The sequence below is a fragment of the Colias eurytheme genome, chromosome 23, assembly GCF_061535395.1.
Source record: "Colias eurytheme isolate Ceu_HAF_F1 chromosome 23, ilColEury1 Martin Lab GWU primary, whole genome shotgun sequence".
Lineage (NCBI taxonomy): Eukaryota > Metazoa > Arthropoda > Insecta > Lepidoptera > Pieridae > Colias > Colias eurytheme.
Genome location: NC_143002.1, coordinates 2,383,242 through 2,671,599, shown reverse-complemented (window position 1 = coordinate 2,671,599; position 288,358 = coordinate 2,383,242). Strand labels below are relative to the sequence as shown.

The following is a 288,358-nucleotide window of genomic DNA, read 5'->3' as shown; positions in this document are numbered from 1 at the left end:
CCCCGGAGTGGGGGGAGGGGGGAAATGGGTCCATTTTTTAATTTTTCGCTTAAATCTCAAAAACGGTACATGTTAGAGAAAAACTTTCAAGGAAAAATTGAAAGGCCATAAAATTATCTACAAGTTGTACCTGAATCATTTTTTTCTATATCCTACCGTTTCTGAGTTATACGCAGTAAAACATGATTTTGGCTCAAACAATTTCAACATCAATCGATCAAAAAATATTTCTTTCTTCCAAAAAACTCAAATGTGCAACTTGTGACCAGTACTGATAGATTGCTCTTAATTAGGTCTATAATTGGTAAAATAAACACATTCCTCCATGGAAGCCTTTAGGAGGAATCGATTGTCAAAATATTATATTAGGGCAGTTTGAGTTACTGAACTTGATCTTTTTATTTTTTTCTTCCAAAAAACTCAAAAGTGCAACTTGTGACCGGTACAGATAGATTGCTCATAATTAGGTCTATCATTGCTAAAAATACCAGATTCCACCACGGAGGCGTTTACGGGGAATTGAATTTTATCAGGGTAGTTACGATACATGAACTTTTTATTTTTTTTCTTCCAAAAAGCTCAAAAATGCAACTTGTGACCGGTACAGATAGATTGCTCATAATTAGGTCTATCATTGATAAAAATACCAGATTCCACCATGGAGGCGTTTACGGGGAATTGAATTTTATTAGGGTAGTTAGTTAAAAAGTTCATGTATCGTAACTACCCTAATAAAATTCAATACCTCCTAAAGGCCTCCATGGTGGAATCTGGTATTTTTATCAATGATAGACCCAATTATGAGCAATCTATCTGTACCGGTCACAAGTTGCACTTATGAGTTTTTTGGAAGAAAAAAATAAAAAGATCAAGTTCAGTAACTCAAACTACCATAATATAATATTTTGACAATCGATTCCTCCTAAAGGCTTCCATGGAGGAATGTGTTTATTTTACCAATTATAGACCTAATTAAGAGCAATCTATCAGTACCGGTCACAAGTTGCACTTTTGAGTTTTTTGGAAGAAAGAAATATTTTTTGATCGATTGATGTGGAAATTGTTTGAGCCAAAATCATGTTTTACTGCGTATAACTCAGAAACGGTAGGATATAGGAAAAAATGATTCAGGTACAACTTGTAGATAATTTCATGGCCTTTCAACTTTTCCTTGAAAGTTTTTCTCTAAAATGTACCGTTTTTGAGATTTAAGCGAAAAATGAAAAAATGGACCCATTTTCGCCCTCCCCCCACTCCGGGGCTCCTCCTAGTGGCCCGGGGTTTTAGTATGTTTATTACCTAGGGACTCTGGACATGTTTCCGAAGAAACATCTTACGTTACTAACTCACGCACTCTAGAACTTTTTATTCAATGGACTATTAGATTGTACGACATTTTTCGACTCAGCAATTATTCTAAAAATAAAAATAAAAATTATCTATACATATAATAAAATCGTAGGAAAGTCAAAACTGTACATTGAATATTTTTTTAAAAGAATACATAATCCATGATCTATAATCGATATAGAAGCCAAAAATATAGTTTTTAGAATTTTTGTCTGTTTGTCTGTTTGTCTGTTTGTCTGTATGTTTGTCCGAGCTAATCTTGAAAAGTACTGCATAGATTGACTTCAAATTTTGCATGAATATTACTAACAGGTCGTGTGAGGTTTTTTTAAACATATTATCATGCTATCACCTCCGGGGGAGGAGCTGTGAACCTTTACTTTTCTTACGTATTCCGTGTACTACGACAGCGTACAATCTAAAGACTCATGTTTAAATGTTGTTTTTGAGTAAGCCATGCTATTATCTAGCTTTACACTATAAAAACTACGTCATTTACGTAATTTGGGCAGAGAAACTGTTTAATGAATCTTAGTACTATAAAGACAAATTTGATTCAGCGCCATCTATGAGATTTCGTAAAAATCAAATCAATTTATATGTTATCACTACTGAACACAATGTTAAAAATTAATAATTTAAATATAATTATGTTATTTATTTATTTAACTCTTTAACCCATAATAAATCTTCCCTTCCCTATAAGGTGCGCTTATATAATTCGTGTGAATATACTACATTTTTAAAAGTGAGGGTAGATGTATATTATTTTAAGTCAAACTAGACACCATTACAGTTAATCTAATATTGATTGTGTTCATTGGTTACATTTTTAAAAATCTTCGTGTTTTAATAATTCGATCACGAGGCGGGACTCTAATACAAAAAGGTTAGTTCGTTGATAATTATTATTCCTTCATTATTTACATGTTGTTAGTAAAAATATACTTTGACTGTTAATACTTTTGTTCAGTATTTATCTGTATGATTATTGCTTGGTAATTAATATATTTTCATGTCGTATACCTAATTATAAACATAAGTGTGATGTGAAACTAGCTGGCTATTTTACACACTCACAGTCTTATATTTTGTGTTAATGTTAAAATAGTATTAATAGTGTAAATCATAATATTTTTTCAAAGTTAAAAATATTTCCTTTTTTCTGATGGTGTTGCCATCGAATTAAACCGCGCTGTCGTTTCGTTCACAAAAAATCATGTTATTAGGACCGAATATGTAGCCGCCTCAACTTACGGAAACGAGAGTAACCTGCGTTGTCTGTTAGTTATTGTATAGTCGAATTTAACGTTACATGGAAATTGGAATCTAAATATATGTATACCTACTTATATTAAATCTGTAGAGGTCAATTCTGCACATGAAATATATTTCCTAAATAACTATCACGAGGTGATTAGAGATCGACATCGACGTCAAAAATGTTTGTCCGTCTGTCTGTCTGTATAACCGTTATAGAAACAAAAACTACTCGACGGATTTAAACGAAACTTGGTACAATTATTTTTCATATTCGTGAGCAGAGCAGCAACTCCATTTTTAAGCTTTCGTCGCGTGTGCGTTCTTAATGCGTGTATCTTAATGGTTAAAGCTACACAGAAATCAAGTATGAAAGAAATGTTCTCCATATTATATAAAAAATATCTCCCGACATCATAAATGTCTATCTTTTATGGTTGAGCTTAGGAGTTCAAAGCTTTCTGATTATATTTGTCTACTAGCTGTCCCCGCGACTTCGTTCGCGTGGAATAGTGACTATGGGACCTATGACCATGGGCTCAGGGTGGGGCAACAATAAAAAATCATTTTTATTTTCATGCTCCCACTCCCGCGCCCACTCGCACTCCCACGCCATATGCCACGTTCAGTCCTAATCCCACGCCCACGCCCACTCCCCTTCACAATTAGTACCTACCAGATCAAAGCCAGGGTAAGCGCCCCACCCAGCCCCACCGTGGCTACGCCCATGCTGAATTACTACTTAACATACAATTATTGAGTAAATACGTACAACCATACTGTACTGTTGTACTACCATAAATAATTAAAAGAATTGTTATTAAAATTTCTTACTAAACTGAGCTAAAAAACTTACGTACCAAATTATTAAAGAAAATCAAGAAATGAAATGCCTAACCTATACCAAATAGTTACTACATATTATTGTAATTAAAAATTATGATTAGTATATAATATCGAAAATCAAAAAAGAAATGCCTTACTAATTCTACGTAAAATTTCTTTTAAATTATGTCATATTATTTTTTAGGAACCAGGGAGGGAGAGGAGCAAATTCTATTTCCTTCCTTTCTTAAACGGATGTTTTTAATAATCTATGGTGTAGCCAGTAGCCACTGATCAGCTTAATCGATACTCAGTTTTTATCAAATCCAGAAACAAATCCAAATTAGATCTTTCCTGTCTCACGCACGTAACTAAAGGCTGAAGAGAGAGAGAGCACGTAACTAAACCGTTGAGACGAAGAAAAAGGAATAAATAATTTCATAAACTTCCCGACGATCTTTAAAAATAAATTATAACTTTCATTTTTTTCATTCCCACTTTTACCCCTATGTAGGTATAATAAGTGGATGAACCAATTTTGATACACTTTATCTAAGAACCAGCGTCGGAAAATATTCTGCCTAACAAAAAAAACCGCATCTAATTCGGTTTACCTGTTAGCCAGCTACGGTGCCATAGACAGACACACACACACACACAGAAATACATAGCGGTCAAACACATAACACCAGTCTTTTTGCGTCGGGGGTTAAAAATATAATACGACATAATTTAAAGGACATTTTATGTGGAAAATTTACCTATACACCAGGGTAGATAATTTTTGAAACAAAAAAAAATCGCAGTAGGATGAAACCCATTAGAAAAGGATATGATAAAAATGTAAGGAAAAATAAATTACGGTCAATCGGAGTTCGGGAAGTGCGAGGGGGGGAGCTTTTAAGAGAAAAAAATGGTTTCTCTCGATTTCTCGATAATAATAACACCTGCTAATTTTTTTCTACATATTTTAATTGTACAGACATCACTTTTCCACAATTTTATTATATGTATTGATGATGATGATTGAGATTATAACACTCTTAGTCCGTTTTAACTTAATTTTTATTCACCCGCATCAGTGCCACCTAAAAAATCTTTATATATCGAAATTCGAGCAAAGTTAAGAAAATGAGAAATAAGAGTTCTCAAGGATCGTTAGAGATAAGAGGCTTACTATTGACCGAAAACAACATGTGTTATGCCGAACCTGAAACCGCTTCACAACGAGAATTGCGGCTCACAGCTGACCGCGAACGGCATATACTATCCTGTGAGACCGAAACCTTCACTGAGAGGGTATATATAACGTCTCACAGCTGATCGCAAATGGCATATTGTACTATCCCGTGAGACCGAAAGCCTCACTGAGAGGGAATTCCGTCTCACAGCTGATCACGATCGTCATATTTTATCTCGAGAATTCTGAAACTTTTACTCAATATGAAGACCGTTTGACAAATAATAGGGTGCACCATAATATTATTCGATCTCTCGAAGATGAACATGAGCATAAGCAATGACTAGAGTAGGGACGCGAATATTACCATTATTTGAGACAAGAACGATTAATAAGTTTGTTTAATGAAAGATTAAGAATTGAAACTATTGGTCTCTTTAAACGGACGAATAGCGAGAGGCCCGTCTTACTGCAGACAGATTTCGACACAGTCTTAATGACTTAGAGGTAAACATAGAAGATCAATCTACAAATTCGGTGGTGTGGTCCGACAAAATAATATAAAAGTGGGTTTGCTTATAACCTCACAATTGATTACAGATCATCTTCTGTATAGGCGATATTAACGTAGTATGTTCTTTTTGTAATGCTTTAAAGTGGAGTAAGGAGTCGGCTTTCGTTTGAAGATACGCCGGAACCTTTGAAATCACTACTTTTAAGTTTTAGAGGAACATGTGCAATCTAAACAGTTCTTAGACAATATTAGCTCTTATAGTATTGCGTTTTAAATGATCCTTTGGTGCTCAACAATTATCAGATGCTCCTTTCATTCTTACTTTTAAGATACAAGGTCAAGTTTATCATTTGATAGGATCCCTTTTGCCTGAAGGCCAACCTAAGTTTCTTTAAATATATTTTGTATTCGACTACGACGAATAATCGAATACAAGAAATCAATATTTCTCGAATTTAAAACTGAACTCATTTCACAATTTTAGAACATGTTAATTCATCAGGTTAATCCGTATATATGCGTTTTAAATCGACATTAGAAGCTTTTCCTCAAGATGGTGATATTAATATAAAATTGGTATAAATGCCGATAGACGGAAGTCTATCAGCACTCAGGAATTCCCTGAGCGTGTTATAACGCCCAGGCCACAGTATTACAATTTTTCCTACAGTAGGGCGACGAATGTATTTTCGCATAGCAACGGAGGGGAACTCGTGGGGGGTAAAGTGACGCGGGCCACGTACCACAAACATGTTTAGTTTGTGGTACCGAGCGCGAAAGAAAGTCATCGTGTTTTTAGTAAAGTTACTATCTAAACTAACGTAATTTATTACTTAGGTACATATTCTATAATGGCGCGCTCAAACTGTTAATCTACATTTAATTTAGATTATTATTTTAATTACTAAGAAATGTAGATTTTAAATCACATTCATTCATGTTTTCCTCAGATATTCGATGTCTATGATTTTCGATGATTTTAAGATTTTCTTATCAGAGTATTCAATTTTAATGTAGTTAAATTTTATAAGAGACAATTAAGAACATTCAAAAATAAAGTGTCACGTATTTTTTTTAAACGACGAATGACGAAAAACGACCGAATCGCGGACGAAGTCGCGGGCAACAGCTAGTCCTTTATAAAATATTACAAAGTTCTTCGAAATTTACGTATTATTTTATCGAGAGCTGGTAACTTTAGCAGGTACCTTTCTGGAGTATTTTTTTCTGCGTGGCAATAGTCAGTAGACACAGGTTGAGAGTGAGGGTCCACATTTTCCAAATTTAAAATTGTTCTGTGAAATTAGACTGAATCATCAGACTGAAAAATGTTTGTAAAACGTCATTCTTATAAATGTGTAGCTGGGCTCTTATCAGATGTTCCAGATCTTTGATTTTTTTTAATCAACAGAAAATTTCCATCAGACGCAACTCTTTTTGTTGACGTCACTCCTATAAATGTTAGAGTGTGATCTCAGGGTCCCTCATCATACATTCTAGATCTTCGAATTTGTATATAATTATATTGCCCAGATAATACCTACACAACAAAATAACTTTCATTCAAAGCCGTCCAATAGTTCCGGAGATTGGCGTGTACAAACAAACAGACACATAGAGTTTTTTTAGGATTTACGGGAACAAACCTATCCAATGTCCTTTCTCAGGTCTCAAGCTAAAAGTCTCTATCAAAGTTAGAGCTTAGAGAGCCAGACATACATACAGACAAACAGACAAAAATTCTATAAACTATGTACCTATATTTTTGGCTCCTATATCGATTGAAAATCACGCCCCAAGTATCCGTAAAAATATTCAATGTACAGTTTTGACTTTCGTACAATTTTTTTTTATACCTATGTGATTGTAATATTATTATCTAATACAGATTGTAAATATATATAATGTGTAGTTACTATTCACAACTTGTATTGGTTATTTACTGGAGCAAACATAGGAATCTACCTATAGTAATACTATAATATATATATATATATATATATATATATATAATAATATTATAAAACATTCCCGATTTGATTGATCGCATTTGCAAGGCGACCGTAGGAATTAGGTACCTACATAACTAAGTATAAAAAGTGTCTTTGGAAATTGTAGGTACCCACTATGAATGTAGGTATCTATAAATATCGTCGCATGAATACTCAACTCGCGGAAACGAATTTACAGAATTTACACAAATAATAATATCCAAACTCGCCTGGATAAACTTTCTCAAATGAATCTATAGTTTAGGTGGTCTGTTGCGGTTCTGCATCAGGTGTTTCAGTTTTCAAAATAAATTATTATTTTATATTTCCCGGATAATATAATAGTAGGTACCTACACAACAAAATAACTTTCATTCAAATCCGTCCAGTAGTTCCGGAGATTAGCGTGTACAAACAAACAGACAAACACAGACAGTTTTTTTTATTTACGGGATAAAACTCATCCTATGACCTTTCTCAGGTCTCAAGCTATATCTGCACCAAAATTAGAGCCCAGACATACATACAGACAGACATACAAAAATTCTAAAAACTATATTTATGTATAGATATGTACTACATATTACTATGTAATACAGATTATGAATATATTATATATGGGTGATTATACAAAAATGGGGTAACTCGATGTCATCAGCCAATTTAAACAAAGTCTTATTATATTTTATTCAAATAACAATCTATTTTAAAACAATGAAGTGTCCTTTATTTGGTCACTCAATTTCACTTCTTTATTTAAAATACAAATGAATAAAAATAATAAATTAATACCTCAAACGTCAGTACTTTGGCATGTCACAACTCCGAAAACCAACAATCAAGTGACTATCGTTTAAACATTATCATCGATTTAAGAAAACTTACTAATTCACTACAATCTTTGATGTACATAGTATTATATACTACAACTTTCATAACGCAATGTTTTCCATTTTATTTAAAAAATAAAATTAAACTTTGTCATCGTTTTCACTAGTCAGTCCGTTGTGTGTTTTTTAAATTCGAAATTCTCGCTAAATATCACCAAGTCGAGGTCAAATCCCTGTCTAAGTATTAATGTTGGTAATGAAGTTACTTGTGCACCGCATATTTTGACGGCCGTCATAACTGTACCAGCGCTAGGGTTGTGTTTGTCCTCTAAAATCTTGCTGCGCCAGTCAACATTTCAGTCCTATGGTGAGTCGTTATTTTATGGTTAATCCGATTTTTATTTTCATTTATAAATGGTTAACTATGATTTGTAAAAATATAGTTTGTGATATTAGAAATTAGGCAAAAAAACCTAATTTGTGATTATAACCTCATATTAAGTCCCTTTTCATCAATCCGCTGGCATCAGTCCTTTGTCAGATATCGCGCCAGAGGACTGACGGGGCCCCATAGTACTGATGACTCTATCATTTTTGAGAACTTTTATCTTGATTGCTATTGGTATAAGCATTTCTATATTATATTTCAGTTAAAAACATCATGCGCCACGCTAAAAGAAACTGAATTTGACTAGGGAAGAAACATTTAAAAAAGAGTAGCAAAGAAAAGAGCTATTGAAACAAACTACTAATAATTTTATTAAAAAGATCTTATTTTCTTTTAATTATTGATTTTGATGCTTTCAGGGCATAGCTTTTTATATTTATCAGATAAATACGTATACGTATAATACTGTGAAGTAAAATTACCTCAAAATAACATATAATTTAATTAATATACTTAATAACATTATAAAAATGTCAAGGGGCTCTTATGAAAACTCAGATGAGACTTTCATTCGAGCCTTTGGTTTTTAATTTTATAATAATTAGTACTTTTAACATAAATATTGGTAGATTTTTAGGGCTCCGAACCTCAAAAGGAAAAAACAGAACCCTTATAGGATCACTTTGTTGTCCGTTTGTCTGTTAAGACGTTTTTTTGGAACGCGTGGAGGTATCAATCTGAAATTTATATTGGATACTCAAGATTAAGAACCCTTGGGGCTGTAAAAAAATCAAACTTATAACGCAACGCAATCAAAAGATACCTACATCCGTTAATACTGCAAATTTCCACAAAATTCAATATTCGCAAGGGAATAAAAAAACACACAGGATGCTTGCCGTGTATACAGTCTACTATAGTTTACTTCTACTCGGTAAATAGCAACGTCTTATAACACATATAAAGGAAAAATTGCTAAAAGTGTAAATTTTAAGTTACAAACATAATAAACAATAGGTTTGTTAGGAGTCCAACTCGCACTTGGCCGTTTTTTTGTTTCTATTGTTTGTGAATTACTTAAAATATCAAGTAAAACTAATTCAAAGTAGTAAAAGTTAAGTAAGAGAGTAAGAATATTCACGTTGCGTTAAATGTCAGAAGGCTGTTTTGAAAATTGAGACATTGTTTTTCCCAGTATCACATATTACTAATTATCATTTTTAAACATGTTAAGTACGTAAAAGACATGTGCCATTATTAAAACTGAGAGATTTGTAGTAATTTTCATTGAATTTCTTTAAGAATATTACAAGTTATAGTTTTTTATCAGTACCATGTTAGCCTCGTCAGTCCCCTGGAGGCCAAATCCAGAAAATTTAAAATATCTCACAATCTATTTAAAAAAGTGGCTGGCCCGATTTGGAACAATATATTCATTAGATTAGCTATCATATACACCCTAATTTGTAACAATCTGATATAAAAAATATAGTAAACAAAATATCCTCAAAAGTTACCCCATTTTTGTATAATGACCCATATATATATACATATACATATTATGTATATTATAAAAAAATACCTATTCAATGTAAGTACAGTTTTGACTTTCGTACGAATTTGTTATACCTATGTATAGATGTTATGTATGATTATCTAATACAGATTGTAAATATAATATAATATATGTACTATTCACAACCGGTTTACATATTATTTATATTATTATTTACTGGAGCGAACATAGGATCTGCCTATAGTAATAATAATATTATAAATCTTTCTTGACTTGATTGATTGCACCGCGACTGTAAGAATACGGTACCACTACGAATTTTATTTACCTATCTATAGTTGCTGCTGCTATCGCGTCAATACTCAGCCCGCGGAAATTATTTTACAGAAACTAAACTTTCTCAAATAGGTAAATCAAGACTTATCTTTTTATATTATAATTATTATTTATTAATATTATAACAATACTATTATAACCTTCGACATTTAGTTATCTTTTCAATTTGAATCTTCTTTTTGTTGTTTACCATTTTCAACAAATCAATATTCGGCGTAATTATAAAACACGGCGCAGCAATTTTAGCGTGGTCTACTCGTCTCAACGGAGCGATAGCGTCTGATGTATGAAATAGAATAATTATGTTTTTAGCTCCCGGAACGTGCGATGGAAGATGATTTCTTGCGTAATTAAAAATATAGTAAGCGCCAAAAGTGTTTTATCGTGATTAAACCAAAACTAAAAGTAATTACACAAAATGCTCTGACAAATATCTTGCAAATGTTTTAATATAATTGTTTATGAAAAAAAAATCATAATAAGTATTACCATGTCCAGTAAAAAACGTAAAAGTGTGAAATTTAGAGGTAACTTCGTGAATTTTTTCTATCGAGTCAATTTCAATATTTTATGTTTTTGATCTGACAATATCATCGAAAATATCATCAAGTTTTACATATATTTTATTTTTTATATTTGGTCTTGAATATTACACGTATCAACTAAAAGTTGATTGGTGATTTGACTTTATACGCGCCCTTAATATTTAGTAGTCGAGAGAGATATAAGCTACTGTTTATAACACAGAAATATCCTATTCCCAAAGTAATTTCTTATAACGCGGGCGAAGTCGCGGACGGGCACTAGCTATATAAATGCTTTCGCTATCTATGAGTTCATTTGCAGCCTGTCAATGACTCTTCAATGACTTTTGCATGACCATTACGTTACATACGTTATGTTATATGAAATCAATTTCTACCTCATCAAGAGCTAACTTCAGAAAAGCTTTACCAAACGGAATAAAGTGTATGAAAATTTCTATCAATTATAGAGAGATACTTATTATTTTTTTTCTCTTTTAGAGCCGATTTTTATTAGAAGTTATTGCTGTAAATACTTTTTTTATAGGACGGATAGGTTTAAACAAACTTTATATTTAGTAGTATACATGTTTATTCAGTTGCGATCTACAGTGATATCGAATAGAGCTTTTACGAGAAAAAACTTACTGGCCTGGCCGAGAAAAAAGGAATCATGGAAAAAATAAACCACAGACATAATCGTAACGAAAGCCATGTGGTTAAGCGTTTATAATCAGTCACAGCAAAAGATTTCGTAATATGTCATTATAAGAGAATTAATTTATTACTATCATCAAAAATATGTGCAATGTACATTAAATCTAAGACTTTGTGTCTTCCTTTGTTTGTTTTACTTCAGTACTTTTGATTTATAGAAATCAAATATCTTTGCATTCATGTTCTTTTTGGAATCAAATAACAACACACCAAAACATTCACTAAACATGCCATCATTCATGATTTAAATCACCGTCTCAATTTACTACGAATATGTAACATGTTCACGGGTATCAAAATACAATTAAAAATCGTACTTCCTACCATTTTTTATGCAACTTCATTCACGCACTTCTCTATGTGATTTTCACGCTATATAAAGGTGCTTATCTTTTCTCATATGCATCATCATCATCAGTCCATAATGTTCCCACTGCTGGGACACGGGCCTGCTATGAGGGTACAGGCCATAATCCACCACGCTGGCCAAGTGCGGGTTGGCAGATGTCACATGTCGTCGATTAGATACTTTGACATGCTGGTTTCCTCACGATGTTTTCCTTCACCGTTTAGAGCAATGGTGATGTTCTTAACATGCGCAGATGAATTTTATTGTAGGTCTCGAACCCCCGACTTATCGATTTGAAGACCGTGGTCCTAACCACTAAGTTTTTCTAGCTTATAATTATTATAATAAATAAATAAAAATGTTGTGTGGTTTTATGAAACCACGGTAAAAGTGAAACTTAGGCACAAAATTATCGTATTTGTACGATAATTTTGTATTATCGTACGGTTCCGAACACTGCTTTATACCTACTCGGCAGCCGACCGTCACGCGACATGCGCTACACAGACCAAAAAGTTTGAGACGATGTAATAAAAGTTTCACTTTAATAAAATATAACTTTATTTGTCTCATCACAACATTAGGTCAATAGATACATTGCTTGCAAATACATAGTGAGTGAGCTTATCAACTAGTGTTGTGAGAGACTGCTGCCTGAAATAGGTTTCAAGGAACCTGGGGTATATGTCACCAACTACAAGAATAATTATTTAATATTATCAAGTATTGATGTATCTGTCTGTCTATCTGATCTCCGGGAAATGCAAAATAATTGCTAGGTACATAATGGAAAGCTGTCATTAACCGCATGCTTCTTCGCTTTCTGGCCCCGAATCAGCACGACAATAATTTTGTCTTCAGTAATTGTGTTTTGTGGAACGAATTAAATTCACGGTAATGTATGGAAATTGTAGAGTATTTGTCTTTTGGGTGAAAACTGAACGTTCGATCGTGAAATGTAGTTAAAACGAAAATTTGGTGTAGGTACCATATTATTATAGTTCACCTAATTTTGCTATAGATGCACTTTATTTTATGACGATCGTTGTATCGTTTATCATTTTCGTGAAATATAATGAACTGTGTGTGCTTCTTATATAAAAATTTTATGAATAAGGGCTGATTTTTCAATCCTTAGTTAAAACTTATTCGTCAAATAATGTATAAAACTACCATTTTAAAAACGAATAATAATAATACCATTTTAATTGCCCGTATTTGACAGTTTACATGACATTTTAATACTATCGTGTAAGGGCTCTTTCAATTTATGCGTTTGGTATCGGCCCGCTGCCGCACGTTTTCCGTACCGCTAATTATAACCCGCTGCCGTGCCATTGCAGTACGGTAGCAGTCCGTTACCAAACGCTTACATTGAAAGCGTATCTGACTGCCGTGCGTTTGTATGCTAGTGCTGTTTTAAATTTATTTGACACCAGTTAAGCCATGGACTCTGACGAAGGAACATTACTGTTAGTGCCCTTCAACTGCCCGTCCGTGTTATTACCACGACTGACTTTATAACCTTAAAACGCGCGTATTTCTGTACTTGAGTACCCGTAGAAATGTAAGATGATTGAATTAGATTAGACCAAAAAATTAATTTTTAGAGCACGAATATTCTATGTAAAATCATACCAATATATCAATATATCGATATTTTTTAATAAAAATATCAATATCAATATCGATATTGATTTTTTCAAAAAACATCGATACGATATAATATATCGATACTTTATTGCATTTCCGACGTCCCTATGAGACAAGTCCCGTCGCAAGCGACGTTGCCGTCCTGCTGTCGAGCGTTCGCGGTACGGACGCCGCGCTGTTGCCGCACCGTGCATTTTGTATGAAAAAAAACGACCGGCCGTGCGCCGTACGACAAACGCACCGCTACGGCACTGTAGCGGTCCGGTACGAAACGCATAAATTGAAAGAGCCCTAATACTTTATTGGACGGATAAGTTTTATCCAAGTATTGAAAAATCAGCCCTGACTCAATTAAAATAACTTAACAAAAAACAAATCCACAAATCTTCTCATACCTAGATTGATTATTTGTACATTTTAATCTACATAGTTAAAGATTACACATAACATGTTATCACCTGACAGTCGTTACATAATTTTAGTTCGTAACAAAGAGCGGCTTATGCCCTTTGCTAAGGCTCTATTTTATTTTATTTAATATACTTAGTCTGTAACTTATTCGTTTTCATCAGCAACCTTATATTCAAATGAAAATAGATTTAAAAAAATGCTAAAAGCAACTTATTGTTTTACTAGATTTCCGCCCGCGGCTTCGCCCGCGTTTTCAAAGGAAAACCCGCATAGTTCCCGTTCCCGTGGGATTTCCGGGATAAAACCTATCCTTTGTATTAATCCAAGTTACCCTCTATATGTGTGCTAAATTTCATTGTAATCGGTTCAGTAGTTTTTACGTGAAAGAGTAACAAACATCCATACATCCATACATCCATACATTTATACATCCATAAATCCTTACAAACTTTCGCCTTTATAATAGTATTAAGATTAAGATTTTCAGATTTTAAGGTCTGTAATACATTTACAATTGTCCGTATTTATGCAAAATGGAACCACTCGACAAATTTCGTTTTTTGCTTTTATTGAAGAATACTCATCCAAAAGTGGTCTAAATTCTTATACAAACAAGAACCACATGATTTTTACGTTGGAAACAAGGTATACTAAAAGCAGAAAGGAACCACCAGCAACAACGAATAATACCATATTAAGCAAAACCGAACCACAGCACCACGGGACTGCTTTGTTCAAACAAATAAACGATATTACTATCATGTCATTTTATACAAAACAGATCCACACCTACTTGGTACCATTATACATTACACATATTTCTATTAATAACAATTATTTTTAATACACAAAATGGAACCAGGTTTCTGTGGTATGGTTATGCGTAAAATAAATACATAATTTAATTGTAATTTTTTATTGCAAAATAAAACCACAAGCATTCGGTTCTATTATGCATAAATAAATATTGTAAAACATTCTGAAACCCATCATCGCTATATGGAACCAAATGCCTTGACTTGTTACAATGCCTCTCATCTTTAAACAACGTATTTCATTACTTAAATAGCTCAAAGTGCAAAACTCCAATTTTTAAAGTAAAACGTCGAACATCTGTCAATATAGGTGACATTCAGCGAAGTAGTTCGAATACGTGACGGTGTTTTTTTCCTCCGCGAAGTAAGTTCTATTGTTTTTGTTAATTACCTTTAAAATTAGATGTGAAAATGTTTAGTAATAAATAAATAAGCAAGCAATGGGTAAGAAAAGCATTGGAGACGAACACCGAAGATAATAATGAAGATACAACGGGTAAGTAGTTTTATTTAATGCATTTAAGTACTTATTGAATCTGAGATGCAGGTACGCTTTATCCACTTTTGATTCATTCCCGATTGTGGTGTGATTTTAAGAAGATAGTTCATTAAGTAAGTACAAGAGGAATCCTCTGTGGATTTACGTATTTTAACGACAATGTCGTTGTTCACGAAGGCGCGGCGAGTCGAATTAAGAGATCATTTTGTTACGATTCATCTGTCATTGTGAGATGAAACTACTAAAGTCTAAACCCTGTTTTAAAAATAACTGTCGATGATCTAGGTACCTACCTACTATTTTGGTAAAATACGTTTAGATGTATTTCTGATGCCGCTGTAACAACAAATACTAAAAAACAGAATAAAAAAAGACGTGTGGCACTCGGGGACTGCCGCGGTAAAGCTATTGCATAGCATGCCTTCAAGCCACACCTCCGAGCCCGTCGGAGTGAGGTTTTTTCGTTACGGAATTTCTCGATTCAGTCCCCGCGCTCAAGGCCCGCGATAGAAGCTATGCAATAGCTTAATAAATATTTAAGAAACTCCCATACAATAAGCCGTGATTTTTTGCCGTTTTTATAGATAATGGTACGGAACTCTTCGTTGCGCGAGTCCGACTCCCACTTAGCCAGTTTTTTGTACATGGCGCATGTACATACAACATACTTAGTCGTCAAGTAGGGACACGGCTTTATAAGAACTAATAATATTTTGCTGTCGCCATATACCTACGTATAAAAGCCACGCGGCTTTATTGTTTTGATTTAAAGCTTTTTTTCTTTTTATTACAGAAGATAACGAAGAACCGTCAATAAGAATACGTCGCTGCCTCTGGAGAAGCTTTCTTCACCTTCTAGCGATATTCAGTCCATATTACATCTCATTCCACAAAATGCACAGTTTTTATAACGGTCTCATTAGTGATGATGCAATAGAAGACCACATAGATGGACTAGACACGGTGGATTTCGAAATCCAATTTGATGATAACGTCGAATAAACGTCCTATATAAGTATTATTTTATATATTTTTTTAATTAAAGCTTTAATTACGATATTATAAATACATAGTTTCATTTATATCATTAAATCCCTGGGATGTGGTTCCTTTTTGTATAAGAGAAAACCTATCAATTGATAAATGTTAAAAGGAACCACATGCACATTTTCTTAATTATCTAGAAAGTTTAAGAATATTCAGAGCAAATTTATATACACATACTTAAATAAGTAATTTATCAATGAATTTAAATAAAATAAATTTTAATTTTACTTCATCTAACAGAGCTGCAAATGTTTTTGTAAATCCTTTAATATCTCAGAAGTGCGTTTTTGCTGGGTGGTTCCTTTTTGCTTAAATACGGACAATTATAAATAGTAGTATAATGCGTTCATTGAGAAAAATGTATTTTCATTCCACGCTCACCTGGTCAATCTGCAGATTATGATCATTTTTACATTTATGTGTTTTCTTAGCTTAGACTTTCAAGTGCTATCTATTATAGACTTATAATACTGGATTATCTTTTAGATATTATAAAGAAAACTATGAGATTGAGATGGGAGGTTGAAAGATCAGCCATTGCTACGATAGGTAAAGTAAAGAACGCGGGTTTGAATCCCACCTCATGATTGAACTTTTTTCTATTCATTTAAGCATTAAATTTTAATGCCATAAAGCTTAAAAAAGAATAACTTGCAAGCAATATTTATCCCGTGTCATATACTATATTGAATAGTTATCTATACTTTCGCATTTTGTATCAGAAGAATTTTTTTCTTGATTTGGGTCGAACGGTCTAGCCGTATAAGTTCAGTAATATCTAGTATCGTACAACAGGCTTTTAAAAGATTAAAATTGTTTTTTTCTACCACAGCTTTATTATCAGTAAGATGTTGAATGAATTGAACATTATCTGATATCGACAGTTTTCAATACGAAAGAATATCTCATTCCGACGATCAGTACCTACTTCGAACTAAGGTTAGAAATTAGGCGTTACAATTACGAAATCTTTGTTATATGCAGTATGATTAAAAAAATAATTACTTTGTCAAACATCTGAGTAATTTACCTTTAATTCATATAATAGATCAATCTTAGTGATGTTTTTCGTAAAATAAATCAATAGGTACCAATACAAAAATGTAAAGTTCTAAAAGTAAAGAACGACTATCAATTTCCTCCACTACGGTGACTGCTTCAGATAATCAACTAAGACCTTTTACAAACAAACTCTAAAACAACCTCTAAACCACACATAATTAGGACCACATTTGCTTACCACATTTCCAACTTTTTGCAATCAGCCTTCTATGAAAATATAATGGACTTGGGGTTTACTCCGTACTAATAATACTATGTGCGATATAAAAGCAGAGTGTCGCATTCATTCGTTTATCAAAGTGTAACCGCATTCGTTCGATACAGACGTTTTAAAATGTATTATTTATCTGTGATTTTTTTGTCTGTGGCATGTGCTATGCCGAATCCTGAGACGCCAGTGGACGTAGAATCGGCAGCACGGGCGATGGGAAAGGATTGTAGTGGCGGGATTTTCAGCCCTACGTGTTTGAAAATAGAAGCTATATCGCTGTTGGAGAAACTGAATTCAAAGGAGGAGCTCCAGTTGTTGCCTGGTGTAACTGTGGTGAAGGAAGATAAGGAGAATGGGAGTAAAGCTGACGAATTTGCCGCGGAATTGGCTAGAGCGCTGCCTTCGAAACCAGACGAGAGATTGGATAAATATCTGCTTTATAGATTGGGATCTTACTTGGATTCGCATTCAGTGAAACTTAGGCTGTTAGATGATGGTGCTACTGAAGATGCGAGGGCTTTAATTAGTGAAGGAAGAGGAAAAGGAGGTGGTCTGGGCGGTGGCAAGAAGGGTGGTATGGGAGGATTGCTAGCTGCCGGGCTTATGATGAAAGGTAAGATATTTATAAATATTATTTGTTTAAAGCTGACAAACTATTGTATAAAAATCTAGAGTCCTGATATGTGTGCCCTCTAAGCTTCCATAATATTTAACAGGTAGAAAAGATAAAACATTAGCAAATTGGGCATAGTATTCAAGAGATAAAATCTGAAGTTTTGCGTCTTGTCATCATAAATGAATGGAATAAAAAGGGACGTCAAATTCAAACCTCCTAATTTTTATAAATATGTAAAAGACATAAAAAAAACATACCTATATATAAAGTTTCGCAAAAGATTTAAACCACATTTAATTAATGTAAAAACCTTTACCTTTGGCGCGCAGATATCATAAAAAGCAAGAATTTGCTTCATATTCCGAGAAAATGAATTCATCGTTTTATTATTGTACTGTGTTCATGCCTTTGAAGTTATTCTATCAAGCTCATTGCATAAGTTTTCTTTTCTTTGCAAGTTTTTGCTGTCAGTGACAGTTGAACTCAGCTCATGCTAATGAATTCCTTTAAAAAGATGGATAAAGATAACAAGATTCAATAATTTTCAGAACCTAGGATTCTTTTTTATTAATTTCACACTCGTTATCAACTGTAAAGATGTTGTCTAAATCGGATTCAAAATCTCCCATTGTTTAAAGTCATGTAAAAAGTGATAAATAGGATGCGATATTGAAATATTAAATTGGATATTTTACTTTAAAACTTCAATAAATTTCCAATAACCAAATTTTAAATATAGTCTTATAAATAGAGGGTATATTCATAGACGCAACAGTAGTAAAATCTCGTATTTATCATTAAAATTAGACCAGAAAACTAAAAGCTGGCTTCTATTATTAATTATTCCATAGTTATCTCAATTTACACAAGCTGTAACCGCGACATAATAGCTAGGTCCTTAAAAATATTTCAAACAGCTCATGTTAAATTATTTCAAAAAAATATAGATATTTTATTAATTACATAATTTAGAATATTATTTTTACTATCACTTTTTTTTAATCTACACATAATCCATACTAATATTATAAATGCGAAAGTAACTCTGTCTGTCTGTCTGTTACTCAATCACGCCTAAATTGGTTCAGTAGACTAATTTTCATGAAATTTGGTATGGAGATATTTTGATACCCGAGAAAGGACATAGGATAGGTTTTATCCCGGAAATCCTACGGGAACGGGTTTTTCTTTGAAAACGCGGGCGAAGCCGCGGGCGGAAAGCTAGTTCTCTATATAACCAATTATTAAAACAAACCATATTATATACAATGTATAATTTTCTCTCGCAATTAGCTATAAAGTTTCCATTTAAATTGGTAGAATGATTTCAATAGGACTAAAAGTGACGTTTGAAGCAATCATAAATCATTATGAAGCAGAGCATGAAAATAATAGAAGCAAGTGTCGTTTCGTATAATTTCTTACAATCATACCGCATCTGTAATAATACTTTTCCATTGCCAATGTCAATTTATAAAAAAAAAATACTAGATATGCAGTCCACGGCTTCAATTATTGCGTATTAAGAGTTTAAACTCTGTGGTTTAAACTGTTACTTAATATGCTCATTTAATTAGACTACGGACAGTTTTATACACAGTGTACCATTACAAATTTTACAATCATATAATATTAAAAGAAAAGGAAACATTCACAGCACATAAGGCAACCTTATCGCTTATCAGCGATCTCTTCCAGGCTGCCCAAGGTAAAGGATAAATGTGATGTGTAAAATGTTATGTATGTTAGAAATTTCATACAAATCGGACACCTTTTTTGCGTGATATAATAACCAATTTATGTCCTTTAGATTGCTTTTCCATTTAGTTTGAAGCGTTTAGCCGTTGAAGCGATAATTATTGGTTATTTACAAACACAGTCCTCGCTACACATCCTCGCACATTATTGGTGGAAAAGCACCTCGCAAACTATCATGATTATAATATATTTATATTATATAAATAGGCTTCTGTCCCAGCTCGCCCGTGGCGAACATGTTTACGTTTTATCTCTATAAGTTCCATCCTCGTACTTCAAGGAATATTATAAAAAAATAAATGATGAAATCGAATCAGCCGTTCTCAAGTTTTGCGCTTAGTAACATTTGGCGATTCATTTTTATTATTAAGATTAGGATGAGTTTGATTTTATAAGAACTAATTTTAATGGTTTTAAGTGATATTTGTTTTACTTTAGCAATCAGATACTCAATTGCATCACATGGAATTTTTCCGTGAATCTTTTCACTTGCTTATATCTGTTTATCCTTTATCAATTAAGGCTTCTGTATTTTTGTGTCCTGTGTGTGTGAAGCACACAAATGTAATATAACGAATAAAGAATAAAAAAAATCATATCGAACCATAATATATTACGGTACATTTAGACCAAACCAACATAGAGCTAGAGCTAGAGCAAGAGCATTCTTTCGTGATCATTTAGTGTACACGAAAACTCGTATTCTGTATAATTGTTCAGTATTAGAACATTGCATAGAATATTTTCGAACGCACTAAGAACAACGAAAGAATGCTCTACCTACGTCTGTTTACACTAAAATAATTTAACATAGTGTTAGACAAAACTGTTCAGTTAATACATAACATAATATTATGAATTGAATGAATGAACTTATTTTATCCTATGTAACCATTGTGGAATCATTTAAGCTATCTAACTTATCTTCTGAATGGCAAGGAATGGTAAACCGACTAAAATGCATAGCATTGTATCTGATATATTTATTTATAAGACAATTTAATGTACTACACCAAGTTAAAAATATTTACAAATATACAATATACAGGTTGATACACACAGTTGATACATAAGGCGGTAGTACTATTATTTACCATAGCTATACAATTGTAAAAAAATATTTTCACTGTTTACAGGTACAATGATGTCACTAGGCTTAGGGGCGCTCGCGCTTCTAGCGGGCAAAGCGCTGATGACCGCTCTAATGTCACTCCTTCTCTCTGCTGTCATCGGCTTGAAGTCTCTCTCCTCAGGTGGTAAATCCACGACATATGAAATCGTTTCCAAACCTATTTACAGCCATTCTCATTCCCATTCAACGGCCCATGAAGATGTAGGCGGTTATGGCCATTCAGGGTACGGCAGAAACTTGAAGGCTAGACGCTAATCTTTTTGTATGAATTTTGAGCGTCCGATTATAATTTCATGAATGAAGTGCAATTATAGTTTCATGAATTACGGGCATGCGATTATAATTTTGATCTTGCAATGAAAATGTTTTGTATCCATGTTTAGTTATAAGTATTTATGGGTGTGCATGATATCATAAATTATTGTGTTTTAAATGGTTATGGATGTGTGCATTTATGAGTGTCATTGTTAATTTATTTTAATAATTTATTACGTAAATTAATTATTTAACTCGTTTTATACTTTTGTATTCCAGTGTACCTAGATTAATTTTTGTATGTATTGAATTTATTTTTAATTATATTATGCAACTTTATTATCTATGTAATTTTGTATAAAGTATATTTTTATGTATTTATGTATGTTTATGTAACGTTTATTATTTGTATGTTTACCAGTATTTATATATACGCATATTATTTTATTATCTTTATGTTTAATTATTGCATTTAATTATTAAATAGTATTTTGAGTAATTTAAGTAGTATATCACGTTGGGATATTATTTTCACATTTTGCTACTTTTTATTTTTCTTATAAATACTGTATTTATTATATTTTTTTCTATTAATACATAATAATATTATATGCGAAAGTACAAATTTAGCATTATTAATATCAGTATTATATTTTATAGTACATATTATATATGAATATCTGTGATTTATTTTATAGTATATAAGTGTGTTATGTATTATTGTAATAATTTTATAACAATGGAAATAAAGTGTTTATGGTTATGTGATATTTTTATTTGTATTCTGTTGTTTTAAGCTATTCTTAAAACTTTTATTTGCTATCGAGGTTTTTATATATTACCTACTAGCTGATGTAATCATGTATCAATCATCAAAGAAAAGTGTATATGACATGAGCGATAGAAAAAAAATATTACAATTAATTTTGTAAATCTGTTCTAATAAGTATTATAAATCAGAATATATTGTTTGTTTGGTTAAACGGTGCTTTTTATTAGTTCGAATTGAGGCTAAATAACACGACGCTAAGACCAATAGAATCAATGAAAAATGTTGCAAATAATATTTCTTTGTAGAGCAGGTGGAGCTGCTTGGCTTATCTAGCAGAGGCTTATCTAGAGTAATCTTTATTAGCATTTATAATGAGTAGGTATTACGTATAAGCATCTTCCTGTCTTTTTCTCTTTAGCCTTTTTCCGTCTCTGCAAAACATAGGCTTCTCCGAAGGCATGCGATTGAATGAACACTAATTGAGTATTATAATATATTATACTTACTGCAAAACCAAGTTATTGCTCGTTTAATATCGTGAAAACACTTAAGGATTGTCACACTAAAGTTAACGGCTAGTATTGAGGTGATTAACAATGAGTTTAAGCGTAAACTGCTTCCTTGTAAAATTGATTATAAACACTTGTCTCCATTATATACAGACTCCCACGATTATAGAGATTTTTATTTTGTTATTTAAATAAATCGTATGGGAAAAAGGAATATTACAATTAGATATAGGTAGAGCTTATAATGGTTGCCATCTTTTCTTTACCAAAAATTTAGCATTGATGTTTTATTGTAATTTTAGGAAACATTTATGTAGATGGACAATTACTTAATATGAGATCATAAGGAAAAGCCGAAGTCTGTTTTATTCAGTTTGTTATGGGAACAAATAGAGGTAGATTTGAATTTGAAATAGTTTTATAAATCAATTAATACAATGAATCTCTTATTATCAGCTATTCTATAATAATATTATTATTCTTTAATAATCCTACTAATATTATAAATGCGAAAGTTTGTGAGGATGTGTATGTGTGTGTTTGTTCCTGTTTCACGCAAATACTACTGAACCGATTACATTGAAATTGGATTAACACATAGGATAGGTTTTATCCCGGAAATCCCACGGAAACGGTAACTATGCGGGTTTTTCTTTTAAAACGCGGGCGAAGCCGCGGGCGGAGAGCTAATATTATTATAAAGAGGTAGTTTGCGAAATTATATCTCTACAGAGCAATTTATGAAAATTACTTTCAAATTAGAAATTAATTTTGTCTCAGTGGCTATACATATTTGTTTATCCCGGGTCTACTTGGCTGTTCCGGCTTGCCATATCTTATTGTAGTAATATGAACCGGAATCTCGTTAAAATACCATTAAATTTTTCAAAAATATAAATCCATGTTCTTTGGATCGTTAAATTTGTTTTCTCTACAATGACTTTCCTTAGCTTTTAACCACATTACTTTTTTCCGTTTTGATTCAATGAACAAAGAGATTGAATATTTTTTAATAGGAAAAAGTTTTGAATACCTATATAAATTCATAAACATTTTTTAAAGCTGGGTATTATTGATGTTTTAACATTAAATTTGATGGTTTCAATGGAATCAATATTATTTCATTTCGATATTTCAGATATATACATATTTAAATAATAATTGAAGATGTTTAGCATAAAATATATTTTTTGAACGCTCAATAAGATATCTATCTATACTATAGAGAGGATAGGCAACCCATTTTGATGTTGTGGAAGTGATCATAGTCCAATTTATTTTGGACTTAACAAAAAAGACAATACTTACATACAAAAACCACAGAAATTCGGTAATATGACTCAACTACTTTTAAAAATTATATCCACAAGTATGAAGGCTTTATTTTAAACATTTTTGCTATCCATGGACAATCTAAAGTATCCGGAGCACTAGACAAAAAAAATATTTTTTTATATGATTCATTGTATTTGATGGTAAAAGCTATTCAATCGTTAGGTATTTTAAAGCACATTAGAGTCTCTACTCTACATTATCTTTTGAGGAAACTGTTACTACGTATTCCACTAGTCTACTTACTTAAAAATAGTAGGTAGTTACCATTAACTAATTATCTCCGAAAAGATGTAAGAGAAATTCACATTTCTATCAAATTGATCGCGTTAGCTGATTATTTGAAAGTAAGCTCATTTCTCCGTAACAAAGCTTGCATTTTGCTTTTTTTAACAATTCTGGCGTCTTGTTTGCTTTTTATCACTTACTTATGGTATAAAATCTCCGCTGATAGTATCTGTATTATCAGTCACATTCTGACATCGAACGAAATGGTATTAGGTTTTTGAACAGTGAATAAAGTGAAGTGACAATGGTTGGCAAAAATGTGATGGTTATCTGTGTGCTTGTGCTATACAATACAATAGTTCTCGCTTCGATTGAAGACACCGATGCGAACAATGTCGCACAGAACGACGTTGTGAAAAACTTCTCGAGTGCTGACCGTACAGGACGATCTCTTCACAAGGAATGCAACAGCAGTCTCAGTGCTAAATGTGTTAAAATCCACGTCCTATCCTTTTTAGAGGACTTGAGCTCTCGCGATGAGCTTCCTCTGCTACCAGGACTGAGCATCGTCAAGGAAATGAAAGCGAACATTTCTACTCCAGAAGAAATAGCTGCGGAATTGTCCAGACAGTTCCCTGGAAAGCCAGATGAGAAGCTCAATAGGTTCCTATTGTATCGCTTGCAGAACTACTTGGACAGTCATTCATTGAGGTATAGGCTGTTGGACCCAAAGACTTCGGATGATGCTCTGAAGATGGCAAATGACGAAACGGAGACTGGAAGAAGGAGGCGAGTTAAGGGCGGTGGCGGTGGAGGCGCTTTAATGGCTGCCGCGTTGATGATGAAAGGTATGCATTAAAAGATCTTCAACTTTGTATCAAGACACGAGTCTTAGGCCATCAATTAAAGATAAAATGTAATATTAAAATGTAATTATCTAGAAACGTAGTAAAAGAACTTTCATTTATCGAGGTTATAATTTATACGAGTCTGTTTTCAATTTTATTAAACTTTTCCTTTCTACGTATACAATGAAAATACTGAGAAAAGTTCTATCCTTCCTTTTTCATCAATCAACTTCATAATTTATATTTATTTTCCTACCAATTAAGCATGCAAAAAAAATAATGTTGTGATGTAAATATAGTTATTCTAATTTGCTTATTTCGTGTAAAAAACAATCTTCTTTGCTAACACTCAAACATAATGTATTTTCTATTCCAGGAACTCTCGCAGCAGCAGCCCTTGGAGCATTAGCATTATTAGCCGGTAAAGCATTGATGACAGCCCTAATGTCCCTCCTTCTATCGGCTCTGGTCGGTCTCAAGGGTAGTGGCGGGAAATCCACAACATACGAAATAATAACCAAGCCAGAGGTATCACATCATCATTCACACAGTCATGAGGAACAACATGAGCATGGTCACCATGGAGGGTATAGAAGAGCATACGATAATAATAATTACAATAGCTACATGCCTTATGACGCGACGGCATAGGGTTGTCGACTTTATAATTTGTAAAATGTCAGTACATGTTACGAATTAGAAATATGATTCGTTATATGAATTTATTAGCGATATATTTGAATAATTTTAATTTTGTACATTTGCTTCCTATTTATTTATTTATTATTTAATTTATTAGCTAGGTATATTTTCTAATATCCTATACAAAAGCTACTTTTCTCAAAGATGTTTGCCAGTACGACTAATTTAAAATAATAAACAAATTATACACAATGCTTTGAATAAGAGTTAAAACGAGTTTATGAAATGCTTTCATTAAATAAATAGGCGCAACAAAAAGAGTAATGTAATCATTGCTTTCATTTTATACCAGGGGCAAACATTTGTTTCAATAAACCAGAGGCTATTATATTTTAATAATAATTTAGGTACATAATAAATTATAATATCACTATTTATTAATGTATCCAAAGATAGCTTTTATTTATTTGCAGTAAATATTCACTATTTATAACGCATTAAATTATTGTAACTTTACTTTTAAGTATTTATTTTGATAACTCTTTTATCTCAATAATATGATTAATTATTATTATTTCAAATACCTAATTATATTTATTTTCCTTTCGCTATTTGTTATTTCCTAATTATTTATTGCAGTTTCCTTGTGGGCGTGTTAAAGATGTGTCTCGTATTTTTTTAATTATTTTTCTTTAATATTTCTTGTATTATATTACCCACCGTTGTATTTATTCTATAACTTATATGCTTTATAGATACTCTTTATTTTCTACTGATGTTATTCATTCTAGAACTATTTACTTATTTATTATATTATATTATATTAATATATTATATAGCAGTATGTGTAGCTGTGATATAGTATGTACTAAGTACTTCAGTATATATTATGTTAACCAAGTATCAACTAATTTATTGAACGTGCTAATAATGTGAATATTGTTAATTTATTTACTGAATAAAGTTTGTTTTTTATTTCATTTGTTCCTTTTATTCTTCCTAACTAGAAAAATACTCCGATAAAGGCTGCTTTCAAAATTCAGTAATTGGCTGATTATTATTAAAACTGAGAAATAACGATAACCTGTCTGTCTGACGATAGTCTGTCTGAGCAAAATAACTAAGCTGTAGCTTTTTTCTGCTTGTGAAACAAAATGTAAATTATTTTACATTCCTCATTCATATCAAAACAATCAAATTTCAAAATATATGTTTTGGATGGCTAATAAAACAATTCTATCAATGTTAATGGGTTGACTCTACTATAGGGTACTTAATATTCTCACTTGTGTACAACAAAATAAACATTAAAATATCTGTAGGCGCAATTAGCGTTAATGAGTCCAATTGAATTTGATAAATTGATATATTTAATTGTGTTAGACTTCATTTTTAGTCCGATACTTATCATCGAAAATATTATTCATATTTTTAAAGGATTTTAGAATTTAGCATACCTATTTCTCATTTTAATACTAGTATAAATTATTACTCCTAATAAAATATGAAAAGCAAATGTGTGTATCAACAACTAACAAATTTTATAAATTTAGTAACTTAGTCTAAACTCTAATGTGTCTGTCTGTCTGAGATTTCACCCCAGAAGCACTAAACGAATTTTGATGAAATTGTGAAACGTGAAAGAAGTCTTGGCAAAGGAAATAGATTACTTTTTGTTAAAGATACAAAAATTAATGCTTATTGATAAAATTATGGAATTGTAATATTTACGCGTAATCACAAAGCAACATATTGTAAAAAAAATATTTGTTGTCTGACATGTTTTAATTTAAATTAATTATAGTCGAATCATTTCTATGGCCTTAAATACGTATTTTTTCTAATTTATCTATAATATTATTTTTATTGACTTACCGAAATTTTCCTGACTTATAGAAATTTTACCCACACAGAAAAATTTTCCTGACGTATAGAAATTCTCCTCGAAATTTTCCCGACTTATGGAATTTTCCTGACTTATACATGTTTTCCCGGCGTATATACATTTTCCTAGCGTATAGAAATTTTCCTGGCTTATAGAAATTTTCCTGGCGTATAGAAATTCTCCTGTCTTATCGAAATTTTCCTGACTTATGAAATTTTCCTGACTTATAGAAATTTTCCTGGCGTATAGAATTTTTCCTGGCGTATAGAAATTTTCCTTTCTAACCTACCTAGTTACTATTGGAAAATTTTATGACTGATTAAAGTAAACCCACCTATTCCCACCCACATCCCGTACGCTATGCTCTCTATCCACAGGCCGCGCGTGCGCAGAATGGCTCTGTATCTGTACCAATTTTACATAATACATTTTTCTAAAGGAATTTTATTGTATATGTGTAATTTAATCTAAATTATTATTTAACGATGGCAAATATGAATAGAATGGCAATAGATATCCTCATATTTCTTATACACATTATTCACAATTACCCTGTAAAATAATATGATTGAACATTGTCATACACTTTCCTTGGGCTACGAAAGCGAAGGCGCTTGAAAGCTCCCAAACAAACTCTTCAGTTTTTTTTTATGTGGTCTATTTAACCAACGATATTATTTTTCCTGTAAGCTACCTCTGCTCTATACCTAATTTCATACAGATCCGATATTACACTGTAACATAAAAGTTTAATGTCAAAAAAATTTAGAAAAAAAAAGGCTTTAACGGATTTTAAACCTCATTGGTTTCGTAGTATATTATTATTAGTCTGTGGTTTCAGGAAACAACTAAATATCCATCCTCAATTTCACGTTTATCATGTGAGTAGGATACCTAGTAGGAAAATCGCGGAAGAATTCTAACAAATACCCGCGGCCCCATCATTAAAGCGGCTCGACGGAACACAGTGGGGTTTTAGTCGGTAAGAATCCGACATAACCCACGGCTCCTTCCCCGGGGGCCGTGGGTATCTTTGGAAGATTTCCCCACTATAAAAAAAAAAGGATAGTAGGAAAAGCTTTTTACAATTTTAGCTATGCGCCATCTACAATATGTTATAGAAACTACTTCTAACATTCGATTTTCCTTTCACTTGATCTTATAAGGTTTTCATTTCAATTCATGCAGATGGCAGCACAATTTATAATGAAAAACGTCGTTAAATGTAAACTGTACCTATTTGAAAATCGTAATTTTATGATGCTTAACTTCATTTTTTCTCCCTACATTGATGAAATAACGAAAAAGCTCCTCCAAAGATACTTCTGAAAGATATACATTTAAATCATTCGTTTAAAAATACTTTAACTATAGGTACATACCTATAAAACATAGGATGCTTAATAAGCACTTTAGTATGAATCAGATTTTTATGGTTATATCTACCACAGTACCTACTTCCTATAGTTATACCACAGATAATATAATACTAAACTAGTAGTTATACTAAGTATATGAGTATTATAAAATTTAAAGTTTCAAAAATAAGTTGCCTTCATAATCAGATAGTTAATTAATTAGGTAATCATATTTTGTGCATCTGCGCTCTACCAAACTAATACATAACTTAAGAAGAGACTAAACCTGTTTTTAAACTCTCAATTTTATTAATTCTTTATTGCTCTGAGAATATAACAATAATACCAATACTTTGCCTAAAAATAAATTAACTAAACAATTATTTATTGGCGGCCATTTCGCTATATAGCGATGATTTTACTGAAACTGAAATCGTATATTAACATTAGTTTAACTAATTGGTAATAAGTTCATGATAGGAATTATATTTGGATGATGTAGTAAAGATGTTCAATGCAATGATTAAACTCTTCTCTTTAGTTTCTAATTATTTGTGTACAATTTATGGATAAATATTTATAATATTATATCTTACAACTCTAGGTACAGGTAAGAATATTCTTTTTCACGTTTCTAATAAAAATTGAACTCGGAGAACAATTGAATATCGACCTTTTTAAAAATATAAGGAAGTTTGTACATATTTTAAAAGTAGGAAATAAAAATACATAAGTCAAGAGATTATGGTCGCCCCTGACACGGAGAAAATGGCTGATCATACAGTTTGGTAAATCTGCGTTTAACCGACGTCTATATTCATAAAATATAATATTATCTGGCGAACAAAATATACAGTTCAATATTATTTCGGGGAAAGCATGTACTATATATTTTTGTTTGTCTATCTCTATTGTTTAAATAATGCAACTGTTTGAAGTGTTAATGGGAGATACAGATGGAAAGAGATATTCAGGAGTCAGGACTGATAAATTGGTAGAAAAGGTTTAGTAAATACTTTTCTACAACTAAATCTCAATAATTAATTTAGAGGCATGTGATTTGACACAATAGGATCTAAGTTAAAATAATATAATTAAATTATTATCGCTACCTAGTCCTTGGCGGTTAATTTGTAAAATCAATCAGTTAAGTCTAGTTAACATGAATGGTGGCAGTGAGCTCAGTCTACGGTCAAAGACCTAGATCTTCACCTTGCTCTTGAACGTGGTTTGGCAAACTGTAGTGATGTGTCTATTTTATCGATAGTGTCATATCGATGTTTATGACAGTGTGTTACGGTAGACGCTACAGAAATGTTAAAATAACAATTTGTTGCCAGAATTCATTTCAGCGCTGTTCTCATGTATAATATTATTAATGCAGATTCTTCTATTATAATCTATATCCATAAAACTTTTGGAAGATTAACTAAAATATAGGTAATTAAATATTATTTTATCCTAAATGCTATAAATGAAAAAGTCCCATTTAGATTCAAAATAATAATACATTAGTTTACTTACTAAACTATAATGATAAGACTAATTTAAAGTTTTCACATGCAGTAAATTACTTATGCAAATTACTTTATTTGAAAGAAAATTTTAATAATATGTACCTATAAATGATTCCATGAATTACGCGTGAAAATCTTCAATGATCAATAACAAATCCATCTATCTAGACAATTTTATTTCTCCCAGCAAGACAAATCGTCCATATCTACCATGAACAATAGATTTTATCGACACGCCGTCACATCACTACTCCCAAGAGACAGTCTCCGACCAAACGCTACCACAGCTTAGTAAGTCGCCCGTGGCGTGTGACGAACCACGCATGCGCTGTGCATTTGACCTCTATACGTAAACACGATTTATGCGGTGGCAACTCCTTACGGATGTTTACCGGATAGAGGTTAGTGATGTATTGTTTTATTTGTGGCTTATCGATATTTATTTATGCATTCATTTAAAATTAGTATTTTGGTTTACTTTCTTTTGATATTTTTTCTGTGCTTTAAGCTTGTTGATTATATTTTAAAACTTTCTTGTGTGCTTTTGTTTGTGGACTACATGCATGCATTTTAAATGAAGAAGCGTGTGAGAGTTGAATAAATTAAAAAAGTAAAAGGCAATTAAAGCCAGTCGATTATTAATCATAAAGCATGAATCGTACTTATTATTTTATTTATATTGACTGTCAATGTTTAAACTACACGAAACACAAGCTCTTTTATTCAACACTAGCTGTCCGCCCCAGCTTCGCTTGTGGTATTTACGTTTTATCTCCATAAGAACCATCCTCGTACTTCAAGGAATATTATAAAAAAAATAATAAACGAAATCGGTTTAGCTGTTCTTGAGTTATGCGCTTACCAGCACATTTTGCTATTCATTTTTATATTAAAGATATTGTATAGAATTAAACATAGAATCTCTAGTTTTAAAATACACTTTTAAAAACTATTGTGCAATACATATTATAGCTTTTGAATCCTCAATGAATAATCACTTTCTCTCGTCCAAAATCGCGAGTGGCAAAACAATTTGTCAGTTTACGTCATAAAAGATTTCCCATTATACAATGGTAATTCATTTAGTGTATGCAGAAAGTATTCATTTATGATACTTTTAACGATCTCACAGTATCTCAGTACTCAAGGAAAAAAAAACAAAAACATGGTGGGAGATGAAATTAGTTTAATAATAATTGTTGTTTGGAATCGTTGTTATCATTTCAACATTTCAAAGTAATATTAATTATTTTATAAGTTTACAACTATTCCACAAAAATGTATCACTACAAACAATATTATTATAAAAAGAGTTGATATTATAAAATATCAAAAAAGTATGTTGTATAACGTTCAAAGATATTTGGCGGGAAACCTTAAAAAAACAAACAAAACAAAACATAAATCAAATTTATTATGTCCATAGATAGTATTGGAAAGTAAAATGATGTCATGGCATTTCGTTTTTACTGATTTTCTCTAACCAGTTTTAACGGCTTTTACTCTAAAAGCGGCGATGAGGAATCAAGGACGAATAGGGGTCGTACTTTCGACTCTTGACCTAATATTAATGTCGCCATCATTTGGTTGAATCTGCTATTTTATTGAATGACTAGCGCCTTCATTGAATGATGACTTTCAATTAAATGTCTAGGCGTTCAGTCAAGACGTTGAACATTACATTTAACAACTTTGTACGAGTACGAGTAGACCTTTAGAAATTCAATGAAGGTGCTAAATGCTAATCATTCAATCAAATAGCAGATTCAACAAGATGACTGCGACATAAACATTATAACACGGATAAATACAAATCTATATACTTTTTATACCATGGGAACGTTTAGAGAAATAACCTTCTTTTCATAACTAGGTTAAACCTGCCTTAAGAAGATATCTGTAATTAATGCATAATCCTGTATGTTTGACCTACATTGGGATTATAAATGAAGCCATAGTGAATCTTACTTAATTTCTTTATATTTACTCCTTCTAAACGAAACGCTTTTACAAACAATATTCATTCGGAACTAGAGACATTCCTTCAAACAGGTGCATGTATGTGTAGGCGTGTGTACACACACATACATTCTTGTTGCATACTGATAATAAATCATGTACACACTACACAGTGGCTAGTACAAGTGCCAGAAGGTTATCTCTCTTCATCATCTGATAACTATCTCTAAATATATATTTTTGTTAGTAGAAAACTTCCAAATGTATACCTACTTGAAATCAGGTACTTTTCATACCCATAACTTCTTAACATTGAACCAATATTCGATAATTTTCTATTCATTAGTAAATAGTAATACAAAAATATATCACTAGGTACCTATAGATAATTCTTTCTTTTGATCTTCTTCTCTTCTCTTCTTTCTCTACAAAATCTGAATTTGTCGCAACCGGCTATATACACCGGCGTAAGGGCGCGGGCACACGATGCGTTGCGGCGCCGTAACGTTGTTCTGTCGCAGCGGCGTCGTAGCAGCGTTGCACAGCGTGTCCTTCCTTGTGATGCAAAACAACTGAGCGGTGCCGCTCCGACGTCGCACCGCATTCACCCCTCCCCGCCTCGTCTTGGTGGTTACAAGTCCGGTGCGGCGCCGGAGCGCATCGTGTGACATGCCACAGATATTTCTATGTAAGACGACGCAGCGACACCGCTCCGGCGCCGCACCGCCGCCGCAACGCATCGTGTGCCCCCGCTCTAAGGGCGCGGGCACACGATGCGTTGCGTCGCCGCACCGCAAAGATTTCACCGTGTCAGTGGGCACACGAGCGGTGCGGCGCCGTAACGTTGTTCTGTCGCAGCGGCGTCGTAGCAGCGTTGCACAGCGTGTCCTTCCTTGTGATGCAAAACAACTGAGCGGTGCCGCTCCGACGTCGCACCGCATTCACCCCTCCCCGCCTCGTCTTGGTGGTTACAAGTCCGGTGCGGCGCCGGAGCGCATCGTGTGACATGCCACAGATATTTCTATGTAAGACGACGCAGCGACACCGCTCCGGCGCCGGACCGCCGCCGCAACGCATCGTGTGCCTCCGCCGTAACTCATCAAATCAAATAACATTCATGACTAATCTTATAATTAATGGGTTCAAAAACGAATTTATTCGATTTTTGTTTGCATAGGCAAGTGGGATAAAAGCGAATAATTTGAAATACGCACTGAAAGATTCTCACTCCATTGTATGTTCTAGAGTTATTTTATACTAGCTAGGTACATCTTAAGGTGAAAAATTTATACGGAAATAAAATCATACACATCTAAAAATAACAATAAGAAGGTGTAAACTTGGCGGTCTCTCGGACTATAGATCATTCAGTAATGTTCATCTTTTGTGGAAGAAAATCTTTTCACTTTTACATTCTTTGCGTGGATCGTGCGCACGCGACGATTCTTGATTAATTTTTTAATAGGAAAAAATGGTTGTACGCATCTCATGTCCCGTTTGTGAAGTTATTTTTTAAAGTCGGCGGATTATTAACATGAGTTATTGCAGTAATTTTATTTGAACATGTTTATGTAATAATTACATTCATAACTCGTAATTACATTCATAATTCTTTAAATTATTTTGTTGAATTCAACATTAATTTTATCATAAAATTCAAATATAATTAAATTGCATTTTATGATAAAATTCATCAAATAATTAAATATATAAGACTTTCGCATTTATAATATTAGTTACTCGCTAGATACCGCAGCGTCACTCGCATAGTACCCGGGTAAAAGTTGTACCAATCTGCTAATACTTATAGACTGTAATCTGTTCCAAATGTCATAGGTATACATATTCTATCATCTATTTCGGTTTTCAAAAATCAAACATCCATACTTAAAAACTATTTTATAGTAGTAGAAAGACTATTTGGAAGTTGAATTAGTAGGTATTATAGACATACATTGCAAATATTTAGTATCTTCATATATTATAACTTGTAGATCATGTTCAGATTAAAAATCTATGTCACTAACTCACAACAAAGTGTAACGGCATCAAATACGGCGCATCTAATGAGAAATATATTTTTTTTCTCAACAATAACTTAATGACTTTAAGTTTAAGAATTGGGCCAACTTTATAGACTACAGGCCCATGTTGAAAAAATTATGGGTCATTTGACCTATGGCATCTGTGTCATACTATTTCTATACTACTTTTAATCAATTATTCCGCAACGCCGTACAAAAATAATGGAGACAAGGGGAGAAAATCTCTACCTGAACCTTCGAATTCTCATCTGCACTCAGGTGGACAGCTTACAAGTGACGTCATAGTGCTGAATCTTATTATTTTATGCTCTTATATCGTTCTAGATAGGTCACCTGGTGGGTCAAATGACCCATAATTTTTTCAACACGGGCCTGTAGTCGTATTTTTAATTATTTCATGGTTTTTGGATTCACGATGTGACCTTTGACCTTTCTATCATATATGACTAGTAAATAGCAAATAGGTAAGTAGATCTTAGTAATATTGTTTTTTTTTACATACGACATAGGTAATTTTAAAGCCAAAAAAAAATACAATAACTTTTATTTAAAAAAAAATATTTAAGTGTCTTCCCGATGACATGGCAATGACACAATGGATAAACAAAATAGTTAGGTAAGGTCAGCAAAGTCACACGCAAAGTTAAATTATGATTGATTATATTAAACTTGTTTTCCAAAACTATTCGCATTTAGATATGATAATATCTTTACTTTTAGTGCACCATATCTATACTAGTACTAGTATTATAAAAATGAAGAGTTTGTTCGTATGTTTGAACGCGCTAGTCTCAGTAACCACAAGCTCAAAATTATTTCACTGTTAGATAGTCCATTTTTCGAGTAAGGCTAAAACCGCGTGGCCAAACTAGTATAGAATATACCTACGTAGAAAAATACTATACACTTTTATTTATACATTAATAAAAAAAATGAATGTGAATAGAATGGTGTGCGTTACCCAGGCAAAATGTTTTGCTTTAGAGAGATGAGACTTAAACAAATAATTAGTGTATCATGAGGAGCAATTTGTTTACTAATAGCAAAATTTGTTTGAATTGTAGTTTTTAAGTTATTTAAGAAAAACAAATTTTGCTGGAGTAACGTTTGAAACGTTACCCAGGCAAAATAGTTAAACTTTGCGGGAGCAATTTGACTTTTTTAAAAAAATAAAATAAAATTAAAATTAAACTTATTTAATTATTAACTATAACAAGTGGACGATTTGGAGTCACAAATGTTAATGCCAGAATTACATGCAATGATACAATCGATACCTTATTGCGAAATAAATGTTTTTCAATAACTGCAACGCTTATGCTAAATTGCAAGAACTCTCCGGTGGTCTTGCTGAGGCCAGCGGAAGGCTATTGCTCAACCTAATACCGAGGGTTGGGGTGGATGCGTAACTCCTCCCTCCTTAAGTGCGAAATTATCGGTTTGTTCATTTTTAATAACTATCCGATGATTTCGCAGACATGTTACATTTAATATCTTATAACGAAGTAAGTAAAGTAAAAATAGAATTACAAGTACAAAGATTAAAAATAGAGACGTATAGCCTAAAGTAGCACTGAATCTAAAATTTCTTTCACTGTTAACCATTTCACTATAACTGAACACTGATTGCTTTAATATCGTTGACATATATTTAACTTCGTCCAAGTTGATGCCTCGCATATTGAGTACACGTGTACTGGATAATATTGGAGTTCTATTCACAGGTAATTGCGGCAAAACTATAATTTTTGTTGGTTCTACAGGATCATTCTCAGTGATTACTTGGTGAGGGCGAATCGTTATATTCTGGATCTCGATGCTACATGGTTCGTCGATGGTCATTATGTATGTGCCCACGACAGGATATTTACTGACATCACCATTGCAAATTTGAGTCAGAGTATTTCTGTATTTTGAGAAAAGTATCCAACTTATAGGTGTGATTCTTCGAATTCTCACATTCTCTATATTGATTAGCTGTTGTTCGCAGTGCATTGGGTTTCCTTCAAATTTAAGCAGTTGTTCTATGCAAGTAGTTTCAGGATATGGCGTTTGATTTTGTTCATCGCATAGAAATTGTTCTCCAGCAGCGAGCGATCGGCACGGTTTTACGATCGGTAAGTATTTCATCCCCTTTGCCAACAGGTAAGGATATTTAGGAAAAATGGATAGGGTTTTACTATCGGATGCACGGTACATAGGTAAAGAGTATAATTTGTAATAGTTATAAGTATAATTATCTGTAATTGGAACCTCCATTATGAACGTAATCTGGTTTTGTTTAATATACGATTTAACATTAATAGTTTCTTCTAGTTTTACTAAATTTGCCTCACTCGCTTTAAACACTAAATTTTCAGTTTGAGATATAAGAATTAAATGTTGCAACAGCTCAGTAGAATTAATAATACTTTGATGTAATATGGATACTTTACTAAATGCTAGAGCAGTCTCTATTTCTCCTAATTTTATAAAAATAGAACGAAAATTACTAACAAATAAATTTAAAAGGCTTACAACATAAGTAGTATAAACCCAATGATTATCCTTAGATGCTAATTCCTTAATCATAGATTCTACAATTTTTAAACGCTTATCTAATATATTAGAATTTTGATTTAAGACTTCAGTAGAATTGATAAAACTATCGAGCATTTTAGATATTAAGGTAATTTTATTTCTAATGATAGTCTGATCGTTTTCAAGTTTAGCTGTAAGTTTATCGTATCTAATTGCGTCACTATAGTCTAAATTTCCGGTTATGTTTAAGAGGTTGTAGTTGAAGGGTCAGCGCGGACTTCATCACTATCAGCCAACACCACAACGCGGAAGGCGTTTTACATTTTTAATAGGGACCATAGTCTTCCTTTTACCAATCTCTATCGGTATAACGTTCCTTGAACCTTGTCCTATAACCTTAGCTTTATGGAATCGCGGCTTATCCTTGCTTTTTCGCTTATTAACGTCTTTCGCAAATATAATTTTTCCTGAAGGGAGACTGATTTGATCTTCACCACCTCTCCTATCCTTTACTTTTTGCTTTTCACGTGAAAGGCCGTGAACTTGCATTTCGTTCTTAAACCACGTATATAATAAAATTTGATTTGGTTTCGTATCTATTGCTTCATGTAATATAGGTATACCGGACGATTCTACTATATTAGCTGAATGAACTGTATCCGATTTTGACGTTACAGATGGTGACCTGACTGGGTAGTCACATGTTCTAGGAGAACTTAGCGCCGACAGAGTTTCAGAGTCGGAAATAGATATCGTTTCACTAGAATCGCGTTCTGATATAGTAATTGTACTAGAGTCGTTACGCGCTCTTGGCCTATTGTCTTTATCGCCTATATTAACAACCATAGATTCGTTTTCATTATCGGAATGCGTAGCGTTAACTCTAATTCTAGATAAAGCGTCCGCGTTAAAATTTTGCTTCCCAGTTTCAATCATAAATTTGGAATTAGTTTCAGGAATATAAATGTGTGGAAATTTCAGATTTGAATTGCAATTTAATGCTATGATTTTTTCTTTGTAGAGGCTTTCGTTTGAAAATTTTCTTCATCAGACGGAAGCGCATTAACATCTTGAGTATCGTCAGTGGGTGTATAAATCTCATTCGCGTCGTATTCGTAATTCGTATCGTAAGGATTACAGCCATAATAATTCGTATAGTCGTAAGGATTATAGTCATAGTAATAATTGTCATATAGTGAATTGTCATTATGTAAGTCGGTTTCATTCACTCTAAAACCTGGCTGAGTTATATTTTGTGGTCGAGGGGGTGCCGTCCTCATGGAAACGTCAGTAGACTCAAATCGGTTATTTTGAGGAGGTCTTTGACCGAAATTCTGTGGCGTCATACCAAAAGTTTCAGGAGCCCTATAACCAAATTGCGGGTTTTGATTAAATGTTGGCCTATAACCAAATTGTGGATTTTGATTTAATGTTGGTCTATAACCAAATTGTGGGTTTTGATTGAATGAAGGCCTATACCCGAACTGTGGGTTTTTATTAAACGGTGGCTTATAACCAAATTGTGGATTTTTATTAAACGGTTGTTGGGGTGTGAATTTAAAACCAAATTTTTGAGGTACATTTGGTGTCCCAAAATTAAATCTTTGTTGAGGATTTTGTAAAAATTGGGGCACCGTTGTATTATTATGGGTACGATTGCGCGACTGATATTGTTCGTGAAAATTAACTTCTTCTAACACAATTTCTAGAGCTTGTTCTAATGTATTAGGCGATTTTAGTCTAACAATTCGCACCATGCTTTCCGGCAAATTATACAAGAAAACGTTCAGGGCTGTATGATTATAAATCGCAATTTTCGCGCGTTTAATTTCCGTATCTACCGATAAATTAACCTTCGATATTAGTAACGATCTAATATTCTGTATCCTATTACAAAATTCAAGATAACTTTCCCCGGATTTTATTTTACAGGACTCGAGAGAGATTTTAATGCAATCCTCAGTTCGCGGATCACCAAAATGTTGTTCCAGCAATTCTTTTAGCGCGGGCCAAGTATTTATATCTTCGCGCTCGGATAATAACGCGGCGGCATCGCCTATTAATCTACTAGTTATAGCATGTAAAACGTAAATATTCTGCTCTTCATGCCCTCTAAATTTATTAATTATATATTCACATTTCCGAAAGAATAGATTCAAAATTCTTTTGTCTCCACCAAAAAGAGGAATAAGCTTTAACATATCACTCGGAATTGTTATTACGTTTACGCTTTCCATGTTAAATAAGTACAGAGTAATTAAAGTTCTGAAGTCTTTAACCAATTACAATAATTTCGAATTATAAAATCACACACACACAGAAATCAATTTAAAACACAATATAATAAAAATTCTTAAAATATAGCACAATAAAAAAATTATATGTTATCAATTACTATAAAAATTAAAACTTGAAATAAGTTATAAAATCACATATAAAATATAAAAATCATTAATTGAATTACGATCGATTTTGAGATCAATTAAATCAATTAATATTAATATTTCTTTATGCAAAAATCATTTAATTTTCTAATTTAAAACTTTTAATTAAGTTACACTCTATAGTTAATTAGTCTGTGCAGAGTTTTATGCAAGACAATTCTTAGAATTAAACACGATATTTCTTATGTATAAGTTATAACTAATTACTGATTTAATAGAATTTCATATTAAAACCAGATCCGTTATAATGCGAGACGTTCAATCCCAAAATAACAGTTAAAAATAATTAAAAGTCAAAATTACACTCTCGTGAAAAGGATATGGGAATATATCAGAAAGGATGGCAAAAAGTTTTACTCACCAACCGATCGTCGATCCCATTATTCCTCGTCGTGGTCGTTTAACAAATTTATTTTTCGGTTCTTTTAGGATAGCACGGCCTTTATAGCAATGTTCTAGGGCTAATTTTGAAGACCTCTAGACATGCAGACCTTATGTGGCTATCCTACCGTCTGCGCCAGTTAAACTTTGCGGGAGCGATTTGACTTTTTTAAAAAAATAAAATAAAATTAAAATTAAACTTATTTAATTATTAACTATAACAAGTGGACGATTTGGAGTCACAAATGTTAATGCCAGAATTACATGCAATGATACAATCGATACCTTATTGCGAAATAAATGTTTTTCAATAACTGCAACGCTTATGCTAAATTGCAAGAACTCTCCGGTGGTCTTGCTGAGGCCAGCGGAAGGCTATTGCTCAACCTAATACCGAGGGTTGGGGTGGATGCGTAACTAAATCGTCTTTCAAAAATTAGTTTCAGCACGGAACCAAATACATGAATAGATAGCTTTTGTTGAGTAGTAAATGTTTATAAATAGCAAAATTTGTGTGTGGTATAGTTCTTTAGTTATTTAAGATTTTGCTGCGGTAACGTTTTGGGATTTCCCAGATCTCGAAAACGGCTCAACGCAGAAGTTTGAAAAAAATACCAATAAAAGACCTTAATTTGTTTAAATTTGTTTAATCATTAGTTTTTGATTTGGTTTTGGTTAACAACAAATTAAGTACTAAAAATATAGCTACATGTATATATGTTTGTATTGTTTTAAATCACACTATAAATTATACACTATGATATTACACTTTTATTAACTAGTAAAAATTGTGTAATATGGTACTGCACTTAAAAAATATAAATAAATCGGCTTCACGAATAACGTTTTTCTGCTTAACTGTACAAAACATCGGTTACCAAGCTGCTAATTTGCGAAGATTACCCGTACGTACGGTGCAGTCGCTTTTACGTGACCTTTTCAATTTGGTCGGCTTATTAGAGAATTGCTGACATATTCTTGTTTTTGAGATAACTTTCATTAGAGCCGTAATTCAAGGCTGAAATTAACAGGAAAGAATTTTCATGAATCATTTTAATTTGTTTAAAGTATGCCATGTTTCTTAATGTTATGGGAACTGCGTATTCGATCGCTAAAGTACGACCAGTCTAAAATAAATCAAATTTGTTTTTATCTTCTTAACGTGTAAAGTATGAAATCTAAAATGTCTGCTGTAAACAAGCGTCGAACCACGGGTATTTTTTACAGCTGTTTATTTGATTATAAGTGTATTGGTTTACATGTAAACCCGCTTCTTCTGATTTTTGAAACCATTTAATTACATTGGTTTACGTCAACCAAATCAAAAACTAATGATTAAACAAATTTAAACAAATTAAGGTCTTTTATTGGTATTTTTTTCAAACTTCTGCGTTGAGCCGTTTTCGAGATCTGGTAAAACCCAAAACGTTACCGCAGCAAAATCTTAAATAACTAAAGAACTATACCACACACAAATTTTGCTATTTATAAACATTTACTACTCAACAAAAGCTATCTATTCATGTATTTGGTTCCGTGCTGAAACTAATTTTTGAAAGACGATTTTGCCTGGGTAACGTTTCAAACGTTACTCCAGCAAAATTTGTTTTTCTTAAATAACTTAAAAACTACAATTCAAACAAATTTTGCTATTAGTAAACAAATTGCTCCTCATGATACACTAATTATTTGTTTAAGTCTCATCTCTCTAAAGCAAAACATTTTGCCTGGGTAACGCACACAATAGAATGAATTGCAAAAGCATTTGTTTGTAGAGACAATCTCCAAATCCTACTTTATAGTTTTAATAATCCATACTAATGTTATAAATGCGAAAGTAACTCTGTCTGTCTGTCTGTTACTCAATCACGCCTAAACTTCTGAACCAATTTGCATGAAATTTGGTATAGAGATATTTTGATACCCGAGAAAGGACATAGGCTACCTTTTATTGCGAAATATGTACCACGGGCGAAGCCGGGGCGGACCTCTAGTATAATATATAATAATATATAAGTTTATTTTCCTCATGAACTATATTAATTATAAACGTGTTTGTAATTATTGTATTTGTAATGAAATTTAAAAACCAGAATTCGTATTTGTAAATTATATGCATAATATGCCTCACTTATACAATTACATATTTCACTTTCATTCTAAACATCGCATTGAAATGTGAATGACCGGAGAAATTCATGTTAAGCAAAGTGTTGCTTGATATATTTTATTTAAACGTAAATTATATTAACGTCTCTGTCAGATATAGTAATATTGTTTTCATACTTTGTATTGTATTTATGAATAAAAATTACGTTAAAATTTTCCTACGTTTCTACTAAATTCTGTAATTATCACAATTTCCCAGTTTATCGATTAGCTAAGGAACAGATGATACAGAAACCTTATGCTTAAATATTTATTATATGCATAAAAAATTGCCATAACTCGAGTTCCTTTAAAACCACTACAAAGAGATAAAATTAACACTACAGAGACAATAGCCTCATACAACCGCTCAAATCGACAAATTTCATAGTATTATATAATACAAAATATAAACAAAGAAAACTTTCTCATGTGTCAAATGTCATTGACTCTTGTAATTATATTATTTTAATTAAATTAAAAAATTACTACCAAAAAGTAGAATATAAGTGAGAGCGTAAACAACGCTCGTTCTATTCATACATTAATTTATATTGCTATCTATCTATACAATTAAATTTTATTTTTTTAAATAGTATATCGTGTAAATCGTGAAAATGAAATACATTCACGAATAAATAACTACTCCGAAGTCCGAACATCTACGAATTTACTTTTAGTAATAACTGTTTATCAGGAATATGCAGAGCGAATCAAACTAAAACTCAAACTCAAACATTTATTTATTCAATTAGACTTCTTCTAGAAGCACTTTTGAATCGTCATTACATATTTTTAATATTTACCACCGATTCGGAAAGCAGTATCTATGGAGAAGAACCGGCAAGGAACTCCATAGTTTAAAATCATGTCAATTTACAATTTAATTTTACATAATATGTCACTACATAATATGTAACTACATAATATATCATAATATGCCAAAGAACTGTCCTGTGGTTTTTACGCGACGACCCTACATGGGTTTTCATCTTCCATATATTCCTCAATGCTGTAATAGGGCGGAAGCGTTGCTTAAGGCTGGTTTCTCTTCGTTACCACATCGGTCGAAGTGGATCTAGCTACGAAAGTCTTCTTGAGAAATTTAATCTTGTCTCGTTGGAAAAGCGTCGACAGAGGCTAGAAGCCTAGAACTCATAACACTCCATAAAATCGTTCACTCATCTATTCACTCTCCGTCACTACTGTCAACTGTTAATTTTAATGCTTCATTTCGCTTCCGGACTAACAAAACTTTCTCTTTACCTTTAACCAGGAATAATACCTCTTTTTATAACCCCATATCTCGTTTCTGCCGTTTGTACAATGATTTATCCACAAGATTCCCCGATTTTGATATATTTGATCATCGAATAAACATATTCAAAGAACATGTCTGTCGAATCTTGAAATGATGTCCTAGTTTTGTTGTTAATGTATTGTGTAATGTAACCATTATTTTTATTGTCTTTCTTTTATATGTAATATTGAATTATCGAAATTTTAAATATGAATTTATTGTAATACGCTTTAGATAACTTTAAGCTGTATCCCATTGTAGTATTGTAATTGTACACATTTTGTTGGGTTGCGATCTGCTCGTAAAATTGATGTGGCGCCTATGGACCCGGCAAGATCGTAGCCTGTTGTGTGTATTTAATTTGAATAAATAAATAAATAAATAAATAGGCTCTCTGAACTTATATTTTTTTACATAAGTTTTAAAAATCAACAATTAATGTACTAATTATTACTTATTATGATAAATAAATTATGTATACATATAGCTAGACAGTAGACATAGCTTTGTCTTCAAACACTTAAGAATATTGTCACTTTCTCACCTTGTTTAAATTTAAACGAGAGTTCAGTATCTATTGTTCGAGAGAAAATTTTGAAACCTAAGGTCGGTTACTAATTGTGCATTCTACTGCTAATTGTTATTGAAAGGTCCGTTTCCACTTGTCATTGAGATTTATGGTTAAATAATTTAAATTCTTGTCATATTAAAATGTCAGAAACGTACAGTATTTCTTGTGGTATTTCTTCAGAAAGATTTGTCAGAAATCTTGAGAAAGGTGCACTCTCAATTTGCACTCTAAAAGTAGGTTTGAGAGAGATGTAGAGACTCTATATATATGACTACACACTACTACAGACTACATCTACATACCTATATAAATAATGTAATATCACAATGTATTTTTTATCACAATATGGCAAAGCTACCTTACTAACCTTTGCCTAAATCCAGACTATCTCTGTGGCAAAATTACGCACAGATCAAATCAACTATTTGTATGAATGCATAAGAAATATCCGTCCATCATCCCAAACCCTTATGATTATAGAATAAGTAGGAAATAGAACTTAATTAATTTTATGAAACACGATTAATTAAAATTAAAAAATGTCCCTATTCATTCAATAAAACACCTAGCGAAAATCATTTTATATCCGAATAAAAGAAAAAGTATACAAATGGAAGCAAGTAATCTAGTTTTATCTTGACGCTGTGGAATGTTAACGAAACGGACAGCGCTGATTCTCAGCATAAACTGGTTGACAGTCATTCAAATTTTATAAACGAGACCAATTAGGCCTAGTGTCTTTACATTTAGGGCCGATTTTTCAATGCTTGGATAAAACTTATTCGTCGAATAAAGTATTAAAGTACCATTTTAAAAACGTATTCTAATTGCCCGTATTTGACAGTTTACGTGACATTTTAATATTATCGTGTAATACTTTATTGGACGGATAAGTTTTATACAAGCATTGAAAAATCGGCCCTTAATAAATTAAATTCTATAATTTATTGTGAGTTATGGCAATTACAAAATATTTTTACAGTAAAATAAAATATTGAGAAAACTTAGCCTATTTCGTAATTGCTGTTAACAAATTATTCATAAACAGTTTTTCGTAGATATATAATAATATAACATTACTATTTTCCATTCCCAAATTATAACAGACAGTTCATCGTTCGATTCTTGTATTAAGTTTTACTTTTATTTTCATTTCACCGTTCTGAGTCGAACCATATACTTTCACTCGAAACTTGTTATTTGCTTATAACTACGAATTAATAAAAAATTAAGTATAACATTGGATAATTTGACTATGTGTGTTCCCGTTGGATACGTTAAGCAAAAAAAAAATAATAAGGATAGGAAAACATAGGATTATAATATTAGGCTGCTTCCCCCCTAGGGGATGAAAAATACTCTATAGACTATAGTCAATACCTGGAGATATAATAAAAAACAGTTATAAACTTTATCTAATACACAATTTCATTGATAATATTCAATTACACACACACACACACACATTCCAAATATAATTATCGTAGGAATGAAGAAAACTTTTGTTTACACATTTGTAGAACAAAAAAGAGCGTGTGTGCCGAACACACGTGTCAGAAGTGAAACTTTTTTGGCAAGATTCAAAGATACAAAAATCGTCGCCTTACCTACTTCATGACGTGACGGTAGGGCCATGACGCGACGCGATTTTACTGTCAACGCGCCTAAAGAAATCCCATTTCAATAACAATAAATGTACATATAAGTTTATAGGACTTTTGACAACAAATTTCATTTAAATATGAAAATACAAACACACACGCACGTACACACTCTCTCACACACACAACAAATGTCATAATATTCGTAGGAATGAAATGGCTTGCATGTACAGACATACAGGAAAAACTCGACAGCCACATATTACTGTTTTCATTTCCTCCAAGAAACCAACAGTCTTTCTCAAAATGGTTGATTACGATTCAATTGTTTTATTGTGAACAGACAGTAAAACTGTTAAGTGTTCTCTTTTCTACGTGACATGTTGTCTACATACGGAATTTCTCTATATTAAATTGTTTCATTTGATTGTGACTACTACCACTGTACTTACTGTAGTAACCATGTAGTAGTTTAAACACGTTAGTATTGTTTATCAAAACCATTGTAACCATAGTAAATCATAGTATTTATTTATTTTAATTATTTCTTTATGTCAGGCAGCATTGCCCATATATTGTTAGTAGGTAGTACTTAATTCTAATGTTAGTAAAACTAAAATATATACTTATTTTTAGGTTTTAGAGTTACAAGTATTGCTTTTCTGATCTTTATAATATTAATATCTGATGCATAGGTACGTACGTACTTGTACATATCTTTGAAATAAATGTCTCTAAGGCGCGGGTCAAACACAAGCGGTGCGGGCGCGGGCGTGCCATAAGCGCGCCTCTTCAATCTGTTTTGCACCACATCCTTCTTATACATTTTGTATGAAAGAATTTTGGACAGGCGTCGAGGCGGCACGCCACCGTTGCGCCGCGGGCGTACCGCAGGCGTACCGCAGGCGCGCTTCCCCCATCGCATCCAAATAGAGGTCAATTCACGGTCATACACAATCAAAAACAAATCGGGTGGTAGGAGACGGTAGCCTGTCAGTCAAAAATGTGTTCTCTCTGTGTGGAATTATATAGAGCTGCTATTACATACCCTTCTTCGTTTTGTTTTTAAAGGTGAATTGAATTAATCGATGAAATGATTTACACAGGTGATGGCAGTAGGTAGGTAGTAGGACCGATTTTGATGAAATTTGGCACAGATAATCTTTAGACCCTGAGAAAGAACATAGGCTACCTTTTATTGCGAAATATGTACCACGGGCGAAGCCGGGATGGACCGCTAGTACAATATAAATTTTGTGTTATTTTAACCTTCTTTTCTTCCATCATTACATCAGTACTACTTTAAAATTACTTTAAAAGTACTATAAAATTTTCCAGTAAATTCCAACATTTTCAACAAAGATATATTTGCAATCGTGGGGTTATCCTCGCTATTTACCGCGGCGCGCCGGCAGTGCGCCCGCGGTGCGCCCGATGCGCGCCGCGCCGCTTGTATATGTCCCGCGCCTAAACCTAAGCCTACATATTAAAAAAAATAAGGAGGATTTGAAAAATAATAACTTCGTTCCAAAAATAACTAAGTATCTTATCCAGGATCCATTCCAAACAGTATAATAACTAGGAATTTGTCAACTAAAATTCCATTAGTTAATTTTCCAAGCTTCCACCTCTATTAAAAATAACTTATATAAAAAATATTTAACACTAAACCAAAAACAGGAAAAAAATAAACATTAGTTGACAACCAAGCTAGTCACTGCCCTGTAGTAGGACAGTAGGTTACTTTCCTATTTAGGAATAAATAAAAACCAGTTGGAATCACATTCTTGATATACCAGTCATATTGGGAAAATTTTAAATAGCTCTTTATTTAAATGCGTTTTAGGCACAATATTTTTGTGTTAACTATTTTGATTTTGTAAAAAAAAATCATTTTTGCGCATATAAATTAGCCAATTAAAAATAAAAAAGTTTTTTAATAATTGTGCAGAGGTCTTCATGGCTAAATTTTTCAATAAAAGTCTTCATAATTCCGACTAAATGCCAATATTTTTTGGGTTCACATGAGTGTCATATTTTATTTAAAAATTATGAAATTGCAAACTTTTGTATCTTTAGTCATAATTAAGAAAACTCTAAATTATGTATAATTGTATCGCTAAATACTTAAACAAATAATTGTAGTGACGACCCTAACAGAGACCGATAAAATGAAAACACCAACATTCCAAATTAAAAGTGAATCTCGAATATGTACCATGTAACGGTAACTAACCAATCAAATGAGCCTAATCATATTAACATTGCAATAAATACTGTTCTAGAAAAAACTGTGTGAAGGTACGCCCATAAATATACATCACCTTTCCATAACTTTCTCTTAAAATACTCCATAACAAGTTATAAAGGTAATTTGGTATCTCGAAAATATTCCACACAACATCCGCCTAATATAGTAATTATTCTCTCTAATTTTTAATTAGGTATTTGATGGTAGATAACACAAATAATGTGTTTTAAAAACATGAAACATTCATGAGGACGTACTGGGTCAGTTGTAGATATAAATCTTATTCCTCTCCATTCATATTTACATTTTAAACGCTTAAACAAGTGATAACTGCGTTAAAAACAACCGACTTCAAACTTGCACTTGCAACATTTACAAATACAGACAAAAATGCTCATAAAATAAAAACTACTGGGCCTATCCGAATAAAATTTTTATGGGACCAATTCGACACCATCCCGCATCGAACAAAAGAAGAATCACGTAAATCGGTTCAGAAACCTCGGAGTAATCGGTGTACATACATAAAAAAAAAAACATACCGGCCGAATTGATAACCTCCTCCTTTTTTTTGAAGTCGGTTAATTAGCTAAGAATTTATTTCACAACCCTTTGAAACGAAGTCTTGCTAAGTATTAATGAATTTGTAGAAGATGGTAATCCATGGAAAGTAATAATTACTTGAATTATTCATGATTATTATTTTAAAATATGTAGAATGTCATATTGATTTTAAAAGTACAACTTCGCAGTTTCTTGCCCATTCTTCTTTGTAGAAACTGCTTTCAGAATCGGTGGTAAATTATTATTTTCCTGTATTTTGACTTTTCAAAAGCGCTTCTAATGTCTCAATAAATGAATACATAAATGTTTGAGTTTTAGTTATTATATAGCTGATATAAATATCCTAACGAGTTTTCTAATGTTTTTTTTTTGTTATGTATGCGCGTTACCTGATATTATATCCCCCTACCTGTTACATGTAGGCGGTACATATTGTATCGTTATTTTGCGGATTTTTCGAATGTATGTTCATTGCGATACGCGCAATAGAACATAATGAGTAAAGGTCATGAAAATGCGAAACTTTGTTTACACATTCCAAATAATATATAATAAAAAAATCGATTAAGTGAAAATTGTATTTAAAAATCGCAAGCGTTTGAAACACTAACAATGACTTTAAATAGATTGATTTAAGGTCATCTAATAAACAGAAGCATGTCTATTCTAGCTGCTTTCATGTAATTACAATCGAGACCACCAAAGGATTGAAAAGAAAGTGAACATAAAAACTAACAAGCCAACTACGCTATGAATAACAATACCAGTAGCCATTGACTTTTGTATTTAATTAGTATCTGTATGACTTGTACTTTTTAATCACGAAATATTTACTAAAATAATATGTACCTATCCTACATCTATACTAATACTTATATACTACCTAATACTTACTAATATATTTTTAATATTATAAAGCTGAAGTTTGTTTGTTTAAACGCGCTAATCTCAAGAACTACTAGTCCGATTTGGAAAATTCTTTCGGTATTAGCTATATATCATCACGCTAAGACCAACAGGAGCGGAGCGACGCGGGTTCAGCAGCGGGGCACAGCTAGTCATAAATATAAATAATGTTAAATTTAAAAAGTTCGGTTTCAGTGTTAATTATATTAAGAAAATATACTTTCTTCAGATGTTAGCCTCAATGTTTCTTATTCAAAACGTACAATATTATAATGTTTGTTTTCTTACAAGAATAATAGAAACTACAGATCGTACATTTAATAAAATCACCTTTGTCCAAGTTTATAATCATATATTTAAATAGAAATGTTTTCACTCTTTACGACTTCAGATGTTGAGATTTCTTAATGAGATTTGCAGCTTCATACTTAAATGTGAATGTCATCATAACAATTAATGAATTTTGAATACTGTTTATTTAAAAATACAAAATAATGAATTACCTGCGTTTTGGCCACAAATTAAGGTAATAATTTAAATATAGAGCTGAATAGATACTCCTACTTAATGTATTAACTTTATCGTAAAAATGATCATTTGAAAAAAAACAGCCGAATTGAGAATCTCCTCCGATTTTTTGAAGACAGTTGAAAATGCTAACAAAACATTTTTCTCTACTATTATACGAATATAATCATTTAACTTTATTACTTTCTATAGAGGATATAATATCATATAGTAGAATAACATTAAATAAATAAATAAATAAATATTATAGGACATTATTACACAAATCGACCTAGTCCCACAGTAAGCTCAATTAAGGCTTGTGTTGTGGGTACTAGGCGACGATAAATATAATATTTAATAAATACATATATAGATAATAACACCCAGACCCAAGAACAAATAATTGAGTTCATCACACAAATATTTGCCCTGACCGGGGATCGAACCCGGGACCGTCGGCTCAGTAGGCAGTTACTCTACCACTGCGCCAACCGCGTCGTCTTATATTATATAGGTACCTATTTTTATTCCACAAGGTTACCTCTGTTTAATAAACAATTGTAATCATCAAATGTATTATTTAATAAAGACATTTTGTTATTATTAATTGTTATAATATCACAATAATATGTGACAATTGATTTCTACCGGCTCTTATGGAGTTACGTTCAAGGTCATTGATCTATTCATTCGTCAATTGTCATTACGCCATGAAATATTGTTACAATCAAGAAGCTTATATCTAATACACTGGAGATTTCAGTATGAACATTAACTTGTAACAAGAAAATATGACCTTGAATGACGCCTGTATGTTTTTTTATCCCTTTCACACCTAACTAACTACCTAGGTACATAACAAGACTTTCTTAAATTGTGTTTTTTTGTTTCTTTTTTTACAAGTAAATTACTTTAACATTTAAAATATGATATGATATAATTGGTGATTCCACCCATAATATTCCCTAACAAAATATAAGACTTTTATATTTAGCAATAAAGCCTATAATTTACCGAATCAAATTGAACATTTGTGACCCCTACCCTCCCTCCAAATATTAGGCTGTAACTGCGCCTATAAGAAAAAATTGCCTTCTTTCATACGTTTAGATCGTTGAGAATTATGAATGGCGTATCTTGCTACCAGTATAGTATTAAGTATATCTGTGAACGTCATTCCTGTTTACAAATTCACGAGGTCGAATTGTTTGTCGACTTTCACTGCGAAAGTCCACGTGTTCGCTGTTCGGACATTAATTTGATTAGAATGCTTTCTTCGAGGATTTGTTAACAGTTGTGTGTTGCTTTATAATAGTGATTATATATGTGTAGTGAATAGTGATCATAATGGAGCAGAATTTTGTTTGTAAGTAGTTGTTTGATGCGAAATTATAAAGATAATCAAAAATAAAAAGCTCTACTTCCGCTTTCATTTATGTTAGAAATAATATTATTTTAACCCATTGACCACCGTAAGGCCCGATCGGGGCGCGACACAATAGATTTTCTATTGTGTCTGTGATTCCGAGGACTGATGGAATAAGAAACAAAATGCTATGAAATTTAATTTACATCAGGTGTTTTGAAGATTTTTTAACAGATACCTACATAATAATAAGCTACACTAGAAATATAAATTAAACCGCAAATGAAATAATTAGAAACCGCATAAAAGTTTTTTTACCCTGCTTCGATAACTGCCATGCTTTATTGATGAATATTTGTTTTAAAATAATTATATGAGAATGGAAAACAAGCACATAATTAGCGTATTATCATACAGTTCAACTGTATTTAATTGTCCAAAATATACAGGCATTTATCAACCCGTATATGTAAAGTCGGTTAGAAATGCGACAAAACATAAAATATATGAGGGAACAAATACAATTGCAAATAAATCGTTTAAACTGAGTTTACCGTAAGTCTCCAATATTTCAAATAAGCTGCGGTTTCGCTAACCTCGATTCCTAAATCTAGGAAATTCTCACGTACAGACTACCAGTAACCACAAATAATATTACGTATTATTATAAGGTTTGTCTTATATGATATTTAATTATTAGTATTATCACTTATTTGTAAAATAAACTAACGATCCGTCTGGATAGTAGGTACTCAGGAATAACGTGCATATTCAACGATGAACATTTTTCGAATTCGGTAAGTAAGTTCGACTGAGGTTCGCACTTTCAAAATTTTCAGCTTTATACCATTATTACAGATTATAATCTTTAAATATTGCTTTTATAAAGGTCAAGTTTCACCACTTACTTATTTAAAGCTAGTTTTACACCCACAGCTTCTAAAACTTAACTTTTTTTATAGTTGTAATAATATAATCTATAGGTGCCTTCATGAAAGTAAAATCACATTCTTCTGTTTGATGTTAAATTGTTGTTATTTAGTTCGATCTACTTTGCATATCGAGTATGTACACGATATATGTACATTCATTTTACTTTCGAGTTAATGTGCTGTGAGTGCTTTTACTAGTCAATGGAATTCATTAAATAGGTATGTGTGTACATACATAACTAGTTTTTCCAATGAATAAATTATGGGCCACGAATTGAAAATCTCGGTTAAACTTTTGTAATTAACATATTTAATCTTGTAAAATTTTATCAATATTCTTTTTAATACCAATTTTGGTACATTAACTTTGTTTTTTTTTCTTACTTGATTACTCAAATTTGAAGTAATTGACATAAGCTGTGCATTATAAAAAGTATTTCCTGTCCTGAAATATTTATTTATAACTAGCTTTCCGCCCGCGGCTTCGCCCGCGTTTTCAAAGAAAAACCCGTTCCCGTAGGATTTCCGGGATAAAACCTATCCTATGTCCTTTCTCGGGTATCAAAATATCTCCATACCAAATTTCATGCAAATTGGTTCAGTAGTTTAGGCGTGATTAAGTAACAGACAGACAGACAGAGTTACTTTCGCATTTATAATATTAGTATGGATGTAGGTACCGTTAAACAAATTAAACATATAAATCATTCAGTATTTTATTGACCGTAAATACAAAATAATTTGGAAAATCCAAAAGTGCACGCCTCATAATTTTTTTTAAATAAATATTTATTAATTATTATTTTTGTTTATTTAATAACAATTTAACCACATCGAATCAGACCCTGAAAAATGAAAGGGTTCTATTCCTGAGCATACTCAAGCGTAAGAGAAAAAAAAAGACTCGATTAGTAAAGTATTTCGGTCGCTATCGTGTTAGAAAGAAAAAGGATCCGCACATACAGACACACGGACGTCCAAGACAGAACTTTTTTAAACTGTTTTTTAACTAGTTTAAATAACAAAAATGACATCAAAAATATCATGAACGTTAAAAATAGTGTTTTTTCTTAATATGTGTGTGTATGTATTATCTTACAAGTGCAATGTATGATACATAAAGACATTTTAAGTTTGAAAAATCAGATGTTTTGCGCGAAGTGACAGTAGTACCCACCTCAACGCTTCGCTTATGAGGCGTGCAATATACATACGAGAAATTAACCCGTCAGTTAAAGTTAAGCATAAAGCAATTAGGTAAGAGAAACCGATGAGTATGCTTGCTCATTAATTTATCTTATGTTAATCGACACATGAGCCATACGAAAAAAAATATGACTAAACATTCTTTTTTTTTTTTGTTAAGACAGAAATTTCCAAGATTGACTATGCATTCGATACACTAATGTATGGGAAATAAAATGTATGGGAGCGTTTCATGTAGCATTTTTGGATATTTCTCGTTTTATTTTTTAAAAGTTATTATTGTCATTTTAATCATTAGGTATAGTACTTTCAATATCAGTTTAAAGTTTTTTGATATCAGTAATAGTTACGGAATAATCGCCTGCGCACACTTAACGATTACACCCGGTATAGATCCATCGCGGTACATATATCTATGGTTTTTTTATTTGTTAAGAAGCACTGAACAAGATAATATGCAAAATAGGTTGCAGTTTTAATTATAAATTTAAGTCCAAACAATAATTGTTAACTACGATAATTTTGCCGAGTCGGTTTAAAAATACTTCAACTTTATATAACCTTCAACTATAACGTATTATAATACTAGGTTTCCGCCCGCGACTTTGCCCGCGTTGTCAAAGAAAAACCCGCATAGTTGCCGTTCCCGTGGGATTTCCGGGAATGCGTCATTTTCCCGAGATAAAGAGTAGCCTATGTCCTTTCTCGGGTATCAAAATATCTCCATACCAAATTTCATGAAAATTGGTTCAGTAGTTTAGGCGTGATTGAGTAACAGACAGACAGACAGAGTTACTTTCGCATTTATAATATTAGTATGGATAATGTATTATATACCTCATACCTCATAGATATAAGATATACCATAATCATAATATTGATTACGTGATAGTAACTAGATATATCTGTTGCAAAGTCAATGTAACTATGTTTTCCGGAATGCACTGCGCTTTTGAAATCAAGAGTTGGTCATATCACAGATATAGATATATTCTAGATGTGATAAAATGTTTTCCTGTACGTAATGCGTTGTTTTTCTCAAATTATATCGTATTTAATCCTAATAAATGTAGAGCTACGAATAGAATCAAATTATATTATGTACTAGCTGTGCCGCGCGGTTTCACCCGCATTACTCCGCTCCTGTTGGTCTTTGCATGATGATATTATATAGCCTATATTTCTCGTGGATAATGTAGCTTTCGAATGGTAAAAGAATTTTTAAAATCGGTCCAGTAGGTTATGAGCCTATTCATTACAATCAAACAAACAAATAAACAAAGTTTTCCTCTTTATAATATTAGTGTAGATAATATGTACTTATACTGAGCATTCTATATTATTCATATAGGTACTACGCAATCAAAAAGGCATTTCAATGTTATTTCTATAATCAATCATTCATCCAGCCAAAAGAAAATTCAAACTATTCAGTTTCTAAATAGTTCTTCAATACTCTAGTAATAAATAGATGTATCTTATCTATAATATTTAGATCCATGTAAAGGCATGCGCTTGGAAAGCGGAACGGACATTCTGAGCAGCCAATCTTGTGGTCATTCATGTGTGTTATCGATTATGCCCCATATTGGGGCAGGGGTAGATTTATTATATATTTTTGGGCTATCAAGTGTGTTTATTTGAAAATACATAATATTATGTATCTTTTAACTAGGTATGTTACCTTTAATGTACCTATCTGTATTCTGTTTTTATTCAAACAATTTTCATTTCGTTTATGTACGAAATAAAAATTGTTTGGGAAACGTCTTGGTTTGTATATGTTGCCGTAAGATGGTAAAATCGTTAGATTGTAATAATAATATTAGTAGGTATAGTAAATAATTTTGTAGTGAAATTAAATTAACATTAATTCAAATAAGTTGTGATCAATATATTATTGTCTTTATTTACCTACCTATTTACTTTTTGCATCAACAACATATTCTTTCATGTTTATCGAGTAATTACAACAATTGCAAGATTATTATCTCAAATATTAAGAAAATGGTACTTCGCTATAAACCAAAACGAGTAGATTCAAATTCAAAATTATTTACTGTAAATTGTGAGTATTTTCGCGTATTTCTGAAACTCAGTTAAAAGCGAATTGAATAAAATAATAATAATTCAAACAATCTTACATACTAACTAACAATTAAAATAATAAAGAACATGCGAAAAAGATAATTAAACCAACAACTGTAACACCGTAAAGCTGATTAAAGTGTTTTTAATAGTTAAAATACTTTTTTGTCTTACGAAGTTTTGATGCAAAGTTAGCTTGTATGTTGTTATCCTATCCTATCCCACTAATATTATAAATGCGAAAGTTTGTGAGGATGGATGTTTTATGTATATGTATGTTTGTTAAACTTTCACGCAAACACTACTGAACCGATTGCAATGAAATTTAGCACACATAAAGAGGGTAACATTAACACATAGGATAGGTTTTATCCCGAAAATCTCACTGGAACGGGAACTATGCGGGATTTTCTTTGAAGCTAGTTAATCATAAAGTTATTATCTATCAATTAATATAATGAAATGTCATTCAAATAGCACGCAAGACAAATTGTTTAATCAAAATTATTTAATTTAAACACATGCAATACAAAAATTCTTAAAAGGCAGATAAAGATGTAGACACGCGATAATTAGTGCAAAAACTATTAGTTAGGGCTGTCATGTAAATTCTTTGGTTTATGTTATTGGTAAATCCTGAAAAAATGCCAATACACTGATTTCATAATTTAACGCTAATTCATCTTTATAAGAAACTAGCGGTCCGCCCCGGCTTCGCCTGTGGTACATATTTACGTTTTCTCTACATAAAAACCATCCTCGTACTTCAAGGAATATAATAAAAAAAGAATTATCGAAATCGGTTCAGCCGTTCTCGAGTTATGCGCTTACCAACACATTTTGCGATTCATTTTTATATATAAGATTACTATGAAATTTCGCAATTGAGAATGAATGGTTTACTGTGTCTATGAAATAAGAGTGACTTTATTCGAGTTGCAACCGGGTTAAAAGTTGCCAAGGCGTATATTGCAAGCGTAAATAAAAACAGATGTCAAACACAACAAACACACACACAATATGAGATGAATATGATTTTAAACTTTCATATTGGTGTTGGTATTTTTTACGTATAAAAGCAAAAAGGTGACAACCCTAATTATGCTGCTCTACTAAGACATGCCTTATAAAGTTTATCATCCAACAATAGATAAGATAGATAGGTAGTAGATCTAGTTTGTCCTAGTATAGCAGATATAGCTTTAAGCTTAATTGTGCGACTACCTCATATATATAATTATTAAAAATATATATAATTTTTAAGGCCATTATTTTAAAGCAAATTTTGTCTATATGAAAGTGAGTTATTTTTCTATTATTTTTAGAAAAAAGAGTTTTAAGTATGTATTGTTTGTATTGAATTCAATTAAATTCATAGTATCACGTAGAAAAATATATATCCTAAAATTAAGGACAGAAAAGAAATTTGAAGACGAACGTAGACAATTTTTTTTATAATTTGTTTACAAATGAGCAGTTCTAAGTTATATTTATATAACTTGGCAGTTAATTATAAAGACAATACTTACACAACACTTATTACCCACTTTCTAATGTTGAATTATTGTACCTAACTTTCATTGTTATTTGTACGTGCGTTTATGTTATGAATAATAAGTACCGAATTAATGCTGTTGATTGCGATATTCTGCAGTTATACATATTTAATTGGAGTTTAATTTAAATAATTTAAACATTTATTAAAAATATACTTCAAATATATTGTAAATATTATTTACATACAGAACCAGCCATAATTATACACAAATCAAACATCGTTACAGAAAATGGTGACTAATTAGATTTTCTCTTTATTCGCAGATGACATGACAATTTGAAGACAAAATTGGACATCAAAACCGGAACGAACACACGACATACTTTCAAAACCATACGGTTCACGAAAAATGGCGACAGGTGCAACAAGGCGTGACACTGCCCTTTGCAAATGTTAAACAATTAACTGAATAACTAGTTATGCCAGCATGATGGCAGACAACAGTAACCTATGTTCCCGACGACGAAGGAGCGGCATCAATCACAATGTTTGGACGAATATCAAAACAGTTCATATAAGTGCTATCATTCTAGTTTTAAGTGCAAATTTAGTCAATTGTAATACCAATGCAACAGATGATGCTGTTAAAAGTGAAATACCCAAAAGACTAAAACTCGTAGAAGCCATAACAGGCAGAGGACTCATAGGTGATGTATATCAAAATGGTACGTTTAGAACTGGTAATAGTTTGTGGGACAATATTTTAAATAAGTGCACGTTAAAACCATCAGTGAGTTGCTTGCAAAAGAACTTCTATTCGTATTTAGACGAGAGTTTAGAATTCAGTGGTGATATAAATGTTACAAGTGGTATGTGCTTTAAGAAGAACAATGTAGATATGAATAAATACAGTAAGGAAGCTAATATCATCTACCTCACCGGCAGCAAGGATAAGAGTTATGAAGAAAGATCTTTTGAAGCTGAAAATGAAATTAATGACGACGAGGAACCTGGTAAGATTTAATTGATTTTTTTACGAAATTCTAATCTTTATTTTCATAGAAAACAAGCTAATATGGAAAAAGTCTTTAATGGGCTTTATAAATTAAAAGCTCTAATCTTTATATTTATTTTCATAACAAACAAGCGAAACGACTAAAATACCTCTTAAATTGGTTTTATAATTTGAAAACACTTCCATAGTGTAATAGTAAAAGGTAAATCACCGTAGGTAAATTATACCTATAGCATTGCCTAAAGAGGTATTTTTACGCACTTAAGATAATTTCGCAATTTACCACCTCATAGAAATCAGAGTCGAATAAATAGAGATCATTATAATGGAAATTTTGGAATTGCAAGACTCCTATTCAAATGTTACTTGTTTCAATATAATCTTTTTGGTCCCAAATCAACTCATTTCGTATTTTTTAGGTACACTTTTGCACACGTTATCCCAAGAAAGTCATACCTACATACATATTATTATTTCCATTCTCTATGGATATATTTCTGTCGCATCAAATTTTGTCTTCTTTAACAAAAAGTAGCCTATTTTCTATACAAAGGTTAATTTCACCAAAATTGTTTCGTAGGCGTGAAAAACAAACAGACAGACTTAATTTTGCATAATTTCAATATCGGCTGTAAATAATGTACTGATTATTCTCTAACGCAACTAACTTTACATGACTTTGATTGCTTTTTGGTAAATAATTGAGTATTTGAATAAAAAAAAATTATTGATTTTTTTATGTATTTTGAAACTTTATTATTAATAATATTGATATTTAATGCAAATAACTTCAAAAATTTTTTTTTCCGTTAATTATAAGCAATTAAAAATTGATGAAATTTAAGTTAGAATCACGTGACTAAAAACGCGCCATGACTGGTCACCACAGTTGTGACGTCATAATGTTATAGCTATTATAAACTGCAGTACATAGCGTTTACATACGATTTGTTAGTTGGTTCCGAATTAGTTAGTTAGTTACGAATAATATTCTTGATGATGATATATTTATGATCACCGATTTTTGTCAGGAGTTGCCTTTGTAGTATTCGTACATAATGATACAAAACGATAACTTTTGAGGTTCGCCATTTTTAATATAAATTTATATTTAATATAATTAACAATTAATATAATTAATATGTAATTTAATAATGACAACAAAATTAAATAGATCAAAACACTGTATTTATTATTAACACTGATTAACACGCTTTTATTAGCTTCACCTGTATGTTTGTATGTAACCGACTCCTTTCGAAGTTTCGACTCGATTGTGAGTTGTGACCCACTTAAAACCGACGGATTTAATTTAAATTTTGTATACTTATAAAAACCCGGTAACAATACAATAATTTCATGAATTTATCTTTTTATCCTGTTTAGTTTTTCAAACTATATTTAATTTTCTATCAACTGCAATGAGTGAAAACTAACATTGTGACGTCACACGCGATCGGGTGACGCTTCGGGAGTTGTCGGCGTGTCTTCGGTACTGGATTCAAAGACTAATTTTTATTTTGAAATAACTTTTGAATTATTGCAAAAAAATAAAAATAAAAACAGTTTTGTTATAAAACTAATATATAATCTTTCCATTTATCACAAAAAAAAATTTAATTCAAATACTCAATTGCTAGAACCAAACCAGAAATTACATATATTTGCATCAATACTAGAAATATATATTTTTCATACATGAATAAGTAATACTCGTGTCTCGTTTATTAAAACAAGTATTTCGCCCTAGTTTTTGAGAAAGCTGTTTAATGTCTATCAGATGCTTAATATTAAAGACTTATTTACAAGTTTTATTACTTACTAGCGGTCCGCCCCGGCTTCGCCCGTGGTACATAATATTTACGTTTTCTCTACATAAAAACCATCCTCGTACTTCAAGGAATATAATAAAAAAAGAATGATCGAAATCGGTTCAGCCGTTCTCGAGTTATGCGCTTACCAACACATTTTGCGATTCATTTTTATATATAAGATTAAACTATATTCTGTTCTATGATTGTGTAAATAACTTGCATAAATGGCACAGAAGAAATAATAAAATTAGAAGAAGTATCGCTCTGGAATCGTATTAGTTGTTAATTTATCTTCGATTGTTAATCAAAATAAATCACATTCACGGCATTATCATGGATATCATTTATGGTATCGATTGAATAAGGGCATAGATTAGTAAAGTTTCTTGTTACCGTTTCTTCGTAAGGTAACAAGTGTTGAAAATGTATGTAAACCCAATTTTCTAACTTGTGCTCATATTATATGTACTTACATAAAAATAGTGATCGGTCGTTATGGAAATCTTTGGGGGAGGCCTATGTCCTGCAGTGGACGTCTTAAAAGGCTGGAACGGAACGGAACGGAACATAAAAATAAGAAATAATTAAAAAAAATCCTTACGGATATACAATAATGCTGCTGTTTTTCCATGTCAGGTCGAAACTTTCTTAGCTCAATCGGCGACCTAAAGGCCTACTAATAAAAAATGAAGGAACTCATGATAAACTTATTTAATAACTTAATTAAGTTTTAACCTGATAAGAGTAGTCCTTTTATCCAAAAATTTCATCTTCCTATTGAAAATTCATTGAAATCTTGAAACGAATCGCATGAAAATGCAACGAAACGTTAAACAGGCATAACATTAAATAATTATACGTATATACCTAGTTTATATCTACTTATAGGTTTGTTTACGTTACATTTATTTGTTACTAGCTGTGCCCTGCGGTTTTACCCGCATTGCTCCGCTCCTATCTGTCTTAGCCTTCCTCAATAAATGGGCTATCTAACACTAAAAGAGTTTCAAATCGGACCATTAGTTCCTGAGATAAGCACATTCAAGCAAACAATCTCTTAAGCTTATTAATTATAGAATGATTAGGTATTACAGATTATGCAGATATTCACAATCTTCTATTACTATCTCAATACATTTAAACAAAAAGCCAATACTATTTGCCATGTAAAAGCTTAGTGAAAACCAGCGCCATTTAAACAATAAACCATTTAACATTACTAGATAAATCCGTGATCTCTCCGCCATTTTAAAGAGACCCATTGACCACAAGGCAAAGATTTATTCACTTATGCAGGTATGTATGGGTGCGACGAGTTGAGTTTTAAGTTTTAACATGGTTTTAACATTGTTTCCATAAACAATGTTAAAACTCAACTCGTTACCGTTGTTAAACCTCCTTAGGTTTAATTATACTTTTCTTTTAATATTTCGTATCTATGTACTTATTTTTCATTTGATTCAGACCTAAAGAGACCTTATTTCATAGGCCTGTAATCGTTTTTTGTTTAAAATTTATTATTATGTAGAAAAATGAATGATAACGAAAGCTCACGATAAAATATTATATCAATTAAAAGCTTGTCATGTTTTAATATTAAAGTTAAAATTTCTTAACGTCCGCTAGTAAATTATTATTTAAAAATATGTACTACGAATCGGTAAATAAACGGTAGCGGTATTTGAGATTATTAAGCAATTAATAATTTCAAATACCGTTACCGTTTATTAAAAAAAAGAAAGTACACACCACAAATATTGCCTACCTATATTTTCAATTAATAACTTAAGAGTTAATACATAAATGATTAATCATACATTTCCAAATTGTAAAAACGATTACCTCTTTGACTAATGGCCTTAATTTTTATGTAAATATTTTTAAGCTGTATATTTGCCATCATGTATTTTTTCAACTACATAAAAAATTATGTCCATCTTTTTGTTAAAACGGGTTATGGAAAAGTAATAGTTAATATTATGGCTAAGTGAAATTTAAGTATTTATTTATATTGAAGTTATTTATTTTCTTAATGCATAGTTGAGGTGTACAATATTGTCAAACTTATGTACAAAGTCAAGAGTTTCCATATAATTTATTTATCTAAATTTTATATAATTTATGAAAACTACACGTCCACATTATGATTAAGTTCATATTATGTTTAGAATACCCCAATTATAGGTATGTCCAATAAGAACACCTAATTATTTAAATTAAGGTGATGAATTAATTTTTCTAACATTTACGGCCCTTTTTAAACCTTCGTAATTTTTATATTATTAAAGTTGTCGTGATGAAAATTCTTGACAAGAAAGTTCAATAGTAACACAATACGTCTACCGTTTTAGAAACATGATTCCATGATATTTTCTCGATAGAAAAAAAATACAAAGTTCTCATTGTTATTTTTTTATAATCTCTGGCATCTTCAAAATAACAAACGTAAAGTTACGACTTTTTGGATATTAACTATAAAATATACAACCTATACGTCTACCGATTTAGAATTTTGAAATATGCGATGGTTTTGAAATAAACAAGAAATACTTGAAATTAGCGCGCGACCAGCCAATATAGCGAGAGCCGTCCTGTACCTTCCTACCCCGATCGCTGCACGAGTCATTCCCGCTACGGCCGTCACACGGGGAACTTGTGTCGCTCGCGCAATCGTAAAAAAGGGTGACAACACGATAAGACAAAATGAGACAAATGGGGACAATAAAGAAAATAAGAAGAAGAAACATAAAGGTTGGAGGAAAAAGAATGCTTACAATTGGAACAAATTAATGAAGTATATTTATTGGTTTTATTTTAAATTTGATGATAATTGTATTATAGACGATGTTTGATATGTACCCCTGTTTTAAGTACATAACGAATGTGTAAGATTTTTTCATTTATAGCATAGATAATCTTTTCAGAAATCCGGAATCCAGAAGGAAAATAAACCCACTGATTGTTCACAATGTGAACCCACTCCTTGGTAAGTACCTTTATTCAGTCAAAAATGTATGTTATCAACGTTCTACTGGTTTTATCGCATGATTCCATTTTTAGCAAAAAGCAACAAAGTGCAAAGAAATAAAAAATCATGGTGAACTTAGTGGAAGTATGGCGGACATAATATGGAACAGGAGCTCATTGGAGTAGTATTATATTTTAACAAGTCAATAACTGCGTTAAAAACAACCGACTTCAAACTTGCACTTGCAACATTTACAAATACAGACAAAAATGCTCATAAAATAAAAACTACTGGGCCTATCCGAATAAAATTTTTATGGGACCAATTCGACACCATCCCGCATCGAACAAAAAAAGAATCACGTAAATCGGTTCAGAAACCACGGAGTAATCGGTGTACATACATAAAAAAAAAAAAAAAAAAAAAAAAACATACCGGCCGAATTGATAACCTCCTCCTTTTTTTGAAGTCGGTTAAAAAAATACGAAATAATTTCAAGAATTACATTTCTTAGAAGGTGGTAGATAAGTATGTTGTATAAAGAATTTGATGTTGATATTTATTTCATTTATACTTACTACACCTGTGCGGGAAATTGCTTAGTAATAAAACAGGTTTATATTCATATTTACATAGTAATGTGAGTTTTCATTTCGAAAAATTTTGTGTAAGTATATTAAATTGAGTTCCTGGGTGATCTGGAAACACAATTGGGCCCGGAAGATGGCGCTGCAGTCACTCCTCCTAATGACATGAACCGATTTGGATGAATATTTGTGTGCACATTTCATTTTTGTGGGATGATTGGTTGATTCGCTTTCACATTAGCTAATATTATGTATTTTTGTTGTTAGAAAGTAAACTTAATTTAATGTTTATAATACATTATTATTGGTATAAATAAGCCAGTGTTCGTCTCACATTGCTGTACCTGCCTACCTACCCTACCAGGGCCTAACTTTGTTCTGGCTATTTTATTTTGATTATTTATAATGAATAATTACAATTATAATAGAGTGCAAAAAATAAATACATGCGTCAATATATTTTGTGTTTTTTTTTAAACAATTTTTTTATTTAAAAAAATATCATTCCGACCGCGGCTTTGCCCGCGTGGAATACGATTATATCGTGAATCCTGTTTTATCCCACAGAAGTGTTCAGTTCGGATAAAAAGTATCCTATGTGTAAATCCAGGCAATTAGCTATATTTTATCAAAATTGGTAATGTAGTCTTGACGTGATTAAGTAACAACTAACAAAAAAATATACAAATTAACATCCAAAGTTTCGCATCAGTTTTACTGTATTAGTGATATCTTCCACTCTTGACTTTGACTGAGAAGAATTAGGGTTTATAACTTCTTTCAGAAATAGTACCTTTCATTTCTGGGCATGATGTAATATCTACGTCAGCATCAAATTCTATCTAAATCAATTCAGTAGTCCGCGTTATTGAGTACCATTTCATTTTTTCAGAGTAACAATATTTTTTGTTATTTCAAAGATTATTTATAACCTGTATTATTTTGTAATAAAGTAAACATTACGAAATAATAATAATTATTAATAATGTCTAAGTAGTTGTTGGAAAGAAGATTATTTGTTTATAAGCAAGAAAATAAAACCAATAAATCAACAATTGAATAAATGTATAACAATATTATAACTGTATGACGACTCCATACATGTTTGTCCCGAGTCGGCCAGCGGCAGCGCGGCGAGTTTGCAAGAATGACTTCGCGCACACCGGCGTTCGCGATAGCGAGCTATTAGACTCCGCCCGCCAAGCAGTGGATTTTTTTTTGTGTATCGTCTTAACAGAAATATTTAACTTCAACTTTATCTACGCGAATTAAATGAAAACGATATAGAGTTAATTTGAGTTTGATGAAAATTAAAGAAACGGTTATCTTATCTGAATGAATATTTTTGTTTTTTTTTTTTCAAATTCAGGCTTCCAGTTTCTATCTGTTAGCTAGCAAAGAAAATCAACCAGTGTAACAGACGTTGTATAAAACGTAACTAATTCTAGGCTGTTTCTTTAACAATTCAAACATTTCCTTTCTACTAGTAATATTGTAAATGCGAAAGTTTGTGAGGATGGATGTGTGAGTGTATGTTTGTTACTCTTTCACGAAAATACTACTGAACCGATTACAATGATATTTAGCACACATAAAGATGGTAACTTGGATTAACACATAGGATAGGTTTCATTCCGGAAATCCCACGAGAACGGGAACCATGCGGGTTTTTCTTCGAAAACGCGGACGAAGCCGCGGGCGGAAAGCTAGTCTATCATAAAGATGTAACATTACACCCACGGTTAGCATAAAAAACTATTTAATATGCTATGGTTGTCGGATTGATGACACTTTTTACGATATTATGGTACGATATATTGAGAAACTTGTCAAAAATCACAGCTGAATTTTAAGCGTAGAGAAAGTTACGGTTTTTAGTTGGTTTAATAAAATACAATTTGTGAAATTCTACTTGGTCCCCGCTACTTCGTTTATGTCGTTTTCCTTACCAATACAAAGAGGAAAAATTCAATGAAATAATAATCTATACAAAACACATGGAAAATACGATATGGCTCTTGCAGCAATTTTTATCCTTGTTACCTCTGTAAGCTACCACAATCGAGAGTTTCGTACATGAAATTATTGGGCATCTCATCAAAATAAAGCTACTCACGAAAAATTTGCTTGATAGTAATCACTTGCAAAAATGGGCGATGGATCCCGGACTAAATTTACTATTATAATTGTGATTTTAAGTAAAGTAAATTTAATTTTCCATACACTTAGTTAATGCTATGAGTAAAAGAATCAATACATAGAAAAGTGTAGGAATAAGAAACCACTTTTTCTCGTAAATTCTTCCTCGGAAGTGTTATTCTTAAACTAAAATTTTAGAAAAGCAGCAGATTGCAGCAGTGTAAAATAGTGAAGGATCACATATGGACGATATGATTTAAAAAAAATTAAATCCCTATTTATGTATTTTTTAAATAAATAAACAGATTTCATCTTACTTAAATCGTTTCTTCTAAATCATCGTTTGAAATGTAAACGGACTTTTGGTCCACCCTGTATTTGACTAGTTTTCCGCCCACGGCTTCGCCCGCGTTTTCAAAGAAAAACCTGCGTATGTTCCGTTCCCGTGGGATTTCCGGGATAAAACCTAGCCTATGTTTTAATCCAAGTTCCCTCTATATGTGTGCTAAATTTCATTGAAATCGGTCCAGTAGTTTATGCGTGAAAACCATACATACATACATAATTACAAACCTTTCCTTTTTATAATATTAGTATAGAAGTATAGATAATCAAACGATTAAATACAATTAATAAATACTTAGTATAACTGAGCCACATTCTTCACATTTGTTGACAACTCTAGTTTAACATGGTCAATTATTTTCCTAGATTTATTACGGCCGTTTCACTTCAACTATTCAAATCAAGCTTATCTAAGGGTCAAGTTCAAGGCCATACACAAGCGTTGAAATTGAAAGTTGTTCCAAAAATAAACAGATAAGATCACAGAGAAAGTACAATAAGGATAAGGAAAAGGTTTCGAGGAAAAGCATGTTAAGCTTTCTGACTGCTTTAAAAATAATAATAATTTATAGTTGAACTAGCTTGATCCCGCGCCTTCGCTCATATGGCGCTCGAATAAACATTAGATTTTAATAATGAGTACGAGTCATTATTATATTATAATAATAATAATTCACTTCTATGGCTTACGTTGATTATAATTTAAGCATTGACGAAAGCGATAGTATCTAAGCAATTTTTCAAGGAACATATTTTATCAATATACTTACATATTTTTAATCTTATAAAGTAAAAATAAAAATCATTTATTGAACAAGGTTCCTTACATCAAAATATAGACCCCAGGCTCCCAATATAGCTTTCGCTGTGTTTCAGGAGTCTGTGCCTTCCCGACAGAAGACATTAGACATTAGAAACATTAGAATAGTTCTAGACATTAGAATAGTTCAATAAAATACATTAGAATAGTAATTACATAGTTACAAAGAAAATTTTACTTAAAGTTGAAGTACTTTAAAGTGCAATTTAAGTAGGTATTCTTCTGTACCCACTGCTGAACGCAATATTACCTTATTACAGTAATCTTAATATGTATACATATTTGAATAGCATTTTATAAACGTATAACTAAATAACAAAAGAATGGAAATCGGTATTGAATACATATATAAATAAAAACCGGCCAAGTGCGAGTCGGGCTCGCGCACAAAGGGTTCCGTAGCAGCAAATATAATAAATTACAGTTAAATCAACCTATCTCAAAAACTATAAGAGATACTTTGATCAAACCAAAAATCGTTGAAAGAGTTAATTAGCATGCATCACCTCTATTTTTTTTAGAATTTTATACCCCGTAGTTATAAAAATAGAGGGGGGGGACATACTTTTTACGACTTTGAGAGCTGATATCTCAAAAACCGTTCACTTTAAGAAAAATGTTTTTTAGAAAACTTTATATCATTTTAAAAGACCTTTCCATTGATACCCCACACGGGTATGTACATCGAAAAAAAAAATTTCATCCCTCAGTTACATGTATGGGGGGCCCCACCCCCAATTCTTTTTTTTACTATTTAGTGTCATATTTTTGTAGCGGTTCATACAACACATATTCCCATCAAATTTCATCACTGTAGTACTTATAGTTTCCGAGTAAATCGGCTGTGACAGACGGACAGACGGACAGACGGACAGACGGACATGACGAAACTATAAGGGTTCCGTTTTTGCCATTTTGGCTACGGAACCCTAAAAAGGAATCAATTGAATATTTAGTGAGAAAATATTACAAACGCCTCTGATTTTCTATATTGTAAATAAAGAACAATTAAAAGCGAGAAACCGTTATTGTTTAATCATATCATGCAATGGTTTCTAAGAAAAAGTATTGAGAGTTATTTCTGTCTCTTCCATGTCTCTGTCGTACTCTTCCGTATATTATAATGGTTTTAATAAAAAATGTAGAACGTGTGTTCATATTGTCAATACGTAGAAAAGTGTTGGAAAAAGGGAAAATCACTTTGAAATACTTCCGACTGAGCATTATTAGTTATTAGTGAAAACACGTTTGGGAATATCATCATAATATATGTAATATCTTTGAATAGGAAATTATATGGTAAATTGTATTTCTTTATATTTTACTTGTAGTATGAAGGAAAATTTGTGGGCTAAATTTAATGCTACAATAATAATTATTATTTAATATCTTAACTGTTACTGATATTTTCAAAAAAGCATTTTTTTACCATTATCCTTAAACTTCAAACATCTCCAAATATTTACTTATAATATAAATGTATATGAATCGGGTTTTTCCAATAAATTTCAAAGAAATAAACTTATTTCTTATAAAACGTGATAATTCTTAAGAGAGAAAGCATTCAAAATTGTGCGGCAAAGCGATAAATTATACATGTATGTAGAAAAATAACATCACCATTGTTAAGAAGCTCTATCATAAAGTGTATCATTTTCTTATTTTGCGGTGATTTTAGGCTATAAATTAATAGACGTCACCGGTACTGTTATATTGAAAATTGTCAATACGATATTTTATTTTATGATTTACTAATGGAACCGATGGAAAGATTGTAAAATCGAACCAGTAGTTTAGAGCACATGAGTAGAAAGACGGAAATCCGTTAGAGCGTGTTTTGTACTGACAAACAAAAAATGTTTAACTTTGTACCTTTGGGTTGATAATAACAACACATATCTACGGTTTAATTAATTTTTATTTATTAATATTATTTAAACAGCACATATTATTCATATTACATTCAGTACAATCCATACTAAACTAACAATGCTTATATAACGTTGACATGACATTTCCTTGACTTTCCATAACTCTTCTTTCAGAAACACCGCTCGAAGAAGTGACAGACGCGCTCTACAGCAAGGGAGTCAAGTTCCTGATGACCCACGACATGAAGCTCACGCTACCAGAGATGATGTTCCACGGAGCCACCCTGAAGATATCCCCCAGGGCTCTGACGAAGACAGGCGCGCTGGTACATATAGATCTGGAGCCGAAGGAAACTGGAGGCAGGCTGTTCTTTCATAAAATAAGTGAGTTTTCTGTATCTCTGATAAAGAATTGTCTAAAACTAAGAGGTGTAGGTTGTTAAAAAACAGCAACATTACTGTTTTTTTTTTTTTTTTTTTAATGAAAAATAAATTTATTTCATACACACAATTTTCAAATACAGAAAGTGGATGAGTCCTCCTAGTAAGTTTACAAAAACCTGTGTCAGGAGGACCCGCTCTTCCTTAACTAAAGTTTACAAATATAATACGTGTGCAGATGTATATGTATAAGTGAGTGAATGAGTGTGTGTGTGTGTGTGTGTGTGTGTGTGTGTGTGTGTGTGTGTGCGTGCGTGCGTGCGTTCGTGTGTGTGTGTGTGTGTGTGTGTTTGGGTATGTTTAAGCTATTACGGAATATTATAAAATGTAGTGTAGAAGCGCCTCAGTATCCTCATAGGAAAGTGTTTTTAAATAATGAATAACTGTTTTTTTAAAATCACGATGATTAAGTCTATGTATATCCAAAATATTATTAAGACGATTATAGAGGTAAATGGACCTTGCTTTAAATTGGTGTTTAGCAAAAACTGTTTTGGTACATATAGTGTTAAAAACGTCTTTCTTTCTCCTTCTATTTTCAGTTGATTTGTCAAAAGGAGCCATTTTACGAATTTTAGTAGTAACTAAAAGAATGTACAACTGTCTAACTGTTAGAAGATCGCAGATTTTATATAGTTCCGAAGTTGAAAACCTTCGCGGTTTAAAATACATCACTTTAAGTAGACAACGATGGCCACGTTCCACGTCCAAGAGTTTAGTTTTATTTGCTCCACCCCAGATAGGGATACAATAGTTAATTACAGATTGCACAAGAGATTTATAAATTTGGTTAATGAGTTCAGGAGTGGTTATATGTCTTAACATTTTAAAAATCCATATAAATTTCCGGGTTCTTTCATTAATATAGTCTAGATGGCAATACCAAGAGAGGCTGTAAAAATGAAACAGCTCTGATTATTATTTTGTTTTAGGTTTTTCATTGTTACTTAGTGTAACGTCTATGTACTTCTACTGCTGCTTATACAAACGATAGCTGTTATAGTAACTACTTAGTACTTACATATTATATTAAACGAGATGTCACAGAAAATCAGCAGTTCTTATGCAACTTGCACTTTAAGAGACTATATACATTTGTTTATTGTATTTAAAGTGAGACATCGTATTTATCTCTCTAAGCTACATAAATAAATAATTATTTCAGGATAATTTTCACACACGGCACGATCTGATCCCATACTAAGCTTTCGCTTGTGTTATGGAAACCAGATGGCTGATAAACATACTTATATAATTTTTTAAATAAATACATAATATATAGATAATTAACGCCCAGACACAGAGCAAACATCTATGTTCATCACACTAATATTTGCTCTGGGTGAGAATCGAACCCACGACCTCTGGCTTGGAAGGCAGGGCTACTACCAACCAAGCCAACCGGTCAGTCTAACACATCAAACTTAATATATTTCTAATACATCAACCATTATTTCCAGAAAAATACATCAAGCGGAAGCTCATCATGGCAGCGCTAGCAATCATATTAGTTGTCAAACTAATCGCTCTGAAGCTAATATTCGTGTTACCGGTTGTCCTTGGAGTAACAACAGCAAAGAAGATGTTCCTCAAGCTTCTGTTGTTCATATTCCCGGCCTTAAGTCATATATTCAAGCTATGTTCGTGGTACCACCAAAATTACCATACTACGAAGTACCATCACCATCATCATTTGATCACGCATCATCACAAGGTTTGTAGATATTTAATAAAATGCATTAATTATTACAATAATAAGGCAATTTTTATATAAGTACAGTTATCAAACATTCATACCATAATGTTAGTTCTAACTCCTCGAAAGCAGCTTGACCGATTATTATGAAATGTTATGTTTACATTTGCGCATATTAGGTAGATCTAAAGGGTAAATTAAACTATACCTATATTATGTACATATAAGTAAAGTAACTGGCAGAACAAAATTTACCAAATCAGCTATTTTATTAAATTAAAATTTAATTTTAAGAATTGCACGCCTTTATAAGCGAAGCGTTGAGGTGGGTACTACTGTCACTTCGCGCAAAACATCTGATTTTTCAAACTTAAAATGTCTTTATGTATCATACATTGCACTTGTAAGATAATACATACACACACATATTAAGAAAAAATACTATTTTTAACGTTCATGATATTTTTGATGTCATTTTTGTTATTTAAACTAGTTAAAAAACAGTTTAAAAAAGTTCTGTCTTGGACGTCCGTGTGTCTGTATGTGCGGATCCTTTTTCTTGTTAACACGATAGCGACCGAAATACTTTACTAATTGAGTCTTTTTTTTTTCTCTTACGCTTGAGTATGCTCAGGAATAGAACCCTTTCATTTTTCAGGGTCTGATTCGATGTGGTTTAATTGTTATTAAATAAACAAAAATAATAATTAATAAATATTTATTAAAAAAAAATTATGAGGCGTGCACTTTTGGATTTTCCAAATTATTTATTTGTATGCCAGCACAATAAAGTGTTAATAAATAAAATAAATAAATAAATAAAAGCTATCCGCATCTCCGTAATTAATTTCAGAAAAAAAAAACAACAACGTAATCCATATTATAATATCAGCATTCTATTCCCTCTTTACGTACAATTTTCTGGATCTCTTACATGTCGCTCAAGCTCTGTTATTCTACGAATCTTTATTAAATATTACCTTTATTATATTATATTACTTTATTATATTATTTATCACCAGCAACCACACGGGCCCCCACCACACCCAGTATACGGTCCCCCCCACGGCGCGGTGTTCGTGAAACCCCATGAAAACCATCGACCAGCGTTCGAACATTACCCTCAAGATTGGGAGCTATCTGGACCAGGGCTTGGGAGCGAGTAAGTTTAAATATATCTATACTAATATTATTAAGCTGAAGAGTTTATTTGTTTGAACGCGCTAATCTCAGGAACTACTGGTCCGATTTGATAAAGCTTACAAAAAATGGCTCTACAAAGGCTCTTGCTGTGCTGTTGTAATAAAATTCGCTGTTACCAAATAAATATGATATTCAAGTCTTCAAGAAAAGAGTTTACACCTTTTTTAAAGAATTTATGCCGTTGCTCATGAGCACCAATCTATAACCATCAGGTGATATGAAAACGTAGAGTGATGAATGATGATGAATTGTTATGAAAATAAATTTGAATAATACGATTACAAATAATATCTAGAATATAAACAAAATAGTAATAAGTAATTTAATATTTCAGATACCTTTCGGACATCCATCGAAATGCAATCGCGAGTTTCAAGCCAAATCCCAATGATGCCAATGATATTAACGCTTGGGGACTAGGGTTACCACCAGGTAAGTTTTACATGCTGTTTAAATACATGCAACATTGTTTGATAATAATGATAATATCTACAGTATTCATTAAAACGAAACTTGAAGATATAGGTACTTAATTTTTTATTATAATAGAATCATTAAAATGTATAAAAATTAGCCAACGTTCAACTATCATGAATATACTTACACAAAAATAGAGAGAGAGGAAAAACATTATCTACTACTTCATCGCACCTACTATTTAGTGACGTTAAAGAATTTCTAAAATACATTTTAGTAAATTTCAATTAATTACAAATCTTTATTATAAATTACAGGTTCTGGAGCTCTCAACGCAGGCGAATACGCGAGTAGTAATAATGTTCCGAATGCTGTTCCTGCACCGAATGGAAATAAAATACCTGGCAATGTCGGAAGGTAAGTCAAATGTTTTACTTGAAAATCTAGGAAAATTCTTATTTAAAACGTATTTTTGAATGCAATATGAATTAAATATGAAATCTTGTTTGATTGCATAAAATAACAATGACGCATTTTTTTTTAATAAGAATTTAACCTATGATGAAAATCTAAAAGAAAATTGGTTAGCTGAAAATAAACGAAAATATTCTATCTCTCTGATATATATATAATTTCAATATTCTTTTATTAGTAGTTTTAGTATAAAACACATTTTAAAAGTCAATTTTATTTACAGGCCCGTAGGACCGCCTCCTCCGAATCCGTACTATCGAAATAAAAAGACTACACCGCAAGATCCTGAACAAGCTGAAAAGGAAGCATTGGTAATTATTTATTTTCTTAAAAACATTGACCCTATTATGTAACAATAATCCCACCAAAACGTTTTCATGTAAAATGTTGCCAAGACGCGACTATTATAGGCCGGGCTAATGTTCTAAAAATGTTCAGCCCCCCTAGTCAAGTGGCTTTCTGTTAGCGTAGCGTTCAATAGAATAGACTACGAATGTATGAGATTGACGTAGGCTATTCTATTGAACGCTACGCTAACAGAAAGCCACTTGACTAGGGGGGCTGAAATGTTATTAGGAGCCAAGCGTCTAACTCTAATGTCTTAACTACACGCCCTTAAAACTCAATGCCTTAGTTAAAATACGTGTCTTGGCTATTTTGCGAACATTAGATGACGTAAAGTGAAAATATTATTTATTTATTTCAATAGTTAGTAGTAACTATAGCTACACTAAGTTAAACATTTTAACTAAGGTATCGGGTTTTTGCCAGATTGTGGAAAAATAGTCTCAATGCAAAACTGTTTCTTTAATCTAAATGTACAAAAAAACGAAAAGTTTTGTATTATGTACATTACTTTATTGTCTGTGTCCTTTAGTATTGTGTTTCGTATTGGTACAAATAAAGTGTGATCATTTATCTCACCAAAAATGACCCTCCGTAAAGCAAATTTAACCAAAATTACAGATACGAGCAGCAACCCTAGCAGCTAACGCTCCCCCCTCTCCAGTAAGGGACGAGCTCCTCAGAGTATCAGCGGCGAGGTTAAGCGAGTCGAACCGGGTGCGGACTGAGACTGAACTTGTGCGGCAACAGCAGGAGATATTAGCTGCACAGGACCCTGTAAGTAGAAGAAAATATTATAATGCAAGTTCTTATGCTTCAGGATCATAAACTGCGTAAAAAATGTAAATTTATGTGATTTGGGCGTAAATTGCATTATTATTTTAACTGATTTAAAAAAAGACAGACGTTCTGTGTTCCACTGTATTTTTTATGTATCTATATCCAACGGGTCTTTGTTCAATTGTAGATGAATTTGAATTTTTTTATAGAGTGGATTCCCGACTTTCCTTAAAAATAAAGTGAAACATTATAATTATAAAGTTTTTGCCTACACTAGCGCGCAATGATAACGCGTCAAAAGCTTTCTCTTAATATACAATTCACATTTTCACACGATTACAGGACACAATAGCAGCAGAGAAATTCTACGGGTCCCTTCTAGAAAAGGTCGATGTCATTTTGAATCCTCTCGGAGCAGTTGACGTAGGCTGCAAGGAGAGAGCTGTGTGTGTGTTATATAGAGACCCCTTCAAACACGCACCTTATAGTAATCTGGTGTCTAATGAGCTTAGCAAGTGAGTATTTGAACAAACTGACAGGTTTATTTGAACAAACTGACAGGCTTATGGGAACGAACTGACAGGCATAATATACCAAACTGACAGGATTATTTGAACAAGCTGACTCATAAATCAACGAACTGAATGACTATCGGTTAGCCGTTAGAGAAAAGGAATGATAAATAAAAATAATTGCGATTAAATGGATGGCTGAACAGCTGATGATGTTATAATAAATCAGTACAAACAATCATTTAGATTAATTTGTCATTCACAGCGGATCTGTTTCGTTCAAACTTAGGTTTGATAAAATTTTTATATCAAGCTTTGTCACTCAGGAAAAATTAAAATAAAGAAAAGAGAGCTTAGTTTTGAGATAATTAATAAAAAACAACCCAAAAACACCCCAGAAATCAATAAAAAACTATCATCTATGATATTAAAAACTTTTCACCATAGAATAGCTTCTTAAAGATAAAATTACTATAATCAAAAATCGTATTTCCAGAGATTCAAGCGAGCTAGTACCACCGGCGGACAGCAAGATGGCGCTGCGGTATTACAGATACGTTCAAGCGGCCAGAGACGGACAGGAACAAAAGGACTGTCACGCTTTATACCCCAATTGTAACATTAATTATAATAAAAAGTAAAAAACAATGTACATACCGATACATTAAAGAAAGGAATTTAAATGGCGGCTTATACTCGCGTTGACAGATATAGAGAGAGAGAGTGAATAAAGACGGCAAAAATGTGCAAGCGAGACAACATGTTTAGCATCGACATTTTAGATTGCTTTCTTTGATGAACCGGGGTTTAAATTACATGCAAAAAATATAGCGAACTGCTGAAAGTGTTGCCAATAACGAAACATTGATATTATGTCAGGGTTAAATTTTTTTGCGAATGTGTAAAAGAAAAATTTTGATGAATATGAACCCGTTGATGTCATATTATTTTCATATTACACATAGTAAAAATTATGGTAATGAAAATGGTAATGAATTTGGTTGGATATTGATACTGAATATACCTAACTATAATAACTTTCTGCTTTCAGCTTTTTATCAAAATGGTACCTTGTGTCAGTTACTTTTAAAAGCTCTATGAGACTAAAGTTATTCTAATAGACTGTTGCTTGAAACAGATATATAGAACATTGCATTTATTAAAAATAATGTTATTGTATAATTTTGTCACAGCTAAGTCCAAAATGTGTAAATGATAACGTAATATTATTTATTTATTATTAAATATAAGTGGTATTTGGGGAGAGATTGATCCTTACTTTTGAATAATTTCATACATACCTTAGTTTGAAAAATATCTCGTATCGCTCGACAATCGGAAAATTAGTAAGATGCGAATGTTTTTCATTAACAAAATTTATTATAAAAAGGCCTTAAGCCTTTTTATAATTAAAAATATAAATCACCTTTAACTTAAAAATTATAACTTAACTATGTATGGAATGTTCGAAAATATAAATTACGGTCTAAGTAAGGATTTAAATCTTTATTTTTTCAATTGTTTTGTTGCATTTTGTGTTAAATTACAAAATGCGAAATCAATTACTTTTAGTATAGAGCCATTGAGTCACTAGGACAATAGAATTAGATAAATAAGTTTATTTAATTTAGGCATGGGGCTCAAATGTTAAATCTAGCTAATAGTATTTTATATTTTTGATAAACACGTATTTTTTTGAATCGCAGAGAAAATATTTATGCTTTTATTCAACATCTATATTCTATCATCTATGGTATTTCATCATAGTTTGTCTCTTTCACACTAAATATATGTATCGTAAGAAAGAATGAGACGGAAGAATAATTATTATCTAAATTATAGTGGGATGTATACTTTTATTGGTTAGTTATGTACTGAAAAATAATGTAAAGAAATTATGGTTAATTATTTATTTATTGGTTATTGTTATGTAAGAATATAATTTATTTTTAGTAATTTATTGAACGATTAAATTATTTATTAAAACGAATGGAATTGTTTTATTGTTATCCCTCTTCAATTATTTTATTTAAATTATAAAGAATTTTAAAATAGTCGTTATCAATATAAAGTTTTAAAGTTTACTCTTTATAATATAAACTTGTAAAATAGTCTCGAAATTTTACTTTTTTGAGTTGTAGTTCAATTAAGTTTGATGGAATTATTAAATTGGTGCAAAATTTCTAAGATCAGAATCTGATTATAGATTAACGAAATGCAGACGATGGAACAATTGCTTGTAGCACATATATTATAATACTTGTTTTAAATAATTATTTAACAGTTAACTAATTCCAAATATACTTAGGTATCTTCATGTAACATACCTAATATTAAAATAAACCTTTTAAAATTATAGGTGTGTGTGATGAATATGAAAAACTAGATTTCCGCCCGCGGCTTTGCCCGCATTTTCAAATGAAAACCCGCATAGTTCCCGTTCCCGTGGGATTTCCGGGATAAAACCTATCCTATGTGTTAATCCAAGTTACCTTCTATATGTGTGCTAAACTTCATTGTAATCGGTTCAGTAGTATTTGCGTGAAAGAGTAAGAAACACACACACATCCTCACAAACTTTCGCATTTATAATATTAGTAGGATAGGATAGGATTAGTAGGATAATATGTAACTCTCTACAATTTAATGCGCTAGCTGCACAGTGCACACCTAATATTATCGCATGATTTGTTGATTCGGATGTTTTGAAAATATTGCCACAAACAGTAAAACCAAAGAAAGCGGTTTGTAAAATCTAACGTTAAACATGAAAACACATATTGCCTGTAAAATAAGTTTGCTGTGGCTCGTTGTAAGTTTTTCAATAAAACCTTAATAAATATCCATTAATTATTTTCATTTATTTTCATAATAATTCGTAGTCAGGGTAAGTAAAACACGTAGTAAACACTAGGGAAAGTCAATTTTTTATGTTATTTGCTCTATAAATTATGAAGAAAAGGGGTTAAGTATTCTGGAAATAAATACGAATTAAAATACGATATTATAAGTCAGTATTAAACAACTCGGAAAAAAAATAATGAAAAGCCTTTTACTTGTAATATAGAGACAATATTGTCTCTATAATTGTCATTCGTTTTAATTCGTTAATTCGTAGCATATGCTATGGTGCATGTCTTAGATATAATAAATTTTAAAATTAGCCAAAACAGAACATTCTACATTTACAGGTGCTGAAGGAATCTATCTGCAATCCTGTATATTCAAGAATAAAAAGATCGAACAACATGGATAATTTCAACGTCCTGTTAAACATTTACAAAATGAATCCTTTAAAACGTTCTGATGTATACAAAAAGTTTTCTAATCAAATACTTTTACCTCGATCGGAAAGCACGACAGGCGACTTGAATTTTAATTCAATTGAAAGTAGCAAGGAAATACAAAATAGGACGAAGAAATCAAATGAAATCGCAATACGGACAACTAATGCAAATCAACATTTAAATAATTTAAACCATCCACCTGATTTGGCAAACACTATCGACAAAAGAGATTCGGTTCATCGTATCGAAATAAGAAAAGAAAAAGACACGCCAATTCCTGAAGATAATGAAAAACAGATGCCTGCAACTAGATTGTTCCCTGTGCATAGTATTCGTAAATTTAAAGAGCATTTTCATTCATTTGATAATGGAGACAGGATGATAGATTTACAGGACAATGAAATCGATGGTGCCCAAGACGCTGATACCGTTGTAATGAAGTGAATTTAAATGTACATGAGATGAATTTTGTTGTGCGGTGAATTTTAATGTAAACTTTAGATATTTAGCTACTAAATAATGTGATGTATTCAGCATTTTGATATCTATTTAGATTTCGAATGATGAGCAAAACATTTACGCTTGCATTTTAATCTTGCAAGATTCTTCTTGTTCTATACCTTTTTTTTTTTAATTCTGTCAGAAGGAAATGTAAAAAATTGTGGTAGTAGTTTTTGTAAGGAAGGACACAAATAAAATATCAGTCGAATAAATTTGAAACTTATACCATAGATTTATTTACAGGTAAACAATAAATAATTTAATAAATAAAATAAATTAGTCCGAGGTCCGTCTACATTAAAGCTACATGAGTTATTTTTGGCCAGAGTAAGCGATGTCGTGGGCGTCTTCGTATGATCGTGCCTGGTAGGGACCGTGGGCGTCCCAGGCTGGGGCGTGATGGTCTACATGGTGCTCAACGTGGTGTTGTGGGTAGTGGATGACTTCGTAGTTCACAACCTTGGGCTTCGTGAACTTGAAGATAACCATGGCACCTGTAAATAAGAAAAATGTTTGAGATTTTATGTTTAAGGATATGTAAATGAATGCTGTTTGAATTCATGCATTATGTATTGTATAAAAATATTTTAAGTTATTAGTAGAAGAATAGAGGAAGTGTCAAAATTAGGAAAACCATCTACGCATCTTTAAAATGTAGTAATTCGTGTAAATGTTTTAGTTAATATAATAATTGATCAATTTGCGTTGGAATGTTATACTGACCAGAAAGCACAAGAGAGATAAGACCAAGAGTCAAGGCCTTCCATGTCTTCAGAGCGATGAGAGCGAGCGCCAAGGGAACCATCACTGAAGCCTTGAACTTAAGACCGAGGAGGAAAGGCAGGAGCACCTTCTTGATGAAACCGTGTTCTGAAAACAAACAAACAATTAGATACTTGCAATTTTACGTGCTATCAAGTCAATTTGTAGGAAACCTACTGCTCTTGATCCTCAAAGGCTTGGGGAGCTTGATCTTCTTCTTCCTGCCTTCGAAAGTCTCGACCTCCTCTTCTCCGTCAAGAGGCATGTCCAATTCAGAAGGAAGGTCGGTAAGGAGAGATCGTGGCACATATTCAGAAGCGGCACTGCGGGCAATTTCCTCAGGTACTTTCACTCTCACAGAATGGGTTTCAATGAAGCGTTCCACTTTGTCGAAGATCGCGTATGTGGGGTCCTTGGCCATACTCGGGTCGACGGCTTCATCCTCAGCGATCGCTGTCTTGATGATGGACAGATTGTCGGTGATCCTGATCTCATCATCGTTCGCGACTTGGGATATCCATTCCAGGGTCCTCGGTTTCACACACTCCACGGAATATTGACTCAAACATTCGTTGTAAATGTTCTTAACGAGTCCGGATGCCGATTGGCCACTAGCGAACGCCGCCACCGATAACAACACCACAAACTTAAACATTTTGCACTGGTTCTAGCACTTGACGGCAGATGCGACTGACTGCCGTCCGATAAGCGGTCACAATGTATGCCAGGGAAGTTCAGGGCTCGGTATATATACTGGCATTAATACGTGACGTGGGGTTCGAATATGTTAAGGTGCGAGGCAATGGAGGTGCAAGTGCTATGGCTCGCTCGTGGTACATTTTAATTACGGGAGTCAGTGCTAATAAAGTTTGATAAGTGCTTGGATATAGTTGAAGGCTTCATAGCGTCCTTCGCTCGTAACTCTTTGAAGGTTAAAAGTTCGATACCTACTGTATAATTTTGTATTGAGAATTGTATAACTAAGTCATAAAGTTAACTATTCGTTAATATTATAGACTTTAAAGATGTACAAAATTAATCCAAATAGTACCTACTTTAATGATTAAATCGTAGAATCAATCGATCATATTTATTTATTGATTGACTAAGTTTAATGTAAAGTTTAGCAGTGATTTTTGGCCCTGATAACCTATCATTCTTATAAAAATGTTATTTTTTCAATAAAATATCAAATATAACTTAATTTTAATCATATTCAGTTTTAGCAAGTTTAAATTATTAAAGGGTTTGATAGTGAGAAAACTATTGAAATAAATGAGGTGATAATATTGATTACACAAAGCACCTAAATATCCTGCACATAAAAACGAAGCAAAGGTACAAGAAACAAAATATATTGTGTTTCCTCGAATATAATATTATCGACTCTATCAAAACATAAGTTCTATTTTCTCAAACGTTAAGCTCAATATTAATTGCTTTTTCTATGATCCAGGGTTAACAATTTTCCTTTCTATATTAATTTTTCATTTTATTTTCATTGACCATTAAATATGATATAATTAAAACATGAAAATATGCCAGATATTTTTAAGAACATTTTTTACTAAAAGCTTTTTTATAACTTGACTAATGTTACAAACTTGAAATCTGTTATTTTGTTTGTATTCAATTCAACTAGAAACTTCAATGTACTAGTAGCTAGATAATATAATTATTCTAGAAGTTACTTATTACGAATACGAGCAGCTATATTTTATTTTTATACTCGATCAAACCAGGAAAAGCCAGGACAAGAGGTCAGTATATTATAATTTCAAACAAATCAATTTGTAGTAAAATAGACGGGTCTGTAGTAAACTGTCAACAAACAAGTAATTAAACCATGCCTAATTTAAATAACATCGATACGAGACACTTTATAAATAAAAGATCGCAGGAGCGGTAGAAAAGCCGTTTTCAATTTCTTTAGATAATTCTGACATCATACCGTTGTTTTTACAGATACGTTAGTGTAGTATTCAATTGTTTTTAGAAGTTGTAGTCATGATGGGAGTTGTACGAAATTAGATAGTTAAATAAGTATTTACTCAGTACAAAACATGAACATATACAACATAGAAACACAGACCGTTTATGTAAAGTTTTTACTGTGACAAAATATAGGACTTTACCACTTTTATATTAAACATCATACACGTGATTTATTTATCTAAATTATATTTATATGTAGTAGCTTCGACCCGCCTATAAGCTATTCGCCGCCCGCCTATTATAAATAGTTAATGATTTTTATCTCTGATCAACTTCTACTTGGACTCTTAGAGGAATTTATAATTTTAAAATTAATACTATCACTTAAAATCGAACATTAAAATTTCGCTGATACAAATTTTTCCTTGGCAATGACGTATACCTACTTATAAAAGTTTTGCCGCGCCCAACAGGCAAGCTTTGCCGCCCTAGATTTGTTTATTGAGGTCTTCTGTTTCTTATTATATTATTTACAGTTTCTAAATAATTATATTCATTCAAATTTCAAATATTAATTTCAGTCACTTACTCACTTAAGTACTGATAGAAAAATAATGATTTGTCACCATGCTTAAAGCCTTTAGGTATAGACTACATTTTCGAGTCATTCTAATGATAAAAAAATCCTTTTATTTTCTTAAAAAAGCAATATGTACCTAATTGTAATCATTTTGATTAATTGCTACAAATTTGAAATTTTCAGTACTATTTATAGGAATCGTTCAGTTTTTCATCAACGTTTTCTGTCACAGGGCCATTAAATTAATACGTGATGCGTAACTCCTTAATATTGTTCAATTAACTTTCTATTAATCTAAAGAAACCAGCGACCCAACTAACTATGTATCTTGACGCCGCTTTTAGTAATCAGCTGTTACTACCACAGACTATAAATTCAACTAGATGTCGCAGGGACTCTTGTAAATTACAATTATTTTGGGGTTTATATTATTAAGGTAATTAATTAATCCCAATATTAATACAGTACAACTTGGCAAAATATAAAAAATGAAACTTTTTGTCCATACAAAAGCGGTTAGAAATTGGAGTATCTGATTCCGAATTATTAAGATATAACTATTATGTATGAGCCATACGATGGGAAATCAGATTCTGAAATGAGACAGACACATTTTTTACGATCGATTAGAAAAATAAGAATCTGAAGGAAATGGAATATGTTGAGGAACAGCGGAATTCAGATAAACGGAATGGCTGTGTCACATACACACGTATTAGGTACAGCAAATTTTCTTTCAAGCTCCATCTAGTCAATACGTGATCTGCGGTACTACAAAGTCGCTAGTATCACATCATGAATTGATATACGAATCACGATCATTAGCATCCGTTTTGCTGCGACATCTTTCACTAAAGCATATGACTTGAATGAAATATATGAGAAATGCGGCCTTTATTACGTAAGGAATTCGAACGCAATGGTTGGTATCACTTTCTTTTATATAATGGAAGGGTTCTTTAATTGTATCAAGCGCCAGGATCAATGTTACAACATTTTTTTAGACTGCGCTAGTAGGGGCTATATTTTGCAAGTTAGTTTCTAGGTTTGTATATCTTTGACGCACTCTGTTGTACAGGGCATGCTGGATTTTAGATTATTTTAGGAGAAACCATCTCAGGAACTACTGGACCGATTTAAAAAATTATTTCGCCGTTGTATTTGTCATAATATTATTATAATAATCATTATCATTATTATAAACCACGAATGAAACCGGGGCGTAGGTACCTCTAACTACGTAGGTATAATATAATCGAAGTAGGTAATTATTAATTAATACACGTACTTATTCAATGAAATCATTGAAAGTAGATTTATATTATTTCGTAAGAATTTATGTAGATAACCAATTTTTAAATAAATCATTAGAAACTTCCATAAATAAGAAACAAACGATACCCCACAGGTAATATTAATATAATAAAATTATGTACCTATACTTACTACTTACGCAAAATTCGAAAATAATATTGTAAAGGTCTAAGAAGTGATCCATTTCTAAAATAATGAATGAAAAATGAAAGAGGATTATTATTAGATATTATCAATAATTGATTAGCGTTCGACAGACGACGAGCTATTTAGGCCGATTTCGCTACATTCGTTTGCTGAATAATAATTTGGCGCCAACGGCCTAACATATTATAAATTATTAAACCTGCCATATTAGTTTAGTCTTTTACCAAAGACAAATTAACAAATTTTTAATTAAACGGGTAGACCGTACACTTGCCAAATTTACGCTAGGCTTGGAAAAGGAGGACAATAATAATTTACCATTAACGTACTGACTTGGCAAAACAGAAATAGAAATAATAAAATTAGGTACTTACCTACCTTTTAGATACATACCTACCTGAAGAATTTATTTGTTTGAACGCGCTAATTTCACGAAGTGCAGGAAGGAATTAAATATTAATAAATTCTAATACTTAGACCAAAATTGTCTCGAAATAAAACTTTATCTACAAAATTGAACAATTAATATGCTTCAACTCAAGAATTAATATAATCATTACATATTGTTGAGTTTTAGTATAATTTCATTTAAACATATTTTATAGCACAGTTTTTTAATAATGATAATTTTGGGATACATGCACTTAAATTTATTTTAAAAATATCAAAGAACTATTCAGGATTTAAGAAATTATTATTATTATTTATTAATATTTTTCCTAGTAATTATTAGATTACGTATATTATTTTATGTTAAGTTGAATATTCTATGAATTTATTTCATTACATAGTTAATTTCTAGTAAGTAGTTTAGTAGTTTATTCATTTAATATTATAAAAATTTATGAACGTAACATTTATCTTTGGTCATCTTTCCATAAACAACTAAACCGAGCAACTAAACGTCAATGTCACTCCACATACGTCACGTCACTCAGTGTATTCAGAGAAATCACGAGAATACTGTTTAAGTTTTTTGTGTAATTAATTAAAGATTTCTCTTGCTCTAATACACAGTATGCTTTTATCGTAGCAGGCAATTTGTTTGTGTGCTTGAAATAAATGTGTTTTGTGTTTTATTGAAGTAAAAACTATTGATAATGGCTAACAATAGGATTCCTTCTGGACCCAATACACCAGGTAGTCAACAGACACCTACACAACAGGGTATTAAAATATTTATCCAGAGGGACTATTCAGAAGGTACAGCGGTGAAATTCCAAACCAGATTCCCACCTGAACTTGAAGATAGGGTAAGTTGGACATTTGTTTATCGGATATCAACACGCCTTAAAAACGTCCTTGATAGCACTGGGTGTGAATTTTCATTGATGTGAAAAGCATTGTTAGTGTTTGTGAAATATAATTTCATACTTTTTAAGTGAGAATTACATTGATTCGTTCATTTAATACACTTAATTTAAGAAAAATAATTGAGATAAAAATCTTACTGGAATACGGTGTACTTTCTAAATATTTTTGGTATTCAAACTTTCATTTCTCAAAGTAGATATAAGATACACAATAATTGTTCATATACAACTTTGTGAAATTATTCAAATCAGAATTATTTGCATGCTAATGCTCTGAATCTTTCTAGCCAATTAATATTAATCGAATTTTTACTGTATCTGTTAACATATAAACAATGGCATTATCATATGATTTTAACTGTCAATAACCTCTTATTCCCGCTACGGGACTGAATCCTTTGAGGGCTTCACAATGCCACATGGTCAAGTGTAGATATATGAATGTCAAATCCTTTGTACTAAGCCACTTCCTTTCTATGGTTGGTTAATGGTTGCTATTTGGAGTGTGGGGTTCTGGGATCAATCTGATTGAACAAAGAACAGAAAATTTAAAATTGGGCGAGGCAAAAATCATGTACTAAACTAAAACAGATAAATTTTCTTTATTATTGTCTACTTTCTTCACTAACATTAGAAAGCAGTGAAAAATGTTTCTTGCACTGTATGTTATATGTTGTATGTTGTATGTTCAATTTCCCCAATGTTGCTAATTTGGAATATGTAACAGAAAATAATAAGTGATGAACTGTTACTAATTGACTGTTTATAATTTTAAATTTTAATACAAATCAAGTATCTTAAAAATGAATAACTAAACTTCCCTGTTTCATTCTATTGTCATTTTACAATCATCGAAACTAACAATAAACAATATTATTTACAGATAGATAGACAAACATTTGAATATACAATAGAGAGACTGAACGAACACTTTGATATGGCCGAGACGGCAGACTGCAGTACCTACTGCGAAGGTTGCCTCGCCTGTCTGACAGCCTACTTCATTTATATATGCACTGAGACGCATTACGAAAAGGTATGTTGATATAAAATAATTAATATAGTTCTATAAAATTAAAAACATGGTTAATCTCATGAAATAATTGTATCATCACCGATCCTTGATAAGTGTACAAAGTTTGAACTAAAGCTATCTGTTTGAAGTGGCTCAAATTAAATTCTAAAGGAGTTGGTTACATACAAACATAAATGTGAAGCTAATAAAAGCCTGTTAAAATAACTTCTATCGCTACAGTAAGATATTATAATGAAAATTAAATGAACGGAGAGTTTCAGGACAATTTTTTTGTTTGTTAAATTGATTCCAAAGCTTCCTAGCCAAAAGCCAGTATTAACTAAATCAAATTATTTAATATGTTAGGCTTTGGTTATCAACAATCATGCTGCTATTGATGGATCATTTAAAATTCATATTGTGGAAAGATAATGATCAAATTATGATAAAAATTTAGTTTATGATTACTGTCATAGAGTTAAGTCTGTATAATATTTATTTGGTATTTCCTGAATAAATCTGTATCTTCAAATACAAATAAACAAAATTGCTTTTACTTTTAAACACATCTCCATAATTTGGAACATCCTATGATCATATTTGTTCGCAAATTTTAACACAGAATGTATAAAAAAGATTTATACCTCTATGTATAAATACATAGAGGTATAAATCTTTTTTAGTATGTATTTATACATAGATGTATAAATCTTTTTTAGTCGCATAAGATCTTTATTCTTAATTTATTTTCGTACATTATTTCAGCATCTTCGAAAAATATCAAAATTCATAGCGACACAAAACGAAAGGGTGTACAATCCACGAGGTATACACTTAACGGACCCTATACTAAGAGGTTTACGAGTTATAGAGGTCACCATTATTGACGTACCAAACTGTCAAAGCCCTACAGGTATTGTATTTTCTCCTTATTTTACATATTATTAAAATGAAATAATTTTCAATGTATTGTTACTTGTTAGTAATGTTTGTTGTAATGGACACTAGATGGCGATATAATTAAATTCACAAAATCAATAAATTTCTAATTTTAGAGTTGTCTAATAATTATATTTACTTATGTACGAAGTTGAAAATAAATCTTTATTATTAAGTGATATAATTAACCAGAAAAATTGGTGGGCTTTATGGCAAACCTTTGCCTATAGAATCCAAAACAGAGTATGAACACTATAGTCAAGTTAATCAACGTTATCGAGAGCATGACGTCATCATAACATACATAAAAAATTGTTCCTTTTATGCAAGGCAGAGGCGCTTTTCAAATTCCTTCGATGATGTTACAAATATGTACTTTGACGATAGCTTTCGTGCTCGCCTTTCTGCTTTAATATGCCAGATATTATGAATGCTGTATGTACACTTATAGTATTTTAATACAAACCATAGTAAAATATACTTTCCTTAACATTAGTATCAAATTATAATTACAGGTAATTCAACAACGCAGTTGCGGCACACTTGACCACCGCAAGAAAACAGGGAGTTCTTCATGTAACAGTTAAAGTATTGGTTTTGATGGTGCTTATAATTTGTGTGTAAATTGAACTTAATTGAGGGTAGTTTTGAAATATTTTTAAATGTCTCATATCATATTAATCAAAAAATTATACCTATATATTAGGTTTGTAGTTAAGCGTATACCATTTTGTAAATATAGACATTTAAATTTTTAAAACGAGTTTTTACCTAAATAGTTTTTATCAATACCATCTTCTTCATAATATGTAAAGACATGTCGATCTCAGGTTACATTATTTAATTTACCTTAATTTAAGCTTGATCTTCAAATAAATAAACACCTTCCATGAAAACATATTAAGTGTAAAAAATATGGAAGTGGTTTCAAATTGTGTAAACTCATAAATAAAGTGATAATATCTGTGGTGTTTGGTATATACCTCGTAAGTGCAAAAATGGCCATTTTTTGTTTTTTGGCCATCTATACTGATAAAAACGTCCTCTTTCGTTTGGTCTATGTCACATAAGCCTATTGATAGTAGAAATACCTTAAATAGGTTGTATCAAAACCACTTAAGTACAAAAAAAAATATTTTTATTTGATACAAATATATTAATATAACTTAACATAGACTTGTAAAACGAATACTCAATCAACGAACGGCCATTTACAACGTAAGAGCACTTAACATAATTAGACCAAACTTGAATAATTATTATCATCACTTAACTTATTTGTACCAAATCAAATAAAATTATTTGTGAAATTAACAGGTCTTCTCTGAGTTCTCCCTTACTTAAATATAACGTTATTTGGCACATAATTTAAATCTTCAGACATTAGGTCTCAAGCCTATTATCTATAAAGAAACATGCATGTGATGCAAGATCTCTTAGACTTAGTGTGTTCAGAAACGTTTACCAATCTTTAAATCGATTTAAAGATTCGTAAACGTTTAAAAAGCCAAATAACGATACCTACATGCACAAGGTTTGATTCTTTGTCTCTTCAAATTCATTCTTTCATGTCAGATTAGAATAGATTTAGAAAAATCGGAGCATAAGGCAACATTTCACTATGAAACTAAAAGATAAAAGCTGTTTGTTTACAGTTTCCAAATTTAACTTTCATTTAAAAATCCACAAAGTTACTACTAAACGAACATTCCATTATGTTATGTATAAAGGAATAGCTCAAAGAGGTGCGGATGAAATCGCATCATGCTTATGGCATTTTATTAACCGTTTGGCAGAAGAAGTACCTAGAGTAGCTTATTTTATATTCAGTGTTTTCCAGGTCAAAAACGGTATAATATCTTGCCTGTTAAGCAGATATTGAAAGATTCATTCAAAGAAGAAACAGCACCATCTCCGTTCCCCGAGATAAATGAAAATGACCAGCAATCGCCATGATGTAAAATTAATTAATGAATCTGACTTCTTTCCATTTTCGAAACTATTGACTACCTACTCATTTTATCAAAAGAAATACTGCAACAGACAAAACTACATTTGGTTAGAACTGTATTTTCTGGTTGATGTATGAAATGTCGAATGACGTAGATAGATTTTAAATACTCTTTGAGTGAAAATGAAGAGTTTCTGTATTTCTGGTTTGAGAACTGAGAAAAGATAGAATTCTCCGAAGTGGCTTTGCCATTGGCCTCTAATGAGCCTATCAATATCGATGCTCTGAAATTCAAAGATATCTTAAATCTCCTGCCAATAAGTGATCCAATTTATGATGATTATTTCAAATCATTGTCTCATGGTCCGACTAGAAACAATCTTATGACTTTCAGTGACAGTGATGACGACTATGAATGAATGTTGTAGTGGTACGTTTTACAAACAAATTTTATTTGACAGGATCCAGCTCGTAACTATTTGCAGGGTAAAGACATCTTCTCACAAGGAGAAGACATGAGCAGTAATCACCACGCTTGCTCACTGCTGGTTGGTGATTTCAGACCAAAATCCCGGTTGCCATCACGATGTTTTCCTGTTATTAGAAATGATGATGTTTTCTTGTTATAGAAGATGTATCTCTGGTTATTAGAGAATCTACTTATGCATCCGAAAAAGACACATTGGTACATGTCGATTGATGGGATCGATCCCGCAGCATCTAGCACGGCAGGCAAGCGAACTACCGTGACTTCTGAACCACACACACACTACTTTTAGGATTTTACTTTGTAGAGAGAGTATCAGAGAATTGCATATTGCACGAAAATCACAATATTTCCTGGATTTTTTATGAGTACTTATTTGTGGCAAATCACACTCCTATTCGTTTTTGTTTTTATATATGGTATTTGTATGGAAGACGTTTCCCCATAATATTTGTTTTTTAATGTCTGTTTATGTCTCCGTCGAAAAAAAAAAAGAAAAATCCTTTCCATTAATGTAAAAATAGGAATAAATACTAATTAAGAGTACAAATAAATATGCTCTAATCCACTTAAGTACACACGTTTTAGACATTTTCACATCATTTTCACATTTTTTCTTTTGGTACAAACATGTTAAGTAACAATTACTCTTGAACTAGAACATTTTTTTTATTTTTTTTGTAAGTGTTCAAAACTTGAACATAATAGACATTTAAATATCATAAATTTGTTTTACTCAAGTGTTTATTCCGATCTGTAGCAACAGGGTAGCAACCGTGAAAACTTTCAAACGCTCATACCCAAAAATCACCATTTTGCACTTAAGTGGTACGTACCAAATACCACAGATATCGAAATTACGACTTTTACCGTTTTATAATATCACAGTCAACATCTCAGCAAATGCTGACTCAAACGCAGCACTGACTTTTTCAATACAATACTAGCTTTCCGCCCACGTCTTTGCTTGCCTCAATCTATAACTTAAAAAAAAAACACTAAAACCTTCCTCGATAACCACGTTATCCATTGACCAAAACAGAATTAAAATTGGTGCAGTCGTTTTTGAGTTTATCGCGAACAAACAGATAACTTTGTTTTACGTAGTAATTGAGTTCAATTTACACCACTTATAAGCTCCTAAGTGAAAATGAAAGTGACATTCGGTGTTTTAGTGTTTTGGTTGTACTTTTGTTAGTGTTAGCATTTAATAATATAAGGTTTATTAAGGTTTAGTGATTGTATAAAAAGCCAATTAGCTCTAATGCAATGTGTCATCTATTGTGTGTAATTTATTGAAAAATTATGTTAAAATGACGCATTTTGTTCCTTTAATGTATACAGGAAAATTATTGGAATAATAAATTAGTTCTTGGTTGGTTTTACGGCATTTTATTTACTAATTGACTGACATCATGAGGTTATAAAACCAAAAAAAATTGAAATATATTAATGTATGTTTGTAGTTATGTGTAAAAATATATCAATATTTATTTTTTACATTTAAACTATATTAAAACTAAAGAAGATAATTGGGATACTGTAAAATATCACAATCATGTTTTAGATAAATTGATGCTAAATATCACGAAAAAATAAAATTATTTTAAATGTGTAGCAAAATGCGTCATTATAAAAAGTTTTATTCGATTGATTGGAACATTAGCTAAGGTATATTAAGTTGTATTATATTTATTATCATCATGTGTATGGAGAACTCCCTTGCCAAAATTATCTTCCAATAAAAAGGAAATTGTATATTATCCGATTAGTTAATTAATTTAAATTTTGCAAACTATTTTGATTATATTAATTGTAAAAAAAATGTATGCATGTTAATTATATCACTTAGGAGTAAAGATGGTTATGACTGTCGTGACGACGTATTGTGACTTTTTCGTGACGATTTTTTATCGGTACGATGAAATATCGTCTAGTGTAAGTAGCATTAATGATACTTCGATGCTATTGGTGGATTTTTGAGAATTCAATTTCATTGGTTAACGTTAATATGATAATTATTATGACCATTCGATATATCACTGAAAATAAATAGCTGTGTTTTACCTGAAAATAAAACACATATTAAATACTTACCTATATTTGAAGCTTACTTCATTGAGAAGGTACCTAGCTTTTTCCGCCTATTTTGCCCTCTCTTTCCGTTGTATATATGCTATCTCTCTCGCACACCTCTCCACCAGGTGGCGGGGCGCACGATAATGTGCGGGCGCTGGATGTTTTTTCATTGAGTCGAAATCCACAACAGGTGGACGTTAAGTGTAAGCTTCAAATATAGGTAAGTATTTAATATGTGTTTTATTTTCAGGTAAAACACAGCTATTAAACACTTGACCGTAATTTGAAGCTTACTTCATTGAGACCTGTTTGTTACCCACCTGGTGTACAATGTGACGCCAATGTGAATTTGAATACATAAGTAATTACTTATTTCTTTATTTGAAAGAGTAAGGTGTGCAGATAGTATACCTACTAATAAATCACACAAATTTTTATTTTATATAATATATTAACAATCCCAGATGAAAAGTTAATCAAATAAGAACCAAAAAGTTAATCATAATGATTAAAAGTATTAGAACTTATGAGATTGGTTCAAGCGTACCTTAGTTAACCTTTTTGAAAAGTTAAAGTTACTACAATTTCCACTATCTTTAGCGTAAATCTGCGAAAGCGCCAGTAACGACTTTCAATTACGCATTTAGATGTTACTTACAAAATGAAGCAACAGCTGATCCCGACGAGGCAAAAATACCTCAAACTCAAACCTTTATTTATTCAATTAGAACTCTGCAGAAGCATCATTGAATCATCTTAACATAGAATTACCAAATGTCTCAACTCACACAGTTTTAACCCAACCTGCTACAAGCGGACAAGAAGAGACCTTGGTCCTTACTTTTGGGGTCAGAAGTAAATTTAAAAGGTCACCCCTTGAATAAGGCAATAAAATAACAAAACAGGTAAATGGTTTAAATTATAATACAGATTTTTAACATCCAACTAAACCGTGCGGTATCTTTTAATGTTTAGAGCCAACGTCGCAATCATAATCTAAACATGGCTGGTACTTTCAGTACAATGCATGAATTATTTATTTAAAACTGATAGGTCATAAACTCTGTACTGGAAACAAATATACTGAACTCAAGAGACTAAAATGATAAAGAGCTTATCTGTGTCCCAAAACTGCAATTACTACAGCTAAGTACGTTACTTTTAATCAATTCAGTTTTAAGATATAATTATGATTTACATCAGAACTTATATACCGAAAATCTCGGGACTACATAACGTGACTTATTTATAATAGTGTTTGTGCATAACACTAGGCAGTCAACAGCTATATGAACGTCAGATAGGAAAAGAGCCAAATTTATCCAGTCAGTAATAAAGGATTTTAACTATACTTATTATAATTCAACCAACTACTACTAGCTACTCCGTACGTCTTTTGGGTAGACGGAGGCAAATAGGATTTTTATTCCAACTATATCATTTGATATTTTGAAAATGTACTCCACATTTTCATACCGTCAGAGTCATTTTGCAGATTATAGTGGTGCAGCACTGAACACTGTCTATTAGGTGGCTGGTGCTGCTGACCGGGCCTTCAGTTCCGCTTTCCAGAATACCTTCACCCTTCTAGGTGCTACTACTACTGAAATAGCGGTACTCTATCGCGTCGTTCAGGTCTCTAACTGACAGAATTTCTCATATTATCGTAACAACCTCGCTCGTTCTAATGCTGGGGCCACACTAACGGGAAATGCCATTAATTAACGCGATAATGGACGTTAACTTTAGGTGTAGCCAGTATGATTTAACAACGGCATTAACATTGCCGTTTGGCGAGGCGATAGCTTTATCGCGAGAATTAACGCAATGAAGCGGTCACACTACGTCCATCTTGCTAGAATTTTAGTAAAATTAACGCCGTTTTTATCGCCAACAATCGGCATTCACGTTGACCGTTCAAGTGTAGCCACCCACTTAACGCCTTAAAAATTATCGGAATAATTATCGCGATAAAGGGCATTAGACGTTAGACGTTAGTGTGGCCCCAGCATTACTAGAACAAATTATCGCCAAGGAATTCTGCTGCAGGATAATGGCAAGAGAGATTATAAGCTTAACTATGCATTATTATGCTCTGGAATATGGTGGATTTTGAGTACTATCGTCGTCTGAAAGTATCTCCTTTCGATTAACTTCATTCAGGATGCAGATCTGATCCCATCTTTGTTCCGTAGGAATGCTACGACAGTCTAAACGTTACACTGGACAAAGAAAATTGCCCTAAATATAGTCGGTTGTTCCAACATCCGTAATATGGCTAGCCTACCTTGCTAGCCCTTGATTGTAACTGCTACCAATGCAGGCATTGCTCTCGTGTTGTCCACAGTTGTGCGAGTGCAAAAATGAAGAACAGAGCTCGTGGGGAGCTATGTCCAATGAATCTGTGTTAAGATTATGACAGTATAGGACAGTTAGCTGTGGATGCGAAGACAGGACATTACTTTATTCATCCGTAAACACGCGAGGCAGCCACGGACAGCGATATAGCAAGAACTAAACTAGCAAAGTTTAGTTCGCTTACCAGACTTATATTTTAAAAGCCGTATAGTCTGTACCTACTGCATTTCATTTATTGCCCCCCCCCCCCCCCTCAAAGCAAAGAAATGAACAGTCATTTGGCAGAGCTTTCTCGTTAGGGTAGGGGTTCCAAGTAATATCTAATAATAAGAGGCTTTTGTTTGGATAGATTGACTTTCCGTTATTTATCCTCTATCCTATGTAACTCAACAGTCAGTATTCTCAGTATTCGTTGAGTACTTAAACGTTTTACGTAAATAGTTGTATATAACTTTATTATACAATATAATAATCCTGGTGGAATGACAAGAAACTTGTCTAACAAACGATTATCCTAATCCCTCAGCGATTTATTGTTTGAGCCCTGAAGAAAAATCTCATGGGTGCAATAATGAGGTCAAATGGGTTGAAAAACGAGTCAAATAAATTGCCTACAAGACCGGGCAACTAAAATAGGCCTATGAGAGGTCAAATATACGTAATCAATCGTTTGAAATTTGAAATTTGATTTTGAATCAATCGTCATTTGTTACATTCAATCGCTTTGCGATTAAAAAATCTCTTCCGATGTTTTTATATGAAAATTGGTCGGCTAGTGCCATTGAATGACGATACCACACATACCGTTGACACAAGGCTTAGTGACAATCCTCGAAACCACCGCCACAAATCATCTGCGAGATGATATTTGATCCGACTCGCCTTCCTTTGTTACATTGGTAAATACGATTTGTTCAATTCCAATTTCCATAATTGGTAAACCAATGGTGGTTTCCTGATTCCTGAAGCGTAAACTTTTAGGATACGAAGTATCAATTTCATGCGCCCATTATTTGACGTCTCTAACCTTTATTGTATTTATTAGGTCATATTACTATACTGCCCACTGTGAAGAAGATTTCAAAACCTTTTTCTACCTACCTTAGAAGAGTGAAGATCCGATACGGTCATATCCAAAAATTCTTTCGTGGGTCCTCGTTGACGAAAGCAAATATCTATGATCATTTTAATGATCAATCCTTTGTATATTTGCACCAATCGCCATCAAAGCCCCGCGAGGGCTGATATATATTTGCACCATGTCTCCGTGAGGTACTGTTGTAGTCAAAGCCCCGCGAGGGCTGATATATATTTGCACCATTTCTCCGTGAGGGACGGTTGTAATCAAAGCCCCGCGAGGGCTGATATATATTTGCACCATCTTTTCCGTGAGGGACGGTTGTAATCAAAGCCCCGCGAGGGCCGATATATATTTGCACCATTTCCCTGCGAGCGACAGCTGCGCGAGGGATGTTTGTAACTAGAAATAAGTAGGGCCTGCCAAAAAATGCTTAAGAGACACCCTGCGAGGGTGGATTTGACCTGGCTAACCCCTGCGAGGAGTAGTGGCCACATTTATGTATTCTGCTTCGAGCAAGAATACACCTTAGTGCTAATATAAAATTAGCAGTAAATAATCATTTAAATAATATAGCAATTAACAAGGTCCTTTAACTTATTTTCCAATGTTAGCGATAACTGTCCAGGATGAATTAATAAGAATTGATTTGACAATGGTAATTAATTATTATGTTTATATAAAAAAGAACTAACTATTTAATAAATTCATAATTCAAATCAATTCACTAAATTTTAAAATGAACTTCGATTCATTTTTATTTTTGTTCATGCAATCGATGTAACATTTAGTTGCTTTATATCCGTTAACATTCCTTACGAACGCAACCATACCGTCGTAGGACGTTATATTTAATTGAACAAAATAATCTCCACTCACCCGCAATTTTTTACTTTTTGTCAAGGTGTACAAGTTTATAATATTATTCTAAAACGTTAGAAGTGAATTGTAAATCCTTTGAAATAAATGTATCTAAATCTAATTTATATTAAGGTATCTCGATAATTATTATACGATAACCCTTTCAGCACAAGTTCAGTAAACCAAAGAATTTAATTGTAAAATTTTGGTACTTACTCGTTTAAACAAAAAAGTTGCATCATTTGAAACATAGGAAACGTAATTTTCAATCAAATTAGCCGTGTGTAATATGTATATTTTCACATAAAAACGGATCAGAATAATACTCATAAAAAGACACGTATAGACTACGGATAGTTTTGAATGTGTGGTACATTCATGGTACGTATCTACTATACATGAGCGAATTCCATCATTATTCAGTTGAGCTGTAACTCCCGTACGATTTATAAAATAATATCACAACATGTTCTGACATGTCGTGACTTCTTGGAGCTGACTCATCTCGTTCGATAATTTTTAGTAATAAACTATTATAGGAATTCCGAACCGTTCCTAGCGATAACGACAATGTAATAAAGTCGTAGCAATGGATTGTATGCCTGTAAAGCTTTGAGTTGGCTCATATCCATACTAAGTAGGTATTAATTGTAATTTTTCCAAGAAAAATTCACTTGTAACCTTGTAATAAAAACACATTATTAAAAATGAAATAAATAATTAAAAATATCTATATACAAGAGAGGGTATTTGATATATCTAGTAATATCAAATAATCACAAAAGTAATATTAACGATTCGAGTAAAGCCGAACGGTAACACCGTTAAAATAGCTTTACTCACAGTATTAAAAATTCAAATATTAATTAGTACATATTGCATAATGAAATATTTCAAAAGAAAAGTTACTATTTCAAGTAAAATGTAACGGTTGTATCGTTAATTTTAAATATCTTTTTTCATGCTATTAAGTATTTAAGCATATTGAAAAATAAACTATTGCTGAAGGATTCATTAAAAACCTCAGCATTTTAAATAAAGTCCAACGATTATACCGTTGACTTTAAAGATTTTTACTCATTTTTAAGTAAAATATTATTAGAATAGATGTAAAAATAACTCACTGTACCGATCCGACGGGATACACTTTTTAACACTTTTAGCACTTGCTTTAAGCAATACTTAATAGCACCAAGGTTGTAGTCTTGTAGACAACCTTCTCGCGGCGGAAGCTAGACGCCAATGAAAAAACATCCAGCGCCCGCACATTATCGTGCGCCCCGCCACCTGGTGGAGAGGTGTGCGAGAGAGATAGCATATATACAACGGAAAGAGAGGGCAAAATAGGCGGAAAAAGCTAGGTACCTTCTCAATGAAGTAAGCTTCAAATTACGGTCAAGTGTTTAATAGGTGAATAAAAATAATGTCTGCAAGGGATTAGTCTACAGTCCAAATATGTGAAAGCTTTGACGATTATCGGTACGATAAAATATCGTCTTAACATCTATATGAAACATTATCGTTACTTTCCTAATAATGGTAGATACGATTTTCACTAAACGGTCATAATTAGGTTTGGTAGAAAAATACACATGGTGACGGCATGTTAATTGAAAGTTAATAAATAAAAAGACTTACTAAAATAAGAATTAAAACCATCTGAGCAAGCAAAAAGCTCTACAATGAGCTTTTTTTGTTAACTAAAAGAAAGATATTATATGTATTGTAAATTGCACTTGTATTTGCTTAAAAAATGCTAAAAGACAAGCAAGGCCGCGACCTATAGTCTAAGATCCTACTACGCAATGCTGCATTTATCTGACTTTTTATTAAATTAATTTGAAATGAATGTTGAGGCAGTATGAAACAGATTAGTGACATTTTATCTGTAAAAAATTGGTTGCATGTATTTGTTGAATTTAATATTTAATATTTATTTATAGCATTAAAATATTAATGAAAAATTAATGACGCTGGTTTGAACCACGCTTCGTGATCGATTTTTTTTTTCTTCTTGAAAAATGACTCATTCATGCATGTATGTACATATTATGTATATTTGTTTTAAATTTTTGTATTTTTTTGGTATCATCAATTTTATAATTATATAACATATACATTTTTTTAAGAGAAAACATGATTGCCAGGTGTTAACAAGTATATCTATGTTAGATAATTATCATATAAGTACCTAAACTACATATTATTCATTTCATACTCCCTTTAAAATAAATTTTATTAAAAAAATCTGATAACTGCAAAATCAAGCAGTGGGATCTTGTACTATTTAAATTATACTTACAAATTGACATGACGTTACCATGGCTACGATAGATTCAATATCAGCTATTATTACGTCTTGATCAATACTAATATTTTAAAGCCGAGTTTGTTTGTTTGAACGCGCTAATCTCAGGAACAACGGGTCCGATTTGAAAAATGATTTCACTGTTAAATAGTCTATTTATCGAGGAAGGACATAGGAGCGGATAAATGCGAGTAAAACCGCAGGGCACAGCTACGAGTACTGAAAGTAGTAGGTTCACTTTGTAACTTGCAAGTAGCAATATGATTGATTGTAATAGTTTACACTTAAAATTGCTAGTCCGGGATACATCGCCCATTTTTGCAAGTGATTACTATCAAGCTAATTTTTCGTGAGTAGCTTTATTTTGATGAGATGCCCAATAATTTCATGTACGAAACTCTCGATTGTGGTAGCTTACAGAGGTAACAAGGATAAAAAATTTTGATTTGACGGTTCTCGAAGGTTATTAACCTTAGGGTGTAATGGATGACTCAAAATATCATTTCGTTGTCATTAATTTAACAAGATCTCTTCGTATTTAGACGGATATTGACCATATATTGACTTATATTGTATTGAACTTTTATAAGTATAAAAAGCTTAGTTTTTCTCAATATTTTATTTTTTTATACCTACTTTTTAGTTTATATAGACAACAGACAATTTACTGTCTACAATATTTCTTAAAAGTTAAAATACCTACGTATTTAACATTTAATTATAGTCTCAATGTAGAAAATGAAAATATTAAAGATTGGTTGAAAAATCATACAAGGCATTAATTACTCTATAGTTCTGTATACATAATATATTGATTAAGTTTGCATTGTAAATCATTATAGCTATAATAATTATTATTAATTAATATTAATTTAATATTTGTATAAATACTCTTTGTGAGGGTATTGATCATTTGTATTTCCTTGTATATTTAAAACTGTGTTTATCAATGTTACTGCAAATTTATTTTAAGTACTATTAAATTAATGTTTAAATACTGTTGTGTTTTATTAATATTAATTCCTGATTATTTTAGTAACAGATATATAATTATTTACTAGCTGACCCGCCAAAAGTTCTGCCACGATATTTACCACTTAAAATTTTATAAAAATCGATCAAGCCGTTTTCGAGTTTGGTGTGTGTTTAACACGATCTTTTATATTATATTGATTGCTAAATTAATTTACGATGTTTAAGAATGTCTGCCTTATCACTTTTTATAGTAACAAATTTAACATCACATGAAACAATAAATGTAGTTAATTCAAATACTTACAAATATTTAATTGATACCGGCTTTTATTTTATTGAATTACTTTCTTATTATTACAAACACTATAGACCGGGAGATACTGACACAAAATTTCGAGTCATTTGTAACAGGATGGCGGTTCTACAGGGGTCTTAGTAAGCAATGACAAAAAGAAAAACGATGGTGTGAACACTGGTACCGGCGGCTTAGTCGCGTGGGCGTTAGTCGAACTCGTCGTAAAAATAGCGAAAGTCAAACGATTTGTAACACAAAAATTTTAGAATTTACCGATAGCCCATAAAAAAGAAGTAGGCGGTAGTGTCATGCCATACTTTTCCGGTGTGACTTACAGCCCGCCATACCGATGCAAATGTGTTGATTTAAAAAAAAACAATTCAACCATTTGTACCAGGCTAACTTTTGCACAGGTAACCATCGTCGTGTAGCCATTTACGAAAATCACCATACCATTAGGGAATGCAATCCCGATCCCGAGGGATCCCGATCTCGCGAGATCTCGTGTAATTTTTCGGGATCAATCCCGACGCATAATATGACGAGATCCCGTTCGAGATTGACGGGATTGGGTGGCAGTGGTCAGCGACGCAACACACAACCACTCGGGGCGCAAGCTTTTCAATTTTTCCTAATTTTTACTAATTCCCTTGAAATAAGCTTATTGTTTGGATTACCTAATTTACCTACGTTAATTTCCTTACAACCTGATTATTATTTAGTTGGTAAAATCTTACCAACATAACAGTAGAGTAACATGTTATTTTAGTTAACCTCACTAGGGGCCATCCATAAATTACGTTACACGTTAATAGGGGGGGAGGGTATCATCTTTATGTGACATAATGTGACAAGGGGCAGGGGGGGATCAAAGCTTTGTGACGTGACATAATAAAACGAAACGAAATTTGTACGTGAGCAAAAAACTTTGAACAGAAAATTTTTAATCTACCTACCTATTTGTATTTATTAATAATTTCGCACTCTCGCTATAAGATTATCTCTTACGTAACAACATTTAATTCCTAGAGTCATGTTGTAATGCAAGTGGGACACAAAAATTTACGATTTTTAAAATTTTCGATATCTAAGATTATTTAATAAGTAAAAATAAGTAAAAAAATGAAAATAACTGTTTTCTTTTGATTATTTTTAGATAAATGCATAGGTTTGAAAAATGTGTGACGTCACAATATTAGGGGGGACGGGGTACTAAAAATGTGACAACCTGTGACAAGGAGGGGTTTAAAAGTTCTAAAATTCGCGTGACGTAATTTATGGATGGCCTCCTATCACAAACAAGCAGTTATTAGCTTTTTCAGTCATCTGAATTGAACTTTTTTTTTAATTAGACGGGATCCCGAAAATTCCGGGATCCCGCGGGATTGATATTTCTAATCCCGCGGGATCCCGAATCTGCAATCTCGAGTCGGGATTGCATTCCCTACATACCATACTTTTCGGACGATTCCAAATGGTCGCCATACCGCCGAAAATCTGCAAAAATTTTTTTTTTCGCCAAACTTTTTGTACCTGTATTGCATTTGGATTTTTGGAGAGTATTTGATAAAATGTGACCATTATTATATTTGCCATACTTCTAGTAGGGGGAAAAAGTGCTGCCATACTTCATAAATAAATTTATTATTAATTTATAGAAGTTAAGATTTCTACCACCTAGATCTTTGAAATTTCGTATTTATATTTGTTGAACCTCAAACTTATAGGAAAGATTAATGCCATACTGTTACAAATCGTTCAAAATATGAATAAAATCATACAATAAAAAAAAATCTTATACACATTCGCCACCTTCCACAGGTATGGCATTATCACACTTCTATTTATAATCATTCAGGAGTTGTTGAAAAAAAAATTTAGGGTGTTACAAATGGTTCGGCAAAAAAAAAAATTTGCAGATTTTCGGCGGTATGGCGACCATTTGGAATCGTCGTTACAAATCGTTTGACTTCGCTATTTTTCCGACGAGTTCGACTAACGCCCACGCGACTAAGCCGCCGGTACCAGCGTTCACACCATCGTTTTTCTTTTTGTCATTGCGTACTAAGGACCCCTGTAGAACCGCCATCCTGTTACAAATGACTCGAAATTTTGTGTCAGTATCTCCCGGTCTACTACTAGTTAGGTAAATAGTAATTATAATTCGCAAATATACACCACCCAGAGTTTAAAAATGAATAAGAGAAAGAGAAGAGTTACCTATACAGGGTGTAATCGTTAATAGCATCTACAGACGCTCCGATTTGGTTGGTGCCAACCATCCGACCACGACCAAATCGGAAAGTGTAGAGAGCGGTCGGTCCGACATAATTATTATTAATATTGGTTTGACGTGGTCGGATGCGCCGGCGATACCGACCAAACCAACTTCCTATCCGATCCAACCAAATTGGAACGTCTGTAAGCTTTGTTCCGACCAAATCGGCTCATTCCATAGAGTAATATAGGTAATTGGCTCATTCACATTCGCAACGCCGCCGGTGTAGGACGTCAACATGAACGCCGAGGGAGTTACGGTCACCGAACGTGACATATTAATAAAATTGCTGGAACTATATAAAGACTTTCTCTGTTTGTGGGACTTAAGTAACAAAGATTACGCAAATAGAGATGCCAGAAATCAAGCGTATTTTATTATGTTAGAAGTATTAAAAAAAATTGACAGTGCGGCTACATTAAAAACCTTAAAAAATAAGTTGTAAGAGCCGCATATATGACTGTAATTTTCTCTATTTCTATAGTAGAATTTAGCCCATTCTCTTCGTACTATGGTCAACTGACATATTACTCTATGGTCAACTGACAGCTGGAAGGCCAACCGTCGGACAATCTGTAGCAATGTTGGAATGGTTGCCTTGTCGGTTCCGATATGGTTGGCACCAACCAAATCGGAGCGTCTGTAGATACATTAAAGTGTGCACAGGCGATTTTTCCGTAAGTATTACAGATAACAAAAAACTTTAAACTGATATCGAATGGCCGTAATAAATTTTTAAAAATAAATCGAGAAATATCAAAAAAATTATCTTTAAACCCTCCCATACATTAAGTATGAAATATGAATATCCCATATACAGTACTCCAAAACTAATAATGCGCATGCAGATCTTCGCCAATTATCGTATTTCCAGAAACACCCGAATCACACCGAATCATTGAATCGTAAGTGCCCTAAACAATGCACTTGCATCTTGCACCTTGTTCGAAAGATATAGGAGTCAATTCAGAGTCATACACAATCGAAAACAATTCAGGCGGTAGATGACGGTAGCCTGTCAGTCAAAAAATTCAAAAATCCAGTCATATTATATATAATATAGTGGTTACCGCACGCATTATCTCTGTATGGAATTATATAGAGCTGCTGTTAGTATTGTTTCAAAGTTGAATTTTCCGATAAAATAATTATTTACACAGGTAGCAGATAGCAGTGGGGAAAATGAAAGTTAATAAGAGCATAGTGAAAGTTCTGATCATTCTACGATATCAGAAATAGAGATAATCCCTGATTCTGTAAATCCTTTGGACTGAAATTTTAATGATTAGATTTCTAAAATTTAAATGTAAACCAGTGTTTGAAAACATTTTTTGACGTGACAACGTCTTATAATTCGATAGAGCCGGCTGCACGCACGAAACAACTTGCCTCATGCGGCGTTACCTCGCTCTGAGGCGTTCCGTAAGGCTTGAAGTGCAAGCGAGAACGCGGAACGAGCGACAAAGAAGCACAATCGGACGTTGTCACGTTCAACTATCGTCAGTAAACCGAGTTTACAGACAACCAATTTTTTTAAAATATAAAGTTTGTCTTACCTTTCATACATCTATCATCACGCCAGCTTCAGTATAAGACACTTTAATAGGTAGTTCTAACTTCTAAGTATAGAATTTTCCAAGTAAATCAATACAACAAATTATATATAGTCGCAATCGTGTGGCTTATCCTCGCTATTAGTTTACATTGAATTATCGAAACAAATTTCGTTACTTATCTCTTTTACCATAAAATCACAATAAAACTCATAATTCTAATAAACGATGCATGAAGAAAATACATTTAACCACTATATACGTATCGTCTTCGGAATCTCGGGGAATATGACAGTTGCCGAACAGTGACGAATTTTTCTATGCGCATTATCAGTTTGGGAGTACTGTACATTTAATATGAAAGATTTTAGCTTTCTTTTTCTTTTTTGGTTTTCTGCTTTAATTACTTCGCAAATTTGAAGTGGCACATTTTCCACGCTTTTTCCGGACATTTTCCAGGGATTTTCCGAGCATTTCCCTGGCATTTTCCGGGGATTTTCCACGCATTTCCCAGACATTTTCCGGACATTTCTCAGGCATTTTCCGGGGATTTCCAGGCATTTTCCGGATATTTTCCGGACATTTTCACGCATTTGCCGGATATTTTCCGGACGTTTTCACGCATTTTCCGGATATTTTCCAGGCATTTTCCAGGGATTTTCCACGGTTTTTCCGGAAATTTCCACGCATTTTCCGGATATTTTCCGGACATTTTCACGCATTTTCCGGATATTTTCCAGTGATTTTCCAGGCATTTTCCACGGTTTTTCCGGAATTTTCCACGCATTTTCGGGATATTTTCCAGGTATTTTCCGGGAATTTCCCAGGCATTTTCCGGGGATTTTCCGAGCATTTTCCACGCTTCTCCCGGACATTTTCACGCATTTTCCGGACATTTTCACGCATTTTCCAGGGATGTTCCAGGCATTTTCCACGGATTTTCCGGAAATTTCCACGCATTTTCCGGATATTTTCCAGGCATTTTCCAGGGATTTTCCAGGCATTTTCCACGGTTTTTCCGGAATTTTCCACGCATTTTCGGGATATTTTCCAGGTATTTTCCGGGAATTTCCCAGGCATTTTCCGGGGATTTTCTGAGCATTTTCCACGCTTCTCCCGGAAATTTTCACGCATTTTCCGGACATTTTCACGCATTTTCCAGGGATTTTCCAGGCATTTTCCACGGTTTTTCCGGAAATTTCCACGCATTTTCCGGATATTTTCCAGACATTTCCCAGGCATTTTCCGGTTATTCCGAGCAAATGCCTGGAAAATCCCCGGAAAATGCCTGGGAAATGTCCGGGAAAGGTCCGGAAAATTCCCGGAAAATATCCGGAAAATGCGTGAAAATGTCCGGAAAAACGTGGAAAATGTCACTTCAAATTTGCGAAGTAATTAAAGCAGAAAACCAAAAAAAGAAAAAGAATGCTAAAATCTTTCATATTAAATAATTAAATGTATATGGGATATTCATATTTCATACTTAATGTATGGGAGGGTTTAAAGATAATTTTTTTGATATTTCTCGATTTATTTTTAAAAATTTATTACCGCCATTTTACTCATTAGGTTAAGTACTTTCGATATCAGTTTAAAGTTTTTTGTTATCTGTAATACTTACGGGAAAATCGCCTGTGCACACTTAACGATTGCACCCTGTATTGTATTAATTTTTGACTATTCTTGATTGCATTAGAACATAAACAAGGAAGTTTACCAATTTAATATATTCACTTATCGATTAGAGCAAACATTCGACTCAATTTTTATGGGTTTCTCAAATTTGATCTCATCACATAAATCTCGGAAAGGCCTCGTAAACATGCTATTTTATGGCATCTAATTACAAGAGGTTATTGCTATAACGTAGGCTGTAGGGGGCGCTGTAGCTTGTGTGGTGTGAGTCATAACTTAGAAGCGAGATCTTGTAGAATCTACATAAAATAGAAGTAAACATATTCTTGGGATAGGTACACACATAGAACAAGAAACAAAATTCAATTCAACATTCTGAAAATGAAATGAACGGGGTTCTCTGCATTAGGTAGGTATGTAAAAACTAAACGTTTAACAAATTGAATATGAATTAATATCATTCTTACGAACTTTGGTTCCCACAGAAGATACACAGGCTTCGATAGTCTTTGGGCAATAATCCACGACAAGTGGTCATGAACATGATATGCAAAAAAGTTGATTATAAAATATCATCGGTCAAGAAAAATTTATAAAACAGCGCTGTTAAACAGCTAATTATGGTAGTTTATTGACACATTTATACTTATAGTCATTTTATAGTTTTCCTCACCGCGAATGCTTGTAACTCGTATCAATTTGGAGTACGAGGCACAGCTATGACGCCAACATAATTAGATCTATCTTCCCTCCCATCGTGAACTGAAAATTGTGTTATTCTACGATTTGTACCGCATATCGAGGCTCTAATAACATTGGTGGCATTCAGACGCTCCGAGGAAATGAAATGAACTTAGCATAAAAATAGAAAGTGCGTCATAGGAGTGTCACTTTATTGTTAATACTTTTGTGATGTTTTGTACTTTATTTTATCACTTACTTCTGGACTTACCTTTAGATTGACTACCCTAAGTGATAATAATTATATTGAGCTGTTAAGTTACCTTTAGATTTTTAAATTGCTTTGCATGTTACAGATTTTATAATACCGACTGATTAATTACCTAGTTCTGCATAAAAAATATATTTTTATCTGTAGGAAAATTGCACTGTATTAAATTTTACCATGTTAAAAAACCCACACCCAAATATTTTCCTTATTCTTCATCTGAAATTCTAGTTCTTTATTTTTTTCACGATTTGCCTTTTTAGATGTAGATATAGGTACCTATTAGCTTAGCCTATTAGATATAAATATTTGACAATGTTAAAAACCTAGAATAAAATTACCTTTTCGTCGTTCAACAAATATTATAATGAGATTGACTTTTCTGGAGAAAAGGTCGCACAGAATTATTCCAAAGGTTTAATGTTAGAAGAGACAGCAAAACGGACGGAAAATTGAGAATATAAAAAAAGTTCACTTAAAAAATTCGCAGTGCTTTAAAGTTTTCATTTCATGTTAGATCGGGGTAGATTGCCTGTTTGTAAGCAACCACCATCACTCGTGAACAATAATTACAGGAACCTAACGCTTCTTTAAATAGATTGCTCCTTTATAAGACAAGGAAAGAATAAAGCATTGGTGAGAAAGATATAGACACGATAAGGACACGATATAGATTACTAAATATTTACTATACTAGATACGAAAAGGGTCCGCAGCCATGTGTAGATGCGTAAGGTCTGCAAACGATCTTTAACGGATCTACAAATGTTCATGGGCGGTAGCGCTTACCATCAGGCGCCCCACCAGCTCCTTTGCCGACGGCAGGACGGTGACATCTATACTTATATTAATATTATTATAAAGCTGAAGAGTTTGTTTGTTTGTTTAAGCGCGCTAATCTCAGGAACTACTAGTCCGATTTGAAAAATTCTTTCGGTGTTAGATAGCCCATTTATCGAGGAAGGCTATGCTATATATCATCACGCTAAGATCGTCAGGAGCGGAGCAATGCGGGTGTAACCGCGGGGCACAGCTAGTAAAAAATATAAATGTAGCAATAGCAGCATCAACTTATGTGCAGAAAAAAATTAAAGAGTAAGGAAATTGAACTGCCCTATACCGCCCAAACCGTACAATCTATTACCTACAAACATGTTTTAAAACATTGCCATCCATTTAAAATGCATTAAATTCCATCCTATTCTGGAAAATACGGCATTCAATCGTGCGAGTAAATACCTAGATACAGGCTAGGAAACCTAATAACGCTATTTCTGTGCACCCCACTGGGAAAGGGGTTTATTTAAATAGCTATTATGTGTTCATATGTTTGTTCATGCATACTCTGAGCTTGACAATGGAACCGAGTTCAATTAAAGTTCAGTGATTGAGTTATAGATGGCCTCAAGAGTATTGTTTTGTTATCTATTTGTGGATGGAAATAAATGATATTTATTTAATTATTTATACACAAATTGATATTTTAATTTATCAGTGTGCATTGGGGTTATTAATTATAGCATTTGTGCAGGTACCTAAGTAATTTTAAAATATGTAACTAATGAAAATTCTGCAGTAATGAAAACATAATCAATTAGGTATCTACGATAAAGAATTTGGTTACAGTGGTCTATAAATTTAGGCTCTATTGTTTTATTTTACGGTAGTATCCATTTTGAATCCTAGGTAGTCTTTTATATTATGACAGGAAGCAATGAAGCTGACTAATCACGAAAGTGTCTGATAAATGTCGCCCTTTAGAGTATATCGCCCAGCACCTTTAGCCAAACGTCAAAACGCCAAGGAATAGAATACGCTATCGATAGAAATTGACATAAGCGTATGATGTTTTGCCTAAGGATTCGGTCACCCTACCAACGACAACGACGACCACGAAAAAAATTTTCATCCAGTCGCAATTAAATTAAATTGTGCAAAACACAATTAAAAATGAAATTTACGAATTTCCTGTCGTATTGGTGTTTGGAAAAAATTTTTTTGAGATCAATGGATAAACAAACAGGTTTTTCATAGAAACGGTGGCTCCTAGAAAAAAATGTTTTGAACCTTTTTTATAGATAATTAGATGATCTACAATTTTGGTTCAGGTGATTGTATGATAAACTTACCGTCTCGGCGAAAATCGCAAAAAACCCTATTTCTTTTTATTAATTGACCTCGATTTTTTTTATTTCCGAGTACCAGAATGACGGGAGATTTTAATGTTGGAGATTTTGGACAAATTTCGGCAAGATTGGAACTTTAGTCGTGGTCGTGATCGAACCATTACCAAAATTTCATGAGCTTATGTCAATAATTAGCGTTAGCAGTTTCTATTCCATGGCGTTACATACGTTTGTCTAAAGGCCCAGATCCACTCAAAACATCGAGACATAAGGCTCTTTTGTTGAAAGCCCTAAATCGTAAGTACTTAGGTATTTAGAAATAATATTGTAAGAGAAGTGATTCATATTTCCACACGCGGGAAAACTGTGAACAATTAAAAACGATTTAATTTAGTTGTGTGATGTAAAATGAATGTAATCCCTTCTAGTCTATGTTGTAAGTTGTAACTACTTGATTTTTTTTAATATATAAACTAAAATACATTTATACTTTGCATTTTATTTATCCTATACCTCATGGAGCCTGGAAGAGTTGCTAATAAGTGATAAGGTCGCCTTTTATATTTTCCCTTTACTCTACATAATTAGTTTATTACCATATTATTACCTACGTATTTATGTTTTTCAATGTTTAATCGTGCGGAATATGCAAAACTAAAACAATTAAACATATAGGTACGTTGATATTTTGATCAATGAAAACATACAGTTTGTAGATAAAGATATTAATATCCCTGTAAATGTACATAACCGGGCCGGGTACCTACCTACATGAGGATATTAGGTATATATATCTAGTTATCTGGCTTTCGTGAGAATGGAATAAGGCTACATTTTTTTATTTGTATGAGCGATTGATTGATTATACGAAGCGTAGGTAGGTTAGTATGTGATAGAGCTCTGCTTTTAAACTATCAAAGACAAGTATTTTGTTGGATTTCAACTGCTTAAAGTTACCTATTAACCAATTACGTACTTACCTATTTTAGCATTTTAACCTAGGTATTTATTTTATTATTTGCAAAGGCTTGTAGGATTTTAACTTACCCGAATGTGAATGAAAGAAGGCAATGTTTTTAACAAATTATTAATTTATTTCTATTTACATGTTGCTTTACGTAAGTAGGTAGTTTTTATTCAGATATGATATTAAACCACATTTCGTTTCAGTTATCTTACTTGAATGATACGCTCGTTACTCAATTCCTACCTAATACAAGAATAAGAATCAATTATCAAACGTATCTCCAAAATACTTGGAATTATCACGTCAGTCACAATTACCCTCACACTTATCTATATCGTATTTGCTCCAAAGTTGGTAGTTAGATTTTTTGAGATTTTATTGATTTCAATAACTGCAGTATTTTTTTATTTATATTGCTTATAATATCTAACATCAATATCTAATGAGTTAATGACCAATCTACCATCATTTTCGCACAATATAAGATAATGAAATGTTGAATTATTTTTGTTACATTAAGGGCATAATTCTTATGCTATTAATTCATCCCATAGTCCCATAATGGGACATAAAATTCGTATTATTTTATCGACCGAATTTACTTATGGGCAATAACCACCCTCAAATTATGTTTAAACACGCTTTTACTTCAATTGTATGATTGTCAAAAACCACAAAACACTCAACATACTCTTATGTACACTAGTTACGAAAAAATTAAATGGACGGATTTAAATCGGTGACAATGCAATAGTTTCATGAGTTTGTCTTATTTCAGTTTTTTTTAAACTTAAGTAATTAACTTGGTACCTACTAGGTAGTAAGTATTTATTATTTTACGAGTCCGAGTTCCGATGGATTCTGTAGTTACGATTGTACGTGGAAATTTTATAGTTCTGTTGTGAAATGTTTATCTGTTTAGTGTGTTATCTGGAAAAACTGTTTTGACTGAGCCATGGAAACTTTTCCATAGTTTTTCTTTATCTTAAGCCAAGATTTAGAGATTTTGATGACTTATCAAGTTATCAATGTAGAACAAATTTGTTTATACCTACTTGTGATCCGCCCCTGCTTTGCTTAATCCACTGATCTTTATATTACCTATCTATACTAATATTATAAAGAGGAAAGGTTTGTGTGTATGTATGTATGGTTTTCACGCATAAACTACTGGACCGATTTTGATGTAATTTGGCACAAATAATCTTTAGACCCTGAGGCAGAACATAGGCTACCTTTTATTGCGAAATATGTACCACGGGCGAAGCATCTATCACAATATCCAACATTATTGTAACATTAAATTACTTATATCGAATATTATTATGAAAAAAGCTTACCCACGCAATTTCTCTTGCTCTCATAAAGAATATTTCTACCGATTTTTAAAATTATTTTACGAAAGATTTCATTTCGAAACAGATGCAAGTGGCTCCTTCGATTATCTCGTCCAAACAAACTCAACCAATATAGATTTTGAATAGCGTATTGGCTGCAAAGGAAAAAATAATTCTTATTTTGGATTGATTTCACAGAGTCAAAACATGTCTCAATCTATCCGAATATTCAATATTTGTCGTTATTTATTCTTTGTTAAGTTCGTATTCGTCTGTATTGACGTAATGCTTTCATAGTTTGTTATTTATAAGCGGGTTACGTAAGCACATATCTAGAGAAATCATATAAAAACACACATAAATGTCCATCTTGCGAAGTGCCCTAGGCTAATTGTTTCATGAATGAAACATACTTTCAAGCTTGATCGAAAACAGTGGGGTGTCGATAAAGGGCATAGATAAGATTGCTTGTAGATGTGTCAAATTTGTAAACTATCTATAGCTGTCTTTATAAAAATTTATTTATTTCTTAATTTATTGAGATGTTATTAACGGATCTGATATGTTTTGAAATTGAATCTTTTGTCTTAGTTATTTATTCATTTTGCGGTATAAGTACGAGATAGGTTAGACAGGAAATCAATATTTTGTAATTGAACGGTATGATTTCAATATTGTAACTAGGTACTAGGCTATAATAGGCTAATATAAATCACATGATCAATAACAACTTTCTTGGAAGATAAAGGTAATAAGTAGTGAAATAGGCATTCCGAGTTCAGATTCCAGATATTTCATTAACGAGAGATGCATATACATTTTAAATTTGTAATTTCAGGTTATGAAAAAGATGAATATTAATTTTCATGTCATAACAGAAACGTTATTTTTTATATGAAACATAATATTTTAATTCTTAATTATTGATTCATGTAAAAAATATTACATAATACTATTGCAAATTTTCTTTTTAATGTGACACTTATGAATATTTACAATTGTAAATAGGATAATAACAAATGACGAAATATTCTCTTAAATTAAACGTGGAAGATTCAACCATGTATAATTTAAATCACGTTAAACCAACAAAATATTTCATCATATGCTATTCTTCAAACTATCTAATGCCCCATCTACGTAAAGCTGACTTATCTAATCTATGTCCCTTTTCCCAGCCGGCGTGCCTGGGCGGGCGGCGCGGCAGGGGGGGTGCTTCGCGATTGGCTCAGTTCACCTCAAAACCGAGCCTTCGTTTCGCTCAGTCCGCTTCCAACAGTCGTAGGGGGATAACGCTCGTCCGTGCGCTGCCCCAACCGCGTGTCCTTTTAACTTAAATCCTTTATAAAAACGTGTGCTATCAAAAATATAATCCTCAGTGCGTGATATATTGTGACCCAACTATTGTTTTGTGTGCCCTTTGATGCGATTCAGTTCCACCCCGTAATACGATATTGCTGTTGGGCATTTCAGCAAGTAAGTATCAATCGTTTTATTGTTACCTTTAAGTAATTGCCTTTTATGTGAGCCATTAAAATGGAAATTGAACTCTTGCCTTGCTCTTGTTAGGGGTAACATGAAATCGCATCGACTTCTTTGTGTTTTTACTAAATGCCGTTAACATTTAGAAAACACGTTTAGTAATTTAGTGCCGACATAAAATGTATGCGCTATTTCAGCTATAAGCTATCCAGGATTAATCAAATAAAGATGATTGTTCGTAAAAATGTCGTGTGTTTATGGCTCGATCGTAAATATTGATCTCAATGATAACAGTTGTCTTATTACATAATTAAAGTAAGTACTTGTTTAGCCTCGTTCTCTGTATATGGTCTATGAAGAACAAGATCTGAGTGACCGATATATTGTGGTTATATCACCTACTACAATTACGATATAGTGTAATAAACGATTTAATTCAAGTGGTGCATATTTATGATGTGATAGCGAAGGAACTGTATTTAAGACAATCACTGTAAACATTTATATGGGTTGGCTTTAGTTAACTGCCGCACGAATTTGTTGGAAATATTTATATTTTTAGTTAGCTAGGTAATGTAAAATTGTAATTCCAAAATATTATCGTTAGGAAACTTGTAGTTTTTTAGTTATTAATTTTTAAAGTTAATAATTTTTTGTGCGAAAAAAGTGCATTTATCCGTTTTGTTGTGCAAAAATGCGGACCAAGACGTTCCATTTCACTGTACTGTGACTTTACGCTGCGGCCGGCGAGTGCCAAAAGCGATTTTAGGGCGATACCTACTCAAACAAAAAAAAATCTACGTAGGTAGGTAACTATTAAACTTTTATTTTTAATATCCAAATAGGTAGCGAGGAGCGAAGCGACGAGCGTGTTAGGTTTACTCTTGAACTGCCGCACGAGCCGAGCGAGCGAAGCGAGCGTGCCGCGGCAGCGGCCGGCGAGTGCCAGAAGCGACTAAAGGGCGATTCCCAGTTCCCACTCAAACAAAAAAGACGTGTGGCACTCGGGGACTGCCGCGGCAAAGCTATTGCATAGCATGCCTTCAAGCCGCACCTCCGTGCCCGTCGGAGTGGGGAGCGTGAGGTTTTTCGTTACGCAATTTCTGGATTCGGTCCCCGCGCTCAAGGCCCGCGATAGAAGCTATGCAATAGCTTTAAAAAAATCTACGTAGGTTAAAAAACTATTAAACTTTTAGTATTCAAATAGGTAGCGAGGAGCGAAGCGACGAGCGTATTAGGTTAACATTTGAACTGCCGCACGAGCCGAGCGAGCGAAGCGAGCGTGCCGCGGCAGCGGCCGGCGAGTGCCAGAAGCGACTTTAGGGCGATTCCCACTCAAATAAAAAAACTACGTAGGTTTTCACAACTTGTTTGTATTTTATTTATGTATCGTAAAATTTTTGTTACACCAATTCCATACAATTTGAGGTTAGTATAGGAAAATTGATTTTTCTCCAAAACTAATGGTTTCCTAACTTTCCCCTTTTGGTGGGAGGGTCCCCCCCTCCTCCCCCCATCCACCACCCACAAAAAACCTATAATACGTGCGGCAGTTCTCTAAAGAAACCCCATTTATACTTCAATAAAATTTCACAGTTTGAATAAAGAACAAAATTTGCACGAATGGCTAAAATTGGCTGAAATTAACCAAGCGCTTTTCTTTTATTGCTTCTCTGAAACTAGTAGCCTGTTAAATTAATGTCTGTCTAATTAAAAATGTTAAATGGCGTTTACATTTTCAACCCAAAAAAACAACTATTTACACCCAGATTGAGGTAGGTATTTTTAAATATGTTGTCTATTGTTGTAAGTTTGATACGGCTTGACCGCGTTGTAAAATTTTTCTTGTCGTCAGATTTATTAAGTACTAAACAGATTCTATGTACCTAGTACCTATAAAGAGGAATGATTTGTTCGCTTATAAATTAGGTATGAAATTACTGATATTACCGTTTAACCAACTAGGTACTTAAGATAAGGCTATATTTTTTCCCGGGTCAGTCTGGGCGGAGCCAAGACATTCGGCTAGTTATATGTACGGGCTTCTTATGTTTATAAAATTATTCATATTTCGATAGTTATATGTTCAACCGAGGCTTAGGTAGGCTTGGATTAAAGAAGAACTAAAAAAATTGTCTTGAAAGTGTTTTAAATAGGTACCTAGTCAAAATACTTTTACCATCGGTTAAGAATGCAGATTCTACAGAGAAGAGCAAGTATGCGAACGTGTAGTATTGATCTACCTACAAAGTCAAAAATGTAAACAATAATAGGTAGGTAATTAAAATGTAAACAATAATATAGGTAGATAGTATCTAGTTACCTATAATAGGCATATAAATTCCATCATTATCTTGCCTCCATCCTATTTATGACGAGTAGACCATGAGTAGACTTAATGTGTATCAACGACGTCAATGGGTAAAAAATATATAGCAAAAAAAAAATAAAGGTTTTATATTATAAGTTATAACCTAGGTGCCTTTATATTTTTTTTTCTTATACCTTATCTAAAAAAGTACACGCATCTGCAGATAGATGCCTTCGTGGGTATTTGCAGTTGACTCGCTTACCAAAAGCTAATTTGACAAGTCTAACATTATATACTTACCTACCTACATAATAATTATTAGGTAGTTACTTAAATAAAAAAAAAAACACGCTTAAAGACATGTAACTAAGCAATTACAGTACGATTCACGAAAGATGACCATAACTGGCGGCCGTCTGCGCACGTTCACTCATGAAGAAAAGACTTAAGACAAAATAATATTTTAATGTTGGTTAAATAATTTATTTTTTATTTATTTAAAATTAAATCTGCCCGCGCCTCACCTCGCACATCCATAGGGGACCTAAAATATGCCTTCTGCGCCGTGGTCATCTTTCGTGAATCTTACTGTACCTGATGTTTACCGATCCTTGGTGTTTTTTGATTTTTCCTTCTTCGATCCTTCGAATTAATCTGTCCTTTTAAAGTGGGTCAAAATCGAATCTTTAGAGTCTGTTAAATAGATACAAATACACGGGTGAAGCTAATAAAAGCGTGTTAAAAAGCTAATGCAGCAATTATTAGATAGAGCTCTATTTAAATACGTTTTTGGTTTATTACAAGGGAAATGACAGTCGTCATGTCACCGGTTAACCACATTCACAGCATTTTGCGTTATTAGTTGTGAACAACTTTTTACTTTTTTTTTTTTATAAATTGTTATGTGGGATTTGGGTTTGTTCTCAAATCTACCCCATTTTCAATAGGTAGGTATATCGTCTACGTAATAAATGTTAAAATGTCAGCGGGAAACTATACCTACGTACAAAATATATAAAATCATAAACGTTACCTCCTATGACCTTTATATAAAAAGAGTTCAGCTTATAAATATGAAATAAAGTTTGAAATCAAACAAGTACCTACCTAACTGTATTTTTTTAGATGTATCATAATATAATGATTAGGTATATATACCTATTATATATTCCGTACAGAAGTTTATATATAAATCGGCCTTGTGACCTAACTTACACCAGGTATTCAATGTGTTTTTGATTGCGTCGTTACTGTATTGTCTGTAAGAGATAAAAGTTTAATGATTATCATAATGATGGATTGTACGAATTGCGAATTGCATTTGGGATTGTTTGGAACGATGTTTACCTGACTGCGAGGAGGAGGGTTATTTTATTTGACAGTCTTTGTTTGGAAATGGTTGATGTCTGATGGATATTATTTAGCGATATTTTTAGATTTGCGTTTACAGTGAAACACTGGGGTTTATTATTTTATGATCAAAGAAAACCGGCAAAATATGATATTGTTCAAACAATGCAATTTTATGTGCCTGGTTTTCCTACAATTCTGTCGAATAAGTTAGGTATCTCAATTCTCAATGATGATTTTTTATGTGTGATAACAATCAAAATTTTGGATTCAGTTATTTTTATCGAGCTACAATATATTTTTGTCTATAAAATTAGATACAAACATAAAAACAGGAATAACTAGGTTTAGTGACCATTTTGAACCGATCTTGATACCTTTGAACCTGGGTTCCATTGGCTAAATTTTTAATCCAGTCCAATTATAACGGTACCTATCACAAAATCAAAGAATAGATAAGAATTACGATTTAAATCCCTATTTTTGCCATTGATCAACTAGGCCACTCACGATCCATCTCAATAATCTAATTTGTTCTACTCTTTATAAACTCCGAAGGGAGTCCCTTTATCGAGAGTTGTTAGTAGTTTATATTACTTCTATTTTGGTATAGGAATATCAATGAGCCTTTTTAGGGATGTTATATATAATTTATTTCAATCTGTAGATAGGTATCTACTGTACCAAACCTACATATCGTTAAGATTGTTTTATGATTTAATTTGAGTCGAAGCAATCAATTTGAATATTATTTATCATTTTTACCTTTATCGCGAGTGAAAGCTTAGGATTCAATGTTAAAATTTAATTCGAAAAATAATGTTATGAAATAAACATCTTTATTTCAGTAAGTGAACTTAAGTAAGTACAGTACCTACCTATGCTGTTTAAATTTATGCATTGTGATCCAACACTTTATACCCCAATTAAAAACACACGGACAAACCCACAAAACAAATCATAAAGAACGTAAACAAAGGTAAAATTACGTGTCACTCACAATGCCAGATAAGAATATTTGCTCGAAATAATGATACGTTATCTGATAAACATCAATACTGGTTGCCACTTGCCAGCCTTTGAAATTATAATTATTTACAAAAACAATGATATCAAAAACCTTTTCACCTTTATTTGCTAAAATGTAAAAATAAAAAACGGGATGTTTGTAGGTAGGTACCTATGTGTTTTAATAATAAACTGCGTCTAGGTATAATTACATTTGATGAAATAACAAGTAAATATAAACATACTCTGTATTGAAGTATTGTATTGAAAACCTAATCAAGCCTAGAGCTATTCAGCGCCTTTAAATATTAAAACAGAAAGAAAAATTATCTCAAGAGTGAAATTATCAAAATTACATAATTCACATCGATAGGATAAAGTAGCTAATTCCTGTACTAGCCACAAAAGGAGATATAATGCTTACTACTATCCTAACCTATCACCACAAAAACAGAATCTTTTATCTTCAACGTCTATCCTGACACCCAGGTTAGTATCAAAGCGAATAAGCCCTCAAAGGCTATCACAGCGCACAAACCCGAGATCAAACAAATATTTGCTTACCAATTGTTTGAACTGTATCTCTGGATTTATTTTCCCTTTAGTGCCGAAAGATAATGTTAATACTATCGATATGTGTATAGGATCCTTTATTTATTGTACTTAGGATTGCTTTACGCCGTTTTCAAATGTTTAAATCAAAAATAAAAGTTTCAAATTTTACATGGATAAATTAATGCTTTATCTAAAATCGAACTGTTCTTGTACCTAATGAAATGAATTGAATGATAAAGATGAATTTGCAATGAAACGCACATTGTTTAAAGCTATAATTTTAGGATAAAGAAAACCATAAGAAAACCCTTACAATAGTGTTTAACTTGCAAATTGCAATATGTATGATGACAACACGTTTAGTTTTGCTAACAATATTAAGGGTTGGGTTCGACACATGTCGTAAGGATACCCTAAATACAGCCAAACCGCTTCGAATAGTAAACGCTGACGCCCAAAATATGTGCCAACTCATGTTGAAATAAGCTCCAATGTCACTAAAGGAGAAGGAACGTTAGCTGATGGTAAGTGACATCTACATCAATAAGCTGTGAAGCTAAAATGAGATTGTAATCCAAGCAAAAAACAGTAAAAAATATTTATATAACTACATCAAGCACACAGTTCTCGTTGGTACATAAGGCTATGAAACTGTTAACACAGTAAATAGCATCTGTACAGGTCACGTGGTCTCCTCTGAAAATCAGTGCAACAATATTTTATTTAATGGTTGCTGCTTTGCTGCGACAGGTAGTCCTTTTTGCCACCATTGCTTTCTTTTTTTTCTGTTCTGTGTGTTAGACTATTAAGATCTTCATATTTTTTTACATGGTGGCAAATAAACGCTTTCTATTTATATTTCTTATTCACGTTAAATTGTAGAATAATTATTGTGCCAGTAATGTCTAGTAGCTTCGGAAAAACAGCAATAAATGTCGTTTTAAATAATTAAAAACACCTCTTTATTTTATGCATTGATTTCTCAAATGTCTCAAATGTTGTCGGTGATAGTAAAATAATATTCAAAAGGTGAATTAAACTTTCTAGATGAAAAACTTCAAGCAATTATTTGTTTTTGAAACCGAACTCGTACTTTATAAAAGAAAACCGTACCGTTACCTATCCTTGAACGATTTCAATTTTACCAACTTTGAGAGACAATGTTTACAACACAGTTCATAAACATTTAATACAGTCAGCCTCTGCTTCCAAGCTAAATCTTATAAAGCGGCTCTGTTTATTATCGGAAAGCTTCTGTAATAACGGTTTCTCGCTCCCCTAATATACCTTATGTAACTTCATAACATATCTTACAACTAGCAGTTGCCGCTTGGTCTAAATAAACTTTCATGGAACATCTTTCATCCTCTTTTTTATCCCCTTGACGGTACGATTTATTGAAATGCTTTCGTAGCACTTACAGGCTGTATCATAGTGGCTATCTGCATGCCAAATTTCAGGCCGATCCTTCAAGTAATTTGGGCTGTGCCACGTGCTGTGTTGACCTATCAATATACATCAGTCAGTCACCCTTTAATATATTTTAAGATATAGGAACTACTAGGTACACAATATTCTTCACGTAACCTCCTGTAAGTGACCCAATTTTCTCGTTCCCACTAAATTTGCATTTTATATTTAGTGTCACTGTAGGTAGTATTTTATTTAAGTATGTGCAATAAACGGAGCTTTTAGCACATTTTCTTTATCTAAGTAGGTTAGGATATCCTTGTTTGGCTTCGCTGGATTAGTGTATGAATCACTGAGTTAACTCTAATACTAATCATGAATTAAAATATTAAATTTCCATGTCTATGATTTCATCTTTTTAGCTGGAGCAGTTAGGCCCTAACTTTGATACTGGCTTATTCAAAGGCCTTCTTTTAACAAAGTAATTACCATGACGGAATCTATAAAATTGGGTGTTTTGTTCTACGAATCGTAAAATGCTTCGACTTCATCTTCTTTCATACACAAAAAGATCAGCTGATGTTTTCCTCTGATTAATGTTTTACGACTAGCTATCTTCTTTGCTCACGTACCCTTTACGTTATCTATAATGTTTGCTATAAAAAATCTATTTCCATTTTCTTTTCAATCGAGTCTTATTTTCATGACAAAAGAAAGAAGCCTTCTTATCCTTTTCTAACATTACATGCGTCCAGATTTATAATAACAGCAGTTTGGAAATATCGATGATAATATGAAAAGTATACTTAACTAATTAAATGTCTGACTACGACTAATTCATAGCCGGAATACTTGGCTAAGAAACTTTTAATATTACTTCCTATACCTATGCGTTTCTTATTAATGTGAGTGAGCACTAAGAAGGATTTTTGGGAATTTGCTTGTACAGGGTAAAAATGGGAGTGACTCCGATTATTAGAACTCGCCCATTGCGATTTATGTTGCTAATTTAGAAATCTCTACACTTACAAGTAGATACTACTTCAATGTGTACGACCATACTCCAATTTACACGTAATTGTCTCCAAAATAAACAAGCCTTAACTCTAACATTTAACATGCTACACTTACCCATGTCCACATAAAAGGTATATTGTGTTGACGCTTTGTCGATGGCCTAAACAAACATTAATGTTTTCTTTACAACCAGGTCATGAGGTATGAATGTATCACTCTTATTTGAAGTAGGTTTTGCGCTTTTGCGTCTATCTTGCTTGTCTTTTAGAGGGTTGATTAATTACGGGGTGGCTTTGAAATTTTTACCACTTCTATGCTTGATATTATAAGTATTAACACTTGGTTAAGATTAATTAGTCTACCCGCTACCACACATATATGATTTTATATACAAAGTAGCTTGCCTACACAAAAGCGCATTTTATAAGTAGGTACCTAAATAGGTACTTAAAAAATGCGCCTCTCAAGTCTCAATTGAAAAAAGAAGCAGCAAATGCATCGATACATATGACATATGTAAGGTATATCTATACCTTCCCGTGTGGTTTATAAATTGTATAATATTATTTTATACAAAATATTGCTACATTAACTAACCAGCTTGAATTTTTGCTTCTTAAAAACTTTTCAATTTATACAATAAAAGCAAGAAAACTTAATATTCATAATTTCGTATTTACATTTGAAATAAAGTTGATTTATAAAAATATACGTCGAAATCCCAAGAAGTTTTTTCAACAAGGAACATTTTAAATACTTTTACCCTAAAAGTTAAGTTAGTCGCGCCGCGCTGGTCGCGTTAAAAAATTCTAAAACATGGAAAAATCGTTCATTTTAACAACTCTTGTAACTGTGTGGTGTAAAATTTCGATATACGGTACTTTATCGGTTTTCCGATCTCTAGAGAGCTATAAATCGATTCAGGTAGGCATGTGTATCGTAAAACGTATGTCTTTTTTACGGTTTTCAGTTACAATCAATGAAAAAGCTTATAAAATCGCTTACTGTGTTTATTGTTTCACGTAGGTAAGTACCTACGAGAAATTACTCGATGCATCATTCATTATTTATCAAATCTTATAACGGACATTTAAACAATGGTGATTATAACGGACATTTAAACAAGTACCTTTGATAATTGTATAAAAAAATAGGATTGTCATCATCAAATTATTCATCATTGTTCAGAATTATTAAAAAATAATTAATAAAGTTATCAAAATAAAAATAAATATTTAATTTTTTGTTCATTTTTAAACAAAATAAAAGAACGTAGCTCTCATTTTGAATTAAGTTTGCCAAAATATATTTTTTAATAATATTATCTACTGTCGACTTATCGCCTCAAATCTCTTTTGAATTTATAATTTAAGTAGCATAAAAAAAGTTTTAGTCACTTTTTTATTTACTTCGCTTCCTCATTCATAATTTTGCATCATTAAAGAAAGATTCATAAAAAAATTTAAAAAATCTATCCAAATTTCCATTGGCCAAGGTTAACAAGAGTAGGTAATTAAAAGTCAGACGTCATTTTCTCTCATAATATAATTTGTAATTTCTTTGAACTGTATTTTGTTTGAGCTTCGGCTAAATGTCAGCGTTTATAATGTACAAAATATTTTCATTTATAAAACAGAAATCAGATATGAATAGCCTTTAATCATGAGCATTCATAATCTTTATCATTTTTACATATTTTTATAAACAAGTAACATGTAGGTACTAGGTCTATATCAAAAAAGAAAGGAAAGGATTTTGACAAATTTTTTGTCTTCGGGTGGACTTCAGAAAGGTTTAGATTTTCAATTCGATAAATTATAGATATTTACTTAAAAAAAAACGTTTGTGTGACAAGCTAGATATAGGTAGCCAAAAATTTCGACCATTCAATGAAAATTAAGACCATTTTCTGCCACACAAGCCGAATGTACTTTGTTGTGTGAATTATATTTATATCTTAATTGGTTTCATCATTACATCCATTCCAAATTGAGGTATTTAATATAAGTACAATTTGCAAATCGAAAGTGTTAATTATTTTTTGGCCCGTTCGTCCAGATCCCTTGACCTTTTATACAAGTTGGAGACCTTAACCTATGTGCTATTGCGCTTTCACATATTGTCGTACTATTTAACTGTTCAATTTAATAACGATTATCGTTTTATTTCTTTTTGATGCAGGTAAATGACATGTATAAATTAATACATAAGTAAGCATTTAAAAAGAAAACTTGCTGAATTTTGCCGCGTCACTCACGGGTAAAAAGTCTTTATTTGTACCTAAAATTAAAGTTAGTGGGATATATTTTATACATAAAATTAATAAAATAATGCGATATCCGACAGCAATAATTTCCTGTTATTATTGTGTGATTTGTTAAACCTCTGGTATTTTTTTCCCCGAGAACCTTACAAATAACATGTTCTGTCCCACTGCGAACATGATGTCACGACAGAAGCACAACAGCAATATATTCTATTCCTTACCATTTTCCCTTGCAGAAAAACTATATTATTTACGGCAGTCTGGGGCGTACTATAGCGTTTTATTTATAGATATTTAACCGCTGTAAGAGAAACGGTTTAACGGTTTGTTTGTGTTCAACAGGGAATAACTAAAATGTAGGAATAAACAAACTTTTTAATTAGGTACATTGTTTCTTTATTCTTGTTTCCCCATTAACACATTTTAAGACGTTTCAAACGCAAACTGAATTTATTTATTCAATAGACTTCTTTTAGGAGATCCTTTGAACGATCATAACATAGTTTTACCATTTACCATCAGTTCCGAAAGCAGTTTCTACAAAGAAGAGGCGGCAAGACGCCCTGCAGTTATTTTAATGTCATGTGAAGTTTACATTTTAATTTTTATAATGGTAGAATGCTTCTATAAATCTTTTAACTTCTGTTCTGGTGTATCTTCAAACTACGTAGCTTAGTATTTCGACCCTTAGAAAATGCAATATCTTCTCCTAAAATGAATTCATTGGGGAAAAATCTGGTCTATAAGGTAAAGTATACGCAGGGGTACACTTACGAGTACCTACATAATCTCATTATCTGTGTATCCCCACAGAATTCAAACAGAATAATTAAACACGAATGTGGCCCTAAACTATAATTTATTGGATATAAGGGAACTGAAGGGTAAAGCGTTTAGGTTACGGTTATGGCTTTGATAACGACAACAAACGTTAATATTCTAACCTATATTAGGTACGCAGTGTGCACACTTATCTTTGAGAGTTGTTACACTTATCCCAGAAAATTTTTGCAATACTTATTACTAGAAACGCTGGATGGTCGAACTTTGATATTCACATACTTATAACACCTCTTCTTTTTATACCATAGCAAGGAAAGCAGGTGGGCCACCTTTTTTTTATAGTGGGGAAATCTTCCAAAGATGCCCCCGGGGAAGGAGCCGTGGGTTATGTCGGATTCTTACCGACTTAAACCCCACTGTGTTCCGTCGAGCCGCTTTATTGATGGGGCCGCGGTCATTGGTTGGAATTCTTCCGCACCTGATGTTTAGTGGTCACCATCGCCCATAAATAGATGCAACATTGATGATGTCACAAGTGCTTTGCCGATCTTTTGAGACCAATATGCTCTTCTTGCACCACACGTATTGCCATGAAAGAAACATTCCGAAAATCTGTGTTTTAAATTTTAATACGAACTGGTAATGTTACAAATGCTTTCAAAATTTTAAAGACCAATACCCTCTTCTTGATCTATTACATATATTGCGATGAAAGAAACATTCGGAAAATCTGAGTTTTAATACGAAAAGAATTATATACCCGAGTATTATTCGTAAAGACGACATTGTAGGTGTATCAAAAACCTTTCTTTCGCATCAAAAGTCAAAGAAAGATTGCGGGTTTGTATTTACTCCTATCGTTATATTTCTTTACTTACGTAATGGTTAGGGAGCCAGGTGCAAATTTGGTTAACTATTTCCTCTCAAGAGATTCGTCAGACGCATGAGAGTATAGTATTATAAAGCCTCGTGAACGTCAGCTGGCGCTCGGTTGGGGGGGGAGCCTCCCACGCACATAGGAAAAAAAATACATTCATTCATTCATTTCCTCTCAGCTAAAAATTTGTCAAATTGTAGCTAACCCAATATCTCAACGAAAAAAAATAGTCAGCTGGTTACAACATGGTTTATTATACGTCAGCTGGTGTCTCGAACATGAAAGTTAAATTTAAAGAAAAATTTATTTTCCGTTATTTCCTCTCAAACAAAAATTTACCTGATGATAGCTTTTATGTAACTGTGGATAAATATATATGTCAGCTGGCTGTATCTTGGTGGAAAAACCGTCAGCTGATACGGAGGCTACAACCGCTCTTCCCCCCAACCGAGCTCCAGCTGACGTTCACTAGGCTTCATAATACTATACTTTGATGCATTTTACTAATTACCGCTTGAGAGGAACTTGGTCATAAAATCTGCTGCTGGCTCCCGGACCATAAACATCTGTTTCAGCTGAGTTAAAGCTTAGAAAAAATAACCTTTGGTTTTCCTCATTTCAGTGATGATTTCTATGAAACTTATTTTATGTAGTACGAATTGTCTGTACGTCAAGCTATACAAAAGCTGTAATCACTTTTTCTTAGAAACAGGTTATTTCCTGTAGTTTGTTGAGTTTGTTTTTCTTTCTGATGACCCCTTTCAGAATTACTTTTGCGATATAACATAATTTATATAGTAGGTACATTTAGGTGTATACAGCATCTTTAGTGTCACGTTTAGTCCCCTGTCCTTTTTAGGCATATAGGTCAGACGCATTTCTCGTCTGATTTTACTATAGGTATTGCAAGTGATCAATGTGTTCAATCTGTAGGAAAAATCTTCATCATCATCATCATTTTGTACGGAGACTTTTTGTAAGCTATAAATGAGTAAAATCAATTCAAACTATTATACACTTAGAGCCATTTAAGTTCTCGTAATGATCTTTATAATAGTCATTTACTTCCACATTGAATACAATTATATTACATATTATTGTTATTTTTTGATGTACGCGCCATCACCTCGGCAAAGGACAGCCGCTTATCATTTGATCCCCTTATCTCGTGAGATGAGATCACTAAACCTAGAAACTGTTATTGATCGAAGTATTTTGTTATCGGATAGACTGACAAATCTTTACGATAAATCCCAAATTTTTGTTTTTTGTTTCCATGTAGGCATCGACGGAAATATACTTGGGTTATATTTTTAACTTCGCAAGCAATAATTGAAGATAAACTTTGAAATAAACGTTTTTACAAGATTTTCTCTATAAATAGGTATGTTTTTACCATTATTAAAAATAGCTAAGTAATGCAGGTATTTCAAATGTATCTGTTACTCAGAAAAAATGTACTTTTGATGATAAACAATGATTTGCAATAATTTGTTAAATAGGTCGACTAGTTTTTCAATCAAATCGGAATATGTAAGAAACACAATAAGAAACAAACAATTGAATAAGTTTTGATTTTAGTAGATAACTAGCTGCGCCCCGCGGTTTGACCCGCATGGCTCCGCTCCTTTTAGATGTTAAGCCTGATTCTTTATTTTTTTATCCAACACAAATGATGATATTATAGCCTTCCTCGATAAATGGGCTATCTAACACCGACGGAATTTTTCAAAACGGACCAGTAGTACTCTTTAGTTTTATAAAAGTTAATATAGATATTATAATATATTATTAACACATATTATCTACCACTTATCTACCTACTAAATAATATGGTTAGTTATGTCAACCGGGGCAAATGCAACTATGGGGCTATGGCAACTAGTTATCATAACTAATTTATTAGAGTTGTTGTAATAAATCGCCACCTATGATTCAATAGCTCAACGACTAATAAATCTTACAAGTTATAGATGGTGCCCCTACGATGAAAACTATTTGATTGATAGGCCATTGTGTCAAACCGCTATTTTGAAGTTGGTGTGCGTAAAAACAGGTGTCGAGTTTTGCAGACAAAAAAATTGTTTAGGAGTGATTTTTTGCAGGTGTTTTTGATTGGACACGATTATCACAAGCCGTTAAGCATATTTCATTTATATTTTTAGTGCGTTAGTTGACTCTATTTTGTGTTATTGATGCAGTTACAATTGCCTCATGAAAATTTCACTGTGGGGTTATTGCAACTGTGAGGTTAGTTACAATAGCCCCTTATATTTTTGTATGAAACTAAAAACAGTAGTGATGTGACAGTGTCGATATTTTTATTATGTATCCTTCTTGGTAGTCAAAATATATTTTCTTTATGATTAATTAAAGAAGAACCATCGATTATTTCTTCGATATTATACCCAGAGACGGGTTCATAAGTAAAATTCAAATTAGATAAAGCGTGGTTAAAGAATATAAGTAACTAAAAACGATAGGTAGGATAGTTCTATGATTGTTCAAGTAATTTTTAGTAAACGGTTGATTAACTAATAAACGTATTTTGTTTGGTTTACGTTTTTAACAATATTTAACACAAAGAATATTATTTGTTCTGACCAAAAACTAAAATTGACTTAGTAGGTAGTACACTGTTATTTTTTTTGTTGCGATTTAAAGTGGTAAATCAAAGTAGGTACATGAGTTTTTCCTCTAAATAATGCGGCGCCATCTACGATCGCAACGTTATTGTATAGATAACGTTATTGTATATATATATAGAATAATAAAAATATATCGATGAATAAGTTTTTTGCATTCCCCACACTAATTCTCTAACAAATAGTTGCATTTGCCCCACAATCAGAAAAATAAGATTTTTCCTGAGAACTCGTTCTTGCTACACGGTAATCCAGTTCAAAATCCTATGAATAACATGAAATCTCATAAATATATTCTATATTCGTTGTTTTATATGAAATAGAAGAAGAGCTATGGCAGTTAGTTGCATTTACCCCCGACTAGGGGTTAATGTAACTTTTTCTACCAATTTTAGGAAATATTCTCACTACCAGTTATTTATAAGACTACTGTATTGCTTGATTGGTTGAAAATAATCTTGAATAAATACAAAAATCACTAAATGGGTCAAATAAATGACCAAATATAAAAGGAGATAACTGCAACCGATCAAACTTGAAACTTGTTATTTTTTAGTTGCATTTGCCCCGGTTGACCCTACTACAAATAATTGTAGCCTAATAAAGATACTTTCTCATAAATGCAAAACTAAATACAAATATGTATGCTATGACCACAGATCACAGAAACTAAAGGGCTATGACGCAATAATTACTGAACCGATTTAGCAATAATTTAATATGCATATCGATTATGACTGGAATAACACGTGGATTGAATTTAGTTAATTAAATTTAGTCGTGATATCGGTCCAAATATTCTAGATGAATATCCTATTACTAACTATTACCATACTACATAGGTAGTAATTAATATTTATTAGTACTGATTTTATTCAAATACCAACAACCAAATCGGGTGCAATGCTGATACTAAATACACTACAGAAAAATTGTGAACGTTGTATAGGTATAAAAATATAGCGGCCCGCTCCGGCCTCCGGCATCGCACGGGTATAAAATACATAGCCGGGCGGCCGCAAACGCTACGTCCTGCAATTTTTAAATCTGTAATATCTTCGAAAATATTCACTTAAATCATACGGTGTAAAGGGCCATATAGATCTATATTAAATGAACAATGTATCCATGGTATTTAATTGGTTAAGGATTAATGCTGTATTGGTTAAAATCGCTTGGAAAATTAGCCATTATTTGTCGTAAAAAGTAAATGACAAAAAAAAGTTATTGTGGGTTATCCATAAGAGATAGACATATACCATCGCGGACTTTTCTGTAGACCTTTTCAATGTGTATAATACTTAGTACATTATTTTGATAAAACTCGTAGGGTTCAGCCTGCGTTTGCAATGTAAGCGGAATAAATGTAATTTTTTACGACATCACATTAGAAACCTCAAAAATAACAGTACTTCTCCACTATTTAATGGATCTTATTATACATATAAACCTTCCTCTTGAATCACTCTATCTATTAAAAAAACCGCATCAAAATCCGTTGCGTAGTTTCAAAGATTTAAGCGTACAAAGGGACATAGGGACATAGGGACAGGGACGACTTTGTTTTATACTATGTAGTGATTTTGATAAAACTCGTAGGGTTCAGCCTGCGTTTGCAATGTAAGCGGAATAAATGTAATTTTTTACGACATCACATTAGAAACCTCAAAAATAACAGTACTTCTCCACTATTTAATGGATCTTATTATACATATAAACCTTCCTCTTGAATCACTCTATCTATTAAAAAAACCGCATCAAAATCCGTTGCGTAGTTTCAAAGATTTAAGCGTACAAAGGGACATAGGGACATAGGGACAGGGAAAGCGACTTTGTTTTATACTATGTAGTGATGATGCGTATTAACACATTTATCGAACCCATTACCTACCTTAAACACTAATATACTACACTGTCTGGTTTATTAATTATTACCTAGATTTACCCGTTACAGATTACTATCAAAAGCCGTGACAAATAATCGTAAACAAATTGAGAAATTATGACCAATGTCAATATGAATTAGTTGATCCTAAGCTCAGGATAGATTTGCTGACACAATTTGAACCGTAATGTTAAGAAATAGACTTTTAATTGCAATGGACGATTGTGTGGTCATGTTGAAGGGGCTTAGACCTAGAGTAATATCGTAATTCCTATTGGATTTTATCCTTGTAGGAGAAATAAATGTTATATGTTTGTAAAATAAATAAAATAAGCTGTTTTGTGTGTATTATGTGTACCTATCTATTAAAATTATCTGCATATTTCCTACTATCTACGGCTAAAAGGTTTTATTGAAATGGTTTTAGTTATTTTGGTACTTATGAACCAGTGTTGTAGCTTATGCTTCAACACTGCTAAGTTCAAACATCCAATCAATAGTTTGGCGTAATTGAGTAGGTAGTTTCCATATATCTTACTATACATACATTCAAACTTTCGCATTTATATTATTATTTATTAGTAACGTATAGATTTATGTGATCTAATCATTTTTGGCCAGTTTCTTGTAAAGGTAAGGATTTATTAAGCTCTATATGTTTTGTTCCATTACGAATAAGATAAATCCATTTCAAGTGTGTGTGTGTGTGTGTAGTGTGAACAAGGTAAATATACCTACTGTTATTAATTTCCAAAAGGACCTTTACGTGTACGGTGTAAATACAGAAAAAGAGAGAGTAGGCATATATCTATCCCATACCGAATACTGAATGATCAATTAATAATAAGTATTTCCTTCCTTATAAAATTGCGGTTTGCTTTATGAGGAAACAACTGATATGTTCTTCTGTAACAAGGAAGAAAAAGTGTTACACATATTATTATTCTTTCATCTAGTTACCAAAAAAAGAGCGTCAGAAGTGAAACAAGATCAAGATTCAAAGATATCAAAATTGTCGTTTTACTCCATGACGTGACTTTGAAAATTTACTCTTGACGCGCCTAAAGATAACTTCAAAAATATTTTGTTTAAGGCAACATCCAACAAAATAAGATAATTAACCGCTCTGCTTATAGCGTGGAACTACAAAGGAGTTTTGATTTGAAAACAATTCTATTCATCGTACTAATCCTATTAATATTATAAATGTGAAAGTTTGTATGGATGTTTGTTACTCTTTCACGCAAAAACTGCTGAACCGATTACAATGAATTTTAGCACACATATAGAGGGTAACTTGGATTAACACATAGGATAGGTTTTATCCCGGAAATCCCACGGGAACGGGAACTATGCGGGTTTATCTTTGAAAATGCAGGCGAAGCCGCGGGCGGAAAGCTAGTATCGAATATTTGAAATTTGTGAGGATGGATGTTGTTACTCAAAGTTTTAGAATATATAGTTGCGTTGTAAAGATATAAAGTTTGTAGTTCATAGATGTTTTTAACCCGTGTATTACATTATTGAAACCAGGGGTGCTTGCTAGTTAAGCAAATACGTAAATATACATTCGATGTTCCCCAAAATGGTCCTATTTGTTCTGGCAGTAATGGCAAATATTAGTTAGGTATGGTAGATAATAATATTTCATAGGTAGTAAAATGTTACTAGGTAGTAGCCAGTAGGTATGCTTTTATTTGTGTCTTATACCTACTCTACCTACATTCCATTTATTTTTATCATAAACTAGCGGTCCGCCCCGGCTTCGCCCGTGGTACATATTTATGTTTTCTCTACATAAGAACCATCGGTTCAGCCGTTCTCGAGTTATGCACTTACCAACACATTTTGCGATTCATTTTTATATATAAGAAGATTACAATAGCATTTTTTCCTGAAAAACTATTCAATATGATTTCCCTCGTTTGCATCGGTACAATTATATTCTGGTTAGGGAGCCAGGTGCAAATTTGGTTAACTATTTCCTCTCAAGAGATAATTCGTCAGACGCATGAGAGTATAGTATTATAAAGCCTCGTGAACGTCAGCTGGCGCTCGGTTGGGGGGGTGAGCGGTTGTAGCCTCCTTGATGCATTTTACTAATTACCGCTTGAGAGGAACTTGGTCATAAAATCTGCTGCTGGCTCCCGGACCATTCCCTTAGAGATCAAAAAGGTCCCAGTGTAAGCTATATCTGTTATTTTAGGAAAATTTAGGGACTAAGTTTATTTTTATTGGGTCCATTAAAAATCAAGGGACGAAAGCTAAACACCGACCATTTGTTTTGGCAATTATTTTTTATTGCGGTTTAATGGAATATTATGTTAGGGAATGGAAAAAGGTCTGGTTCTGGAGAGAAGCCTTATATTGATTAAGTTTATATTTATATGTCCTATCTTTAGAGCGAGTTTTCCTTGTAACGGATTGCGTGGATATTACAATTCATAGGTAATAGGTTCGATGCTTGGTAAATGGAAAAATATTACAGTCTTTTTAGATAGAGATTCCGATCCTATCTGTCTGGAAGGAAAATAGAATTGTGATGAAATCGAGATTTCGAATCCATTTTTAGATAGTTAAGTTCACAATAATCTGATGATGCAAGTTTTAGGGCTCGTTATAAGTTTTATAATATTATCTCGGACATTCATGTTAGCATTATAAATATACAGGGTGTCCCGCTTTCGGTTTACTAAGCGCGAAGGGACTTGTAGTTTTGCATACACTGATCACATAAAAAATACTTAAATAACAAAATTACGCGACAAATTTTTTGCTAAATTTTTCCTTAAAATCCATGTATTCGTCTCTAGCTTCGCGCAGCCGGCATATACAGCTTCGCTAATGTGAGTATTTTGTCTATGAAAACATAATCTTAAACGATAGCTCACATGCGGGTGGCAAAGTTGGGCGGTTTGCTTGTTGGGGGTGTACACATGGAATTTTAAGAATTCCTCTATTTAAAAAAAAAATGCGTCTGGAATTTTATAATTATTTTTTACGTACTCAGCGTATGCAAAACTACAAGTCCCTTTGCGCTTAGTATACCGAAAGTGGGACACCCTGTATATGTGTCAGTAGGTATACCTTTTATTATCGCTCTCAGACCAAACGGTAGAAAATTTTCATTATTTATATACAAAATGTTATTATTGATCTATAGATAGCTATCTAATAGGTTAAACATAACTTTAACATAAATATCTGAAAGAATAACCTGTTTTTCCCGTAACGAAAACTTCAGAAGTACCTAAATATAAAATTTTATTGAAGGAATGGCTGTTCCATAACACGACGTGGACGTCTAGTAAAAAAGACGTGAGAAAGCCAGAAAGCTAGTTCCCTATAATTTACATTTCGACCTTATAACCTCTCTTTATACTGTTATTACAATTATGAAGCTACCCCATTTTAGTTGACCCAAAAAGTTTTGGCGACAAACAATCCCGGTACGAAAATAAATTTGTTTCATCTCGATTTAGCCGGTGCATCTTATGATAATATTTATGCGATATTAACGCATATGGTAATAATATTATGCACTTCGTGGTAGAGTAAACAATGATATATAAATAGTGTTTATAAAACGGGTTGACCGTAAACTTGGAAGTAGCGTTTCCTTTTATAATGTTCTATTTTAATCCTTCAGTTTTAATTCTAGAATAAATAGTTATTTGTGGTATTATCTAGTATTTTTGTTTATGATAAATGTAAGTATAATACAAAGATTAGGGTACAGCATTGTAGTTCTTATTTTATTACACAAGGGACTTAAAAAATAAGAAAGCAAGCATGTTAGTATCTAGTATAGGTAACTACTTAAAAGTAATTACAATGAAATCCAGCTTAACATTATTTCCTCAACGAAACGGTTCTTTGTCAAATTGCTAACTGCATTAAACGCCGACTTAAGAACACCTCAAAGATGAGTGTCGTTTGAGACGGGTTACGAGCGACTCAAACAACACCTAATTTTACGTCTACGTTAATTTTCCTTTATTTTGATTGTGACAAATCTTATTTCCACACGTCTGTTCTTAAAAGCATTATTGTTAAAGCTTCTTAAAAGCATTATTGGTGTGTTTTTTTTAATACCTAGGAACTAATCATTAAAACTAGTTATCAATCCGCAGCGTTCATCCCGTGAAACTTTTATTAATAAGACTAGCTAGACTATGCCTCGCGATTTTAACCGCATTGCTCCGCTCCTGTTGTTCTTGGCGTGATGATATAATATAGCCAATTGCCTTCCTCGATAAATCGGCTATCTAGATTAGCGAGTCCAAACAAACAAACTCTTTAGCTTTATTATATTATAATATAAAAAGTATAGATTAAGACTAGACAATATAGGTAAAGTTGCGTCCAATCACTAGTTAAATTTTAATGCATGCGGTTAATAGTTTCGCTTCATTAATTCGCAATTTAAGCGGTAATTGAACTTAATGAATCACAAGGGCAATTCCCGGTAATTATAAATTATCGATACATGACGCGAAATGAGGAAAATATGCACGTGCGACGCTTCCATCTTTTTAGTTAATTTTATGATAAATTATATGAATAATATTTCAAATTCGCTTGACAATATATAGAGCAGTTTTTTAACAAGTTAGGTAAGTATTAGGGTGCGTTTTCACCAATAATGGGCGAAGATGTGTAATTGTGTAGCGAGGAATGTGTTTGTAAAACACAATCATATTATCGCTTCATTTAGTTGGAAGTTGGAAGCATTTAGCGTTTGAATTGATACAAACACATTCCTCGCTTAACATCCTCGCACATTATTAGTGGAAAAGCACCCTTAACCCTGTAATTTATCTACAACACTGCGTACATTAGAATAATAACTATAATCCGACGATTTTTTTTGATTTCTGATTTGGTACTCCTTAAGTACTATCTTTTAGAGCTCAACAATTTAAATGTTTTTATTCACTTCCACATAAGACAAAGATGATGATGATACGGAATATAAGCAGATGAAAATTTTTGCGAAATAGGAATACAATTAGTAGACTGCTAGTAGAAATAACTACATAATACTATTTATAGAATGTAATCTTAATGTAATCTTGGATTTATTTTTGTTTAATCTACGACGAGAAAAGAGCTTTTAAAGAAACTAATCAAATAATGTAGTTAGCTCATAATTTATATTTAATTGAACAAGCTTTTCTAAGGAATAAAACCGAGAGTTGTTATTTTAAAAATGTATTTAAACTGTGATACTCAAACGAGTTATAAATATTGTGATTTGTGTTGCTAAAACATTTCAATCCTTAATCTTATTCAAAGACTAAGATATTCTATGCAAATACAAGCGGTGTCATTGTGGTTTGTTCGTGTAAATTGTTAAATAGCTTCCCTTTATAAATCGTTTTGCGTTTGTACTTGATGCAAATATTTTATGTGTTTCGTACAGTTGGGGTTGAGTGGTTGTGGCTAGGCTAGTTGTTTAAATAATGTTGGCGTAGATATTTAGGTACGGGTACAAATGATTTTTAACGTTTTTTAGAAACTTTTTGCTGTTTAAATAGTTATTCTATACCTATTTGAAAAGTGAAATAATGTTACAAGTCAAATATTACAAAATTGGCCTAGATAGTAATATTATATGTACCTACTTATATTATAATTGGACTAAAAGTCAACATATTTAATTACATATTTAATGTGGCTACATTTTTCTGTTATTGATATATTGAAAACTTATTTATAGATAACTAGCTTTCCGCCCGCGGCTTCGCCCGCGTTTTCAAAGAAAAACCCGTTCCCGTAGGATTTCCGGGATAAAACCTATCCTATGTCCTTTCTCGGGTATCAAAATATATCTATACCAAATTTCATGCAAATTGGTTCAGTAGTTAAGGCGTGATTGAGTAACAGACAGACAGACAGAGTTACTTTCGCATTTATAATATTAGTATGGATTTAACAAACTAATAGCAACAATGAAATCATAAAAAGTAAATGAAACGTATAAACCATTTTCTATAATTATTATTGACAACGTCCCAGACCATCATTACTACTTACTAGTTTAGAACATCCCTACGCCACACATCAAGCAAAAAAACCTCAATTTCCAAATAAATTTAGCGAAAATCCCTCCATCCGCAACGCGCAAACCAAGCGGATAAACAAATACCCATGATGTCTTATAGCAGTATTCTTTCCAGTGTGTGAAAGTGATGGCGCTATTCAACCAGTATAGCGTTGTCGTCTTCCAACACTGGTAAAAATACTGCTTTAAGACGTAGTACACTGAGAAAACGTAACGGCTATAAATAATCAAGTTGCAGCTATTTACAACCGAGTAACTTGCTTCGGAGGGAGCCTGCAAAGTTTGTTGCTAAAATTATACAAGTCAACTTTGTTAACGTATGTTGGTAATATAAGCCCACTAAGGTGGTCAAAAAATACGTATTAAGGGTTTGTTGCTTTTAACCTATTCACTCAGTAAACTTAACAAACCTATTTACTATAGTCAATCGTGTTACTCTGTTAACAATACCCAACGTGCTCTGTTGTTTTTAGCAAAGTAATTCAGTGATTTCAAATATGTTGCTTTGTAAAACTAGCTAAGTAACACAGTAATGTTAATCATATTTATTGGGTAGGGACAGCCAATCTACTTTGTTACTTCTACTCAATTAAAAATTTGTATACGTAGCCAAGTTACTGGGTACTGTCAATCGTGTTCATTGGGTAACTATAACTAAATATACTCTGTTCTTTCTAGTCAATTAAGATTGGTATATTTAGCCAAGTTACTTTGAATTCTTAGGCGGGTTTATTAGGTAACCATAGCTAAAATACTTGGTTGCAAGTAATAATTCAAACGACACATATTAAGCTATATATTTTCAGTATAAGCTGACCTGTGAATGTTCGTAAAACCTATACAAGGTGTAAGGGGATATACACATCCGAACAGGGCGTGATGTACTGTTCAGTTTCATCAGTACATCACACCCTGCTTAGATGTGTACCCCCTTTCTGTTACACCCTGTATACAATGTGAGGTCAGCTCATACTGAAAATATTTATCTAGTTCGATATGTTGTCATTTCTACCATTATTAATGCAGTGGGAAAAATTTTGGCATGTCGGAAAAAAGCCAATGAAACGTTCATGTAGGAAAACAACACTAATTTTGCCGACACACCAAAAACTTAGAAGAAACTGAAAGAAAATTATGCACATTGATGAAATTAGCTTTATTCAGTACATGATACAATCATTTCAAGTAACATATCTACTACTTACACTTAAATACTACTACTTTTAAAAATAGTACACAATTCACAATGTCAAGAAACGATACTGGAGTTCTGTGTTTTAATTTTCACAATAACAGGGTGAAATATAAATCATGAGCAAACTTTTAAGGAATGACTCAGACTAAACCTGAACAACTTTAATTAGGTATAGGACCAAATCCAACATCGTAAAAGAAATATCAGCTGTTTCATAATATACAAAAGTGGAATTATCTACTATGCCAAAATCTACGGAACAGCTGATTTTATTTCGCGATGTTGGAGTTTGTTCTCTAATGAAAGTGGTTTAGGTTTGTTTACATAAAAACAAACAACCATTATGGTAATGTAAGCAATTTAATACACCTAAATTGTACTTATAAATGTATTTGATAAGTCAAAAGTTTAGGCAAAAACCATAGAATAAGCTAGGAGAATAAGTAATCTTTTTGATCTAATAATTTTATTACAACCCAACAAGTAAATCCGTCATTTTTTTTAAACATTTGAATTTATTCTCATTGAAACATAATTCACATTCGTCTTCGGGAAAATGATCATAAATGCTAAAACTTAAACATTTTTTGCACCAAAAAAAATTTAAGTACAATAAGCTCTTTACATATTGTTCGTTTTCTATTATAAAAATATATTCTGGTTGAACCTCGTTACAAATTTGATGTGTAGATATGCAGATATCATATCGTAACTATATCGTACCTACCTTATGTAATTTACATATTAAAGTAATAGGTATATGACAATATGATGCTTGATCAGAAGTAACTTACTAATTTAATAAAAACTTACTATTTTACTGTAATGAGAATATTCGTAAATTTTGTGAATGTATGTCATCGTTAAGCTTCTCTGAAATACATGAATTTAATAACTTAAATGAATGCTTCAATGCTTTTTATGAGTTATTCAAACTGTTTTATGATCTTTGTTTTCCTATTATTAAGATAAAGAGAAGTACAGGAAAATCTAATCTTAACTGGATAACAAAAGGATTGAAGAAATGTTGTATACGAAAGCGACAACTTTATCTTAAAAATATATATATAAAAAAAATGTATACTCATAGTTGGAATCATTATGTGAAATATAAAAATATACTAAAAAGGTGCATTCTTAAATCAAAACAAATTCAAAGTGAAAAATTTATTAAATTGGCAAAAAATAAAAACAAAGCTTTATGGCAAATGATATCTAATAATATTAATGACGAAACCAATATTACAGAAATTGAAGAGATTGTAGTTAATAATAAGATATACGACTCAATGAATGAAATTTGCGAACAGTTTAATAATTTTTTTATTGACATCACAAATCAAACAAAATTTAATTTTGATGTAAATGCCATAAAAAAGACTTTGACTACAGAAAGTTGCAATACTATTTTCTTAACACCTACAAACAGTAACGAAATTTGTAAAATAATAAAATCACTTAATAACACTAATTCAGTAGGAACAGATGGAATAAGTACAAAAATATTAAAATCATGCAGTGACCATATTTGCGAACCGTTGTCTTTTCTTGTAAATTTATCGATGGAACAGGGAACTTTTCCACAAGCACTGAAAACATCAGTGATAAAACCATTATTTAAAAAAGACGATCCGAAAGATATTAAGAATTACAGACCGATAGCGTTAATACCAGTGATATCTAAAATATTTGAAAAAGTAATCTTAGAAAGAATTAGAAATTATATTGATAGAAACAAGATCTTATGTAAAGAACAGTTTGGATTTAGGAAAAATAGTTCCACTTCATTAGCATGCTTTGATATGGTGAAAGAAATAATTCAAGCCTTCATCGAAAAAAAACCCGTAAGCGCTATATTTCTAGATATGAGCAAGGCATTTGATTTTGTAGACCATGAATTACTCTTGCTTAAGTTAGATAAATATGGTATAAGAGGAATCGCCAAAGAATGGATTGATAGTTATTTAAAGGATAGGGATCAGTTTGTGGAAATACAACAAATAGTAAATCAATCAAGAAACGTATATAGATCAGTAAAAAAAACTAATAGATCAGGTGTACCACAAGGAAGTGTGCTCGGCCCGTTTTTATTTCTCTTGTATATTAATGACCTACCGAAATCAGTGAAACACAAATCAGTTTTATTCGCAGACGACACTACCCTAATTGTTAAATGTACTGAAAAGGAAACGTACGAGAGAGATATAAATGAAGCAGTTAAAAATATTGTAAAATGGTTAGAAGACAACAATCTTAAAATTAACTTATTAAAAACAAAAATAATTCAATTTTATACAAAGAATTGCTCCAAAATAAACCTAAATATAAAGTGTGATAACCAAGTAATAGAACAAGTAGATCATCATAAATTCTTGGGTGTTTTGTTGGATGAAGGTCTAAAATGGAACAAACATATTGATTACGTTTGTGACAGAATTAATCGTTTCGTTTACGTATTACGGCGTTTAAGAGATACTGTTTCTATGAATGCAGCAATAAATGCTTATCATGCCTACGTTTCCTCTGTACTTTCGTATGGAATCATTCTTTGGGGACAATCTTGTGATGTGCGGAAAGTATTTGTCTCACAAAAAAAATGTATCAGAGCTCTGTGCGGTTTGAACCAAAGAGACAGTTGTAGACCTCTGTTTAGTAAATTACGGATCCTTACTTTAACTTGCATGTACATAAGAGAAGTATGTTTATTTGTAAAATATCACCCGGAATACTTTAAGAAGAAAGGAGAAGTAAATTCGCATATGTTGACAAGATACCAAAACAAATTACATTTCCCAACGTGTAGAATTAACAAAGCTAAAAACAGTGTAATATTTATGGCTATTAAAATATATAATAAAATACCGGACAATTTCAAGGAACTACCAGTAAATTTTTTCAAAAATAAACTGACGAACTGGTTGATGGTGAAACAATTTTATGACATTGAAGAATTTATGACTTTTAAGTAGTGTAAACTGAATTGTGTGTGATAAGTGTGTGATATAATCGTGTTAATCGTAGTGCGTTCGCGTAATTGTGAAAATTGAATTGTGTGTACATTTAAATAATAATTAGACTAATCAACTTTCTTTTTCAATATTTGCACACCCAATCAATGGGTAGAATGTATTAGCCACATAATATTGTAATTAAAAACATCTATAATTTGTAACTACATTCTTGCAAAGAAATATAATTTGAATTTGAATTTGAATTCAAATTTATTTTTGGTTTGATTGTGGGGAAGGGAATTTTTTCTAGCTGTAAACAAATAAAAAAAAACGTAAGTAAGTATACAAAAGTAATTAAACTAAAGCAGACAAAAAATTCTAAAAAACTTAACTCACCAGAAGATATCCTTTGGGTTTTTTAAGAGCAGCATATTCATTGTATTGAAGTATTGGAGCTATGGTTAACTCTTTTGCAGCAATTAGCCTCGTCTCTGTAGTTTCTTGCCACTTTAGTTCTACGGCTGTCCATGGCTCAGAGGAGTTTTTGAGCCATAATAGTTTGTCTTCTGCATCTTGCTCTTCTATAATTGTTTGATTAAAATTCAAAATGGTGATGAAAAATTATTGTTTTTAATGTAAATTTGAATCTGCCTTGTAGGTGCTCTGCTAGGAGGCGGCGCTTCAACAGACACGTTCGTCACTCGACTATGATTTGATAGAAATGGCCGACTTTGCAGGCTACGCAGCCAATTCCTTGTTTAATTTTTATCAAGTTACTCGGTCAAAAATAGTATTCGCTCCATTGTTAATTGCCGAGCTATGCTTATGTACCAATAGATAAGTTACTTGTTTGTTTTTAAGTAAGAAACACGGTTATATGCTTCATAGCAAGTGATTTAATTTTAGCCAAATAATATTATGTCTAAATTTAAATGATTTACTTGTCATTCAATGATAATGTAAGCTTGTTTATTTTTAACCGAACTCTGTGTAAATAGTAGCCAACTATAGTTAAGTCTAAAAATAAATAACTTACTTATCATTAAATAATAACGTAAGCTTGTCTATTTTGAACCTAATTCGGTAAAGGTAATATTGACCGAGTCGTTAATTTTGAAATAAATAAGTACTTTTTTAATAATAGCTAAGAATATTTAGCAATACTTGCTTGTATAATACTAGCAAAGCTTTAATGCACATTTTAAATATGTCTTGATTGAATGCAGCAGAATAATTTTTAACCGAGCTAAATTGGTACTTTGCTAAAGCAAAATTTTCTCAGTGTACGGGGAAAACTTGTGTCAAAATGCTATCAAACAAACTCGACGATCAAATAAACTTTGCGTTTGTTTTCCGTGTAAATAAATATGAGTTAAGCGGAGTTTTACTATGCAAATAAGTAAAATGTTACTTGTGAAGAGAAATTTATCTGGGACAAGCCGGGCATTTTGATAGCCAGCGCTTTAAAATAGTATCTAACTAGCAGCTCGTCCCGGCACCGCACGGGTTGACGGGATAAAAACATCATAAAAGCCTATCCCTCCGTCCATCAAGGATAAAGTAAGATTCTATTGGTAAAATATTTTTTTAATCGGTTCAATAGTTTCGGAGCTATAATAATCAAATCTTTCCTCTTTATTATATAAATGTAGTTATAAACTAGCGGTCACTTATAGTGGACTTAAAGATCACTTAAATATTCAACGGTGAAATAAGGTTTTTAAGCATAGAAAGACTTAATACAAAATATCGTTAGCTCCCTGTAGATCCTCATATGTAAAGTAAAAAGTAGATTACAGACCATTCCGACCAAAACGGGCGTTTTTAGCGAGTGAAACATCCATCCATCCTTACAAATTTCGAATAGAGTTGAAGACGAATATGTCCATAAAATAATTGGATGTCCATAGTCCCTGCGCTTGTAGACAGCCTTTTATTTTCCACTTTCTTTATAAAATTATAAAGTTTGACATAAAAACTTGTTATTAAATCATAAATAGTACGAACTGAGCTCAACTTTTATATCTCAGCTACAACTTTGACGAAGTTCGTCGGCTGAAATACTTTGCGGTATAAATTGCGCTGCAGTGTTCAAACTTTTCTAATTATATTGTTGTGGGATATAAATTGATTATGATATGCAGTCATGTCTGCCGCTTGATATGACGCTTACGTATATAATATAATTTATTTACCTAAAATACAATGTAATAAAATAATTATTTTTGCCTAACGGATCTTAGTCGTCCACTAATGTACTGTATAATAATTCAATAAAGGATATTTTTTTTTATATATAATAATAAATATAATGTCTAGATTATAGAAAAAAAGTCAATTATCAGGGAAGCAGGAATAGGTTCCAATGTCTTTGCCAAGTTTTATTCGCCCCGGTAAGCGAAAGACGCGGGTTCTAATTCCGTCTCATGAGCGATTTTTTTATATTCTTTAAAATTTTTCCATTTATAAAGTATTTGGATGCTATAAAACTAAATATTAAAGTTTCGTTCAGATTTGTTCAGCCGTTTTGACTTTTTTTAACTTTTTTTTTTAACTTTGCAAAAAATATAATGACAAGGACTTTGAATTCATTTCGTTCACCAACACGATGGACAGACCAAATCAAGAACTCATCCGCCACTAATTTTTACACGGTCGTAAGAGACGCCATGGACAGAGACCGGTGGAGGCAAATCATCCGCTCCAGATGCAACCCTGATGCTGACCACGATCCTCAGACATGAGGGACCGACAAGAGAGAGAGAGAGACTTTGAATTCCAAACAATATATAGCTTAGCTTATATTTATTATAGGGCAATTGTAAATAAATTAGATCATGAATGAGCACAATTTTTTTCATGATTTTTTTTCTTAATCCTCATTAATAAGTACCTAATTAAATTAACAACATGTTGACATCCTCGTTTGTATCCTATGTGAATTCCAGGATTTGTAATACGTTAAGAAAAAAACAAAACAAAGGCTTAATAATTACAGAAAAAATAGCAATCATTAGAAAGAATTAACTACCATTAATCATATTATTGTACATCAAAGAAAGATATTATGTAACAGTTGCGTGTTCTTAGTAATTAGTCTTAACATTCGCTTACATAATACTTCTAATATAGTTATTTTAATAAATTCTATTAAAGGTTAGGATTTTAAATATCTACTGAAAAACAATAATGTATTCCTATAATATCATGAATGCTTAAGGGAAGTAGAAGCATTCTTTCTCTCTCTACAAAAATCTAAACGTATGTATTAACGCCCCTTGTGGTAAATATTTAAAAAGCAATAATTTTATTTCTGTAATAAAAAAATATAAAAAAAAACACTCACTTTTGTTTTGTCTAATTTTAGGCACGCCTACGCAATAGGCTTTCATAGCGAGACTGTTTTTCTCTCCACCTTTTATTGAAGAATCTATTATATATTCTATGTAAGTACTTACCAACTAATTTTATCAATACTAATAATAATTAGTGTTTAAATAGCATCATGAACATAATTATTCCGTATTCTTTTTTGATAAATTTAATGTCCTTTTTATCTATTTTTAAACACCATTTTAAATTTGCACGTATAACTAATAAACTGTTCATAAGTGACCAATGCAAAGAAACTCAGTTTTAAGATGTTGTAAAATAATCGTAAAAGAAAACAATAATTTGTACCACTAGGTAAATATATCCTTTTTAAGATAGATAATATTTTCCAACATTATTTACTTATTACCTTCTTAACCTTTAGAGGTTGTATTATAGTATTTACTAGCGACCCGCCCCGGCTTCGCACGGGTGCAATGCTGATACTAAATACACTACAGAAAAACTTTTAACGTTGTATATATGTCACGGCTAAAGGTAGGTGAGAACATAAACTTAAGATTAGCCGGCTAAACTTAGGTTTATTTTCGACGAGGTGTTAATGTTAGTTTGTTCTATCTTTAGCCGGCTAAACTTAAGTGTAACCGCAGGCCCGTGGCTAAAAATGTCGGGGTGGGTAGATTTGGTTAGCGCCGGGCCGGTGGAGGGCTTGAGGGGCCCGCACAGTGCCAGAAAACACTCGCCCTGTTCCTTACATGTATTATAGTAACCAAATCTACCCACCCCGACTCAGGGCAGAAAGCTGGTGGCTAGGTTAGGTTAGGTTAGAACTCAAGACCCGCACGAGCCGAGCGAGCGCAGCGAGCGTGCTGCGGCAGCAGCCGGCGAAGTGCCAGAAAACACTCGCCCTGTTCCTTACATGTATTATAGTAACCAAATCTACCCACCCCGACATTTTTAGCCACGGGCCTGCGGTTACACTTAAGTTTAGCCGGCTAAAGATAGAACAAACTAACATTAACACCTCGTCGAAAATAAACCTAAGTTTAGCCGGCTAATCTTAAGTTTATGTTCTCACCTACCTTTAGCCGTAACATATATAAAAACATAGCGGCCCGGCCGGCCGGTACCGCTGCAAACGGTACGTTCCGCAATTTTAAATCTGTAATTTCTTCGAAAATATTCACTGAAATCATACGGTGTAAAGGGCCATATAGATCTATATTAAATGAACAATGTATTCAAGGTATTTAATTGGTTATGGATTAATGCTGTATTGGTTTAAATCGCTTCGAAAATTAGCCATTATTTGACGTAAAAAGCAAATGACAAAAAAAAGTTATTGTGGGTAATCCATAAGAGATAGACATATGCCATCGCGGACTTTTCTGTAGAGCTTTTCAATGTGTACAATACTTAGTACATTATTTTGATAAAACTCGTAGGGTTCAGCCTGCGTTTGCAATGTAAGCGGAAAAATGTAATTATTTACGACATCACATTAGAAACCTCAAAAATAACAGTACTTCTCCACTATTTAATGGATGTTATTATACATATAAACCTTCCTCTTGAATCACTCTATCTATTAAAAAAAACCGCATCAAAATCCGTTGTGTAGTTTCAAAGATTTAAGCGTACAAAGGGACATAGGGACATAGGGAAATAGGGACAGAGAATGCGACTTTGTTTTATACTATGTAGTGATTATTCTCATCTGTCTGTCTTCCCGCCAATAGTGTTTTGCTTGCTATCTTTCACCTGGTTGCCTGGAAGAGATCACTAATAAGTGACAAGGCCGCCAAATAAGTTGTATTCATTTTTGTAAGTAGTTGTAATGTTTCCACTGTATATTAAAGTGTGAAATAAATAATCCTCTTTAATCGTAGTTTCCTGGTATCATCGCGTACTTATTCAATAACAATACAAGCTTTGACCGCATGGAATGACCTACTAATTTATTATATGGCCGTGAATCCTCATCGTTCTGACCTTAGTTCCAACTTGTCAGCTCTAAGTCCCGTTCCTATGAAGTTAATCATTTGCTATCGTTGTATTTTGATATTTATCTCCTAGACTTTATGTTCCAATTTGTAATGAAAGGAAATTATGATGTGAAATGGGGACATTTAAGATAGAAATGTTCTGTTTTTATACGTTTCTTCCTTATCTTTAAATTGGTGGAGAAAAAGGTATATTAAGTTACATCTTAAATTATCTAAACGGAATTACTAGGTATGTGGAAGAGAGGCAGGTACTGTATGTACCTACAGGCAATTATCAATTTGAAGGATTGATATTTTTCTAAATATATCTATGAAAATTGGAAGGATTTATAAATACATAAATAGCTTTCCGCCCGCGGCTTCGCCCGCGGCTTCGCCCGCGATTTTAATGAAAAACCCGCACAGTTCCCGTTCCCGTGAGATTTCCGGATAAAACCTATCCTATGTGTTAACCCAAGTTACCCTCTATATTATGTGTGCTAAATTTCATTGCAATCTGTTCAGTAGTATTTGCGTGAAAAAGTAACAAACACACACATACACATCTTCACAAACTTTCGCATTTATAATATTAGTAGGATTTCAAACGAGGTTCATACGTATATATATTATTAAAAAAATCATATTACATGTATTGTAAATAATCACTTCATTTATTGTAAAAAGGATTTAAACCAAAAATATCATCCTCACTAAAAATGAAAGCAATCATAAAAATAAAGGAAAAATGTTGACTCGATAGTTTATTACTATGGCGTCAGTGCCGGGCCCTGTACAGAAATAAACAAGATTGTAATTGGTGATGAAGGAAACTTTAGGGCTTATTGAAGTGTAATAACTGACCCTATCTAGGTCAGTTATTACCTACTATTATATCTTACTAGCTTTCCGCTCGCGGCTTCGCCCGCGTTTTTAAAGAAAAACCCACATTGTTCCCGTTCCCGTGGGATTTCCGGGATTAAACCTATCCTATGTGTTAATCCAAGTTACCCTCTATATGTTTGCTAAATTTCATTGTAATCGGTTCAGTAGTATTTGCTTGAAAGAGTGACAAACACACACATACACATCCATCTTCACAAACTTTCGCATTTATAATAATTTTAAGTAGGAAAGGATAGGATAGCATAATTCACGATACACCGTGCTGGGGACGGGCCTTGCCGGAGCCGGGAAACAAATGAAACAATATCCATACACATTTCAAAACCGTGTCCCGTCCGAGCCACTTTCAACAGTAATCACTTCATACAAAAAGTATACAATAATGTTTGATCGAGCCCCGGACGGGGCACGGCCCGATCGCACATGGTGTGGCGTAAATCAGGCTTAATAAAGACTGACCTAGATAATAAGATGTGGTACACTAGATACTGCTGATACTGCTTTAAGGCATAATAAACATGCCTTAAGGCAGTATTACTTGCACAGTGTAAAAATAACACTGCTATTGGTCTTCTAGCGCCATCACTTTTCGACCTGGTAATGTAGGCTTGTAAGGCCCAAGACTTTTATCTTTTATAAAATACTAGCTGTCCCGGTAAACGTTTTTCTGCCTTACTCTTCATCATTTAGGGGTATGAAAAATAGACGTTGGCCGATTCTCAGACCTACTCGATATGCACAGAAAATTTCATGAGAATCGGTCCGTTTGGAGGAGTATGGTAACTAACATTGTGAGTTGTGACACGAGAATTTTATATATTAGATAAGGTTACGAAACTTTTCGCCCGCTTCGCTCGCTTTGTCTAGCTAAACAAATTATCTACTAAAACTCTTCTCGTGAACCACGATATTCATTGGTGAAAGCAAAATGAAAATCTTTGCAGAATTTGTTGAGTTAATCCCGAACATCATCATCAGTTTTAAATAGTATGATACTGTATGATTGCAAATTATTTACAAAATTGAAGCCTGTATCATCACAACTTTTATATACAGGGTGTAATCGTTAAGTGTGCACAGGCGATTATTCCGTAACTATCTTCTTATATACAATCTTATAAATAAAAATGAATCGCAAAATGTGTTGGTAAGCGCATAACTCGAGAACGGCTGAACCGATTTCGATAATTCTTTTATTATTATATTCCTTGAAGTACGAGGATGGTTCTTATGTAGAGAAAACGTAAACATGTACCACGGGCGAAGCCGGGGCGGACCGCTAGTATTAATGTATAAAAATGAATCGCAAAATGTGTTGGTAAGCGCATAACTCGAGAACGGCTGAACCGATTTCGATAATTCTTTTTTTATTATATTCCTTGAAGTACGAGGATGGTTTTTATGTAGAGAAAACGTAAACATGTACCACGGGCGAAGCCGGGGCGGACCGCTAGTTACAGATATAAAAAAACTTTAAGTTGATATCGAAAGTACTTAACTTAATGAGTAAAATGGCCATAATATTTTTTTTTAAATAAAACAAGAAATAAGTACTTTCGATATCAGTTTAAAGTTTTTTGTTATCTGCAATAGTTACGGAATAATCGCTTGTGCACACTTAACGATTACACCCTGTATACCTAACTATGCACAAGTTCACACACATTTCCGTACATATTGGACCAGCTTGCAAAGCTATCGGAATGAAAAGACTCCGCTCCCAAAATAGTATTTTTCATTTACATAATTTTCATCAATGTGTCTTAAAGCCGAGTATTTCTGGTTTGTTATTGAAAGAATTGTATACAGGCTTATATTTATTTACTAGCTATTCTCCGTGGTTTCACCCGAATTACTCCGATCCTGTTGGTCTTAGCGTGATGATATATTAGCCTTCCTCGATAAATGGGCTATCTAACAACGAAATAATTTTTGAATTCGGACCAATTGTTCCTGAGATTAGCGCGTTCCAACTTCCAACAAACAAATTCTTTAGCTTTATAATAATAGTATCGATGCCGCTAGCTTCTGCCTGAGTAGCCCGGTTGTATAAAAACAATCGCCTTTAGCCTTCCTCGATAAATGGGCTATCTAACACCGAAAGAATTTTTCAAATCGGACCAATTGTTCCTGAGATTAGCGCGTTCCAACAAACAAATTCTTTAGCTTTATATATATTAGTATCGATGCCGCTAACTTCCGCCTGAGTTACCATCGTATAAAAACAATCGTTAATTATGTATAGCCCGCCATTTACAAATAAGGAAGCCTTCTATTGATGATACAATCGTATATTTTAGTTCTATCTATCTAAATGTTATTTCATACCTACCGTATCCTGCGGTTTTGCGTTTTTATTCCTAATTTCACCCAAATCAGTGTTGCGGATTAACCGAAAAAAAAAGACAAACAATATCAGCTTACCTTTGTATACCAACAAATACCAACATAACAGTCAATCAAGAATTATGTAGCTTTCTATTAAAGACAGCTTCAAAATATATCTATCTATCTAAATTCTATGTTTTATTCCTTGGTTGTGCTTTAATTGTTGAAAACACATTCAAAATCGCTCACTTCTACTTCTATCTAAACATTCTTTAGTTCAGATTTTTCCCATACTAAGGTCTCAAGCAGTTCAATTGTAACATCGCATCACATGAACGGTGTTCACTTTTGATGATTGCGTAACGAACGGCCGGACAATTGCTTTATTGCGTCGAACCGGCCGCGGCGTATATACACACGGGTGTTGTGTTCAGGAAACTTTAGCTGCATCTTCTATGCTCTCCAAGAGGAAGGATAAATTTTTTCCATGAGAACCAAATTTTTACATCCATGGGAACCTGAATAAAAATTATTGACCAGCTTTGCTTGAGAAAAAAAAAAAACTTCCGAACATAGAATCTTTATTCAATCGGGCTAATTATACATAGTTAATTTAACTATAAAATGCCTGTAAATGACTGTATTTCCCGATATAATTTCTTCGTTTCAACTTTCAACCCTGACGCATAAAACACATCATACACTAGACACTTCACATTTCATACCAAGAAATAAACTTAGTATTCTGTCTACGTTAACACAGCTCATTCCAAATTTTCCCGTTCAGCCTCCAATAGCTTATCAGAAACAGAATAATGTTGGACAATAGCCAGAAATGATAATGTTCGAAATTACATCAATATGCAGAGTAAGCACTAGCTTTAATATTTGCTAGTTATAGAGTAACTTTTGCAACTTTATTTTCATGACCTAGTATTTCAACGTTTGAAAATAGAAATGTAGATTTTCTAAATGTTAGCGAATTTGATATGGATAAAACCTTAGTTGATGAATATATTGAAAGTGGTGTTACATAAGCATTAGAGATATTAAATGTTGGATGTTCAGACGATTTTGTAATAATACAACTAAAAATATGATTATTAATTTAACACTGTAATACAGTTTTAACAACAGAAAATTTTACAACAACTTACAAGTTACAGAGTAGGTACAACTTATTTGGCGGTCTTATCACTTTTTAGAAATCTTAGAGAAAACACACAACCATTAACTTTTGAAAAAAGACGAAATATTGATATTGTGAGTTCATCTAAATAAGACGCCTCTTGAGATACTTTGTAATGGCCACCCATTAGGCCACAATAAGCATGATCAAATCATTAAATAACAAGAAGAAATCCATTTAAATTCGCGACGCGGTCAAGCCGTGTGTGTCCACAATACACGATCGATGACCGACTTGAATATGTTATCAGTTCCCTTTAAGGATGGCACGTCCGCACTCCCGTATTTACTTGTTAACCACTAACCATTTTATTCACTTGCTTTTACTCTTAATAATGTCTGAGGATTAATCAATTTCATTCTCTGGCCAAGGATACAACGCATGTTGTTGTCTGCAGAATGTTTGCGCTGGTTTCAAAACACCGACAAACATACTAATTGTTCTGTTTACAAAAACATTTATTCAACGAGGCTTTTTGAAGCGCTTTTGGAACGTCACATTACAAAAATTAATTACCTACTACAGACTAGCTCAGAATGCCGTTTCCGCAGAGAAGAAATATTGTGTTTTTAGATTAAATTACTGCCAAATTCAAGGTGTAACTCAGTAATAATAGCCGTAAATCTTATTTTAAGGGTTCTTACTTCGTAGAATATTTAACTGTCAAAATATCCTGACGATTTGTAAAAACTATGGCATGGGTAAAACTTTTGCTAAGTCACTATTCCCTCTGTAGGTATACATATCTAAGAATCTACGCACATGATCAGCGAATGCAAAATGAAACATCGCCACTCAATTTTGACTTCTGAGTAAAATTGAACATCAGATAATCTATTGCATTATTAAGCAGAATTTCTCTGTAATATTTCGTACAAATTGAAGCTAAATTGCGTCGCATTTAGCCGGTAATGGCTACGCATTTCAACCCCCGTCCCTGGAGCTATCCTCATTATGTATTCATTATCGAGTTAGTGACGTCATCCAAGTTTGTTTCGATCAACGTATCTTTGGTATCAATATTGATGCAAATTTAAATATAGTCCGCAGATTATAGGGTTAGAAACTTAATCACTACAGTTAGTATCGATAACCAAGTCCTGCTATATCTAAATTTGCTACACAATACACAATATACATATACTACATCTTCTATCTACTTCTAACGTTACGTGTTTGTAATATAATTGTCTTTGTTGATTTGTCCTCCAGTGATAATTACATTCTCTATATTATGTACTTTGATACATTGAGACATTGTTGATACAGTAGCTTTCGTAAATGACGAGTTCTGTCAATCATGTAAATTGTTCTCATAAATAAACGAAATTATCCCAAAATGCAAATGCTCTGGCAGACAACACTAACTTGACAAGTAAGTCAAGGGGGCCCGAACATGGAATAACGGAAGACTAGAATCGTTATGTTAATCCTTGATTACATAAAGCAGAGTCTATACAAATATTCTAGATAGTTCCCTAATCAAAGGATCTTGATGAGAGTCAAGATAATTAAAAGGAATTTCAATAGTGTTCTCATTTAGTATCTTAACTAACACGCTTCTTAATAGAACGTACTAATTACACCATATTGATCATTCCTGTAACTCATATTTTAGTGTCACGGCTTTGATGTCAATTAATTGAGACTAGTCGTGGGACATGTTGTTTTAATGGAAATTTCATGCGACTGAAGTGGTTCTTAACGTTGTTAATTATGCAAATCTTATTGGAATATGAGAATGAAGTAATGAATGTTTGCACGTATCAACGCTTTAATCTGTGAAGATTATTTTCTGTGACCATTTCACAGCGGTTTATATTTAACGACTTACCCTTTGTCAAATGTGGAAAGAGATGAATGATGTTATTCTCGACGTAGTATTTAATGAACTAGCGGCTTCTAGACCATATAAATCATCAACCCAAATCTCAAGAGGGTTGCCAACTCTAGCAATTTCAATGAAATATATCGCATGTCGTAAAGTTACGTTGGCACAGGATTACGTTACCAGATTTGGATCTTTTCAAAATGAAATGAAGGGATCAACCCTTTTCAAACGTAGTATTGGGTGTTGGGGCTTAATACCGTGTTGTATTACACTTTTCTTACGTAAAATTTTACCATAATCGGTCACAACAATGCTTATTCTATTTATTTTATTCACTATGCGACTGTCTTTTGCTGAAATATAAATGTAGACATTCCTATGCGTCTCTCTTTGATTAAATTTTCTATTCGCCCAGTCGTTGTTTATTCTGTTTCCTAAATTGGCTTAAATTTGAGAAGTCTGGCTTTTATGCAATATCTTCTCTTTTATTTGCATAGCTCTTTATCTTATTTTTTAAATCAGAGACAAAAGGAGATTAAAAACCTATCTGATTGATATTCAGCGTATTAAGGAATTAATATAAACATATTATCGATTCAATCGTATCTCGTCAACTGTTTTACGTTTTAATCTGATGCGATAACTTCTATATAACTTTATTTAAACGGGAAGTAATTGACGTGAAAACAAATATGATATTACCAAATTATCCTCCTTTGATCAATATCGCCGGAAATAAATTCAATCTTTAACCATACACGAAAAGTACCTTCAAAATTTATCTTTGTTTTTCTGTATCAGATATTACAGAGATAATCAAACGAGATTATATTCTTACAAATATTTTTTTTCATTACAGGTAAACAGCTCTCTAAGTTTGCATACGTAGAAATGTCAGCCGTTAGCAGCGAAGTCATTCACATACAGAAAGAAAAGCACTAAATTGGCGATGACTTCTGAAAAGCCTGTAGACGTAGTTGAAAATGCAAACGTAAAGAACACAGCAAAGTATCCAGAAGTGAACATTGAAAATAACAAGACAGACAAAGGTGAAGATTGCAAACAGAGAACACATACGCTTATGCAACTAGTTTACGAGATTCCAGATGAAATAAAGACAAATAAAAACAGCACCATGCTCAAAGAGGCCCCACCGATTACAATTGTAGAGATCACGGAACAGAATGGTTGTGAATCAGAGCTAGATAGTGCGAGACAATGTGATAGTGATTACTTTAAAAGATCTAGTCCAGAATTAGGCAATAAGGTCGTATACGACGTTTTAGCTACTAATGAACTAATAATGCAATGCGCTGAAGACTTTAAGGGAGTTTTAGAGAGTTCTTCGCCGGACGATTGTACGGATGAAGATTTGGAAGAATTGAAGAGGTTGTTAGAGAGTAAGCCGAAGTTGTTGGAGAAGTATGTTAGGGAGTGTGCGTCGACGGAGGAGGTTAATCGGCTGCATACTGTAACTTCTTGTGGACCTCTGTCTCCGAGACCACGGCATGAAGCTAGGAGTACATCGGTGACGTCAGATCTGTTTCAACTATGGTTGTCGTCGTCTCCCGTAAAGGTGAGCAAATTTTATTATGTCATACATTTTGGATCTATTTAAAGTAGCAGTTGGCGTTTAGACGCGAACTTTCGAGTTAATATTGACACGGATTTCAATTATGTTTACAAATTTTAGATGTTTGCCAATGGATATACCTATTAAACATTGATTTTCGAATAAATAGATTTTCTATTTTGTAAAAGTAACTTATACCGAAGTAATTTAATATTTACATACATATTTCATTAATAAAATTCAAAATTAATAAAACTAGCCTTTCATAATAATAAATTTCATCAATCAAAAGCTGAAAGCGATGTCATGATAAAACAGGGTCGGTTAATTTTCCTCTTAGATTAATTGCCCAATATTTTATGTTATAATAAAATTGCAACAGGTCGATATAATCTCTATAGGAGAAAAGCTGATATGTGTAGTCTTTATTTTTATTAGACCAAAAGCCATCAAAGCGATATATTTTTATGGTATTTGTTGCCGATGTATGAAAATTTTAAGTTCCTTTGTTACTTTTTGAACTTATAAATTCTGCAGCGATTTAATAGTTTTTTTCTCATTTTCCTAATTTCTCCAAACAGTCATAATCTTTGCAATCTTTTCTTATATTCTTAAATAACTGTCAACTCCAGAAAAAATATTGTTTATGTTGATTTTAATTTCATAAAACTGAACCCGAAATTCGGTCCCCTCATAAATAACGCTGCAACGTAATAAAGCACCTATTTATAACCAAAGTTATATGAAGTGACGACCTTCTATTTTGTTTATCTTGTCATTGAAGAGAAATTATGCTTACAACGCTATTGAATTTCGTATTCAAGAAGTGTATATTTAGACAAAAGCTTTCGTTGTAATAACATTTCCCATATCTTTCTTATTTTTATGGATATTCCAGAATTAGATTCGTATAAGAAAAAGATTATTCGCTTCTTTTAACTAAGGAAATTTCCGCTCTCTCTTAATTCTTTTCTTTTCTGTAATGAAATATTTAAGCTTATAAAATATGGGTATCGTATGTATCAAACTCTCTTTTATTAATGACTAGCTTTCCGCCCACGGCTTCGCTCGATTTGTCTAGAACCTAATAAACTTAAACCTTCCTCGAGAATCACTGTATCTATACCTATGTCTTATTCTGGGTCTTCAGCTACCTACACACTAAATTTCATTATAATAGGTTCAGAAGTATTTGCGTGAGAGAGTACAAAACATCCATCGATCCATCCTCACCAACTTTCGCATTTATAATATTAGTACTTTAGTAGGATGTTTTTGGCCGAAAAAATTCCACCCAGCGAGAAAAACACCTTTCGAATAAACAACAAGCTACCGCAAAACAAGCGACACGTAGTTCTTTTAACCCATTGAGCCCCAAGCGCGGCGGCCCGATCGGTCCCAACTCCCAGACACAATAGATTTTCTATTGTGTCTGTGGTTCCGGGGCTTGAGTTATTAGAAGTTAAACAAATGACAAGCAGTTATATTAAAACAGACAAACCCAATCAACAACATTAGTATCATCACCACTAGCCACCGTGTCCACTTGAAAATCCATTAAATTTATCAACGCTCAAGTGTCGAAAAACTACTCGATATCATATCACCCGTCACTTCCACCTTTCAAGTGTAGATAAGGCTTGATAAACAAATCTATTGACCGTATTTGATTGTTAGATTTTGTGTTCGCTTCGTTTCGCTTACGTTATGGTTGTGGGGTTGTTTGTATTTTTTATTCTATATTGCACGCCTCATAAGCGAAGCGTTGAGGTGGGTACTACTGTCACTTCGCGCAAAACATCTGATTTTTCAAACTTAAAATGTCTTTATGTATCATACATTGCACTTGTAAGATAATACATACACACACATATTAAGAAAAAACACTATTTTTAACGTTCATGATATTTTTGATGTCATTTTTGTTATTTAAACTAGTTAAAAAACAGTTTAAAAAAGTTCTGTCTTGGACGTCCGTGTGTCTGTCTGTGCGGATCCTTTTTCTTGTTAACACGATAGCGACCGAAATACTTTACTAATCGAGTCTTTTTTTTTCTCTTACGCTTGAGTATGCTCAGGAATAGAACCCTTTCATTTTTCAGGGTCTGATTCGATGTGGTTTAATTGTTATTAAATAAACAAAAATAATAATTAATAAATATTTATTAAAAAAAAATTATGAGGCGTGCACTTTTGGATTTTCCAAATTATTTTTAGCTTTGATATCGATCTAAGAACTTGTCAACGTTAAGGCCTGTTCAAACTACAGCGGTATCCGCTAGCCGCTACCGCCGTGGGTAGCGGACACGGTATCGGTATCCCGATGGACACGCGATTAAATCTCTTACATAGTATATTATAGAGACTCAAATCCCGTATACCGATCCGAGTACGATAGTTATATAACGATAGATATATAGTTTGAATAGGCCTTTATTTAGGCCGTCTAGCGCCATCACTTTCGCATATTGAAAATTAAATACTGCTATAAGAGAACCCTGATACTCCACCTATATCATGTAAACCTAACCACTACCTCTACAATTGATTACAAGATGTGGGCCCTGTAATCTCTGTATCGAAAACAAACCTTTTATGTACTAGTTTGCGTGATATTAGCAACTTTAACGCACACATGCAAAATTATAAAGGCGCATGCAATGTCTTTGTAATTGTCTGTTTGCATGAAAACTGAAAGGGATGGGTCGTCTACCAACAGTTAGCTCATATTTTTAAACATATATTTGGTAACTAACTGTTGACTGCATCTTCGCCCGCTTTATTATTTTATTATTTTCATTGAACAAACTTTCATACCCTATTTTATTTCCTTGGAGGTAGAATTCATCAAAAGCCTTTCTTTTAGCGGATTATTAAGATTTTCTCATTTATGTATAACTTTTTATGTTATCACGCGGCATGTCGACTATCTCACATCAACTTAACTGATCAATACAAGTCTTCAAACTGTTATCAATCTTTTCTGAATTCATCAAAATCGATTCAGTCGTTTTGCCGTGGAAACTTATCAAACTACATAAATACTACAAATACAAACTCCCTTGCAGTTATAATAATAATCAGATCGATAAATATCTCATTAATATAAATAAATATCGCATTTGTTTTAATAAACAACCAAAATCGGTTCAGCAGTTTAAATTATTCATAAACTAATATTATAAATGCGTAAGTTTGTGAGGATGTGTGTGTGTTTGTTACTCTTTCACGCTACAACGCACTACTGAACCGATTACAATGAAATTTAGCACACATATAGAGGGTAGCTTGGATTAACACATAGGATAGGTTTTATCCCGGTAATCCCAGGGGAACGGGAACTATGCGGCTTTTTATTTGAAAACGCGGGCGAAGCCGCGGGCGGAAAGCTAGTTATTCATAAACACGATTTATATTTACATTATGTTATCTAAAAACAATTCACTTGGCTGATTCCAAAAGCCTGTTCAGGAATTGCGTTGTATATCAGTTTCGTGTCTTGTGTCGTATTTTTCTCTGGTCGTAAAAAGTATATTTTATATGGCCACTTAGATAACTCTCCGAGGAAATTATTTGCGAGAGAAAGCAGGGAAATACATAAAGGCATTATAAATTAACTTTTCTCTTAATGCAGTTAACTTAAATTCGTCGGAATCGGAATTACGATTTTGTCGAATTATGCTGCTAAATTGAATTGCTATTTGACGCGAGAACGGTTTTTACCATTTGGTTATATTTAATTTTGATAGTGTTTTATTTAAATTTAATCTGTACTAATATTATGAATGCGATCATGTATTTTTTTACAGACATTGATGATTATATAAACCATTAATTTATAAAGAAAGGGATATAGATAGAAGATTTATAAACAGATACATAGTATTTGATAAGCACGTAGACCAGAAGATACGAAAAAAACAGGTAGTTAGCCAGTATATTAAAAGAAAATTCTCGTTGTTATTTCCTATTATGACAAGGTAATGTTATTTCAATAATGTATCCTAGGTGTAATAGAACAACGTCTGTGATCAGCTGGTAAATAAAACGCGCTCTAAAACAAATGTTACCATCAAATGAAAAGGCACATAAAACTTTTAACTAAAAGTACAATTTATCCACCGCTCCACTAATTGGAAACTCAACTCTAGTGCACGCTAAATCTCTTTAAAATTATGTAAGTTTTTACAGAACAATCCAGTTAAAGGGCCGTTGACACAGTTTTTCAAAGATTTCATTCGGTAAATGGATTACATAGAAATCTTTTGATTTACCTTCGTTCATTTTACGGGGCGTTTTAACTTTGAGCTCGGCTTTAAAACTATTACGGTGCTCATTATTATACTGCTATTAAAGTGGACGATGAAAATGGAAAATGCTTTCATTTTGCTTAGTTTTTATATAAACCTTGAAAGTACATAACTGTGTTATCATTATTAAAAAATTAGATCCATTGTAATCATAATATGGTCTTCTTTTTATATTAAGTATTTTTCCGATAATTATTTTACAATTAAATAATTAAATTTTTATATTAATTTAGCGATCTCATCCAGAGTACTATTAACGAACTTAAAGAGACATATTTAAAAGAGGTGGGCGAGGAAAAATAAAGTAAAATAAAGTATAATAATATATCTTTTTGCTTCCTTAAACATTTTTCACGGGAATTACCCCAAAACGTGAATCCGTGCGAGCATTTTAACAAATGGTGGACGCATTCACTTAACAACTTTTGAACTACCGCCAAGAAATGTAACATCTCTATAATCACGCGCACTATATTGTTGAATTGATGAATAAATCGGGATTTAAATCGGTTAAAATACTTTTATAGCGTTTGAATAAATAGCTTTAATATTAACTAGCTTTTCGCCCGCGACTTCGCCCGCGATTCAAAGAAAAACCCGTTCGTTTCGTCGTCCGTTGTAGCATTTCCGGGATAAAACCTAACCATAGAGGGTAATCCAAATTACCCTCTATGTGTGCCAAATTTCATGAAAATCAGTTCATCAGTTTTAGCGAGAAGGAGTAACAAACATTCGCATTTACGTATAATATTAGGTATAGTTAATAGTAGCACGAATAAATCAATGTTTACCTACATTCGTTCCTCAAACTTTCCTTTAATTTTCTTGGTGCTGACAGAAAACATCATCTCGTATTTTTCCTGAGTATTTTTCATACAAAATTGTGTTTCTTGTAACAAACGTTAGATTTGGCAGCATTGTCGTCGGAATTAGCATTTCATTCTGATTAAATTCTGATGGCATTTCGGGGTTCGTTTGTGAAACAGCTGTTGGCTTTCTATTGCTAATTTCTTTTGGTAACAATTAAATTATGAAGCTTCTGTTGTAATTGAATTAAGCCTTTCTTACATTGTGTGTATGAACGAAGTCACGGTGTAAAATGAAAATGGAAAGAGCAAAGTTTTTTTTGTATCTACCAAATAAGTTTTGACTTTTGATAATACTTACGTCTGTTTTTGAAAATAATTTCTTTTGACATAATACTATGCCATATTTATTTCATATTTAACATCAGTTCAATCCATATTATGTGGTCAAACTCTTTATTGAAAATAAGTAATCATGTTTTGCATTTAATAACCAAACAAATAATAATTTACGAACAGTCTTTCATAACGTAGCCAATATGAGCGTTACGTGTACGGAACCCCAATATAATACGGACGATACGTTCTTACTAGCTTTTTATATTCTACGTGACACGAATATTAAAGTGAATGAAAATTATTACGCTTTGGAATCAGTGTGGTTGTGTCACGTTTTTATGGTTATTTCTGTATATTCCTCAATAATACATGAGTTTAGGTCAACTATGATGATATCTGGTGAAAGAAATCATCGTGAGGAAACCGACAAGTTGAAGAATAGAAAGTTCGACGACATGTGACATCTGCTAAGCCGAACTTGGCCAGCGTGGTGGATACTGTACCCTCATAAGAGGCCCGTGTCCCAGCAGTTGGGGTGATGATGATACTACTTACCCGCGACTTCTTAGTAGTACTTAGTTGTATTAGCTTCAAAACTGACGAAGTTTCATACAAAGTTAATCCTAGACTAATAAGCAAGCTACCACCTACGCCTTATTCTAAACTAGGTAAAAGTCTAACTAGATACTGGTACTAGATACAGAAAATTCTATGAAAAAGTTGGTAGGTTGAAGATTCGTTATCCAAGATCGTCTAATTTACTTTTATAAGATTGAGAAGTAAGCTACAGCCAAACAAAAACCTTTCAGTAGTTATTGAATAATCTTTGAAAATCAGGATTTTTTTTGGTACCTAAGGGTGTTTTCATTTATGTTTATAGATAAATACGGCAAATTTACTTTAATGTTCTTTTGATAATATAAGCAAGGGAATTTTACAATAATATACTTACTATAGAACTTTCAACTAATTCACGAAGATAACCAGAAACTATTTATCACAACAATTATATGCAAATGTCTGTGAAAACCGCATGAAAATCGGCACATTCATTTTTGAGAATACTACGTTCACACAGACGATTTATAAATAGACTTTCGTACTGCAATAAATACCTTATTTAACTCCCTATCTGAATTAGAAGCCTCGATATTGGTTTAAATGGATTGACTGGATAATCTGTTAATCTCCGAGAGGCTTTGAACGTAGCCTTCGATCGAACTATTTAGATGAAATTAGATGTATTTTTAACTACCTAACGTGTTTGTAGAAAAACGTTTTATATTATACTAGGTTTCCGCCCGCGGCTTCGCCCGCGCAGTCAAAGAAAAACCCGCATAGTTCCCGTTCCCGTGGGATTTCCGGGATTGCGTCATTTTCCCGGGATAAAAAGTAGCCTATGTCCTTTCTCGGGTATCAAAATATCTTCATACCAAATTTCATGAAAATTGGTTCAGTAGTTTAGGCGTGATTGAGTAACAGACAGACAGACAGAGTTACTTTCGCATTTATAATATTAAGTATGGATGAGCACATAAGAGTACATAACAGTATATGAAGTTGTTATAAAAGCTCTCTAAACACATTAAAAAAAAAAAGACGTGTGGCACTCGGGGACTGCCGCGGTAAAGCTATTGCATGCTATGCCTTCAAGCCACACTTCCGAGCCTGTCGGAGTGGGGAGCGTGAGGTTTTTTCGTTACGGAATTTCTTGATTCGGTCCGATAATAAATCGCAATAAATTTAAATCTATACGTAGTTTAAATCCTTGAAGGTGTACCTACTTAGTAGAAAAGAATGTGTACTTACCTAGTACAATCGAATTAAATTGTATGAAACTGTCAGTTTAGTAGTTAACGCGAATGAAGTCGCATGCAAAAAGCTAGTCTAAACATATACGTGCTAATTCACATCGATTGTGTCGATAAACGGTTTCATATTGTTATACGGAAACATTAATTTATCGGAACGGATCTCTGATGATCTTCCGTCCCAAAGACTATGAGTGACGAATATAATCGTCTTTCTCTTAATTCTCGTGTCACAATGCTAGTTACCATACTCCTCCGGACTCCGAGATGGCTAGACCAATTCTCATGAATTTTGTTTGTCTATAAAGTACATCTGAGAATCGGCCAACATCTATTTTTCATACCCCTCAGTGAAAAGTTGGCCGGGACCGCTAGTACAATAATATAGGTCGCTAATGATGTGTTTTATAATAAACTAGCGGTCCGCCCCGGCTTCTCCCGTGGTACATATTTCGCAATAAAAGGTTAAGCTTATACCTATGTTCTTTCTCAGGATCTAAAGATTATCTGTGCCAAATTTCATCAAAATCGGTCAAATAGTTTATGCGTGAAAACCATACATACATACATACAAACTAGGGATGTAACGATACCGATACCGATGCCGATATATCGGCCGATATATCGGCAAGCCGATATATCGGTATCGCCGATAATAAATCAACCGATACCGATATTTTTTTAAGGAAGAGCGGAACCTCCTGACACAAGCATTTTATTTGCTTACTAGGAGTGTTCCAATCACAAATTTGTTTATGTAAAGGAAAGAAATAAATAATTTTGAATTTTTTTAATTTTTAACGTGATAACGTTTTTAAATATGATATGCTTTCATATAACGATTCCAATGGAAATCCTTACCTTATTTGCAGTTACTCGCCCTTAACGCTTTTTTAGTTAGGTAATTTTATTTAGGAAAAATTCTAATAACACTTTTTTGCTTAACTACAAAGCAGCTAACCCTCATTTTTTAGCTAAAAGGCAGTTATCCGATTCTGGTGATGCATCAGTTTTGGGGATGAGAGTGATGATGAAATAATGTCGCTCCCAAGCAGAGTACCGATTGTTTTTGATTTTCTTTTACAAAACATATTGTTTCTGATCAGGTTTACTAAGTTTTAAACAATCTAGCAGCTAAATTACGGAAAATATAACAAGTCAAAGTTACGAAAATTTGGTAGGTAATGGTTACGACAGTGCGAATTTTCAATCGTACTTCTCTGTTTAGACTCTGATTTGTCTCTGTAACCGAGAAAGAGAAGAAAGACAGTCTGTACTATTTAATTTTTAAAACTATTTATTAATTATGTAATTTACCCCTTGGGTGGAATTAGTAATCGACTGTCAAGCAATGTACTAGAGATGGTGATACAAAAATTGTTAGGAGTACACTACCTTTGACCCGCTGACGGGGAGTCCATTTTGCAACTATTGCTATTTTTTCTTATCTTTATATGTATTAGATTATTAAGATTTGTATTTTTTACATTGTAGCAAATAAAAAGTTTTCTACCTCCTGCTATTTTCCACATATTCTGGTATATTATATTTTCTGAATGTGGATGAAAGAGTCTTCTAATCATTTGATAAGCGGTTCTACATTATTTATTAAGAGCATCCCACATGTAAGAGCTTGAAGCCCTATTGAAACCAGGGTGTATTTTTTCAAAAACCTTGTGCACAAGTCTTAATTTTTTTTTCAGGAAACGATTTATGTTTACATTGTTTGTGGTTCTATATGTACTCACATATCCGTGACTCGTATGATGGCTTCGCAGAAGAATATTTATAAAATAACGTTAAAATTGCAATTCTAAATGAATATACGGTTCCAAAAAAGAAAAGTGAGAAGATTTATCTCAATCTTAACCCCTTAATGAGCCACTGTAATGAAATAAACGTGAACATGACGAGAAATAAAGGTTAATTTTATCGAAAACTTAAAAGAGTAATTTAGTAAAAGAGTTTAAAATACTTGTTACTCACAATAAGACGCTAAAACCATTAATTTAGATAGTGTTTAAATCCTTAATACTTAAACCTAAAAGCTTTTGATCCTTTTCCTTTCCATTGGTTGACCTAGAGGATGTAATTCCCGAGAGCAAAGCCTCAGACAGCAGCAAATTTTTAACATTAGTAAGATTAAAATTTCGTACAACTATATAGAATCATAGTACAAAAGCATCCAAAAACCCTTAAACGCTGATTATAAAGTTTTTGAAATTTAAATTAAAACGAAAGTCATAGCTTAAAAGTAGTTATAGTAGCTTAACGACGTTTTAGGTAAGCATTTTATTACTAAATAAAATAAATCACAAAATGAAAATAAAAATACTAAATTACTTAGCTAAAAAGTCGCTATGGTTACGCTTGTCCAGTAAATAGTTAAAATTTTCAGATTATATGCTGAACTAAACGAGAAAAAGTGAATTTAAAAATAAATTATGACAGTTTCTGGGTAAAAACTAATATTTATATATAATAAAATGTCGATCGATGTATCTCACAATAATTATTGTAAGTGTCATAATTTTTAAGAAATAACGATTTCCGTGATTTGTGCCATTTACTCGAAACTCACTTCGTGGGCTTAACGGCTTTCTAGTTAAAGGATGGCAGAATTGTAAACTTTTATTAGGTACTGATTGTATGTGTATTACTTAAAGTTTAACTGACTTCGTAAAATAATAATACTAAAATAAATGGTTTTGTTGTTTTTTGATTTGGCATTTTTATTCAAAAGAATACGATTAACAGTTGTCTCTGTTAAATGTTGGTAACTTTTTATGCATAATTCACTACATATTTATTTTTCTACCAAGCCATCGATATCGGTATCGGTATCGGTATCGCCGATACATTACTAAAAATATCGGTATCGGTATCGTATCGGCAAAATCATGTATCGTTACATCCCTAATACAAACCTTTCCTCTTTATAATATTAGTATAGATACCAATAGTGAATCCTTACAGTTCAATGATCAGATTATATATATTAATATCATACTTATAACAGCTTGAAAATCGTGAATTTACTTACATTTAGTATTTTAACACGCTTATATCCTAGCTTCACCTGTATGTTTGTATGTAACCGACTTCAGATTCGATTTCGACCCACTTTACACGGACAGATTTTTATTCAAACTTTGTACACTTATCAAGGATCGGTGACAATAAAATCATTTCATGAGTTTATCTTATTATCCTTATAAAAATAACCAAGACGTTGTAACGACGGATAGTTTTTTCAAACTATTTTTATTGAGAATTCTTTTTCTACCAACTATTTATTTTATAGAATTCGATGCTTAAAATTTATCATTTATATATAACATTGAATGCTATAAAACTAAATATTTTATTTATTCTAAGCTATGTAACAAATGGCTCGGAGATGCGATATCTAAAGTTCGTTGAGAAAACTTTTAATACACTTTTGAGACATTTCCATTTCAAAGTTAGATTAGATATGTTTTTGAATAACAGTCTCTATCTAGTATAGAAAGGTTAAGAAAAGTGGATCAGGGAAACAGATTTGAAATGCATTTGCCCTATTTCTGAGTTTAGTCGTTTTTAAATATAATTAATCAGAAGTATTTGAGTTCCATTTTTTTAATTGAATACAAAAACTAATGGTAATATTACTCGAAGATTATGTATGTTTATTTCTTGTTAAGAGTACCTAATTATAGTTTTATGTCATCGCTTACGAAGGTTTGTACTTTGTAAGTTTCTACTTACCTTACTTTTCATCCAGTGTTTGGAATTTGGATGAATCTTTTCTATCTTTATAGTATTTTGTATAAATAAAATAAATATATAAGAACATCGTGTTTGTTTACTCCCACACAATATATCAAAGTCGACACCAATTTACGTTCAAATCGTTCAATTAAATATGAACTGACGTTATGCCTACAAAAGTCGTAAGCAATCTCGTGATCATATGTCACGCTATATTGTGGCATCTTGAAAAATGTCGCCGTAATCTCAACTTGGAGGCATTTCACTGAATGACGTCAGCGTTTTCGTTGTAAATTCTTATAACATTTCTTAAACCTTTGCAAATGTTTAGGGGATGTGTGTGTGTGTGTTATATTTATAACATCTTTGCGTATGTTTAAGGGATGTGTGTGTGTGTGTGTGCGTCTTTTGTTTTTTAAATTTCTGTCATCTCTGCGTATTGGCGATTATGTTGATAAGAATGTATTTTTGTTTAATAATTCATAATTGTATTGGTATTGAAGGCTTAATTTGGATCAAAGGATTGAAAAGATTTATGTTCCGTGAACTAATAAGTAATAATATAATATAAGACTAGTAGTTAACGAATTCTGCCTGCGTAAGTGCGTATTGTATATTTTAAAGAATAATGAAATATACCTAGATAGTATGTTTATCAATTACTTATATCTCAAACTCAAACTCAAACATTTATTTATTCAATTAGACTTCTTCTAGAAGCACTTTTGAAACGTCATTAGGTACATATTTTTAACATTTACCACCGATTCGGAAAGCAGTATCTACGGAGAAGAATCGGCTAGAAACTCCATAGTTGCTCTTTTTAATCATGTCAGTTTTACAATTTTACAAATTACATATATGTAACATCATAATAATTATATTAACATAATATGCCAAAGAACTGTCCTGTGGTTTTTACGCGACAACCCTCAATGGGTTTTTATCGTCCATATATTCCTTAATACTGTAATAGGCTCTCTGAACTAGTACATTTTTTATATAAGTTTTAAATTTAGAACTAAGTACTAAACTCTTTAATATTATGAGGAATTCTGTTGTAAAAGCGTATACCTTGACCCATAAATGAATTTTTAACTTTAGCTAGCCGGAAATATCTACCGTATTTACTTTTCCCAATAATTGCTATTAAAAATACTGAATATTTTGTTAACTTCCAGAGGTCCAGGTCTCCCAGCAGTTCAGCGCAGAGGCAGCTGGATGAAGCCGACCTGTTTATGGACCTGATCAAGGATGTAGCCAATGAATTGGATATTGATGTTCTTTGTCATAAGGTAAGTTTAATTATGTTATTTTTAAGTAAATATGGCTGAAAATCAGAAGTTGGACATCTAATGCATAACTTCTAAACTATTATAGAAATTTGTATTGAATTAGTTAATAATTCTATTGTTTTATTTGTGTATTTTATTTTACTAGATATATTTACAACTATTCTTACCCCGCGGTTTTGCCTGCATTGCTCCGCTCCTATTGGTCTAAGCGTGATGATATTATCTATGTTCACCTATAGCCGTATAGCCTTCCTCGATAACTGGGCTATGTAACGCTGAAAGAATTATTCAAATCGTACCCGTAGTTCCTGAGAATAGCACGTCCAATCAAATAAACAAACTCTTCAGCTTAACATAAGTATAGAATATAGATACTGTATTATTTCTAACTACGATTTTTTAATCTACGATGAAGGAAAATTTCCTTCAAACCTACCGAGCCACAAAATTTGTTTTCATTATTTGATGTAACCCTTTAAGAAGTTTCCTCAAAAAGTACTTACAGTAAATAAACTTCTGATCAAGTGGATTGAGCAAATACCTCGTTAGTCTAACTGTTAATTCGTTCGGCTCAAGATAAATCGTTTATGCCCTTAGCTAGGCTATTAAAAGAGCATTAGTAATGGTAGTTTTTCTATGGATCTCTTCCTATTTAGCAGTAATGAAACCTTTTTAACAAGATACCTTTTATATGGGAGTAGCTGTGACCCGTGGTTTTATCCACATTGCTCCGCTCCAATTGATATTATATAGGTTATAGCCTTACTCGATAAATGGACTATGTAATAGAGAAATTATTTTTCAAATCAAACCCGTAGTTTCTGAGATTAGTGCGTTCAAGCAAAAAAACTTCAGCTTTATCATATTAGTATATACGTAGATAAAGTTGGTACTGTGAAGTAAATACTTGGACTTTATAATTTCTTAGTTCTATAAACATGTTACGATGTTTTTGTAAAACAAAATTAAAGTTTTCCTACAACTTGGTCTAGTAACTTAGAGCTTACTTGGCCAATGTAACTTAGAGGTCACAAATATGGGGCAACATATACGGTACAATACAGTGTAAACTTAACGTTTCTTTCGTTTGTACAAACTAGTTTTCGCATGCAATTTTCTCGTTCGAACTTCAATATAAAAAGTCGGTTAAATAGCCAATTTCTTTTTAAATCATTTATCTACAAATATGACCTATATTTGGCTAAGATCCATAAAATCGGTTTAGACGTGTTATTATATAATTTACTATATAAACTATAAACTATGTAGAAAATTATTTTATAATAAGACTAGCTGTGCCCCGTTATTTAACCCGTATTGATAAATTATTGCTCGATAAATGGGCTATCTAACACTGAAACAATTTTACAAATCGAACACATAGTTCCTGGAATTAGCGCAAGCAAACAAAAAAAAAAACTCTTCAGCTTATTATATTAGTACTTATAGATTATGGATGATATACCTATTATTGCCAGCGCAATAGCAATTGCATCGTGAATAGTGAATATTTCATTTGTTTCGTTCACAATAGGATAAATTATCCGCGCTTTGCCGTCTGAGCAATCATGTCATTGAAAAACGTACTCTATACACTAGTGAATAGAATACAATTTCGATAAACCAAAACCGGTTATCCGTAATATTCTGTATATAAAACTAGACTCCCGCAAGATTTAAGCATACAGGGATATAGGGACATAGAAATCGACTTTGTTTTTTACTATGTACCTATCTTAATATATATAAATCTCGTGTCACAATGTTTGTCCTCAATGGACTCCTAAACCACTTAACCGATTATAATACAAGATAAAAAGTAAAACAACTAAAACCCAACTACGACAACAAACGACGCTGAAAAAGTATAAAACAAAAGTTAAATTGATGAACTAATAAAGAAGCTATGAACGAAAAGATGTGAATTATATGCAATCAGCCCATGAATACAGGTAAAGTCACAAGCAAATGCTAGTAATATATATATATTCAAAATGTGCAAGTAAAAAGCTTTCAAATGATACCAAACACGGCATATTTATCTTAACTTTATTTTTTTACTCTGTATGTTTTGTCCGCTAGAGGGCGCCACATTAGATTTTGTGAAACCCCATATAGCCTATAACCACCGGACAATTAAGACGCTTCTAATGATATGTCATTTGTCGAATTCTGATAAGTAGTTTAGAAGTTACGAGGGAACAGATGAACATACATACATACATACATACATACATACATACATACATACATACATACATACATAGCCTGTCAAAATCATAACCCTCCTTTTGCTTTGCCGTAGTCGGGTAAAAATTCGCACACCATGTGCAGTTCGATCCAACTTGAGAGCTATAGGATAGGATACATGTAGGTACCACGGGCGAAGCCGGGGCGGACCACTAGTAGTGATATATAATAGAATATTTAATAACGATAAGTTAGGTCAAGTCCTTATAAAGGTCTTTTGAATGAGACGCCCAAAAATCCGAGTAATAAATGTAAATTACAATACCGCGTAATGTACACTTAGCCAAATGAAATTATTCTTTCGAATCTAACATCAGAAGTGGGATCATCCCGTCCATTTGCTGATTAATTCTTTATCTTTGGAATAACTTTGTGAAAAAACAACTTTCCTTAAATCAAATGAATGTTTTTTACACCGGATTCCAGATAGAAAAGTATTTTTAACCCCTTCTCTCTAGAAACTCTTGTTATTTAAACAAAGTGGTTGGAAGTAAACAAATGGACGTTAACAAAAATTAAAAGAGCTAGTTTTTTACTTAAAATAAAGAATCTAAATAATTCAGACACACTACTTAGTCAACGAGTATACTATGATAGACCTTCAAGTGTATTGGTTAATTGGCTGTAGGTACTGGCCTATTTTCAATAATATTTTCCAAAAGTCTCTCACTTTACATTTCCAGCAAGGATTTTAAAAATAAATATTCTTTTAGAACGTTTGTCAACTCCGAAATCCTTCAATAATGAAGCAAGGCAGTGCAGCTAAGGTTTGGTAAGATGCCAGCCCAGAGGCAATTATGCGATGTTTTCTTGGGATTTTCTCATAATTTATGTACCAGGAGTGAGGAGATGCATTTTATTTTAAAGGTTTGTCTCTTGTGTCCGATGTAGTTAATAATTTATATCAAAGAATGAATAAAATATTTCGTACTTTGATACTATGCAGATATTATTTAAATAAAAATAGAATAAAATTTCGGCTTGATTGAATGAGTTGACTATTGCAATTAATCTAAAAAGTGAAAAATATAACAATATAGAGTGTATTCACTGTGATATTTTTTCTTCCCGTGTCAGTGTTTGTTATTATATAATTCTTTTTTATATATAAAAATGAATCGCAAAATGTGTTGGTAAGCGCATAACTCGAGAACGGCTGAACCGATTTCGATTATTCTTTTTTTATTATATTCCTTGAAGTACGAGGATGGTTCTTATGTAGAGAAAACGTAAATATGTACCACGGGCGAAGCCGGGGCGGACCGCTAGTTTACTATATAAACTAACATACATTTATTTTATCCTCTTAGTTGAAAGACATACAGTGTCAACTTTAAATCAAATTTAGTTGCAGTGGAGTAAATGCAGCAGCTCTATAAGTTTATTATAGCGAAGTTATTCGGTTTAAAACCCTGTTGAAATACGCAAGGATTTTTATACCTTGCGATACGATATCGTATGACGATTTATAAAGATTGATGATTATCGAAACATTTAACGGATTATAACCAGGATCAACATATTATCTTCAAAACACTGTATTCGGTACCTATTCCAATAGATTAAGAACTGAAATATTGTAATAAATTGAACTAGTTTAAAGGTAACTAACATCAGTAGGTACAGCAAAAATGTGAAAATAATGAAATTAAAATAATTTTAAGTAATTTTCTGGTTAAGAATCGGTTTTCGTTTTAAAAGTTCATGTTTCTGTTTTTATTGTAATTCTTGATTAGTATGTACAAATGAAACAACTTATATGTTCCGATATCGAGTCGTTTTCTTCGTCGGATCGTATACTGTAATGATCCCAAGTTTGCAACTTATACTGCAATGTACGGACATGCTGTTGAGTTTAAATTTATTTTATTATGAAAGACGTTATGTACGTTTAAGTTTATAAAAATTGATGATATTTTAAATTTTATACTTCCATACACTTTACTACGATTTTACGCTTAACAGAATATGGCGTGTTTTGATAAATAGATAGATGATTTATTACATGCATTTATTACTGAACTACCTACTACTTCTAATAATGACCTATATATTAAAAAAAATCAGTCTTATAATATTATGTAGCTAAAAGAAATAACTATATGTATTTAGTGATAGAGAACATTTTCAAACTTAGGTACAAAAGTAAGTAGCTACCTACAGAAAAAATAATTCTCTCAAACACGTTTTCATAACATGTAAAAGGAAAAAAATACTAAGAAACATTGTATAAAAATATTTACACTGTCCTGTTCGGAAAACAAACTCATTCCAAGAAATCGGAGGCCTACGTAAAATTTTAACGTCCCTGAGAAAATTGGATAATGCTATTCTGTGAAACGAGACCCACGCTTAAGGGTATGTCCCTTCGGAAAACATAAACATGTTTACAAATATAAAGTTCAAACTCAAACATTTATTTATTCAAACTTCTTTTAGAAGCACTTTCGAATCATTACATATTTAACATTTAAGTTGAAGAGTTTGTTAGTTAGTTCGTGCTAAGATCAGAAACTATGGGTTCGAATTGTAATATATTTGTGTTCAATTCCTAAATTAGCAGTAGCGGCGTATGAAGAGCGGGAAAAATATTATTTTTCGGCATGTTTTACAATTTACAGTATCCATACTGAAACTATATTTTACGGACAAACAAAAACATTTCATAGTTTATCTATATTTAGTGCATGTCAATTAATTATAAAAATATAAAAACAGAGTAAGTAATGAAAATACTCAGTTATTAAGGCTGCAGTCTAGCAAAATTGCGTTTTCAACAAGTTATTTGACAATTTTTTCCCGGCTAATGAAATGATAAACTGAATTTTTTTTTCTTGTTTATCAATTAGTGTTATATACGCAATGCGCGTGAATTTTTTCACATTTATAAAGTAACTTTATGTTACCTTAATCAGGCCTTCAAGATAAGTCTCTTTCCCCCAAAATCATTTCGAGCTAAGTTTGTGCACTCACTACGTTGCAACCGATTACAATTTACATAATCTGATCAGCGCATTATTATCCTTATATAGTCGTTATTAAAAACTGCTGAATACAATTGCCGAAAAACTTATGATTTTCTTAATTAGAGCGTTATAAATTCATTAAATTTCCCATTTTTTGCCTTACAAAATCGATTGATAAATACTGCTAAAAGTTATTTTTTCCATTAATTTATTCGAGTTGGTTGAAGACCAATGTGTATTAATCCTTTAAAAAATTTTTTTTTTGAATTTTGATAATTCTTTAAATATTAAAAAAATATTTAAAATAATAAGGAAAAATCCTAGCGAATTTCTTTAGTCGCGCTCCTTGGGCCGGAGCGTTCTGACGTGTGCTCTACGCTCGATTTTCCTTCATACCGAAGTGAAAGTTGCTCTACTTCATTAAATTTAATATTTTTGTTAATTGATTATTTTTATCTTAGTTTTGTGCAAATATTCGTATTTTTAAACATTTGATTTCGATATGGAAAATAAACGAAAAAAATACGCGTGTAACTACTAGAAAAAAAATTATCTTCGAACATAAAGTTAATGAAACCAAATAGATTGCAAAGGTGATTGGCAACAATTTCTTTATTTTACGGGGTGTCAGTAAAGGGATGTATATATATTTCTTTAAAACTAAAGTAAGCTCATAAATTTTCTTATAATATAATTTTTTTGAAGTTCCAAAAATGTTTATTTTTCGTTTGAGAAATACGAAATATAATATAAACTTGTATTGAGAACTTGAACTTCCCAAGTTCATCCGGGGAAATCCCCATACGGGGAAAATGATTTGTTTACTCCAAAATTGATCCGAGGTGTTTTAATTTTTTCTTCTAGTCATTTTCAACGTAGCGGCATGTTGTTTGATTATTAATTTTGTAACTTAAATACAGGATGTTGGTTTTATATTCTGATCTTACAGACGCGCTGACAAATTTAGTCCACCATTTCTAGTTTAGTCTAACTACAAAACTACCAAAAAACTCTAAGTACCAATATTAAAACGAATGGATTATCATCACATCATCAAAACTCAGATGTAATGGAAGATCACAATAACATAGAAAATTCAGTGGGTGTTGAGAACTAAACAAACAGAAGTAACAGAGACGCGAAGAATAAAAAAAAAGGACGAAAACGATAATTCGTTGATGCTTTCCCTTTTCGACGTATTGTTAGGGTACATCACCAATCTGCAAAAAACAAAACTGATGATTCCCAATTGCTGATTAAAAATGAAAAACAAATAATCGACAACAGTGGTGAAAATTTGCTGATCACAATGAAACATCCTTCAGTGGTAGCAGATTTACTCATTTAAAATGTATCGGTGAACAGCGTAAAGGAGAGGAGGACAGGAAAACATTATGAATGTGGATGGTGGATTGTATACAGGGTGTAAATGTAATCGATAAGTATGTGCAGGCGATTATGACGTTATTATTGCAGGTATCAAAAAACTTAAAACTGATATCGAAATTACTTTACCTAATGAGCAAAATGACAATAATAACTTTTTAAAAGTATAACGAGAAATATCTAAAAAATTTACTTTATACACTCCCATATCAAAAAGGGAAAATGGGACTAGTAGAAGTTAAATGTCTAATTCCGGCAAAAGACATGAATATGAAATTTAATATTTGAAATACAATGCAAAAAATAACACTTTTGTCATAGGTAAGAATCATGACTATTTTTTCCAAATTCAGGGACAACTAAACGTTGCAGAAGCAGAAGTCTGCTTATTTGCTGTTTGGACTGGAGTGAATCATTCGTTAAAAATAGAATATATAAAAAATTATGTAACGTTTAGGCAAAATAAAATGATGGACCATTATCAAGATTTTACATAAATTGCCTACTGTCAGAATTGATTGATTCGAGACTTCAGCATTCGATGCCCATCAAGGACCCATCCTATATCATTCAAGCGATTGAAAAAAAAGAGATAAATCCAGTGCAACCGATAAAGCATCAGAATGCTAGCAAAAGATTTATTAGGTTTATCAATATAAATCTATATATGTATTATACATAATACATAATATAATAAATCTGTAGAAGACGCGAAGACTGACATCCGCGCGGACGGAGTCGCGGGCGGAAGCTAGTCAGAAATAAATATCTTTTGTTTTCATTTGCGTATTTTTCTATTTTATAATTTTTTAATTAACACAAACATTACATTTTTTTTATTAAATACAAAATTTGTTTATCCGTTTTATTAGTTAAACTGAACAACTTTCACTAAGAAACTTAGGTCGAAAAAAATGTATAGAGTTATGCATTTTGTATGGAAAGCTTATTTTTTTTATATTTCGTCCAAATTTCTTTGTAAAAGTTGATCAGTTATATAAACATGAAGTTGAAGATATCAATAGAAAGTATTCGCAAATTTTGTGTACTGATAAAAAAAAATCACCCGGTGTAATTTTCACGAAAATTGTTTCAAATTGTCATTTTTGGTACTTATTACGAATATTAAATTATATGAATGATTTAATTTTTAAAAATTAAGTGGAGCAACTTTCCCTTAGTACATTTGTATTATTTACATATAGGATGACTGGATGCATTTGTTTGCACTACTAGACCAAGCCCTTAAGAAAAAAATCATGACTTCGAAATAATATTTCATTAAGGGCCGATTTTTCAATCCTTGGTTAAAATTTATCCGTCCAATAAAGTATTACACGAACATATTAAAATGTCACCTATAATCTGTCAAATACGGACAATTAGAATACATTTTTAAAATGGTAGTTTAATACGTTATTCGAATAATAAGTTTTAACCAAGGATTGAAAAATCAGCCCTAAAAAATACAGGGTATTTTTCCAAACTATATTTAACTTTCGTAGAAGAACCTATAGACAAAATGAAATGGTTTCAGAATAATTGGCTAAGTAATCTTTTGTGTTTTTATATTATAGACAACTTTTGTTAGGAAAACATTATTACGTCGAGAGCATTACAATAAAAGAAATGTTCTTAAATAATTTATTAATAGATTTATCAGTTCTATTGAATAGATTAATAAAAAAATCTCCTTATTCTTCCTTGGCTATAGCAGGCAAACCTAAAAACATAATAATAAAAAAGAGTGTGTGTGCCGAGCACGCGTATCAGAAGTGAAATTTCTTTGGCAAGGATATGATAATCGTCGCCTTATTGCATGACGTGACGGTATTAATCTATATTCTATACACAATAAGCTTTGAACAGATCTTGCAGTTTCAAACGTTTTTATTATTTGTTAGTGTTATTTGAACCATTATTAAAATAAACATAATACGTGTTAATTAATATATAAATTAATGAGATAATTTCCTCCACGCTTTTTATTTTTGAGGCTCTTATACTTAATAATTATTTATTCACAGATACTGGTCAACGTGTGTCTCTTAACATCAGCTGACAGAGGAAGCCTGTTTCTAGCCAAAGGGACACCACCAAACAGATACTTGCAAGCCAAACTGTTCGATGTAACGAGAGACACAGGTAATACATATTATAATATTATACCTACAATGGGCAGTGTTGGCCCAACAAATGATCGGATATTTGCCGCCATTACGGCGTTTATGAACATCTACAATGGCGGCCGATCATAGACATTTAGGCCCTCCACCTTGCCCTCTACACTGTCGTGATTGCCTCTACTCGCCCAACTCTATCCATTGCAATTTGTGAAGAGGTTTAAATATATTCTTAACACGCTACAAACAGCGCCATCTATTTGTAAACTTGAACTGTGAAAACTGGGGAACTAAAAATATATTTACTACTTACTAGCTTTCCGACCTTCGTCTAAAACTTAGCAAATTATTTATTTCCTTAACAAACACATTCAATTTACCTAAATACCAAATGATTATACAATTAATGTTTATAAACTTCATTATTTTTATATGTAGTCCATAGCACCTATATGTGTTGTTACCAATACTAAATAACTACTACTGTGTTACTTATATTATCCACTAGATATCCGCCCGCGGCTTCGCCCGCGTTTTCAAAGGAAAACCCGCATAGTTCCCGTTCCCGTGGGATTTCCGGGATAAAACCTCCTATCCTATGTGTTAATCCAAGTTACCCTCTATATGTGTGCTAAATTTCATTGTAATCGGTTCAGTAGTTTTTACTTTATTTATTTTATTTAAAAAAACATCACATGCCATTACAGGACAATGCCCAATGCGTTACGTGAAAGAGTAACAAACATCCATACATCCATACATCCATACAAACTTTCGCTAGCTTTACTTTTTTATTAGATATTAGATATAGATTTCTCTACAAAATCTGTATGTAATGACATCGATCAATTTTATGTACAATGCGAATAATATGCAGTACATACTTACCTATGTAACAGATACTTCGAAGTTAGTTTAACATTTACATAAGTTGCACGATTTTGCAAGTTTTCTCTATGAGTCATGCCTAATGGACACGTGCTAACTGGATTTAGGTTCATTTGAGTGATATCTCACATTTTAGCAAACCATAACTTTAAAAACAACACAATAATTAACACATATACCTATATCTGTAGGAGAGTGTCCTGTGCAAAAGGGTTTAGTTCATTCTAGAAGCAGAAAAAGAAACTGTTAAAAATTAGGTACATCATGTTTTAATTTAGAATGAATATTATTTCCTTCATATGTTGGTAAAGTTCCTGTAAAAGTATTAAACTTTTACTTTTACCTTACCGCCATCTGTAAATCATACTAAACATTATTAGTTCTATGATTTAAATTGTTTTGTCAATATCCACACCGCTTCTTAAACTTTAGATACACAATAATAATCTCCCATAAAACGCCGTACAATTGATTATATCATTACTCATTACTACCATACACATACACAATAAATATTTACTAATTACTAGCAATTCGTATTTCGCCTGTGTGGTCCCCGTCTCAGTTTTACGACATTTTGATGATTCATTGTCCATTGTGTGGCTTGAGATGTTAATGTATGGAACTGATAGATACAATTGAGGAAAATATTCTTATATATTACTAGCTGTGCCCTGCGGTTTTACCCGCAGTGCTCCACTCCCGTTAGTCTTAGCGTGATGATATAAAGCCTATAGCCTTCCTCGATAAATGCGCTATCTAACACCGAAAGAATTTTTCAACTAAGACCAGTGGTTCCTGAGATTAGCGCGTTCTAACAAACAAACTCTTCAGCTTTATAATATTAGTATAGATTAGTGGGAAGTATGAATGGGGTCGGGTCAGGATAATTGCTTAGCAATGCGGTTTTATTTCGGCAGTGGTTTGTGGTCGATGAGGACTTTTGTTTGGAAAACAGACAATACCATTCTTATAAATAATAGATAGATAAAAAGCAATTGTGTACTTTGTGTAATGTATTTCGGATTAATGAAGACGTAAACTATGTTTATTTACTAAAAAGAATGTATATAATACATTATTGCTATAGTATATGTATATAATTACATAGGTATTCAGATCGTTATCTACCAACTGCTTTGAATAGCAGTGATAACGCGTTGACCATAATATGTATGGAATAGTTTAATCAATCAACTAGGTACTAGTTATTGTAAAATAGCTTCTACATACCTACGTATGTTGGTTATCTCCTAATTAACTGCATAAATTAAATATAAAGCGCGTGCCGAGCGTGTGTGCCGAGCACACGTGTCAAAAGTGAAAATTCTTTGTCAAAATCGTGGCCTTACTCCAAGCCTTACTCCCAAGACGTGACGGTATTGCCATGACGCGACTTGAAATTTTACTCTCAATGCGCCTAAAGAAGATTCACTTGGACAAGGGCATCTTTAAAATCACAGTGAAAGAAAAACGTCGCGCCTGGCGACTCGCATCTTACAATATTTCACAAATAACATTACCAATACTTTATATACACAATTTATTATCGAATAAAGAAAACAAACGGTTATTATTCTCAAATACTATTTATTTACATTTACCATTGACACAAATGGCGTAGAAGTTTTTCTTTATTTAGTGTAATTCTATTTTCATACTCGAAGCTGTGCTCGAAGCACAAAGCTCTCTCGAAATCCAGCCAACATAGATAATCCTTTTCGTGTAAGAAATATAATGTAGCAGGAAAAATAATACGTAAAAATGTAGGTCAAGCAGTCCTGTGTCAAATGAAAGACATTAATTTCAGTGGACGCTCCAGTTTCTATACAATTCCCTACAATTCCTATTAAAACAGAATACCAGAAAGTTATTCTGTGCTTAGATTTCCAGTATCATTGTTCAGCTTGAGTTAAATGTTTGTTGATAGACTCGAGATTATTTGTATAAGAAAGAGAGAATTTGTTGATTGTATGACACTTGCAATCCTAATTAGCGAGGTAATGGCCCCACACATTAGCCTATAGTTATGTTTATATTATCTCGATTAATGATTTAGATAGAGGTCTTTATTCGCAGCACACTTAAAAAATGTTAAGCTTATATAATTAATAAATACTTTTGTAAGATGAGATCTTAATATGTATTTTTATTGATATTTACACATAAACACATTTCAGTTATAATTAACACGACAAAGTTATGGGGTGGGGGGGGTCGAAAAAGGCCTGAATTGCTTCGAGAAAAGGATGGTCAACCGTGCCGCTTTTTTGATTGACTTGGCACTGCCGAGCTATGTAAAATCTGTGTAACATCTCTCATCTGCCTCACATAGAATTTTATATATTTGTAATAAAAAATAACTACAAGCATAATAAAACATCATTTTATAATACCAGTATTCTTCTAAAATGTCATATTATTTCAGAATTATACGACGCCCTACGGATGGCGCGTACGCAAGAAATTAGAATACCGTTTGGCGTAGGGGTCGCAGGGTTGGCGGCTCAAACGAAACACCCCATAAATATCAGGAACGCGTACGCAGATCCACGGTTAGTATAATAAATCTTATACAGCAGTAGGTATATATGATAAATATATATATGATAAAATAATATTGTATATAATATAAACACCGAAGTAACCATATACTAGCAAATAAATTATATATTTGATTTGATTTGATAGAACAAAAAATAAAACAAGAATTGAATTGTTTTGTCCTTATGATGGATCCTCCTTGTTTATTAAATATGGTGGTTCTCTTTCATAATTTATTAATATATTTTTTGGAAAAGGGGAAATTTAATCGGAAGCTGGTTTTAAGCATTGATTAAAAGAGTTTATAATGTATACACTAACGTTATTTTTTGACATCTTTTACATGTTTTAACTAACTATTCAATTCACAATTCACACAGAAAAATAAACATTTTATTGGCATTGAATTCTGCATCGAAAAATGAAACACTTATTTACTTTCATGTATTTAAAATTCCAGGTTTAACAGTGAAATTGACGTCAAGACTGGTTACAAAACGGAGCTAATTCTATGTATGCCGATCTGTAATTACGAGGGCGACGTTGTAGGCGTTGCACAGATAATAAATAAGACAGATGGTAAGTTCTTTTAAAAACAATTAATCTTTATTCATTCTTTTAATAATCCTTTCAAATTATTCGTAGCAAAGATTGCGTAAATAATTATTTGCTCATATTTTTCCACAGGCTCAAAAGAATTCTCACCGCGTGACGTAGAAGTCTTCAGGCGATATCTTACATTCTGCGGCATTGGTATTCAAAATGCGCAGCTCTTTGAATCGTCTGTACTCGAATATAAGAGGAATCAGATTCTACTGGCATTAGCTAGGAGTATATTTGAAGAACAGAGCAATTTAGAATGCCTTGTGACGAAAATAATGACGGAGGCACGAGAATTATTGAAGTGTGAGAGATGCGCTGTATTTATACTGGATACGGATCATTGTGAATCGGTAAGGAAATAAGATAATAGATATTCCTTAAAACATTGACTTCAAAATTATTTAATGGCCTTTATGACTTTTTTAAGCATTTTTTTTTTCAAAAAACTAACTACTGGGTCAGTAGTTTAAAGTCTCAAATCTTTACTCTAAATCTTTAAATTTTAATATTTCCACAGACATATTGAGGCTGTTTTGGATATTTTTTCTTATCATCACCTTAATAGTAAAAGAAAATAAAACGTTGCGTAAGAAATATTGACACGACTTTTCTTCTTATTCTTTTTTTACGGGCCCACAGTCTTCAGTATGTAATGCATATTCAAGATGATATTGAAAAACATTTCAATTATTGAACTACCCGCACATAAAACATATTTAAATTCACCTTTTTTTTCTTTTTTTTTGTAAGTGGGGAAATCTTGCATAGATACCCACGGCCTCCGGGGAAGAGGCCGTGGGTTATGTCGGATTTCTACCGACCAAAACCTCACTGTGTTCCGTCAAGCCGTATCAACGACAGGGCCACGGGTATAGGTCAGAGGCGGCTCGCCCTAAGGAGCGCTGGTGCAGTGAACTCCCATAAATAATTATAATAAAATCATACTCCTTAATTTCATTATTAATATTAATTATTACTATTTAAAATCAATCGTAATCGTAAAAAACTACTGTCAATACCAATGAATATATCCATCATTCCATACACCTGAATAATACTGTATTATACAGTAACGCGCGAAGCGGAGCGCTCACGATTGCGCTCCAATGAAAAAATATTTAGTACATTTCCTAATACGAAATCCAATAGGAGTGAAAGAGAGGGTTTGCCAGTGCCCTGCGCGCGTGAAACAGAAGATTTTCTATGGAATAATAGCAAAATTCGGAGCACCGCTCCCGCAAACGTTGCCGGTTCGTTTTTACCGCCGCGCCTGGGCGCCCGACGCCCGTACACAGGACAGCGAATGCGCGCGACGTTGTCACTCTCTATATTATAAACAAATACTCGACTCTCGAGTCAACTTCAATGCACGCGCGCGAATGCAAATTCGGGAATTTTCTAATTAAAATCATAAGATACGTGTTGAAATAGTCTGTAGTTATCAGTATTACTTGTGAGTGTGAAAATGAACAATTATAATGTGGCGTTCATTAAAAAGGGTGTTAAAACGTTACAAATTCGGCTTGAATTAAAAGCTAAGGGACCGCCACGGCCTGAACTTGACCTTACGCAAAAATGTACGACGAAAACGAAAACATATACGCGTGTGTTTAAATCCGAACAATATTATGTGAAAACACCGTGGTTGTGTGGTTGTGATGAAAGCAACAACAGACATTTACGAATGTCTTGTCGCTTTAAGTTATACATATATATTTTTGCACACCAAAAAGAAAGACGTATGTATTTCCTTTATAAGTAATTTTTTTGATAAATGTACTGCTTTACACCATGTATTTTCAGTGTTTTATTTCAAGTGAACACCCATAAAATTTTGTCACGAGCCGCCTCTGGTATAGGTATAATTCGTCCGTGACCCCATCAGCATATTTAAATTCAACCATATTTTCCCCAGAGTCATCTAGAACGTATAGTCCAACGTCCAGGCGGTCGTAAAGGCCAGCCCGCACTGCCCCCCCCAGCGCCGACCAGATTCCACACTTTGTTCGAGCTGGGCGCGCAACATTCTAGAACGACGCTCACACCGAGACATGATGCTACTTCAACTTTAGCATCTATTGCGTTGGCTGTGAGTTCAAATTTGCTTGAATTTTAGTAGTGGAGTAAGAGACATGATGCTACTTCAACTTTGGCGTCTATTGCGTTGGCTGTGAGTTCAATTTTGCTTGATTTTTTTGGAGATTTGTGGAGTAGGAACGTAATGGTATATTTTAATAGTCAGGACTGAATAAATTGTTAGAGTTGGATAATTTTGAATGTACCCTCACTTTGTTGGAAGTAGGAAATATAGAAAGATTAATAATAGTAGGTAAAGATTATTAAAAATCCATGTCCCAAAAGCATGCAAAAAATTTGTATAAATTAATAATTAACTAAAATAAATTATTTAGACCAAATCGACACACAAATTTGAACAAATACCTAATCATCCGAATATGTCACGTAGCGTGCTTGAAAAATGAAAACAACACATCTTGTGATTAGTAGAAATTAATATTACTATTTGTTACCTTGGTGTCATTTTAAGCTATTGCATAGCTTCTATCGCGGGCCTTGAGCGCGGGGACCGAATCCAGAAATTCCGTAACGAAAAAACCTCACGCTCCCCACTCCGACGGGTGCGGAGGTGTGGCTTGAAGGCATAGCATGCAAAAGCTTTATCGCGGCAGTCCCCGAGTGCCACACGTCTTTTTTTTATTCCACTTTATCCAAAAACAAATTGCAGGTAGCCCAATCAAACAAAGCGCTGAATATATCCGATGTGGACGAATGGAGAAGTGAAAACGGCATGACGAATAAGGAATGTGATGACGCTGCGAACGTCCGGACCATGCTGTGTATGCCCATTGTAAACGCGAATAAAGATGTTATTGGTGTTGCGCAGCTTATTAATAAGGTATTTGTTCGATATTTTTTATTTAACTTTTAATAAGACCACACTTGAAGCACCAGCTTTCAAATAAAAAAAGGATCATGGAAATCGATTCACCCAGTCGAAAGTTCTGAGATAATAAAGACGGAGAAAAAAGTCGAAATATTCCATTTACTATGGAATTTGAAATAAAATAAACCTACCTTCATTTTTCTAGGCTTTTTACACATACCGATTTACAATAAGGAAAAAAAATCTGTTATCATTGGTATTGCTCAAATATTTTATACTTTAATTTACATATTAAATTACTATTTTCAGGAGAACGGATCACAATTCACAGATGGCGATATTTCGATATTCGAAGCGTTTGCCATTTTCTGTGGTCTTGGAATTCATAATACACAAATGTATGAAAACGCTTGTAAACTCATGGCTAAGCAAAAGGTAAACGTGAAACTCTAAATATGTATGAATATATTACCTACCTACCTAGTAAATGTTAGCTAAACAGACATGTAGATAGATAATTAATATAGGAAAAACAGGACGAAGTTCTATAATTAACAATACCAAACGCACTGTTTAACATAAATATCTGCCTTGACAAAAAAATAATAGTTTTTGGTTGTCTATAAAGTCGGTTTACTGACGATAGTTGAACGTGACAACGTCCGATTGTGCTTCTTTGTCGCTCGTTCCGCGCTCTCGCTTGCACTTCAAGCCTTACATGGAACGCCTCAGAGCGAGGTAACGCCGCATGAGTCATGTTTTTTCGTGCGTGCAGCCGGCGCTATCGAATTATAAGACGTTGTCACGTCAAAACTGGTCAAGCCCTAAATATAACACTTGGCAGTCTTAAAAAAATAATTAGAATAATCTTACCCCTCGGCCCTCTTTTCAATACATAACAGGTAAATATTCTCCATAATCTTAACTTTAATTAATAGTAGTATTTGTTACCTTCCAGGTGGCACTAGAATGTCTATCATATCATGCAACTGCATCCGCTGAAGATACAGCCAAGCTATGTCAGGACATCATACCTTCGGCAGAAACTTATAACCTTTATAGCTTTAAATTTCACGGTAAGATACGATAAACTACGAATTAAACAATAATTAACAAGTTTATTTTGAAAAAAGGATATACAATTTTAAATTTAGAGTCGTTTTAAAAATTAAATACTCATAAATACTTATAAAAGTTTACTCGAATGAAATAATTTAGAGTTTGATTTTGAAAAATTTTGCCGTGATTTTAGATCGGCGATCATTTGATTATTCTTCAGAGAATTTATTTACTTCACAATTAAAAGTAATAAGTTAGTTGTTATTAATTAATACTAGCATGAAATAAAAAAAAAAAAAACACCATTCTTACCTTATTATATACTCCGCTGTGAATTATTCGAGCTCATGTAAAATTGTTCAATTATTTCAGATTTCGATCTCGCTGACGAAGACACGTGTCGAGCGACTCTACGCATGTTCCTACAATGCAATCTGGTTGAGAAATTCCACATACCTTATGATGTAAGATATTTTCAATTTTCTCAAGAATAATAATATACTTTTGCTCTGTTTCACTTAAAACTCCGATTGTTTTTACCGGTACCTACTGAATTACGTTCTTTTTTTTCTATATGTACTTTATATATTTTTAAGTTCACAATACTTTTGTATCGAAAACATCTTATCAAAATAATGTTTCGACTTCCTTTTATCTTTATTTTACTTCACTTACATAGCCAGGTATTTCAGGAACGTATATTAAAATATCTAATTTTAAACAAACATGTATTTCAGGTCCTCTGTCGTTGGATTCTAAGCGTGAAAAAGAATTACCGACCCGTAAAATATCACAATTGGAGACATGCTCTCAACGTAGCTCAAACAATGTTCGCAATGTTAAAAACAGGCAAAATGGAGAGATTCATGTCTGATCTAGAAATCCTTGGTCTTCTAGTCGCTTGTCTTTGCCACGATTTAGACCATAGAGGAACGAATAATGCGTTTCAAACGAAAACAGAGAGCCCTTTGGCGATTTTGTACTCGACTTCTACGATGGAACATCACCATTTCGATCAGTGTGTCATGATTTTGAACAGTGAAAGCAATAATATATTTCAGGTAAGTCTATTGTTAACATATCACGACTATTAAACTAAGTACTATAAACAACTAATCGTAGGTTCGTAGAAAACTGCCTAATAAAGTGTAGGCAGAGTTTTGCTTTGGACAAAAGCAAGAGTAGTTGTTGTACGTATTGTACGTCAATACCACCAATATAATAATTATGATATAGAATATATTATTAATTATATCTCATACTTATAGTTAGAGGTAACTTACACAAAATATGAATGATACAGTTTATAAATAAATAACTCGTCTACTAATAAAATCTATGGAAAAAAAGTTCGCTAAAATCATTTTCACAAACATTAGACAACATTTAAAAGTTCTTTTTTTAATCTACCGCGTCTATAATTATTATATTTACAGGCTCTCTCACCCGTCGATTATAAGACAGTAATGCGTGTTGTGGAAACGGCGATCCTCTCAACAGATCTAGCGATGTACTTCAAGAAGAAATCAAAGTTCCTAGAATTGGTCGACAATGGAGAATTTGATTGGCAAAGTCCGGAGAAAAAGGAATGTGAGTTAAACATACATTTCTTACCAGTCAGTTACTATAAGAACTTGTATTCTGATACAGATACACAAAAAAGTGTCTAAGTACATACTTTATTATTCACAATTAAAATAAGAAATAAAGTAAAAATTTTACTTTTAAACGCTACTAATTATAATATAGCTTATATATTATGATCTATCATATTTCAAAAAGACACCTATAAATATATATGATATGTTGGCTATTCTCAACCGAACTTTAAATGTCTATAATTATAATACAAATTTTTCAGTGCTATGCGGCATGATGATGACGGCATGTGATGTGTCAGCGATCGCCAAACCCTGGGAAGTACAACACAAAGTGGCTAAATTGGTAGCAGATGAGTTCTTCGATCAAGGAGACTTGGAGAAACTGCAGTTAAATCAGCAGCCTATAGCTATGATGGATAGGTAAGTGTAATTTAGTTACTTGTAAAATTAAGTTATATTGGGGTAAATTTTCCGTTTTACATTACAACAGGGGATCATTAATTTATTTTGCAACTATTGAAAAACCAACACCCTCATCTTGTACTTATTATTTATTTTGCATTTTTAAGCAAAACGTAGATACTAAACATTTTGTATAATGTTATCCAAAAAACATTTCATTATAGTTCTTTCACACATAATATTACAGTCTATTTAAAATTCAATTCATAAGTGGAAGACATTAACGTACAATTTACAACACACTCACGATCAAAAGCTGTCCTCAGAAAAAGTCTGCCTACGCGTTTATTAGGCAGTGTTTCCCCAATGAGTAAACATTGGACTTTGAACTTTACTATCACGAAATAAGGTGCTAATTTCAATGAATGTTCTATAACACGCCACTCGGACATTTTTCACGACCTTTTAATAGGCGATTGTTAGTCTAGTTGTTTATAGATAGCACCTTTTTTTATAGTGGAGAAATTATAGCACCTCAATGTTAGAACATGAACAAATTTTTAGGCATCAATAAAATAAAATTAACTAACGTATATTCCAGAGAGAAAAAAGACGAGCTACCACAGATGCAAGTGGGTTTCATCGACATGATCTGCCTGCCCTTATACAAAGTTCTCTCGGACACGTTTCCATGGATACAGCCTCTATACACCGGTACTATGGAGAACCGGCAACGTTGGCAAGATCTGGCTGAGAAAGTGGAAATGGGACTCACTTGGATAGATCATGATACTATTGATAAACCGATCGAGGAGTTTACTAGTGAGTATATTGTAGACATGTTGCTGAAATAAATTCGATCGCTCTGGCGGGTCACGAGTGGCTGAGTTGGTCAGGCATCCGCCCCGGAATGGCGCGAAAGGATGCGGGTTCGAGTCCCGCCTCGTGATCGATTTCTTTCTATTCTTTATAAATTTATAACTAACCAATAGATAACATTGTTCGTTCGACATTTTCCTTTAATCAAATTATCGTACGTGCGTTTGGTAATAACAATAAAAGTTATTTTTTGAACTACTCTTGAGTAGAAAAATAAATTATTCCAGTCTCAGAATAAAGATTACTGTTCACTTGCATAAATTAATGAGTTTAGGTACTAGGTAGAGTCAGTATCTTCATTTGAATAACATAAGAATGGTGTATTTGATCGTTTCTCTTAAGATAACGTAAGTTCTAAATTTTCACAAAAATCAATATTATCTACTTAAATACTTAAAATGGCAAAATTTAAAGGCCTTTATTATTAATTTTTTTTTTCTTTTTAGCTTCCAACGACGTAATAAAAGACGTGGAGTTCACACTACAGACACTAAACTGTCAACGACCAGTCTCCGATACTATGGCACTTGTAAAGCCGATAAAAACTCCCTTCCACTCGCTAAGGAGGGGAAAAACGAGCAGCGTCACAGTTCGATCTTCGAGGAGTAAGCTCACTAGGTAAATTTGCTATGCGTTTTATTTATTTCTTGCACATAATCTATGTGATAGTTATAACTTATAATATAATTTGTAGATATTTTTGATTTAGCCTACATAGTCATAGTTTAACATCATTATTTAAATAGGCCTTATTGACCTCATGAAAAACACTAGAAATATACTTTTCGTTATCCTAATACACTAGCTGTGCCCCGCGGTTTCACCCGTATTGCTCCGCTCCTCTTGGTCTTAGGGTGATGATATATTTTAACCCGATAAATGGGCTATCTAACACCGAAAGATTTTTTCAAATCGGACCAGTACATCCTGAGATTAGCGCGTTCAAACAAACTTCAGCATCATCCTGCGTCCAGAATGCCTGCGCACGATATTGCTGGAACGTTCCACCTAGGAGCCACATCAGTCCCTATCTTAAAGACGCCAGTATTTTAAATATGGATGGACGTAGGCAATAACATTTTGCTACTTTATTATTTAGGTTAATGCACAAAAAAATACCATCATACCTATATAAAAAATTAGCTTGGTTAGGTCAACGAAGCGACCTAAAATACAAAACCAGATTTGCCAGCATAAAGCTTTCGGTTCCCATGCACCACACTGCATCATTTAGAGGCGGTTTCACATACAGCGCCACTAAGGGCCGATTTTTCAATGCTTGGATAAAACTTATCCGTCCAATAAAGTATTACACGATAATATTAAAATGTCACGTAAACTGTCAAATACGGGCAATTAGAATACGTTTTTAAAATGGTAATTTTATACATTATTCGACGAATAAGTTCCAATCCAAGCATTGAAAAATCGTCCCTAATTATTATAATATTAGTATAGATTATCAAACATTCAAAAGCAGACCTTATAACCGATATAATAAGAGTGAGATGAAAGTTTCTTCCAGGTCTCTCTACGCGGGCGGCAGCGGCAGCGCTCCAACAGCGAGGGCGACCGCGAGCCCGACCCACACGCAACACACGCACGAACAGACACACAAACATAAGGGACGGTGAGTATCATTTAAAATGATCCTTCATGACTAATTGTGTTTTTATTTTGCACGTCGAAGCACTCACAACAGTCGTATACCGTACATATACATCGTATATATACACTGAAAAAGAGAAAACTTTTTCCCTACGAAAGTGGGATGTTCACTACTATACCGCGGCTGTACACACTCGTCGAGAGCCTCTCGGCGAGAGCCTCGGCCGAAAAGACTCTCGTCGAGAGCATGCCTGTACACACTCGTTCTAACATTTGAACTAAAGACTTACACGAGAATGGACGTAGAAATAGCTGCTGCTATTTGTCTTTGTGCCGTGAGCTATTATAATTTTTTAAACATTTACTATAAAAAAAAAATTCTCAAACCATGGAGAAAAAGAAGATGGTGGATGATTACTATGCACCGCAGTAGAAACAGGGAAATAAATATAAAAACTTCCTGAATAGTTAATGTATTTTATTGTATTTTTAAGGAATCAATAGAAACGCTTCTTTGTTTAGGAAGTAAAATGGAAAATCAATTGGCTGAGTTGGTGGTAGAACCTTCTGGCCAATCCATACTAATATTATAAATGCGAAAGTAACTCTGTCTGTCTGTCTGTTACTCGATCACGCCTTAACTACTGAACCAATTTGCATGAAATTTGGTATAGAGATATTTTGATACCCGAGAAAGGACATAGGATAGTTTTATCCCGGAAACCTACGGGAACGGGTTTTTCTTTGAAAACGCGGGCGAAGCCGCGGGCGGAAAGCTAGTTTAAAATAAATCCATACAAAAATAAGTTCCATAAAAAAGGTTCTGTTTGATAGCACTCCAAAAACTGTAATTCTCGTTCATTAGACCACATAGTGAAACACGTGCGTTCATAAATAACGTCAGCGAGCAACTAACTGAACGAGTGTGTACATGCTCGCTCTCGTTTTCCTCGCGAGACTCAACGAGACCCTTTGACTCGGGCGCAAAAAACCGACCAGCGACCGAGACAGCCGAGGCGAGACACGAGAGTGCGAGACAAGACGAATGCACCATGTACATACTCGTTCTCGGCCTGTCTCGGTGTGTCTCGGCGAGTGTGTACAGCCGGCATTAAAGTGGCCGTTTTTAATTAGAAAACGATGCTGTAAAGAAGGCATGCTTCTATCTGCAAATGTACCTGTGTTAATTTTGGCTTTGAGGATCTTTTTTAAATATTCGATTTAAAATTTCAAATAGACGGTTTTCTTTGATTACACCATTATGATTAAAATCCTATTATTTGTTCCAGGTTATGCCATATGTTGTGACGAAGTTTAAATTGGTGAGTTCCTTTTAAATTTTTCATTCTTATCACAACTAATTTAAATGTTAAAAATTTAACACTACTATTGTTAAAAAAAATATCTTTATTCTTCATAATGTAATGTTTATAATTATTTTTCAGGGGCAGTCAGAGCAGCTCAGACAAAAAGGACATTATGAAGCCGTCCCAATCGATCGACTAACTTCGAATGTGACGTCATTCAGCTCTTACTAGCTCATGAAAGCAAGCTTGGAAATTTAATAATTACCTTCAGAGTAATATGACACTTATGCCAAAGAAGATAAGGCTCGTTTTTATGAGATTGTAACAAACTTTTTCTCGGTTCAATTCTGATGCGAATTGACTTCAATGAAATAGTGTTTATTATGTATTTGTTCAAAATTTTTTTTTTTGTATGATAAAAATACAGTAATCATTGCAATGGTGGTAGTTTTAAAATTTCACAACTTTAAGACACTCGGGTGTTAAATTTTTATTGTGTTTAAAATACTTACTAATAACCCCTAAACGTTCCTAGATATCTTATAAATTTGGCCTAATAAACATTACTTATAATTATTTATTATTTGGAATATGGTCACCACTAAATTTCAACATTAAAACCAATTATTAAAAAGAATTGATACCACTAAATATAATACATAGTAAACATTATTTCATAAATTTGAAAAACAACTTCCAACGTCCTTTTGGCGTTAATATTTCCTGTAACTATATAGTTAAATGTATTTATAGACTGTGATCTAGTGTTACTTCGTTCTATAACTGTGTAAATAATGTCATTTCTATTGTTGGTGTTTAGATGTGTCATTTATCGTAAGCTCTTGGACTATGGGCTGTGGTAAATTAAAAACTATTTCAAAGTGCATGAAAAATAATCGTAATATCTGATTTATCCACTTAAACAATTTGAAAAAAAATGTGTGCGTGTAGGTACTAGTGTATACACGTAAGAAGTGAAACTTCTTTATGACCTTATTTTTTAAAACATAATTTACTATATAAATACGTCGAATCACGCGTGGTAGGGATAAGAAAAAGATGGCGCGTAGCGGAAAAATGTCACGCGTAACGAAAAAATGTTACACTAAATTTTTTTCCAACCCCGATAAAGAAGTTTCACTTCAACAATGTTTTTTGTATTTTTTTTTTGTTTTCTTTTTTCGTGCTACAAAAAAAGTTTCATATATGAAAATTTTCGACAAGAGAAGCGATAACGATCTCCCCATTTTTAAATACCATAGTCCATGGTTTCGGGAAGCTTTTAGATTTAATATTAAAGTCAATATATCGTTAATTACATGTTATTTTCCATAACAATGCCTTCCGTCGACTGTAGACAATTCATGACTATATTATATCTAACGCGTATTTCATTTATATAATATATACTATGTAATACATAGTTGAGAAACTTTCCTACAAAAAGAAGAAAATGACATAAAATTACTTCGGAGTCATCAGTCAATAAATTCAATATTCATTGAAATGCATAAAAACACATAATACACCATTAAAATTGTTGCATTTTTTATTAATTGAAATCAACATTATATAAGTAAGGTAATATAAATGAAATACGTGTTACATTAGTACATTTTTAGGTTATTTTTTTTATGTTTGTGTGGTTTTAATAGGTAGGAGTAGGTTTAACACGAAATATAAGTGTTGTAATGTTTGAATATCTAATAGAAAATGTCGTTAGCAGTTAATATCTTCTTGGATATTCAATGTTTATGATAAGTATTTAATAATTTATATATTTAACTTGATAATGAGCAAATTTTAAAGTAGACCGTACATTAACCTTTTTAAATGACATTTATAATCTACGGTTAATTAGGCAGCCATCTTGGATTACCGCGAAGTATAGCCAATAATAATGCTGTGTTTACGCGGCAATTTCTTTTTAAACTGACGTTTATGTCTTGTCCTTTTTTTGCAACTTTTGAAATATAATTTTTTATTTGCTCATTTACATCGAACACATTATATTGTAATTACTTTTAAAATACAGATTATTTACCATAAGTGAAGTATTATATGATGCTAGTCGAGTCTTATATTTGTTATGTTACCTAAAGCAAATTTTACGTCCGAATGCTTATGAAGCCAATGTTGATAAATTTACTGAAAAAAATATGTTTTATTTTGTTTTACAGAGTCTATTTTGTATATAAATATTTAAATGTATATACGCTTGGTTGATATGTATCGCATAGTTAATTATTTAAGAAACTATATCTTCCTTTTATGTAGGGTTTTCCAACTGGCATATTTATTATACATAAATTTAGTTATAATACATTTTTGGAATGTAATACAGATACGATTAGTCCGTGAGCAAGTTGATCAAATTATTAAGTCAATAAATACACCAGTATCTTAAAATTCATGGTTTTGTGATATTTTAGGAGGGTATGTACTTTGAAATATGACTTGTTTATTTTTAAATTGAATGAAATTTAAAAATTATAATAACTAGATGATCTACCTAAGCCGGTTCTACCTATATGAATATGTGAACAAAATTAAATTTAGTGTAAATATAAAATATTTCAAAATTAATTATTATTTTCCAAAGTGAAACGAAAATACAACGCAATTGTTATTATGTTTTTAATTTTAATTGTTTGCGTACATATCTTTTGATAGTTATTTCCATTTTATGTTTTGAGTCTTGACATGTTATTTAATGTGCAATAAGATTAATGTTAATTTTTAAGCTATTGCATAGCTTCTATCGCGGGCCTTGAGCGCGGGGACCGAATCGAGAAATTCCGTAACGAAAAAACCTCACGCTCCCCACTCCGACGGGCTCGGAGGTGTGGCTTGAAGGCATAGCATGCAATAGCTTTACCGCGGCAGTCCCCGAGTGCCACACTTTTTTTTTAATTCATTTTATTATTGTACAAGAGTTATCCATGAATAATGCCATATTATGAGAAAGCAAAGGAGGGGTTAAAATATCATATAGAATTAGACCCGAAATTAATGTTGATTGATACACATTTAAAAAAAACTTGAGCGATGTCAAGGGACATCCGGATGGAACGAAGTGTTAAGTTAGAGAGAGACAGACAGAGAACCACGCGCACGCCGCACGGCTTACAACTCTAGCAAAAAGTGTCGTGACAACTTTTCCTAAGAATTTTTCCGTTTAGCCCCCTTTCACAACGCGCGATTAGGAACTTCGTTCCAAAAGTGATACAGATTGTTGTAGGTAACTACGCATGTAAGTTTCTTGTATTTTCGATGCAAGTTTGCTAATAAGAATCCTAAATATAATTACGAAAGTATAAAACATTTAGTTAACGACTAACTGTGCCGCGCGGTTTCACCCGCGTAGCCCCACTCCTGTTGGACTTAGCGTGATGATATAGCCTATAGCCTTCCTCGATAAATGGGCTATCTAACACCGAAAGAATTTTTCAAATCGGACCAGTAGTTCTCGAGATTAGCGCGTTCAAACAAACAAACAAATTCTTCAGCTTTATAATATAAGTATAGATAACATTACTTCCATGGACGTATAAAAAAAGACGGACGCCGTATTACGAACAAACAACGTGAAGCCACCATAGTAAGCTAGCGATCGTGTAAAGACAATAAACACGCACACACTCTCACCATAGTAAGCTAGTCGGCCGCCATTACGTCGTGAACTACCGACTGATTAACTGCGTCACTGTTTCACAAAAAATATTTAAAATGCCGTCTTGCGTGGTTAAATGGTGTCGCAACAATACAATTTTAAATAACAAAACACAAGGGATTACATTCCACAGGGAAGCAAGTTATTTCTTTTATGTTTTAATGACAAAATTATTACGGCAAAATTTATAGAAAAAAATACAGCCGCCATTGTCATCAGGACAGCTGTTGCCATGGCAACATGGCATACACACATGGATCTTTCGCCGCCATTACTAGGCTTCACTCAATGTTTAGGCGATATACCGTCCGTCTTTTTTTATACGTCCATGATTACTTCCATTAAAACTTTAATGTAGTTACATAAAATTTTTGCAAGGTATTAAGCACCTTATGTATGACATTATTTTCGGATAACCTCTAAGCTGACGTTTTTTTAAAGTAAATTATGTTTTTCAAATCGAATCCAATCACGACTAATAGTTTTATTAACACTGTTGTATTAAAATGTAAAATATAACTTATTGGGAAATCTGTGCAATTTTAAAGTGTAATTGTTTAGTTTTCTATAAGTGACAATGATATTATTTAGGTCCTTTATTTAATATACATGTCCCGTTCAAACATTAGTAAATTCACGTATTTCAGAAAGAGATAACATTATACCTAGGTATTAAATATATCTTCCATAATAAATTAAAAATCACGTTTTAATATCATTGTCACTAATAGAACTTTAGAAAAAAATAGATTTCTGGTGTTGTGAAATAGTTTTATTACTATTAGGGACCTATATTGTAAAACTTTACTGAATAAACAAATGATTAAGACTTCTCTAAATTTTGTTATTATTATTTACCCCTCACTCCATTTGTTTTTTTTTTTCAACGACAAAACCTCCTTAGAGCGTATACGCACTATGCGGGTAGCCGCATTGCGGGTAGCCGTCCGGCTGACCGCAAGCACAATTATGTACGTAATATTCATTTCTATGCGCACTGCGATGCGGCTACCGCAGACCGCACAGTGCGCATAGAAATGAATATTACGTACATAATTGTGCTTGCGGTCAGCCGGACGGCTACCCGCATAGTGCGTATACGCTCTTATTGCTATTTTCTAAGAGCGAGCGCGCACGAGCAACTTTGTCTCCGCAACTATTTTGTCTCTCCCATCAATTTGTATGGGGAGTTGCGTCGCTACGTGCGCGCACTTTCATACTAGCCCATAGGTGGGAGAGACAAAATAGTTGCGGAGACAAAAAAGTTGCGGAGACAAAAAAGTTGCGGAGACAAAGTTGCTCGTGCGCGCACTGTCTAATTGTGCACTTAATTTTTATGTCAAAATGCAACAGCCAATCGCAAAGCACGCTACTCTGTGGTTTGCGCGCCAAAATTTCGCATTATTGCAAAGAAAATATAAATCATATTAGAAACATTTAATTTCCAAATAATACCACTTACTTTTTTTGATCCATTTTTTGCTAAGCATATACTTTTTTAAAGAACATAGAACTATACGTACTATTTAGTTAATCACTGCAGAAAACTAAATAGATTGGCAGAAGACAAGTTTGTCATCATGTCACACGCTGTAAATTGAAACAACAAAATGTTCAGATTACCTGGGCAATTGCTGACAATCCGAAGCATATTGGTAAGGAAACATTGTACAAGAAACAAAGCTAAAATATTTATATGGAAACAGCACATTCTTATAACACTTAATACCTGCTGGTATGGTAGAATAATATGGTAATAATATGGTCACATCGGTTCGCAGTACGCGCATTTATTTTACAAATTATCTTCAATCCGTTTTAAAGCATTCTCTACTTATATACCTAGCGGGCACAACTTACAATTTCCCTTTTGCTTCTCTGTACTCATTAGAATAACGATAGTGCAGTATAAATTCAAACTAAGCATTCAAATTACCAAATTCAGTTTGATATTTCATTCAACTAACTCGTTCGATACAGTAGTACCTACTAATAGTACGGGAGCCAGGAACAGATTTTATGACCAAGTTCCTCTCAAGCGGTAATTAGTAAAATGCATCAAAGTATAGTATTATGAAGCCTCGTGAACGTCAGCTGGAGCTCGGTTGGGGGGAAGAGCGGTTGTAGCCTCCCGTATCAGCTGACGGTTTTTCCACCAAGATACAGCCAGCTGACCTATATATTTATCCACAGTTACATATAAGCTATCATCAGGTAAATTTTTGTTTGAGAGGAAATCACGGAAAATAAATTTTTCTTTAAATTTAACTTTCATGTTCGAGACACCAGCTGACGTATAATACACCATGTTGTAACCAGCTGATTATTTTTTTCCGTTGAGATATTGGGTTAGCTACAATTTGACAAATTTTTAGCTGAGAGGAAATGAATGAATGAATGTATTTTTTTTTCCTACGTGCGTGGGAGGCTACAACCGCTCACCCCCCCAACCGAGCGCCAGCTGACGTTCACGAGGCTTTATAATACTATACTCTGATGCTTCTGACGAATTATCTCTTGAGAGGAAATAATGAACCCAATTTGCACCTGGCTCCCTAACCATAACTAGGTACGTCGATACAGTAGTACAGTTAGTACATTCGTAATCAAATACATTCGCAGCGTCGACACCCCATTTACCTTCGAGGAACACATCTCTCTCAACCCTACAGCAAGTACAGTCCTCAAGAGCGAGATACATGCCCGAAGCCGCCACCGCCTCCTCCACCAAAGGCTAAAGATGATAGCATGTTTTGGGGAGCTATAGCCGTTGTATTTCTTGCTGCTGGCATCGCGGTTATTGCTAAGTAAAATATACATTGTCTATAATTTAACTTGTATGAAACGGATGACATAGAAGGGTGGATACGCTGTTGCAAAACCACGGGCATTTATATAGCTTGTGTTATTCTGATAAATAAGATACGACACAGCTTCCACAAATAACTTCAGTAGCTATGGCCATTATTAAATAATATGATATGTGTGCAGATTATTTTTGATTATTCAATACAAGTCAGGGGCGTAGCTACCGCCGTATCTGCCGTATCAATTATACGGGGCCCCCGCGCCAAGGGGGCCCCCAACGTGCGCTTTTGTAAGAAATCTTTACCCTTCCTAAGGGCCCCCAAACAAATTTTTATACGGGGCCCCGCCAAGGCACGCTACGCTTCTGATACAAGTATAATATTCATGTTAGGTAGACTGTCAAAGTGACGTTTCACGCATAAATCTTAACTGTAGATACCTAAAAATATATTTAAAAACTTTTTATTAAAAAAATAGATTCTTTTGTTATAATATTACATGGACTGCAAATTTTTAGACGTTCCCCCGAGATGCGTGATTGGTTAACGATCCACGCGCCATGGTTCGATGACTTTATAGCAATAATGTATGAAGAAAACATGACGTACTCTGAATTCGCGGAAAAATGTACAGATGACTTGAGAAGCCTTATACAGAACATTGGCAGAGATGATAAGCCCAAGAATTGTTCTTTGGAGGGTGAGGATGGAAAACCGGTCATAAGTAAGGAACAAAATAATCTTCGATTAAATCAAATATTGAATCATATTATCTTTTTATTTTAAACACATTTATTTCCCTTTCAGCAGTACCAGAAAGGCATGAAGTAGAAACAGTAAAGATACGTGGTATGTTTTTCACTCTCTTACCGAATAGGGCATATAGATAATGTAGGTACAATACGATATTTTTGAAAGAAACTACACAATATACCTAAGTAAAAGTATTTGCAGGAATTTTATTTCTCACAATGATCAAACCATTTGAATTCGTGGCATAAATGGACTGACCTATTTCTTCTATGCTTTCACCTCTCTAATTAATTAAAATAAGATTTCATTAAAAATAAACACAAAAAAGAAAGTGTGTGTCACGTGTCAGAAGTGAAACTTCTTTGGCAAGATTACGATACCAAAATCGTCGTCTTACTTCATGACGTGACGGTACTGCCATGATGCGACCTTGTAATTTTACTCTCAACGCGCCTAAAGAAGTTTCACTTCAAAAATTTATTTCACAATCAATTCTAATTACAGAGGATGGAAAGGAATGTGTAATTATTCCACCACCGGTAGTAACAAAGAACATTTGTGACGTTGAAGAGTGTCTGATCGATCTAGCTGAGACAGTTCTAAACAACTACTACACGGCTACTGAAGCTTGCGCGTATTATAATAGAGTAAGATGTTTCAAAGAATTGGAGTAGACTTTAGAAGCATCAATTTTTTGTGCCCCTTCCACATTAATTGCGTGATAATTGCAAACAAGGAGGCAAGGAGTCTCTGTAAACTAATAAAAGTTTCGATCTCAATTGATGTAGGTAGAAGGTTGATCTTGAGGAATTTGTGAATATAATATAATATTATGTCGAATGGTTAGACGACTTACTCAAACTCACACTCAAAATACGGACTTTAAAATAAAAACATAAATAGCACCATATTAATCTTCAATTTATAAACACTCTGATTTTCATCCGATCGCGAATAATTTCAACAAAAAATTCATCATATTTTACTCTTATAAACCGCCACAACTGATAGTCCTACTCCTACATCACATTTGTGAACTTAGCAGAGCATCTCTCAACCATAACTGCATCATTTTAATAAATATTCAATAATATATTATCTAGTAAAAGTTAAATAGTACCTAATTGATATTCAAAATCAACAGATAGTAGAAGAAGCTATGCAGAACTTTTCCATACCAACAGTTAAGAAACTACACGATCAAATGGCAGAGAGGATTGATCTAGTCAATACATCTCTTAATAATGTCAATACTGCACTAAATGATTTAGGTAAGGGAATGTGACCTTTGTTAAATGACAGCAACTTTTATTATAATGTTGATCAACCACTTGTCATAGTTATGTTATAAGAGAGAAAGAATATAGGTATCTAGTATTAAGAATAAAATTTATAAATGTCTATCCTTACTGCGATGTGTAGAGGAATTATATTATAATCGACTGATTATTTAGTCGGTATATTAATTATTTACTGAACAGAGTTTAACCAATTTGTCGCTATTAACAAGTAGAAACAGTAGAAACACAACAAGTAGAAACATTTAAAACCGAACTGATTAGCGCATAACCTTTATTGTCTGATAAAAATTTTCCCTATATCGTGTGTCTAAAGCAAGAAAATCATTAAATGTATTCTAGACGATCTCACACATTACTTCGAATGTGGTGTAAAAGCACCAAAGGAAGAAATGTGCAACATTCGAGGTCTTATAAACGACTATCAGAAGAAGCTGAAAATATCTCGCATCAAGTATGAATGGGAGAATGATAAATCTATTGCTATGGATCAACATTGGCAGAGGGTATTCTTCTGTGTTCTTGCTATTTTTCTTAAATGCCTTATGCCTTCTATAAGGAATATCATTGCACGAGTTCCTTGCCATTTCAGTTAATTCTGTAATGTAGATATTTTATGTTCTATTATCCCCAATTGAAAAATAACGAACGAAAATTTCAGTTAATTCTGTAACTTTATAGAACGAACTTTATATTTTGATAATTCTTTAGTACTTTCTCCTTTCCCCCTTTTTCGATTGCAATAATATGGATTTTATGAATATGTTTTGTGCAATTTATAACCGACAAAAGTTTACAGTAAGCTTATAAAACCAAATTTGAAATTATTTGTAATTCATAGGTTGAGGCAGCAGTAGACAAATATACAGACGAGAACCAAACGATGTTTCCCGAAATAAAGTACGTTCAGGATAAACTACAATTAGTCGGAGATCCAGATTTATTGCTCTATCACACCTATAGATATGTAAGTTTGAACATGTTTGAGTAAAGTGACGTCATAGCAAATATCGAAGTGTGCAATGATGCAGTCAGAACGAAGCTCACGGGAACTGACCTTTAACCTATGCAAGTAAAAATAGGATTTATGCAAGATGTACCTCGTGGTACATCATACACTTTGATTTAAAATCAAGAGCTTGATTTGGTAGTTGCTTTTTTGCGTCTTTAATTCAATATTGACACATAAGATTTTCTACGCTCTATATGATAACAAAACTATAGAAAGCTATTTTTTATTATATTTCAGTCACAAAAATTAAAAGAAGAACTTAAAAATTCCGTCGTAGGCATGACAGAGCGGATAAATAGAGCAATGGATAGTACGTAACATTTACACTTTAATATCATCGCACTGTAATTATTTTATATGTAATTAAATTAATTTAAATTTGATAGATCTTCCACCGAATAAAGCACGGGACGCACAATTACAAGCAGTACTTAGGGAAAAGAGGACTGCATTGGACAAAGAGTTCAAACAGAGGGTATATAAACTTCAGTCATAAAACTAATGTGTGAAGTGAAAAAAGTGCAGTCCCGTATCCTATAGTGGGGCATTATGCATACATCTGTTTCACTGATCGATTTTCTTTAGGGACAAGTTGGTGATCAGCCTTCTGTGTCCTGCTAGATCGAGACATTTTTTCCTTGTCTCCACCCGGAATCGGACCCAGGATAGACAAATAATTATTTATATGTGATATAAATAAGTTTTGTAATAAAATGATCCTAATACACGCGTTTGCTACTATGAATAATGAATAATGTTATATCTTTGGAAAATTCTAAAATCACTGTTTATTCTGTTGTTGGATAGAAATAATTGTCTACATACAAAGTTTTCAAATATCGGCTAAAATATAATTAAAAATGTGGTAAAGGGTTGTATAATCATAATTTTATAGTGCGAAGAACAAGTAAAGAACAATGATAAGATATTGAAAGATTCCTTAAAAAAGCAAAGTGACAGACACCAAGAAGTACTGAAGCAAAAGTTGGTACAGAAGGAAAAAGAGGTAAGTTATGGATAGAAATATACTTCAACGTCAATTTTTTAATTATCTACAATCTAACAAAATTCACAAAATATTAGAAACGATCAGACACAGAGACGACTTAAATAAAATTAATTTTGTTGAAGATGTTGTTTCATGAACAAGAATGGTGACTTTTTTTAATAACGTAGAAGTTTTCAGATCTTATTAGTTTGTATGTATTTTAAATTCATTGAGAAATTGTTAGTTATTAATTATTGTCATTAATGAGCCTAAAAGATAAATGAAAAATTTATTTTTAGGCAACAGAGAAACTAAATAAAATGGTAGCTGAGAAAGTGGCATTTGAAAAGAATATATTTAGACGGCAATTAGCTGACATGGCTGCAAAGCTGAAAGTCGTAGAAGATAAACTTAATGGTAACTACGATATATTATAAACTTGTAGAGCTAAATATACATATTATAGAGATGATAGATATTCATTTTTCTTAAGATATTGGTACAATTTATAGGTACTTGCTTCTTAAACCGTTGACAATATTCTTATGTACGATAGAATATTATAAAGCGTACTACTTATTAAACAAATTTTGGAAGTTATGTTGGTTTTCTACAATGCCTGACCAGATAGTATTGACATGCTTTTTAATTGGTTACGTATCTTAGGTACCTACCTACCGTTCACTGAAAATTAAATATTTTTATAACATTAGAAGACAATCCCCTGAATTTTATCTATATATATAAAACTCAAAGGTGACTGATATAGAGATCTATCAACGCACAGCCCAAACTACTGGACGTATCGGGCTGAAATTTGGCATGCAGGTAGATGTTAGGACGTAGGCATCCGCTAAGAAAGGATTTCCCGAAATTCTTGCGGGAACGGGGAAAAACGGGGATGCACGTACAAAGTCGTGGGCGGAAGCTAGTATTTCAATATAACGATTGTAGCGCACTTAAAAGCTGAGCGTGAAACGAAAAGATCACAAGAACTTTGGGTGGCGGGGGCTGCCCTCCTCAAAGCTACTAAAAAGGGGGAACCTAGGGTCCGAGTAGATAAAGAATTAAGGGCTATTCAAAAGGCATCAGGTAAGAAAGTTTTACATACGAATGTAATTTATGACAAACGTTTTTAAGAAGACATAATTAAATAAATAATTACTTAAGATTAATACGAATGTAATTACTGACAAACCTTTTTAATTAGTTTAATTTGAAATGATTGGATAATTAAATTAAATGTAAAATTATAAAATTAAAATTGAATTCGATATAGTAAATCCAAATTGAATTCCATATTGTAAAACTTAATACCAAGGGAAAGGCTGTTAATGTAATGTAGGTACCTTGATAACGCATATTTTATAAAAAAGGGGATGGAGATAAATTAGTTGAAACAGTCCTAAAAGCGATACCAGAATCGGTTAGAAAAGACGGGATCGTACCAGAGAGCGTGCTTCGAGAAAGGTACCATCGAGTAAGTTAAATTTTTATAGTTTAATCCAAAAAATTATTTTCTCCTGGTATTGTATGCGTATGCAAAATCTCAATGGCAAGTCAGATATTATATTTTTGTATTTTGCTAATAGATACATTCATGGCATTCACAAATAAGTACAAATATATTTTAATAATCATATTTCAGTCATTATATAAGAATTCTATGATAATACAGAAATAAACCTACTGAAATTGATTTTTTACCACAGAAAATATTAGAAACTATTACTAACTTTTAGAACTTTATTTTTATATCCACTTTTCAGATGGAAAGCATAGCGCTAAAAGTGGCGTTAGTAGAACATGATGGAGCTCCGTTACCAGTTTACTTCTTATCGTGGATACAATCTGCTTTGTTGTTTATGAAGGTATACAATATAATATAGGTACTTTTTTATTTCATCATAATCATTAATCAGGCGAAAACATTACGAACCTATTTTAAATTTCAATCTCTATACCCATCTATATAAATAATTACAATTAATATGGTCTATGTGACTAAGCCCCGAAATTCGAAGAGCATGCTTAGGCATGCGCTAAATCTCTAAAATATGATCATCAGGCGAACTACTAGTTTGTTTGCCTGCTGTCTGGACATAAAAATGTTCTTTTTTTACAGATGTCTGGCATCCCACAAGCAGAAATAGACAATCCACCGAAAGAGCCCTTCAAGGATTTGGACACATTTGATTTGCTACAACGAGCAAGGTAAAATGCAGAGTAGAATTTTAGTTTAGTTTATGATTTTTTACAATGGAAATCATTTGTTGCGAATATTTCTTGACGATGGTGACTACTTATAGCACAGACTAATAATAATATACTAGCTTAATAGCATCAGATCACCTAACATGGCTTTAATATTATGTAGTTTTTGATAAACTTCTCATTCTTGTTACGTTAATTCTAAAAGAGTTGCGAGGATTGTTGAATATTATGTCAAGCGAGGAAAATTTTTCAGTAAAAAGAATAGAATTTTCGATCGTGCAAATCAACTCTGTCTTTTCTAGTCATCTTTAAAACACATAATATACCTAATCATACCTACACAATGTTAAAAGAAAACTCTCGAGTCATAAAAATATTCCAATGTAACCGTAATTATAATTGCATTACGCATCAATGGACAGGCGGGTTAGTTCTGCCGTCACGTGGCGTACCACGCGTTTTGGTTAGGGAGCCAGGTGCAAATTTGGTTAACTATTTCCTCTCAAGAGATAATTCGTCAGACGCATGAGAGTATAGTATTATAAAGCCTCGTGAACGTCAGCTGGCGCTCGGTTGGGGGGGGTGAGCGGTTGTAGCCTCCCACGCACATAGGAAAAAAAATACATTCATTCATTTCCTCTCAGCTAAAAATTTGTCAAATTGTAGCTAACCCAATATCTCAACGAAAAAAAATAGTCAGCTGGTTACAACATGGTGTACTTATTATACGTCAGCTGGTGTCTCGAACATGAAAGTTAAATTTAAAGAAAAATTTATTTTCCGCTATTTCCTCTCAAACAAAAATTTACCTGATGATAGCTTATATGTAACTGTGGATAAATATATATGTCAGCTGGCTGTATCTTGGTGGAAAAACCGTCAGCTGATACGGGAGGCTACAACCGCTCTTCCCCCCAACCGAGCTCCAGCTGACGTTCACGAGGCTTCATAATACTATACTTTGATGCATTTTACTAATTACCGCTTGAGAGGAACTTGGTCATAAAATCTGCTGCTGGCTCCCGGACCATTTGTAATTTTGTGACTAAATGCCGCTTTCACAACTTCTGGATATGTTCTGGATAGCTTATTTGACAGATAAATGACAAGTTACATATAAAAATATGCGTCGTGTAAAATAGGCTACCTTGGGCTTTATCAGTAAGTGATGAAACTGACAATTTGGTGAAATTATTCAATAAATACTGAGGCATTTATTTTAAACAATTTATTCCTGATGGTTATTTTATAACTTTACGGTTTATTTTAAGTTATAAGGTTTCTACAAATTTAATTTTGTTCAATAATTTATAAACATCATTTAAAAATTATTTAACGTTGGTTTGTACCGAATTTACGGAAATTGAAAATATATATTTTCCAATCGCATTTTTACCTTGGACACAACAAACGTTCTAATTAAGTAATTATTTTTATTGTTTGTAATCGTTCTCAATGTGGTATTTTTAAATGAAAATTTTTACATGAGTGATTAATAGAATAAAATAAACAGATTGGCATGATTCGTATTGTAAATAAAAAATGTGACTACAGATTTTGGATGGAACGTGGTAACCTAGCAGCCGCTATACGCTACGTCAGTTCCCTGGAAGGCGCGTCGCGGGCCGCAGCTGCTTCATGGACGGAAGACGCCCGCTCCCACCTGGAGACCAGGCAGGCTGCGGAGGCAGTGTTAGCGCACGCGGCAGCGCTTGGATTGCAATATATTTAAATTGTTGATTGTTGTGGTTTTTGATGGTTTTGGAATAAATAATTGAAGTAAAAATGTGGTTTTATTTTTTTACAATGAAACATTATATTTACCTAACTACCACATTATTTTGATTACGTAAATAATAAAAAAAAACAAGAGCAACTTTAATTTTACTTAGCCTAAGTTATAATTTTATACAAAAAAATGTTCTTTCTACACATGCCTCCTTAAAACCTAGATAATGTTAGGAAGGAAGGTAGGAAATAAATTACTAACTACATAATTAAGTATTACATAATAATATTTAGGTACTTAGACACAAAACACGAGTCACGAATAAAGTTTTGGTGAAAACATATTTGCTCTTTAATTATAATTTTAATAAAACCTAACCGTTTACGTTAAGGAAAACTACTGGCATAAAGTAAAATTCGTGTTATACTGAAAAACGTTATATTTTGTAATAGATATATAGCATTGGATTAGTGAATTGAGGTTGCATGTTATAACTGTAAATCACTATTACAAAAGTAATGACGTTTTCACTGAAATAATTCAAACACGTTTTGCCTGAGCGTGGAAATCCCTACTATAATATTATAAATGAGAATGTAACTGCCCTTCTATATATTCTTCACACCTCAACCATTGAACCGATTGGGATGAAATGTGATACAAGGGTAGTTTGAGACCTGAAAAGTATGAAGGATATGTTTAATCCCGGAAAACTAAGGAGAGGTTTGTATTCGGGTTTTTCTATGTTCATGTGAAGGTCTACAAAATAATCTACTAACTTTCTCTCAGAAATGAAAAGTCCTTTTAAAATATTCTTCTGAATGCAGAGCATGTTCACATTAAAACTTCATTTAACCTTTAAATGTCATACCATCTTTTCCTGAAGTCCTGAAAACTAAGTTGACTATAAATTTTAAATGAGAAATGTCCAGTCAGTCGAGATACGATTACAATGCAGTATATACCTTTATATAATATTTTATGGTATGATTTTTTTGTCTGTAGATAATACCTAATTAGAGCAGGTTGTATACAGTTAGAAGACTATATTTGGTTTAAAACCTATCGACCTATTCTTAAAACACGAATGCGGTTAATTTATTTAATTGGAGCAAAATTAAAAATGGCCTACGCGTGGCCGTGGCCAACGGAAGTTGCACATATTGACGCAAATATTGGATCGATTTGCTTAACGAAATCAATAGAATGGCGTAAGGGCTGTTTGCTGGTGTATTCGCATAATATGTCACGTAGGCACGAATGTTGTTCGCGATCCTTGTTACAATAAACACTTAGCGTCCTGGGCTAGACCTCCTACTAAATAAATGCGAAAGTTTGTAAGAATGCGTTGAATGTTTGACTCTTTCATGCAAACAATACTGAACCAATTAGAATTGGATTGACACATAGGATAGATTTTATTCCGGAAATCTTGTTCATCTTTGAATTTTTCTATATTGCATTTTCTTTCTTATTTCACTAACCATTTAGGAATGACGTAGCCGTAGGCAATATTTTCAACCAACCGGTTAACTTTGGAGCAACGGCAAATTATTAAATAAAGGTAACAATATCCATCTAAATACACTATTTCAGTGAACTGCAAAGCTAATTCGTGCATTGCAACAGCCAGTCAATGTGAAACCGTTGGCCCAGCGGAAACAGAACTTACACATTATAAAGACTAATACAGGAAATCACAAATCCTGTGCAGTTTAAACAATAGTGTTGTGTACTCTATCCTTAAATTATAAAGGTAATATTTGTGTTGTGAAGTGATTAAAGTTTTGTGTTTGTCCGTTTGTCTCTAGAGCGTATATCTAAACGCAAGTTGTGGAAGTGACAATGGAGGGAAAATCTAAAGCATTTATACTATCTTCTTTGAGTTTAATTGTTTACTTAAAATACCGTAAAAAAATAGCGTTTAAAATAGAAACGTAAAATACCAACAGTATGACTTCCCTACTACTAATTGTGCAGTGTTTATATGTATATTTATACCCGTTCCGTTTACCTCAAATTGCTGGACCGACTTTAATGAATATTATCAGACAGATGCAATAAGAGGCAGAAACCTATTTTTGTATTGGTTTACAACTGTTTTATCATTGAAATACAATAAATGAAGCCTTAATTAGAAATCTATAGTACCTACTATTTTTTCTTCTTTCTCTGACAGGATACAGCTACAAACCCATGTCGTGTAAACATGTTGGCGATAATACTGATTATCATTATCTGTGGTCTATGGGCGTGGTCCAGGATAAGGAAGAATTACCACGAGCCTCCAGCTATTCCCGGGGGATTGCCTCTAGTCGGTCATGCCCATTTACTTGTTGGAGATAGTGTTCGTAAGTATTTTAGGATTCAGTTTTTCTACTAGTGATAGTTTAGTAATATTTAGTAGTTTTTCTTTAATAATATATAGTTAGGTACGTAGCGGCTTCGCCTACGCTGTCAAAGGAAATTCCCATGATGTTTTACCACTGTAAAAAAGTAACCTATATAATTCTCAAGCTTCTACTAGGTACCCCCAGTCATAAAAGTCATACGCATTTCGAAACCAACAAATAACCAAACACACTCTCTCATTTATAACATTTCGTAAGGATTTCGTATCATATTCATTCATTGCCTCACAAATACAATTCTTGATGTATAATAATTTACCCTCCCATCATTAAAACACGCATGGATGTATATGTGTGTGTTAATACGTATGTGTACGCGCGCATACAATACTACAATATTCTCTCACAGTGAACAGTCAAAAAACAATATAGGCAATGAAATAAATTACACACGCTCTATTTCATTAAAATATAGAGACCATTGCAAAATTTCTTTAGGGTCATTACTGAAAATAAAATCGCCTGGGCTTCTTCCAAGAACAGGAAAAGTTAGCGTAACTTAGTTTAATTTTTTCTGCAAAACGATTAAAAATAATAAGATTCTTTTGTAACAGTCGTTTCAAATACAACAATAGCACTTATTAGATAACAGTTACTTTTCACATTGAGTAAATAAGTTGAAATTAAATAAATATTTCAGAACTATGGACCACAGTGAAAGAGCTCTCCTACGAGTGTTTGCGGCTTGGAGGGGTGCTGTCGGCTACAATAGGGCCACGTACCATTTATAGTGAGTCATTCATTACTAATTTATCTATTAATTCATTCTCTTGTGTTTATTCTAAGAAGCCATAAATAATTTCTAATAATAATTGGTATAGTCGCATACAATAGACCTATATTAATTACTAGCAGTGCTTTACAGATTCTACATTCATTCTTTTTAGCCAAAAAAATTTCAATTCAGGAGAGTGATTCCTGAGAAAAAGTTTATTCAACTAGTTAAATAAATAAAGTCTTCTGCTTCATAATATTAACAGATATAGATATATCAGTTATTCCTTTAAAAAATTAATTCTGAACGTTTTACCCTTATTCATTGAATTATGTTTTCTAGTTGTTTGCGATCCAGATGATGCGTTGACGGTAGCAAACTCATGCCTACAAAAGGACACTTTTTACGAATTCGCTAAGCCTTGGCTCGGAGAAGGATTGGTGACTGGCAAGTGTAAGTAAAGATTTTTACATAATACATAATAACATGAATAATATAAAGTTATAATATTAACATTGAAATCTTAGAATAAATTCACAAAAATAATGAACTTATTGGAGCAGCTTATTATTGTCATTTACTTATAACATAATAATAACTTATATCGATTTTATTTCTAACTCTTTCTCTAATGTTAATTTCCCTATTTTTTTTTGTGTTTTAATGACCTATGTTTTCAGCAAAAGACCTCATTAGATAATTACGATTTTGTCAAATCTTTGCAATTGAACATCGTATCCTCATTAGATGTGATTTGGACAAATTGTCTTTGCAATTGAATATTTTATTTTTTATTCCAGTATCCATCTGGAAGCACCACCGCCGTCTTCTGAACCCAGCGTTCAGTTCCATCGTACTGGACGGATTTCTGGGCGTCTTCAACAGCCAGTCTCGAAGGCTAGTCCAGGAACTGTCGAAGGAAGTTGGAAAGGGACCGTTTGACCACTGGGTGTATACTCGCCATAATGCTTTGGAGACTATTTGTTGTGAGTAGCTTATTTTAAGGACATAATTTTTTACAGCTATAACTGAACTTGCATGATCTTTGCTCATGGTGTTGGAAACTACGGTAATGATACTAAGTGATTCAAAAAAAGATTTGTTCCACGGGTTTAAAAATCTCCTATTTCCACATAGGTAAATGCCAACCTGTTAATATTAGTAACTTGCAAACTTGCTGCAAAAAGTCATTACAAGTAGACTGGTTCAGTTTGAATGTAATAGTCATTTTCAATTTTATTGAAGCCTATACATATACAACGCATTAAACTCAGGAGTTAACTTTTTTTATTACAGTGACAGCACTAGGCATAGACTTCACCGAAAAAAGTGTTCTAAACAGCCAATACGTGCAAGCCACAGAGCAGATATTCAACGTCTTCGTAGAAAGGTTCCAGAAGTTTTGGCTCCATAATCATTTTATATACAGCCTGTCAGCGTTGCGCAGAAAACAGGATAATCTGCTCAAGATTTTACATAACATGTCTTATACAGTAAGCTGTTTTACCTTTAATAGATACAGTACCTTTATGAGTGTCACGTGAAGAAAATCACCTGTCGAAGTTGCTACTACTACCACTACTAAAAACATGTATTTTTTTTGTAATTAATAGTTTTAAAGTCTTCTATGCACGAATAAAACTAATTGGATAGGTAATGATTAAATATGCTGCTGCTATGCCTAACATTATATAAATAATAAAAATGATCATACAGTTTTTCTCAACTACTTTCTCTACTTTATTTTTTAATTTTAGGTACTTCAGAAACGGAAAGCAGATTACTTGAAAAGTTTGGAATCTGGTAACAAAGAAGATAAAACAGGTACTAATTTTAATATTCATGCTATAAATAACTTTTATTATAAGCGATCACAGGTAAGATATACCTACAGTGTAACCCATTCTTCTTCTCTCTCAGGTGAGAATAATTATTATTCTGTTTCATATCTTAATTCTTACTCATTCTAACTTCTGTATTATACGAAAACAGTCTACTGCAGAGCGATTTCCTATACTAAACTTTACATTGACGCCCATGTAATTTTCTTAACTAAATCCTGCCTTCATTTCAGGTACAAAATTCAAGCCATTCATGGATCTTCTACTAGAGTTAGCAGTAGAAAAGGGTGCGTTCAACGACCGTGAAATACAGGAGCATGTAGACACAATGATTGTAGGCGGCCATGATACGTCAGCTAGCGTGCTTATGTTCACCCTGGTGTTGATAGGATCTCATCCACATGTTCAGGAGAAGATCTTTGAAGAGTAAGTTGCAATTTAACAATTTGCAGTCAATAATAAACGAAACTCAAACTCAATCATTTATTTATTCATTTAGACTTCTTATAGATCTAAGCACTTTCGAATCGTCATTACACATTTTTAACATTTACCACCGATTCGGAAAGTAGTAAAAAAACTGTAAAATTTTATAAAAAATGGCCAACGTCGATCTATTTAACCTCGAACTTGAAACAATTTGCAAAAATTCTGATACTTTTTATATTAGGTACTAGCTGTTGCCCGCGTCTATGTTCGCGCTTATAATCCGTCGAAACTGAGGTCGAAACACTCCGCCTCTCGGTAGAGTTAAAGATGAAGAAAAACTACTTTCGAGATTGCGTGCTTCTTTTCTTTTGATAAATGCTTAAATATTATTATCAGATTACGGGAAGTCTTTGGCAACGATGATCGTGACGTCACCAAACAGGATCTCTCGCAATTGATTTATTTGGAAGCGGTTTTGAAGGAGAGCATGAGGATATTCCCAATCGTTCCTGTGACAGCTAGAATACTCGATCGAGACCTTAAATTGAGTAAGTTAAGCTTGAACATTATAACTAATAAAGCATAAAATTAGTAATAAGTGGACTTTAATTTTTTTTTTTTTAATCAATCAACCCGGGTACGGGTTTCAAAGGTTTTTATTCACTAAATAGGATTGGATAATAATTAATTTGAATACATCGTGCTTATAATATTTAGAATTTTTCCTGCTGGAAGCCTTCCTAGTTTTATTACGTGATATTGTACTAAATAAAACGTGTCTTTCCAGAGCACTGCACACTATCCAAAGGCCGTACCTGCTTCATGTTCGTGCACGGCATTCACAGGCATCCGATGTGGGGTCTAGACGCGGAGGAATTCAAGCCAGAAAGATGGCTGAACCCTGCGACGTTGCCGGACTGCCCTACTGCATTTGCCGCGTTTAATATGGGAAGAAGGATATGTATTGGTATGTATTTATTCGTATTATCTGCCCATAGTACTTCAGTTTTTCAGCGACGTTGCCGGACTGCCCTACCGCTTTTGTCGCGTTTAATATGGGGAGAAGAATATTTATTGGTTTGTATTTATTCGTATTATTTGCCCATAGTACTGCAGTTTTTCAGCGACGTTGCCGGACTGCTTTACCGCGATTGCCGATGGGAAGATGAATATGTATTGGCTTTTATTTATGTTTTCTGCCAAGATACTATTTTCAGTAAAGAAACGTGCGCAATTATTTTTATATCGCATTCAATGAATAGTGAAAATATTTGAATTTTACAACAGTAATCATCAGTCACAATATGTGCTGTGTATATGTATAAATAAGTACATAGACGGATTGTCGTCCTTTAGCAAATATTATGTCATGGCTAGCATTTTAGACTTTAGTACCTACAAGTTTATGATTGTTGTTGTTCACGTCACCATGGAAAGTTCTCTATACATGTTATTCCCTTTATACCTACTCTCTTTTTCACTCCCATGCTTGGTTTTTGACAAAATCTACAGTTCCTTCCTCAATGCCTAAGTGTTTAGCGCCTGGCAAACTTCTTGGACAAAGTGTTGAAAGTTTTGCGCAGCAAGTAATATCATTAAAATTGGTTGGGGAGTTTAGGCATAAAGCGTAATCGATAGAGAACTTTCCCATTCATTACAAAGCTCCTAAAAAAATGTAAAACCTCATGAATCATCTAGAATATTCCTTATGTACTTACTCATGTAATTATTTGCAGGTAAATCATACGCCTACATGTCGATGAAGACATCTCTCGCACATCTCATGCGTCACTATAAAGTAAAAGGAGACCATACAAAATTGGTGCTGAAAATTGACGTGATGCTAAAACCTGAAGAAGGCCATTATATAAGCATAGAGAGAAGAAGTTAACAAATAGAATATAATATAGAATTATGGTCTATAATGTTTGAAATCTCATCAAAATTTAATTTCATAATATTATGTAGAACTGTGGTAGTAATTAGTAATCTGTGGTAGAACGTAGTAGAACTTGTGTTATTTAGATGTAAATAATTTTAATGTATTTTGATGTAAACAAATGTAAATAAATGATACCAGATATAAATTGTTTTTTTATTTATTTATTGTGCGTCACCATCCAAAGGCAATTACGCAGCTAAAATTATACAAAATAAATATAATTATTTAAAAGTAACTTGTACACATTGCAAAACATAGTTCCCGTTATATCACAAATATTATGTAAAAAAATATTATTCTAAGTCCTAAGAGCTAGCGCGCAAGAGCAACTTTTGTCTCCGCAACTATTTTGTCTCTCCCATCAACTCTATGGGAAGTTGCGTCGCTACTTGCGCGCACTTTCTTACTAGCCCATAGAGTTGATGGGAGAGACAAAATAGTTGCGGAGACAAAAGTTGCTCTTGCGCGCTAGCTCTTATAATTCAACAGCCGTTACAAACTTAACTAAAAAAAACTAACACCAAATTCTTTAACTTATCACATCATTAAAATAATTTAAAACATCACCATATAAAAACCTTATATTTTATTACTAATCAAGTTTTCGTCTATCGTCCCCATTTTTTTCTGCTACGGCTTTTATAAGAGCAGGAGAAGCCTGTTTCAAATCATATACTAAACCTGTAAATGCTAGTAAATCTAGGAAAACAGTTGTTAAATTGATGAAATATGGCAACTCAGCTGTTTTGTAATCCCAGGGGAAGGTGTGATGGTAGTTATGCCAACCTTCACCAAGCGCAATTATTGATACGATATTGTTTTCTGATGGCATTATGTCCCTGAAATATAAAATTTTAAATGTGAAAGTATTGCTTATTAAATAACAAGTACTTACCTATAAAATTAGATTATATAAGATTATTAGCTGTGCTCCGCGGTTTCACCCGCATTGCTCCGCTCCTGTTGGTCTTAACGTGATGATATAATAGGTGGCCTACAGCCTTCCTCGATGAATAAACTTTTTTCAAATCGGACCAGTAGTTCCTGAGAAGACAGGAAGAGTACAGATACATTAGTGCGGGGAAGCCTATATGCTATATATATCATCACGCTAAAACCAACAGGAGCGGAGCAATGCTGGTAAAACCGGGGGCACAGCTAGTAAATAAAGAACGTTGAGACAAAATTTTCAAATTGGAACATTGTTGATCAACATTTGCATAAAAAATGGAACCATAAAGATTTACCATATAGGTAAATAGAAATTAAACATTTTAAGGGCGTTTAAAATACGTTAAAATCTTCAATTTCTAAATGTATAATACTCGCGTAAAATCAAACACTAGAAAATACTACGACATACGTACTTATCATAAGGCTTCAATCCATGCAAATGTGCGAAGCTATTAACGGACCATGTCGCATTCAAAGATGCAATATAGCGTACTAAAGTCGACAGTACAGATACAAATAATTCCTCTCCAAACATATAAACTGGTAGAACAATTGGTATCAGGAAGCAGAATATGAATTTGAAGATATAGAAGTACCTGAAATAGAAATTATTTCTTTTATTTACTTATACTATACTAGCGGTCCGCCCCTGCTTCGCCCGTGGCACCTACAATCTACATGTTTAAACTATCCTATCTCTCAAGTTGGATCGAACTGCACATGGTGTGCGAATTTTATTATAATCGGTTAAATGGTTTAGGAGTCCATTGAGGACAAACTTCGAGATGTATACATTTATAACGATTTGTAGTATTCATCTATATTATAAAACTCAAAGGTGACTGATATAGTGATCTATCAACGCACAGCCCAAGCCACTGGACGTAACGGGCTGAAATTTGGCATGCAGGTAGATGTTATAACGTAGGCGTCCCCTAAGAAACAACCAAACATTGCGACACGAGATTTATATATATTAAGATTATAAGTTCAAATTTATTGTATTTTGTACAAGTGACTTAGTGTGTATGCCGTATGGTATGTGGTACTAGCCATATACATATTTTCTTCTTGGAAAATGTAGGAGAATGGACAAACACATATTTAAAGTTTCGGTATTATTAAAAAAAAATAGCTGAATAATTCAGTATATATATGTTGATATTATTTTAGTCAAATAAAAAATGAATACAAAAAACATCTTGAACATGGTAATTTATTTTGATCGAATTTGGCCTAGTAAGTAAAGACCTAAATTTAACACTTGGCTAGACTAGATAGATTACTAGTAATCATTTGTATAAATATGTACGATCTATATCATTATAGTTATAAGTATTATATGAATATATATCTCATGAAGATAATGTACATTTTGACATAATTTTGTTGTATAAGTATTTTTTACGTGATCAGTGTATGCAAAACTACAAGTCCCTTCGCGCTTAGTATACCAATAGTTAGTATATCAGCTTAGTATAATATCACGCTTAGTATATCACGGGAATTACCCCAATAAAGAAAATTAAGTATTTTCTTATGAAAACTGTGATGCAAAACTTACCGATTAAAGAACACTAGCATAGGGTCACTGGTTATATCGCTCATGTCAATCTTGGACCCTTCGGATATAACATGAGGATGCTTCTTCATCATCAGCCAACCCACGTGGGAGAAGAAAAACCCTCGGTTCGCGTCGTGAGGATCAGCAAATGTTTCTGACTTCTTGTGGTGTAAGCGATGGTCACGGACCCAGTTGTAAAGTTTGTTCTGGGAATTTTGAAATAAAATGTAAAAAAAATAAAAATCGTTTATTTGTTTCATAACACAGTGTACAATAAGCTTTGAATAATATAATAAAAAGAAATTGCATAGTAAAAGAATAACATATAGCCACAGCATATAGCAGTTTCTCTCCATGTTGATTCACACATAGAAGGTGTTAGGTATATTCAATACTTTTGTAATAGGTATCACAGTTCTGTATTTACCTATTTTATTACGTTGTTATCGCATTATTAGGATTCTAATTAATTACCTTTTGATTGCGATAAAAAAAAATAAACAATATTGTAAACAGATCCATTCAAAATGAATTGCAATTTCAATTCTTTTTCCGAAGATTTTGTGTACCTACCTCTCTACCTACCTCTTACCAAACAAAAATAATTTCATAACAGTAATCTCTATAGGTATTCAATATTCAGTATTCATGTTGAAAATGATTTAAATACCTATTTACGAGACGGACAATAATTTATATACCTAACTACCCAAGTGTGTATGTTTATCCACGATTAATTCAATATTTATTACAGAATTGGTATATTAAAAAAAAACTTTTGATCAGATACACTTAGATACCAACATCTTATATTATATATGTATATTATATAATTTTCATCTTAATAAGAGAGTGAAATCATAGATAAACTTGAAGTTCGTTATTTTTTTCAACAGGTATTTTAATTACCACAAATTATCTAATTTCATTTCATACGTCATAGTAAATTTATTTATTACCTGGCCGGCTGTAGCGTATAATATTAGAAGCAGTATTTTTACAGGCTTTTTCGCTTTGTAAGACTTATGAGTCCAAAGTCGATGGGCGCCTGCAGTGACACCGAGTCCCGCTATAAATCCAAATATAAATTCTGAAAGGAGAGCCACAGATTGTATTATAAAGAAAAAAAAAGCGTTACTCGGGCATAGATAATAAATAATTTGGAAAATCCAAAAGTGCACGCCTCATAATTTTTTTTTAATAAATATTTATTAATTATTATTTTTGTTTATTTAATAACAATTAAACCACATCGAATCAGACCCTGAAAAATGAAAGGGTTCTATTCCTGAGCATACTCAAGCGTAAGAGAAAAAAAAAGACTCGATTAGTAAAGTATTTCGGTCGCTATCGTGTTAACAAGAAAAAGGATCCGCACATACAGACACACGGACGTCCAAGACAGAACTTTTTTAAACTGTTTTTTAACTAGTTTAAATAACAAAAATGACATCAAAAATATCATGAACGTTAAAAATAGTGTTTTTTCTTAATATGTGTGTGTATGTATTATCTTACAAGTGCAATGTATGATACATAAAGACATTTTAAGTTTGAAAAATCAGATGTTTTGCGCGAAGTGACAGTAGTACCCACCTCAACGCTTCGCTTATGAGGCGTGCAAAAGCAGATATCAAGCTGATATCGAATTCAAAATTCAAATTATATTTAAAAACGTTGTTAAAAATTTCTATTTTCATAAATAAGTTTATATTATAATTATAATTAATATTTATTTACTTACGCAATATAAACGTGCTTCTGAGACATCGTACCCCATTGTACAATAAGTATGCACAATATGATACAACAATTAAATGAAACAGGCTTATAATTATTGCACTAGACCATATTATGGGTGTGATAAACCCAATTTTTTTTTCCAGCTTTCTGATTGGTTGATAAAAATGCGACTCCTTTGGTAATACTTGGTCATAGTAATTCTCTTTTATTTGATTTTGCTGTTCTATTGTGGTGGTACGAGTAGCCATTGCCTGTAATAAAAATGATAATCTATTCTAATATTATAAAGCTGAAGAGTTTGTTTGTTTGAACGCGCTAATCTCAGGAACTACTGGGCCGATTTGGAAAATTCTTTCGGTGTTAGATAGCCCATTTGGTTAGGGAGCCAGGTGCAAATTTGGTTAACTATTTCCTCTCAAGAGATAATTCGTCAGACGCATGAGAGTATAGTATTATAAAGCCTCGTGAACGTCAGCTGGCGCTCGGTTGGGGGGGTGAGCGGTTGTAGCCTCCCACGCACATAGGAAAAAAAAATACATTCATTCATTCATTTCCTCTCAGCTAAAAATTTGTCAAATTGTAGCTAAACCAATATCTCAACGAAAAAAAATAGTCAGCTGGTTACAACATGGTGTATTATACGTCAGCTGGGTCTCGAACATGAAAGTTAAATTTAAAGAAAAATTTATTTTCCGTTATTTCCTCTCAAACAAAAATTTACCCGATGATAGCTTATATGTAACTGTGGATAAATATATATGTCAGCTGGCTGTATCTTGGTGGAAAAACCGTCAGCTGATACGGGAGGCTACAACCGCTCTTCCCCCCAACCGAGCTCCAGCTGACGTTCACGAGGCTTCATAATACTGTACTTTGATGCATTTTACTAATTACCGCTTGAGAGGAACTTGGTCATAAAATCTGCTGCTGGCTCCCGGACCAATTTATCGAGGAAGGATATTTCATCACGCTACGGGCAACAGGAGTGGAGCCACGGGGGTGAAACCGCGCGGAGCAGCTAGTCTGTAATATCTTCGAAAATATTCACTAAAATCATACGGTGTAAAGGGCCATATAGATCTATATTAAATGAACAATGTATTCAAGGTACTTACTTGGTTAAGGATTAATGCTGTATTGGTTAAAATCGCATCGAAAATTAGCCATTATTTGTCGTAAAAAGTAAATGACAAAAAAAAGTTATTGTGGGTTATCCATAAACATATTATTATGTATACCATCGCGGACTTTTCTGTAGATCTTTTCAATGTGTATAATACTTAGTACATTATTTTGATAAAACTCGTAGGGTTCGCCTGCGTTTGCAATGTAAGCAGAAAAAATGTAATTTTTTACGACATCACATTAGAAACCTCAAAAATAACAGTACTTCTCCACTATTTAATGGATGTTATTATATATATAAACCTTCCTCTTGAATCACTCTATCTATTAAAAAACCGCATCAAAATCCGTTGCGTAGTTTCAAAGATTTAAGCGTAGGTACAAAGGAACATAGGGACAGGGAAAGCGACTTTTGTTTTATGCTATGTAGTGATTATAAATGTTCTTTGTGTAAAAATGTTAATAAAAAACTAGTCTAAATATTAGATTCTTTATTTTTATAAATGTACCCATCTATATAAAATTCTATCAAAAATTAGAGTTCCTTTGTTTTTTGTGCACTTTTTTGTGGAATTGTCTTTTTTGTGAAACAGGATTTTATATATTTATTAATTATTATCATACTATTTCTGCTATTGTGTTTAATTTGAAAATCTGTGTGAAATATTTGCATAGCTTATAATAAGCGAACTAATCTAAGTAGCGTGCTATATATTATCACAATAATATTATGTTCGTTATTTATTCGCTTATTTTTTACTATCTTTCCACCCGCGGCATCGCCCGCGCAGTCAAAGAAAAACCCGCATAGTTCCTGTTCCCGTGGGATTTCCGGGATAAAACCTATCCTATGTCCTTTCTCGGGTATCAAAATATCTCTATACCAAATTTCATGCAAATTGGTTCAGTAGGTAGTTAAGGCACGTTAAGGCGTGATTGAGTAACAGAGAGATAGACCGACAGAGTTACTTTCGCATTTAATGCAAGACCACATAATAAGAAGTGGATTTAACGTTTTCTTTAGTATTTATAATACTGTTAATGTTTGCATAAATATTGTAAGTTATTACTTTGCTATCATTCTTTGTTTTTTCACCGTAATTATTGTGTCTCATTGTAGAGTGCGTTTCACGAAAGAGTTCCCCTGCCGTTATGTTGGCATACCTGACTGTCAAAAACGAAAATATTTTTTTTTAATCAAAAATGACAGAGAAAATATTCTCCTTTCTTCCTAGCCTTATCCCGTATCTTACGGGGTCGGCTGCCTAGAAAGGAGAATATTGCTATAACAGTGCTTACGTCATAATTTCATCGCAGGGGCTTAGTTTCCTAACTGTATGTACCAATAAGCTTATATATCTAATACACTGGAGATTTCAGTATGAACATTAACTTGTAACAAGAAAACACACCCACTTGCCAAGTTAGGTGTGAAAGGGATAAAAAAAACATACAGGCCGCGTCATTCAAGGTCATATTTTCTTGTTACAAGTTAATGTTCATACTGAAATCTCCAGTGTATTAGATATAAGCTTCTTGGTATGTACGTATATATCTGTCAACTGTGCTTTTTGTGCCGGTCGGTCTGCCCCACTGATATAATATGTATGTATATTAATATTATATAATTATGTCTGTGGTCTGCCCGAATTACACGGATTTTTTTGCGCCGGACTTTTTGCGCGTCGTGGGCATTAGTGCATATAGAATAATATTGTAATACTGTGTTATAGGGCGCGGATTAATATGTATTTACCACAGACATATATGGTATTTACATATATTTATTTGAAATTGTTTTCCTAATTAATCATGGTTTCCACAGTAGGTAAATATGTGTTATTTAGATCGTGAAAATTCAGGTTTTATTTTCCATATTTTTCCATACTTTAAATGAAAATCCATAATCCACAAAAAATCAATAAATGTATCCATATTTTTATAAGCGCTATGAGTTTTCTAAAATTTCTGGCAAAACCGCTCGCACTACCCGTCCGCATATGCGCATTATTTCTATACCCGGAAAAAATTAACAAAATTAGAATCATTAGAATAGACATTGACGTGCCCTAATCACTTGCAGAATTATGCAAATTTAAATACATATGCTTCAATCACATCCTGTGATGTTGAAAGATCATTAAGTCAGTAGGTACAAAGCAATATTATAGGTACGTCCAAATAGAAAAAGTATCAATTTCGAAAATTAAAAAACACGTGATTATTTACTGCATTTCAAATGTTAGTGAAATGGAAGTTGAATAAAATTGTAATTTTTAACTTTTTTCACTATTAACAATAGTTTTATTAAAAATGTTGTAACTTACTTTTATTGTACATATTTTTTAACATATTTTAGTTTTTTCACTCCATTTTATATTTACATATTTCGAGACTTTTTATACATATATTTATCCGGGCCCTACTACATAATATAATTGAATAGATTCTATTTTCACAGACTAAAAAGTGCGTCACGGATAGTCTATCGTCTGCGCAGGGCCTAGGAATAGTAAAAAATCGAAGAAGACAATAATTAGACCTACCACAAATCACAATTTTCCCTGAACCCAACATTATTTATACTTCGTACTATTTAGGTATATTTTATCATTTAAAATCTGAAAAATCAAAGTAAAGAAAAAATAAATATTTTCCCGCCAAAAAATCAAGATATGGTAAGTATATTACATTACAATAGGTAATAAAATAGTTTCTTGGGTAGTGTTGCTAGTAGTGGCTAGGTACGTACGTAATAATTTGTTTGAAATCGAGAGTATTTTTAAAGTTAAAGTTTATCATAATAATTTTGGATGGCAATTAACTATGATAACTTCACTGAAAAAAAGATAAGAATAAAACCTTTTTCATTCTGTTTACTCCTTTAGCGTTGGCGCTATTTAGTATTGATTACCTACTAGCTGAAATTAGCATTATTTTTAAAATGTTTACTTATTTACTGAAAAAGCTTTTTAAGTTTTCACAAAAATTAAGAATATAACTACCTAATGTAAAATTTTAATTTAATTTTTTTTTTCACCACTTTTATTCGCTTAAAAATTAATAAATACAACATACCTTAGTATGTGTTAAATAATCGACAATCACAAATCCAAACGCGTGTCGCAAACGATAAACTTATGCAATAACTGAATGTGATTTCTTGCAAAAGCGCAAGTCCTGGGTTAGATGGTTCGATGCTTTGGTAAGGACAGTTGCAATTAGGGGACACTGAATATCAGTGCTGTGTTGGGGGGGGGGGCTGAATATCAGCTGAATATATGCTGTGTTGTTGCAGGCACAGCAATATACTGAGTTGGTGGTTTTATTAGGTACCTTTTTAATACTATAAAAGTGAACAACTGTCTGTTTCTGCTAATTTTGTTCTTTTTTTTATAAAAATAAAGGAATATTACCCAGCTTCGCAATTATAAAAAGAATTAATACCTTATCAACACCAACACTTAACCTTAGGAAAGTGCATAACGGGTGAAGTACAGTTAGTTATATTTTTATCCAATTCGGTTTATCCATTTATTAGATTACAGCACAAATTACAGCTGCAGCGGTATTTACAATTTACATGTAAATAATTTTAATATACTTTGATGTAATCAAATGTAAATAAATGATACCAGATATATATTGTTTTTTTTATTTATTTATTGTGCGTCACCATCCAAAGGCAATTACGCAGCTAAAATTATACAAAATAAATATAACTATTTAAAAGTAACTTGTTCACATTGCAAAACATAGTTCCCGTTATATCACAAATATGTAAAAAATATTATTATTCTAAATGTTATAATTCAACAGCCGTTTCAAAATTAACTAAAAATATTAACTCTAAATTCTTTAACTTATAACATCACATAATTAAATAAATTTTAACATCACAAATAAAATCCCTATATTTTATTCCTAATCAAGTTTTCGACTATCGTCTCCATTTTTTTCTGCCACGGCTTTTATAAGAGCAGGAGAAGCCTGTTTCAAATCATATACTAAACCTGTAAACGCTAATAAATCTAGGAAAATAGTCGTTAAATTGATGAAATATGGCAACTCAGCTGCTTTGTAATCCCAGGGGAAGGTGTGATGGTAGTTATGCCAACCTTCACCAAGCGCAAATATTGATACAATATTGTTTTCTGATGGCATTATGTCCCTAAAAAACAAAATGTTTAATGTGAAAGTATCTATACTATACTTACTATATAATATTATAAATCTGAAGAGTTTGTTTGTTTGTTTGTTTGAACGCGCTAATCTCAGGAACTACCTACTGGTCTGATTTGAAAAATTATTTCGGTGTTTGATAGCCCCTTTATCGAGGAAGGCTACAGGTTACATAATATCATCACGCTAAGACCAATAGGAGTCAGTAAAACCGGGTACACAGCTAGTAGAAAATAAATTTAAATTTTAAACCTTGAGACAAAATTTCCAGCAACATTGTTGATCAACAGTTGCACAAAAAATTACCATAATAATAGAAATTAAACATTTTAATTTTTAACGGCGTAAAATCTTCAATTTCTAAACGTATAATAGTCGGGTAAAATCATACACTAGAAAATACTACGACATACGTACTTATCATAAGGCTTCAATCCATGCAAATGTGCGAAGCTATTAACGGACCACGTCGCATTCAAAGATGCAATATAGCGTACTAAAGTCGACAGTACAGATACAAATAATTCCTCTCCAAACATATAAACTGGTATAACTATGGGTATCAGGAAGCAGAAAATGAATTTGAAGGTATTGAAGTACCTGAAATAGAAATTATTTCATTAATTATTTACTTATGCAAGTGAATTATATATTCTACAGTCAAAACCCTGAAATTTAGTTAGTACGTAAGTACCAACGTACTAACTAAATAGATTTTAACACCTTTCTGTAATGGGCAACGCCGAAGGTATTTTCTTATGAAAACTTACCGATTAAAGAACACCAGCATAGGGTCACTGGTTATATCGCTCATATCAATCTTGGACCCTTCGGATAAAACATGAGGATGCTTCTTCATCATCAGCCAACCCACGTGGGAGAAGAAAAACCCTCGGTTCGCGTCGTGAGGATCAGCAAATGTTTCTGACTTCTTGTGGTGTAAGCGATGGTCGCGGACCCAGTTGTAAAGGTTGTTCTGGGAATTTAGAAATAAAATGTAAAAAAAAAATAAAAATCGTTTATTTTTTTCATAAAAAGAAATTGCATATAAATAATTGGCACTTTATAAAGATACACTAGTTCCCACACTAGGATCCCCATTGTATGTATCAATTTTGACTGGCTGGCTTGGTTGGTAGTGACCTCGCGTTCCAAGCCACTGGTCGTGGGTTCGATTCCCACCCAGGGCAAATATTTGTGTGATGAACACTTTAACGATACAAGCGGTTCTAAAAGAGCTTTAGATTATTGTTGGCTGGATAAACGCTTGAAATATTTAAGTATATAACTAAGAGCATATGCAATTTTCCTGTTACCAAATAAAACTAAATAAAATAAATCACACTAAAACTCCGGTTCATAAATCAATAATTTCCCAACAAATCATCACAAAAATTAAAAAAAATGACCGCATGGTAGGTACCACTACCAACCGGACCTTGACATCAAATATTGTCAGGCAATAACATAGCAATTTCTCTCTATGTTAATTCACACATAGAAGGTGTTATATTGAACAATACTTTTGTAATATCACAGTTCTGTATTTACCTATTTTATTACGTTGTTATCGCATTATTAGGATTCTAATTGATTGCCTTTTGATTGCGATAAAAATGAATTAAATAAACAATGTTATAAACAGATCCATTCAAAATGAATTGCAATTTCAATTCTTTTCCCGAAGATTTTGATAAATTTTTTCGTTTGTTTTTTAAATTATCGATAGATCGTTAAATTGTATCATAATAAACCTACTATGAATAATAAATAAAATATTATACCTAAATATTGTAGCTGATTTCCTAACTTCTTATTTTAATGTGGCAATTTTTATCGAATAAGAAAAAAAAAATACGTCACACATCCGTAGACATTCGAATTTATTCACAAAATGCTGAACGTTTGGCTGACGTAGATTATGCAATATAAACAAAAATATTTAATCCATAAACAAATATTTACATATTATAATTAATCTCGTGACTGTATCAGGAGGTCAAAAGTTCAAAACTAAGACCGACCGTGAACTTATATATTATGATTTTGAAAAAGAATAAAATACCTACTAATGTTCTATGCAAACAAAATAAGGAAAACAAAAATAATTTCATAACAGTAATCTCTATAGGTATTCAATATTCAGTATTCATGTTGAAAATGATTTAAATACCTAATTACGAGACGGACAATAATTTATATACCTACCCAAGTGTGTATGTTTATCCACGATTAATTCAATATTTATCACAGAATTGGTATATTAAAAAAAAACATTTAATCAGATACTTACACCTAGTAATTTTATTTATTACCTGGCCGGCTGTAGCGTAAAATATTAGAAGCAGTATTTTTACAGGCTTTTTCACTTTGTAAGACTTATGAGTCCAAAGTCGATGGGCGCCTGCAGTGACACCGAGTCCCGCCATAAATCCAAATATAAATTCTGAAAGGAGAACCACAGATTGTAATAAAAAGAAAAAAAGCGTTACTCGGGCATAGATAATAAAAAGTGATAATAATAAAAATTCAAACTAACTTAACTTGTACGGTTTTATGTTTTATGTCTATGTATGTGTGTGTGTTGTGCTGTCTCTGATAAATAAATGTTTCTTTCTTTCTTTCTTTCTTTCAAATTATATTACATATTAAAAGAAAAAAAAGCGTCAGTCCATCGGCCATAAATAGTAAATACCTAATAATAAAAATCAGATATCGAATACGAAATTTAAATTCATCGATAGGGTTTCTTCTACCTACAGATAATATATATATATTTTTTTATATAATATTGTTTATTGTTATTTCTTATTGTATTTTAAGTCGGAATTTATCTTATAACTTTTTTTAGGCAGGCTTATCTAATCCCAATTTAATTTTGTCGTACGCATTTGCTGATTCCTGAAAGTCTATGAATATTGTTAAGTAAATAACAATTTAGAAGAGGCGGATGTGTGCATAGGTATTGCGATCGATTTTCAAACAAAAAATATTATGTAATATTAAGAAATAGGTATCTATTTATTTGTTTCTTTCAAATTTAAAACTTTTTGCCTAGGTATTTTATATTAATTATTTTAAGGATCACACCCATCACACCCTTTAAAAATATTGAACAATCTATTTAAAATTAAAAACACTAAAAATTTATTCTGTATAGGTAACAAATTTCGTTTATATATATAGGCAATCTGAAATCACAAACTACCAAATTACCCTAAATATATAATATATTTATAGTCATATTTTATGATGTAATTTTATATCCTATACGTCCCCATGCTCTGTTAAATAAAATATTTTATTTGTAATTGCTAAATATGTAGTTCAGTATGTTTATAGAATTAAATCTTTCATAAGTGCACTGTACTTTTTCTTTATCTCCAAAGTACAGATTGTAAATTTTTAACATAGTCGAAAAAAGGGCTGACGTGAAAATGTTTACAAGACCGACAACACTATTACCACAATCTATTTACATATATCTACAACTCCATATAAATAATACTAATATGGTGGTTAATATAAATAATACCAAATCAGTAACTACAATACCCAACAAACATCAAGATATTACGACTCATAATGTTTATAGAACAAATTTCGTTAATCACGTAGAAACACGTAATATCTCATATATGTCACGTTTTGCACCGTCAACTGTTTAAAATTATCTTCGACATATTGATGTCGCAGGCAAATTGTATAATCTCGCCGTTTACAAATGCTCGGCATTTTTAACCGACTTCAAAAAAAAGGAGGAGGTTATCAATTCGGCCGGTATAATTTTTTTTATGTATGTACACCGATTACTCCGAGGTTTCTTAACCGATTTACGTGATTCTTTTTTTTGTTCGATGCGGGATGGTGTCGAATTGGTCCCATAAAAATTTTATTCGGATTTTTGTCTGTACTCGATGCATCAAGTAACTTTGATTCACTTCCCGGTAACCGATTGAGCTGAAATTTTGTATACGTATGTAAATTGGATAGCGATGAAACATTATCATGACATAGAGCTGATTTGATGATGGAATCGGAAGGTAGCCATAGTATATGGAACTAAGTAATATATTGACTCAACTTTATCCAGATTGGGCTCGTTTGATTCGTGTTGAAAAATACACTAAAAAGTATCAAATAAAAATAACTGCGTTAAAACAACCGACTTCAAAAACGGAAAAGTACAAAATTCTACAAAAAGACGGTCGCTATTTCTGTTTAGTTTTAAATAACACGAACCTGACCTAACCCACCCCCTTATCCAAACGAAAAATTTCTGATTACGAATTCTCGAGACATTACAAAATGCCGAGCTTTTGTAAACGGCGAAATAATACAATTTGCCTGTGACATTGATATTGCTATATTTCACACGCAAGTGACGTTTATAACAATAATTGTTTTGTATATTCCGGGTTTTATTAGTACTTGCGGTTAGGTAAAGATACTGTTTTGATACTTTGATTCAATTATGATATGACTGGTAGTTAGTAATAACTACTAATGGCCGTACCCAATATCGTATCTATCTTCGGTTTGACCCTACTAGACAGAAAATGCTATCTTTTGTTTTGGCGTCCGGTCCCAATGAGCTTACTAGCGATAAGCTAACCTATCTCTGCCCCCCTATGCAAGTGGCTTTCTCTTAGCGTAGCGTTCAATAGAATAGACTACGAATGTATGAGATTGACGTAAGCTGTAGATAAACGTATCTACAGCTTACGTTACGTCAACAGAAAGCCACTTGCATAGGGGGGCAGATCGCTAGGACAACTGCTTACTAGGTAGAGGCATATTTTTCTCTTTGAATTTGTCTATTTGAGCGTCCCAATAACGTTTTGACAGCTGTCAGCCAGTAATGGCCGTTCCCAATATCGTATCTATCTTACGATAGATAGAACCATACTAGCTATCGGAGATAGCTGTCTATCTATAACCGTAGTTTAAATATTGGGAACGGCCATAAGGTAGTAAGAAAAATGCTTAATTACAGGTAAGACATATTCGAATTAAAGTACCTATTGATTTTAAATAATCAGTGTATTTCTAAATTTTTATTATATTTCAAATATAATTAAATTAATGGAACTCACGTCCAAAAACAGAGAAACGTAGCTAGGTAATTGCTAAGTCTATATTTTAATTAGACGCAGGAGCCTGTATACAAATTAAGTTTTTTGATTTTTCATTTCTTTGTAAAAAGTTTTCCCATAATATAAAAAATCTTCACTCAAGCAATAATCAGACAAATGCTTTTTTTATATCCAACGTTGTTCAAAAATAATACATTATATAATTAATATTTATTTACTTACGTAATATAAACGTGCTTCTAAGACATCGTCTCCCACTGTACAAGAAGTATGCAAAATATGGTACAACAATTAAATGAAACAGGCTTATAATAATTGCACTAGACCATATTATGGGTGTGATAAACCCAATTTTTCTTTCCAGCTTTCTGATTGGTTGATAAAAATGCGACTCCTTTGGTAATACTTGGTCATAGTAATTCTCTTTTATTTCATTTTGCTGTTCTATTGTGGTGGTACGAGTCGCCATTGCCTGTAATAAAAATGATAATCTATACTAATATTATAAAGCTGAAGAGTTTGTTTGTTTGTTTGAACGCGCTAATCTCAGGAACGATGGTCTCTGGTCCGATTTGAAAAATTCTTTCGGTGTTAGATAGCCCATTTATCGAGGAAGGCTATATATAGGCTATATATCATTACGTTAAGACAAGACCAACAGGAACGGAGCCATGCGGGTGCAACCGCGAAGCGCAGCTAGTAAATAATATAAGCAGTGAACACATGCATCCGAGATACCATACCAAAAAAACATCTATCTAATGAAGACACAGGTCAATGGTCGTTCTTAAATTTCATCATTACATCGAAGAATGCTGCCAATTTTTATCTCATTTCTATAAAGATGTTGTTAATTTACAATGATGTAATGGTATAGGTCTAATGTTGACCTTTATATGATTTGTGAGTATTCTAAGTGTCAAGTCACAATTGAATTTGCAAGACCGACCTCGGTAAATTTTGAAAGTGAGCTCTTTTATTGAGTCTTAAAAAGTTATAATGTCTTTTATTATCCTAACTATCACTAGGTTTGTACCTACATTACGAAACTAGGATACATAATTATAATATACTAGCGGTCCGCCTCGGCTTCGCCCGTGGTACATAATATTTACGTTTTCTCTACATAAGAACCATCCTCGTACTTCATGGAATATAATAAAAAAAGAATTATCGAAATCGGTTCAGCCGTTCTCGAGTTATGCGCTTACCAACACATTTTGCGATTCATTTTTATATATAAGACTAGCGGTCCGCCCCGGCTTCGCCCGTGGTACATGTTTACGTTTTCTCTGCATAAGAACCATCCTCGTGCTTCAAGGAATATAATAAAAAAAGAATTATCGAAATCGGTTCAGCCGTTCTCGAGTTATGCGCTTACCAACACATTTTGCGATTCATTTTTATATATAAGACTAGCTTTCCGCCCGCGGCTTCGCCCGCGTTTTCAAAGAAAAACCCGTTCCCGTAGGATTTCCGGGATAAAACCTATCCTATGTCCTTTCTCGGGTATCAAAATATCTGTATACCAAATTTCATGCAAATTGGTTCAGTAGTTAAGGCGTGATTGAGTAACAGACAGACAGACAGAGTTACTTTCGCATTTATAACATTAGTATGGATAAATATAATATATTTAATTGAACATAAGTTTCAGTAATAATGAATAATATCATATACTTATTAAATTCTGATATTGCTTATGTACAACAGCTATGAAATAATATTATTCAATATACCTATACCTACTAAAAGACGCCTAAATTCTAAGATAAAAAAGTGGGTAATACAGATACAGACTGTATAACATATATATGTATATAGCCTTTTTTAATAGAGTAATTGAAGAGGAAGGTTTTTATGTAATTTATTAGGTTATAGATACAGCGGGCGAAGCCGCGGGCGGAAAGCTAGTACTTTTTAAATTAAAAATTGCGTTGTAGCTAAATGCTTTTTACGTCACTTCTAAATTAAGTGTGATTATGTATAATGTATGGAAAGTCATAATTTTAAGTTTTGCTTTTTATAATAAGAATAGTAAAAAATCGAAGAAGACAATAATTAGATAGTTACCACAAATCACAATTAAAGTCTGAACAGTTAATGTACCCAACATTATTTTGTAGGTATATTTTTAACCGACTTCAAAAAAAGGAGGAGGTTATCAATTCGGCCGGTACATATCATATATATATAAAGCTACACTACCACTCACTGACTGACTGATTGACATCGCTTTTCTCGGAAACTACGGGGAAAGTGGGGGGGATAATTATGTGATTGTGTAGAGGTGCGCCGAGTGACCAGAGGAAAAATATAGCGATCTCGATCATCTTCGAAAACCAAGTGGACCCCTGGAGGTGCGCAAAAACAGTGATACCTGGAGGGGGGGTGTCTGAACAAAAAATGCTCGGAACTGGTGGCGATTACCAGGGGAGGTGGAAAAGTGGCAATTTTCGCGAAAACAAGATGGCCGCCGTACTTTGCCAAAATCGCCGTTTATGAATCCTTACGTCTCATATTTGGCACACGTGCTCTGATCGAGCCGGCGAATCGATCGGTGCCCCGTTCGAGTGCCTCCGGGCCCCCGTTTCTGACTTTCATACATTGGAAAATCCAACGGCCCGCGGAAACGGTGCGAGTTGGGTGGGGGGTCCCGGAACTAAAAATGATCACCACCCTGGGACGCTACCAGGGAGCCATAGTGGGTCGCTCGATTTTGGAAATTTTCCATTTTTGACGCAACCATAAAAACGTAAATTTAGACGAGGTGGCGCAACGGAGAAACACACCAATGATGCATTCATACTCGCCCAGCTCCCAGGATATCCAGAAAAATCCGAAATTTTGAACTTTCTCACAGCCCGCGGAGACGGTCAACGGCCCGCGCAAACGGTATCAGCTACATCTGGGGTGCTCAAACTAAACTTGTAGTAGACCTCGAGCAATTACCACAAATAGTGAAAAAAATTCAAAATGGCGGAAAAAATGGCCGCCGCCATACAAATGCTAAAACGGCCATCGCTGGTCCGATCGCGCTGAAACTTGGCACAGGGGCTTTAATCGAGCCTCACATTACGTTGGCATACTCATCATCGAGTTTCCATCGCTGGTTTCCGAGTTTCGTACAACGCGAAATTCGACGGCTCTCCGAAACGGCGCCAGATAGGTGGGGGGTGTAGAACTAAAAAATGATCAGAAACATGGGGCGCTACCAGGGCAATCGAGAAATTTCAAATTGGTCGCAATTTTTTTTTCAAAAATGGCTAATTTTTCAAAGCAAGATGGTGGCGCCGGTTACTTTACGATCGGTCTGAAAATTGATTTCTGTGCTCTAATCGGCCAGATTTACAAAACTGCATACTCAGAATTTCTCTCCGACCCTCGGTTTCCATTTTCCATACATCACGAAATTCAACGGCTCTCTGAACCGGTGGCAGGTAGGTCGGGGTCGCCGAAGCAAAAAATGCTTCAAAACTTGGTCCGCTTCCAGGCATATAAAAATTTTTGGTAAAAAGCGAAATTTTTTTTTTCGAAAATTTTGTATGGAAATTTCCATAGTAGGAAGGGTAATTGAATAGCAAAGGCAAAAGACGGCGCCGCGGGCTGATTGCTGCCCGCGCACCGCGCAACCTCGAAGGTCGACAGCGTGCCGGAGTAGAAAATATTTATTAAATTTTGAACTACCGCACGAGCCAAGCGAGCGAAGCGAGCGAATCACGGCAGCGGCTGGCGTAAATATTCAAATAGGTAGCGAGGAGCGAAGCGACGAGCGAGTTAGGTCAACTTTTGAACTACCGCACTAGCCAAGCGAGCGAAGCGAGCAAGTCACGTCAGCGGCCGGCGTAAATATTCAAAGAAGTAGCGAGAAGCGAAGCGACGAGCGAGTTAGGTTAACTTTTGAACTACTGCACTAGCCAAGCGAGCGAAGCGAGCAAGTCACGTCAGCGGCCGGCGTAGATATTCAAAGAAGTAGCGAGGAGCGAAGCGACGAGCGAGTTAGGTTAACTTTTGAACTACCGCACTAGCCAAGCGAGCGAAGCGAGCAAGTTACGTCAGCGGCCTGCGTAAATATTCAAAGAAGTAGCGAGGAGCGAAGCGACGAGCGAGTTAGGTTACTTTTTAACTACCGCACTAGCCAAGCGAGCGAAGCGAGCAAGTCACGTCAGCGGCCGGCGTAAATATTCAAAGAAGTAGCGAGGAGCGAAGCGACGAGCCAGTTAGGTTAACTTTTGAACTACCGCACTAGCCAAGCGAGCGAATCGAGCAAGTCACGTCAGCGGCCGGCGCGGCGTAAATACTCAAAGAAGTAGCGAGGAGCGAAGCGACGAGCGAGTTAGGCTACTTTTGAACTACCGCACTAGCCAAGCGAGCGAAGCGAGCAAGTCACGTCAGAGGCTGGCGTAAATATTCAAATAGGTAGCGAGGAGCGAAGCGACGAGCGTGTTAAGTATAGTGCCACAAACTTATCTGACCCGGTGACAGTGTCACTGATGTCGCTTTCTTTTATATAAACAAAATATTCCGTATGAAAAGTCTGTGAAAATGTGACATTTCAAAATGGCGGCACGTAGTTCCAGTTTTTGCCACCGGGTCAGATAAGTTTGTGGCACTGTAAACTCTTTAACAGTTTATTATGAAAAGTCACTGCCCGCTATCGATTAGACACCTCAAAATGATGAAATTCGGGGATCACGTTTCAATAATTTAACCAATATTTGAATAAGTAATTTATAAACAGTTTCGATTGACTGTAGAATCGCTGTTAGCAGATGTAACAAATGGACAGGAAATTCAAATGCATTTTCAAATGACTGAAGATTTCTGTCCTGGGATGAGCCGCGAGCTGCTTGCAGCTCGCGCACCACGCACCCTCGAAGGTATACAGCCCCCCGGAATAGAAAATATTTGAATAGGAAATTTATAAGCACTTCCAATAGACTGTGGAATCGCTGTTAGCAGATATTAACAAATTGACGGGGAATTTTTATGCATTTTCAACTGACTGAAGATTTCTTCCCTGGGATGCTTCGCGGGCTGCTTGCAGCCCGCGCACCACGCACCCTCGAAGGTGGGCAGCCTCCCAAAGTGGAAAATACTTGAATGGAGAATTTATAAGCATTACCGACTGACTGTAGAATCGCTGTTAGCAGATGTAACAAATGGACAGGAAATTCGAATGCATTTTCAAATGACTGCCCTATTGCTTCAACCCAGAGGCAAAAGAGGCTCGCGGGCTGCTTGCAGCCCGTGCACCACGCACCCTCGAAGGTCGACAGCATTTCAAAATAGAAAATATTTGAATTGGGAATTTATAAGCACTTCCAATTGACTGTGGAATCGCTGTTGGCAAATAATAACAAATTGACGGGGGATTTTGATGCATTTTCAAATGACTACCCCTATGACTTCAACCCAGGGGCAAAAGGGGCTCGCGGGCTGCTTGCAGCCCGCGCACAATGCACCAGCTAGTATATATATATAGGTATAAATTTTTTTATTATCCTTTCAAATTAAAGAAATCCCGCCAAAATATCAAGATAATATGGTAAGTATACCTATGGGGAGAGCGGGGATGAAAGTCACATTTTTAGCTTTTTTTATGTAACTTCCAAAATACGTTGTTTAGGAATGATATTTGTATACCAAAAGATAGTGTAATTATTCTGTTACAAAAGAAATAAACGTATTTTTGTGTAATAAACTGATAACAGTTGTAGAAATATTTTGTATTTTCACTCTTAAGAAAAATGTGACTTATAACCCCGGGTCAGGGATGGTTGTCACAATGCCTAGGGTAGGTAGTCACAGGGCCGGATTTAGGGGAGGGCAAACGGGGCGAAGGCCCGGGGCCTCCACAAGCAGGGGGCCCCCACAATAGAGACTTCGGAAAAAAAAATCTTTCAAATTCCAACTAGTAAAACTAGTAAACATATTTTCCTTCGATATTTTTTTTCACTTTTACCTTTACCTACAGCCTACAGTACATGATTATTTGATTACTTATATTAATCTTAAAATATATTAACAGAAATCATTGATCTATATTTGTTCACTCTAATCAGTGAAATATCAAAATCTCAAATGGCCCTGATAAGCACTTCCAATTTACTACCCATCTTGAGGGAGTACCCCAATAGCTCAATGGCTCAGTGGGTTGGTACTTGCCCGCAACCTCGGAGGTTGGATATTCGATTCCGTGAAAATTTGCACGCTGCAGCAGAGGCATTGGTGAAAGTGTATACGGATGATTTAGAGCCTAGTCTTGGTAATGAATTGGTTCAATTTGTGTCTTTGATTGATTCATACAAAATAGTCAAATATATATATTAATACCACATACGAATGAATGTTTTTTAATTTTCATTTTTAGTTTTATTAAATTCAAATGCTATAAAAATCAGAAGCAAAACTTAACTTTTTTTAACACACATCTTAATTTATTTAGGTCATTCTATAAAATTAAAAACATATTTTACTTAATCAATAATAACTATAACCTTTTTATTTAGGTAGCTGGCCATTAATAAATGTCAAATTATTAATCATAATTGTGTCAGTGATGAGTGATTTGAAAGCATATACAGACGCTCCGATTCGGTTGGTGCCAACCATCCGACCACGACCAAATCGGAAAGTGAAGAGAGCGGTCGGTCCGACATAATTATTATTAATATTGGCTTGACGTGGTCGGATGCGCCGGCGATACCGACCAAACCAACTTCCTATCCGATCCAACCAAATTGGAACGTTTGGAAGCTTTGTTCCGACCAAATCGGCTCATTCCATAGACTAATATAGGTAATTGGCTCATTCGCATTCGCAACGCCGCCGGTGGAGGACGTCAACATGAACGCCCGGGGAGTCACAGTCACCGAATGTGACATAATAATAAAGTTACTTGAACTTTATAAAGACTTTCCCTGTTTGTGGGACTTATGTGACAAAGATTACGCTTAATAGAGATGCCAGAAATCAAGCGTATTTTATTATGCTAGAAGTTTTTAAAAAAACGACGTGTGTCACTCAGGGACTGCCGCGGTAAAGCTATTGCATGCTATGCCTTCAAGCCACACCTCCGCCCGTCGAGTGGGGAGCGTGAGGTTTTTTCGTTACGGAATTTCTCGATTCGGTCCCCGCGCTCAAGGCCCGCGATAGAAGCTATGCAATAGCTTAAAAAAATTGACAGTGCGGCTACTTTAAAAACATTGAAAAATAAGTTGGACAATATGCGTACATCCTATAACGCTATTTTAGCGTCGTCCGTAAGACGTCCGTTCACTACTTCATAGCAAACACAGAGCAAGTAATAGCAAAGTCAACTGACAGCTGGAAGGCCAACCGTCGGACAATCTGTAGCAATGTTCGAATGGTTGCTATGTCGGTTCCAATATGGTTGGCAGCTGGCACCAACCGAATCGGAGCGTCTAATAAGCTGATAATAAGCTGAGCGAGCTAATTTAGTTCAGATAATTCATGTTTCCGATTATATTTATATGCGTTTGTTAAATACTAAGAGAATCTACTTGGTTTCACAATAAACTATTTATTGAAAAACTCGACTGAGAAAAATTGTTCATTTTATTTGGAAAATAATTTGGGGCGAGGGGGCCTCCACTCCTTTGTTGCCCGAGGCCTCTGGACCTCTAAATCCGGCCCTGGGTAGTCACATACTAAATAACAGGCAATTTATAAATAGAAAGTCACACTTTGGTCTTATAATTTTACTGAATAGTTTTTAATTAAGAACTCTTAACCAAATGAAACCGTGTCTACGGTCTTTATTTCAGTCTGAATATTAATCAATCACAATTTTAGCATCCAATAATAATCGTGAGTCAATATAGAGTCATCAAGGACAGATGGACTTCCAGTAGGTTTGTTAGGGTGATTTTCCGGTGTTGATTGAAAATTTACGGCTAAAACAAACAACCTCAAAACTCAAATAAAGTCATCTCGTATACAGGGGGCTGGTGACAACCAGCCCCCGAAAATTTGTGACAACGAGCCCCATAACACGTTTTAGGATAATAAAATTGAAAATAAATTCCGATCAATGAATATCTAAAAAACTATACTACGATATTATAAAACACATTTCATCATCATCAAATGCACTGAAAGATTATTACTGTAAAACAAGAACGTATAATTACGAGGTTCGACACAGCAGCACAAAAATTTACTTTTGCTGTGCGAAAACAATAAACACGTGTGAGGCCCTCACGGTAGATCGGAGCGGTCTGACGCGAAGTTGGGACAGTGTTTTCACTGTATCGCTCTTGCCACGCTGTTCAACAGACTTATTGGATAGTTCAGTTTTGTGTTAAGACCGCTGTGACAACCAACCCGTGAGACAACCAAACCCGGTCTCCCTACAATAATAAAATAGTGTCTTGGGTCTATTTATAGTCCTATAATAATAATTTATAAAAATCGAGGGAATTTTTAAAGTTAAAGATTTAAAAATTCACATTATAAAAAAACATTTTTTTTGTTGCCCTGGATATTTCTACAGATATATATTTCAAGTACCCAGGGCAGTTTGCGAATGTAATCATTAAAATTATTTAATTGGCTCTAGTTTTTTTAATTTGGATTTTCATATTATGTTACGGCTCTTCAGAATACGGGTTACTAACAAGTGTTTATTTTTTTGGTGAATTACGTTTTCTGCACATTTCTTCGCTCAGACATAACCCATTTCTATAAAACTGAATGTAGAATATCAGAATAATAAATTTTTTCTGTAAAAAAATCATTTTTATGAATAACAATGTACGGTTTGTATTGAGTTGAAGCAAACGAGTAGCACTTGGTCAGAAAAGTGGATAGGTACACCTAATTCCTTGTGGTTTTTATAAATGGGATTAGAAAAAGCAAATTTATTGGGAATAATTAATAAATATGAGAATTTAGGCCTTGAAAGGAATCCAGAAGTATAAGAACTAAGAAGAATATCCGATGGCCCTACAGGACGGACGAGTCGAAAATTGATAAATTATATTAAAATTTAACAGAATTAATAACTAATGCTGAATGTAAATTATGGAGAGGTATAGTATTGGCAAATTTAAGGTAAATTTAAAGCACTAATTTATAAAGAAATTGCGCAAAAGTTGTTAAAAAACTTCAATATTCTATGAGCAAATACGAGCATAAAGCTACACTTTCCCCACAATCTCTTAGATAGATTTCCAGTAAGTAAATCTGGGAAATTTCTGTGAGAAACAGGAAGAACGCATCGAAAAGGAACTAATAATCTTATATATAAAAATGAATCGCAAAATGTGTTGGTAAGCGCATAACTCGAGAACGGCTGAACCGATTTCGATAATTCTTTTTTTATTATATTCCTTGAAGTACGAGGATGGTTCTTACGTAGAGAAAACGTAAACATGTACCACGGGCGAAGCCGGGGCGGACCGCTAGTCTTATATATAAAAATGAATCGCAAAATGTGTTGGTAAGCGCATAACTCGAGAACGGCTGAACCGATTTCGATAATTCTTTTTTTATTATATTCCTTGAAGTACGAGGATGGTTCTTATGTAGAGAAAACGTAAACATGTACCACGGGCGAAGCCGGGGCTGACCGCTAGTCTTATATATAAAAATGAATCGCAAAATGTGTTGGTAAGCGCAAAACTCGAGAACGGCTGAACCGATTTCGATAATTCTTTTTTTATTATATTCCTTGAAGTACGAGGATGGTTCTTATGTAGAGAAAACGTAAATATGTACCACGGGCGAATAGAATAAAAGTATCAGGGTACATTAATTAATTAAAAACTAAAACAAAACAATTACTAAAACTTTGTGATAAAATATGAATGATATTAAACAAATATACCTTCTAAGTTCTATTTCATGGTGCGTTTTATGGTCTAATAAGAAAATGAGTAAAAAAAAACAAGAGCCAATCTATCAAAACAATTAATAGATTTATATATTATATGCATTAAATTATTCGAAACCACTTTCACATCCAGGGCAACAAAATCATTTATATTCTGTTTACTCCCTTAGCGTTGGCGCTATTTAGTATTGATTACTGGCTGAAATTTGAATTATTTTTAAAATGTTTATGTTAATGTTTATTTACTGAAAAGCTTTTTAAGTTTTCACAAAACATAACAATAGATAACAATAGGTTTATTGTAAAATTTCAATTGTTTTTGTTTTCACTCCACCACTTTCATTAATATACTTTTATTCACCTAAAAATTAATAAATACAACAAACCTTAGTACGTGTTAAATAATCGACAATCACAAATCCAAACGCGTGTCACAAACGATAAACTTACAATAACTGAATGTGATTTCTTGCAAAATCCGTTCACACTGTGCGTATGAATTGCGTGCGTATTATTTTATAAGATGAGCAAATAACATGAGCATGTTAATTCATCTTACCTTGTGGTGCAATGGTTGTAAACAGGACTAACGTCTAACGCAAGTCCTGGGTTCGATGCTTTGGTAAGGACAGTTGCAATTAAGGGACACTGAATATCAGTGCTGTGTTGGGGGGGACTGAAAATCAGCTGAATATATGCTGTGTTGTTGCAGGCACAGCAATATATTTTTTAACATTTTAAATATGAAAGTAACTGTCTGTTGTCTGTCGGTGTGCTGCTTCACGCCGAAATAACTAAACCGATTTGGATAAAATTTGCTACAAAGAGAGTTTGAGACCTGATTAAGCACGTGGGTTAGTCGCTTTCCAGTGTCTGTCTTTCCCTGTGTAAGATTAGATTCGTAAAACTACGTAATATGTTTTGTTTCAGTACTTTTAATAGATAGGGTATTCTTATAAATTTATAAATATAAATTTAGGGTATTCTTTATATTATGTACCTACTTATAGGTTTTAAATAGGTATTAATAATATGAATTTTAAGCGCGATCGAAGCCAAGACAATTTGCTAGTTAAAAATAATATTATAGAATGTTTTATAAAAAAAATACATACTTATATACTAATTACAATGCTGCCACATATTAAGCCACGTAAATCCATGTTATCTATATTTTTTAATCACATATTTACATATTTGATAATGTCGCTAATTTTGTTTTTTCTATAAAAAAGGAATAATACTTTGTAATAAAAACAATATAATAACTAATCAACACTTAAACATATTTTTTTTTATTTTGTGGTTTTAGGATATTTCGGTTACAGTGTTATAGAGCAAATGGCTAAGAGGTGAGGACCTCGGACTTGCAAATCGTTAAGTGAAGTCAGGGGTTCGAGAAAATAAATAGATTTTCAGTTATTAAGCTATTGCATAGCTTCTATCGCGGGCCTTGAGCGCGGGGACCGAATCCAGAAATTCCGTATCGAAAAAACCTCACGCTCCCCACTCCGACGGGCACGGAGGTGTGACTTGAAGGCATAGCATGCAATAGCTTTACTGCGGCAGTCCCCGAGTGACACACGTCTTTTTTTATTAACGGTGAATTAATGTTGATGCTCGAAACGGAAGAATGAAGGAGAACATCGTGAGGAAACCGACATGTCGAAGAATCAAAAGTTCGACGACATGTCACCTCCGCCAACCCGCACTTAGCCAGCGTGGTGGATAATGGCCTGTACCCTTATAGGAGGCCCGTGTCCCAGCAGCGGGAATATAATGGGCTGATGATGTTGATTAATTACGTAGGCACTATTGCACGCCTCATAAGCGAAGCGTTGAGGTGGGTACTACTGTCACTTCGCGCAAAACATCTGATTTTTCAAACTTAAAATGTCTTTATGTATCATACATTGCACTTGTAAGATAATACATACACACACATATTAAGAAAAAACACTATCGTTAACATTCGTGATATTTTTGATGTCATTTTTGTTATTTAAACTAGTTAAAAAACAGTTTAAAAAAGTTCTGTCTTGGACGTCCGTGTGTCGGTTTTATCTGCGATAAACCACTTTTATCGTGACAAAATCAAACGTTTATCTCGAGAAAAAAAGAGCGCCAAAAGTGGTTTATCGCAGATAAAACCAAAACTAAAAGTAATTACACAAAATGCTCTGACAAATATCTTGCAAATGTTTTAATATAATTGTTTATGAAAAAAAATCATAATAAGTATTACCATGTCAAGTAGAAAACGTAAAAGTGTGAAATTTAGAGCTAACTTGGTGATTTTTTTTTATCGAGTAAATTTTAATATTTTATGTTTTTGATTAAACAGAATCGTTGAACATATCATCTAGTTTGATATATATTTTATTTTTTAGATTTGGTCTTGCATATTACACGTATCATCTAATAGAAGATTGGTTATTTTGCTTTATGCGCCCCCTTAACACGATAGCGACCGAAATACTTTACTAATCGAGTTTTTTTTTCTCTTACGCTTGAGTATGCTCAGGAATAGAACCCTTTCATTTTTCAGGGTCTGATTCGATGTGGTTTAATTGTTATTAAATAAACAAAAATAATAATTAATAAATAATTATTAAAAAAAAATTATGAGGCGTGCACTTTTGGATTTTCCAAATTATTTAGAAATATGAGGTATCAATGTATTTTTGTATTCGATGTATTTTTTTCGTAGCAATACTTGCAATAAAGATTTAGAATTAGAAGATAGAGAACAATCAGATTAAGAAACTAGATAAAATCTTCAAAAAGAATCTCAGGGTTTCTATTTATAATATTATGTTTCTTTCACGCAAAAACAAATGGAATTTTCTTTTGATAGACTACACTAATTAGTAATTACCTGTATGTATATTATAATTTATAATAAATACTAGGTTTCCAGCCGCGGCTTCGCCCGCACACCCAAAGGGAAACGCATAGTTCCCGAACTCATAGGATTTACGGGATAAAAGCTATCCTATATCCTTTATCGGGTTTTATTTGTACGAATAATGTATTTTGTTACCGGAGAATTGTTTTATTGTTATAAAAATATACGGGACTAACTAACTAGGTACACAGAACCTCATTCTATCCACAGTATTACAATATTATTTCCTACAGTAAGGAATCGCCTTTGATGTCGCGCGATGCCGCCGCCAGCGTAGGTACTTACGCTGCCACACGAAAATACGCTAGGGTTGCAACAAATGGGAAATAAAACAATTGTGATTATTAATATTATGATGAAATCATTTATTCATATGTACATTCAAAATAATTGCGATTATTAAATCTGATGTAATTATTTGTTCATTAATATTAAATAACAGATATTGCACTGCTAAATATTATTTACGTGGACACTTTATTTTTGGATGTTCTTAATTGTACCTATATTATAACATGTAACTAAGTAATGCATTCGCATTAGGATGTACAATCTGATTAGAAAATAATGAGGACCACATATACATAGCTTTGATTTTAAGTCAACAGATACAATTAATACAATCTTTCTGAAATATTGTTTCCTTCTGGGATTTCAATTTAGATTTACATCCGTAAACGGAACAGTTTGTGCGCGCCATAATAGAATATGTAAGTACCTATGTATAATAAAATTATTACACAAAAAATACGACTGCGTCGTCCTTTCGCGCTAGGTAAAGCAAACTAAGCGTGTTTGCTTTACGCGGCCCGCGTCGCCCGACCCCCGCCAGTTCCCCTCCGTTTCTCTGCACAAGTACATTCGTCGCACTACTGTAGGAAATATGGTAATACTGTGTTCTATCTTGAAGTCAATAAAAAAAAATCTCTAATAATAATAATAGTATCGAATAAAACACCATAATCATCGTTATGCTGAAAATAAACTATCCACAAAGAAGTCTAATTATTAAATGAATTAATGTACCTAATTTGTTCTAATAAACCATTTGTACTAATAAATTGAAATTGAATGTTTGAGTTTGAATAGCATCACGTCTATCCATCCGTTTAAATGAACAGTAATGAAAAGCGATTAAGAAGGAAAGCCAAAACAATCTTATCAGTTAAAACAAAACCTGAACATTACGTATAAACAATCCTGCTTGATTCCAATTTTAGCAGCCATTCATAATTAAAGGGAAATGTTCTTCATATTAATGTGTTAATAATATTATTTTATAGAACTATTTAATTCAATGGCATGGAGATTCAGATATGTGAGTTTTTATTAGTTTGTCACATAACGTTTTTTGCACGAGTACAAATTATAGGAATACTAGCGGTCCGCCCCGGCTTCGCCCGTGGTACATATGAAAAATAGATGTTGGCCGATTCTCAGACTTACCCGATATGCACAGAAAATTTCATGAGAATCGGTCCACCCGTTTCGGAGGAGTATGCAGACTAACATTGTGACATGAGAATTTTATATATAAGATAATCTTCTTAAATAGTTGTAAAACCAAAAGTTTAAAGAATAATACTTAATTGGCAATCAAGTGTTATCCTATATGATTTATATAACTGCTTGATTTTACGCGAACATTTAAAAATTAAGACTATTTAACGCGTGACCACGTTCTCTGTAAAGTGTTCAGAACGTCGGATTAAATAATAATATTATAGTGAACATAATTAACTTACTTACCTACTTAATACAGTGTTCCGTCCCTGTTCCGCGATGTATCCCGATTTTTGGCAGCATATTTTATCTCGCTCCAGCATTTTCCTATAGACTTGGCAATTGCTTGGCAAGTTGGCCTCTGCAGTCAAAAAAGGCAAAAAGTTAGCTTTGAAAGGCCACGTATCCGTTTTTCCTGAAATCTTAATACTATTATAAAGGCGAAAGTTTGTAAGTATGGATGTATGGATTTTTGTTACTCTTTCACGTACCTAAAAACTACTGAACCGATTACAATGAAATTTAGCACACATATAGAGGGTAACTTGGATTAACACATAGGATAGGTTTTATCCCGGAAATCCCACGGGAACGGGAACTATGCAGGTTTTCCTTTGAAAACGCGGGCGAAGCCGCGGGCGGAAATCTAGTATTCTATAATTTCTAAAAATATACTAAATATGTTTCAGATAATAAAACTATTTACAATATTTTGGGTGACACTATCCAGAGGCGCTCTAGTACGAGATTTACATACAGACAGGAGCAAGATTCTCGATGATTATTGTCCAAAAACTGAACATTGTGAGGAGGGGACACACGTTATGTGCATGTATTATAATCCTGTATGTTTATATGTTACTTCCTGGAAAAAATTGTGTATAGATACTAAGATGTGTTTGTTCTTTTTCTTAGAAAAAATATTGGTAACCGGTGACTTTCATGCAATTCTCTATCAGAGATGCTGCGGGCTGCTGCCTTTTAGAAGTAATTTAATAAAATATCGATATTCATTATTATAAGGAGGTAATATTAATTTGCTTAGTTTAGGTAGATGTGATTTTACTTAATCAGAAGTATTTTTAGACACCTCAATACAGACCAGGCACATTTTCAATAAGAGATTACAAATAGGAGACACTAAGTGTCCATCATGTATTTATATATTTTATTTTTAATTTCATTTACTAGCGTCTGCTATTATTTCTAAGATATCCAATAAATCATTCGCTTTAATACCATAATATTATTTCAGAAAAGCATTATGGGACCACAATGCCACAAATCAAAGGACATCCATATCAGCCCTGACGATGCCATGCAATTTGTTGATTTAGCTAATGTGTACGTAACCAATGTTTACTTAAAATTGTATACGTTACAGACAAAACTCATTGCCGGCAATGCGTATTGACTAGATCTTCTTAGTCGTGCACCCTTGACAGAGTGGTCGTGGTTATGGTGCTCTATTTAGAGCAGGCTCCAAGGAGATGTTCGTTTGCAAAAATAGCGGACCTAAATCTGACTTCTGATATATATTGTATAGATCCCAGACATCCTATAGACAGATGTTGCCAACCAGTTTTGTGGTCCCCCTCTCCCCAACCCGGTAATTAAATATGGTATACAAAGAAAAAAATAAAAATTTCCAAAACATGCCGTGTGGGCTATCAAATGAAAGAGCTTATTGAGTAGATCACGAATATATAGCATACTATAACATTTCTTACACTTTCTCTAAGATTTTTTAGAAAATTTACGATTTATTAGATTTTTGCGCCTGATAGAAAACTAGAAGCAAATAAATTACATACAATATTGGACTATAACTTTTTAGAATCATGAAGAATAGGAAAACAAGGTCCAAAGTTTTCTTTTTCCCAAATACGTAATGACTTTTATGAATGTTCTACAGAGTTCGAGGGCATATAGCGAAAGGAGAGGAAATCGGTAAGGACGGGGTCAAACTACCCCGCGCTTACGGGATGTTTAAGGTGGTAAGAACTAAGAATAATTATTTTGATAATAATCCTTTGCACGCCTCATAAGCGAAGCGTTGAGGTGGGTACTACTGTCACTTCGCGCAAAACATCTGATTTTTCAAACTTAAAATGTCTTTATGTATCATACATTGCACTTGTAAGATAATTATACATACACACACATATTAAGAAAAAACACTATTTTTAACATTCATGATATTTTTGATGTCATTTTTGTTATTTAAACTAGTTAAAAAACAGTTTAAAAAAGTTCTGTCTTGGACGTCCGTGTGTCTGTATGTGCGGAGGATTTTCTTGTTAAGGGGGCGCATAAAGCAAAATAACCAATCTTCTATTAGATGATACGTGTAATATGCAAGACCAAATCTAAAAAATAAAATATATATCAAACTAGATGATATGTTCAACGATTCTGTTTAATCAAAAACATAAAATATTAAAATTTACTCGATAAAAAAAAATCACCAAGTTAGCTCTAATATTCACACTTTTACGTTTTCTAATTGACATGGTAATACTTATTATGATTTTTTTTTCATAAACAATTATATTAAAACATTTGCAAGATATTTGTCAGAGCATTTTGTGTAATTACTTTTAGTTTTGGTTTTATCTGCGATAAACCACTTTTATCGTGACAAAATCAAACGTTTATCTCGAGAAAAAAAGAGCGCCAAAAGTGGTTTATCGCAGATAAAACCAAAACTAAAAGTAATTACACAAAATGCTCTGACAAATATCTTGCAAATGTTTTAATATAATTGTTTATGAAAAAAAAATCATAATAAGTATTACCATGTCAATTAGAAAACGTAAAAGTGTGAATATTAGAGCTAACTTGGTGATTTTTTTTTATCGAGTAAATTTTAATATTTTATGTTTTTGATTAAACAGAATCGTTGAACATATCATCTAGTTTGATATATATTTTATTTTTTAGATTTGGTCTTGCATATTACACGTATCATCTAATAGAAGATTGGTTATTTTGCTTTATGCGCCCCCTTAACACGATAGCGACCGAAATACTTTACTAATCGAGTCTTTTTTTTTCTCTTACGCTTGAGTATGCTCAGGAATAGAACCCTTTCATTTTTCAGGGTCTGATTCGATGTGGTTTAATTGTTATTAAATAAACAAAAATAATAATTAATAAATAATTATTAAAAAAAAATTATGAGGCGTGCACTTTTGGATTTTCCAAATTATTTTAATTTACTCTTACGTGGTTTTGTTAACGATGCATGGTATGATTCCTTGATATAAAACCTTATTTTCTAGTATCTAGTATATAAAATATTTTAGACTTTTGCATTAATAATAATATTTTTAAGAAGTCGATAAACAAAAGGGGGAATACCTAATATATACTTTTCAGGAATGGGATGAAGAGCTCGCAACTTTTGCGCAAGTGTTGGCGAATCAGTGTATTTTAAGACATGACATATGTAGAGCCTCTAGTAAGTTTATCTACGTATAGTTTTCTTATAATAATACAAATGCCTCCTTAGGTTTATGATTAATAATTCATTACTTGTATTTTTTCTCAAAATTAAAATACATATCAGCGAGGATGTTCACGACGTGCAGACAGCCACCACGTTACCAGAGATAATATTATTATGATTACCATTTAAACTTAATATTTAAAGTAGGGATGTAACGATACCGATACCGATACCGATACCGATATATCGGCCGATATATCGGCAAGCCGATATATCGGTATCGCCGATAATAAATCAGCCGATACCGATATTTTTTTATTAAATTCTTTCTTTTCTTTTATGTTTTTGCATTGTATTCATTCATATTGTTTTATTTCTGTTTCTGTAATAGTGTTAAGGAAGAGCGGAACCTACTGACACAAGCATTTTATTTGCTTACTAGGAGTGCTCCAATCACAAATTTGTTTATGTAAAGGAAAGATATAAATAATTTTGAATATTTTTAATTTTTAACGTGATAACGTTTTTAAAATCGTTTTAGTCGGGTGACATGTTCATAAACTTGTGTCACACCAAAACCTCACGAGCGCGATCGCAGGTATAACGAGAGAGAGACGGACCAATCTCCCGTTTCATCTCGAGCGCTGCCACTGCATTATGTTATCACGTAAACATCTCGATCGTAAACCTACTTTACAAACAACCAATTTTTTTGATATCAAATAATTCAAAAACCCGCGCCCAATGAACGATGCGGGAGGCCGCCCGCGCGTGCGCACTTTGTTTTCTGAAAAAACTCTACCAATAGTAAACTTTTATTAGGTACTGATTGTATGTGTATTACTTAAAGTTTAACTGACTTCGTAAAATAATAATCTATACTTATAATAAATCTGTAGAGAGGCCAATTCTGTACATGAAATATATTTAAAAAAAAAAACTATGAAGGGGTGATAAGGGATAGCTACTGATGCCAAAAATGCAATCAGTAAAATTTTTGTCTGTCTGTCTGTCTGTATATTCGTTATAGAAACAAAAACTACACGACGGATTTTAACCAAATTTGGCACAATTATTCTTCATACTCCTGGGCAGGTTATAGTAAAAGAATCATGTAAATCGGTGTAGAAACACCAAAGTTATACATGAAATACGCTATAAGTCATCGCGCGTGAATACAGAATCATGCCTTAGGGATTATTTTTGTGTATCAGTTGCCGCGTTCGACGCGCTTCGCGGCGGGAGCTATAAAAAGGCGGCGGGTCTGCACCCGTTTCGCGTTGTCACGGCATCACGTGTGAACGGCTGAACCGATTTCGATAATTCTTTTCTATTATATTCCTTGAAGTACGAGGATGGTTCTTATGTAGAGAAAACGTAAATATGTACCACGGGCGAAGCCGGGGCGGACCGCTAGTACTAAAATAAATGGTTTTGTTGTTTTTTGATTTGGCATTTTTATTTAAAAGAATACGATTAACAGTTGTCTCTGTTAAATGTTGGTAACTTTTTATGCATAATTCACTATTTATTTTTCTACCAAGCCATCGATATCGGTATCGGTATCGGTATCGCCGATACATTACTACAAATATCGGTATCGGTATCGTATCGGCAAAATCATGTATCGTTACATCCCTAATTTAAAGTAATTATTAAATGCTATATATCTACTACCAATAACTACCTATATTAGCAAATTATTTCTGATGCTATATCAGCAATAATTTAATAATTTACGTATTAATACTATTACTTATACGTTCACATTTATTGTGTGTGTGTTTTTTAACTACATCAAAAAAAATTTACCTAGTGCGTGTGTATTTTACACACACACTACTTATGTCATTTTTTTTAGTTAAAAATATATTATTAATTATTTTAGAGCGTTTCCCCGAGCCCGGTCAAACGGCCGGCATAGTTCGGTTCACGTTCCCGGACTGGTACTCTCTATATGACGCTGAGAACTCTACAGCAGGTCTGACGAATGATAAGCTGGTGTATGGAGTCCAGCATATCTTTCAAACGTGGTATGCTTTGAAAGAATATGTTAGTCCTGACATGATTAGAAAGTATCCCGATTGGACTGTGTGAGTATTTGTTTTGTGATATTTTTGTCGTAATTTTTTTGAAGGGTAATCTTTAGCGCGTTGAGAGTAAAATGTCATGGTCACATCATGGCAATACCGTCACGTCACCATTTAAAAAAAATAATTTCAGTGTTTCGTTTGCAGTAAATTATTTTTTATCAATATTAAAATGATAACATTTAATTATAGAGACACAGACAAAGCAGCGGGGCGGCTCTATCTAGAGATGATAAATGGTAAATCCACTCGCATAGGTTGTGGATTATCAGCATACGCGGCATATGCTTACCATGCTAATAATGCGGACTTGACTTATAACGTAAGAATAAGTATAATATTTATAAAGTATGTACATGTCGTCTTCATCTGTTTGAATCTGCTATTTGATTGAATGACTAGCGCGTTCATTGAATGACGACATCCAATTGAATGATTAAAGGACTACTAGTCAAGTTGTTTAATGTAACGTTTAACGTCGTGACAAAACGTCTTTAAATATACTCATTACTTACATATATCGCCATATTATATTTTTGTGACAGGTAATTAAAAAACCACGCACCTAACCTAACCCACTCCCTTATGCTAAATAGTAAATAACCATGAATCTAACAATACATAATGCTAAAATATGACGTTAAGTCTACAACTATGACTACTGACATAATATAGATTATAGACAGTACAGATTTTTAACAAAAGAAAAATATGAATTAAATAAAAAATTACAGAACATACAAATAATATGCAACTATTCGACCCGGAGTCGTCCAGGCGAAGAGGTGTATAACATGAAACCACCAACGAGCAACGATATAGGCTACACCTTACGATGCGGCTGTCCTGTGGGATATGATGAAGATCCTAACTGCTTATGCTATCCTAGTAACCGAGGCAATCGTATGTATAATTACTGCGCCCCGCGGTTTCACCCGCATGATTCCGCTCCTGTTGGTCTTAGCGTGATGATATAGCCCATAAGCCTTCCTCGATAAATGGACTATCTAACACCGAAATAATTTTTCAAATCGGACCAGTAGTTCCTGAGATTAGTGCGTTCAAACAAACAAACTCTTCTGCTTTATAATATTAGTACCTATAGATAATAAAAAAGCATATTTTTTTAAATATTAATAATATGTACTTACAATTGTTTTAATTTCATAATCACTCACAATATTTTACAATTGTTTTATTTTCATAATCTTGGGAAAATTAACTGATCGTTTGTTTTAATTTTCATTTGACGTAATTATAAGCAATCATGGTTTTTTTTGCCGCGGCTTCTATAGCGTTCGAATTCTAAATTTAAATCTAAAGACATAAAATGTTCAGTTCAAAAACGTATACACACAGATTAAATATACTTACCAAAATATTAATTTTATGAATTATTTTAAGCTGAATTGTGTGAAAATGATCAGTGCAAGCCTTCAGTGGTGCTACTGCCTATATTCACTGTTGAAGATGCACCGGAGGATAAAATGATTCACTCAAATAAAAAGTAAGTTGATAAAATTTCGACTGGTTGTCGATATAATATATTTATGCAAACACTTATACATTGTGAAACATTGACTATTTTTCTATCAAAATAATAATAATTTCTGTCAATAAGTACGTAAGTAAGTAGGTAGTTAGTGCGTAGCTACATGGTAGCTAATTGTATTTTTTTTTTCAAATAACATAGCGTGTGGAAATGATATACCTACTAGATTTTTCTTAAGATTTATCTACGTCGGTAGTGTAAAATTATGTTTTTGAAGTAATGTTCCTAAATTTCAGGGTTTCTAACAACACAATAAGATTAACTGACTCCTTCGAAATATTCGATCATTTCGATAAATTTACTAAGAAAGTAAGTATAAAGGTCTTATAATAATAATTTCAGATTCAATGAATTCCATTTTCGAAATGTTTGAGCCGCAATAATTAATAACATAAACTGTAGAAAATAGTAAATATACATACATACCTAATACTTATGTTTTCCCATTCGATACGTATCGATGAGGTTTGAAAAGACTTGTAAGTACATACCTTGTCTGCCGTCCATGTTTTAATTAAATACAATTCACCGATTTCACAAACATAATGGCCAAAGGCCTTATAAAAATGAGTCAATCATGCTACTCTGTCAACATACCGTCGACTACTGACATCGATTGAATGATGATCCTGAGTATATATTATGTTCTGTGATAATGATAGCCACGCTCTCTGCTTTTTAATGACTACCCACATTTTTAATAAATAATTTTCTTACAGTGTGTCTTGTATTTTTTCAGCCATTTTTACATAGTACGCCACATCATATTTATCATGAGGATCCAACTCGCAAAAATCAGAGGTAAAAGAATGACTTTTCTTATAAATACTAACACTTTGTAACCATTCTTAACCTTAATATATAATTTTTCTCTTTATGAATCTCCTTAATTATTTTAGGAAGGGGATTGAAAAGCATACAAATGTGGGTAGGAGGTACTTCGACAATCAAATACGAAGTGCCCCCTACCGGAATACATCTGCAAAAAAAATTGCATCTCCATCACATAAAAAAGTAAGTTTATCTTTAGAGATTTTAATATACCTAATATTAAATGAAAGTAAATACTGATTTCTCAATCATTTTTATATGAATAAAATACTAATAAATATCTAATAATTAAAAATATTCAATTAATTTTATTACAGAAACACAGGTCTGGTCAGAGTATATTTTCACGAACGGCAATATTTGAATTACCAAATAGAAAACTTATAATTAATAATACGACTAAAACTACACCACTAATAAGAAAGGATGTCGTACCCAGAAAAGACTTCACAAATGTACGAAAACTTGTAACAACGTATTTAAAGAGAAGAAGAGCAAATAGCAAAGATTTCCTCTCGAAATCTTTAAATAAAGAAATGAAACATCTGTTTAATGATTCGTCTTTGGAAGAGCATGAAAAAGCTACGGAAAGTATTCTGAAAACTACAATCAGCATTATTAATTTTAACCAATATTTAAAAGATAAAACGTTTGACTACAGCAATGCTTCTAGAAATTCAGCTTTTAAAGTAAACCATGATAATGGTGAAGACAAAAATGTACTGAACTTAATAAATGATTTAAAAAGTGAAGTAAAACTTATAGATTTCGATAAGAAGGAGAAAGAAATATTCGATGCTAAACTTCGCCAATTATATGATACTCTAGCAATAAATGCTGACGATAAATTAAACACTAATTTTAATTCAAGAAACAGTTCGATAAAAAATGTAAAATACAGCACTTTCAATGACTTAAAAACAGACCACCATAAAGATAACATTAAGAAAAATCCTAATGATCATTTTGATAGGCTGTTTCATAAAAAGTTTATGCACGAATATTCTACTGACAATATTGGAAACGAAAATGGTCTCAAACATACAAAAGATGGCATACCTAATGAAAACAAACTAAGTAAAATATATGGAATAAGACGACGAAACAAAGATTTCTATAGAAGAAGGGGTAATGGCGATGTAAGAAATAATTATTATTTAAGAAAAGACAATTTTGATGAAGGCTTAAGTACGGATAGAAGGAGATATTACCAAGAGAAACTCGACAATCTGGAAAGAAAATTGAAGAACATGCGTGATTATAAACGAAAAAATATAGTAGGTATTCACTTTCAAATACGATGCAGATTAATTCTTTCTTTAACATGTACCTACACTTTTATTTGTGTATAATAAGAGGTAGGTTAGTGTTTCTTGGTTCCTTAAATCAATACAAGGGCAATGTACATCAACAGCTATAGCACAACTTAGCAAGCTGTTTTATCACCACGCTGAGTAGGCATAAGCATGTTCCATTTTTTATGTTTTTTCTTTCTTCTTTCTAAACTAACACAGACTGACGTATTATTTTAACGCTTCTAGATACCTGATGACCGCCACCTCAGACCAATGAAACCAGCAAACGAAGTCGAACGACGAAGATCAGAAGATAGCAATGTATTTTATATGCCCGATAGAGCTAGATTTTTACATGGGTTTAAATAAACTTTCAGTAGTTATGCTTTCTTAAATTATTATTTTTCTAATAATGAATGGTACAAGTACCTGTAGAATGTAGCGCAGTAAATTTTTGATAGCTAATAGGTTTATAGGTACAATGATTAAGTGACCGTTAAAGGCTTATTAGACCACCCAATTTTTAGGGACCCTAACCCTAACTAAGAGTGGTGTAATAAGACTTAGGGAGTTAGTGTCCCGATTTAGGGCGATCGGGTCTGCCCGATCTGCCTAGCTCCCTAAGCGCCCTGCAGATTGGGTGATGTAATAACGTTTAGGGCGGTTAGGGAGCTCAGTTGCCGCGCGACTGTTGCGTGGAGTGGCTGCTTTTGTATGTAAGGTGTCACCAAACTTCCCTACTACAGGTTTATATAACTTAAAAGGGAAGTTCCAAATGTTTGTGATCACACCGCCATGTTAACAAATAAATAAATTGTTTAAATCAATTGTTTATTTAATTGTTTTAAAACTCAATAAGTGTTCAAATTGTTCTGCACCTACTCTAATTAATTCATTAAAACTCCCGGTTCAAGCACGCTTAGTATTTGCATATTTGAAAGCATTTCACCGCAAATACTCTTTCACCCAGATCTTTCTCTTCTTTTTTTAATATTTGTTATTGCGTCAACGGTTGCCACTGCTACAGCAACTTTTTGAAGTTTAGATACTGAGACGGCATAATGTAAAATGCAACAATACGTTTATCTCTCTAGACATTCGCGTATAAACTGAGTTAGGGCCCAATTCGCAGAGAAGTGTAATAAGCGCCACACTAACTAGGGAACACGCCCACCCTAGATGCAGGGCCCTTCATATCGGGTAGTGTAATAAGCCTTTTAAGCGTTACCGACATCATGCCTATAATAATGTCATACATACAATATGCATAAGACGAGTATGATGAGTATTGAGTAATGTTTCTAAATAATTTCTTATACTGTTTTTAAATTATAATTATAAGAAAATTGATTTTTTTAAACGTAGCATTACTAACAATCTGTTGCTATGAATAAATATATTTTTTTATCTTCAATCTTTCTTCTTCTCTTTGTTTTGTTTTGTCTGTACCTTGGTCTGTACTCTTTGATAGTCACTGTCATAATTATTGACACATACCGGTAAATGTTGCCATCTATGACAAAAATATAACTGAATCAAGGCAAATTTAAAAAATTGTGGGTTTAATAATAGCATTATTTTGATTGATAAAAAATAATACGTACACAACTACAAAGAACTTAATTTTATACATATACACAGTACTTCTTTCATTTAAAATTAATATAAAAGATATTCTTATATTAATTATATTATTGAATACATTTTTAATATTTTCTTGTCGCTACAATACTTTTTGTTTTCATTCACAAATCACACGGTTAACAATAACAATTATAATTTAATGTTTAAAAACTTTAAAATACCTATACCCATGAATAAAAATTACATGTTGCGAATATATAATTTTAATTTTTAATAATTATTCATATTGGCATTACCCCAAAAATTCAAAGCAAAATTATTGAGGAAGTTTAGAAAGTGTGCTAGCAACACCAGTACGGCCCGTCGCGCTGCGCGTGGTAATCAAGCAATCAGCTATGAACTAATCATTTCAGTTTTGTTCATTACGGAATAAATTTTCTCGTATCATTTAATTATAAATTCGATGATTTGTGACAAAATTAGTGTAGTGAAAATGACATTGATAATTTAATATAGAACTATCAATTAGGTGTAGCTATCTGTATTTATTTGTTATAAAAGTGTTATAATTCAGTGAGTATTATGAACTTTGAGGACTATGAAACCCTCCCGACCCAGAATTCCATCACACACATGACAGCCGGCGCTATCGCAGGGGTGATGGAGCATTGCGTAATGTACCCGCTGGATTCGGTCAAGGTGAGCTATCCTGAACTGGCGGAGTCTGCCAGAATTATATTTCGATTTCATTTGACAACCTAACCTAGTATGACAACGAGTGTCGGCTGTTACGCCACCACTTGATCAATTGTTATGTAAAAAATAGATTCTTACTTTCTTTATTTATTTGGTAACCGATGAGTACTGGACTGGAAAGCAAAATCTGAATAAATGACACGTGACCATACTTGATAAAACTATGTTTTTCATCTCGTCAAAATCACTATTTTTACAATATTAATCAACCAACTATAACTCGAGAAAGTGTATATTTTACGTAAAAGCAATTCATTAAATTACACCTGTAGTTTATCAAAACAACTAGGTTATGTTCAAGTGAATGTTTATATTAATTGGAAACAGTTTCAAATTAGATGTTTTCTATTTAAGATAAGAACCATGGAAGTCTAGTTGGAAAAATGAAATAGAAAGTAACAATACAGTTCTTTATCAAATTCCTATTAGAATAATGTATCCTACAATAGGAATCAAATTAAATGACTGAATTCATTGAGTGCCAAACATTTTTAAGGTTTTTGCAATATTATTTTGTGCTTGTAGCCCCAGGGTTGAAGAGTTTGCAATTTTCTGTTCCTAATATTTATTAAATGCTTAGTATGAAAAACACAACAAATGGAATTAATTTCCTACTTTATGCTTATAAAGTTAATACAAGACGCATCCTTTTCACTTACTTTTTTAAATACTTAAATAGTTATTGGTTAAGTAAATAAATTGACATTTTTTTAATTTGGAAAAGTTTAAAACATCCTCTGGTTGTAATATCTTATTAGTAAATATAAAAGATGTCAGAAATACAAATAAAGTAGTTTGTTTTAACCATGATCTTATCGCTAGCAATCTGCTTGATATAAAGTGATTCAATCCATCTTAATGTTTGGATAATAGACATTTTGGGTTTTTCACTAACATACTTATCTTTATAAGCAAGTTTTATAAATACAGGAACTAAATTGGCTGTATACATATTTATTTTGTTAATAGGTACCTACCTATCTCTTCAGTCTATTTTCTAGAAGATATTATATGCATCTTATATGTTAAGATATCATATATTATATTGAGTTTCACTCCTTGATGTAGCTAGAAATTCATACAAAATTCAGTTTCACCTAACAAAACCAGTAGTAAAATCTTCTGGAGATGTCAATTGCTGAAAAATATTACCAATGTCAACAAGAATTTTATTGCAAACTAGCTGTGCCCTAAGGTTTCACTTGTGTGGCCTTCCTTGATTAATAGGCTATCTAACACCGAAGGAATTTTTCAAATCGGACCAGTAGTTCCTGAGATTAGCATGTTCAAACAAACAAACTCTTCAGCTTTATAATATTAGTATAGATTTCATCCAAAATGGTGCTTTACTTAAGCCATGAAAGTTAATATAATAATGAAAGTTAAAGTAATAGAATTGGAAACTATTTTTCACCAACATTCTCAAATCAATAGGTTTACAATGTAGCATATGAGTTTATTTTTAAATCTTATTTCTGGTGTACACAATTATTTTTCTTTTTGTTACTTATGTATTAAACAGCTTTTTATGTTATAGAATATTATTGTTAAAACATAGTACAGTAGAATCCTTTTATTATGACTCCGGTTATATTTACCAACCATTTATAATGACATATTACAAAGCAAAGTTTGCTTTTCATATAAAATTCTTTATAAAAAGTCGGATATTATGATGTATTTAATACATATTTCCCTTCGATGTAACTAATTATAAACGGATTCCACTGTACTGCAACTAAAACTTGAAATTACCGGCCAGTATATATTTGCCGGTTTTTTTTTATTATTTTAATTTCTATCTCAAGTCAAGTAATCAATAGTTACTTATGATAAATTGATAAGCTATGGGTTTTGCAGCTTAGTCACTATATCCACTCTATTATCATAAAGAAGTATAATATATTACAAGCCCAAATAAATTATAAATACAGCCATTATATTGCGTAGTAAAATATATAAAAAGTAAACAAAAATAGTAAGCAAGACATGTTAGGCATAATATGTGGCATTTGGCATTTACATACTCAGACACTTCTTCCAATAAGAGCTGTATTCTTGAAGATAATTTCTGTATTCAATAAACATAGTATACAATAACATGGCAGTTATTAAACTTTCAACTTAAAAAACAGCATTTGAATTGGTTCATTAGTTGCGAGGGTTACAATGCCATACTAATCACATAATCATATGCTAAAATTGCCTTTGATGGAATAAAAGATGGCAATAAACTTTGTTATAAATGGAATCTATTATAATAAGTATATATAAACATTGACAAGAAACAAGAAAAAAATCACAAAATATATTAACAATATAAAAAATAATTATAAGTTTATTAATCATATCTTGCAATTATATGATACAAATATGAATATTCATTAAAATTAATTGCAATTTATAAAAATGTTTTAAGAATTTCTTTTTTTTTTCAAATATTAGAAATAACAATCAAAACAACAATCCTCTTGCATTTATATTATGCGAGTCACAATTTAATTTTAACTCCCAGTGTCACAAAGCATTAAAAGAAACAAAAAATAAGTTACATCTACTTTATTGTATTTAAATGAGGAAATAATCGGCTTTATTGGACTTCTGCCAGCAAACCTGAGTTTGATAAGCGGTGTCACAATCATCTGTACCTTTCTTTGTACCACAAGCTCTTAAATGGTGTTCAGAGCGTTTTCTAAAATCATCAGGCAAGAGGGCAATAACGGCTTCCACATCAACGTTCCCTTCAGACATCATTCCTGCGGTTTCCATGGTACATTTCATGTAGCATTTGAGTTTATCGTCTGGAGTGAGGTCAGCTCCCTTGTTTACTCCTTCGACTAAGGTCAGGTCCACTCCTGTCTCTGACGCACAGCTGTCACGAAGCATCTGCGCTAGTTCTGCCATTTCTGCGTCCATTGCTAGACTTGTACTTATTAATGTAAGGAGTAATGTTAAAAGACGGATACCCATTTTGAAGTTTTACTTTGTTCCCAATGTTGTTAGTTGCAGCTTCTTTTTAACAGTGGACGGGATTTAAACGGATTGGTTTATATAAATGTTCAATGTCATCGCACATTGTTTATGTGATATGAAAATTATATGTTGCTTTCTTCAAAATGTATGATTAGTAGATCTATTTGTATTAGCGTGTAGGGTGTAATTTTTATTACCTCTTTTGTAGAATCATTTTGAAAAATTGTATGCTTGTTAAATTGTGGATTGCTGGCAATTTTTTAAATTGTTAGCAGCGGATGCGAAAGATTATGTTTTAATTATTAGACCGGACTCTCAGTGGAGTTTCGTTTGCAAAAATCGCGGACCTAAATCTGACTTCTGATATATATTGTATAGATCCCAGACATCCTATAGACAGATGTTGCCAACCAGTTTTGTGGTCCTCCTGCCCGCACCCCGGTAATTAAATATGGCATACAAAGAAAAAAATAAAAATTTCCAAAACATGCTGTGTGGGGTATCAAATGAACGAGCTTATTGAGTAGATCACGAATATATAGCATACTATATACATTTCTTACACTTTCTCTAAGATTTTTTAGAAAATTTACGAAAATGGTCCATTTTTGAGTTAACTTTAAACCACTATAGATTGAAAACTCATGAATATATTTTTTAAATTATTATTTTAAATAATTAACAATAGTCCATTGTTTACGATTCAATATTTCGTACAGTGAAATAGTTGCATGGGGGAGTGGGGGGAGCATTCAAAGATGGCGAGTATATTTTCAAGTTCATATAGTATATAGTTATTTTCATCAAATCCACCACATAGCTCACTTAAATTATATTACGAACTATTGAATCATAAACAATGGACTATTGTTAATTATTTAAAATAATAATTAAAAAAATATATTGATGAGTTTTCAATCTATAGTGGTTTAAAGTTAACTCAAAAATGGACCATTTTCGTAAATTTTCTAAAAAATCATAGAGAAAGTGTAACCCCTCGTTTTCACCAAGAAACAAGTTAAATACTAGTTTGATACAAAACTTGTAGAATACTTTTCAAAACATAATTATTTATTTTACACATGTATTCAGACTGTCTCAAACATTCTTTCGTTCACACTTTGTAGCCAACAAGTATTTATACAAGTATAAAACACATTTGCGTTTACACTGAAGTCTGTGACATGGTAGAACTTGTCTGATCCATTGATAGCGTTCTCACCTACAAAACACAGTCGTGGTTTAGATAAGTATTGTTTATTTTATTGCAATTTCTGTATAATACTAGTAACAAACAAGTTTTAAACTTTATCCATGTTTGTTGGATAAAGTTTTCAACATACATACATATCACAAGTTTTTTTTAAATAGAAATTATAAAAGTAGGTACGACTGAATTTGTCTCGAATTCTACAAGTATTGCTACAACAAAAACAAGAGATCATAAACATGTAGGCAACTTAGATCAGGCAACTAGAAGTTTTCAACCAACAAGTTTCATATAAGTTATCCTACATGTATCCAATTTTGTATACAACATGATTTACACATGTCTATGAGAAACGAAAACATTGCATCAAATTTGTAAAATACATGTATTATACTTTGGTGAAAACGAGGGGTTAGAAAGTTATATAGTATGCTATATATTCGTGATCTACTCAATAAGCTCTTTCATTTGATACCCTACACGGCATGTTTTGGAAATTTTTATTTTTTTCTTTGTATGCCATATTTAATTACCGGGGTGCGGGCAGGGGGACCACAAAACTGGTTGGCAACATCTGTCTATAGGATGTCTGGGATCTATACAATATATATCAGAAGTCAGATTTAGGTCCGCGATTTTTGCAAACGAACATCTCCTTGGAGCCTGCTCTATATGTAATTTATGGGGTATTTTTTGCATATTTACAAATGTATAGGAAGTAAGAAGTGATTTGAAATTGACAGTAATGACTAATGACTGGTCTATGGGCTAACTGATATGTAAATGTTTATTAAATTTAACAATTTTAAGTTTATTATCATTATTTAAATATCTCTTGTGGATGTGACATGTATGAATTGCAATATTTAGATAAATGGAAACACAAACAAATCCATTTTATATTAAAGATCTCTCTTAATTTGACATAGACAGTGAGTTATAATTTTATATGTTGCTATTAAACCGATATTCTGTTTCTATTGTAATTGGTCGTCAAACTAAAAATTGTCAAAAAAGTTATAAAAAATATGGATTATGTCAATCAGGGATATTGCTATCTAATAAAAAAAAAAATATTTTAATTTAAGAAAGTCTCTACTTCAGAATTTATTAGGATAGTTGGTAACTAGCATACTGAAGCATTTTTTTTTGGCAGTTTTACTTTAGTAAGTTTGGTTGTTTCAGACGCGCATGCAATCCCTGCGATCGGCACACAATGGCAGCATCGTGGAAACGTTTCGCTATATGGTGCAGCGGGAGGGCCTGCTCAGGTAATTTTTAATTAGTTTATGGGCCAACTTCACAATGGGCAGCGTTGGGCGAGTAGAGGTAATCACGATAGTGTAGCGTAGAGTATGATCGGCCATCATTAGGGATGTTCATTCATAATCGCCGTAATGGCAAACGCCGACAATCATTTGTGGCCAACGCTGTCAATTGTGAATATGAGGATTGTTAAAGGCAAGTGAGGTATTGCATGTGAAATGAAACCATAGATAAACGTTTGAATATCCAGAGATAAATGATCAAAATCCGAAGTCTTCTTCAAATGTTGTCTCTAGACGATAGATATTGCAGCATGACATGCATATCGTTGTTTGAAAGGATAGACATACTGTAAAAGCTATACTAACCAGGAAAAACTAAGGAACAAGAAGTCTCACATTTAGTAGTACCTACCCTATAAAAATCATGTGTAAATATATCACTACGATATTAGTCAGTCGGTATTCAAGTTGGTTGCCAAATTACTATTGCCTAAGTAACAGTTCGTTTTCCTCTTGGGCCTACGTATTAATGCATTTAATATAAATGCTAGGAACCTTTTACTTTTACCCATATTAGCGTGTTGGTCACTGGGTTGGAATTTGGCAATTTATTCCATAGAAATTTGTAATATTTTGATCACACATAAATTATACAAAAATGAATAAAAAAGAATCAAACAATTTCTTTTTACTAAGCGATCGATTTCCTGGGTAGGTTTTCAAGGACACTTACAAGGGCACCCGATTAATATATAATAGGACTAGACTACGACTCGGCTTAACAATATAGAAAACGTATAGATATTAATCGCTAGTGTATTTAGCACATACTGTATCTTGATATAGATTGTTAAGCTTACCCCTGTCTGGTGGTATGTGGTTGTCGTAAAGGCAAACAGATTTTTGCATGTACAATTGTACAGGGTGGAAATTGTCTATAGGCCCTGGGTACTTGAGATACTGGAGATAGCAAAGTTTGCTGAAATGCTTTATTTCTAAAAGGAAATAGAAGGATATTCGAAAATTCTCTAGCCACGAAGTACTGTCCCTCCAGGGCCCATTGAAAATGTCCACCCTGTTAATTAATTAGAAAGTTATCATATGCTTCATTTTCGCATTCTATTATTTTTTCGTTAATTATTATAAATGATTTAATATAAGACAACATACATTGCACTCGATGTCAGTAACATCTGTGTTATAGACTACAAGCCCGCATAGGACAAAAATATGGGTCAAATGAACCACCAGGGGACATATCTAGAACGATAGCAGAGCAAAAAATAATAAGATTCATCACTATGCCGTCACTTGTAAGCTGTCCAACTGAGTGCAGATGAGAATTGAAAAGTACAGGTAGACTCGGTAAATTTTGGTCATATATTTTTGTACGGCATTCTTAACCATCGATAGATCCATTAAAAATAATAAGAAACCGCTCAGTGCCGTACAAAAATGGTGGTCCACCAAGTCGGAATTTTTATTTAATTTCCGAGAGTTACCGGGGGTAAATTTGGTCATTTGACCATGTACGGCATCTGTGTCATACTATTGCTATACTGCTTTTAATCCATTATTCCGCAACGCCGTACAAAAATCATGGGGACAAGGGGAAAAAATCGAGAGTTGCAATCCCCTCTCTTTCCCCACTCCAGGGGGTCATTTGACTAAGTACGGCTTCGGTTCCAAAACATTATCTAGCACTCAAAAGTACTATTAAAAGCAATGCCGTCAAAAAATAATTGTTCTTTTAAATGTATACCAATAATCATCTTAATTTCATCGAATTCTTGATATAAAGAGCTGTAAGGTCATTTGACCCTGTACGGGAACTTTTTTTTTAACATGATATTGTAAAATTCAATTGTTGTATAGTATTGCCGTTCAAAAGAAACCGTTCTAAAAAAAGTTATAGAGAAATGCAAAACCAGAAATTTTGTTAAAGTTTAAACATCGTAGATTAATGAAATATAATAGTTTTCTACACTTTATTCGTTGTTTTAAATAGTATTAACATAGATAAATTAGGAAAAAACGATGCCGTACATTTTTGTGCAGACCACATCTTTTAGGCTGATGAAAGCGACGAAAGCTACAATTTTAAGGGTGCTTTATGGCCATTTGATACAGTACGGCATTAACATATTTTTACCCAACTACGGCAAAGCAAAAGGAGGATTATGGTTGTTTACAGGTCATGTATGTATGTTCATCTATTGCCTCGTAACTTCTAAACTACTTATCAGAATTCGACAAATGACATATCATTAGAAGCGTCTGAATTGTTCACTGGATAACCAGCGACCAGCTAGCTAAAGGCTATATGGGGTTTCACAAAATCTAATGTGGCGCCCTCTAGCGGACAAAACATACAGAGTAAAAAAATAAAGTTAAGATAAATATGCAGTGTTTGGTATCATTTGAAAGCGCTTTACTTGTACATTTTGAATATGTATATATTACTAGCATTTGCTTGTGACTTTACCTGTATTCATTGACTGATTGCATATAATTCACATCTTTTCGTTCATAGTTTTTTTATTAGTTCATCAATTTAACGGAGTCCATTCCACCTGACTCCGACTTTCCAAGGTGATAATTAACCACCTCGAGCTTCTTAATATTAATGTATATTTATATTTTATTATAAAAATATAAAGCAAACATTTCGTTATATGGATTTTTTTCTTTTTCAGATTTTTCCCCTTTGAACCAACGAAAATGTACGGCACATGAAAAAATATTATCTATGCATAAAATACTTTAAAAATAAATTTATTTCGTGTTGTGTCAAATGACCCCCTGGAGTGGGGAAAGAGAGGGGATTACAACTCTCGATTTTTTCCCCTTGTCCCCATAATTTTTGTACGGCGTTGCGGAATAATGGATTAAAAGCAGTATAGCAATAGTATGACACAGATGCCGTACATGGTCAAATGACCAAATTTACCCCCGGTAACTCTCGGAAATTAAATAAAAATTCCGACTTGGTGGACCACCATTTTTGTACGGCACTGAGCGGTTTCTTATTATTTTTAATGGATCTATCGATGGTTAAGAATGCCGTACAAAAATATATGACCAAAATTTACCGAGTCTACCTGTACTTTTCAATTCTCATCTGCACTCAGTTGGACAGCTTACAAGTGACGGCATAGTGATGAATCTTATTATTTTTTGCTCTGCTATCGTTCTAGATATGTCCCCTGGTGGTTCATTTGACCCATATTTTTGTCCTATGCGGGCTTGTAGTCTATTAATATTTATTGTTCGTCTCAACTGGATTACACTGTATGACGATACGCTATCAGTCTATTGTTTATAATAATCACGGCAGTATTCTGTTTTATCATCATTTTGAGTCAAATTGAAATCAATAGTAATAGTACTATTTATTATAGTAAAAAAATAAATAGTAATAGTACTATTTATGTATATTTATGTATTCAATTTGACTTATTCTAAAAGCTCTTTTCAATCGACATAACATAGTTTTTTTACCTCCGAATCCTCCGATTCGGTAAGCAGTCTCTAGGGAGAAGAACCGTCAATAAACTCCATATTTGCTCTTTTTCATAATATCATTATTATTTGTTATATGTATATAACAAATTTAATAAATAGATGATGCAGTGATAATAGCTACAATATGTAGTTCAGAGTTTGATTGACTAGTCGATTTTCTATGCGGACAGTATAGTCATTAACTTAGACCTTGCTAATTTTTAGATTCCACTGATTTAAAAGCAGATGTCTTCAATTGCAACGCCGTCGTTAATTACATGGCAACAGACACATAAATCAATGAAAATATTAATCGAGATGCCGCGTAAAACATTACACAGAGTTTAGAAGGCGTTAGCTTACAAACAATGTATTTCTAACTATCAGAAAATTACTTCGGAAATGTCCTTGACACTTACAAGTGTAAACTTTCATCTATTTTACACAGAAGTTAGTTTCCAAAATAGATATTGCTTTTTTGTCCGTCTTCAAAACGGGAAATAATCTCAAAACGAACAATAAACAAGTAAAAGACGTTACGATAACAACAAATACGTTGTCTCTAAATGATGATATGAATTTCCCTCGTTTTTAACAATATGTACTTACTTTACGTAAAATAAAATAGGTATTTTAAAACCAAGAAAGAATTATTTGATATTCACTGTTTTGAAAGTAATCGCAACAATTACGACTATTAAAACATGACTCGAATAATTTGTCACTAAAAATAATTCTACCCAATTCATATACATCATATTACGCAAGTTTTCAATTGTATATCAACAGAATAGGAATAGCTCTTATCATTGTTATCAAATACGTGAGGTGACAAGATGCACAACCTGTACGCACACATAGACAAATTTGATAACACACACGCACTTTATCTGAAAATTGGCGGATTTTTAACAGAGTTTATCGCTAATGAAGTAATTAGGTATTAAGAATTGGGCCTGTTTTGTAAGAGTTTTAGATAATGTGTTTGTTCTTTTTTCCGATAATGATGTAGGTATAGCTGATTCGCTATATTACTATTATTCATATAAATGGGATGAAACAAACGTTGTCATAGCCAAACAGAAAAAAAAATTAAATATATTTAAAACAAAAACTTCTTATGTTATTATTTATTGTTGATAATGGAAATTACATATTGTAAATGAAATTTTTTCAAAAACATTTTTCCTCTTACTCTATGAATCATCAGACGCATTGGTTCAGTGATATGCCTATTGCTATCTTTACTATTCATATCTTATCTTTAAAACAACGTATGAAATCTTATAAAAATGTAGTAAAAATTATTTTATTACGTAACAAAGATAACTGTGTAACTACCATATAAGATTACTGACTGTCGCGACGCTGTTCTGCCTTTCTCTTATCAATTGGGGTATGAAAAATAAATGATGTTCGATTCTCATCCCTACCCGATATGCACACAAAATTTCATGAAGCCAGCCGATTTGGAGGAGTATAACTTCAAACGTCGTATGGATATGAATTATGAAGCAGCCAGACTTGTTGTTAAGGTCCTTAGAGATTAGACATTATTCGCATCGAATCCTTCCTCAAATGAGAGTCTTATTTATAGGACACAATCAATGTACTAACTTCCGCCATAACACAATGCATGTGTGTTTTTCCTTTGTATATCTGTCCTGCTCTCATAACGTCATATACAATGACTAAACGTAATTTCAATAAGTGGTAATCTATTAGGTGCATTGTTGAGATTTGTATGAATACCTTTAGCATTATTGTCGAGCGTGATTTATATAAATCAAATTTTGTCTGTTGCTAAGCAAAATGTAAGAAGCAAACGAAGCGAAGTCGTCTGTAAAACTGCGCCATATTTTTTGGTATTATGCCTAATTTTTATGCTTCTTACGGCCCTGCCTTCATAGAGAACTGCTGAAGACGCCGCGGCCGGAAACGGAATGAGTAGTTTTGCTGTGTTAGCATAACTATAAGTTTTATATATAATAATGAATTATTCTACCTTTGAATTTCTTTTTGAGTTCTCCTCCGGGTCTAACGCTCGTAATTCGCTTCTAGTATCGTAAATAGCAATAAAACAACGAAAGTTACTCAGCTGTATGCTCATCGTTTAAAAAATTATTGCCTTTAATCAGGTTATATGAATCTATTAGCTTCAAGGCTAAATAGTAGAAAGTTGAACACTAGGATTCCGCACATAAGATCATGCCACGTGAATCAGCTTGCTACAGTAGTTTGGCGACTCTAGCCTGCATCCGCTCACAAGTGATTCGAAAAGATTTAGCTACAAAATTGCTAATGGATTGACAGGTTTATAACTAGATTCTAGGTGGACATTTACAGCTCTCAATAAGGTGGTGTTGTCTATTAGATTGTGTAATGAATTAATTATTAAAATATTGTTTAATGTATTAAAGCAACGTAACAGCATATTGGGAAATATTAATTGCAAATAATTGTGTTAATATAAGTATATCACCTTGGGGTACACCAATAGTGAAGTAACGTCAGGATGAGTTTTATTGATAGATACCTACTGTCTTCAAGTTCAGGGTCTAATACAAAATTACTACACAACTTATTTACACTTAACTGCATTGAAAAGCAATCGTTTTCACCTAAATAAAATATATCAACGATGTTAAAAGCTTTATTAAAATCTAAAGCACAAAATACTATAAAAATTGGGTTTTACCGCTCTTGAAGATGTATAGCAAAAATAATTACGGACTTTCTCAGTGATTACTTATCAGATATGCTATATCGAAATATATATGGACTGAGGTTTGTGCATTTTATACAACAATCTAATCTGTGTACGTGAACCATCAGTGTACAATATTGTAGCGATAATTATTTCATACATCATTGTTTGTGACAGTTTGCGATATTATGCGATTCCAGTTTGTAGGTCTAGGTCAAAGAGTTTGGTATAAGGTAGTTTATAGCATTGGTAATTTCCAGGTATAGATATAGACCTACCTATATGAACAGTGACTTGATGGCATTTATAAAATCAACGATTGTACATTTTTGTTAATTTTAAAAATTAAAAAGTAAGAACAGTCGGACTGATGCAATTGCATTTGCAGAAATAAAAAGTTTATTATAAGTAATTTTCAATTACGTACGATTTAAAAACCTTATAACATTTTTTTTTTCAATTATTGTTAGGTGAACATAGTTTCAAAACTTTCTCTGCAATTTCATTTAACAGCATCAAAATAAAAGATTTATTCTAAAAAGGACGAAATAAGGAGGTAATTTTTTCGCCTCAGTCACTTAAATAGCATTCAATGAATTAATGACAAAAAGTCGCGGGAGCTAAGACCGGTTGAAATCGTTATGTAACCGAACCGGTACAAGGTTAACTAAATCACATATGGATTAAAGCCTTCGAATAAAGAATGGCGGGATAACATTCCCTGCATTTTTGGGAACGGGTCTTTATTTAAAAGAAAGAAGTAAAACAAAAATTGTAAAAGTAAATAAAAATACGAATTTCTGTTGAATGTTTACTTCTCTTGAAAAATTGTAGTGATCGTTACGGAGATTTTTGCATAGCTAGATGCATTTATAAATGTTTGTATATTTCAATTTGATATATCTCGTATTATGTAACGATTTTTTGTTTGTTTTCATTAACAATTACAAAAAGGACACAATATTTCCTTAATTCCCAAATCATCGAATGATGTACAATAACAGTGCTCGCAATCCGTTACCTGATAACTTCTGAGTAACGTTTACACATTGTAACTAAATACTAAAGGAAATAATCTGAAGTACTGATAAATTAACAAGAACGTGTAAAATAGTGGGCACAATGAATTTTCACGCTACATAAGGACACATCAGTCAGAACTCAGAAGCTAGTGCTGACGTTTCGGCCAATATTTGATATAACGTACCAATTTCAACATGTTTTGTAGTTGTTACATTGAATTGCATCATGTTTTCATGTTAAGGCTACCACTTTGATATCCTGAGTGTAGTTACTCATAGGCAGTTCTACCTTTAGAAAACTTGAAAATTTGTCTCCAAGTTTATGCTGGTATATAAATGGTTGGAAATGTAATTTAAAATAGTCCCATTTTTATCTTTATTATATGTATGTCGTTTTTGTATAGAAGGTGTGTTGTACAGAACGAGTAGTATTATTTCATATAAGCTTTTCTTTCACATCTATGCACCTACATAACATAATGTGTATGTACCTACTATGTAGCTTATTCACTTAAAAGTGAATTTTCTTTAATAAATTCTCAACCTGCATAGATTAGACGTTTTCGATGAATCATGGTAATTGACGTTTGTTGTTTTCGTGTGCAAGCTATGTGACATGGAAAGAAAGGTCAAGTTCAGGGTTGGATCTTGTGCCTGGCAGGGATTTGCCCTTATCGTCAGTTCAAATTATTCAGCAAGAAATATTGTATAAAAATGTACAGATGTTATGTACATATTTATTATTTGGTTGGCATGCACGCCAATTAATTGGCATGCAAATATTAACAATAATGTCTATAAATCAATAAATATCATTTTTACAATGATAATAAAGATTAATTTAATTGTAAAAAATTATTAATAAGTATGTCAATTAATGTTTTTAATTTGCAAACGTATCAATACGTTTGCAAATTAAAAACGTAATGGGAAAACATTTTGATATATTTTTATTTTATATTTAAATCTACTTCTGTGTTTTCATCTGCATTTAAAAATAAATCTACCTATTCATACTTAAACAAAGTATTTGTGCAAAAGAAAATTGCCATCGATTAGTTAATTATTATCCTTGGCTCAATAAATTGTACCTAAAAATTAAAATGCAATATAAATAGGTTCAATCGAAATAAGATTGGTCGTTGAAGAGTTAATTGTTCTAATTACCATTAAAATATACTCGTGAATAATAAAGCGATTGTCGATTGTTATTTAATCAAGTGTAGTTATCTACGCGATAACGACAACGTGCTAATTCTAAAATGTTTCTTATTACCTTAATTATAAAGGCTACTGTGCTATAATAGTCCATTGAATAAGTCCTTCCAAGGGGGGTCTAGAGTGCGTGAGTTAGTAACGTAAGATGTTTCTTCGGAAACATGTCAAGAGTCCCTATGTAATAAACATACTAAAACCCCGGGCCACTAGGAGGAGCCCCGGAGTGGGGGGAGGGGGGAAATGGGTCCATTTTTTTCATTTTTCACTTAAATCTCAAAAACGGTACATGTTAGAGAAAAACTTTCAAGGAAAAGTTGAAAGGCCATAAAATTATCTACAAGTTGTACCTGAATCATTTTTTCCTATATCCTACCGTTTCTGAGTTATACGCAGTAAAACATGATTTTGGCTCAAACAATTTCCACATCAATCGATCAAAAAATATTTCTTTCTTCCAAAAAACTCAAATGTGCAACTTGTGACCGGTACTGATAGATTGCTCTTAATAAGGTCTATAATTGGTAAAATAAACACATTCCTCCATGGAATGGAAAAATACCAGATTCCACAATCTGGTATTTTTATCAATGATAGACCTAATTATGAGCAATCTATCTGTACCGGTCACAAGTTGCACTTTTGAGTTTTTTGGAAGAAAAAAATAAAAAGATCAAGTTCAGTAACTCAAACTACCATAATATAATATTTTGACAATCGATTCCTCCTAACGGCTTCCATGGAGGAATGTGTTTATTTTACCAATTATAGACCTTATTAAGAGCAATCTATCAGTACTGGTCACAAGTTGCACATTTGAGTTTTTTGGAAGAAAGAAATATTTTTTGATCGATTGATGTGGAAATTGTTTGAGCCAAAATCATGTTTTACTGCGTATAACTCAGAAACGGTAGGATATAGGAAAAAATGATTCAGGTACAACTTGTAGATAATTTAATGGCCTTTCAACTTTTCCTTGAAAGTATTTCTCTAACATGTACCGTTTTTGAGATTTAAGCGAAAAATGAAAAAATGGACCCATTTCCCCCCTCCCCCCACTCCGGGGCTCCTCCTAGTGGCCCGGGGTTTTAGTATGTTTATTACCTAGGGACTCTTGACATGTTTCCGAAGAAACATCTTACGTTACTAACTCACGCACTCTAGAACTTTTTATTCAATGGACTATAATATGTCATCTATACTAATATTATAAAGAGGAAAGGTTTGTTTGTATGTATGTATGTATGGTTTTCACGCATGAACTACTGGAGCGATTTTGATGAAATTTGGCACAGATAACCTTTAGACCCTGAGAAAGAACATAGGCTACCTTTTATTGCGAAATATGTACCACGGGCGAAGCCGGGGCGGACTGCTAGTATTATATAATATGAAAGAGCCGGCGACTATTTACATTTCGTATTTTATGGTAATCTTTGGGTGTATGAAATATTAATTACCTACTGGGTATAAGCCATAAGGTTTGTTTTTTTATGAGCGTGATAGGTGACTGAAGAAAACGGGATAGCACACGTGTTTGTAGTGAAACTTCTTTGGCAAGATTCAAAGATACCAAAATCGTCGTCTTACTCCATGACGTGACGGTATTGCCATGATGCGGCCTTAACATTTTAGTCTCAACGCGCTTATAGAAGTTTCACTTCAAAAAATTAGCTTTAAATTAGCTACATGAAATTAAATTGCTTATAAGCGATGCTTATAAGTTACATTTTTTCATTCATTTTAAATTTCTCGACGCGACATACGATAACAGATTCCTACATATTATAACAAGCAGAGATAAACATAAAAAAATATATTTGTATTGCTAAACCAGTTGCTACTCGTTTAACTCATAAATAAATATTAGCTGAACACTTGTCGGCTAATAATATGATGTTTGCGATGTGGTTTGTGCGGTTTCCTCGGTTCTGATAAGAAATGGGAGCATTTGATATGGTGGAGCGTCTTTGTTAGGATTTTTTCAACTACCCTCAACAAAATGTATGGAATTATTAAAGTTGTGTTGAAGGAATTATACTGTGGTTTATTGGTTAGGTATATGTTTAAGTTATGTATTTACGATTAAGCATATTTTTTACGACATATTTAAGTACGTAGTCCTGATAATTTTGATTATTTTTCCGACCCAAATATCGACCAATAGAATTGCACCATTCGACGTCACGTGGTACCTACATACTGATACCTACATGGTATTATACTGATAATTTTTTGAAAATTTTCTCTGGTAGTTGACGTCAAACTGACAGGTTGAATTCAATTGTGAAATTATTGGCCGACATTTGGGACGGAAAAATAATCCCCCGAATACCACACGAGCTTAAAAATTATCTGGCATTTCAGTTTTGAAGCTCTTGTGGTATTATAAGTGATAATTCCTTTTAAATTTATTTGAAATATAACTTTCTTGTGTAACATATTGTATTTCTATATAGTCTTCCATGTGTATGCGTATGCGCTGAATAGTGAGACGAATTGATTATGTTATAGTTGAACGATATATAAATATTTCGTGCCTGTATTTATCTGCTGTCTTCTGTCTTAATCTCAATATTTATCAATAGTATAATTCGCATGGATTTCCTAATTCCTAGGTGATACTGCAACTTCTTGAGCATTTATGTAAGTTAGTTAGGATTGTTATAAGGAATGGATAGAATCGTTTTGCTGATGACTGTAAAATGTATTCACGCAGATTTTCAGTTCCAAAGCAAATAGATTACCCAGTTTATTCTAACAATGCGCATTGAATGCCATCTAGATCATTTTAGCATGACAATACATAATTTTGCGCCACCAGTACCATATTATCTTAAAGCAGTATTATTTCCAGTTTGGAAGAATGACAGCGCGATGAAGGTCGTCTAGCGCCATCACTTTCCCACACTGGATTTAATACTGCTGTAAGACATCATGGTAACCACCCAGACCTTGTTAAATATCGATTGTGCCCGCGATACAAATTTCGATGACCTTGGATCTATAATTTTATCTACAATAGGTTGAGAAGATATTTATAGCATTGCTGTTTGCTAAATCGTTTTTTGCTTTGTGAAGGATTTTGCTTGGAAATTTAAATTAATCAGAATAGCGTTACTCTTCTTTAATACATTTTGGAAAAACGATATAGTAGCAAATGTGTGTTGCTTTTGATTTATTTTGCGTAATAATGTTTCCTATTGCTATTGGAATTTATATTGTCTAATTATTATCATACACTTTATCCGTTTCCCTATTTAAAACATCATTTGGTAATTGGTACGTTTGTTGCAAAACATGTCCATCCATTGCTCGCAGTGTTGATAATAGCGCATCCTGGTTTATCTTCCGCCCAGCGATGTAATACAAACATTGCTTACTATTGTTGATACTACACTACCGTATTTAGTATTTACAAGCTGATGTACTGTAATGCTTACTTACTTACTTACTTACTTACTCCTGTGGCGCTGAAACCCCGAAGTGGGTCTTGGCCTCCGAGACGAGAACTCTCCACCTTCCCCGGTCCTGAGCGGTCTCTTGCCAATTGTCACTGGCTTGAAGCGCACTCAGGTCCCTCTCCACTTGATCGCGCCAGCGATACTTGGGTCGACCCACCGGCCGACGGCCCGAGGGACGGCCCAAGTATGCTCTGCAATGCTACTTTAATTTAACTTTGCACCTGTTTCATTCATTGTCTTTTTATTGACGTAAACAGTTGTTCGACTTTTTCTTATATCATCATAGTTTTTCTCTCTCTACGATATAAAAATTATAAAAAGTAGATACTATGTTCAGATAAATTTAAAGTGTACAGTAAAAGCATTCTTAGATTGGGAGTAATAACTATCTAAAGATTTTTATACCATTTGCCCTAGTTTAAAAATGGTGGTGCCATCAACGTAAAACTAATATTTGATTCTATCAATACAATTTAATTCACAATGAATTAATTTGTTTTACGTCATCATCGTGGCGATAACAGTCGCTATTGTGTATTGATATTTGTGAATACATTGTTTTTTAATTCATATGTGTTGTAGTTCAAGGTTCAATTTACTTTTCGATAGAACTGTCTTGGACAAATCGAATATTAATAACATCTATTTTAGGAACATATTTCATTACTTTACAGTGGGGCTGTATATAATATTAACTGTTTATAACACTAATGGTTCATTAATGGGTGACCAGTATATTTGTAAATATTTATATTATTAATTAATTAGTACCGTAGACATAACAACGATTAAAGTATTTTAACTGATTTGCCGGCGCGGTGGTCTTACTCGCTTGGTACCTACCCGTTTAAAAGTTAGCCTGCTAATCCAGAGTATCTATATGTGTATGATACAGATCAGCTAATTTTGCGTTTAAAAAATCCAAACATTGTTACAAAGCTTCTCGATTATAATAATTATGTATTTGTAAATTAGGATTCGAACTTACTCTTATTATTCCGGATTCCTAACATTTGACAGTGCCCTATATCTAAGCTCAGTTAATTCCCTCAATTATTATACTATTGTTTCTATTTAAGTTATATTGTATTTATTTAAGTTATATCTTGTATTCACAGGCCCGTCCGCGGCATGTCGGCGGTGGTAGTCGGCGCTGGCCCAGCGCACGCCTGCTTCTTCGCGACGTATGAGCAGAGCAAGCACACGCTGTCACAATTGACGAGGCATCGGCACGACCATATCACACACGGTAATTGTAATTTTTGTATTAGTAGGTGGTTTTGGTTTTGGTCCTTCGAGGCCCTTTGATTCGCTTATCTGAGGATGTTTATTTTGCCTTGAGACTTGATATCGGTATGAGTATCTGTTTCTTCTGGAGTTGTAGTTAAAATATCTACATGTGATTTAAAGCATCGCTTAGCCTTTGTATCATTGTTCAGTTAGCCATTTAAGTTTAAGTTGTGAATATGTTGATCTATTATTTTTCTCATACTTCCGATCTTACTCTTAAATAGCGTGGCAAATTCATAATCAATGCTTTATTTCGACGTACCCTAATAAAAAGTGTACATAAAGAGATTCTATTTCCAAAGCGTTGTTTACTCGCACCCTAAGTATCAAGTTTCTATTAGCTCCCGCTTACGCAAAAGCGTTCATAGAATTGCTATTTTTAACATTATTTTCCCTTTTAAAGGTCTATCTGGATGTTTGGCGTCACTCATTCACGATGCCGTATCAAATCCAACAGAAGGTAAGTCTTTTATATCTTTACTTATTATATGAGACGTAAATATAGCAGACAACTAACTGTAAACAAATAAATATTACGACTGTTATTGATATCTATGTAATTCTCGTGAACTTCTTATTATGGTTGTGTGAATTATACGTGGTTTTTGCTTCATATTGTATGTAGCTATAAAATATTCATTCAATTCTTATTCGTCTCCACTTAAACTACCTTCATAAATTGATAACAACATGCGGTTAGAATCAATGACTATGAAAACCAATATCTAGGAGAATATAAAAGATCCATCTAGTTGTACACGGCAATTCAAATCGTAGATTACTACTACTGAATCTGTGTTAAAAGAAATTATAAAAATTTAAAAAAGTGGGTTAAAAATAGGTATCATAATATGTATTGCATAAAAGATATTCTGCTTCGACATGCGGTATTCTATTCAAAAATTCTTATAATTCATAGGTTAATAGAAATTTCGAGAATATCCAAATAGGTAGGTAATTATATGTGGATTCTTTTATTCGGAATTGGACGTTGCTCCCGTTTTACATGATTGTCTTTATTAGTTTATGACGCGAACACAACTTTGTTAGCGTTGCAACTTGCAGCGCTCTTTGCAATGCTCCTAATTGATTATTGCTTAGGGTATTTACACATGGGTGCTTAATTTTTTGCGATGTTATTGCGTCTTGAAAATAGTGTGGATGAGCTATATCAGGCTATAGATTCTTTCAAGTTTTATTTGAATTAAGTTAGTCTAAAACGAAATAAATTATTATGACTTTGACTGTAATATTGTACATACTCAGGTCGGAACACAAACCTTCATTTACTGCTTAAATGCAATGATCAAGTTTGACAAGTCTGTTTGCACTCATTTAGATCCTGAGGATCAAATAATATCAGAAAATGATTGCATTGCATTTCAACGCAGAAGTTTTCAAAGCAAAAATGTGTTTAGTATCGATATAGTTAAAGTTGTAAATTAAATAAACACTTACATTGAACAAAACGTTTCATTTGCAGCATTAACTACGCAGCTAACATAAGCACGTGTTGTTATGCTCATTACCTAGGTATTGGTTGGTAACTGATAGTGACAAGCTGTAACACACTAGATATTTGGAATTAATTGTATTGTCTTTTGAGTATATGGAATGGACACTTCTGTGAAAAGCAGTCACTGTTTAAGGGTGCTTTTCTACCAGAGATGTGCGAGGAGGCGTAACGAGGGATGTGTTTGTAGTGATAATTATTTACTTCTAGCGATCCGCCCCAGTTTCACTCGGAATATTATAAAAAAAGAAAAAATGAAATCGGTTCAGCCATTCTTGTTTTACGCTTACCAACACATATAGCAATTTATTTTTATACAGATTAACGTTTTATAAAGTAACTAGTACATCACGAGGGATGCCGGATGAGTATTAAAAAAAATGTAATAAATCACATACAAACGGCTAAACGTATTCAGATAACATATTTTTTTACTGAATTAATACCAAGGATATATGAATCACCAAAGTTGGTATACTTTATATTCTGCACGAAGCAATCTCGTATGGCTAGAAGAATTATGTTTCTTTCAATTGAACTCAATTTAATTTTAGTAACCAATACGTGTTTTGAATGACTTCATAATTTCTTGTAAATAGCTGGATAAAACACGTGGCGAATGCATTTTCCTCATATGCTATATCTTATACATACTTATATTATAAAGTTGAAGTGTTTGTTTGTTTGAACGCTCCAATCTCAGGAAATACTGGTCCGATTGGAAAAATTCTTTCGGTGTTAAATAGCCCATTTATCGAGGAAGGATATAGGCTATATATCATCACGCTAAGACTAACATGAGCGGAGCAATGCGGGTATAACCGCGGGGCACAGCAAGTAAAATATACATATAACATGAGTTTATTATAAATTATAATGCATATCTCTCGTAAATAGTGTTATCTCGATGCAAACAATGTGCGATGTATTTTTTCTAATTATAACATGGAAAATAAATTGTGAGCTATTTTACGATATGTGAGGTGAAGTAATGAGAAATCTGAATAACATACAAGCTTCTAGTTACGAAGTAACTATTCTCTAATCTGTGCTTCTAGTGAGTAGTTATATTTGTATGTTTTCTCTAAACTTTTTGGAAAATAGAAATATGTTTTTTAGATATATATGTAGGTACCTACAGTTATGTTATGTGTTACATATATTATTTCAATTTTACTGCTTATTTTTAATATATGTAGCTACCGGGTTAGATTAACAAGTTAAATTAATTATTATTTTTATTGAATGCATTCGAACCCATACCTATATGTATTCCTAGTATTTTCTAGTGTTTGATTCTACGCGAGTATTATATTATTGTCCTGAAGTTTCGTCGGGATGCTATTAATATAACGAATAAATCGCATTTAAAATCCGTTCAAACATTTAATTTTTAAAGTCTAAACATATAATATTCTTCCCCATATCGAAACCTAGAATCACAGTTATATCTTTTTAGTTATCTATGGTTAAACAACATTAAACGAGTTATCAAAACGTTGAATTAAATTTAATTATTTTATTTACAGTTTTTTACTTTTCATATCATACATTCGAAAATATTTATTATTTAAATAAGAGATATGCGTAAAAAAAGTAAATAGATCGTAGTGTCGTTTTTAATGCACACGTTGTGTACCTAATCATTATCACTACATAGTATAAAACAAAGTCGCTTTCTCTGTCCCTATATTCTTATGTCCCTATGTATGCTTAAATCTTTAAAACTACGCAACGGATTTTGGTGCGCTTTTTAAATAGATACAGTGATTCTCGAAGGATCTAGTGCCTATATAATTAATTAGGTTTTAGAAAAAGTGGAAGAAGACACGGAAGGCTAGTATAAAATAATAAAAGCACTTATGAGTCTCCATTTCATTCTGCATCATTGTAGCAAGAATACAATAATGCTAATTAAATATTATTGTATTCTTGTTACAATATCGTCAATCGGTACTTCCCCACCGCAAGGCTACTTATTTATGCCGCAGCATGACTGCTATAAACCTTATATTTTTCTATGCTTGTTCGTAGATAGGATACCATTTACATATCATAATATAGTATTGTAATAAACTACAGCAAAATATTAACACCTGAAAAATAAAAAATTTCAAGATGGCGTTTGTAAACTTCCTCATATTCACATTTTTAATTTATATGCTTAATTACATATAGTTTTATCTATATTAGAAGAGTTAGCAGAAGAGTTTGTTTGTATGTTTGTTTGAACGCGCTAATCTCAGGAACTGGAGGACCGATTTCAATAATTCTTTCACTGTTTATGGTCGTGATCCCGGAGTGATATAGGCTATACACAATATGTATATGTACCAAGGGCGAACCCCGTTGTTCGGCTAGTTTTCGGCATCAACACACGCATAATCCAATCATTATCACGTATGATTTATCATAGTATAGTGACTATACAGTATTGAGTATAGCATCGTAGGTAGGTATAACGCCGCGCTGTGTGGGACGTCAATTGGTAGATAGATGTAACTAGATCCGGTGATGATTGTCAAGTAGTTAGAGATCAGTCACGGTACGTACTCACTTGTATGCAAAAAATTCGCCACTACTAATGAGTATGAGTGTTATTTGCTCATTATGGATACGTTGTACAATAGGTATAGGAACGATTATATGAAATGAGTTGTGCTTTTTTTTGTTAACGTCGAGATTAGTCTGTCATTCATGGGAGGGTTGTTTGTTTAGATTATAGTTTGACTAGCTGTCCCGGCAAACGTTGTTCTATCTTTTTTTTTTTTTTGAAGATTTAAGGGCCTGGTTTGTTCTGTCTTACTTTTATCACTTAGGGGTATGAAAGATAGATGTTGACCGATTCTCAGATCTATCCAATAGACATTCAAAATTTAATGAGTTTTTTCGGAATAGTATTGTAACTTATATTGTGACACGAGGATTTATATATAGAGATAGAACTATGTAAGAAGATGTATTTGAGGTATATTTTGTTGCATTTTTTTTACCCGAACGCGCCTCTGATATCAAAATTTATTTATTCTTCATTTATTACATTGCAATCGCTCGCTACACATTGTAAACCGGTTAATTCGCATAGGTAACTAAGGCATAATGAATTTTTTGTATCGCATAGCAATACTCGCCAATTCAAATGTAACAGACATTTGAATTTCCAAGGATAAAATAGAAACTTGCATATGTTATGTGTTGCTGATATGTGACAAATGTGTCAAAAAAAATGAAACTTGAATATTTGATATGTGACAAATGTGTGACCAGGCGTTAATCTGTAATCTGTTGTGTAAATGGATAAGTATTAGGTAATTGTTTCTAAAGAAACAAATCATTCTGCAGCTTTCCCTAAAAAAAGTATTCAGCGTTATACTTCTTGCATTTGATACCGAATACTCTAATGAGTGCAGACTGGATCATGGTATCAAATGCAATGACCTTGACATATTGTTCTCGAATGATCTAATGACACATAATATGGGCTCGATGCTCATAAACATTGCAATGTTGTGCTGATTCAGTTTTTATATAGATTAATCGTAGTTCCGATACAATAGAAGTTGTATAATGTGATGTTCACTATTCATTTTCCTTAATATGTGCATTAAGGAAAATGAAGGGTCTATTACTTTTGAAGGGTCACTACTATAAACGGTTTGTCATAACAATGTATTCAATATCGATATGTTTAAAAAAATACCTAAGGCTTTATGGATACCAGGTAATTGATTTTCATAGATAAAATACATACTCCTGAATGAATATCGTCTATGTAAAGTTACACGGTGGAGTGACGATATTCGCAGGGTTGCTGGTCAAAACTGGCGACAACGAGCAAACGACCGGGCTCAGTGGCGTGCCATGACTGAGGCCTATGTCCAGCAGTGGACAAGTGTAGGCTGACAATGATGATGATGTGATGATGTAAAGTTACAGACAGAAAGAACACTGTCAAGAGCCCGTGGCTTCACTCGTTTGGTATCAGAATAAAAAGTAGCCTGTATTTTTGCAGATTTATTAATTTATGTCTGTGTCAAATTAAATGCAGATGCGATCAGCTGTTCTTACGTGAAGGAATAACATACATCCATTCTCACAAACTATCACGTTCATAATATTAGCAGGAGTTTCTTGCCGGTTCTTCTCCATTGATACTGCTTTCCGAATCGGTGGTAAATTTAAAAAAAAATATGTGATGCAAAAGTGCTTCTAGAAGAAGTCTAATTGAATAAATAAATGTTTGAATTTGATAAAATACATAGAAATCTAATGTGTCTTGTTATTTAGATTTCTATGATAAAATAGGATAGTAATTATTTTGCAGTTATCAAAGTCCACTTCATGTAAATATTCAAATGCTTTCCGTCCTTGACATTAACACATTTTAGCGTCATTGTTTTCTATTTAAAATTCAATTCAATTCAACGTTCGTGTTATATATAAGGTAATTGTACTGTTTTGATGAGATTCGATTATGTAATTAAATGATAGAAGTCGTGATTGTGGTCGTAATAAATATAGTGTACCTTTATAAGGAGCTAATTTTATTTCACATTTTAGTAATGGTCGAAATGATGGTATTTATAAACATTAAATTTATAGCTAGAAACATATCTCATACTAGCGTACTCCGCGGTTTTACCCGCAGTGCTCCGCTCCTGTTGGTCTTAGCTTCATGATATATAGCCTATGCCTTCCTCGATAAATGGGCTAAGAACGTAAGAACTTTTCAAATAGGACCAGTAGTTCCTGAGATTAAACAAACAAACAGTTTTTTGGAAAAAAAGCTTTATAAATTATAATATTAGTACCTGTAGATTATGTAGGGAACAGTTTATGTTTAATTAAGGGCCAATTTTTCAATGCTTGGATAAAACTTATTCGTCGAATAATGTATAAAACTACCATTTTAAAAACGTATTCTAATTGCCCGTATTTGACAGTTTACGTGACATTTTAATATTATCGTGTAATACTTTATTGGACGGATAAGTTTTATCCAAGTGTTATAGGCAAACTCCGAAGCTCCGGCGCTCCTAGGTTGGACTGGTCAATCCTCAGGTCAGACTGAATGACTTAGTCAAAGCCCAAACAAATGTAAATTTTCGGCCTTTGACTAAACAATTTTCGTCAAACCTGGGAGAGACTAATTTGGTCAGGCAAACGTCAAAACACAATTTTATTAAATCGGGGTTTGACGAGTCAAACTCCGATATAGGTATGAAGTGTCTTATTTTCGTATATTTGGAAGCATTTTATCATTTAAGCAGCTTTCAAGTCTTAAGAACCGCTTAACTCTGCCAGTTCTGGCACCTGATTGGTCAGCTTACGTGATTTTCACTTTTATATTTGAGATGCTTTGAGAGAATGCCGTGTGGCATTAGGCCCGCCTTTTGTACGATGTGCAATAAAGTATAAAATAAATAAATAAATGCTTTGGAATATACGGAGGTTAGTTTGTATAAGATTAAGTATAAAAAATAACATTTTTAAAATTTTGATGTTTATTATTTTAATAATTTCTTAAGTAATTAAAATGAAAAATTAATCATTTTTCTGACATGGTGAGGCATTAATGTTAATTGTTTTAATAATTTCTTAGGTAATTAAAATGAAAAATTAATCTTTATTCTGGCATGGTGAGGCATTGCAGGCATTATGACATTTAGAATTGCACAATACATTAGACCTTTTACATTTGCATAATTTTGAAGAGCATTTTTTATTGCAGTGCCATTTTAAAGCCTTGGCCACCAAATTTTGAATCCTTTGCACTGATTTCTCTAAGAGACAGCCGAACGTCAGGCACATCTTCGATCTTAAGAAATTTTTCAACGTTTGACCGAGAATTGCAGTCGCTTCTAGGATTGACTAGGCCAAAACCGAAACAGAATAATTTACTTTCGACGTTTGACTGAAAAGTTAGGAGCTCCTGGGTTTGACTAAAAATACTTCAGGCAAAGGGCGAAATTGAAATGTATTTCGGGGATTGCCTGATGGCTTTGGCCAAACCTAGGATAAACCAGTCCTTCCGCGAAGAGACTGTGTATCGGACTTTGACTATAACACAAGCATTGAAAAATCGGCCCTAAATGTTTCATATTGACAGTATATTATGTACAAACAATAAGGATTTTTTAAATAATTTAACAATGTATAAGAAGCCCTTAGTATTTAAATAAATCACCGGTCCAGAGCCCTGGGTGGAAACAGATACAATGTTTCTATAGGTAGATAATATTTATCGAATTATTTTATATTGGATTGCTATGCTTAGAAATGACTGTAGAAGGCCAAAAATATTGTTTTAATATCGCAAATATGTATAGTTGGGGCTTCGGCAAAGATTATTCCCTATGTTTGTAGATTAGAAAGTTATGGACGCGCTAGACATTTTATATTGAAAGATATATTTGAAAAAGTGTACATTCATAGAAAAATGAGAAATATTTAAATTAATTACATATTAATTATCGTACCTATTTAAACGTATTATTACGTAGGTGTTGAGACAGTGTTTCTTATAAATTAAAATACTCAAAATATACTTTTACAAGTCTTTATTAAAACCCACACAATTATTTAAATTGAATTTAAAAGTACAGTAGGTTTGAATAAAATATGTTCAAATTAATCATTTTATTGTTTCTTATAACTAAGGATTTTCTTTACATAAAAAAATCTTATAACATTAACTTATTTCGATTCTAACCATAACAAAAAAAATCAAGCTGATTGAAAATTAAGCTGCAACTTCTGCTACTATATATTCATTCTTACCATTTCTTTTAACTACCATTGGTTCGCATCTCGATACTTATCTAGTACAGACAATGTTCGTACAAAATGCAACTCGACCGCCACTCATCAATGAAAGAGATTTATATGGGTTAGTACAGTGCGAGTCAACGACTCGACGCGATATGGGTTTATAGTTGAAGGCCGCGGTTCGCGGGTGATAACCGTATCGGCAGACACGCACGTGGTCTGTGATAAACGGATGATGTTTATAGTTATAGCGAGATAGTGGCGAGTGTGAGTTTTGTTACCATGGTAGGGGTAGTTTTATCGTGTGAGCATTTAGCCAATAGGAAGACGGAAGTAAAGTTGGTAGTAATAGATAGGCGATTTCAATCTATGGATACGGTGTCATTAAAGTATGAGTCATGTTATCTCTTCTGTAGTATGGAAATAGCATTGGCTATAGAAGTAGGAGTTTAGACTTTCGTGCAATGTCAGAATAAGACCTTTTTTTATTGGTATTTAATGGATATCGAACTCAACACCTCAAGAATGTGATAATTTGTTAATACGCAATTAGTTGAAAAATTATTACAATATGAAGAAGAAGACGTTTTATTTTGCTTGTGGACGGGAATATGCAGCATAAATATGTAATATCTTACTAAAAACAGAAAGCTTCGGGTGAAATAACTAGTATGCAGTATTTGTAAAAGGTCGTATAGCCTCTTGATAAACATAATCAACGGGCTCTGGATAATAGTGTTTTAATAATTAATATAGTGATAGGATAAAGCTTTTGGTATCTTTACTTTTTTAGTATTTATCTGAATTATTCTACGAAATTACGCGACCAATATGTAAATAATAAATTTTATTTAAATATGTACAACTTGTACAAGTTTTAAAAATTATAAGATTTTTGCACGCGAATCTATCTGCTAAGTATACATTAGTGTACTGCATAGAAATCTAAATAACAAGACACATAGAAGTGCTATAATGTCATAATTCGTATGAAAACCGCTGTCGCCAAAATCAACACATTTAAACCGATAGCTAAACAATACACACAAGTAAACTATGCCTTTTATTGGACAGCTTGGTTTTAGTGAAAACTAACTTAAATATTAAATTAAGCTTTTTAATATGTATCCTAACGCACTAATTTACGGTTTATTTTAGAATAACATCCCTAAGTATATGAGACGTTTTGTTTCTTTTTGCTCCAATACGAAAAAACGTGATAATGAGAATGTCATTCATTGTTATTTCGATTACTATGGTGACAATCGTAATACTTGTAAATCTTATATATAAAAATGAATCGCAAAATGTGTTGGTAAGCGCATAACTCGAGAACGGCTGAACCGATTTCGATAATTCTTTTTTTATTATATTCCTTGAAGTACGAGGATGGTTTTTATGTAGAGAAAACGTAAACATATACCACGGGCGAAGCCGGGGCGGACCGCTAGTATTCTATAATTTTAAGGAAAAACGGCATTATTTCTAAAAAAAAAATATTTTCCGATGAAATATTATTCCTTTATTAGTATAATTACAACTTGTGGAAGAATTTCCGCAATGGGAAATGCTGAAACACACCATGTTTACACTCATACGTCTCCAGAGGCAACTGAACAGTGACAAACACACTGGTGTTGTGTAAATCACCTGAGTGGCGACAAGGTCACGCACGCTTACGACTTCTAGTGTCTTGTTATTTAGATTTCTATGGTGTACTGTATAGGTAATGTTATTTATATTTAATTTTACTGCTCTTAATACTATGTACGTTCTTTAGAATTTGAATATTCAAATCATATTAAGAGTTAAATATTCTGCTATTCATTAAAATCGACTATGAATTAATAATTTTGCGCGCACAGGACACGAAACCTGCTTATAAATATATAAATGAAACAATATAATTGTTATACAAATTGACTTTTTAAATAAACCTTTTTTTATTCGATAAAGTGGAAAACCTTTTTTGATTTTTTACTTATGTTCCCAAAAACATAATTCATATTTTTTTAAAGATATAAACAACACGTGCGAAGCCGCGGTATGCTACTACATTATAAATATTTGATTATTTGAATGCAAATGATTTTATATCATTTCGGAATGTAAGAGCTAGCGCGCACGAGCAACTTTGTCTCCGCAACTATTTTGTCTCTCCCATCAATTGTATGGGGAGTTGCGTTCCTACGTGCGCGCACTTTCATACTAGCCCATGGGTGGAGAGACAAAATAGTTGCGGAGACAAAGTTGCTCGTGCGCGCTAGCTCTAATAGTTTTTGCTTGTTACCTAGACAAAAATGCCTGAATAAATTTGCATGAAATTTAATTTGGCACTAGTTAACAGATTAAAAACTGGCTGGAAATTCGAGATCTAAAATTGTCATTTCTGTTTTTTTAGTTGACTTTTGAATTTATTTAATCTATGAATAAAATATTTTTTATTAGTGTCTATACTTTTGCATAACAGGTTTAATGGAAATAATTTTTTTTATTTTCGTAAATTGCTAATAATATCTAGAATATTTTAAAATCGTACATCCATACTAAAATCATGCGAAAATTGCCTGTTTGTCACTTATAATACCACAAGAGCTTACAACTTAAACTTGACGACTTTATTTGTTTGCAGGGAACCTTGAGGGAAATGCCAGATAATTTTGAAGCTCGTGTGGCATTCAGGGGATTATTTTTCCGTCCCAAATGTCGGCCAATAATTTCACAATTGAATTCAACCTGTCAGTTTGACGTCAACTACCAGAGAAAATTTTCAAAAAATTATCAGTATAATACCATGTAGGTTGTACCACGTGACGTCGAATGGTGCAATTCTATTGGTCGATATTTGGGTCGAAAAATTAACAAGTTTATTTAACTTCACTTTAAAGCCATAACTGCTAACAGATAAACGAATCAAGATTAATAGATATCCATATAATAAAAAGTATAGAGGTAAAAATTATACAAATGATATGAAAACTAGAATTTTCTGGATTTTTTTTGGTATTTTGCCTGTTTGTTAAGTAGTAATAATTTCACTTAACTGCCATAATTTCTGAAAATATTTGGATAAAAAAAGGTCCATAACATAAAAAGTATAGAGATATGTACCTATATATGAAATGAAAATTTTAAAAGACTGAATATGTATTTTCTATGAATTTTTAAGTCTAAAATATGTATTGTGGTCTTGTGATAACGTGATGAACAGAAAACAGCTTACTATCTACTCCCGCAAAACCTCAAAGTATCTTCCCGTATACCTACGAGTATTAATTTATTCGCATATCAAATAAAATGCAAGCAATACATGACTTCAATTAATCCAGAATACGAATTATGCACTTACCTAATAATAAAACATTCATTCATGCATTCTCAATTTAATACCTATGCTATGGTTTTAGCCTTATCAAATAAAATGTAATAACACGTAGTATATGTGATGGTTAATGCCTCTTTGTGAATGATGCTAAAAGAAACAAGTATTTTTTAATTTTGTTTTTTTTTTACAATTATCCGACAGAATGCGAGATTATTTTTTTTTAACAATAATAATCAGACAGAATGCGAAAGATTTGAAGTCGCTCAAATTCTTCTCTTTTCTTCTTTTTTTTTATGTATACCTATTTTTGTTAATTAATATTTAATAGTATTCTTTCTAGTGCCAGTGATATGTATGTAAATATAACATTAATAGAACAAGTTTTAACTCTTTTATTCTATACATTCATTTCTATTAAGCATTATAGTTTGATAAAAGTCGAGAGGCGGACATATTTTTATCACTCTATTCAAATAGTGTTCAAAACATGTTTTGTAAAATTATTCTTAATAGATAACCTATACACTCACTTGTCGCTATTTTTCGAATGCTATCAATGTATGAGGAATTAAAAAATAACCAGCCAAGTGCGAGTCGGACTCGCGCACATCATCTATAATAGAAAATAATTTATTGAATGGGGTCCCTTAATATATATCTTTTTTATTTTTAGTATTTGTTGTTATAGCGGCAACGGAATTACATCATTTGTGAAAATTTCAACTTTCTAGCTATCACGGTTTATGAGATACAGACAGACAGACAGCGGAGGCTTAGGCCGTTTTACTCTTTGGGTACGGAATCCTAAAAACTGACAATGATATTATACCTACAAATAATTATAAGTTGTGTGTCATAGGTCTGTATAAGATAAGCATAACAATATGTGTTTGGGATGCGATAGCAGAACTCATCGTTCATAAATAACTTCATTACCTACGATGCTCTTTCATCCGGGTGAAAGTTGAAACTAAACACACAAAATTATAAAAAGGTTTATTACCTTCCCGCTGATACCTAGAACGTAAAATAGTGCGTGCGTACACGGTACAAAGTACCTACATGTCAGAAGTGAAACTTCTTTGCTTTGCTACGTTCGTCCTTTCTCACTCTCTCCCTCTTCTCCGAAAAAAGCTGTGCACATCTTCGTGACAGTTATATTATTATTATTGCGTTCCATCCGTGAAAAAGTTCCCCTCATGCGTCTATAGAAGTGTCACTTTAAAAAACAAATAAAACAAATTATAAACAAAACATCAAAACAATTTCGTAACCCATATGTATACGAAAACGACCCTCCCGGGTCATCGCTTTACTAGTGTCCTATTGTAGCCCTGTACTTGATAAGTGTTGCCATAATAAATATTCTATACGGTTTCTTATCTGAGGTCGGAGGTCGTTCACTCGCTCCTATAAACTCGTATTATGGGAGTAAGTCGCGTGCAAAATGCAGGTTTTATTCGTCTCTTATCTGTTTTTATATCAACGAAGTGGTCGATTAAATGTTTACATTGTAATTCATTTTTGGTCGCGTTTTCCAGGGCCATGACCGGCGCGACAGTAATGTAAATAGATGTTTTTATTTGGAACACTTAGTAAGTGATAAAACAATACTGTTTTATTCTAAAGGAGGAAGTCGCAATATATCGACCTAAAACCTTTCAATGATAAACCTTACAAAGAATATGATAGGAGAAAGAGAAATTTATTATTATTGTACTTTGTTATCATTAGTAGTTTTGTTTTACCATAAATAATGATTACAAAAAAGCGTGTGTGCCGAGCACACGTTCAGAAGTGAAACTTCTTTGGCAAGATTCAAAGATACATAAACCGTCGCCTTACTCCACTTAAGTGACGGTATTGCCATTCAGAAATTTTACTACAATAAACTGTGAATATCATACTCATGTCCTTTAAAATACTAACATTCGAACATGCAATTTTCAGTGGTCAAGCAACGGCTGCAAATGCTAAACTCGCCGTACCGCGGCGTATGGGAGTGCGCGCGGCACGTCTATCGCGCTGAGGGGCTGCGAGCGTTCTACCGCTCGTACGGCACGCAAGTCACGATGAATGTACCGTTTCAGGTAACTACCCTACTTTTGTTGAAATTTTTTTTTTTTTTAATTGTAAATGATTTTGTGAACTATCATTCGGTTCAGAGTAGAAACTGTGATATAAGTATATAACATTAATCCAAATTCAGTAGATATATTTTGATCTAATGTGTAACTTCACTTATATCTACTTACTCTCAGTTGCATAATCGTATTATTTAACGCCCGATTTAACAAAATTGCGATAGAAATCACAATTTATTTTTATTTTTTGGAAACGCCAACACATTCCCTTCATATTGTAGAGGATGCTTATAAGCGGCGTGGGTCGCTTAACCAGGCCATGCGTCTGCATGTTTTAAAACGCAAAAAGAAAACTACTAGGTACATCAATTTTCCGAAATGACAATCGGCGGATCTTCATAATGCAGCTACGCGTGGTAAATGTTTCGCAAGACTGCTTCTATGAAACTGCCTATTAACAAATTATATAATAAAGTTCCAACAACCCATTCCAGGCGGTACACTTCGTAACATACGAATGGTGCCAATCGCGGCTAAACCCGACCCGCGGGTACGAGCCCCGCGCGCACCTCACAGCAGGCGCATGTGCGGGCGCGCTAGCCGCAGCGGCCACAACACCGCTAGACGTGTGCAAAACGCTCCTAAACACACAGGAACGAGGGGCAGAAGGCCTAGTTAGTGCAGCGGGACTTGTACTACGAACGTCTGGGCCAAGGGGGTTCTTTAAGGGTGTGGCCGCGAGGGTGTTGTATCAAATGCCCGCGGCCGCGATTTGCTGGTTGACGTACGAAACGCTCAAGCACGCTTTGAATACGGTACGTATTTTTAGTATTGAATGCTAGTTCTGAATTGTAAGTCCTGGTTAAGGATAAATTGACCAAAGCAAAGTCATTCAATCTGCTTCCAGGCCAAACCAAAAATCAACAAAATCTGTTCATCCCTTCTTAAGTTATAATTAGTTAACAAGACTTTATTCAGTTTAATGAAATATATTTTTTAATTGTTATTTAACTATTTTTTTATTGTTTTGTCTGATCTGAGAAACTGATCTTAAAAGAGCATAATAAGATGCTCTAATTTAAATTTATTTGGTTCTTTAATATTTTCAATCAAATTCATAAAAAGGTTCTTGACAATGAATGAATAAAATAATGATTTATCCAAGATTGAAATATGCACAATAAATATTATCTGTGTCCCTTAATAATAATTACTTAGTATCATGATATCACTTAAAAATCTGCTGTTAGAGACAGTTACACAGCTTCCTAATATTTTCTGTTTAGCTTATCTGTCAATTAAACTACAATGAAAATGAATATCAAAATTTTATTAGGGACATTATATGCAAGCTGAGAAACAAGCTCTAAATCTTGATTATCTTATTGCATACTTAATTTTTTTATCTCTTCCTACCCCCAAAGTTGTTAAACAAATAACGGTGTCCAACAGTGAATATGTTCAGGTGGAGCTCGAGGAGGCGCCCGCGCTGCGTCTCGCGCCCGAACCGGCCGCCACATAGACCCCCAACACCCCCCGACACCCCCTAACACCCCCACACACATAAACACCCCCAGAGACAAACACCCCCAGGCATAAAAACACCTCCACACACACATAACCACATGACTTACTCTGCGAACGATTGAAGAAAGATTTGGAATTGCAATACAATGGCTGACAACTACTCCTATAAATTATAATGGATTGAAAAGAAGAAAATGGCTGTAAATTTTTGCACCAAAAATGATATTAACTTAAAAAACACATTTTTGAAATAGCTCTTCTACTATTGCTAAAGTTATGTTCTAAAATATTATGTGATTTATGTCAAGTGGTAAGAATAATAATTATGTAAATTGTTGATTAAAAATTATTTTGTTTTGTATAACTATTGCATAGTACTCCTCTTTTTATCCAATACTAATTTGTGACATTCAAGTTTGTATATGAACGGATCAAAATTGTATAAATTTATAAGTATCGTAACAATTTAAAAACACAAATTGTTATTCAAAATTGTAAGTGTAATTTATATATTATATTGCCGTATGAACAATTCCATTCTAATCATAATTTATTCGAATTCGTAGACAGTAATCGATTTTAATGGAAAAAAATTATAAAAATGTATTGACATACCAAAATTACGAAAAACGCTAAAAAGGCCAATCCTGTCAAATGAAATAGTCCGTTTAAAAGCCTCCTGTCCATTGTACGTAATGTGTAAGAGCAGGACAGAATGATCTTTTTAAATCGGTCGAATAATAGGCCTATTTTTAAACGTTTTTGGTATGTCAATAAACATCTATTTAGATTTCAGTCGAACCGATACGAATACGAAAAAATATACCAGTGATTTACAAAATCATACGAAAATATAAAAAAGAGGGGGTGGGGGAAGGCACCTATTGTTGTTGTTATGCGTTTTGTTGTTTATTAACAGAGTATAATATTATCGAGAAAAAAAATATTTTTTGTGTATCTGTGCGCGGGCCCGCCGTTCTGCGTTTTTTTTTTATTTTATTATCTGTGATTTCGTTCGCTGCGTCACTTGTACATAGGCGGGCCTGGTTTGTTACTCTGTGCGAGATTATTTTTTTAAACTATTCGATATTTGAATCACCGAACGAAATTGACGTGAAATTTAAAACAGACGCCATTTTGAATTCATTGCTTACAAAACATTTTGCTTATCGATTAATAAGAAATATCAATATAATATCTATCATACAAAATTATTACTACAATTGATCGCTTATTTTTGAAGAGATCGCTTCAATAGTATTATTGCATTAAATTTTCGTTAACGTAATTATAGTAAATCGTAAAATAATGTGTACATAGTTCAAGCTCAAATCGTGTCGTCTCGTTCTATATCATTGTAATAGCAATTGAATAGAGCGAGAGGCAATGACTATATTGTTATTTATTTTTTAATATAACCCACACTAAGATAACTCGCGCAGAGTAAATATGTGTGCGTGAGCTGAGCGTGTGTGTGTATGTGCGTGTGTGTGCGTTAGAATATAGCTGTGATGTTATAAATAAAATTAACTGTAAGTCATTATAAATAGCGTCGATATTTAAGTATTAATTGTCCCTTACATTTGATTTTTTTATTGCATACGAGTTAATAAATTTTCTGTTGCTGTGTTATATTTTACATATGCGTATATTGATTTATTGTTTGACGTTATATCTATACAATGTATGTGTGTGTGTACACGCGCGTGTGTAGTGTGAGTGCAGTCAGTGGTCAGTGCCACTATAAAAGTATGACTATTTTTTGTTATAAACATCAACCTTATTTGTATGTAGTTAGAGTTCAATTTGGAAAGTATTTTTGGAGATAAAGCTAGAAATGTCAAAATGCAAGTGCAGTTTTCAACGCTTTTATGAAACTTGGAAAATGGGTGCGTATATTTGAAGCCTGTAAAGGCCTATAAATAAACGTTTATTGGTTCAATTAAATATGAAAAAGTCTAAATATATGAGTGTTAATATTTTTGCTTCGTTCGGTAACATGTTAGAAACTTAGCATGTTAAGCGGCCTATATTTAGAATTAAATATGCGGTTTTAATATAGGCAAACAATATCTTATTGATATTGAAACAATTCGTAAATTCACGATCACGTTTTTATATACCGATGATATTTTTTCAATTGTTTCGTCGATAATGATCTAAATTTTATTCGAGGCATAAAATTGTATGGCTCATATTTGATTTATTGTATAAATATTTTTAATTGTTTAATGTTTTGGTTACCGATTGTTTTTATAGGTATATTTTTTCACGTCGCCTGTAATATTTTAAAATGCGTATTAGATTCAGGAGTAGGGTAATATGTTATTAAAATTAGATGTTTTATTGGACAAACATTGGTGGTTTTATATGACCTAAGTTGGACGAAGATAATACGTGACCTAACCATTGATGTACTATAAACAATAAGACACACAGTTGCAAGTGTAAAATGTCCGTGTAGCGTTCTATAAAACATTCATTGAAATTTGCACCTTATTTCGTGGCAGTAAGGTTCGAAGTCTATTGTATCGAAAACTCTGCCTATGCCTTTTTGAACGTAATTGTGAGTCTAGTTGTTTATTATATTTCAATGGACTTAAATTTAAATGAACTAGTCTAGTTAAAATTCACCAGTCTCACTCAAACGGTATGTTTGTAAAAATGTACAAAAAATGTCAAAAAATCTACGCACGTGCGTACTAAAGTGTTAGCAATAGGGACGAATTACATCTATCCGTCCTTATAACGGAAAGGCCAATTCGTATAGATGTAGTGAGACCCCAGTACATTCAGCTTATATTATAAGTAGGCTGTGATTTCAAACACTTTGAAAACTTGCACGATTTATATTTTTTGGTTTGTACATAGAGTTATTTAAGGGTTTTGGGAATTATGTTATATCCGTATACATAACGGTGTATGGAGCTGAAAATTTATCAAGTTAATCGCGACTCTTTTGTCATGAACATAAGGTTGCTTTTCAATTATGATTATGGAGCGTCTAATATGCAATAGTAATGTGGGTGTATGTGGTGTTAAACTAACTCGTGCCGCGCACGTGTTTTAAATAAAGAAATGCCGCTTACAAGATATACAAAATAGTTTGAGATCGTAAAATTGCAGTTTAAATTTAATTTTGACCATTGTTTATAAATTGATATTAAAGTAAATGCTATTGATGTATATTACATTAATAAAAATATGTACCATTTTTAAATTACACCTAGTTTTTTTCTGATCTTTCTCCGACCAGCGCCCTTCCGAATATTAGAATAGATGAAAGGAAATGTATCATAATTGTAATCACTATTCCGATGTTGGTTAGTCTCACAAGAGATTTGCTACCAAAAATATCTAAAGGTACTTGAAAAAAGTTTGTTAATATCTTGATAGGCGGCTCATACAAACCTACGTTTTGTATATAAATATATATGTATATTGTAATAATAAAATATCACGATATTGTTTTCGTCTGTAAGATCAGTGTGTCTTCGTACAAACGTTGGAGTTTTATTTTAAACAGGGTGTGAGAAATTATTATTTTTTTTGAAAGATTGTAAGGGACTTTTTACATCTGCCCGCATATGTAAATCGGATGTGAGAAGTCCCAGCGTAAGTAACGTCGGCTCGAGTTGGGAATAAGGGTTGTTGTCCACTTAATAATGGAACAAATTAAGGTTTTGGTGGACGACGGCCCTTACATCGGTTAGAGTAAGTGATCCTAAAGGATGGAAAACTATGAGGTGCTATGTACGGCAGGCAATTGTCGCTCATTTGAAATTCGTGTTTTTTTTTTCGTTTCGTATATTTAAGTATTGTTTTTTGTGTATAAATTATTTTCTGTCATCAGACTGATTCGTATTAATAATTGATTACACCAAAACCAAGAAAACCTCTGCTTTCGTTACGGTTTCGAAAGTGATTAAATTTAAAAATATTTTAAATACGTATATTACATGATAATAATAAGAAAGAACTACATGTCGATATTCTTAAATTGCAACTAATGCTTACTGACCAAGACAAACAATAAATCAGTGTAAAATAAATACATTTTTATTTCCTGTAAGTATATAATAAATATTTAATTAAAATTATTTCAAATAGCGACATTTGTCTAGGACAAAATTGTTGGTACATTAACGTGCGTTAAATGTATTAGGAGAGTCAAATTGTTAGTATTAGGAAACGGGACAGAGCCGCCATGATGGTATGTGAAACAAGGAATAAAATAAACAGTTGGACAATATTATCGTTTTTTATTTTAATTAATTATGTACTAAAACCTTTTCGTAATCTGTTGCGTAATTTTAAAGATCTAAGCATTCAAACATACAGACGGCGAAAAGCGACTTTGTTTTATACTATGCAGTGATAAACTACTTATGTATGAGTTTTGGCTAAAAGTATTTCATAAGCAAAATAATGCCTGATGCAAGAGGAAGATAGCAGCGATAGTGCAATTTTTAGAACCTATTTATTATCGGTTTTTCTGTGCTTAGAGCGCCCTACTTAATATCGATTGTCCTGCGCAGATATACCGTACTAGCTGTGCCCCGTGGATTTACTGCAATGCAGGTAAAACCACGCCTGCATAGTGTTAGCGTGATGATATATACCTAGCCTTCCTCGATAAATGAGTTATCTAACACCGAAATAATTTTGCAAATCGGACCAGTAGTTCCCGAGATTAGCGCGTTCAAACAAACAAACTCTTCAGCTTTATAATATTAGTATAGATTAAATTAATAATTTTTAACAGCCAGCAACCCTTATTTGTGGCCGGATGTATAACTATAGAGGGTGTAACCGTGTAATCGTTAAAAGTGCACAGGCGATTATTCCGTTACTATTTGCACACGAATACGCAGTCGTCTTATCTCACGTAGGTACCTATTTCAGCTTTGTCTCCACGTGTCGCGAACGTAAATCGTTTTTTTTTTTCGTTTAAGTAATCACGCAAATTTGTTTTATCACAATGCGTGTCACACAGTAGTCTAGTTAGATAACGATTAAAATACAACAGAATCAGACAGTTGAACCTATGTCAGGGTTAGCAATGTGGTTGACCACGTAAAATATCGGAAACGTCGCGTCGGTCTAAACTGCTTAAATATCTAAATGCAGTTTGTCATCTAAATTAGAACATGCTGCTATATAATTGGCATGTGGTTCTTTATATAGACCAGAATCATTAATTTAGATTTGCCTTGTATTATTCATGCATAATCCGCAGGCATTATGGAAATTAGTCTCTATTTATAACTGGGTTCTAAATAAAAAATGAATTTCGGTCTTCATTTTTAATCTGCGCAAACGTTTATTTTTTAATACTTTGTACGCTTATTTCAAAAACGTATTTTATTCAAGTAAGTACTTAGATACTTAAAATTCAACGATCAAAGAAAATGTAAAATTAATGTAGAGTAGGTATGAATACCACAGGTATTTTTTTTAAACGCTTCAAGTTAATATAGTTAAAGGTATTATTGAAACAATGATAAAAAATATAAAAAAAAATAAATTCAAAAAATAATATGCAAGAAAAAACTGTATGGTCCATTGAAAAGTTACATTTGGGGTCGCATTTTTTAGAGGACGCAATTTTATTTTTTTGCTGTGTAGGGGGTGTACTCACTTCTGAGCGCTGTAAAACCTTAGCTATTGACGTAATGAAAAAATGTTGTATATAAAAGTTGTTCCTCGAAAAACAATCTACAAAAATAGTCTTATATCATTTCTTCGTAAAATGATAAAAAAAGTTTTATTGAAAAATATAAATAGCTCTAATTTCTGATCATTTTCGCTTATAACTTTTTTATTTATAGTTCTACGACAAAAAGTTACTGAACCTAAGTTGTAGAGAATTTAATTTGCAACGAATAATGTTAACATTGTTTTATTATCAGATAAATAGTTTAAGAGATATATCGTAAAAACCATTTCAACCGCTATTTTCAAGAGCAGAAGTTCTATTTCTTCTAAAATTAGACTGCAAGGTTAATTAACCATACAAAATTTATTCGATACACGTGTCATTAATTCGGAGATTTATTCTAATGGTTGGATAAAATTAGAAATATGTCTAGAAAAAAATAATTTAAGGTAAGCTATGTCGACTAGGAATAAAATCTCCAATGCAAAATAGGCAATCGATTCATGTTAAAAATCCGTAGAATTGATTAAATTATAATAAATATATTATTCATTCAACTAGATTTCCTTCAAGAAACGCCTAAATATAATTCGACACGTCAAAAAAATATAAATTACCACATCGTGAAGCAGTTTGCAACATTGAAGAATCGCAGCCGGTGAGAAAATCTGTCGTTGCTCTTTAAAAAGTCCTAACTATGAATTTCAAAACATTTTCAATTTAAATTATAATACGTGTGTGTAGGTTCATTCACTGAGGATTCTTATTCTGTATAATAATTCTGTATTCTGTAATCTTGTTATTTAAGTAGGCTGTAGGGTAATAATTTTAAATATGCCAAAAAGTACATTAATCATCAACCAAATTTTTTGTAATGTTTTAATGGGTATTATTTCACGCTCAACGAAGTGGGTTCGAGTCGATTGTTTTTTAATATAATGTTGTGCGTATAGAAAGATGGGTTAGTAGTTAATAATATAATGTGAGCCTATTATATTGACATATATACCTAGTTTGATTGCGTATAGACCGCGATAATACGTAATAATTATGACGCATTGCTGTAGGTAGGTACTATTTACATGGTTTTTTTGAATAACATTGAGGTAAAATCACGTGATCACGTGTCGGAATTTCGCAAGAAGCTCAAGTGGTTACCTATACGCCTGCGTCGGAATGCTCACACTCTCCATCTCCTCTATTCCATTCTTTTTCATCCCAGTACTCCTTGCTACTTGAAATCCAATTTCCATTACCTTGCTTCTGACTCCTATACTCTCCGATCATCTAATAACTTTCTCCTCCGTTTTCCTGTGCATGGTACTAAATTATACGGTTCATCGTTTACTGTATCGGGTATCCGTTTATGGAATGCCCTTCCTGAAACGATTCGTGGCGCCCAGACGATAAGATCTTTTAAAAAAATGCTTAAAGACTACTATCTATCTATATAAATATTGTATGTATATTGTATATTATATGTATATTGTATATTTTGTATAGTATGTATATATAGTATGTTTGTTATGTATTTATAGTGAAGTATATATATATATATATATTGTAATCTTATGTATAATTATGTTTATGCATTTTATATGTATATAAATATAAGTAATTTTTATATATAAATTTATGTTGTATTTATAAATTATGTGTGACGTTGTG

General features: G+C 32.9%; 15 protein-coding genes across 19 annotated transcripts; 11 read left to right on the top strand and 4 right to left on the bottom strand.

Annotated features, from left to right (window-relative positions):
• Positions 1–17,536: 17,536 nt before the first annotated feature.
• Positions 17,537–21,752, top strand: LOC149898166 (uncharacterized). The gene is made up of 2 exons (XM_090115578.1): positions 17,537–18,091; positions 20,989–21,752. Exons 1-2 carry the CDS (start codon positions 17,602–17,604, stop codon positions 21,237–21,239), a joined length of 741 nt encoding a protein of 246 aa, XP_089971704.1. The 5' UTR covers positions 17,537–17,601; the 3' UTR covers positions 21,240–21,752.
• A 2,579-nt stretch (positions 21,753–24,331) lies between these two features.
• Positions 24,332–25,921, top strand: LOC149898165 (uncharacterized). Its single transcript, XM_090115628.1, has 2 exons — positions 24,332–24,928; positions 25,305–25,921. The coding sequence occupies exons 1-2, from the start codon at positions 24,385–24,387 to the stop codon at positions 25,577–25,579; spliced, it is 819 nt and encodes a 272-aa protein (XP_089971754.1). The 5' UTR covers positions 24,332–24,384; the 3' UTR covers positions 25,580–25,921.
• Positions 25,922–30,597: 4,676 nt separating this feature from the next.
• Osi17 (DUF1676 domain-containing protein Osi17) lies at positions 30,598–76,031 on the top strand. The gene is made up of 11 exons (XM_090115356.1): positions 30,598–30,731; positions 56,944–57,633; positions 68,354–68,563; positions 70,081–70,334; positions 71,339–71,478; positions 71,854–71,951; positions 72,254–72,353; positions 72,634–72,721; positions 73,377–73,532; positions 73,878–74,050; positions 74,544–76,031. The coding sequence occupies exons 2-11, from the start codon at positions 57,108–57,110 to the stop codon at positions 74,686–74,688; spliced, it is 1,890 nt and encodes a 629-aa protein (XP_089971482.1). The 5' UTR covers positions 30,598–30,731; positions 56,944–57,107; the 3' UTR covers positions 74,689–76,031.
• LOC149898164 (uncharacterized) lies at positions 61,593–62,580 on the top strand. The gene is made up of 4 exons (XM_090115241.1): positions 61,593–61,633; positions 62,010–62,243; positions 62,374–62,435; positions 62,510–62,580. The coding sequence occupies exons 1-4, from the start codon at positions 61,593–61,595 to the stop codon at positions 62,548–62,550; spliced, it is 378 nt and encodes a 125-aa protein (XP_089971367.1). The 3' UTR covers positions 62,551–62,580.
• A 783-nt stretch (positions 76,032–76,814) lies between the features above and the next one.
• On the top strand, positions 76,815–77,778 carry LOC149898162 (uncharacterized). The gene is made up of 2 exons (XM_090115479.1): positions 76,815–76,859; positions 77,239–77,778. The coding sequence occupies exons 1-2, from the start codon at positions 76,815–76,817 to the stop codon at positions 77,776–77,778; spliced, it is 585 nt and encodes a 194-aa protein (XP_089971605.1).
• A 265-nt stretch (positions 77,779–78,043) lies between these two features.
• On the bottom strand, positions 78,044–79,303 carry Osi18 (DUF1676 domain-containing protein Osi18). The gene is made up of 3 exons (XM_090115526.1): positions 78,775–79,303; positions 78,559–78,705; positions 78,044–78,329 (listed from the first exon to the last, which is right to left on the bottom strand). Exons 1-3 carry the CDS (start codon positions 79,250–79,252, stop codon positions 78,148–78,150), a joined length of 807 nt encoding a protein of 268 aa, XP_089971652.1. The 5' UTR covers positions 79,253–79,303; the 3' UTR covers positions 78,044–78,147.
• A 4,204-nt stretch (positions 79,304–83,507) lies between these two features.
• Positions 83,508–86,496, top strand: LOC149898160 (golgin subfamily A member 7). Its single transcript, XM_090115466.1, has 4 exons — positions 83,508–83,826; positions 84,770–84,922; positions 85,667–85,814; positions 86,356–86,496. The coding sequence occupies exons 1-4, from the start codon at positions 83,674–83,676 to the stop codon at positions 86,385–86,387; spliced, it is 486 nt and encodes a 161-aa protein (XP_089971592.1). The 5' UTR covers positions 83,508–83,673; the 3' UTR covers positions 86,388–86,496.
• Positions 86,497–110,349: 23,853 nt separating this feature from the next.
• Pde6 (phosphodiesterase 6) lies at positions 110,350–187,888 on the top strand. Of its 4 annotated transcripts, none has more exons than XM_090115593.1 (20): positions 110,350–110,553; positions 149,311–150,027; positions 162,222–162,335; positions 170,965–171,082; positions 174,377–174,503; positions 174,953–175,071; positions 175,180–175,445; positions 177,011–177,184; positions 177,842–178,012; positions 178,310–178,435; positions 178,959–179,076; positions 179,432–179,523; positions 179,797–180,120; positions 180,496–180,649; positions 180,921–181,080; positions 181,664–181,884; positions 182,388–182,559; positions 183,467–183,571; positions 184,839–184,871; positions 184,995–187,888. In XM_090115593.1, the coding sequence occupies exons 2-19, from the start codon at positions 149,401–149,403 to the stop codon at positions 184,855–184,857; spliced, it is 3,207 nt and encodes a 1,068-aa protein (XP_089971719.1). In that variant the 5' UTR covers positions 110,350–110,553; positions 149,311–149,400; the 3' UTR covers positions 184,858–184,871; positions 184,995–187,888. The 4 variants fall into 4 exon arrangements, with proteins under 4 accessions (XP_089971719.1, XP_089971721.1, XP_089971722.1 ...); XM_090115595.1 differs by having other exon boundaries at positions 183,457–183,571; XM_090115597.1 differs by lacking the exons at positions 110,350–110,553; positions 149,311–150,027 and adding an exon at positions 152,625–152,742.
• A 2,251-nt stretch (positions 187,889–190,139) lies between these two features.
• On the top strand, positions 190,140–199,370 carry LOC149898158 (MICOS complex subunit Mic60-like). The gene is made up of 17 exons (XM_090115343.1): positions 190,140–190,184; positions 191,152–191,336; positions 191,855–192,060; positions 192,144–192,182; positions 192,594–192,736; positions 193,234–193,360; positions 193,730–193,893; positions 194,229–194,354; positions 194,637–194,709; positions 194,786–194,874; positions 195,295–195,405; positions 195,687–195,804; positions 196,342–196,479; positions 196,764–196,867; positions 197,157–197,258; positions 197,513–197,601; positions 199,156–199,370. The coding sequence occupies exons 1-17, from the start codon at positions 190,140–190,142 to the stop codon at positions 199,331–199,333; spliced, it is 2,037 nt and encodes a 678-aa protein (XP_089971469.1). The 3' UTR covers positions 199,334–199,370.
• Positions 199,371–201,539: 2,169 nt separating this feature from the next.
• On the top strand, positions 201,540–206,617 carry LOC149898157 (cytochrome P450 4C1-like). Its single transcript, XM_090115406.1, has 10 exons — positions 201,540–201,681; positions 202,382–202,471; positions 202,799–202,909; positions 203,257–203,442; positions 203,753–203,949; positions 204,214–204,280; positions 204,531–204,723; positions 205,123–205,274; positions 205,514–205,693; positions 206,463–206,617. The coding sequence occupies exons 1-10, from the start codon at positions 201,540–201,542 to the stop codon at positions 206,615–206,617; spliced, it is 1,473 nt and encodes a 490-aa protein (XP_089971532.1).
• Positions 206,618–207,246: 629 nt separating this feature from the next.
• LOC149898156 (acyl-CoA Delta-9 desaturase-like) lies at positions 207,247–211,177 on the bottom strand. The gene is made up of 5 exons (XM_090115381.1): positions 210,931–211,177; positions 210,146–210,276; positions 209,187–209,392; positions 208,036–208,218; positions 207,247–207,507 (listed from the first exon to the last, which is right to left on the bottom strand). The coding sequence occupies exons 1-5, from the start codon at positions 211,175–211,177 to the stop codon at positions 207,261–207,263; spliced, it is 1,014 nt and encodes a 337-aa protein (XP_089971507.1). The 3' UTR covers positions 207,247–207,260.
• Positions 211,178–215,864: 4,687 nt separating this feature from the next.
• LOC149898155 (stearoyl-CoA desaturase-like) lies at positions 215,865–231,665 on the bottom strand. The gene is made up of 6 exons (XM_090115332.1): positions 231,578–231,665; positions 221,555–221,804; positions 218,552–218,682; positions 217,007–217,212; positions 216,654–216,836; positions 215,865–216,225 (listed from the first exon to the last, which is right to left on the bottom strand). The coding sequence occupies exons 2-6, from the start codon at positions 221,799–221,801 to the stop codon at positions 215,979–215,981; spliced, it is 1,014 nt and encodes a 337-aa protein (XP_089971458.1). The 5' UTR covers positions 221,802–221,804; positions 231,578–231,665; the 3' UTR covers positions 215,865–215,978.
• A 3,731-nt stretch (positions 231,666–235,396) lies between these two features.
• On the top strand, positions 235,397–245,308 carry LOC149898154 (uncharacterized). Its single transcript, XM_090115239.1, has 14 exons — positions 235,397–235,417; positions 236,292–236,447; positions 236,858–236,946; positions 237,518–237,599; positions 238,984–239,065; positions 240,942–241,146; positions 241,336–241,465; positions 241,878–242,046; positions 242,548–242,650; positions 242,932–243,004; positions 243,435–243,496; positions 243,595–243,709; positions 243,844–244,803; positions 245,068–245,308. Exons 1-14 carry the CDS (start codon positions 235,397–235,399, stop codon positions 245,188–245,190), a joined length of 2,370 nt encoding a protein of 789 aa, XP_089971365.1. The 3' UTR covers positions 245,191–245,308.
• Positions 245,309–246,772: 1,464 nt separating this feature from the next.
• Positions 246,773–285,283, top strand: LOC149898152 (mitoferrin-like). 2 transcript variants are annotated; one of them, XM_090115598.1, is made up of 7 exons: positions 246,773–247,104; positions 252,530–252,615; positions 265,643–265,773; positions 266,218–266,274; positions 279,371–279,510; positions 279,999–280,319; positions 280,970–285,283. In XM_090115598.1, exons 1-7 carry the CDS (start codon positions 246,988–246,990, stop codon positions 281,024–281,026), a joined length of 909 nt encoding a protein of 302 aa, XP_089971724.1. In that variant the 5' UTR covers positions 246,773–246,987; the 3' UTR covers positions 281,027–285,283. The 2 variants fall into 2 exon arrangements, with proteins under 2 accessions (XP_089971724.1, XP_089971725.1); XM_090115599.1 differs by having other exon boundaries at positions 280,957–285,283.
• LOC149898153 (general odorant-binding protein 69a-like) lies at positions 249,674–250,171 on the bottom strand. Its single transcript, XM_090115600.1, has one exon. The coding sequence runs from the start codon at positions 250,129–250,131 to the stop codon at positions 249,730–249,732; it is 402 nt and encodes a 133-aa protein (XP_089971726.1). The 5' UTR covers positions 250,132–250,171; the 3' UTR covers positions 249,674–249,729.
• Positions 285,284–288,358: the final 3,075 nt, after the last annotated feature.

Excerpts from the sequence above, each read along its gene's own strand:
- LOC149898158 (XM_090115343.1), top strand. The coding sequence starts at position 190,140 with ATGTTCAGATTACCTGGGCAATTGCTGACAATCCGAAGCATATTG. Across the intron at positions 193,894-194,228 it reads TGGATCAACATTGGCAGAGG|GTTGAGGCAGCAGTAGACAA; the intron begins GTATTCTTCTGT and ends TGTAATTCATAG. Across the intron at positions 197,259-197,512 it reads CTGCTTTGTTGTTTATGAAG|ATGTCTGGCATCCCACAAGC; the intron begins GTATACAATATA and ends CTTTTTTTACAG.
- LOC149898162 (XM_090115479.1), top strand. The coding sequence starts at position 76,815 with ATGAAAACACATATTGCCTGTAAAATAAGTTTGCTGTGGCTCGTT. Across the intron at positions 76,860-77,238 it reads TAAGTTTGCTGTGGCTCGTT|GTGCTGAAGGAATCTATCTG; the intron begins GTAAGTTTTTCA and ends CTACATTTACAG.
- LOC149898157 (XM_090115406.1), top strand. The coding sequence starts at position 201,540 with ATGTTGGCGATAATACTGATTATCATTATCTGTGGTCTATGGGCGTGG. Across the intron at positions 202,472-202,798 it reads AGGGCCACGTACCATTTATA|TTGTTTGCGATCCAGATGAT; the intron begins GTGAGTCATTCA and ends TATGTTTTCTAG. Across the intron at positions 203,443-203,752 it reads TGCTTTGGAGACTATTTGTT|TGACAGCACTAGGCATAGAC; the intron begins GTGAGTAGCTTA and ends TTTTTATTACAG.
- Osi18 (XM_090115526.1), bottom strand. The coding sequence starts at position 79,252 with ATGTTTAAGTTTGTGGTGTTGTTATCGGTGGCGGCGTTCGCTAGTGGC. Across the intron at positions 78,706-78,774 it reads GCCTTTGAGGATCAAGAGCA|AACACGGTTTCATCAAGAAG; the intron begins GTAGGTTTCCTA and ends GTTTGTTTTCAG. Across the intron at positions 78,330-78,558 it reads TATCTCTCTTGTGCTTTCTG|GTGCCATGGTTATCTTCAAG; the intron begins GTCAGTATAACA and ends TCTTATTTACAG.
- Osi17 (XM_090115356.1), top strand. The coding sequence starts at position 57,108 with ATGATGGCAGACAACAGTAACCTATGTTCCCGACGACGAAGGAGCGGC. Across the intron at positions 72,354-72,633 it reads ATACCTGGCAATGTCGGAAG|GCCCGTAGGACCGCCTCCTC; the intron begins GTAAGTCAAATG and ends TTTTATTTACAG. Across the intron at positions 73,533-73,877 it reads TATTAGCTGCACAGGACCCT|GACACAATAGCAGCAGAGAA; the intron begins GTAAGTAGAAGA and ends ACACGATTACAG.
- LOC149898152 (XM_090115598.1), top strand. The coding sequence starts at position 246,988 with ATGAACTTTGAGGACTATGAAACCCTCCCGACCCAGAATTCCATCACA. Across the intron at positions 266,275-279,370 it reads CGTATCAAATCCAACAGAAG|TGGTCAAGCAACGGCTGCAA; the intron begins GTAAGTCTTTTA and ends TGCAATTTTCAG. Across the intron at positions 280,320-280,969 it reads TCAAGCACGCTTTGAATACG|GTGGAGCTCGAGGAGGCGCC; the intron begins GTACGTATTTTT and ends GAATATGTTCAG.
- LOC149898165 (XM_090115628.1), top strand. The coding sequence starts at position 24,385 with ATGGTTGGCAAAAATGTGATGGTTATCTGTGTGCTTGTGCTATACAAT. Across the intron at positions 24,929-25,304 it reads TGCCGCGTTGATGATGAAAG|GAACTCTCGCAGCAGCAGCC; the intron begins GTATGCATTAAA and ends TTTCTATTCCAG.
- LOC149898164 (XM_090115241.1), top strand. The coding sequence starts at position 61,593 with ATGATTAAGTTCATATTATGTTTAGAATACCCCAATTATAG. Across the intron at positions 62,244-62,373 it reads AATTGGAACAAATTAATGAA|AAATCCGGAATCCAGAAGGA; the intron begins GTATATTTATTG and ends TAATCTTTTCAG. Across the intron at positions 62,436-62,509 it reads CAATGTGAACCCACTCCTTG|CAAAAAGCAACAAAGTGCAA; the intron begins GTAAGTACCTTT and ends TTCCATTTTTAG.
- LOC149898156 (XM_090115381.1), bottom strand. The coding sequence starts at position 211,177 with ATGGCTACTCGTACCACCACAATAGAACAGCAAAATCAAATAAAAGAG. Across the intron at positions 210,277-210,930 it reads CAGAAGCACGTTTATATTGC|AATTTATATTTGGATTTATA; the intron begins GTAAGTAAATAA and ends CTCTCCTTTCAG. Across the intron at positions 208,219-209,186 it reads ATGCTAGTGTTCTTTAATCG|GTACTTCTATATCTTCAAAT; the intron begins GTAAGTTTTGCA and ends TTTCTATTTCAG.
- LOC149898160 (XM_090115466.1), top strand. The coding sequence starts at position 83,674 with ATGGCTAACAATAGGATTCCTTCTGGACCCAATACACCAGGTAGTCAA. Across the intron at positions 83,827-84,769 it reads CACCTGAACTTGAAGATAGG|ATAGATAGACAAACATTTGA; the intron begins GTAAGTTGGACA and ends TATTATTTACAG. Across the intron at positions 85,815-86,355 it reads AAACTGTCAAAGCCCTACAG|GTAATTCAACAACGCAGTTG; the intron begins GTATTGTATTTT and ends TTATAATTACAG.
- LOC149898166 (XM_090115578.1), top strand. The coding sequence starts at position 17,602 with ATGTATTATTTATCTGTGATTTTTTTGTCTGTGGCATGTGCTATGCCG. Across the intron at positions 18,092-20,988 it reads TGCCGGGCTTATGATGAAAG|GTACAATGATGTCACTAGGC; the intron begins GTAAGATATTTA and ends CACTGTTTACAG.
- Pde6 (XM_090115593.1), top strand. The coding sequence starts at position 149,401 with ATGACTTCTGAAAAGCCTGTAGACGTAGTTGAAAATGCAAACGTAAAG. Across the intron at positions 177,185-177,841 it reads TAGCATCTATTGCGTTGGCT|GTAGCCCAATCAAACAAAGC; the intron begins GTGAGTTCAAAT and ends AACAAATTGCAG. Across the intron at positions 179,077-179,431 it reads TTATAGCTTTAAATTTCACG|ATTTCGATCTCGCTGACGAA; the intron begins GTAAGATACGAT and ends CAATTATTTCAG.
- LOC149898155 (XM_090115332.1), bottom strand. The coding sequence starts at position 221,801 with ATGGCGACTCGTACCACCACAATAGAACAGCAAAATGAAATAAAAGAG. Across the intron at positions 218,683-221,554 it reads TAGAAGCACGTTTATATTAC|AATTTATATTTGGATTTATG; the intron begins GTAAGTAAATAA and ends TTCTCCTTTCAG. Across the intron at positions 216,837-217,006 it reads ATGCTGGTGTTCTTTAATCG|GTACTTCAATACCTTCAAAT; the intron begins GTAAGTTTTCAT and ends TTTCTATTTCAG.
- LOC149898154 (XM_090115239.1), top strand. The coding sequence starts at position 235,397 with ATGGCATGGAGATTCAGATAT. Across the intron at positions 236,448-236,857 it reads TGTGCATGTATTATAATCCT|AAAAGCATTATGGGACCACA; the intron begins GTATGTTTATAT and ends ATATTATTTCAG. Across the intron at positions 237,600-238,983 it reads CTTACGGGATGTTTAAGGTG|GAATGGGATGAAGAGCTCGC; the intron begins GTAAGAACTAAG and ends TATACTTTTCAG.
- LOC149898153 (XM_090115600.1), bottom strand. The coding sequence starts at position 250,131 with ATGGGTATCCGTCTTTTAACATTACTCCTTACATTAATAAGTACAAGT.